Raw genomic sequence first — 225,355 nt, forward strand, 5'->3', positions numbered from 1 at the left:
TGTTGGAAAACAAGGAAAAGGCCTCTGGTGTCTGCCAGGTTTGAGCTGCAGGTGTGTGGGAAGGCAAACCAAAGCTGTCACTCCAGAGCTCCCCACAACCCTCCCTCATGGGAGCTGTGGGGGCTACAGGTCCCACCTAGGCTGGGCCGGGCTGAGGCAGGGACATGAACCTTGGTGATTGGGCTGTCACCTCTGGAGGTGGGTTCATCATCCACACACCCCAAATTCCTTGGGTGCTAAACATCCAGTGGAGATTGGGCCATGGAGTTCAAAGAGTTAAGAAGAGTGAGTCCCAGTATCTGTGCCCAAACCTCCACAGGGAGCAAAGTGCTGGGGTCCCCAAGATGTGGCAGCACAAAAACAGAGAGAATACAGAGAGGGTTTGTCCAGTTGGTGCTCAAGGCACTGATGTCTGTCCCAAAACCAGGCACAGCCCCTCAAGCCAGAGAGTTCCTGATACAGGCAAACATGAGGTGATTTGAGAGTGGGGGCCCTCATAGCAGGGATAGGCCAGGTGAGGCCCCAGCACCATCTCAGAGATGAGGGTAAGATGTCTGTCCTGGCATACAACAACACATCCCAAAGAGAATCCAAGCTCTGCCTGAGGATCTCACCTGCATGTATTCACAGCACATTGTGCTGATCATTTCCTTAGCCAGCCTAACACCCAGGGCCAGAATTTCACAGGATCCAAGCCAGGCCCGAACCTTCCCCTTCCCCAGTGCGTGTCCCACAACGCCCATCAGCTCTATCACCAGGCAGGGTGTTAAGTTACATTTTATTCAAGACAGCCCTTCCCTTGCAGGCTGGGTGTTCACACACAGGAGCGGGAAGGGCAGGGCAGGGCAGGCAGACCCCCCGGAGCCCCCGGCTGGCCGGCGCTCAGCCGCACTTGCCCAGGCACTCGAGGAGCTCCATGCGGATGGCGATGCGCACGTGCCAGCCCAGCGGGATCAGGCGGATGTAGCGCGCCACGATGGGCGGCCGCAGCAGGTTCTGCACCGAGGACGAGCGGTCCGAGTTGCCATAGAAAACCTGTCAAGGGACGGGTGGGTGGTTAGGGGGCTGGAAATCCTGCCCCGTGACTTTGGGGTGCCTGTGCAGAGCAGAGGAGGAGGAGGCTCCTTCACCTCCACCCTCAAAAACAGAAGAATTTAAAAATAGACAGATGTGGACAGTTTTGTCACACTGATTCAGTTTTCTTAGTAGGCCATTTTCCCCCATCAGTCCTGCACTTTTTACAGTTAGGCCAGAAAATCTCACCCCATTTTCATCCCATTCTTTCTCATTTGTCTTCCTGTACCATCGCACTACTTGCTTGGAGTGAGCATGATTGACTTCAACTCTTTGGAGTTCATGAGCCAGGCTCCTGCACAAGCCATTATAGACAAAAAAATGTATGTGAGGGCCCTTTCCCCATTCCTTGGCCTGGATGTCACATCTGCTGCCATGACCTGTTTTTTGTCTGTTTTTGCGGAAAGCTCAGCATCTCCCCTGGCTGCAGGAACTTCAGCAAAGCCAGCAGAGCTTCCTATGCTAGAACAGGGCCATTCCCATAGATGGGCACTGGGAGGCAACAGCTGTGGCATCCACCAGCCCAGCAGGACTGCACAGGCATCAGAGGCAACTCTGTAATATCTCCCAATGCATTTTTTTGTTTCAACCAGTAAGAAGTGCAGCATGAGAATGGTTTGGTGGGATATGACTTGACTAGTTGCAGATTTTGTCTGAGGGGTTTTTCTGCTCCAGGATGACACACATTGCCTGGACGCAGCAATAAAGGAAATCCCCGTGCAGTGCCAAAGCATGGCTGGGCCACAGCTGAGCATGGGGTTTTATCATGGAGTTGCTGCCTCCTCTGCAATGCCAGTTAATGCCTCTGAGCTTAATCTGAACTCCAGTATGATCATTACCAAACACAAATAATGTATTTTGTCCTTTTGCACTGCTCAGCATGACACACACTCACCTCAGGGGGAATGGCCCCTCTCTGTGCTGCTCCTTGATACAAAGTGAACACTGAGACGCACCCTGCTCCCACAGGATCCCCCTTTTGATGCACCTTCCTCTGAGACCTGTTGTCACCAAGCTTGCCCCCCTTCCACCCGTGGCCAAAGAGCCAAGGTCACTGACCCGGTTGTTCCCGGTCTGGTCCTTGTAGTAGACCCAGTTGAGGTTCTCGTCAGTGCGGTACTGCACACTGTACTTGGTCATCCACTCATCAGCGTCACAGCGCCCTTGGGTCAGGATCCCTGAAATCACCTTCACCTCCTTCAGGTCGATCTGCAGCCACTGTGCAGTGTCCTGGTACTTGGAGAGCCACGCACACCTGGGGGGACACGCACCCTGCTCTGTCCTCCACCGTGCCCTCCCAGGCAGAGCCTCATGCCCCACACGGCCAGGGCTCCCCGGCCCCACAGCCCCACACGGCCAGGGCTCCCCAGCCCCACACGGCCAGGGCTCCCCAGCCCCACAGCCCCAGGACCCCTCGGGGGGCAGTTCTGAGCTCACCCGAAGCCTTGGCCATTGAGGCGGGCCTTGTTGGCTGTCCAGGAGGAGTACCAGCCTGTGTACTGCTCGGGGTTGGAGCAGCTGATCTGGTCTGGGGTGACAGCACCAGACTCAAAGCCCAGGGGCTTGTGGTAGGGACACTCTGCAGAACAAGGGAAAAACACGTGAGGGACAGTAGGGGCTCTGTTTTCTGTGTGTGCTTGCACACATATTGTGAACACCTCCTGGGGCTTATTGCTCTCTCTTCTCCCTCATTAGAATGCTGGGAATGCTCCCATCTTAGACCACAACCTGCCCTGGGGCCATAGGATCTTCATTTCTAACCTTCACTTGCATTAATTTCTAACTCTTCTTTCTCTCTCAAACTTACTAGACTTGTTCTGACTGCAACATTTTAGGGGAAAGGTTTTATTCAGATTTTGCAGTCTGAATCTCCCTCTTGCAAGCATGTGGAAGAAGAGCCTGACTGGTTGCATCAACCTGGATCCAACCTCCAGGCCATCAGCTTTTTGCCTTTATTAATGCTGGGCACTTTTTTTCTTGCTGGGCTTTACCTCCTTCTGCCCCTCCAATGACTGTCTTGATTTACAGGTCTACTTGCATGGCAAAATTGCTGAGCCAGCTCAGTTCATCCCTCCAGAAGCACCCTCAGATCTGTACTTTGCATCTGGAGGTGGCCTTGCCTTGTGGAAAACTTGCAGGTGCTCTGGTGCCAGCAAGGTGTCATGCTCAGCCCTGCTGAGGGATCATCCCTGGCTCAGGAATTTCTATCTCAGCATTTGACTGCAGATCTTCAGGCTAACAATCCTGCCCCTACAACTGTCTTCTGCAATAGTGAGAAATTCAACATGACTACCACTGGCTGCAAAACTACTGGAGAAAGAAATACTCTCTCCTCATTAAAACCTTCTGTGGTCGGACACCACACAGTGCTGTGGCAGGCAAGACTTTAGTAAGGCTGAGCACTTGCATGCTACCTGGACCTAGCTGCAGTGTTTTTTGTTATGATCTTTTTTTTTATGAGATCAGGTTATCATTGTGTATCAAGATACACAAAATGAAGGCACTCAATTGTCACATAGGGACTGCCTAGGCAAACATCTATATCATGGGCAGCATTTTCTGATTTTGCAGCCTGTGGAGCCTCTGGAGTCCCCTGAAGTAATTCTGCCCCATTCTCCAGTTTAGCATAGTCTGTTGCATGGATCTCAGCAAAAAGGAGCAAGCAAAGCTCTGTGCAGTTCACTTGTGCGTGAGAGGTTTCCTTGCCTTACCAGTGCCTGAACAACCACTGTGGTGCCCTGTGCCAAAGCCAATCAACATGTGGGGAGCATCAGTGGGTGCCCAGAGCCCAGCATGACTGTGGCCTCCCCATTGCCACTCCCCAGCACTGCAGCCATGCGGTCAATGTCTCATTAGCAAGCTCTACCAGGTCAATATTGCATGCATCAATAGCTCATTAACATATCTTGCTCAGTTGGAACCTCATTAAAATGTTTTTCCCCATGAAAACATATAGCCACTGTGCCACCTTCCTCCAGGCATGGAAACATCATGCTTTCCCACCATGTTAAAAGCCTTGCTCCCCTTGTGCAAGAGGATGGCCCATGTGTTTACTACTCGTCAGGCTTATCTCGAACACCACCCAGCTTTACTTTTAGCAACACTAATCCACAGACCACACAACTGTAATGCAATTAGCAGGTCACCTTCTGCTGAGTCTGTTTGTGCCATGCACAGGGACCTGCCAAAACAGATGCCTGGTGCATGCCCAGCCAAAGCAGCTGAACCACTGACCACTGTTACTGCCAAGCCAGAGAAAAGTCATGCAGTGTTTGCAAGGCTGGCTGCTCCCTTTGGCCATACCAGAGGCTGCTCTGCAAACTGTCTTGGGGCAGCAGAGAATGCCAGGCCACACCACACTGGCTGGGCTGTGCAAGGGGAATGCAAAGCCCCTCTCTGGGGACAGCAACAGCTGGAAGTTACAGAGGAAATGTTCCTCATTCAGGAAAACAAGAGAAATGCCTTCATTATTCAGCTACATAATGCTAATGTGAGAAACACCCCCTCACACCTGGCCTGGCCAACAAACCCAGCTCAGCTCCTCTCCCATATGTTCCTTGGCCATGAACAGATCAACCAAACCTGCCACCTTCCCTTCCCTTCCCTTCCCTTCCCTTCCCTTCCCTTCCCTTCCCTTCCCTTCCCTTCCCTTCCCTTCCCTTCCCTTCCCTTCCCTTCCCTTCCCTTCCCTTCCCTTCCCTTCCCTTCCCTTCCCTTCCCTTCCCTTCCCTTCCCTTCCCTTCCCTTCCCTTCCCTTCCCTTCCCTTCCCTTCCCTTCCCTTTTAAAAATATGCTGCAAAGAAGGAATAAACTGTTTTTCTTGATCCCTGGAGAGTCTAGAAGATTTCACAGGCTAAACTGCAGCACAGGAGAATGAACCTACATGGCACAAAAGGTTTCCTACAGCAAATCCTACACACGGCAGTAGCTGCCCCAGCCAGCTTCTGGAAGCACCAGCACCAAGGGCTCCAGAGGGAGAAAGACAAATGCCCACTGTCCCTGGTCAGCACGGGCCAGCCTAGGTGACCTCCCAAGGCCCAGGCACAGGGGTGCCTCTGCCTAGTGGTGCAGGGTTGCCCCCTCAGCTCACAGTGCTTCAGTTCCACCAGCTGGATTGGAAGGTGCCAGCTCTGCAGTGCCAGGTGCAAGGGGAAGCTGCTGAGGGCGCAGAGCACAGCTGCAGGGTCCCTGTGTTACCTGGCATGCACTCCAAGCCGTTACTCCCGCTGGACCACACCGAGTTGGGGCCTCCTTGGCAGTCGCATTTGCAAGCCTTGCTGTGCCACAGCTCCAGTCTCTCATCCTAAAGGAAAGGTAAAAAAACAAGTAATAAATCTACACAGTCATCAACAATAGTGTCACAAGGCCAAATCTGAATTCTGAACCTTAGACAAATGCTTGTGCCTGTCTGGAGTGCTGCACCTTGTCTAAGACTCTTTCCTGTTGCCAGCTCAACACAAAGCACAGAACAACCTGGATCCCCTTGGCTTCAGAGGTCAGAGCATGTGCCTGAACTTGGAGGCCCAGCTGCCAACTCTGCTTCTGTCCCAAGGCACCAGGGCTGGGCAGTGTCACACCCCCAGCATTTACCTGGCAGCTGAACTATCCAGAGAGACTTACCTGTCCTGGGGAGAGGGCCATCACAGCTGGGGAGTGGGCGTGGGGGGAAGAAGAAAGAGAGAGATCAGAAACAAAGATGCTGTAAGCAAACATCAGGAAATACAATCAACATTTACTCCTGAGATGGAGACAAATAAACAGAGGAAGGACTGATGAATCTACCACATTTCCCCAAGCTGATTGCCAGGAGAAGGCAAGAGAACATGGGCAGGAGCAGGGCCCTGTATGTGCTCATGTCTGTGCTACTCCTCCATAGGGTTTTCCTTCAGATGCTTTTGGCATCTTCTCTTCCTGATCAGTTACACCTGAATCACCCTGAGGCAGACACATGGACCCCTCTGCTTTACAGCTAATTTTGCTTATATCCATTTTTCTGTCTTTCTGCTCCACACTTTCCCTGTCACATTTTCCCCTTTAAATGTTTAAGCTGATGAGCATCAAGGGTCAAATCCTAGCCTGGTGTCACTGCAGATCCCACATGTCTTTGGAGGAGATAGGATATCTCACAAGGTGCTGGTCTGAGATCATTCCCTCTGGATGTGATAGAGAAAAAAGAAATGTAAATACGCCTTCATAATCTGTCTTACAGACAAGACTACCTTTTTTGCTTTGCTGGGAAAACCAGTAATTGTGGCTGTGGAGGAAGAGACTGCTATTTTTGTAACATCTGACCTGTTTTATCTCCTGCCTCTTACTGAGCAATGGCTTTTTTATGAGGCTTTTTCCTTACTGAAAAGGCTCTTCTTGCTTCACTTCAGTGAAGTCCAAAGCAGAGTATGTTAATAGCTTTTAGACTGGTAGAGTATTTCCCAAACAGCTATGAAAATAAAATAATTTTAAAAAATAATCCCATGAGTGCTGATAACTCATCAACACAAATCAAATGTCAAACATCAGGTTTTCAGAGATGTAGGGAATCTACAAGCTAGTAAGGAAAAAGTGATTGAGCAGGTAAAAGCTTGCATACAGGAGCCATGAGAAACCTGCCATCTCCAGAAGTACTGTGAATAAAAAAAGACGACTTTTTTCACCAAATGAATTAGACTCTGAATTATTCACTGAAATCTAGTTATGATTTATTCATTCATACACTGTCACTTTGCTGAGCCTAGGAAGCTGCAGCTAATGCTGGGAATTTACGTCCTACATTGCTATAGCAAGTTTCATCTCAAAAGACTCACAAACACAGAGCAATTATAATCAGCTGAAATATAAACTATATACAAAGCTTGGTTTATTACTGAAATGCAACTGCTCCTTGGGTGTGAAAATCAGTCTAAATGTAACAAGAGTCTAAAAGAAAGACCTTTAAAAGCAAAATTATACATTTTTAAAAATTTCTTTCTCTAACACAGGGATGGTCTCCTGTGCTTCAGTGTCCCAGAGTAGCATTTCTGGCATCAGGAACTTACCACATTAACCCATGGCACTGCTCTGGCAGAAGAAGCAAATATTAGTCTACAATAAAACTTGTGGCTTCCAGTCGGGCCCAAGAAGGAGGCAGGGATCACCCAGAGCCCAGCATGCTCAGGAGGAAAACATGCTTGTACATCTCCAGACATCTTGGAAAGCATAGGCTGGGGGCCCCACACAGCACTGCACTGCACCTGTCCCAGCACAAATGTTACCCAGCCAAGCCCTGGGACTCCACTGAGCAATCAGAACACCAAGGCAGAGGGGCAGATCCAGAACCACACCTGTGCTGTGCCACATGGGGCAAAGAGGTTTGACTTAAACCTGTGTGAAGGTGATTTAATTTAATGCTGTCTGTCAATTCAAGAGAAACCAGCATTTTATCACTTATCAAAACTGGGCCATATTTGCCAATAAAGTAATGCAGTGCCTGCCTCTCCTGCCTGCTCTGTGCTGTTGGATGCCAGTGCAGGAGAGCCATTGGTACCTGGGGCATGAGATCCAGGCTGGCAGGTGCCTCTCCTGCCCCCTGGCCCACAGAGGGGTGTCCTTTCCAAGCAGGACAGGGGCCCTGCTCCAGGAGCACCAGCTGCAAGGGCTTCCTCACCCTGACATCTGGGAAGGCTGCCCAGCCATCACAGCCTGCTGTGCTCCCATTGCCCAGCAATCCCTGGCTCACAGGGCTACAGGCTCAGCTCCTTCCATCTGCTTAACTACTTGATTTTCATCTTTAGAAGACTGGTTTTTGAGGAGAAAACTTTTGTGGGATTTTTGGTTTTTCTTATGGTGGTTTAATGAACTTTAGCCTGGAAAAGGGGTTGGAAAAGGCTTCCTCAGGATCACAGATTCCAGCCATTATCCTAAGGAAGCTATGTTCCATGACTGGTGTTGTGAGGGCTGTTCTTAAGCACTACATGCTGGGGTGGGGAAAGGGGATGTGAGTTACCAGGATGGTGTAGGATATTGCTGTGTGACCATACTGAGCCCTTCAATGGCCTCCTGAGTCCCTCCCTTTGAGAGCCAAGATCAAAACTGAATATGCCATTGACACATGCAGCTGGAAACTCAACAGCTGTGAGTGAAACAACGGGCACAAATGGAATAGACTTCAGGTGGGTGAGTGTATGGCAGCATCAATTCAAGCACCCAGAATAAATCCTCCTCCCCAGGTGACCCAGCCTTTTGTGGGTGCCTGCACTCAGTCAGGGGTGCCTGTTCCTGGACTATGAGAGTGGCTTTGAGGGCTTTTAGCCTCATCTGCTGGGGGACACCACTGCAAATCAAGCCAGGGTATGAATTTCAAGCACAAAAGCCCCTTTTTTCAATGCAATGAAAAACTTTTTCCAATGTTTTATTGGGTTGATCCCACAACACACAGCAGTGCAAAGGCAGTGCCAAGGCACAGGTGCTGGCGTGCTGCCCCTCTGGCTGTCCCAGCCTCCTCCACTCCTCACTGCATAACTTGCTGATTTAAACCCCACAAACAGGAGTTCCGCTTTTCCTTTTTCAGCTAGGAGAGGTGAACTGCTAAGGGCTCACCTCCAAAGGGGCTCAGCCATCCAACCACGGTACAGGGGAGCAGCAGGCTTGGCATGGGGTGAGCATAGCAGTGGATGGCCAAATGCCCTGCCTGGGCAGTGCAGCCTGACAACCCCTGGCCTTGGGAGAGGAGGGCAAATGAAAGATGCCCTTGCCTGCAGTTGGCCACAAAACATAGTAATTGATATATTGGTGTGTTTACAGCTGTGACAGGCCCTGTCCTACAAAGGAAATGAAGAGGAAAGCTGGCTGCCAATAGTCTAAAAATGTGATGGGCAGTGTGCTTTTATAGCAAGCATGTTTGCCTTCAAGGAAGGTTACAAAGATAATTGGTGATTGTAGGTCAGACAGAACCAATTGCTGCAATTCAAGGGAGAGTCATAAGGCCTGCACAGCCGCCAGGGGCTGTTGTTTTAAAAGCACAGGACTGACAAAAACCCCAAAACATTAAAAAGGAAAGAGCTCTATTTACTGCCCCCCAGGACCTTCAGCAAACCATCAGTTCAGTGAAATAAATTATTATCTGTGTTTGTGTGAGGCAGAGAGATATGATGTGCCTTTCCCCTCCCTTCATCCCACCCTGCAGTGCGGTGTGTCCAGAGCACTGCCATGCCCAAATGCTGTCCCACATCACAGGATTTGGGGACCAGGGCTTGGGACAAGATCCAGGGCATGATTTTGTGCCAGGAAACCTGTGCTGGTGAGGCTGGGCTGGAGCCCAGGTCCTGAGATGTCTCCACTTGGCACCTGCTGCTGAGCAGGATGAAGGGGAATGATACTCCAGGAACTGGTCCAGGTTTGGGACACAGAGAAAAGGGCTGCAGAGGTGGCCCTGGGGTGCCAGGATGGGGTTTCCTCAGGTGGAAGTGGGATAAAGCAGCAGCCACAGCTTAAGGCTACTGGGGAAAAGAGGCAATCAATAGCAAGGAAACCCAGCTGCTGGCATTTCAATGACCGGAACAGGTAACTGTGTTTCTCAGAAAAATTGTAATCATTAGGAATGCGGTTAAACAAGAGAAAGACAGGAGGAAGATAAGTGTGGGCAGAAGTAACACTGCCAAAGGCTGTGTTCAATACAGTAACTCTGAGGAATCACATTCACTATCCTGACCATAAAGTCAGAGAAGCAAGTAATCTTTTAGTGTAGGAATTAATGACAGGTATACAAGCATGAGAAAGCACAGTATAAATATGAAAAAAAAAAAAAAAGAAATAAAACAATAGAAATATAACACAGAATAAATGTCAGTCATTCAATTTACTGGAATAAGTTCACACAAACTTATCATTACAGGAAAAGTATATGGAAAATGTTAAATCTCTTTATTTATTTACTTTATTATATAGATGTCCTAGAAGCTTCAGCTGGAAAATAGTTGAAATTTTGTCTCATCTCTGTAAGCAACATCTCAGTTTAACAGTGCTCAGAGAGGTAAAATTATTGCTCTCCTCCCAGCAGAGAGCTATGTCCCCATGATGTAGCAGTGCTTTCTGGGCACAATGGCTCCTTTTGCACAGATAGTCACCTGCTTCCCTTCTGCACCTCTGGGTTATAGGGTAGAGGAAAGGAAAACCTCTTAAACCCCCCAGAAAAATAAGGCTGGAGCCCCAGAATAGCCCCAAAAAGTCACAAAAATGAAAGGCATGGCTGGAATGGGTGGCACTGGCTTTATCATGCTTTCTGAAAGGTCTTCCTTTCCCTGAGCACCGCATTAGACAGCATCAGGAGCAGAGTTAGGTAACAGCCTGTAAGCAATAAGAGGGTCGAAACACTGGAAAAAGCATTGCAGCGCCTCTGTGCCCATCGGGTGCTCATTTGTACCTTGCTGTATTATTAACCGAGGCTATTTTTACATCCCAGCCCTGAAAATCGTGCCAGGCGGCTGAGGTGACTCACATCAGGTTGCACCAGCCTCCATAAAAAGGAGCATTTGGGGAAGCTGCCACATTCGTGGTGTTCTCCCCATCGCTCCTCGCCGCTGTGCCAGGGGCAGTGGGGCCCCTGCTGCAGCTGTGGCCGGTCCCCAGGTCCCCTCGGCAAGCAGAGCCCCCCTGCCCACAACGCGCTTTGTGATTGCTTTTGTTGATTCGCCCCGGGGCTTTTTCCATGGCCACGCTGGGCAGGCCCACGGGACCTGTGAGAGATGTGCAAACAGCGCCTTTATCTCTAACAGGCTTTAAATGGCCCGCGGGAGCTGTGCCAGCAGGCAGGGACCGTCGGGACACCCACACGTCTGTGTCCACCCACAGACACCGGCAGGCAGGCACCGTCGGGACACCCACACGTCTGTGTCCACCCACAGACACCGGCAGGCAGGGACCGTCGGGACACCCACACGTCTGTGTCCACCCACAGACACCGGCAGGCAGGCTGGCCGGGGCGCAGACAGCGCAGTGCCCACACAGGCACTCCGGCACCTAGAGCCGCGCTGGGCCGAATGCTCGGCCTGATCGACACCCGCACACACCGAGCCCTGATCCCTGCTGGGCTCGGCAGCCCGCACACACCGAGCCCTGATCCCTGCTGGGCTCCAACACCCGCACACACCGAGCCCGGATCCCTGCTAGGCTCCAATACCCCGCACACACCGAGCCCTGATCCCTGCAGGGCTCCAATACCCCGCACACACCGAGCCCTGATCCCTGCTGATCGCCGGCAGGCCCAGACACAGCCACAAACCCAGGGCACGAGGACATCAGCCTGCAGAGGGGAAGTCTCATTCTTTGCGTAAAGCTTCTTTCTCAGGCTTTAAATCGGCTATTTCTTTCCTCCTTCATTTTGCGGGGATTCTTCACTCTTGTATTATTTTAATTTCCCTTTCATTTCCTTTATCTGAATGATTTTCATTAGGTTTTCCTTTTCATTTATTTTTATTGCGGTTCATTTAATATTTACAGGTATTTATTTGAAGGCAATAAAAACATATTTAAGTAATCACAATTACACCTATTTAATTCATATTAATTTCCATTTTCCCGTAATGCTTCCACTATTTTTTTATTGTGACAATATTTGAAAAAAGCTAAATTTTTTTTTTTTAAGTCTACCTTTCCTCTCTTTTTTCTTAAGAGCTGTATAATTAATTATCTTTTATCCCCAAAGTGTTCCTTAGAAATGTTCAGCATTTTCTGGCCTTATTGACATGTTTGTTCCTTCCTGCTTGGAACTACTCAGAACATTGCCTGCCCAGTAATTTCATAAGATGCATTGATTACGCCAAGGGGCAGCTCTACTAAAAACGTTATTTACATCTAAATGTAAAAATGTTATTTACATCCAAATGATCAAAAAAACATGTTTGAGCCTTTAAATTTTTTTTTGGGGGGGGGAGGGAGAGAGGAAGAAAGATTCTTGTTTTGGTTTTGGATTTTTTTTTTTCAAAGATACAAAAACCAGTTGTGAAAAAAGATAAATTCCCTCTCCTGAATTGCTGAGGTGTGCTTGTTCTGCAGGTGTAGGGAGCACGGGTGGATGGATGGATGGATGGATGGATGGATGGATGGTGGATGGATGGATGAATGGATGGATGGATGGTGGATGGATGGATGAATGGATGGATGGGTGGATGGATGGTGGATGGATGGATGGTGGATGGATGGAGCAGCGTGGGGCGGGCGCCTGCAGCTGCCGCAGGAGCCTCCTGCTGCACCCACCATATGCTGCTGCTGCTGCTGCTCTGCTCTGCTGTGTCCCCAGCGAACACAAGCCCAGGCGAGGCGCGGGTGCTCCTCTAAGCCACTTGCTCTGCCAGGGAAAATCAGCTAAGCAGCTTATCATGGCATCAGCGCACGTAGCTCCGAGCGCTGACCCGGCGGCACCTCTTTGCTGGGAGAGCCAGGGTGTGAGGGGCTCCTGGGGTGCTCTTTTTAGCCATGAGAGGACACTTAGACAGCGGAGCAGGGAAAATCAGTAAATTAAGAAATACCACAAATTAAGAAAATAAATTAAATACCAAAGGAGTGATGCCTGGAAAGTGATCTTGCAAGTTATTTTTCACTGTAGGCTTTCCAAAAATATCCTGATGTGTGGGTGTCTGTTAAAAGCAAGCTGTGTCTGGAATTCAGAGCAAGGTATATGAACTTATTCCAAGGACTAATTGCAGTTATGCCACCCATAGGGAAAAAAATGCTGGAGTCTGTGTAAAAACACTTTTCCTAGAAGCTCAGGCACCAGTACCTTCCCAAGTGAAACAAAGGAGAGTGGCGAGATAAGGTACGAGGAGAACGTACAAATATTTGCTGGGAGATCAAAAGAAAGACCTATTAATTAGGCAGAGCTGGGTACTGCCAAACATAACAAGATGAAATGAAGGCATGGCAAGTTGAGGAGCACTCATTTTCCTACCCATGAAATTTGGTAGAGCAAAATATTCAACAGAAACACAGAAAGAGAGAAAAAAACAGACATACCAAAACACTGGGAATTCAACACCCACATGAGACATGGGCTGTCTGATTAATCTGTTCCTCACCCTGACAGATCATACTTGATTCACACATTCATGTCAGTAGACACTGCCCACCACTTACCAAGAGCAGCCCTTACCGTCATTTAAGGAAAAAGTAGCTTTGCCATTGGCTTTGATGAAGCCAGAAATTTAAATATGAACCAGGAAATTATCTCCTTGTTCTCCACAGCTGGGTGAATTAAAATGGAAGGAGGTATCACCCTAAATTCTCTGTCTCCTTCTAGCTCCCCCTTACCTACTTTTGTTGCTATTTTTCTGAAAAATCAATATGAGAATACCTCAAAATTGACAAATACCTTTCCCATTTTCTAGACTTATGAATTGCTTTTTGTTCTAAAAGTATCTTTGGACATCTTTTTGAGGCCAAAATACCTTAAAAGGCCTTAAAATGGGCAATCTTCATCAGCAATGTCTTGCTGCTAGAGAAAATGATCAGTTTTTGATTAATCAAGAGTTTTGATTAATGAAGGACCAGTCTTTCATGTTATACTGTACCTCATTTTTCAAATCAGCATTATTATTTACACACTGGCTCAGCTGCACTACAATTTTCTTTGCAAATTCATATTTTGACAAATTATATGGCAAATTTTTTACACTGCAATTATTTTTTTGAAACAGAGTTTTACTACTGAATATTCATAGAGCTGTAAGAATGCTGCTCACTCATGTACATAAATTACACATCTCCTCCACATTTTGCCTTTCCCCGAATTATTATGTTTCCATGAGAATGCAGAGAATGGTTTGCTCTGTACCCCACAGCTCCTGGCAGAAGAAAGCGTGGCTGAAACAAGAAATACAACAAGAAATACAAAGAGGGATATTTGAAAGGGCCTCTCAGGAGGCAAAGTGCATACCTTTGTACCAGAAAAGAAGAGACAGCAGGACGCTCCCCATCTTGAACTGCATCTTTCCTTCCTCTGTTGTGAATAGCTCCTTAGTGCACTGCTTGGCTTGATGGGAAGGCATGAGATTAACTTAAGCGTTGCCTAAGCACCTTACTCCCCTCCATTCCCATGGTTTTATCAAGCACCACCAAGCCAACCACACAACTGTTACTGTCAAACCCCATCCTAGAGGCTGTGCCATCTGCAATGGTTTTTAAAAGGCAACAAGTACTGAGGTACTGACAGTCTGAGTGTGAATCTGATTGTACATGCAGACATGTATGTCCAAATAAACCAGGATATACCTATGTATCAACCACATATACACCCTACAGAAATGCAGATGCCTAATGCTCAGAGAAGATGTATAGTATATATTGTCTATTGTATATATACATGTATTTATTATCTTCCACTCCAGTTATTTACCTCTACACTAGCAATGTCTTTCCTAGCAATAGCTGTGTGTAGAAATCTGCCTTGGCCTTACTGCTCTTCCAGTCACCTAATTGCATGGGGCTGAAAACTGCAATTTGTAAATCAAACAAAAATAGTGGTTTTCAGTTGTTTACTTGCTAGGCTGCAAAAATCTCTAACCAAAAATGTAAACCTCTCTTTGCTAACATTTCTACTTACAGTATTCTTTCAACCAGCCTACACCAAAGATTCGATTTTAGAATGACTGATTCAAGATAAAAACAGACTGCTAGTGATTCCAGTGGATCTTGCACCTGTTCCTCCAATCTCTGTTGATTATATGAAATTAGCAGTGAATTTTTAATGGAGGTTTTTGAAAGCAATTGCTTCAGAAGCAGCTTGCTTTGTTGCAAGAGATCTCAGATTATATGCACTGGGAATAGATTAAGGCACTGCTTAGATCACATAGGTTGCAGTTGAGTTAAACCCGTCATGTCTCTACTCTTCTGGTTTATATTAATTTAAAAATGCTATGCAAACAAAGATGCTGGCTTTTCAAAAACAGTCTCCTGGGCAGAATTCACTTCACTTGCCTTTGGATATCCTGGAATTTGGAATTGGAATTTGGAATGCCCTGTACATTTGTTGTCAGGTACAGCATCCCATTGCAGTCTCGCCTCCAGCATCAGCACACCCCAGACTCACCAGGGTATGTGACATGGATGGGAGGAGTCTCCTGCCAAGGATCTCACTGCTTTGCTCAGCCTCAAGGAGTTTAACCTCCTCAGCCCAACACTTTTCCCACTTTACCCTTCCTCCATGGAGAGGAGGGTTGCCACAGACAGACCCCTGTGGCACAGACATGGCCACAGGCACAGACATGGCCTGGGCCAGCTCACCCCAAACACTGGGGGAGAATCAATGTAGGGCAAAGCAGTTCATCTCAGGCTCCAGGAAGGATGTCATTTTTCTAAGGGCATGGGACTGCTCCTGAGTTTTTGCCAGAGGCCTCCTGTACATAAGCTGTTCCTGTCCTGGGGCCCAACATTGAGACCCAGCAGAAGGTCCAGCCAGGAATTAAAGAAATATGAGACCCACTGAGGGTACAAGGGCAGGCTCTGGGCATCTGATGCAGTACAGCAAGTCACTTCAGGCTCTACACAGTATCCTTTATATTGTTGAGTCTAAAATGGGCTGCCACAGAGACAGAGATTTTCAGAGCTGCTGAAGACACTCAGATATCCATTCCCTCTCTGCACTGATGAGCAGTTGGTGTCTGAATCTCGTGGGTTTGAAAATCCCAGCTTAAAAATCCCTAAATACCTTCATCCACATATCTCTTGGAAAACCAGATCTGAGCTTCAGCCTCTCACCTTATGGTCTCATAAGGACAGGTCACACAGAAGGAGAGCTACTCACACAAAGAGAAATCACCTACCATGTTTTAAAGAAAAGCCAAACCACATTCTTTCCTATTATCACATGCAGTTTTAAATCAGCTTGGATTATGGTCAACCCCACCCTTGAAATACATTTTGATTTTGTGTAAGAAATACACAGTAGCTCAGGGAACGTGTTCAGAAACAGCACAGCTCTTATCAAAGAACATTCCGTCCAAAGGGATACTCTTAAGACTGGTGGCTGCCCACTTGTAAAGCTCCCTCCACACAGAAGGAAAGGCAGCTTTTGTTTTAAAAAAAGGTCTATAGCATTCAAAAAACCAAACTGTTTCACATGAAGATTAGAAGAGCATTTAAATTAAAGTCTCTGTATAAACAGTATGAAGTTCAGACAGTCAGTGTCTAATGGTGTTGATAGTCCTTCATTTTAATAACTATAAACAGCAAAACCATGCTGCCACTGCAGCAGCATTGCTAAATGAATCATGTAGTTAATTCCTAGCAAGCACAGAAATATTTTCAGGTACAGAAGGCAGAAAAAGTTTAATGGCCAGTACATAACATAGTACCAGAAATGGCTACATTTGCCCTTAGTCTGGCATTGATTACAGAACAAAACCGAAACTAGTACAAATGGCCCAAATTAAGACAGTTTGGTAACATTCCCACTGCTATGTAAAATGGGAACTTTCTGGACAGGTTCACTCTTTTGTCCATACATCTTCTCCAGCTCTAGCCCATGTCCCATTGGCCCTGAGACATTTTGCTATGTTTGCATAGTCCTCAGAAATCTTGGTGTGTTTTCCTCTGCCAGATTTTGGGAAAAAACACGGAGATCACGCTGCACCATGGAGATGCTTTTAGTCTGACTGTCAGCAAGTGTGTGTGATCTCAGAGGGGAATCAGGAGGCAAAAGTACTCGTGTGTGAGAGAGAAGTGGAACTCCACATAGCCGTGTCACGTTTCTCCCCAAGGCAGAGTGCCAGACGGCTCAGTCGGAGCAGCACGCACAGATCCATGAGTCTGGAAGCTGAACACACACAATGAGCAGTGTCTCGGCAAAAAATGTGTGACTGGCACACTTTTGTTTTAGCACGGTAAGGGAACACACAAAACACACATTTGTATGTGTGTGTGAACTACGGACATCTCTTGGAAGCAGGACACTGATATGCAGAGAGGGCAGGACTGTTGAGATTTTAGAATCTGAGTCAGGAGCTGAATCCCCTTCACATGGATGGAGCTGCAGTGGTCTACACACACTAAAGACATGGCTCTCAGAATAAAACATTCCTTTTACAAATCTGAAGCATAAGCTTAAGTTATCTACTGAAAAGAAGACTGTTTCCTAAATGTAAGAAAACATGAGGCAGATAATTACCCAGTGCTGACCACCAGGCCCATTCCCTGTATGCATTGGGAGGTGCTGTGGCTCTCCTGGCAAGGTAGGCACCACGGAATCACCATCCCTATTAGATGGGATGTACCTACACCAAAGGCTTGACTATCCTACATCAGGAGAAGTCTAGCTATGTCTGCCTCAGCTTTGAGCCTGCATCCTGGAAGCAGCCAGTGTGTGGAAGACAGTTTACCCCAGAGGGGGGACCACATTGCTTTGGCTTCACCTCCTGTGGGCTGTGCACACACTGCTAAGCAAAGAGGCAGAGGAAAGCCAGACCTGTGTACTTCTGCACTTTCAGGTTGTGGGATGCACAGGCCCTTAGCATCAGTATGATGTTAATGTTACAACTTTAGCCTGCTGCTTTCCACACAAAAAAGCTTTTGCAACCCAGCGCTTGGATGCAATCCTTGCATTGGTCTGCAATCTCTAACTGCAGCTTGCCCATGCCCCAGAGTGTTTGTTTAGTGAGAACAAGCACTGACAAAGGTTAATAGTTTTCTCCATACGATGATGATTAAGGTAAGTTTCTTAATAAGTCTCTGATTAAAGTAAGTTAAGCCAATTTTTTTCTCTTTAATCTTTAAGATAGGTAAATCACACCCTCCCACTCTGATCCTTCAAAGATACTCAGGAGCTGATTCCAGGTCAGTGGAGCTCAGGGACTCTTCTCCTCCTGCAGAGATGTTCTTAGCCCCAGCACTTGATAGGTCTCCCACGCACGGACAGATGCTCTGCCAGCACCCATGCCCAGAGGTTACCCTTTTCTAAAGCTTTGCACGTACAAAATGAGACTACATGTTACAATTTAAACTGCTCCGAGGCAAGCTGAGATGGCTCTTTCTTTCCCAGTTAATAAAAACGATATGCACAGTGCAGGGGAAAACAAGGATGGAGTTAACTGTGCTCGCTAGATCGGCCTCTCCCCAGCGCTTAAACACGTCTCCAAACACAGAAATGAAAGGACCAGGGTTCCAGTGAGTCCCGGTGAGACCCCTTGGGGACCCATGGGGCTGCAGACTTCGCCACTGCCTTTGTCCCTCGCCGCTTGGGAGCAGGCACAGGCTGCTGCTTCCCCCACTGCCTCTGCTCCCTGTGCTCTCCTCGGGTGCCCCTCCGAGGGATCATGGTCCGGTGTGGGGATTCCCCTCCCGCTCTGGCAGGGAAAGGCTCCTCTGGCAGGCGGGCGTTCCCTGCCAAGGCTGCAGTCTACGGAAGGGATCCTGTGTGGCCGGGCTTCCCTGGAGGCGCCTCTCTGCTCCCCTGGAAGCTGCTCCTCCTCTGCCGCACGCACGGCCCGCGCCCTCTTTAACTGCTTATGAGGTTCCCCATCTTGTGGAGGAAACAGCTAAACCGAAACTCACCGCGTTAAAAGAAGTTACGAAAAGCCCAGAATGAGGCAAGAGAAAATAACTTGTTTTCGGGCGCTGGTTCCACTGGGGCTCGAACCCAGGACCTTCTGCGTGTAAAGCAGACGTGATAACCACTACACTATGGAACCGCCACGTACATTATGGCTCACAGTACTGCCCCTATCGACGACATTCTGGACACACCTTCCCTGGCTGATGACGCAAGTCTGGTATTTTTTCTTTAATTGCTGGTTGATTTAAAACAAATGTAGAAGCTAAAAATTACCCTAATGCTATGTAGCTACAGAGAGTGACGGGGGTGAATCAGGTCCCGGTAAGGCTCCAGTGCCGCTGCGTGTTGGGGGCAGCGGCGGGCCCTGCTCTGCCCGGCCGCACAGGGCGGTCAGGAGCAGGTAACGACCCTGGGGCGTGCGGGCCACGCTTCAGGCAGCGCTCCCTTCCCCGGCATGTATTCGGCACACGCATACCGAACGTGTTCGCTAAATCTTTGCCTTCAGTGCGTGCTCCCAACGCCATTGCCACCAGCCCCGCTTCGGGAAGGGCTGGCAGCCTTCCTGCGCATCCCGCGGCTCCTGGCATTTGCTCAGCTGCTCTGCTCACCCTGAGTTGGGCTGGATTGTCACGTCAGGTTGGCCCAAGTGCGGGAAGGGCGGCCTGAGCTCCGGGAGAGCTGCAGCAACACCGCGGCTGCTCCGGGGGAGCCGGGCTGCGGGGATTTCCTCTAAACTGGCCATGGGAAGCGCCTCGCTGCCTGCTGCGGGGCGCTCCAGCTCTCTTCTGAAGGGGGAGGGAAGTGTAGCTGATTTCCTCGGCACACGAGGCTGTTTAAAACACAAAAGGCAGCGAGAGGCAGGGGCGCCCGGCTCTTTCCAATGCCCCGGAGAGGACGGAGAGCTTTCCCCCGTGTGTGGCCGCCCGGGGGCGGCTCCCGCCGCAGCCCGCGCCGCCGGCAGGGGGCACCCCACGCTCGCCCACCGCACCAGGCCCCGCTCGGGCCCGGGGCCTGTGCTGGAAATGCCTCCGTGAGGGCGTGTTTGGGTATCCATCCATCATCCATCCATCATCCATCCATCATCCATCCATGGACCTTCTTGTCACCCCTCACACCCCACAATAATCGCCGTCTTCCCTCTGTTATGTTTCACCCGCTGTTTTGCACTACATGCACTATCTCGGTCCTCACCACACTGCGCCTTGCCTCACATCTCAAAGGGAGTGGCTTGTAGGAGCACAAATTAAGGCACCTGTACTATGTTTCCAGGTCAAAAGTTCCAAATAGAAATTATCATTTGGAATATAAAAGGTAAATTTGGGACTTTTCAGAAGTGTGGTGCTTCTAAGCAAAACGGGTATTATTTGTGACTAAATAGCATAGTTGACATGACTTTTGAAATTAATAATGTTTTGCTGAAGCAGCAGATTTATTTACTCTAACAAAGTAGAAAATGTTTCATTAAAAGCAGTTTAATAAGCATTAGATGAAAATAGAGGTGAAGACAATTATTTCCATAGACTTGATGACCCCTTACCCTGTATGTGGTCGAATTTATTAGTTGGTTGATTCCATTCTTTAAAAAACAATTTTAAATATTTTTTAAATCCTTTGACATACTGATTGTTAGTGTGGGAGTCAAATCTGTGTGCTCTCCTGACCTGGAGAACCTGATTTGACCTGGAGAGCCTGATTTAAAGGCTTTACCAAAGAGACAGCCTGACAGGCCTGAGGGCATCAGGATGTAGGGTTTGCACTGTATGTGGAGCTTCTGGTTCACCAGACCAACAAAATGCACATCAAGCTTTTGTTAGGCAATTCTTATGCTAATTTCTTTTTCCTCATGCTGCTTTACTAAGATCTGTCAAACCCTAAGTGTTGAAGATAGATAGCCATCATTTCTATAAGCTCTAAGTGGAGGTTGAAGCTAATGTCAGGGAGGTAGAGTTGTGCAAATTGGGTCATTAGTCATTGCTTCCCAGAATAATCTGCATTCATCTGATAATTTGGGAAACTTTCTTAAAAAAAATATTGTTCCCATTTTTTGCAGAGGGTATCCTGATGGTTTCATAGTGTTCTGGTCTAGTTTCTCAGTCTTCAGGAGCTTTGAGGCCCTACCACTTCCTTTCTTTCCCATTTCTGATTTGGTGTGCTTTTTGCCAAAGATGCTAGTTTTGATGTCTTTTATTCACCTTCTCACCCAGAACTGTCAGTGGGGGAACATTTCTTTTTGTGTTCACACAAATTAACCTACTTTTTCTAATGTGTGAGCACAGATTTCTGTCATCTCACTGACTGAGTCAGACTTTAAATTTGTTCTGGACATTATTTTCTCCATTTTTTTTATTAGGTTTTTGTCCTTTCTGTCTCTGGGCATCCAAGTTTCTCAGTCAGGGACTTTTCCCCTGGCTACTTTAAAATACTTTGCTGGGTCATATAAAAATACTTATTTAAGCTCGGTAGGGCAAGAGGAGGGAAACCATGGTCAGAGCTTAAAAGGAGCATGCTCCCTTCAACTGTGATTTTCTTCATCCTTTTTGAGAAATATCAGTTACATCACTTTGTAGTGGGTGCTTCTGAGAAATAAGCCTGAAGCAGAATTTGAATTATGTATGTGGAATGCCTGCATGAAGACTTGCTCAGGAGGTTAATGTTTCTAAAGTATTTGGAAAACAGAATAAGTGCAATTACATCCAGAAGGGCTGCTTTTAGAGGGATGCCCTGATTTCTACACTAGCACCATGACTGGTTTTTTTCTTGTCATGCTAGATTGCTCAATCATACATTGTCAGAGTTTTTGGCCTACTTTCTGTTGCAGCTGTTGATGCTAAAAGTCTATTCAGCATATTAAGTGTGTGTGTGTGATACATGACTGCTGAGCAAAAGAGCAGTAGTATGTGTGACCTTGTTGATGGGACTGGTATGTTCTCTTTGCCCTCTGTAGAAAGGAAAATGGTGTTGTCTCCTTGGACTTGAACTGGAAAGGTTAATTTGGAAAGGACATTTGTGTTTCCTCAAGTTGCATGTTATTGTGATCCCCACAAGTAACTGGAGAGGTGGCTCAGTCCAGCAACACTGACTCTTTATCAGGTTGCTTGGTCATGTCAGATCGCTGAGACAGAGGACAAAGAAGAGAAACAAAAGAAAACATGTCCTAAAGAACGTAACTGCTAAGGTTATCCCTCTCCCACTGATCTTGGATTAAATGTTTCTGATGGATTTATTGGCAATTGGAGCAAACCTCTCATTATGCAGAGAACTTGGTAAATGCCAATAGAGATGAACTTATCAGGTACAGTAAATGTTTATAAATAATGTGTATCCCAGGAGTACAGTGGAAAGAGGTTGTGATGTATTTTTGCTTGCATGCATTTTGGCAGAGCAGCGTGATCATACATAAAAGATTAGCTGCTGTAACTCAGATCAGGGAAAGTGCATCCTGCCAGAAAAAACAAACATCAAAACTGTTCTGGGTCACGCAGAATTATTGCGCTTGGTATGCTTTCCATTTACTGTCTCGTCTCTCACAGGAGAGGAACAGCTTTGAAAGTGGAAGCTTGTGTCTGGGACTCCAGAACCTCAGAGGACTAGCTCAGTCAATCAAGTGCCTTCTGCTTTGCTGGTTTGGCATTTTAAATATCTTTTGCACCTTAATAAAAGTCTGTTTCAAAAAGGGATTTGATCACTCTGTCCTTCAGAGTGGTGGTTGATGCCTTTAGAATTGTCACCACACTGATGGCAAAAAATTTCTGAAAATAGCATGTTCTGGTATTATTAGACCTTCAGAGAGGGGCAAAAGGATGAAGATATTACTTTGCCTCTATTCTCAGAAATCTTTTGTTTCTATCCAGTCCTGGTGGAGCTCCACTTGCCCTTCAGAGCAAGGGCACAGTGGTCTTCATCTTGTGCCTGTGCACATGGAGCTTTCTCCCACCACAGCATGCTTTATAACCTGTGGTCCTCTTTGGACGCACAGGCCCCACCCTGACCCCACAGAAATGGCTGCTGTGCTCTGTTCCATCACTGCACAGCAGCAAACAACCCCTCCCTGGCTTTTGGAGTGGGGCAATGGTGTCCTGATGAACATAAACGCTGATGAGGACTGAGCTCAAGACTAGTGGTGATACTACACTATCATGCTTCTACAGACATCTAGTTTTGAGTGGTTTGGCAGGATATGTGTTTGAAATCACCGTGTCCCCATGCTATCCATGCACTGCCAGTGGAGCAGATTCCTCAGGGACTGTTGTGTGAGCAGGGGGCAGTAACAAATCACCATGATGGCTCTGCCCTTTCCTAGGGACCCTGTGCAGTTACTGGGAGTCAGGGGTCAGCGTGGCCGGGATCTGGGTCAGAGATGTGGGACGTGCTGCCAGGGTCAGGGTTGGATTTCAAATCGTGGCTTTCTGAGCAGAGCAAGGCTGTGGTGTTCTCAGCTTGTCCAATCCCTTCCCAGCCATCACACAAGGAGAAGATGAGCCAAAACATGAACTGAGTCCACAGAATTGCAGTCACACGTTTATAGTGAGAACATGTGCATGCATGAAGAAATGAACTGAAGGCATTAGCACAGTGTGTCCCTGTGGTATTCACATATTCTTTGAACAACAAGAGACACAGTTCCCAACACAAGATCTGAGTGCTTCATATTTGTGCATTATCTGGGTATGACTGAGCAATTTGGAGAACACTTTATATGTATATCATTTGCGTGCAGATGCAATGCCTTGTGGTAAATTCAGTATTGCTTTCCTTAAGGGCTTTCATAACCGTGCCAGTCACATCAGATAGCCAAATAACCTGGATAGCCTTATGTTTTTTTCCAGTGTGCTAGATCTGCTAAAATGCAAATCATTGCCTCAACACAGCAGAAAGGCCGAAAGAGATCATGTGACTTCAGATGCGAGGCAGATAACTTCAGCCCTTCCCTTTCTCTGCCTGAGATTCAGGAGGCATGGTGACAAAACAGCTTTTCAACATGGAAACAGCACAGCTGGAGGGCTGCAGCCATGAGCTTTCACATCAGGTTGGACAATGAAAACAGCATTTTCCCCTGACTGTTTCTGAAGAGCAGCATTCAAGAAATTTCCTCTCGGAAAGCTGTGTAAGTAGGTGGAGAGCAAGTGCATTGCAGCTCCTGGGCTCCAGAGTCCCAGAGAGAACTGGAGAACCTGTTCTGCAGATCTGCACTCCTCAGGGATTGCTTTCTTTTAAAAAAAGAATCTTCTAAAGGTACTCTTGTGCAAAAAATCTCGGTATATTCTTGCTGAAGCAGAAAGAAAAAAAGGTAATATCTTTGGGTGGGGTATATATAGATATATATTTAGCTCACTTTTAAAGAGCAGTTTGACAAAATGAAAGATGTATGTGGCATTTTTTATGATTTTATCATATGAAAAATCACTGTGGTTCAAGCTATAGTTTGACCTGGACTGAATCAGTTATCCAGAACTGCTGAGTACAGATGAAATCAAATAGCTTTGAGACTACAGTATTTCATGTAATTTTTGTTTTAGGAAAAATAATTTTTATTCTATTTTGAACCTTGTTCTGATGCTTAATTTAAATTTTATGAAAACCATGCTGAAGCACGAATTTAATTTTTGAACTGGCTCAAATTTCAACACATGTTTATTCTGAAGATTTGCTTTTTCAGGATGTCATTAAGACCCTGCTCATCAAGTGCAGGACAGTATGTGATCCAACTCTAACTGCAGAACAGTATGTGATCCGGCTTTTTGCTTAAAGGGTGTTAACTTTTATGCTCCAGTTGGGTTCAGTTTACTAGAACCAAATTTGTTTCAGAATTTTCAGTTTTCCCCTTGCTGCCTAAAGTAATCTCCCCCTAGAGGTGTTTAACGTTTCTGGAAAGCGATATGATGGGTTTGCTTATTCTTCAAAGTGAAGAAGAATGTGTACCCCATTTGTCCACTTGTATTTGCTATTCCTCCTCTTTTTAAAACAAAATCTGTCTAAAGTCTTGCTGTACAAGAAAAAATGAGGCTGCTTGCTTTGTTTATTTTCTGTCCCCCAAAAAAACCAAAAAAAACCCAAAAGTAAATGTACCCTTTATTGATTATAAGTAACATGAACTGGCATTCTCCCACCATTTTTTTTACAGATTCTCTTTGGGTTTACATGCAGTTCCTGAGCTCAGGGATTGCTTGAATTATCTACATGTTCACAGCTTTGCTACTCTTGCTTTTATTTCTTTTTGCAGTGCATTTTTTGGCTCAGGAATATGAGTCCACCTTAAAACTTCATCCTATTCTTCATGCTATTCTCTTCCAGGCTTTGCTGGCTTTCTGGTATCTTACTAACATTTGGCCAATGCTCAAGCCACCACATGCATCGCATTCCCTATTGATTCCTGGCCCCAACACTGAGGTCTGTCAACACGGCCACTTACAGCAATCATTCCATCAGCTCTGTATTGAGCTTAACCTTGCTTCTCTGAGCAGGCAGAGGAAATTATCTGTTAACAAAAAGCCTTTCTCAGTTCTGTCTTTCACCTCTTTATAATCACTGAAAATCACTTATCAGAAACATTAGATTGTTCCATGCATGTAAAACGATGGAGACCTAATCACGTATTGATTTGTTTTTTTGATGTTGTCATATCAACCCCTTGGCAGATCAAATTAGGTGTTGGTCTCAAAATTACAGCTCCTATGCCATAGCCAGGTTCCATTTCACTCTGCTAGTTGACTGTGACTGCTTCATCCTACTTTCTGCAGGGTGGATCTTTTAGCTAATGAGATTTGCAACTCATCTCCAGATTCTCATCCTTGACAATTCCAACAAGACAGTTTTGGAGACCTGTTCTTCTGCAGGTTCTGACCTGAGTGTTGTGATTTAATGTCTGGATTCTCTTCTCTAGGGTATTTTAGTCTTTGCAGCTTCATTCCCTCAGCAATGAACAGAAGCAAATCCATCACAAAAGCATATTATGTCATTTCTTCATTCTCTGCAGTCCTAGTTTCCAAAGGAAAACAATTCTAAAGGAAATCTGTGAGTCACAGTAAAATAAAAACTTATACAAGATAGCATCAATGGAAAGCCTCTGTCATTAGAAGCATCCATCCATCCATCTGATCTTTATGCAGAAAACTGTCTCTATCTTATCACCTCTCCATGTACATGTACCTCCTAAGACATGTTTTGGGAGGAGATCATAGCTACCTCTTCAAAAACGTGATTGAGAAAAGGGGTGAGTAGTGAAAGGAGGCAAATTGCTGGAGAGAACTGTTGAAACAACTTCTAGGGGAAGTAGCATAATTATGGTAGCCCCATCCCAACAAAAATAAAAGGAGGAGCCTTTCATTTTTATTAAAGGTAAGAAACAAATGAAAAGACAGAGGAGTAAGAACTTAAATCCTAGTGGGTCTTATTCATATGGCTCCCATATCCTCAGGTTTAGCCTAGTTTACACGTGTCTGCCAGGAGCACAGCTCAAACAATTTTAAAAGCTAAGGTGTGCTTTAAAGGATGGCTCTCTGCCCAAAGACCCTGCCATCTGATTTCATTGAAAGTCAGCTATAAATCTTTACAGGATTTCCATTTTCCTTGAGGCTGAGGCAGCCTGGTCTTTATGTGATTGACAAACTGGAGGCATGATTGAGTTGGGGCAGCACCTATTACATCCAGACCAAATGATACTGAGCCATTTTCTCTGTAAATCAGGCTCTCAACAGCTTGGGTTCTCAACCCCAGATTTTGGAGCACCCACTGTGTATAACCTTCAGTGACTCCTATCCAGGAAAGAGCAGCATGTGCCACTCTGGCTTAGCTTTGTGCATGTCCATAGGCATGATTGCAAAGGCATTTTATTTTGCTTCAGTGAATGGGTTGTGCTTTTAGTGCCTGTCTATCACAAAACTGGCTTTTTTGCTAAACTGACAGAAGTCTGGCAACTTTTTGAATTATGTCCAAAAGTGGGGCAGATTACTAACTTGTAGAAATTGAATGCCTGCTTTTTAGTCAACATAACAGATTCTCTCTTAAAGGTAAATCAGTGGTATAATATCCAGAATATTAACACAGCGTTATATTTCAAATTATCCTCCAGCTACCTTGTGTCTCTTGTAATACCTTGGTAAAAAGCCCAGCTTTCCATTTTATCAGCCAGCATTTGGGAAGAATTTTGTAATGACAAATGATTCTTCACCAGACACTGCTACACTGTGTGTAGTCAGTAGCTCACAGAAATTACTCTCCTGGCCTGGAGTCTGGGCATGCAGGTTGGCAGTGAGGATGGCTCCATAGCTCCATAGCCACTTGAGAAGTTGTCACAGAAAGGCGGTTGAATGTTCACCCTGTCCATTTCAGAATGCAGATATTTGGGACTGAAGGTGGTGATTATTCATTCCCCTGGACTAGCCCTTTGATGGCAAGATTTGGCCTTTTTTAGGAGGTTTAATGATAGGATATATCTGGACAAGTTTTCCTCCAAGCTCTGAGTGTACGTTTGAGTCTTCATTTGCTGCTGTCACAATAAAATTTCTGTCCCTATGCCTCTATCTTTTAATTTTTTTCTTCAAGGATGTTCTAGAAGTCCATGAGTTTAGATGTATGTGGAGGAGAGTGGTGATGACTGGGAAGAAAGCTGAAGTAATTGAAAGCAGGTTATGATGAAAATTCAGCCCCCCATTTCTTGGGTCAGCCCATTGCTTGCTGTGGTTTGGAGGGAGGCCTGAGAGGTTTGATGGTTCTGTTTGGGCTCCCATTGCCCCTTGCTGACCTGCTCTTTAATCAAGAGTCTAAGAACTTAGATTGTAAGGTCTATTTTGCCCTTACTGCCAGTCTTCAGATCACAATTCAAATCATGGCTGGTTGTTTGAGATGGAGCAATGAAGGCTTGAGATTCTCCTAAGAGGGTAAGTGAGGAGATGGTAACCAGGAGAGCAAGAATTTTTCAGAGAGAAGACAAATTTGAGCTATTAGCAATATCAATGCTGTACTTGATGCTGCCAAAGCCATTGATGGGCTCAAAATTATTGTAAGAACTTTTTTTTAAAATTTCATTATAGCTCCTTCAGAGGGAAGTAAAGCAGTCCATTGTGTGGGGTAAAAACCTTAAAATCCTTCTTTCCTGAGTTAATTACTGACTCATAAGGAGTCAGACCCAGCTCAAGTGTACATACCCTTGTTGTGTGGGACCCTGAATAAAAGCCCCAGAACTACAAAGAGTTGTGTTATATTAGCATGACAGGGCAGGATATCATATATAATAATAAATGTTGAAATCTGCACATACAGACTCACAAATATAAGTGTTTTCTAATTATTGAAATTGAAAATCACCTAGTTATGCATTTATGCTTTTTTTTCTTTTGTATCCTTCTTTTATTTTGATTTCTGCTAGTAAAGCCAAAGGAAAAGAGTAGCTAAGCATTCATTTTATGCTGATGAATTTCTTCATTGTTTTAAAACTCAAGTTAAAAGAAAAGGAATATAAATGAAACAAAAGAACAGATAAAATAATTTTTATGTCAGATGTATCCCTGGAGATGGAGAGAGAGGGTCAGTGTGATCATATAAGAAATCTTTATCTAAAACAAAGTTCAGTATCTGAGAGCATCAGTGAATATCTTGTTGCTTAGAAATTGATCCATTTTGTATCTCAGAGGAATTGTATTCATTTGAATTTGTTGATTAGAGAGTGTATTGCATTAGTGAGGGATACTATTTAGTGCAGAACTGAGCAAGTGCCAGGAGAAAAACCCAAAAGGCTTCACTTCAAAATATATTTTGTTCATCTCTTTAATGAAACAAAATATTTTCCTTGGATTGTTTTCAGTAGAAATGCAACAGAAAATGGGATGTTTCATTTAAATGAAATGTGATAATGAAGTGATTTGCTATGGTGCTGTCTGTCATGTTACATTTGGTAGTGGTAACACTGAGCAATTAAATGACAAATGGGGTGGTAAGGCAACTTTTCAAATCAATGCAGTGTTGGGAGGATTGGGTTTTTGTAGCAGTACTATCACATGTAATTTAAAATCTTTAAAATTCTGCAGTTCCAATTTTCAAATCATAAGAATGAAGAGTAATGTGTCTCCATAGTCCCTTGTCCCTGGTAGTAAGGCTTTGAATAGCTATTCTTCATATAAGAAACCACTGCTGCACATTAGCATTAAGCTAACAAGTAAGGAGTAAACTGTATTAATTACTAAGTTAATTTCTCTTGACTATAAGATGACAGTAATCAGATGTGGGAAAAAAAACCCTGGTGTGGTCCAGTTTAGGTAGGATGTGCTGTATAATAATTTGTTATGGGCTGAAGGTACTTCAAATTCTGTCTTGTCAAGCACCATTTTTTTTCCCTCCCTATTCTTCCTTCCCAATCTCATCCCTGTTAGGAATACTGGGAAGAGCTCAGGAGCCCAAAGGAGTACGGCCCTCATCCCTGAAGGAACAGCACAGGAAATGTGTATGATGCTAACAGCTGAGAGAAACACGCTTCGCATCAGCAGCGATTAAACGGATGGGCAGCATCATTGGAACCATGGGGTGCAGCAGTTCTGTAGCTGACAGAAAGTCAGAGAATGGTGAGTGTTGCCTTTGTCTTCAGGGCAGGTGGTTGTTCTCTCTCTCACACCAGTAGAGGACTGCAAGATAATGTTCCTCTCCTCCACAACCCCTGCCCAGTCCTGTTGTAAAAATATTTGTTTAGGGAAAATTATTTTCTAATGATTTTCTTTTTAAAACTGTGCATAGCTTTTAGATGCTGGCTGAGGTCAGGAAGTAGCTTTAGGCCACCTCTACCATTGACAGATTGGGTTGTAAAATATTCACAGCATCTGGGACAGAAGCTAAATTTTAGAGGTGGCTGTGCTTGCACTGTCACTGGCAAAGCTTAGAGGGTGGGGTATTGAGTGAGACCTTTTATGCTTATCCTGCTTTTCACACCGCAGGATTCCTGGGCAAACCGCCCCAATTTCCTTGCTGTTGTGTGACCCCAATTATGAAACAAATGTAATAAAGCAGGGCTATTACAATGACTTCAAAATCAGCTTTCTGGCCTACCAAGTGCCTGGCCTGACAATTCTCCCTGACAATTAGTGAGGCTGTCAGATTAAAGTCTCCTCAGGACTTGGTTAAATGTTTAATTAAACTAATGGATCATCACCCTCCTTTTAATCATACCCCACCTTGGTATGAACTCAGCAGTTTTTGCACAGGCAGGTGTGTTCCAGGATTAACTCAGACCTTTTTTCAGACCTTCTGTGCTCTCTTTCAAGATTTTTCATTAAAGCACAATTTATTGGTCAGCAGAGAGCCGCGTTACATGGTACTGTGCATAGTTTAGGACATGATTATGCTGAACAGCTGTGGTTGAAAAGGAAGACTCTTGGCTATCAAGCCAGGACACAAGACACAGGAAGCTGGTGCCTAAGAAGCAGGAGCACTTAGTCATGGCTACAGGGATCCCAGCTGATTGGTTTGAGAGCAGCCCTCAGCTTTGTGTGTGCTACTACAAAGCAGCATCAGTGCTGTATCACAGTAGTGAAAGTAGAATGGAATCATCCAGAATCCCAGACCTACCTGTAACTGTGAGGCAGCTCTTCCCCTTTGGGTTTGCATGCTGTGCCTACATGTGCCTTTCAAGACCTTAGGGATGTGCTACTTGGGAATATTTCTGTAAAAGCTTGGAGTGGGCATGAGGAGTTTTACTCTTTCTTAATCAACAACCATCAACACACATTGATGTGGGGCTTAGGATTTTGTATACTTCCTGGATTGTGTTTTGTCCTCTGGAACTGCTGGATGGTTTCCTTTCTGCTCTTCAACAGTAGTCAAGTGATGCTGAACCATCATTCTATCTGCAGCCTGAGGCTGTACATTTCTCTAATGCATTAATAACATGAATTTAACAGATATTTGTTGGTGTGGAGACCTTCTGCAACTGATAACAATTTCGTTTAGAGATGCAGCTTAGCCTAGTGTGAAAATCATGTTCTGATTCAGTCCTGAGAGTAACAGTGCTGTAATAAGTACAATTAAAAAAAAAAAAAAAAAAAAAAAGACAGGAAACATTCTGTTAGATTTGCAACATTAAGCACAGTGATTGATATGTATCTGTCTTATGTGATAGCAATGGAACTGTGCCATGTTAAGTACTCTGGACCATTAAGCAACCCAGGGGGCTTTGATGGGAAGTTTAATGGCTCTGATGCTGGAAATCTGTTTCTGTGCTGGTGATTGTGCTTTGCCCCTTAGGTATGCTTCTAAACAGAAATGTTGGTGACAGCCTTGCTGTAATGTGTCAGGCTTTCAGGTCTGTAGTGGTGGGACTTCCAGAAAGGACAGAAAAGAGAGATCTCAGTTTATGTAGGATCTGAAGGATGCTCTTAGTCATATAAGGATCACATTTCCTGCAGGCAGGAGGATTTTTCTAGGATGTATACAATATCTACAGGATGGGAGTCTTTCTGGATTTTGCTCTTGTTTAGACTAGAAAATTTTACCATTTTAATTCTACTGTATACTCATTAATGGTGAAATAAACAAACAACATGTTGTTATAGCATCTGTAAGCATTTTTATAAAAATGTTTCCTTTATGTTATACTCTATTAATAGAATCACTTTCCCATCAATATTTGTCCTTACCTGCATAACTAACAGTAAGAAAAAAATTCTCACTCAGATTCCACTCATCCTAGTATAGAACTTCCTGGTATTTGTGATCAGTTACAATATTGACTGGTGTTAACTGTTGTCCCTGTAGTACAGAGCTTTTCTTTACTGTTTTGCAGTGCAGGATAGTGCCCACTCCAGGACCTCTTTCTGCCACCAGATGTTTCTCTGCTTAATAAATTTTTATCTGAGCAGTTAAAGGAATGTGATCTCTTTGTGGCATGAATGAGGTCTGAAGGCAGCAGGCTCTTTCTTCCAGGCTGCAGTCTAAATGATTGTCCTTCAGTGAAGTTTCCAGCAGTTTTCCAGACTGAGACCATGGTAGACACAACTTCTTAAAGTGCTGAGTGGAATGCATATTCAGCACATAGTCAAAAATGGTCTTTTGGTACGTTCCATTGACTTTGGGGTGAGTGTTTTGTTAACCAGTCTAGCTAAAGCTGTACCTCATTGCCTTTTGGCTTATCTATTTAAGCAACATATTCTACCCTTCAATACTGTTCGTTAACTTTTTATCCTAGGATTTGAATTTTGCTGCCTTGCTGATGCAGCTCTGCAGGCAAAAACTTTCTGGTAGAAGAGGCTGTTGCACATACTGTCATTACATCATTGTTCATGTCACAGCTTGCAAAATCAAAGATTTTTACTGCAGCTTGATATAGAAATACATTGTTGATAGGGCAAACTGTTCTTCTTTCACCTTCCCAAAACCCCTAGATTGCCCATCAGCTGAACATGACCTGGGTACTGTCTTCAAGACAACTAAATGGGAAAGGTTACTGACTACTTAGGTGTGAGCCAGTCAGCTGGGATCTGTGTTGGAAGACAGAAACAGTAAAGGCATCATGTATTTTTTCAGTCTCACTTTTACTGGGTTTCATCTTATTGTTGGCTATGCACAATGGACAGAATTTCTCATCTGACTGCAAAATTCTGCAAAGGCAGTGTGCATATTTTCCTTGTGGATTCCCCTGCATCCATGAGTAGTGCAGTGTTTCTGTTTTGACAGTCATCAGAGCTGCAATCCTCATCCAGAAGTGGTACCGCTTCACCATGGCCCGCCTGGAGATGAGGCGCCGCTACTCCCTCAGCATCTTTCAGTCAATCGAGTATGCTGATGAGCAGGATCAACTGCAGGTTTGTCATCTTCCATTCTTCCTATTCAAGCAGTTGTGTTGTCCCCAGCACTGTGGCTGCACTAGCAAAATGGGTGTGTGGTGATTTCTTTTACAAAGCTGGCTCTTGATTAATAAAACTGTTTTCCTGCCTGACACATGAACTGTGTGTATTCATACACAGACATACAGATGAATCAGGACACCATTCTGCCCATCCAGCATATCTAGGGTACAATTTCCTGTATAGCAGCTCTGTTAGCCAGGGATTGCAGGTCACTTACAGATCTCTACGGATGATCTTAACTGTCTGTGTGGCAATATATGTGCAGCAGAAATATCAGTGTTTCAGCCCAGTGTCAGTATCATTGTCAGCCCAGGCTTCCTTTAGGGTCAATATAGGAAATTTGGAACTTATAGACCTTTGTGTTCATCCTAGAATCTGTGTCTAAAGTCAGTTCACTGCATTGTAGCAGTTGTTTCTATTGACTGTGAAGGAAATCTAGGCAAATAGTCTGGGTGGTGGGCAAGATGAATTACACCTAGAAACATCAGCAGCACTGAAACAGCCCTGAAACATTTTATGTATTCATGAAATGTTAGTGGTGAATTCATAGTGAAAAAGGAAAGGGACCTGTTTTTGTAGTAGGACAAATTGTGTCATTGTTGCAGGCTGATACTATGGGAATATACAGTAGTGATTTATATCCTCCTAGATGGGAAATTGCAATAGTAAGAAAGATATTAATTACTTGTTGGATCACCTAAACTGATCATTGTGTTTGTTCTTTTCTTTTTCATACTCAGCTATCCAATTTTTTTACATTCATGCTGGATAATTGTACTCATCCTGAAGCAGGTAACAATAAAAATAAAAGTAATGTGGAGATTGTGTTTGAAAAACTTGATGTGAGGAAAGTTAATTTTTAATGTGATATTTACAGCCTATGGCATGTGCTGGGGTTGAGGTTTGATATCCTAAATACTGTAACATGAATTTGATCCTCTAAGTGTTGACACTGCTCACTATCTACTTAGTGAGTCAGAGCAGTCAGTAAGTCAGAACAGGTGTCTGTGGTCCTTATGAGAATATTCAGAGGTGTGCAGAGTACTTATGTGTTACTGCCCTTCTTACAGAATGCAATTTTCACAGCTTTCTGTTCATGTTTTCTTAAACTATGAGATGTGATTATTCAGAAAAATTGTGTTCAGTTGGTTTAAGGCAGGTATAATCAAAGAGGTTGCTCTTTCTCCCCCACCACCTCTGGCAGTTCTGCACCGCATTTTAATTTAATTTGTTCTAGATTTCACTGCAACATGTATCAGTATGTGAATGATAAAAAAAGGAAATAAATTTAAACTGCTGGAGATAAATCTTTAGAAACCATTTCAATTAAGCTTCAGTTATTCAAGGAATAACCTTTAATTTTTGAAGTATTTTGGGATCCTTGGACATAACTTACTTTTGAGGTCAAGCACAACAGAAGGACAGACTGAAAGTGATTCCTAAGTCCAGGAAACAAACATGACTTCCCTGAACAAATTCAGAATAGATCTAATCCCAGTGGAGTTAAAAATGAGGCTGTCCCCTTCTTACTGCATTACAAGAGAATGCCCTTTCTCTTTCATCTGGTCTACCCACGGGTTATTCCAATTAAAATTTGCACAAGATACTTTGATAGCAGGAAAAAACCACCATCAAAACCTTAAGTGGTTCAGTGTTCTAATGGCAACCAGTAGAAATTGCAATTTTCCTCTCTTAAATACTTTAGAGTGCCTAATGCTCTCTGTGCTCTGCAGAAAAATAAATTACATTTGAGTCTTGCTCCAAAGGCAAGGCAGATGATTCAACAGTCCTCTCTTTGATTTTTTCCCATTACTGCCATATTCTGTGAAAAAAATATCTGCTTTAGTAATTTAACTTCCTGGGAAGGAATTGGCAAACTTGAAGAAAACCAGATACTGCTCACTTCATCTACTTCTTCATGCTGATGGTGCACCTCTGTTCAGCTTTTCTACCTGAATGGGAAAGAGAACAGTAGTGCTAGGTCTGAGATTCAGCAAAATATTGTTAATCTCTATTTTTATCATAAAATAAAATGGAATTTTACAGCTGCTTGTTGTAGATATGACTTATCCACCTTTATTAACTGTGTCTACTGACAGAAGGAATAAAGGTGAGGTGTCTGAGATGACTTGCTAGGGCTCAGGACATGGCAGAGCACACTGCTACATGCATGTTCGTGTGCAGGTGGAGATCCAAGCCTCACCTGTGCACAGGGAGGCAGATGGAAGGTCCTGTGGGCTGCTCCTCATCATCACTGCACAGGTGACCTGTTTCTTGGTCTGGTAGATATTGGGAATTGCAGGTGTGTTAAGGCTGAAACACATGATAAAGTGTATGTGGTGTATAGCAAAGCATCCCTTTGTCTTGCTGGCTTAAAACTTCCATCTTTTAGGACTGACATTGTTAAGGCTTGATAACTGCTCCAAAGGCTTTATTTTTGTCTTGGTTTGTTCCCCTTTCTAACACTGTGTGTTACAGATACCAGAACCCTAAACAAAAGAGGAAAATTATGGTGTATGTTTAATAAAGAGATGACCAAGGCTGCCTGTGCAAAGGAGCTTAGATTTTTTTTTTTAATTGCATATAAAATGTGTACTGTGTGGGTTGTGGTTTTTTTTTTTTCAACTGCTGGCTGTATGCATTCTTTGCTTTAAGCTCTTGATTGCTTGCCCCTGGAAGTGACCTTTGCAGCACTCATGCCAGCCTCACTGATGTAAGCAAAATCAGTGCTGAATAGAGGGATCCTTAAAAAACTGCTTCCACTTCTGCTGAATCACCATCTTAAGATGTGAACCAGAGTGAATATAAACATAACAACCAGAGAAGCTTCAAATTGACATTGTTATTCTCAGGCACTTTCTAAAACCTGCAATTCTCTGGCTTTTTGTCTTTTTCATCAGTGTGTGCTCACTTAAATTAGAGTGATAGCATATGGTTCAAATGCTGTCTCCAAGAAGACAGTAGATAATATTCCTACCAAAGAATAGGTTGCCTGTTCTTCTCAGTATATGATAAGAAAGTTTCCTGAAAATTTTGTGATCTGTGGTTTTCCTTATATTATAAACTACTCAGCCTCCACCATTAATCTTGTTACTTTCCTCTTTTTAATCTGTTTTTTTTCAGATTATGTTTTTCAAAGAAAGAAAGCAGCTGCCATCTCATTAACACAGTAGTGCTTTTGATGCGATTGTTTATCTGTTATACCCTAAAGCTTTTTTCATCCTCTCATTCTTCTTAAGATGCTAGTGTAGTTTGTGATTGTGATATTATATAGCTGAGTGTCTTGTTCTGCTTCTTATTAAAGGCTATTTTGCAAGGGTTTGTGGAAAATAAAAATAAAACCCTTTTCTAACTTACACTTTTATCCCTAATTTCCTGAAAAAAATCTTCCTACCTTCTCTGCTTTCAATGGAAAGCTCTCTGGTCAGAGAAGGCTGGAAACTGCCTTTCCAGCAAAAGATGACCTATTTACTCACTCTTTTATGGGCACATTGAGGGTGAGAAGACTGCAGATGCGTCCTGAGAAAAATGATGGGACTGGGAATCTAAACCTGTTCCTCTCAAGGTCACCAGGGCACCCCCAGGAGCCTTCCTTCAAAGGGAAACAAAAAAAAAAAAGTGTTGTTTTCTGCAGCTTCACTCCCCATGATGCCTCCCTTACAGCTTTAACACCCTTCCAAGATGTTTTACAGAGTGATTCTTGCAGTGGGGAATAAGTTATAGCTGCTTGCAGTTTGTAGCACCAGGAATGGTGTGAAGGAAGAAACGTTTGAAGCATTTTAGAAACCTCCTTCCTCTTTGTAGGCTCAGTGTCCATTTGGCTTTGACCTGAGGGCTGTGGATCAGTATCTGGCTTATGTAAGAGCACTTCTCAGGAGTCAGAGGTGCTCTCAGGTATCCCAGTGGTCAGGCTGAAGGCACACAGATAGTGGCAGAACAGAGAAGTGATTACAGAGCTGCAGAAGTAGCTGATTCCTGGTTACCCTGATAATGAGTACATCCTTGGCAGTGGCAGCTTTGACTCGCCTTGAAAAACTCCCATGGCAAGGTGATATGGTCAGCAGAATCAGGTATTTAGGTTTCTGTGGCCAAATTGACTCCACTTAGCTCTGGGCATTTGTGTTTAACATGGAATATAGCTGTACTTGTTTGTGTTTTGTTAATAGTGAAGGCTCAACTCTCTGAGCCTGGGCTAAACTCTGGGGTCAGAGTACAAAGTAGGTAGGTCATTGCCTGTGCTCCCTCTAGTCAGTGGAGAGATGCAGATGCTGGCAGAAGATGTTTCATTCTGTCTTGACATGTGTGCCTGAACCAGACACTTTTCATCCAAGAAAAGTGCCAACGCATGCCAAGACTTTTCATCCCTGTCTTTCAGTATGAACTGAAAGAGCCCTGACAGCTTTGACTAGAACAGTAAAATGTGAGGGGCTGAACCCTTCAGAATTAGTCCTACATGGGGCATGTGGTGAGCTGGGGTACTTGCTGGACAGTGTGGTGATTCCTCAGGCTGCATTAGGCCATCCATTACTGACTCTTCAGAGATGGGATGGTCATGCTCTGCAGGAAGAAACCTTAAAATCCAGCTGAAAGACAGCCTGAGGAGCCATAAGCACACTCTAAGGGTAATGACCAGGCTGGCTTTTGACAACTCATCCAGAAATGGAAAATGGGGTACACTTTGCAGAGATATGCCCAACAGGGAAGGATTTGGTTTCCCAGCCTGAGCACGTGCCATAGAAGTGAGTCTGTGAGGAAGGCAAGTTCATGTTCAGAGGTAAATGGATGGATGGATGGATGGATGGATGGATGGATGGATGGATGGATGGATGGATGGATGGATGGATGGCCTACTGTGTGCTGGAAGGGAAGGCAAGAGTAGGAGCAGGCATGGACAGATGTCTGCCTGGCTTGAAATGCTGAGATCACTGGCTCTGAAGGAGTCCAGTCAGATGAGGACAGCTGGTTAAAACAGGCAAGAAATGAGGCATTTGGGTGGTCTGAGGAGCTGGTTCTGTAGTCCCCACTTCTTTGGAAGTGGGGTGCAGAGGGAGATGCTGTCCAGAGGTCTGCTGCTAGAGCTGGAGCAAGAATTGGTGCAAATGGGCTTGGCTGATCACTATGAGAAAAATCAGCAATTTCAGTCCATGGTGACATTCTGGTGTCCAGCCAGACAAAGCTGTAACTGTGGTGGAAGACTGCAAATCAAACTGCACTTGGTGAAAATGGTGAACCCTGAGCACCTTGCTGTTACTTGATGCCTTAATCCATTTGACTGGCTGAGTATAACATTGCACTAGCACTGAAAGTGCTAATCAGCTCACAGCTGAAGTGCTGATAGTAAAAGTGGACTTTTAAAAATCCAGATTACATTTTTATCTATTTATTTTTTTTAGTATTGATTTTATCCAGTTGCAAGACAAGTTGGCCTATATGAATCTCATAATTTATGAGGCCACATGCTGGTTTTGGCTACTGTGAGTTTTGAGTCACAGCTATGGGTCAGCTGTAAATCAGCAATAAATAATGCAGCTACACAGCTGTAAATAATACATTTTTATTTGCAGTTGCAGGAAATCAAGGTTATAGAAAACTTAACTGTAGCCCAGCAAAAAGTATTTACAACAATCATTTCACAAGAGAAACTCTGCAACAACATCTGCTTGTACATTTTCATTTAGGGACTGGTTATCTCTTTTGGAGTAATATGTGACCAAGACAATCTGCAAGAAAAAAACTCTGAAATCTGCTGATCAGTCAGTTATGTTTCAAGGTTATGTCAAGAAAAAGATTGGATTGAGGCAATTAGCAGTGTTCCTGCTTCCTTCATGTTCCAGGAAAATTAGAAGCTGTGCTCTACTTTCACCACTCTGTTTTTGTTTACTTTGTTTCATCCAATAGTTTTATGGCAACCAACCAAAAGCTGGCATTGTTTCCTATCTGTAGCAGAAAGGAGTGATTTGCAATCTGCTGTGAATAAATATAATTTTGTTGGTGACTTTTAAAATAATCACTGTGACCTGCTGGTATTTAGCCTAAAAATTTAAAGTAGAAAATAAAAGCAATAGAAGGGAATCTTCATAACCTGTATTAAAAGTGTAATATTGAACTTTAAACAGATGATGGTTATTAAACGATCAGCCATGACTTTTGCATCTCCTTGCATTGGGGAAAGGAGAAGGAAGTTTGTACCAGGTGATGGTTCTCATTACCTGTGAGCAAACTGCTCCACAACTTCAGTGCAAAATGTTTTGCACCTGACCACAGACACTAGCGGTTGGAAAAGAGTTTTTACCTGTTCTTAACTTTGGTCTTGTTGTGGTTGATTGGTTGGTTGGTTTTAGTATTGTGAGACAATCTGGGGAGACCTGGAGCTTTTCCACTGTAAGGAGGTAGGAGTCAGCCACTGTAATACTGCAGCAGTTAAAGCTGTTATGTTCAACCAGTTCTGGCCATGCTGTTACAGCTCTATGGGGGGCTGGTGGAGTTTCTACATTTTTGTTTTCCTTCTATCTTGTTCCAGTTTCTCAAATTTTCACCAGCCCTAGTGCTCCTCAGGTAGTGGATGAAGACTTATCTTTAAAAGAATTTGAAAAGAAGATTGCTGTTCCAGACTCCTATTATGGACCACGACTCTCATTCCCTCTTACTGTTGAAGATGCCAATGCTCTGCTTCATGCTTTCAGGAATGAACAGGTAATTTGCAACTAGTTTGTTTTCTTTTTTTAACTTATTTTACATCTGTCAGGTTGTAGTTCCACAATCCAATGTAAAGCTAAACTGGTGCCCAAAGAGATATTTCACCCTTCTTTTACATCTCATTAATTTTTCCTGCTAGCCCAATGTGATCATAAATGTGCATGGTAAGCTGCCTTGGGAAATTGATCTGCCTCTAAGCTAACAGAATAAAATCAAAAGCAGACAGTTCTCAGATGAGTTCTCACATTTGATTCACTACTTTGCTGCATGATCACCAGGCCTGGCCCTCGGGAGGAGGCAGGGACTAGTGAAATGAAATAGAAACCAGCTGCAAGGCAGAGGTTCTCAGTGAGAGTGCAGGACTGGGGAAGGTGTCCTAAGCTAAAATAGAAACTAATTATCATCTTTTTATGGGTTAAAAGTGTTCATTGTTTGTTCTTCTGTCCTTTGGGAGAGAGCATTGCTTCCTTTGTCCCCCACCTCATTCTTTTAGAGGAGGTGTAAGGGTTAATCACCTCATTGAGGGGTGCAAGACTCCACCTTAACAGTGGAATGACTATAAAGCATTGCTAATCTAACAGAACAGAGTGATAGCACAAATCTCTGGAGCTCAGGCTGCAGCTTCCAAGGCACTGAGGAGGCTGTTCCTCATTCTCTATATTCCTGAGCAAGCCCTTTTGTTGCCCACAAGATGAAGCTGGAGCAGAGATATTAAACAGGACAGCTTTCTTTGAACTTGTAATTACTTGTGCTTAACAGTATGCTGTATAAAAGGGGCAAGGGTCTATCATGCTTTTTAATGTATTAAATAAGAATATTTTTCTCTAGTAATTTTCTGTGGAGGCTGATTGTAAAATATCACATATAAAGCATATGATAAATGAGCCAACCCAGACTTCACCTTACTGTCCACTCTCCCTTCTCTTACCATGGCTGGTATTTTATTAAGGACATGGGCATATGTAATGGACCTTTTTGATTGCTTAAAGACATGAATCTTGAAAAGTCATTCTGTAGCTTATCTATCTACTAAAATTCCTCAGATCTCTGTTGAAATTAAAAGCTTTAAAAATCACCAACCAAAAAAATTTTCATAAAAAACATCAGGAGAGAAGACCAGAAGCTTCAATGTTGCACTTTTGTAACTTCTTCACTGTGAACAGGAAGATAACTCACGCCAAGGCAGCCCTTAGTGGAGTTTTCTTGTCATTGTTTTTGCAGTTTGCTGAAATATCATTTGTGGCCTTTGGTGGGGTTTTTTTGTTGTTGTTGTTTTTTTTTTTTTTTTTTTTTGTTGGCTTGTGTTTTGGAGATTGTGAGATTTTTTTTTGTTTGTTTTTTTACTCACACCTAGAATGACATAATTTTTTTTTCCCAGTTACTTTAAACAGATGGCCTTATGCAGTAATTTTGAGTGCTCTATAAGTCTTACCTCTTCTGAAAGACAGGAAGAATAGAAACAGTACAGTATAAATAAAGTGGGAAAATCTGTAAAACAAGTTCAGTAAGATCCCCATATTCACTCACTGGCAACCAAATGCAAAGCTGTGAACACTCCTAATTCCCAGCATTGGGCCAGACAGCCTGCACTCATGTCTGGATGTCTGCACATAAATAACCTTGGCAGTCCATGTCTGATATTAATAAAGCAGACAGACCTATTGCTAATTCAAATAAGTCTTCCTTTTCTACCTGCTTTTTCTTCTCACAGCTGCTTCATGCCCGCTATGTGCTGCAGCTGCTAAGTGAAACTAGGAGGGTTCTCAAGGAGATGCCAAATATCACCCATCTTTCAACTTCCTACTCCAAGGAGATTACTGTCTGTGGTAAGGTGCCAGAGAAGAAAACTGCTTTGGGCTATGGGTTGATAGAGAGTGGTTAGAGAATGATACTGACATTTCCAAATTTTACCATTAGAACAAAGTTCTCAATGCCCTAAAACATATTTCTTTTCCCCCACAAATGCATAAATTGGAGCAAACAAACAAACAAAAAAAGTTCCTGAGTCATAAAGTATATTTTAGGAAATTCCCTCACCTCTTCTTTCCTGTTCTTGTTTAACATTTCTGAATGAGTCAGTATTAATTCAGCTAACACTGCTGTGCAGCTTAAATACTCCTGCACTTCCACCTCTAAAATGCCACTAAGTATTTTGATCACTGGCTGTAAGTCTCACCTTTCTCCTCTCACTGAGAAAAAAACCTTACTCAGTAATGATTTTAATGATTTTAATCATAATTTACTAGGTAATGATTTTAATGAGGGCTTAATATGGGTGGCAAAAAAGACCTTTCAGTAACAGCATGACTATCTAGAATAAATTGAAATGATAATAACCCCTCATTTCTAAGGAGACCCAAGAGGATGGATAAGTCTTTATACAGCCAACAATTTAGTCTCACAGAATGATGTGTCACACAGTACTAAGGAACTAAGAGCTCTTTTCCCATCTATTTTGTTACACTTTTGTAAATTATGGATAATGGGATGCAGTATCCTGACTTGATACAGAATGCAGTAGCTGCAAAACAGAACAATAATGGTGACATAACTCTTGACATCTATCAGTGTGTGCTGTGTGTAATAGTGAAGTGGTATAAGGGAAGTACTGTGGGACATGCAAAATAAATAATATTTTTTAAGATGTGGTTATGGACCTACTTTGATTGTCAGGAAAGGGTTTGTTTAAATAAGGTTTTGTATAAACAATAATTTATTAACCAAGCCATCAAGACCCCTTTCCAAACCAAGGAAACACAGACTCATGCTTGTTCACAATACATGTTCTCACTAAATAAAAATTCCTCTTCATGTTTGCATTGCATTTGCACTATGTAAGCAGCACCAAAAGGGATCCCTCTCCTGTACTGAAACTAAAATCTTTTGTCACCAGAAAGAGCCTCTGCAGAAGACAGATAACCCATTTTTTTAAACATAATCAGTCCAAAATGTTGATTTCCTTAAGGTATCACTCTCCATTCCTTATAATTTCAAATTAATAATGCAGATTAAGTATATACCTGAAATGTTTGCATCCACATATGTGATAAATATCTATCATAGCTTGAAAGATGCCTTAGAACAAATCCAGCAGGCTCATAATTAATCAAAAGCACAGAAAATGTATACACATTAAAATGTCACTTCTATTTTACTAATTATCGGTGGTACAAGCATATTATCACAAGCTAGGTTTTGAAACTGTTCTGCAGCTCTGTGGTGGTGAGTCACAGACATGAGAAGGTTGGCTCTGTGAGCATGAAATGCAGTCAGATGCACAGGGGATCTGTGCTGCAGTGATGCTTTGTGTTGGGGTGAAATCCTCCTGCCTGTTCCAAACAAACCTCTCAAAAAGGGCCCAGTCTGTCATTCCTGTCGCCTTAGCATTGAGGCACACAGGCATGGACAGTTCTTGGCACTCTCCATCACATCCTGCTGGTAGTAATCAAAACCTGTCCCTGAAACATGTTTCTGTTGTGCAGTATAAAAACGTATTAGATCCAACTAATTCCAGTTTTATAATTCCAGTTTCTTCCTCCTCTGTGAAAAAATTTTAAAAAGAAATTTTTTATTTCCTGTAGGAGATTTGCATGGAAACCTGGATGATCTTTTGCTGATATTCTATAAGGTAAGTAGGCACTCTGAGATGTAGCATTTTCACTTCATGACTTGTTACTAAGAACAGATATTTATATGTGACAGATTTATCACCATTAGAACTGCTCATGTGGTGTCCATACACCACATACACAAATCCTGGAACAATTTAGTGTGTTTGTCAGAGCTTTCCCTTCTCCATATCCTCCTGCTCACTGTGAAGGAGACTGAGATTATTATTTTCCTGAATGCTGAACTGCAGCATGAGCGAAAACATAAGAGGACACCGTGCAAAGTCTCCAAAGTTCTGCCACTGTTTTGAATTCCATATTGACTGAAGTCTGCTAAAATCAGGAGCTGAGGTCCTGATGTAACACTACACCATGGATACTTCTAACATTCAAGAAAAAATGCAAAAGCTTTCATTTAGGCTTTCCACTGATACCTGCAGGGGTTTTGGTTTGCTTTTGGGTTGGTTTGGGGGTTTTTGTTGTTTGGTTGGGTATTTTTTTGTTTTGGTTTGGTTTTTTGGGTTATTCGGGTCTTTTATTGCTGTTGAGGTGTTTTTTTGGAAGGGGAGTGTTTTGTTTTTTTATCAGGAAACAAGAAAGAGTGGTGTTTAAAAGCTTTTTAAGCCTTGGAAGCAATCACACGGTCTGCACGAAATAGAAGTGCTTTCTGCACCCTTTACATATCCTTTTTTATCATGCTAAAAATGCCTAGCTCTGTTTTACTGATGTGTAAAACAAATTAAGCTCCAGGCTAGCTTTTCCAGGATTGTACGTTTAACTGAAGATGCAGGAAATGTTGTGTATTTAGCTTCCCATTTATCTTCAGGATGAATCAGCACCTTTGACTGAGCAGGTACTCTCTTTGATTTGAGCTTTCCGGGGCAGGGGGAAGGGTTTGTGGCAGATCCTTACACGTTCATCTGCACTGAACGGAGACTGCAGTGAGCTAAACCAGGTGTTTCAATGATGTCATTCTCCCCCTGATTCCAGCTTTGTTACTCTTCATCTGAGACTTGTTCCATGTAAATGTGGCTGTTTTGCCCAAGTGCACACCTGAAGTCTGTTGAAGTATAGTTAAAATATAATCAGACCTTTCTACAGAGTCCTGCTTTTTTACTAATCAACCATCTTTAGCTGGTCCTTGGCTTGCAGTCTTTTGGTTGTTAAGCTTTCTTTTTAAAACTGGAACAAGTATGATACATATAGGTTTCATACTCAGAACCTGGAATGGGAAATATAACTATTTTGGAGATAAATGCTCAGATATAATTATATTTACAACTGCATTCAGCCTGCATTTTATTTTTTTTGGAGTAAACAGATGCTGATTCTTTCCCCCCTCTAATGGATGCTATAAAGAGGAAAAAAAAAAAGCAGCTCTCATCCTGACTTCAGTAAATTCAGAGCCAAAACTCCCACTGACTTCAGACTAAAGATAACACCAGTTGTTCTCTGTTAAATTCCTAGGGAAGTCCCTTCCACCAAACCAAATAAAATGGGCAAATGTTTTGCCATTTCAAAGTAGTGGAGAATATAGAGAGCATAAGATAGAGCTGATTATCTAGAAGCAAATTAAATCACTGTCCCCTCTGAGCAGTTTACTCAGATGAGCAGTGAACCCAGTTGGCTTCTGGGATCCATTTTTCTCTTTCCTAAACTCTGTTTCAGTTGGAAGGGATTTCATCCTCCAAGTTGGTAGCAACTACCTTAAACAAGAGGGTGCAATCCTAAACAATGCCAAGGGAGTGATCTTGGTCTGCACAGGGCTGTGCAGAGCTGCAATGGATTCTGGAGGCCTGCATGCAGACCAGGCTTGTCACTTCCACAGACCACCCCCAGCAAACACAGAGCTGGCAATCTGCAGCATATTGATACAATGCTGCAGATGGTGTATAATCCTTACACCTGGTTTGGCTGAAGCTAAGACACTCTTTTTTCTCTCAATAACAGTTTGTAAGGTTCATTCAGACCCTTCATTAATCTTCATTAAATTACAGTGTTTCCTGGTATTCCTTGAAACTTGAATTTTAAATTACATATTGCTAAGTTAGATTGTTAAAGGGGTGCTATAGATAGAAATGGCCTGAAGGGGTAGAAAATGCCAACAACAAACGGAAGTTAATTAATCACTAACCCAGGAGAAACAGTAATGACGCCCAGCAGCAAGTTGCTAATCATTAGAGGGCCTTGTTTGCCTCTCTAACATGTCAGAGGCTGCAACAGCCTTTAATTTAGTTTTGCTCTCATTGTTGGTTGAAACCACAGAAAAGGAAAGTGCATGAGTGTGGAACAAAATTAAAATGTCACATTGAAGTTGGAAGTCCAAACCAAACCTGTTTAAAACTCAAATTGTGTGTAATCTTTTCCAAAAGAAGGGTGATAGAGTCTGGAGAGTGCTCCAGTAGATGAATCTTTCCACGAGGACTGCAGTTAGAGTGGTTGTGGGTGTACTCACAATCTGCTGGTGGATTCACATGCCTATTGGTTTTAAGGCAAAGCTTTTATTTATTTATTATTTATCTATCTTTCCAGAAACTGCTGCTGAGTTTCTGCTGTCTGTTCCACTCCTGAAATCCATCCTCTCCTTTTTAAAATCACTTCAACCACCACATTAGAAGAGCCTCATACATTGCCAGGCTTGTGAGCACAGAGCAAGCACAGGCCCCTTCTAAGTTAACTTGGAAAGGGCTCAGGACAGGCTATAGCAAAATCCAAGGAAGCTGAATTTACAGCAGCCAGGATGGAGAGACCAGGGTTCACTACTGCAACCTATCATGAAAGTACAGAACACTGATTGGGATAAAAAAAGATGTTCTCATAAGGATTGAAATTACACATTACATTGAGTCCCTGGCCACATTACACATCCTGCAATAAATCCACTAAGGCAAAATACCAGTAATGCCATAGGAACACAAGAAACACTGATACTGTAGATATATTCAAGAAATGGGATGTCTTGCAGTGCTACCAGAACTTTTAAGAGTGTCTTCCACGGTTATAATGTAATTTTATAGATGTTCTGTTGGTATTTCTTGTGCATATCAATTGAGAAAACAGAGGTTTCCCTTTTCTGGCTAGTCATAGCTGAAATACTATTTCTGATACTCATGACTGGAAATTATGATGTTACATATAGGTGGTGCTATATTTTCTGTAAGCTGATGGCACCCATGTGTTGGTAATTAATCTAATAAAACAAACCATCAGTTCAAAATACTTGTCTTTACTAAGTCACCATTTATAATAAATCATTTCTCTGTATCTTCAGGAAAAAAATAAGGTAAGAAATACCTGTATATACAACCTCTCAGGTTTGTGAGCTTTCAAGTGTATCTTGACTCTCATGCAAGCAGTGCTTTCAGGATTAAAGCAACTGAAATCAAACTTTTCAAGTCTTAAGTTCTGTCTTAAAATTTTATATCCTCTGGCCTATAGTCCTTCTCAGGAGTTTTGGAAGCATACACTACAAACAATGTAAATATACGAAATCCATTCAAACCTACATGAGAAGATAATTTTTCATGTATTTCTTATCTTCCATTCAAACTGAATGACTCCCTTTGGTTTGCAAGTGCGTAGTTTCCTGACAAGAGTTACAATAACAAAAATGTATATTTTACTACAAGACTGATGTTTCTTTCATTCCCTTTCAATTTAATTTAATAGGTAAAGGAAAGGATTAGAGATGGCATTGTAAGAACAGCCAGAGAAGTCCTCTCTTCTCTAATGGCTCAGGTTGTCTGATATGAAGGTTTTTATTCTAAACAGTGGAAATAAAGAAATGCTGCTTTTTAGATCTCTGTATTATGCAGGATTTTTTTCAGAATCTCTAGCAATGGGATCTCATTTGAATACTATTTCCTCTATTACAGTAACATTGCAGCCCCTCTAAATGCCCTTTTTTTTTTTTTTTTTTTCTGCAGAATGGTCTGCCTTCAGAACAAAACCCCTATGTCTTTAATGGTGATTTTGTTGACAGAGGGAAAAATTCTATGGAAATACTTATAATCCTATTTGCATTTCTTCTTATCTATCCCAATGATTTGCACTTGAATAGAGGAAACCATGAAGACTACATCATGAACCTGAGGTAGATTTTGGGGGCGGGGCAGGAAATATCTGGCTATCACTAGAAATATTTGAGCTTTTGATTGCTACTTTAGCCACTGTGGCACCCTAAAATGGAATATGTTTTATAAGAAGTCAGGTGGATCTTCGCCTTTTCAGAGTGTGGGGAAGGAACATTCTCACTACACACAGACATTTGAATGGCAATAATGTTTTGCCTTTGATCTAATCATAATCCATTGAAGTCAGAGGGCTTAGTGCAGCTTCCAGAGTATCAAAATTGGGGAAGGACAGATGGAAGGACGATGTTTTTGTTAAAGCACATATTTAGCGAAATCTGATATTTTACTTAACTTTAAACTAAGATTTCACTTCTCTAACCCAAGGAGCAGGTAAATATCCTACCCTCTACTCAGAGGAGCTTCATCAGTTGGAGGTGTCAGTGCAGGAAAGCTGACACCCTGTTTTCTAACACAGACATTTGCACTCAGCTGTGCCGTGCAGCCAAGGGAGTGAGCACAGCCAGTGGCTCCAGCTGTAGTCAAAGTGTGACATGGAAACAAAAAGCATCTCAGAAATGTGAGAACTCCTCAGTCCTACTCCCTACAATTCTAAACTGCCCCAGAAAGCCTTGGGTGACTGACTGGTGGGTAACCTGCTGCAGCCCTTGGATTATTTGATGTGGCACACAGGGTGTATTGCTGTTTTAACACAGGCCTGTGTTAGCACCTGGGTTAGAGCCCAAAGGCAAGTCCTACTAATGATCCAAAAAAGAGAATCAGTTTCCAATGATAGTTACTTTTTCAGCACATAATTGAAAACACTCCAAAAACAACATAAACCAAGATCAGTCACTTAATCTACAAGGAGGAAAATTCCTCCCCAAAACAGCAAAAAATATTAACTAAGTCTGTGATGGTATGGAGTGCGCAGATGTGTCTTTGCTGTGCATTTTGATTAGCAGTGCTGCACATTGGTAAATTTGAAAGCTGAGTATTGTGAAAATGCCCCTTGATGAAGGATATCTTGGTGTTAAAAGAATTAGATATCAAAATCTGTGTCCCTTGCAGAGGAAAAGACGTGAAGTTGGATGAAGCTCTGAGCAATCTGGTCAAGTGGAAAGCGTCCCTCGCCCATGGCAGAGGGTTGGAATGAGATGATCTTTAAGGTCCCTTCCAACCCAAACCATTCTATGATATGATTCTGTGATTATATGATATTTAAGAAAAAAGCTCCATGAAGGTTTTGTGGGAATTTTTGCCCATCATCAGTTCCTTTGGAATTTCTCTCTGGTATCTAAAAGGCAGAGCTGGCAAAAAGGCCTCTTAATAATTACTAGGCTGGATTCTGTTCCCAACCTCTGCTATGCACAAGAAACAAGTTTAACTCAGTCTCACGACAGAGTGGAGGAAAGCAAATTTCAGCTGAGGTGAGATGGAATGGCAGATGAGGAAGGGGGCTAGAAAACTCCAGTAAAACACCATAGCACAGGAAACCATGCAGAAGGGGCATACTAAAATCCCAGTTCATGATGCTGTCCTGTTTTCAGATATGGATTCACAAAAGAAGTTTCAAAGAAGTACAAGGTAAGATTCTTCCTCCTTTCCCTGTTTTTTTTGCAGTCTTGCACATGTAAAATGAAACCTGTGTAAACAAGAAAAAGTCAAACCAGTTTATTTAGGTGTAGCAGAGTATTATTTTAGTGATATAGGTGAAATTATTTTGGCCTATCAGTGGAATAAATGACAAAACAATTTTAAGTGCTAGTCTCTTATGCCCAGAGATCTATGGGATGAAATAAGTAACATCCATAAGAACAATCAAGAGCACAAAAAAATAAGTGAACATGTAAGAAAAAAATGAAACACTGCAGACACAATCAAATGGCCCTAAACTGAATGTCAGAACATGTGTGTCAGGGTTGCAGTTCAGGATATCACCTGAACAAAACTGATCACATAAACTGTAGCAGGCACTTCAGCAAAATCTGGAACTTAGAAGCAACAGAATCTGCCAGAAATAGAATCTAATGTAAGAGTATATTTTACAGGACCATTGGAAACAGATTTTGGGTCTTCTGCGAGATGTTTTTAGCTGGCTTCCCCTTGCCACTATAATTGATAGCAAAGTTCTTATCCTTCATGGGGGGATTTCAGACACCACAGATTTGGATTTCCTGAATGCACTTGAGAGAAATAAGGTAAGAGATCATATTCATGTGAGGGTAATTTTGTTTTCTTTTAAAAATTTTCTAGTATGAATGCTAGGATCAGGTCATTTGCATTAGGAAAGGAAATGGCAGCAGTATAAGGCATGTAAGAGAAATAATAGTCTAATTTTTCTTCAAAATCAGGGCTTAGGAAGGCAGGTTGCAGTAGGTGTTGAGAGCCAGTTTTCAGGCTCTCCACACAACATGGGTCTTTTGACCTTAAAACAGCTAAAGCCACTTTAGATGCCTCCTCCTGCAGTGATGACACACTAGCCAGAAAGTATGAAAACTACTTGATTCTTGGGCATTTCCTTCAAACACTTTAAAAATCAATTTAGCCACGTATTTCCAGCACTGCCTTTTTTCCTGGGGCTGTGCTTCTGCCATCTGTTGTGTGGGGCAAGTTCTCCACCTGTGAGGCGCTCCCTTGGCAGCAGCTGAACGTTGTACATGTGGGAGAGCCTTTCCAGAAGGATCAAAATTCAAGAACTGGCCTTGATAAAATAGAATCCACTGCTTTTCAGGGATTTAGAAGACAAAAATGTTCATTTTTTTTTTTTCTGAAATGATGAGCAAACACAGACCTTTCAAATCAGTGGAAAATGGTGGGGGATTTGGTCTCAATTTGAACAACTAAATCAAGATGTCTGCAGAGATCTGGTGGAGATCATTACTTAGGCACACATCTCCAGTGCTGTTCAAGGAAGTGCCTCATTGGCTTTGGCCTTAGCCTGCCTCTGAAGAAAGTCTTCTCTGTAGGTCCCCTCCACCAGTCCCCTTTTAGGCCAGATTTGTGTCTGCCCCCTCACACTAATTCACAGTGGAGCATCTCAGATAGCATAGGAGACCAATGTTTGAGCAACTTAGTGTACCCTGGCATCAATGTCTGTGGAATCCAGAGCTATTTTTGTCATCCTCAGATTTTCTAAAGCAGAAATAAATACTTTGCAGGACAGACAGATGTGTATCTTTTTTAAAGATATGACAAAGGGCATGAATATCTAAGCTTCATTGGCTGCACCACTGTGCACTAAAACTGGGTGCCTAACTACAGATAGAGGCATCCTAACCATGAGCTGAGTTCTGCCCATGCTTTCACCAGGGCTCAGCTCTGCATGTTTCTGTGAAATGCAGTATCTGTGAAATGCAGAATTAACAGGTCAAAGTAGCTGCCATAGGAGAGTGTTGCTAATGAGACATGTGTGGGTCACAACCCAGGGCAGTGTCACTCAAGGCCAAGTGATGTATTTTAATTGGTGCAGTTGGCAGGTTTCAAATACTGGTCAGTGCACTGGTTAATAACCCTGTGTTGGGCATTTGTTTTGAATTAGTCCTTTTCTTTGTTAAAGAGTAAAATCCAGGGGTCTGCTGATTGTATATGTTTTATTGGTGGGTGGGGGTTTTTTTGGTTTGGGATTTTGTGTTTTGCTTTGGGTTTTTTGGGTTGGTTGGTTGGTTTGTTTTTGGGTTTTATTTTGGCTTTGTTCTAGAAATAAGCTACTATGACAGAATATCAAAGGAGAAGACATTCCCTGGAGAGAAACCATGTTACTGATCATTTGTGGAACCACAGTGCACCACTCCAGAAAAGCAAATGCCCTTGCATGTTTGAGGGGTTTGATTTAACAGTATCATGTGGTGTAATATTCCATCAGTTTCACTACTGTCTTCCTGATACTCCATTTAATTTAGCCAAGTTAATCTAACAGCATGGTACTGTGTCAGAGCAGAAGTGAATGGAGTTTCACCTTCCATTCAATATGAATGTATATTTTGTTTCCAGGGAACTTGGGCACTGATGTGTCTTTCCTGAGCTCAGGCCCTACTTGCTGTATAGTGAGACCTCAAGATTTACTGTGTTCGGAATGAGTGTGTGTGTCTGGATAAGAATATGAAAGCAGTTCTGAAGAGCCTGGTTACTGATAGGTATAAAGCAAAATTTCTGCAAGTGCCAAATACCTGCAGCTTCTCCCAAACCTGTGAAATCAGGACATTATGGGAGTTAACATTAGAACACTCAAGGAGTTCTCCTGAGTACAGGAAACGTGAGCTGATGTGCATTTTAGCCAACATCTCTGTATCAATTTTTGTTGTTGTGATGGTAACTTTTTTTTTTTAAGTTGAAATCTTTGATGCGGCCACCAAAGTCAGTGGGAAACAGACAGGACCATGTGAAGAAGAAAACTCCCATGACCAAACCAGGTAAACACACTGCCAACCAGCATGTTGCAGGGAAGACACAACACATCTCTTCAACGGGCTTCACGGAGCCTTCAGGTTCAAATTTGCCTCCAGACCCCGCCCTGAAGGAATGGAAACAAGTAGGTGAAACCCAAGACTCTCTGATACCAAACCCCTCCCGCACAAACTCGGAGTTCTGTTCCAGCAGCGGGTTCAGTCTGAGTGAACTGCCTCTCAACAGGAAAACAGTCATTCTAAGGATTAACTTAGATACCTATTGGGCTTTTTTGGATGCTTTTTGTAGATCTGGTAATAAAAGCTTGGGTGTTTATGACTTACAAGTAAAATTCACCCAGTATTTTCTCTTCATAGCCCTTAGGAGGAGGAAACTGCTCAGTAGGAAATAGGTTTGCCTGCCCTCATGTGGTTGGATCTGTTGGTACATAAATGGTTGTTGGTTTAAACGGGTCAGACTGCAATTGTTGGTGAGATAAAGCACCTTTTTTTGGCTGTACTTTTGGCAGCTGAATGCTGATATAGCCCAAAAAAAGCCACCCAGCTCCTGAGACATACCGGCAGATTACTCAGAAGTGGGAAGTGTTTGTCCTCTGGCTGTTCATTTCATCTTGAATATCAGAGCATATATAGAGCTTTTGTTATACTGTAATTTAATAAATTGTGACAATTTGGAAAGCTTAATTTTTCTGAAAATCTGATTTCCCAAGATACCTGTCTGACCTACAAACTAACATAACGAACACAAGCAAGGCTCCCCTTTCCCCCGAAATCTGACAGCTAATCAAGCATCCACTAAGCCATGCTCACAAACATGAAGGGGAATATTTTAGTGCAAACCTTGCCCAGAAAAGTTTAAACAAGCACATTTTGAATAATGTTTGCTACTGACTAGAATTAAACCATGATAATTCATCTTCATGTCTGAACCCTGCTAAAATGCTAATATGTAAAATGTCAGTTTGACACGTGAGCTAACTGAAGACAATAAAGGCAAAGGCAACTCTTGTCATGTTTAGAGCAGGTACTCCCAAGCTTAGGTAAAACCACTAAACAATGTGGTTGTCCAGTCTGTGCTGGGAAATAGAAATTGCTTCTCTACTGACATGTGAAGAAGGCAGTTTTTCTTCTCTTTGAATTTGCCCAGGTAATGTTTCTGGTGCACCTGCCCAAGTCTGAAAACCTCAGCTGTGAAAGGAGGTACATTGCTGAAATTATATTTCTCCTGAAACAAAAAAGTTAATCCAAAGTCTAGATAATGTTTCTTAAAAAGTGGAACAAAAGTCCCAGCCCAAAAGAACATGCTCCTGAAAGGAAGGAAAAACTTCAAGACCTTTGTGTTTTCTCCCTGTACTGTGGGGCTTTTGCTGTGGCCATGACTTTAGACAGCCATACCCTGTTAGTCTTCCCCTATTACCTGTTCTCACTTGCTTGAGTTTGCTATTTATAGATCCTTGACATTCTGTGGAGTGATCCAAGGAGCCAAAATGGCTGCACACCAAACAAGTGTCGAGGAGGAGGCTGTTACTTTGGTCCTGATGTCACTGCCAAGCTGTTTGAGAGATATAATCTGAAGATGCTCATCAGGTCCCATGAATTTAAGCCAGAAGGTTATGAGATCAGTCATGATGGGAAGGTAAGTTGCTTCCATGTAAAGCAGAATTCTCCTGTGAATTTCACAGGAACATCCACAGTAGATTTTTCTCCAAAATTTATTTTAAAAAAAGAGAGTTACTTTGTTAAACTGGGTTTGGGGGAACTTTGTCCTAGAGAGATGTTACAACAAATTACTGAGTTCTGAGTAACAAAATTCTTTACATCTTTAGGGAGTGAAGACCAATTTATTACTTACATGAAAACAAATGGACACCAACAAAATCCCCAACAAGAGTTGTGTGTAAATACAATTCAAGACATGCTCTAAGGCTCTAGAAGCCTTTAACTTACTGATTTCTCTTCTGGCCCTGCTTTTTAACATGCTGCATTGGGAGGCCAACAAGAATCCTGAAAATCAGGTCTCTCTTAGAGAGAGGTTTCTCTTAAACAGCATGTTATATCTCACTGCTCTCTGAAGTCTGACAGGTCAAAATAAAGGCCCAGAGCTCTGACTCAAAAGGGAAGAGCAATTTGGTGAATGAGGGAGTTTTATATGTAGACACGTAATTTTGTGAGCTGGAATTTTTTCTCAGATCAGTTTCAGAAATAAGTGTCAAGAAGAGCTGTTCTGGCCAATCCAGTTTCTTTGTTTCCTGTGTCAGGTTATCACCATATTCTCTGCCTCTAACTATTACGAGGAGGGCAGTAACCGGGGCGCTTACATCAAGCTGAATCCCGAGCTGACCCCGCGCTTTGTGCAGTACCAGGTCAGCAAGCTCACGCGCAGGCAGAATCTCCGCGAGAGGTAAAGCTCTGTGTTGCATGCAGTGAGCATGGACTCACCTCACAGAGAGTGCACCTGCCCAAATCTAGAGCTTCACTCAATAACTGAATAGGCATCCATTTTCTTTGATTCTCACTGGTTTTCTGTTTTACAATTTAAAAATTAATACAGTAGACAAAATATATTCTGGCTGCTTAACTTGGTTTCCTGAGAAACACCCAAAGGTAATTAGGTGAGGTAAGCAGTTAGAACAGACAATTGTCAGGGACTCATAAATGGCCTGCACCTGTCTGCTTTAAGGCTGCAGTGTTAATCTGGACAAATCCTGTTATGACTTGAGTCTCAAAAGTTTATCATGACAGCTTTGCCATGCCTAGTAGTGTGCTCAGATTACTAAAGGAAAGCAGCTTAGAATTACCTGCATAAACTTAATTATCTCATAAACTCAGTTTATTCTTATGGAGCATTGTTGGTTTTGTTTGGTTTGGGGGTTCCCCCTGATGAATGTAGTGTGTTTTGAGTCATTCTACTTAAACATACTACACCCTGAACATACTGCATGGTAAAGGATATAAGAATTTTGTAATGAGTGTTGAAAAGCAGAACATGTGAGAGGATTTTAATCCTTTAATAATCTGCTGACTTTTTCCTTCCTAGGGTAGGTACAATTGAATCATCTGCCTTAAAGTCCTTACGAGAGAAGATTTATGCACACAGGTCTGAACTCATCAGTGCTTTTGCTCAATATGACGTCAATGGCACAGGTACTACTCCCTCTCTGTCCAGTTGCCACCATGGGGAAAACAGCTTCCATGTGTGTGGGAGGCAGAGGGGACAAGCCCCATGGACAGGAGTCCTGCCTGCCTCAGTGTCAGGCTGAGGGCAGCAGAAGCTGGTTGACCTTGTTTTTCATGACCACAGAGGAGAATAGTCATTGGGAAAGGCTTAGCGCAAACAGCTTGAGGGGATGAAGCTTGAAGGAGGAAAAAGAAAACTGAAAGACATGGGCAAATAAAGAAATTATGTTTGCTGTTGGGTAGAGACTTTGGGCAGGCAAATCCAGATCCAGAAGCCCAAAGGTCACCACCACCTTCATGCAGGAGTGTCATCAGAATGTGTCAGACAGGGAATTGTGGTCTTAGGTGTGGGGATGTGGAATGGGTCTCCTTCTGCGTCTGGGAGGTATTTGAGGAAAAGTGCCTGCCCATGCCTCCAGCAGACACACAGCCTATGCCTCTAGCAGACACACACTCACCCCTCAGCTGAACAAAAGTCAGTGCTGAGTTAATAGATGAACCTTTTATGCAGAAGCAAGAAGTTGATTTCTGCCACAAATGCAAGTTTTCCTTGTGATGACTCCTCACTTGACAGTGTCCTTACAAGGGCACTCAATAACATGATGTTGTTTCTTTGGCCACTGAACAGCTGTTACACATATTTCAATGTGGTTGAGTTTTCAGCCACATGTCACTCTAATTGCAGCTCAGCTGAAACCTGAAGTACTCTTCATGGCATAATCTGACTTTCTCAAAAGGTGTTAAAACATGCTGAACGTCATAATAGCGTCACAACTTTGTGGCTGGAGGGACCTGTGGAAATGCCTAGTCCAACCCCACTGCTCCTTTGTTACAAGGGTTTTTACCCCAGGGTTCAGAGAAAATCCTTGTGTTTTGGAACCCTTTGTGCTGGTGCCTGATGTGGGCTGTGTCCTGTACTTGTAACCATGACCTGACCCCTTCTGCAGGCAGGATTTCTGTCAATGACTGGGCTGCAGCGATGGAGTCTGTCCTACAGCTGGAACTGCCCTGGAGGATGCTGCGCTCTCAGCTAGCACAGATGAACCCAGATGGAGAAGTTGACTTCATGTCTTGTTTTTATGATTTGAAAATGGGTCAACCTATAAAAGAGGTAAAGAGGAAAACACCTCCTTGCAATTCTTGGAGGAACAACTTTTGGTGCAAATTGAAGCACAAGACAGTTGTTTGGCCCAACAAGTAGACATCCACAGCTGAACTAGTTGCTGAGCTTCCTTTTATAGTCACTGGAGGAAAATGAGCACTGCTAGGGTACGAATCATCATTCCCTGCTAAGGTAGATGCTTAAAATAGGCTGGATGAATCACATGCTAGAACTGCTTCTTACTTTCTCTTGGCTCTCGAGGGCGTTTAGATAACGGAGCTGAGGAGATGTGACAAATCCTGCCCAGAGCACTCAACCCTCACTCTTTGAAATGAGCATTTCAAACAGGCTCCAGAGGCAGTTCAGGTCCCTGTGGGAGGAAGTCACATTAATAGATGGACTTTTAGCTGTATATTATGGTGTCTGAGGTCACTTCTGCAGAGCCCAGTTGTTACCAAATGCTGCACAGTGCTTTAGAACAGAGGTATCACCATAATTTTCCTGAACAGCAGGATCCATTCACATCTGTATGGTGAGTGCTTTGTATGAGTGTATGGTCTACACCATCTTCCCCAGATCATCCAGGATTATTTCCACAAATAATTACTGCAGGTAGGAGGTGTGAAGGGCTCCTTTCCCCCTTGCCCTGCCATCTGAAAGTGATGGGGTTTATCTGATTATTCCTCAGGGTAAGACACAGAAGTGTCATTCCAGAGAACTCAAGCATAAAGATTTGGTTTTTTACATTTGACAAGTTAAACTGGGAAAATGGAAATTGGATAGTAGATATTCTGTTGGTTAAATTAACTCAAACCAAGGTCTGAATAGCTTCTTGTATGTGATTTCAAAACCAGGCTCAGCCAGCTTTGGCAGAAACACTGTGCAGATACAGAAAGGATCTGGAGATCATCTTTAACATCATTGACAAAGATCACTCAGGTAAGTGCAGGTACCTTCACTGCGTCAGCTCTAGGGAGCCTATACCAGTTGTCTTTTCCCCAGTGTGTGTCCTCCTTAAGGCTTCTAAATATAGAGGAACCAGAGGTGATATCATTTCTCCAGTTTAGTGGAACCTACTTTAAGCAGTCAGGCTGGAATCATATAAGGGACAGTGCACAGAGCTTAACAAGAAAAGATTCTCACATACCCCAGCTCCAGTATTGGCTTCACTCTTTTGGGGACTTTTTCTCCCTTCCACTCAAGCCTTACTCTTTACTGCTTCCTCAATTCCACTGTCAGAAGCATTCAATCATTACCTAAAGTAAAAATGTGCTTCAATAATGAAAGCAGTAACCCCAGCATGGCAGGCAGGTAACTTTCTTACAGTGAAGGAGAGTGCATGTGTGTGTTTATGCAGGAAGGGAAAACAACACTGCCAAAAGCAACCTCTTGTCTGTCTCCTTTAGGTTTGATTTCTCTTGAGGAATTCAGCCAGACATGGAGACTGTTCACTTCTCACCTGGGCATTGATATACAGGATGATTCCATTGACAAGTTAGTCCTCAGCATAGACTACAACAAAGATGGCCACATTGACTTCAATGAATTTTTAGAGGCCTTTCATGTTGTTCACAGACTTGAGAAAAAGGCAACCTCTTGAAAAGGCAGAATTTCTCATGGGTTATCTTGGAAGCTCAGCTTGCTGTCATTAGTCATAAAGGGGCTGCTTGATAGGGTCACAGTGCAAGCCTTTATTTACCCCTTCCTGGATGATCTGTACCTGCTAATAATGGGATAGAGGAGATGAAAACCCACACTTACAGTATTACTGTGTCACTGCCACACACTGCCAGCACCTTACAATTCATCCCCTCCTCTTGGCATCTCCCCCACCAATCTAATCCCTGAACATTGCCAAGGTCATGCCTACAGCTGTGTAGGGAGAGAGGCTTTGGTATGCATCTGCCAGCAGTCCTCAGCTGAGAGCACTGATAACCACAAGGAACATACCAGAGCCACCCTGGTGATGGAACAGGCACGAGAGAGCTGGCTGCGGCGTGTCCATTGCAGGAGAGGAAAACAGGGAGGAAGCATCTGGTTCAAAAGGATAGTTCTGCATTTAATCTTGCTCTTTGCATGATGCAGATGTATTAAATTATTCCAGGTCAATCTCTCATCCTTCTAAAAGTTTACAGGCACAGCTTAGAGGATCTTGGTTGAAAGGTGTTTACATTTGCATTTACACTTCCTCTTGCCTCTGGTTACTTTTCCCCATATTGGTTGGGATTTGGAGCTCTGAAACAATCACAACTGTTTCTGAGATGGAGCCAGGCTCTTCACAGTGGTGCTGAGCAGCAGGACAAGAGGCAATGGGCAGAAACTGATGCACAGGAAGTTCCACCTGAACATGAGCAAGAAGTTATTTCCTGTGCAGTGACTGAGCCCTGGCACAGACTGCCCAGAGAGGGTGTGGAGCCTCCCTCACTGGAGATATTCAAGAACCACGTGGATGTAGTCCCGTGCCCTGTGTTATGGGATGACCCTGTCTGAGCAGGTGGTTCATGGTGGTCTCTTCCAGCATGATCCATTCTTGGATTCGGTGATTCCGTGCTAACTCGTGACCTTGATGAAGGCTAAATCCACAGCATGTTAATGCAACTCGTGATAGATCACAGAATAAAGCTTTAGCTTTCTGAGCATTGCCTAAGGGGGGTCTCTGCCTGTGTTTTGTAGCCTGCCCCAACCACCATAGAACACTCTTCCTGAAGATGAACTGGGTTTCTTAAAAAGAGAAATGAGTAAGAACACAAGAGTAAACATATTTTGATACTACCAAATCTAAATATTCTTGCACATAGTTAAAAATAAATTCTTTGCCAAGAAAAGGAAACTGAGAGATTCTGAAATTGAGTTTTTGGAAGGCAGAAAGATTGAAGACTCTTGCACTGACATTCCTGTCTCCTTTCACTGACTGCAAGTCGATATTCCCATTCCTGCCAGTACCACCCTGTCAATTCCCAAGGGGGAGAAGTCAGGAAATCTGGACCTAATTCTCTTGCATCTTACACTCTGAAAGCAACATCAGGTCAGGAGCTTTTTGGTAACTGTATTACCTCATTCAACCTCAGTAAATCCAAAGCACATAAAATGCTTTTTGGGTAGGGAAAAGTTCCAACCTAGTCCCTTTTAAAATTTTAATAGCTAAAGATAAGCTAAGTAAAGCAGCTTAGTTTCATTAATAGAAGCATTGAAAGTACAAAAAAAGCATCCTTCCAATCCAGAATGCAACAGCAGCCCAAGCTTAAGGCACTGCTGTCTGTCTTAAATCTTATTTTCTACTATTAAATACAGAACCCTTTTCCAGATGTATTTTGTAACTTGAGAGATGAATGAAAAAACATGCACACACTTATTTCTACTGCCTTGGAGGAGGGGAAAGAAAAATCTTTAATAGTACAAACAAAATTTACAGTGAAACTTTAATGGCGTTGGTAATACACAATGTATATTTTGAGCATGCAGTTATTCTGATCTATGCACTGTGATGATCAGTCCCACCTTATTCCAGAGGAGTTACAAAAAGGCTCCACTTACAATGGGCAAACACCTCTGTGTGTGGTGGGATCTTGCTTCCCACTGTTGACCTCCATGCGGTGGGTGTGAAGTGACAAGGTGGGACTGGACACTGCAGCTCTGGAGTTCCCCTTTGCCACCTGCCCCAGTACAGAGGCCAGAGCTGGGCTGTACAGCGAGACACAGGAGCTCTGAAGGATGGCTGGCAGCCTCCAGTGTGGATGTCCCCCACTAAGGACACATTCCTGAACTGGCATGAAGGGGACTGGCCTCAAGGGATCATTTCCTGAGAGGGGATGCCAAGGTACAGTCGCAGCACAGCTTCACTCAGCAGGCAGGGAGAGCCCTTGGGGATTCAGGACTGAGGAGCTGAATCATTGAGCCAAACCAGAAAGCCTGTCCTGTCAGCTGCTGGTGGCACAAAGGGCCCCTGGCTCCTGACAGAAGGGAGGTGGCCCAGGGAGTAACTGAACCATCTAAAGCTGGGAATAAATGCCACTTGAGACTGAAACTGGGACTGGGGAAAAGCCCTGCTGCTTGTACTTAAATCCAAACTGTTTGAGCAGAAGCTCTTCTTCTATAACCCACATCCTCAATCCCACTTTTTCAGTCATGATTCTGTGCAGCAGCCACTTAATACTCCAGATGTGAGTGGTCCTTTAATCAGTGCCTGAATCAGCCTGCAGATGAGTGCCAAGCTCTCACCCCACAGCTACAGCTGCCACCACTGGCAGCATCTCTCTCCTGCTTTCTGGGCAACTCTGCTCCTACCTGCCAACCACTCCAGAAAGTGCCCAAGGTTGAACTTGGACTGACTCAGTGAAGCTCTCACTCCACTCAAGGCCCTGGCTGCTGCCAGAGGGGTGACACATTCCTGCAGTGTCCCATGCCCACACAGGGCAGGCCAGGTGTTTCACTACCCCACAGGAAGTGGCTGCCCCTTTGCAGGGCAGCCAAGGACTGTGTGCTCACCTGCACCTTCCAGGAACAAGCAGGACTCTTTCCCTGAGAAAGGAGACTACAATTAGCAGGACAGAAGCCAGACAAACTTTGTACTCCACCCACACAGCTTTCCTGTGGGACCAGCAGCTGAGGGAGATCAATGGCACTTTTGATCTGTTTAGTTTGACAAGCCCATGTCCCTGCTGGCAGCAGGGGGAAGGCAACAGTGTGAGCAGGGGGGACACTGGCCTGGGGAGCAGGGCTGGGGGCAGCATGTGCTGTGAGCTCTGAGCTGGACACAGGTCCTCATTCTGCCAGCTCCTGTGCAGCTGTGCCTCACCCTGCAAGGAACATAAAGCTGCCTTCTACTGGCCTTGTGTTTGAGTACCCCCCTGCGCCACCAGATAGATACCTAAACTCTTCAAATTACCACATAAATACTTTCCAATTGCCTGCATTCCATGTGGTAATTCATTGTGATCATCATGAATATACCATAACCTAGGTCATACTGTGAATTTGATGGTAAAGACACCAATGACACTCCCATTTAAAAACAAAGAGGTGTTAGGGGTGTCCAGGTATGTTAGGCCATACATTTCATGCTTTAGACCTTCAATGCAGCTGCATGAAAAACCAACATCAGCCTTCTTGTTTCTGAAAACAACACAGTAGGTTAAAAAAAACAACTAGAAGTCTGAGCAAAAAATCATCTTGCATCTCTCTCAATCTAGGATTCAAGAAGAAAAGCAAAAATAACTGCTACTACTTTTTGTATGATACTGGGTAGAATAAAAAAACATCACCTTGCTCTTGTTGTGCTTATATTCTGCACTGTCACGTCTGCTTAAACTAGACAAAGGATTTTACTTCCTTTCACTGGGAAACAAGTCAAGTGAACTCTCACAAAACATATAAAAAGTTAAAAAACCCACACCAAATAATAACAAAGGCAAACCCTTACAAAACAGGCACCACACCAATAAAATAACTTCCACACCCAAGTGCTAATTGTACCTGAACTGTCACTTTACACTGGCCCCTGCACAGGCCCATGGTTCCCATGGTGGCTAACACAGGACTCCTGGTCCTCTGGACTACCAAACTCCTCTGGTCTCTGAAAAAACATTAAATCACATCACACCAAGGCCTCCTACACCTCCACTCTCTTGAGCCAGTTCCCAGGTACTGCTATAGCAGCAGTGACTGTGGAGAGGGACAGTAGGCAGGCTCTCAGGCTCATATAGCTCAGAAAGTTCTTATCTTTACAGGCCTATCTGCTCTTTCACCTCTAGCTGGCAAGACAGAATTGCTCTGATCCTTTCTGCTCACATGGCAGCAGTGCTACTGAGGGAGCCTGTCTGTGGCCATGGGATGCTGAAGCTACTGCCACTTTGCTAAGCTGTTAGCCAGATGCTGACATGTGGCTGGTGGCAAAGCCAGCAGCACAGGCACAAGGAAAACCACAGCCAGTGCCTGGGGTAAGGCAGGGTTTCCCTCTCCAGAGGCTGCCAAACTGTTTTCAGTTTATAAATGGCCATGGAGTCATTTCCATGCAGGATGCACCTACTCCCTGCAGCACCTCAGAGCTTCCAGCTGACAGCATTAACCTGGGAACTGTCTGCAGGGAGACTTCCAGGCAGCCTAACCCCTAATTACATGAGACCAGTGACTTCAAACTAAAAAGAAGAAAGAAAAAATGGCAAAGGAAATAAAAAGAAAAAACCAAACCAAAACAAAGAGAAACATCAAAGCCTTCCATAAACTCATGCTACACTGGAAAAGCCACAATTATGCCATTCTAAACTCTGAGGCTGTTTGTGAGGGAAATGATCAGGAGACTTGGAAAGGGTGCTCAAGTGGATGAGGTTTATCTTGCTCCATTCAGAGGAAAGGATTACAGGCATAAAACTGTCTGTCACACTGGAGAAGCTAGAGTCTTGAGATTTTGCCTCTAAAGTCCTGGGGATGTAGGGAAGGAAGCTATTCAGATTAAAGACAGATGCAGCTTCCTGACAGAGGCTATCCTCCCAAATTAGTGGATATTGTAGGATGTTTGTCCCTGCTGGCATTAGCCCTGCACTGACTAGGTGCAAATGAGAAGAGAATCAGGATAAAAGTGTATTAGAAATATCACCACGTTATTTCAAGTTACTCTTACTCCTCTAATTTACATTTCCCTGGATGTTTCACACTGTGCATTAGTGATTCACAACGATGTACAGTTACACACAGCAGGAGAAAAATTCATGAATTCCATCACTTCCCTTATTTGTGAGACTCTATGCCTGAGATGCAGCTCCCTTGTTTCATTATGCCTTTTGATCTCCACAGAGTAATCTGTTTTCCTCTTGGCAGAACTGTATAATTCTTGCTAATTTAATACGAATTACATTTATGCACTTTGGGCAGAATAAGCCTCCCTATTTGTTATTTCTCACACACTCTCCTAAAACCAGGCCAAATTCCAGCTCCCTGTCCCCAGCAGTAGGTGTGCACAGAGCATCCCCAGCAGTGCCAAATGCTGAGTGAGTGCATGGCACACACACAGGCAGCAACCAAGGGGTTTGTGACAGGGAACTGAGAAAGAAGAGCCTCTGAGCCTTCCCTCCCATATGAGGCTTCACTTACTGCATTGCACAGCCTGTGCTGGGCAGGAAATCGTGTAAATAAATAATTATGGCTTTTGTTAGGTAAGTCATGGTGCCATAGGCTCCACTGGGAGCACTATCATAAAAAAAGTGGCAAATTCCTGTGGCTGCATCTTTCTCCAAGATACTACCAGTAGCTCCAAATGATTTCTGTAAAGACACAAGCAAAAGTAGAGCAAGTTAGACATACATGCTTATTTACTGGGAAAAAACCCCACCATATTATGATTTTTTATTTGTGCTGAATACTGAAAGCAATTCTCTTTCCCCTCAGAAAACCCTAATCAGGATTACAATAGGGCCCCCATGACTTAGTTGGATCAGTGCAAGTAAATGAAGAACATATAACTTCATGGATTTTTGTCCTTTGGGGAGGAATGTGTGGGATTACTCAAATATTGGTAATAGCAATGCCTTGATAAAGCAGGACTTCACTTCAATCTCCTCTTGTACTTCAGAGGTTGTTAGCCACTACAAATTTATTCTTACATTAGTTTTCCCAAATATATTTCCAGAAGATATTTAAGTGATTTGGTCTGCCTTTGTAGGAGGAAGAGCCAGGATAAAATCAAGTTCATCACACACATTAAAAAAAGAGCAGGGGATAATTTTGAAAGGGGGAGGCTTCCCCCCACTGCCCTTTGAGCTCACCAGCTCCTGCAGAAAGAGGTCATTGGCCATGTGCACGATTCTGTCCACGTGGATGATGCCCCCGATGCTGCTGACCTCGATGTCCGACAGGAAGGTCAGCACCAGGATGGCCTCCACCAGCAGCTGCCTGTACTCGGGCTGGGGCACGTGGTTCAGCACTGACTCCATGTGCACTGCAAACTTGATTTCACACGGGGTCATCTGCCAAATTTGAGTGGAAATGGAAAGACAAACTGCCAAATCCAAAAGACTAGCTCCTCACCTCCTGCAAGCACTGAAACATATGCTCCTCTCTGCACACAGGGGCAGACTGACTGAAGCGAACAAAGTGTTTGTGCAGATTTAGCACTTACAGAAAGTTTTCGTGCTGCCAGACCTGATTCTGCAAACAGTTACACAACGTCCAGAGCCTGCTCCAGCCCTGCACCCATCACACACATCTCACTTACACTCAGTGCTGCTGAGGCTTAGCTGGCACATTAACTCTTTGCTCCTCAGGCTGTGGTCTCACACCCTGCCTTGTATGTTTCTTTCTGGCATTGCAGGTGAGTTGCAAAGCCAAACTTAGTACTGAGTTTTAAAAACAACCACCTGCTTAGAGGGATGATTTTTAAATAACCCCTGAGCTTTGCCATGCAGGAATAGCACTCTTCTGTTTGCAGAGCAGCTTAATTTGCAGTGGCATAGCTCTGGGGATGTTATGTTGCCTTAGGAAGTTTGTGCTTATTTTATTCAATTGCTTTAAACAGCAAAATTAGATACTGTCCAGGTCTGACAGGCTAAAAATAGAAGGCTCTTTATCTACACAATAGGGATAAATAAAGCTCTCCTTTCTGGAAAAAAAGCCACAAACCCCACCATTTAAATTTGGCAGAAAATTTCAGCTCCTCTCTTCAGCTGTTACCACTGTTACCACAGTTCCTCAGAAAAGAAGGAAGCCAAAGACAAATCTGAGGGAAACACTCAGTCTTGGGCACACAAGCAGCACTCTTGCACTGATGGATTCCTATTCACAAGAGTTTGTTTTATAGACGTGAATTCAAAATTTGCCAGAGCACCTAAAGACAGAATCCAGCTAAGAAAAAAATGCAAAGAAATATTATGGATTTAAAGAGCTAAAGCTTTGGTTAGAAACAATCATCCTTAACTGGTATTTACTTCTGAGATTGTGAAGCCAAAAGTCACTGCCTGCTGTTGCAGCATATAAAAAAAAAATAAGTAGCAAGTAACATGTCCTCTTTATTCCAGCAAGTCTGTGCTGCCTCACCTTCCCCCTAAGGGCTGGGTCAGCCTCCCTCTCTGGAGCCTCCCAGTGGGCACAGGGGGACAGGGAGGGTGTGAAAAGGCAAAGGGAAAACTGTCACAAGCCTCCTCCCAGGCCTGCCCGGCAGGAATTCACCTGCACAGACCCAGAGAAGCTGGCAGAAGTGCTGGGGGAAGGTCCAGATGTTCTAAAAGTAAAACCAATAATCTGTAACAGAGGCTCTGCTGCATCTTACACTGTCAATCCAAATATTCAGACATGTGGCTAGAAAATCATGGGCATTTTACTGTACCTCTCTGGTGGTTGAAGAAGGAAGGACATACCCATCAATGGACAGACCATGGCACTGAAACATTTCAAGAGTGAACAGAAATTACTGTTGTTGCAAGTCAATCTGAGGGTTCTCTGTTCTAAGCCAATATGTAAAAACTTTCAGTTAGGAAAAAAATAAGCAAAGCAAAAAACCCTCAAATGACACAAAAAGCCCTATTCAAAAATATTATTTTATCCTTCCTGCAGAAGTTATTATGTAACTGGCAAAGATTAGAAATAGCCTGACATGACACACCAGAGCATGCTGTGCTCCAGCCCAGCTAATGAAGCAGAGCACCTCAGGAGCCACTACAGCAAAGGCACACAAAGGAGGGAACAAATCAATGGGAGCATTCTGCTGGAAGGGGTTTGGAAATAAAGATAACACAAAAGCAAGACAACAGACCACAAAAGCAAGAACGTTTTTTCATTTTCACTAGAACAATATTTAGTTATGTGTTTCAGATCCAGGACACCACACCTCAGGATGTCAACCACTGGGGGAGAGAAATAACAAGTGGTATAAAGGAAACCATGACAAAACCTTAATGGTGAAAAGGCAGGTTAAAGAGGGACACATCTGTATGTGAGGTACAGAATAGAAACATACCAAGAAGAGGAGACAGATTTTAAAATCAAAAAGATTTTAAGAATGAAATATTGAAGATAAGCACAATTAATTTTAACAGCCAGAAAAAACATACAATTACTTCCAGCTATTACATTAGGTCAGAAGTGACGCTCACTCTGCTGGAAGATCCTATTAGTAAATAGCCAAGAGGTCATTTATGATTTGTCTTGGCTGATATCAACACTAACAGCTTCAGTGTAAGGAATTTTAGAAGGACAAACCAACCTAAATTGGTGATGCACTCTTTTCCCAACTAAGCAAGCATGAACAGCTCAGTGCTGCAAGGTGCCAAATGCTGGCCTGGATCCAGCAAAACAGAAAAGCAGGTGCATAATCACTTTGAAATAAGTTAAAATTTGTAATTCCCTTCTCCTTCTTCCTGGAGAGTTGCATTTATTTTTACATTTCTATACCCCTGATATCCAAGCTGCTGGCAAGGACTTACTTTTCACTTAAAACAAACCAACCAAACAAAAATATTAAGAATGCCATACAGCTCAGAAGATCCAGCAAGAGGTCTCAATATATTCGGGAAAAGTTAGAGCAGTTTCCTACTTCATTTCTCACAGCTTTTCTGGCCTGGAGCACGGAGCTGCATTGCACTGCAGTGCCCTTTAGGTGCACTGACAATGTGCCTTAGGCCAGGGCATGCACAACAGGCAGCAGTGGAACAGAGTCATTCAGCCAAAATTCAGCATTGGTGGTTTCAGAGAAAAACAAACACACTTTCAAAGAAACACATGAGCTTGTGTTCTAGAGACACCCTTCTACCAGAGACTCTGGTTTCCACCTGCCAACCAACTTCCACAAGTTACAGCTTGTTTGCTTCCTCCACAGCATTCAGCTTACCTTCTGAAGGATCTTCCACACTTTCTCATAAAAGCCAACAGGGACTCTGTTAATAGCACCATCCAGCCTCCTTCTGCGCAGCCACTGCCCTTTTCTGTCCCCCCAGCTCATGTCCCCACCGGAGCCAGTCGGAGAAGAGCTGGTGGGAGAGGATGGAGTACTGCCCCTCTGTAAGGACATTAAAGCTTGGGTTAGTTGCTTTCTACCATCCCAAGTGCCACTCCTGGCCAATACTTTTCTGTTCTAATGCTACCTGGGAACCAGGAAAAAATACAGGCCTTGGTGTCATACAGGATGATGGGATGGGACTGATCCTTCACCCCCATCTCTCCCCTTTGCAACAAGTTTCATTTCTCCAGTACTTCCATCATTTCTCAACAAGGCAGGCAAGCACTTCAGTGTGGCATAACCCAGTCAACTTCACTGCTTGGTTTAATGCAACATCTGACTATTTTAACAAGCCCAAGCTGCCTCCAGGGCAGTGTCACTGGTGTGCAAGGTGGGGGGATCTGCAGGGAGGTCCCATTCACTTGGACATGGGGCTCAGTGCTGTAAAACTATCAAAGCATCATAAATCCAGCAAGAGAGGCCCTCATGCAAAAGCTCCATTAAAGTAAGTAGATTAAAAATTGACTTGATGAAGCCACAAAATCATCATGCCTGCCTCTCTGTATGTATTAGCCTTGTTTCCTTTATTGCCCTTGTTGCTCTATTATTTTACTCTACCAGGTCTGAACGCTAAGTTAGGCAGCAGATAATTTTCAAACTTGGGGCAATACCACCAAATTGCTGTTGTGATTTTCACACACACAGTCTGCCCATTCCTTGCACTCCCAGAGACTGTACTCTTCTGTGTTCTCCTTCCCTTTTGATACTTGTTACCTTCAGCCCATAAAGGACTTCTCTGAAAGTGCCATCTTAAATCCCCTTATCTCCAAATAAGAAGCTACCTGAGCAATGTTGTGGGGAAGGAGGAGAATGACTGCAAACTGCATGTTTGGAAAGTGCAGGCTCATAGACTCTACATAGCCAAGCTGTGCAAAGAAGTCCCCAGCAGCAAACAGTCCATTTCCACTGCTACTAGCGTCCATGAGGCACACGTGGTGCTCCTTTGATATTCCAATGTTTGCTGCTCTTTGCCCTGCAAACTGACCATGCCAGACAGAACTCCCTGCTCTGCAGCTGTGTTTTTAGGGCGTTTGGGAGGTGTGCCACTGACAGTAAGTCTGAAGATGCAGACAGTGAGAGCTTAGGAAGAGCTACAGTTCTCTGCCTTGAAAGAAGATGACTTCTTGAAGAGATACCCATGCAACCCCTATATCTGCAACTGGAAGCTATTCTGGGCTCCCCACTGTCCAGAGGCTGTCAGCATTTATCAACACTGCATTACTTTTACATGCTGAAGACACCTGTAACAATCCACTATCAAGTAGCTAAATCTGCTATAGACTTTATCTGCTACAACTGCTTAAGCTGGAGAAAAACTAAGTGTGTCTAAACATGAGACTCAACTTCTATTAGGACATTACTAATAAGAATTGGTTCCCAATGGAAACAAGACAAAGAGGAAGGGTTTGAAAACAAGGTTTTAGGCAGGAGAAGACAGGAGGTGTCTAGAACTAAGACCCTTCCACACAAACACACACAGGGTGAAGAGCAGGTGCAGAGCTACAGATGGTGTTTTACCGTGGAAGCAAACATGCTGCTGGACATGGAGTGCCCCTCATGAAAGAACTACAAAACAAAACCAGACATCAACATCAGACAGGCAGGAGAACAGAACACAGACAAGGTTAGGTAACACACAGCTGCGAAGACAAGAAATAGAGCATAACCTCAGGGACTCAGGGAAAAACTGCAGCAACCCTTGGCCTCATGCAGTGCTGCACTGCAGCTGATACCAGGGCAGCTGCTGCTGATTCCCAGGGCCACCATGAGGCACAGCCCACCATGCCAGGAGCCTGTTTGGCAGCCCAAGCCACCCATGGAGCTCCCAGCGTGGCCAGCACAAAAACCAGATTAAGATGCAAGCAAAAGCTTCCTGTGGCCTGGGGCTGAGGGAAAAACTGAGCTCCCTACTTCCATTCCCCATTTGTTGCAATGCCACCAGCTTCTCTTTGCATGAGAAGGTCATCTTGCTGGAGAGACAGCAGGCTGCCAACTGGATGGACAGCACTAAACAAAAAGCTGCAAGGCAATTTTTTGCTGAAATGTGGATGCAGCACCTCAGACTTTGAGCACTTTCCTCTAATTGCCCACCCCAAGCCATGCCTTCACATTCATTGTTAATGGTTCTGACTGAAGAAAGAACAGCCACAAAAGAGGGAGCTGCATTTGCTCAACACTCCAGAGATGTTAGTACAAGCACTTGAAATATTCCTTGTAATAACAAAGTGTATTCTGCACCACCCCACCCTACCCCCTGCCAAAGTGTCACTGCATTAGCTGCTGGTCAATTATTCAGAGAATGCAGTGAGATGTGGCAGGAAGCAGCAGGAAGGGCAAAGTGGAGGGGGGTACAAAAATAAACCCAGCTGACTCCTCTGTGCAAAATACCAAGTTTCTGTGGAATGTGAAAACAACAAAGGAACTGTGTTCATAATGTCAAGAGAGGTCCAAGTATTCCAGCTCAGGCCCACCTCTGTGTTTCAAGCAAAATAATGCTGCCATCTAGTGCCTTGTCCCTCCTCCTTCCTGGAAAGGCCCCAATTCCAGATACACCATTTGACTGGGAGCCCTGCTCAGACCGACCTCCAAGGCCACCTCGGGGCCAGTGCAGCACAGCCAGCAGCACCTTCACAGCCTCCCCACACCCACGATGATGCTGCAGCAGTGGCACAGCTCAAACACAGCAACCAGGTCTGGGATCTCTGCTTCCCTGCCTGACCATGTCCCGTGAAGAATCATTAACTGATCTTTACTGCCACCAGAAAATGCTTCCTGTTAAGACCATGTAAAAATGCCACTCCTTTCTGAAGGTTTATTCAATCTGTTTCATCAGTCAAAGGAAAACATCAAATATTTCCTTAGATTAGGCTGCTCAAAGCCCCATCCAATCTGACCTTATACATTTCCAGGGACACGGCATCCACAAGTTCATGGGGCAATCTGTTCCATTGCCTCTCCCCCTTCATTAAAAAAGTGTCCTTGCATCTAATCTAAACCCGCCCTTTCAGTTTCAAACTGTTGCCCCTTATCCTGTCACTAGAGGCCTTGGCAAAAAGCATCTCTTCATCTTTCCTTTAAGCCTCCTTTATATATTGCAAGGCTGCAATAAGGTCTCTTGGTGCTTTCTCTCCCTAGTTTGAATAACCCATGAGGAAAAATAAAACCATTCTTACAAATGTATTTTATTTGACCACTACCTTCCTATTTATTTAAAGCACAAGAAAATTATATCTGATAGAGACACAAAATAGAGAAATCAAATCACTCATAATAAAACCATCAGTTACATTCATTCAGAGTATTTTGGTTGTGTTTTCTATGATCTCTCCATATACTCAGTTAATTTAAATAATTTAAAGTATAATTTAAACTATTGGACTTGAATATGCATGTATAAATTCTAGCAGTAATCATCCTCCATTCCTCAAGAAACAGAACCAGAAGAAAACAAAAAAACAAAACAAGATTCCTTTTCCACATGGATCTTTTCCAAAAGGCATGTGGTCCAGTTTTGCCCCTTGGGCCAAGTAGAAGAATGAACACTGCATAAAAGCTTCTCTTTGTTCATCTGACTTTCCCTTAGCTAAACATGATAGAAGAGCTGTTTTTACAGTGGACAACATGAATGCATTACAGTTTGATCAAGTTCTTCTATATTCAGCATGTGAAACAAGAACAAAAGAGGAAGAACATTTTTGGAGGAAACATCCCTTAACCGCCTTCTATTTAGTGATCAGTTTTAAAATCAAAGCAACTTTGGAAATTTCTGTTAATTAGCAGGAATAAAACCTGACATATCACAGTTCCAGAACAGCTGTATTTTCTGATGAGCATTGACAGAAAACCCTCACCTGCTTCATCTCACTCTTCAATTTAGTAATACCACTTCTTTCTGTTTTGGTTGCTCCAGAATGCCCCATCTCATGAATAGAAATTGCAGGGCTGGATGAAGAAGAATCTACAGGTCGCACTGAAGAAGCAAATGGACATTTTTAACATTCTAGGGGTAGAAAAATAGATTAAATTCTATCTAAGAAGTAAACACAAATCATTTCAGAAATGTGCAATGTTCTTGGTGACAGCATCCTTTCACAGAAACACATCAAGAGTTCAAATCTGATTGTATCAAGTAAGGGGCCTCAATCCATTCTTGGATATCCAGAAACTGATTTTCCAGGACAGTGAGCAATTGTAAATTTAGTCAGAATTGCAACGAGTCTCTGAGGGTCTACAGAAGAGCCCAGGAGACAGCTGATGTGCCAGTCATGAATATGTGGGCATCAAAGACATGCTACTTGAAGGCAGGTTAGATATGACCTTTTAATGGCTTTTGTTCTGGTTCCATAAAATGTCTTCATTTTAAAAGTTTGCCTTCCTATTACTGAAAACTTGATACAATCTTATTTCAGTGCAGGATAGCTTCCACCATATGTGTTTTGTTTATTTCACAGCAGACATACACGTGCACTGGTCACCCATGATTAATACATTACCTATACCTTTATTTTACATGCAGAAAGAATAGATCCCCACTTGCAAGGCAATCTAACTTAACATAAAAATGAACAACTTACAGCTTCTTTCCACTCCAAACTCTTTCCCACTGAGAATATGATGTAGGAGACTTTTCATATCAAAGGGGCTTAGATTCATCAAGCTCTCTGAAGCTTCTTCACCTAGTTAAACAAAATAAAATAAAACAGAATGACAAATGTCACTGGGAAGACAACAAGCTATAAAGCTGGCTAAGGAAACTATGAATGAAGTCCAATCACATTTTACTCATTTGCTAGCCCTTCCTTTAAAAAATTAATACGTAGGCACATTTCATAGAAAATATATTTCATTACTAAACCACAAACACTCCACAGAAATAACATTATTTGCATTAATCTTTATTATGCCCTAGCTTGTGCAAAACTTCACTGTAGCTCATGATGAGAAAGCAGTTGCTCCCTTACAGAACAAGATCACTTGGAAAGGTATGACAGCTATCTCCCAACAGCAGGTGACAGGTGGACCTAAATTCCAGAGACAGAGTTATTCCATAAAGAATATTCTCTGATATTCTTTGAATAACTGGTTGCTGGGAGGAGATAAATCTTTTGTTAAATAAAAAAAAAAAAAAAGTGATTTTCAAGGTTTGTAACTGCACATATGAACTAAGAGGTTAGTAGAAGGAATTAATACATATCAATGAAAAGATCAGCCACAAAGGGTGAAGCAAAAATGCTACCATAAGTACCCTTACAATGAAGCTGCTTCCTACCTGAGCATTTGAGACTCCGTGCCAGCTCAGTGGCCATCACCTGGATTATCAGACCAATGCGGAGCCGCAGCATCTCCACAAAAAGGCTGGGCTGGGAGCGGACGTACATGGCCAGGTACATAATTATCTCCTGTAAGCACAGATCCACAAAGGCACCTGTCAGAGTGCCTTCATGGCTTCCCCTGCCTCAGAGCAAACACTGGCACAGCACTGGCACAGCCCAAGAAGCCTTTTGCACAGGCTGCATACCTGTGTCAGGACTGCAATGCTGATGTCTTGGCCACTGGCTTCATAAATGAGATCTGTGAGCTCCTCAGGGGGCAGAGGGCTGCAAGAAGTCAAACCACAGGTAGCAGTGATTCAGCACAACCAGCTATTAAATTCTTCACTGGCATCAAATCACCCAGAACAAAGGTGCCTACAATTCTACCTGGCTGGCTACAAATCCCTTTGAGGGCAAGGAGTAAGGATTAAAAGAAGATAATAGCAGCAGGAAGGTACCACAGGAAGATGAAGGGCAGCCTGTGCCCAAGGCAGAGCTCCCACTTACGTGGTAATGATTTTCTCACGGGGTTCTGGGGGCAGGCCCACTGTAAGTTGCTTGTGGTGTGACAGAAGGTCTGTGCATGCCTGCCATAAGGGGACAAAAAGCAAGAGACCTTTCTCTGTGTCATGTGGAAGTGATATGGCTTTTAATTCACCAAATCAAGTTAATTACATTTCTTTAGCAATATTTAAATGCATTTCTATTAATTACCAGACACACAAATCCAGCAGAATGCTGTTAAATAGTTGCCAAAGATCTCCTGAGGTCAACAGGGTTAAGAGAGTTTGAAAGCAGCCTGTTTCCCTGCTCAGTGAAATCAGCAGCACAATGATAAGATTAGGAACTCTAGTGGGGCTGGCAGATCAATAAAGGCTTTCATCCTTTATCATATGATAAAGTTTTGTTCTTTATTTAAGACAATAATATTTTTAATCAGTGAAAAGTTTGGCAGCATTAGTTAAAAAAATCCTGTGTACTAACATATCTCCTAAAATAAGCACCCAGCATACTGCACCACATTCTGATACAGTCTGAAATAGGTACTTCCCCCAGTACCACAGTGTTTACTCGTTCATATTGACCTCCTTTAAAAGCAGACGTTCAGTTTACCTGTTGTAGTATCCTGAATCAAAAAACATCACAGAGCAGTGTTCCTCTGATTTTGAAGAGTCTATTTTCACTGCCTTAACATGGAAGAAAACAGATAATCTCTTTTCCTCCTCCCCAGTTCTTTGTCCTTTTCAAGTTAACGTACAAAGCTTTTTGTGAGCATGTCTGTACTGCTCGTCCATTGTGTCTTGAGAAGGCAAAAAGTTCTGTGCTTAATGAAGTATCATGCACAGTGATTATCCCAAACTGCTCCCCACAGACAGGACTGTCACTAAAATAAGGCATCCTAGATGTGACACAGAGCCTTGAAAATGGCCAGGAATTACAGAAAGAGCTCCTCAGAAATATGCAAGGGATTACTAGAAAATTAAAAAATACTTTCAGAATACTTGGGAGGAAACCTTTTTGTAATGATCAAAATCATGTCTGTACTCTTGGAAAACAGTGGATTTTTCTTGTTACCACTTAATAGTCACAGATATTTAAATGGTTCCAAACATCCATTCACAAGGCAGACTGTTGACCCAAGGGGATGGAAATGGGCAGAACATGTTTTTGTGTCATCACCAGCACCCTGACAAAGCAGTGCTCCAGAAGTGTTCATACCATCACAACAGCAACAGACAATTACCAGTGACAACTGCAGCATTCAAAGCACATAGTTAAGGTTCTCCAATTAACAGAGATGAAATGAAGCTTTCACAACTATTTACAGTGTGACATTCTCAGTCCATGCCAACATTAGCACAGTTTGCAGTACAGATGAAAGATAAGGATGTAGTAAGACTCTAGATCAGAGAAACAACCAATATTTAATTTAAAATGCTGCACTTTGTATGTTGCAAAGTAAAACCAGAAGGACAAGCACAAACAGTCAACTGGTAGTTCTATCTCTGTTCCCAGGCAGGAAACTGAACCAGGATTATTTGTATTTCATACCTCAGCCAGGACTTCAACTCTCTTTTTGAGTATGCCAGAAATGTAACGGATTAAGCCCCACTCCTGATTGAGGCCTGCCTTTCTGTAGAGCTCATTGAGGAGGCAGTGGACAGTGACCCCATACTGTCCATCCAGCTGTGTGTCCCAGTCAGCACCTCTGCCACAAAACAAACAGGAGGCGATTGTCATCAGGCACAATGCTAAACTTTATCACATGGCTGTATTTTGACTGCTTTGCTCATGTTGGTGACATTAAATACCAAATAAATATCAAATGGGACATCTGTGCCTTCACCACAGATTGACTCTGTGTGGACAAAATCCTCTTGATACCAGGAACTTTCACACTGACTTGAGCACTCACTCAGCTGTGAGCCAGCACCTTGAAAAGGAACCACCTGAAGGATTTCCTACTAGGCTTTAAATTGAGCATTCACACGGACAGTTTGCTGCAGGAACACTCCAGGTAGTGCTTTGTCAGAGCAGAACTCAACAATACCTTCAGTGCTGCTGAAGACTACACCCATTTTCCAGATCCTTCAGGGGGATTTTTTAGCCATTCCTCTTTCTTAGTCATTAACTAAACTTCTGTGTTGCTTATGCCATTACTGAAAAAAGCAAAGGAGATTTCTCTTCCTTTGAAATTCACTTTTGAAATTCACTTCTGAAATTCAATGCATTATAGCTTCTCTTTGGTAATGTTTTGAACTGTCACAGAATGACTTTTCAACTCCTGCTGACAGAGTCCACCAGAGGACCATCTGCCTGCTCAACAGAGTCTCCCTTGGTGAAATTACTGGTGTTACATGCAGTAAAACAACAAAACATATTTTTTATAGGATTTCCTTTACTCTTTAAGAGAGGATGCTAAACATTTTGTTTGGGAAATCAAGAAGATCAAAGATGTCCACACAGGAGACAGACTAAAATAAACAAAAATGCAGTCTTTGTAGCAGTAGGGAAGACCATCTGTGATTAACACATACTTGTCTTTCCACCAAAAGCTAACTACCTGACAGGTTCCAGCAGTATTCTGCACAGGAAAAAAAAAAAAGTTCAATAAACACACTTCAGAAGATGATTCTGTTGTTTCTATTTGCATTTTGTTCCCATAAAACACATTAAATAGCAGGTGTTTACTAACTCCAGCAGATGGGTCCAGACTGCTTCCAAGAATGTTTTAAAAAGTATCAAATTTTAGCCAGTTTTATACCTAAATATGCAAAGAGATTAGAGGAAAAATAGTGAACACTCATTAAAATTGCATTTTGCCTTTAGTTAGAAAATTACAAGATGAATTTTCCCTCCACTTTCATTATTGTGTATGAAAATCACACCAAATCTTTGTGAACTTCAAATGGAGTGCCACAAATATAGCAGAGTGTGTTCTCACTCATGGAAAGGATTTGTGCATCTAATTTGTGAGCCCTGGAGACTTTATATACTTGTAACTGTGAGCCAATCAACTTTAGAATTTACACAAGTCTTCTTTTGTATCCAAATAATTCCTGTAATCAAACTAACTGAAAATATGCTTGTTAAAGCACAAAATATTTCCACTGTCCCCTCAAAACACAACCTGAACAGTGGAAACCTCTTGCACAAGAAAAATCAGATAGCTGTGACCAAACTTAAAGATGCTGAAGCTCACACTCAGGCAACTTACTTGAGTATATGCAAGATGTACAAGATATCTGCTTGATCATGGAGTGTTGGACATTCCTTCAGCTGATCAACAAGCTTCCTGCAATCCAAATCACCATGAGCATCTTTAGGTAAGTGCAAAACATTTTCATGGTCCTGATAACAAAGATGGATGAAAAATCACAAGACATGACCTTGAAAAAAGTAGCAGATCTGTAACTTCTTGTAACTTCAATTAAAAAGGCATTAAAAAATCACAGCAGTCTTGCAACAAAGCTCTGCACTTGAAATAGAGACACATCACTTAGTTCTTGCCAGGGTACTGCAGGCACAGAAAGGAGACTAACCCCAAGAAACACAATCCCCAGAATGGAACCTTGTATCTATTTTTCTTTTTTGACAAAACAAAGAAATCTGATACTGCATACTTTTATCTGCATACTTTTTCTGTCATCTTATGTTACTTGTAAAGAGAAAAGCAGAAAGATAGTTTTCTTTATTTGTAGAAATAATTTAGAGCTTTTTGAGTTCCATCTCTAACCTGTATATAAGTGTTTTTTTATGAATGCAAATATTGCCATTATAAATTTTCCAAGGTCATGAAAGTAAAATGATAATTAATCAGATGATGGATGTAATCTTGTGGTGAATTCTTGGATGAAAAGAAGTTTTGTTTAACAATCTGTTCAGCACTTTATATAATCTTAAAATACCATTTCCACAAACAGAGCGTTGTGCAGAGCAGAATCCCTCAGGAGGGTGGATAGAACTTCTTTTAGCTATTCTCAGCATCTGGCCACATATACCAGGACAAAACAAGTGCCCAGCACAGCTCCATCTTCATGCCTTGAGGTGGGATTTGGCTGGTGCCCTAAGGACATTCACATATTCCCTCTTGCCCAGATGTTACTATAAGCAGCATTTCTTGGAAAACATCTCTAAAGCCTGTGAACATCCTGTCCTTCCCCTTGTGTTCAGCTAGAACTAAAGACAATGACTTAACTTTTGGCTTTTAAAAATTAGGCAATCATTATGTTCTTTTCTGCTTTGCACATTCAATTAAAAACTTTCCACTTGATAGTGTCTATTTGACTAAAAAACCTTAATCCAGCCAAAAAATAATTTCCAAAACAAGGGAGTGCCTTGGACAAAATGGCTTGTCTGTGAAGAAAAATGAGACCTGGCATAGGGTTTGGAAGGAAAACAGGAGGAAAGGCTACGGCATTGCATCCTAAACCCACAAACAGCATAAAAATTCCTACACTTTACCTTTGTCCCAAAGAAATGAGGATTATCAACAAGATTCAGAGACTTTCGGTGTGTGTTCAGAACTTTAGTGGGAAGAGACATAGACACAGCTGGAAAGCAAAGAAAAAAATGACTGTTTCAGTAACATGAAAATCAAAACCACCTACATGAAGCAGCTTGACTAGGTAAAAACAATAAAAATACCTCCAAGAGTCAAAATACAGAGGCAGTGCTTCTGAGATGTGTGCAGAACTGAGACAAGCTCATGTTCTGAACTTTGTCTCCTCGCAGGTTTGTTCTGAGAGCTTCTGATTTCAGCATGTCAAAGGCTCAGGAGCCACATGCTCAACTGATACCTCTTATTTGGCCTGTGAGTCCAAAATCCTGCAGCAAAATGACCTGACCCTGCCAAGTGTTTTAAACATTTCAACAGGAAATGAGTGGAGAAAATGGCCTAAGACTTCATAATTAAAATTGTAATGCTAAATGCAGGATAATGCTCTGTTACCTTCATATATGCTGAATTCAATGGAGGATGAGATGATGTGGCATATGAAAGATTGCAGAAAAAACTAATAGAAAAGCTTGGAAGTTATTAATTTACACTGAAGTTAAGGGAAGTATTCCACTGACCAGGGCATTGAATACTACATATCTGCATATAAAACAATGCATATGTCGGAATCTATCTACAAATTCAGTCAAAGTCTTCTTTTGGTGCATACCCTCCAATCAGGCTATCAGAAATGCAGCATAGTTAGAAAGACTGTGCTCCCTCTCTACTCCATTTGTTCTTACAAATTTAGAAAGTACATGTGAATATTTATGTTTTTCTTGTATTGAAACATTTCACAGCAACTTTATTAAAATTAAAAAGTACATTTTGTCTGCCTTTATAAGCAAAGACAAAACAATTAATTAACTGATTTGGGTCCTAAAATTCTATCCAACTAAGAAGCTTTAGCAGCTTCCATAACATTAATTTTGATTATATGTTACATTTCATTGCAGGTTTTCTGTGTATACACCATGGCACAGGATACTGGGGGAACATGACAGCAACAACTTTAGTCATTCTTACTTGTTAAGGAACTTCTTATTTCATTTCTATAAGGAAAGAACTAGTGGCACAAGTATGTCAAAAGGTATCATTTTTAAATACTTGAACTTACCCCTTGTAGGAGCCAAAACAGGTTTTTAAATTATTATCACTAAATAAACAATAGGGAGAAATACCTGGAACTTCCAAGCCCTTTGTCTTGGCCATTATTGACAGTATCTCCTCTGTGGAATGGTTTGCACTGAACACAGGAGGTTCAGTTGTTGTCTTTGAAGTTGGAGGCAGGTATGACTTCAGGGCTGTGCTCTGCAGGACATCATTTATATACTGATCCAGCTCATCCTGGCTATCTAGTGTAACATTCATAAAAAATAAAGGTTTCTTAAAGGTAAAAAAGAAAAATCACTATTTATCATCATCACTTTCTTATTCAAACACACCACTATATTATTGCTTATTTATAAGGACACTCAAATATGCAAAAATAGTGTAAGGAAGAGATTTTTTAAGCCAAAAAAATTGGAAACAAAAGAAAAAAAACATTTTGGACATTGAAAACAGATTTAGAAGCTAGTTTTGCCTGTGAAAGGAATCAAAAGGGGTTTTATTTTGCTGGTAGATCATAGAACGCAGCTGGACTTGATGATTGTATAAGTTTCTTCCAACTTGTATGATTCTAAGACTCTACAATCTCTTCCACACAAGCTCTTGTCCACGACTCTTCACAGTCCTTTAACCTCTCCCACACCTCCCCACCTGCTGACTCTCCAGACTTAGCTTTGCTGTAGCAGTTGCCAGTCAGTGCCACACTACAAATGCAGGAAGAACACACATGAACTCATTCTCCTGTCCTCAGGTGGGTGCACAAGAAAACCAAAGGACCATCAGCTGTGCACAGAGCAGACTCTGCACTGCAGGCAAAGCCAGGCTCTGCTGATAGAACTTGACAGAGAAAAAAATACCAAGTGAAAAAACACTACTACCTTTTTCACAGAAATCTGCTGGGTAGTCTCCATATTCACTGTCAGGACTATTACAGTTGTCATTATGGTCATCAAACAGTTTTAGGTCACAATCTGGATCCAGGAAGCTCAGATTTGTATGAAAAGAGGTGGTAAGAAATTCTGATAGCTTGCCTATCTTCACCCTGCAAAAGGGGACACATGCCAAAGAGCATTAACATCCACCATCCTGACACTGATTAATGCTCACTTAGCTTTCCACAGCTCTTCCAAAATTTATGAAACCTACTGTTCAATCCACCTCTGGCAACTGTAAAGCCACAGAAACTGGCACTGAAAAATAAAAAAGGAAAACAACAGTTGCACATCCAGCTGGGTACTTACTGCCCTAGGTACTAATTGATTTTAACTGTGCTATGGTAACAGGCCTAACTCAAAGCTAATTATGCAGGGTGCTGTATGTTCATATGAAGAGAGACCCTGAGCTCCAAGGACCTGAGCTCCAAGGATAATGCATAAGAAACTGGGGCTGAGAAGGCCCCATGAATGTGTCTTTTCACAGAACTGGAGGCTGCTAAACCATCTGTGCTGGTTTTAGGGATAAGACTGAATGACGGGGCTATGCTTTGGGTTTGTGCTGGTAACACAGGGATGCATTAGGTACTGCTAAGCAGGGCTTACACAGCACCCCAGCCTTTCCTGCTTCTCACCCCACCAGCACAGGCTGGGGGTGCACAAGGAGCTGGAAGGGGACACAGCCAGACAGCTGACCCCTGCTGACCACAGGGACATCCATGGTGTCATGCTCAGCTTATTAAGCTGGGGGGAAAATGATGAAGGAGGATGCTCAGGGATACTGAAGTTTGTCTTCCCAAGCCACAGTTACATTTGATGGAGTACAACTTTCCTGAAGATGGCTGAACAACTGCCCATGGAAAGTGGTGAATGAATTTCCCATTTTGCTTTGCCTGCATATGTGGTTTTTGCTCTACTTACTAAACTCTCTTTATCACAACTCACGAGTTTTCTGACTTGTATTTTTCCAATTCTCTCCCCAGTCCCACTAAGGGGAGTGAGGGTGAGTGGCCATTGGGGCTGAGTTGTTGACTGGAGTTAAACCATGACAATATTTGATTGTCAAAGGAAGATACTGATTGAGGGGGAAAGCAGAAAAAGAACAGGGAGATATTGTGGCATCATATTTTACACACAGATGAATGGAACACTCCAGCTTACAAGTACTACATTCAATTAAAACATGTCCAGTAACCATGAAAGTAATTTACTTTTTAATAACAGAAGGCCAGCCAGATTCATATTTCAAAGATTTCATATTTCAAGACTCCATATTTCCAAAGATTTGATGTCTGTTTTCTTTATCCATGAATGGCAGTCAGAGATGGCACACTTTTTGGGAGTCACATCTTTTCCATTGCACCTGAGGACCAGCTACCATTTGATTGCCACACAGTAATTAAAGCTGGAACTTCCTTCTCTGCAGTATTCTAGTACAAAGTCTGTGCACTACCACAAGTACAAAACTGAGACTTTTACAGGATTTAATTTAAAAAATCATGGAGATAATAATTTGGCTATTCTGACATTACCTTGCACCTCCAAAATAACCATCTTCTAATTTTCTTATTGTGGCAAGAACTGCTGGATGAATGTCAGTACCATCATCAACTAAGAAAGAATAATGGAAGAAGCTCATCAACACATTCTTAAATTATCTCATCCAAATACAGTGTATTACTGGGTGTTGTCTACAATGTAAATCAGGCAAATTTTAAGCAGAATCCACAACTGCTATCAATACTAGCTTACTCAAAAATCCCAGACAACAAGCAAACAAAACACAACCCCTGGAAAAGTTCTAAAGACAAACACCAACCCACTCAAGACAAGTTCCAAAGGGATTTCTATGAAATTTCTTTAGACAGAAATAGCATGGAAGTGGTCGGTGATGGAAGCATATGAAGTGAAGCATGAGAAAACCAAAATTAAATATCACCATGTAATCCATATTCAGCATACACACGAGAAAATAAAACTGTACTTCTGATGTTAAAAATCCTGCTAACTGTCTCCTCTCAAACCAACATCCACCCTATCCTCCTGCAGTAATCTGCTTGAAACTGAAAATTAAGTTTACCAAGCATTGTGTGAGTGATGGGAAATGTCAAGGTTGGTCTCCCTGTCATCCTCCAGCAAGAAGTGAGGTAAGCCAGCTCTGTCTTGAGCATCTCCACAATCATCTGATTGTCTAGAGCCAGATAGAAGTGATGCTGGTCAGTAAACTAGAGAAGAGAAAAACACAACATAGGGGTAGTTGTTAGTCCTTTCCTTTTTTTTTTTGTTTGTTTCCTCCCTTAAATCATTCACAGAAGCCATATGAGCTACTCCTGACCACAACACAAATGATCTGAATTAACCTAACAAGGCCTCAGACTGTGACAAAGAAATCCATGCTTGTGCAAGAGTCCATTTCCTTACACCTGTAGACTGACCACCAAAGTAAGCTGTACAAACAAAACCTGGGCAAGCACAGCCATGAAGCAGAACCTTCCCCATGACCAATTACACTGACCTATGATCTGGAAGATGGAAGTACTCCAAATGTGGAAAAAAGCTAACAATAGTAACAAAAACAATAAACAGGCTTAAATGCACACTGGGGACTGGGAGCTGTATGTCTCCAGTGACTGTATGTCTCTTGGGAACCAAAGTCAGGCAGAACACAGAAAAGCTGGCAGTCACTGAGGAAAAAGGCACATGAAATGTGCAATGGCCAAGTGCTGCTCCCACTGCAGCAGGAAGCCAAGAACCACAGTAAGCCACTATTGTGGCTACTTCAGGAGCTGGAACCAAAGAAGCTGGACAAATAATGGAAAGTATATTAGATCAGCCACAACAAAAGAAAAGCAAACCCATAAGCCTTGGGGAGGGGTAAATGCATAAAGAACATGGAAGTTCAAACTGACAAAGTCCTGAGAAATTTTTTCACAGAAGGAATTAGGAACTAGCCAAAACAATCCTTGAGCCACTCACAGTTAGCTTTGGTAATTCAGGAAGAAAAAGTCCCAGAAATCCAGAGACAAGGAAACACACTGCCCATCTTTAAAAAGGAAGAGCTGTTTAAAAAATCAGGCCAATTCCAGTGCGTGGAAGCAAAGGAAAACAAAGCAAATTTGAGACAGACAAGATAATGAAAAAATGATAAAGTAAGATGGTCAAAAATCAACCTCAACAGATTAGTCCAGTTTCCTTCTTTGGAGCAACCAGATGGTAAGTATAAGAAAGTGGCTGACACCTACCAGCTTCTGCAAAATTCAGGTCACACTAGTGAGCTGACAAAAATTCCTAGGAAGCAGAACTACTTTTAAAATTGTTCTCAGAAGGTAGTTATTGACTGTTTTTTCAGAAATACTGTATCTGAATGAAGTCAGCCTTTGCCCGAAACCTAATCAATGTCTTCACTAGAAAAGAGAATGAAATACAAATGACAAAATCCCAAATTCTGTGGACACTAGTCAAGATCAACAAGATGATTTAATTGCTAACCTTAGGAAGGTGACATTAAACATTAACTCCATCTACCTCAAAAAAAAAATAGTTAGGGGAAGTTTCTGGCTTCGAAGCACAATGGAAAATGCTATGGAGGTTTGAGTAAAACTTTGAATAAGCAGGAACTGTTACTGTATTGCTAATGTTAAGATAAATGCCATTTTGCAATATCCTAGTAAGTGTGTCCTTATTTGATACATGACAAGATTTTAGCAGGAATATTGTCTCTTATTTACACAGCAAGATGTGAACTAAGAGGTATTTTGAAAAAAAAAAATCCCATCTCTAAGGAATTTGTCCCTTATTTGCAAAAGTAAAAATTGGTACAGGGAAGTAACACAACAACTAACATTTTATAAAGCTGTGATCAACTGACATGGGGAAGAATGAGAAAGGATCTATATTTTTTGCAGTAAATCTGACTTCTTTGGACATTATGAAGCAGTACAAAAGCCTTTCACAGAGTCCACTGAATGCCTTCAGCTGGAGTTTAAAGACTTCATTAGTCAAACATCAGTTTAGAAGGGTGGATGCATTCTTTATCCTGCATCAGTTGTACATGCTTGGAGCAGGGGACTCCCTGGCCATCTAGTACCAACTGCTGGAATAATTCTATTGAAGTAAGTGTGTTGCATTTCATTAAATGTATCAATAGGAGGCATTGATTCTATGAGGATCCAAACTTTCAGCAACGTTGAAAAAATGCACTAAAGAGAAAAAAACCCACAACATCCATTTCTCAGCATTACTACCCCTTCAACAACATAATGAAAAGATCACACCTTCACTTCCTAGGGGTTACAGTATTTGGCACACTTATGTGGTACTAAATTTTTCATCAAAGCAATTGGTAGAAAGATATATTAAGTGATGTATTTCTGCAGAAACTCTTTCACTGATTAGAATGTTGGTGTGGGCAGAGATCAGTAACAACTCTGCACTATTGATTTACTGTGTTCTCCTAAGCCAGAAGCCAAAGAAACCAGACTCTGTATGACTGAAAAGAGATTTATCAGCAGTTCTACCATGCTGATCATCCCATGCTCTTAAAAACCCAACAAAGTAAAGCCCATCTGCTGTTTCAGCCCTGTTCCACCTAAGGTACAGTGACAGCAGGGAAAAGCAAAGTGCTTCACTAATGATTCACCATTAAGAAAGGAGGGATTTTCCTGCCAGCTTTACATGCTTACCTGAGGGGTAAAAGCAAATATTTGATTTCTTATCACGTAGAGCTTGGAGGTGCCCAACACCCCTATGTGCCGGTGTGGTCGGCCGCTTAACTTCAGGTTCTTGTTCCGGCCTGGAAAGGAAAGGGAAAGGAAAGAATCTCAGCTAACATCTCCTGTGTTGTTTTCCAAAATAACCCCTTTAGACAGGAAATTTACTCCACTAATACCAGTAAGGCAGAAAACCAGTAACAGAGTGTGAGGCTACAAGCTACAAACTGGTTTTGTAGCAAGCAGCAATATAATAATTATTTAGCAAGCAGCAATATAACCAGAGTCCTTCAAAGGCCTGATTAAAAATTAAAATTTTGGCTTCACCGGCCATGGATATGGTCTTATAATTACAGTAATTGCTCAGCACCCAAAGCTTCCCCACCAAGAAGATGAAGATGTGATATTACAAAAAACAAAGCTATCAACATAACCCAGAAATTCCAGTGTTTTCAGATATAGGGCCTTAAAAACTCATGTCTGCAGGCTAAATCAACACACAAGGTACATCTAAAAACAACAAAAGATTTTCATCAGGCTTCAGTAAGCTTCACTTTTCTCAGTAGAGCTTATTAGCAATGATCCACACTCCAACCTTTGCACCAGCAGCCAGGAGCTCTCTCGAATCTTTCTGACAAGAACAAACAACCACGGCCTGAAAAAATACTACCGTGAACATTCCCAAGGAAGTCACTGTTAAAAACAATGTATCAAATCATCCTACTCACACTCCCCCACTAGTGAAAGACAGATATTATGGATGATAATAAAATAAATGTAAGCTTCAGCAAAACCCTGCAAATGTTTCATTTTTTTAGAAGAACTTTGAGATTAAGAGCTAGATTCTTTCACAGAAGCTTCTCTGTGTAAAAGGCATACTTTCTGAAATTTATCTGGAGGCCCCATTACTTTGAATGATTCCTTAAAAAGCTCCCTGTTAAAACAAAAAAAAACCAAGCTCACAAACAAAAACCACCACAACAAAAAGTGTTCACCCCATGAGCAGCCTCAGCATTATCTGTAACCAAATTGCCATGGGAACATGCTCCAGACTGCCAGAGAAGCAGGATACAGCTCCCCTTGTCCAGACAGCAAAGGAATCTACCAGTGCTGAGTCACCCCACCTCAATTTTATTTTATAGCAGTATCCACAGTTTTAAATCATGAGTTGCTGGCATGCCTGAGGAAGTAAAACTGAGTTAAATTAGGAATACATGTAACAAACTTTCCACCAAGACCCAAATAATTCCATCAAGGATTATCAAGAATAAGTTATAAAGTTATAAATAGACTTAACAACTAGAACCAGTCAGAGCTTTGGAGCATTTATTTAAGTCAGTTCAGGCTCTGAGGAAAACAGGACTTGAGAGCCACTGCTGAGGAACTGGAATGTATTTAAAATCTTGTTTAGAAAAGCTCTAAAGGCTTCTGGGTTTGCAACAGAGACAGAGAGCTTCAGCAGCTTAGCTCCAGGCTGGAAGGAAATTTAGCAAAAACCTGACAGCCCAAAGATGCTCTGATAGCAGCACAGCTTCCCTGATTTGGAGCAGAAAACTTCCCAGACTGCCTGCTCAGAAGATGAAAATCATACTGCCCAGTTTCCAGACTCAAATGACTTCTCAAAGGAAAAATACTTGATTTTTTCCTCTGTGTTTTACCAGGCATTTTTTCAAAAACCAGTTTCTCTGTGGAAGTAGTTTCTGGAGGACAAATGAAGAGTCAGTTTTTGTCTAACTCCAAGGGCACAGGGAAACTTGTATTTTCTTTGCCATTTCTAATGAGGTAATTTTTCCACCTCTTTGAGTCCCTAATTTAAGACAGAAGTTATAAGTTGGTTAAGCTTCTTAAAAAAACACCTTGTCTGGCAGCACAGAGGCTTCCACATTGAAATACTTACCCAGCATGGTGTAGAGGTTGCTGAGGATGCGAGCTGGCTGCACCCTGAGTGGATGGATGTCAGCAATGCTCTGAACATTGATTCCACGGTCTTGCAACAGATTCTTAATTTGATTAGATTCTGCCAAAACAGTTACTGTGTAACAGAAAACAAAAACACAAGTAAAAACCAATGTTCTACTCTTTTTAACTGACTGTCTCTACTGTCACCTCTCAACAAATGCATTTAGCTAACCAAAAAGGCATGAAGACCTCACTTTTTTCTTAATTTATGGATTCATGAAATCAAAAAGGATTGTAATAGGGCACCTGACAGATTTTTATTCTCTGTTTCTCAGTATTTCTTGCCATTCCTGTCCACTTTGGACAACAGTGTTGGTCAGAAGGGCAAGAAGAGTCCTTTGAGGTGTCTACTCAGACCTCCTACTCAAAGTAGGGTCAAAGCTGAGGTTAAAGCAGGTTCCTGGAGACTTAATCAGTTGCTTCTGATTTCTTTGAGTACCACTAGTTTGGATCACACAGTATCTTTTAGAAGAGAGTCTCTTTAAGTGCTTTCCCCCCCACAGAACAAAGGGAAAGATGACTTTAAAATCTTTGTTTTTTTAACACAGCACCCTATAACAATGCAGCCAAGTCACTGGGGAACAGGTGCTGTCACTTGTACAGCAATACATATTTCAGAGGACACAAAATGGCAGAGGTAGGGAGGAAAAAAATTCCCTAATAGAGGAATTTACAATCCAGGCTCAGAACCCATCTCTTGTCCCACTTCAGGTTTTGCCCATGATAAGTGGCTTATTGATTTGGGACTAATAACTCTTCTCTGTATTGTGAATACTGGCCAAAGAATGCTAAAAATAAGCAAGCACTTTTATTTCTATTGGAAATTAAGCACTTGGGAATAATGAAATGCTACTCCCATGAGGCACCAACAGGGGGTAAACAAGCACCAGCCCAGGTCACAGGATCCTTGACAAAGGCTGCTCCTGATAAATGAGCTGGTTGCTCTTTCAGCGTGGTCCAGGCACTGGAAAAGTCTTTAAGACCTGATCTGCTGGTGTTTGCTCTCTACTTAATTTCTGGTTTAAGGTCACCCCCTGTACACTCCCTGTTTAAGGTCACTCTGTGTACAGGGATGCTCCTCACTCAGTGTTCTCTGGTTCCTCTGTAAATGGGCTACATGAAACCTGACTAACCCAATCCATCTCCTGTCAGTCCTGCTTCCTCTCTCTAGAAGCTGCCAAGATTTTCTGTTTCACTACAAGATTAAGTTTGCCACTCTCCAATTCCAGACAAGCCTTAAAATTTTAACAAATTTTTTTTAAGTGCCTTAAACCTCATCTTCCTTCCTGGAAAAAGGCAGCTAGGCAAACAAACTCTTTCTCCTTCTCACAGTGTCATCAAAGCATCTATGTCCCATGCAAAAAAACTGCACATTATTTTTAAACACATCTTTCATCTCTCCTGTACACAGGGACTTTGCCACCACATAATTAAATTCACACAGAATGTTCACAGAAATTCCCTCACCTTGTACCACAACATCAGGTTTAAATCCTGTGGAAAATCTCCTGTTTAAGGGATCAATTTCACCTGCAGCAAGAAATCCCTAGAACAAATGCAAAAGAAAGAAAAAAGTAAGGAAACAGAATTTAAGCCAAAGGCTTCTGACATATAGAATAAATCCTAACCAATTTTCATATTTTTTCAGGACAGCAAGACTTAAAGCCTGGTTTGTCTACCCTGTCCACAAAGTAGGACATGCAATAAAAACAATGGCTGCAATATTTTTTGGAACAACAAGAAAATGGTTGTGGCTGACACAATCTGCATTCAGAATTCCTATTTCAGAGTTACAGCAACTTACATAATTTTACCAGGAAAGTGATTTTTTTTGTAGCTCCACTAAGATATTTGTGCTTCTTTTATCTAGTCTGACTTTAATGTGTCTGACTAGTAGACACATAGAGCAAGGAATAGCCTAGTAAAGCTGAAATGGCCCAAAATCCTGGCTCTGGAACAGCCAAATCAGCAAGTCAGCTTGGGCATATTTCTCTATTCTAAGTGAATTCCAGACCATAGGACAACTTACTCAGCTTGATTAGAAGCAATTAGACAATTGCTTAGCTATATTAAAAAAAAAAAAAGTCCTGAAAGCTTAGAGCTTTCATGGTTCATGTACATGTTTACATGTTTCTACTGTAAAAGACACTGGCCTCTACCTGCCAGCCAAACTATACTTAAAGCCCAAGCCATCTCAAACAAAATGCAATAGAAGTTTATCTACTATGCAAGCAATAATTACCTCTGCTAACAGGCAGCTCAGGACATACAATGATTGGCCCCAAAGATGGGGCAACTTTCCCACTGGGACACGATCCACCGAGTGAGGATTTTCATACTCCTCGTCCACCTAAAAACAAATACATAAGCAAGAAATTACCCTAAAGTTGTGAAGAACAAAGAATAATATGTAAGTATTTGCAGACATATAACCTAACATCAACCCTTTCAACTGCCCTTACTACTGACATAGAGATGTAATGGTTTCACTCCTAAGGCTATACAATTTCAGGGACAAGAACTACAGTTCCTTTTTGTACCTCTTCCCACCCTTCAGAGCTGGAGGATGAATGGGGACTGTGCATGCAATTATAGCTTTGGTATTAGCTCTTCCACTTGCTTCTCACCATGCCTTTGCTGCCTTCCCTCTGGGCTGAGCATAGGTAACTGGGTGTCTGCTTTCCAACCCCTTCCAAGATGACACTTTAAATTCACTCATGTCTACCCAGCTTTCTGAAGCAAAGGTGCTTTCCAATATGAAGATTATTCCACCTTTCCTGTGTTAGCAATGATGGTCAGTAGAAGAATTAGGAGTAGACTTACTAATTTAGAAAAACTGCCTTAGTTTTGCAGTATACAGATCTATTGAGGGCAGGGCAAAAACCCTCCCAGATTACATCTTCAGGCAGCCATTTCGTATTTCTTTTACAGACAGAGAAAATCTACCCTGTTGATGTGGCATGTTTTTCAGATCATTGTCATCATATCAAAATTCACAAGAAGGCTCTGGACTCTTACACGCTTGTTCCCACTAGGAAGGCAATTCAGTTTCCACCTCAGATCTGCGAGCAAGGCATCAGCTGAGCAACTCAGACCAACCCAGGAGGCTCCACACCCTTAGTGAGTGAGGGCTGAGAAGTCTGGAGTGGGAGAAGAAGTTGGCAGGGAGGGATACAAAGGCAAATAGCATGGAAGAGCACATAAGCTCATCTGAATTTCTCTGTCATAATGGGAGAATGAGATAAACAGTAACAGCAAAGGTGGGGGAAAAGAAAATGCCCAAACCAAAATCCCAGCCCAAACCCTAATCCATTTGAAACCTGGCTCCCGTACATGCTCTGGAAAAGGGCAGCACAGGCAATCAATAGATTAGACAGGTAGGACAATCTATGCTTTATTTCTTCTTTGAGCTTCAGTTCCTAAGCTAGTATCAACACTTCTTAAATATGTGTCTTGCTCTAAAGACGTAAAATTTTAAACCTGCTGTGATATTTCCACAGACAATCAAATTTACAAGTGAAAAGTGTGACCATTTGGAAGCCTAAAGTTTACCATTTCTCAGCAGGAGTTGTGAGAAGTCTCTTACTTTTTAAAATAATGTGCAATAGTCTTTTTTATTGTTGGTTTAAATTCATCAGACACAGAAAAACTATGAGACTGACATTCCTCTTGCTCTCTCTACTTTGCATACTGAAGTGGACACTGCATTTTCACAATACCTTTTCTGGAGGGACTGCATACAGTTCAGGCATTAGCACTAATCCATTCTTCTCTCTAATAAGTATTCCTTCCAGAGCCTCTCTGTACTCTTGTACCTGAAATTATTTTTAAAACAGTGTGAGAACTCACATTACAGTCAGCAAAACTGAAACAATAAAGTACTTTTCAGCAGTACTTTTAAACTGAAAGTTAATATATTTAAAAGAGAAAAAAAGGGGTGGAGGAATCATGACTTGCTGATGGAAGAACAGGGTTTAAATTATCAGAGACTCTTCCAGCATCTCAGTGTTATCAGAAACATGAACACTTGTCTTCAAACTGTAACACATTGCTACAAAACTTCCAATATATTCCTACTGAGAAGTGTGGTGGGTCTAGTGCTGGCCAAACACCAGTACACCATTAGAATATACTTATTCATCTCCTGCTGTGAGACAGGATTAGGAGGAAGGCAAAGCAGGCTCAAAACTTTAAAAGCGAATAAAGTAAACTTTATTAACAGTAACTAAAAGAAAGAATAATAAGAAACAGAATAAAACCTTTAGAACACTTCTCCCCCCTAAAACTTTTTTTCATGCTAACAATGTACAGAACCAATTCAGTCAGTTTATCACTTCTAAAAGAGTCTTTCTTCAGTTCACTTAGGGAGAGGAGTTCCTCTTGTCCATTTATGGAGGCTTCTCCACAAGAAAACAGTTCTCTTGTGGCATTTTATTTCCACAAAGAGCAGCTGCCCAGAAATCTGCAATCATGAAATCCCTCCCATTTTTCACAGCTTTTCCAACAGCTGTGTTTATGGGCCATGTCAACTTATGGGGTATTATTTTAAGGATGAGCTGTTCAAGAGCAAAGGTTCTCTTTATCTCTGAGATCATCTTCATCTTCATCTCTGAGAACAGAAGCCTTCTTCTTTCCCTGGTGCAAAGGGCCTTCATCACTCTTCTCTCTCTAGTTCAAACTTCCCATGGGATCACAGCTACCTCAGCATTTGCTTACTTTGGCATGGAGGCCTTTGCTCATATCTACAATTTGAACACTCTATCTCACCATACTTTCAATAAGTTACAGGGAAAAAGACTCTGATGTATACTTAGAGGGAAACTTTTCAAGCACTAACAGCACCTGCCTCAGAAATCCTATTTGCTGCTATTCCTGAGTGAAGTGGATCACTCAAAGTATGGTACTCACAGGTTCACATACACTGACATTTTAGTATCCTGTCTCACTCCACTTTTTTGAGTCCTCAGGGTGCTTATTTTTCTAGCAAAACCATTTGTTTGCAGCAGTAACTGGGGACTAGACACTCACCTGAGTGTCTCAGTGACTCATTCAACTCTGTTTGAACAGTGGAGACTGGGAGCAATTGCCCTGACCATGCCCTAGAACAGTCCATCTGCACACCAAAAAAACCCAAACAACCAGGTACATACTGTCCCAGATAATCCAACTAAGGTCTGGAGTCTGCTTCAGGAAGTGGTATTTTATTGACAGGACTGAAGTTTCTGTAAACTTTCTGATTTTCCCCCTCATGAAATAATGCCATTTCTCTCTTCATCAGACTACTTTTACTGTGTTCAGGAAAACATTTTGTGTCTAGTGTGGAAGGAATTTCACTTGATTTGCACCAACTGATACAGAAAGAGGGCTTTTTTGTCTGTAATTCTCTGAATAGTTTCTGATGACATTTCAGTTTTTAAAGGAGCTCAGCAACCTCCTATCTCTCTGCATGCCAGGCAATTTTAAATCACATACATTTTAAATTTCTTTCAAGCTAGCAATCTGCAGAAGTTCTGGTATGAATGTCTGATTACTTGCTGCTCTTTAAAATCACCAATACTCCCCAGGTGCCCCATAATCTTTGGAGAGCTACAATCAATTTAGGTCTACTGACCACTGCATATCTGGCACAGTAATGGCATGAAGTGACTTTGGGAACTAGTGAAAATGAAATTGCCCCACATAAAACAATCCCAAATCTCTCAGAATGTACAAAAAGACTGAAAGTACTAGAAATCTTGTTCTCAGCAGCCAAGCCATAGAGGTTGGGGAAAAAGAAGCTTGCCTCATCCTGAAGTCATTGAGAAAGGGGCATCAAGGTTGGTGATAAGACAAAACTAGGCAAATAAACTCTGTTTAGTCCAGTTTTACCACCCCAGCTAACAGAGCCATTCAACCTGGTATGGAGAGGGCAACCAGGCCCCAGTGTGCACAACCCTGCTGCCTCTACCATGTCATGAACTACCCAGGAAGGTGAAACTGGCTGAAGACTATTCCTCTCTGCTAATGGTGTATCTAAATAATACCCAAAACAAACATGGAACAAAGTTACAAAATACTGTAGGTAAATGGTTTTGCAATTTGAAAGCAATTTCTCCTTTCCTCACCTGGATTTTGTCCTCATTAAATATTCCATCAATTAGGAAGTATGTCCAGAATACTGGCCACTCACATTCAATATTCTCAAAGAGCTTGAGCTCAGCAGGATCATAGTGCAGCCTGCTTGGATCCTAAAAAATTCAACCACACTCATTTAGTCACAGTGCTAATTTAGTCACTTATATTCCAATCATAATGGCAGCCTATTTTATATAAATTATAGCACAGAAACCAATAAACCCACCAGAAATAGTTTCCATGCAGTCTCTTGACTTCTTGTCACATTCACTCTCAGATTCATTTAATGGTTCTCTAGACAAATCCATCCTTTCTAGTCTCAGGATCTAAGTGTCTCCCAAATGATTGTGGCTCTGCCTCAGTTCAAAGATATTTTGGGATGTTTCAGAGATACCACTTCATCTTAGACATCATAAGCATATCTAATGGTTAATTTCTAACAGAATTATGAATTAAGTTCTGTCCTTAATAACTGTTTTTTAAACCCCTAGTCTCCCTCAAATATGTGTCCTTTCCAGGGTGGATACCTGGATTACCCCCAAATTCACTAACATGTCTTAGCAGTGATGGAGATCTTCACCCCTTCATATAAATAAAAAAAAAAAATGTCTATAAAGAAGAGATACAATTCTTTCCATGTGAAGAATTACTGAAAATATACATCATAAATATACATCAGAAGTACCTCTCTGGGTGTCTTGTAACCATCTCTGAGAAAGCGACAGCAGCCATAGCGGCCCTGCAAAAACAGAAAACATTACAGGAAATTTCCCATACACTTCTTCCTCACAGACTAAGGTCAGCATAAAGGTGTGTGCTGAGTTTTATGGGTCACTTAGGGATCTTCCTCCCTCTCTTCATGCACAGATGAACCAACCTGGTAACCCTTGTTTAATTAGGATTTTTGGTTTAGCAAGAGGTTCTGCTTCTCTTTTTGGAAAATAAAAATGAAGTAAATCCTTACCTGCAATTTGGATATGATTTCACTCTTGGTTACATTAACAAGGTTTACATCCTCCACTGCAAAAGCTGGATAAGAAATAATAGACAGAAGGCCAGCATCTATCTCCTTGGATGTGGATGCCCTTGGCAACATGGAGTACAGAATAGACTGAGCAAAACAAGAAAAGGAGAGAGGGATGTAAAACAATTTGCCTACTTCAAAAGCTATGTCAAATGCAAATGAGACTACACTATTCCCAAACTGACAGAGAAGTCTGTGCAGTTATTTTTAACTGAGTTAGAATGAGAATGCTTCATCCTATTCAGTTTCATATGATCTATGAGAAACAGGATCAGCAGCATAGCCTGAAGGCATCCTTATTATGTTACATTTTGGCTCAGTTAATCAACATTTAATTTAAAAACAAAGGGGAGAGGGTGTTAGGTTTTCCCCTAGTAAAGCAAAGAGCAGACTAATTTTTACCTGACAGTGTTCCACTTCATCAGGAAGAACATGAATCACTGATTTGTGTCCTCCATGAGCTCCAAAAAGATCTAGTTCATCAATTGCCTCCAAAGCAGCCTTCAAAGAAAACCAAACCACAACTCAAAATCAATAAATACCTTTTAAACCAAGTATATACCCTAGCACCTGTACTTAACCTCTGAAAGAAATTACATAAGACAGCAGTTTGCCCCACCAACACTTTTTTCATCTTTAAAGGGAAGCTTGGCAATATTTTAGAAAAAGTAATTATTTCTGGTTTTCAATTAGTAGGATAGAGCATTGATGTACTGGTGATCCTTCCTACAATTTAAAGGCAATGCAAAAAAAATGGGAGCTGTGTTTCCAGAGAGACATTATCTAAACACTGACGTACTCAGTAAAAAATGCTTGTCCTGCCCTGTATTTCAAAATAGCCTCCTGTATCAGTGTGGGGCCAAGACCAGCAGCCTCTCCCTCTTGCAGTGCACACAAAATCTTACAAATCCTGCTGAAAGGCAAATACACCTTTAACCTTGATGATATTTGTCTTCTATCTGTCCTTCAGACACCATGTAATGAGGTAGTTGTCAATTGCACATTTACATTTATGGCCTTCTGAGCTTCATTTAGTATCTCTGTGACCTTGTGCTATGAGGGAACCAGAAATATCCACTTTCTTCTAAGTATATCTTCATTTATTTTTCTCTTTAAATATTTGTAGAAAATTTCTTAAACCGATATTCTGCTGTTTTTTTGAATTTACATCTGACTTGGTCTTATCATGACAACACATATGACATTGAGGCTGAAGAATGAAGGAGGAGTGAAAGAAAAGAAGAGGCCACTTTATAAGATTGCATCTCACTGAATCTGAGTCAGATTCATGGTTTAATTAATCTGGTACCCTTCTGGCAATGCCTGGAACAACTGTGCTGAGGTCCTTCAATGAGAGCCAGTATCTCAAAAATTTTACACTAAAAAATACTTACAACTAAACAAAAGTTCTTATGCAATCAACTAACTATTGCAGTGGCCAAGAAGACCATACAAAGGAAGCCATCAGGTTTGTCAGATCCCTCAAGCACAACACAGCAGCCATGAAGGAGGTGTCAGGAAGACATTCTCACTTTGGCCATTCCCACGGAGCTCGCGTTTAGTTCAGGGATTCCTTGGTTTGTCTTATCACCACGTTCCCAAATTCCATAATCCTGCAATACCATCAAGAAAAAAATGGCATGATTATATACAAAAGCAACCTTTTGCTCCCTCTCCCACAACAAATCCCCACCCCTACATTAAATTAGTTTATTATTTCCCTTAAAAAAAAAGAAAAAAAAGAAAAGAAAAAAGGGGCTCCAAGTCTCAAAAGAGACTCTCCTCATGTTTGAAAAGAAGCACATAAAAATCCACCCCAGCAAGGTCATATGTACAATCACAAATCACTGCCTTCACAGAAGACACAAAGCTCTTTATCCCTCCTGTGCATGTTTCTCTCCATGTCCCTTCAACTTGGTTTGCTAACAATTTACCCTTTCCAGAAAGGCCTAGAAGACTTATAATTAGACATCAGGAAATATTACTAATTATCAATAAAACCCCCTATTACTATCATAGAACAAGTATACCTCACCCACACAGCAGTAAATCCTCCACAGCCCTCCCAATATCTCCAAAGATGCTGGTTGCATTGTAAAGTCCTGACAGGTTCTGATATCCTCTTGTGGAAAAAACAAGTCCCTATTTAACTTCTCCAGCAATAAATAATTTTCCACCCACACTTGAGCAGTGTTCAGATCATTTACATATAAATAACTACTTACAGCAACTTTGTAGGCAGCTTCTATGTAAAAAACAAGATTCTGGATAAAGGTAACCTCATCAAGGGTGAAGATAATACGTAGCCCTGATCAAAAGAAGCAAAGAGAATAATTACATTGTATCAGAACTGCAATAGCTACTCTTCAGTGAGTTTCATGCTTTTGTTTATTTGCTTCCAACCCCTGCCCACTGAAATCAAAGGAAAAACTCATACTGATTTACAAAGGTCAGGCAGCAAGCCTCAATACTTGCTGCTCACAAAATACTTCAAACCCCACCAATATAGTGTTTCAAAGATCAACCAAAAACCAACGAAAGACCAAGCAAAACTGTGAGGGTGACACTCAGACCATGGGTAAAAAGGCACCTGAGCCAGCTCTGGCTCTCCAGAACAATGCATATCAATCCCTGCAGCTCCCCAGCCCTCTGCCTGCTCAGTGCTCTACCTAGGAACCTTCAAGACAACCAGGTGCCTGCTCTGCAGGGATCAATTGCAAGGGGCTTCAAGGACAGAAAAACATGTAAGAAAACAAATCCTTATCCTCACAGGAGGAGTACAATTAAGAAGAACACAAGATAAAGCAGCACCAGTAAGAGAAGAAACACTGATGGCACAAGTCTACCTGACTTGATGTTGCCACTCTCTAAAGAAACGTGGTTGTTCCCTATGAAGTCTTTAAACATGAGACTTCTCTGACATGATTCTAAATATCTCATGTATTTGATGTCTTGATTAAGGGCATAGACACTGCAAATTACTATAAACATGAAATTTAATTTAAAGCATATTTCTTTTCCAAAGAAAAATGACTTGCTTCTGAGTAATAATTACGTAAAGACCTTTGAAGCTGATTACTAGCTCTTTTTTTTTTTCCTTTTAAAATAAAAGCTAGAATAGAAAAGGCTGCAGCAAAAGGCAAAAATATCTTCTGCTTACCTGATGCAGTCATCTGTGCCAAGAAGAGCAGGTAGAGGGAAGTTGCATCCACCTGTAGATGCCCCCACTGGTCGTCCCCAACCACCGTGGCACAAGTTGAGGAGTTGTACTTGGCATGGAGGCAGTCTTTGGTACTCTGAGTGCGCTTGAACTTCTCTACCTTATCTACCTAAAAAACATCACAAATCTCAAATCTGAAACATTTTGGAAGAAATTCTCCAAATGATTTCAAAATTAACAACTTTTCTTAGGGGAGGAAAATCTTGAGGTCTTAATCCTGTTACCACACTCAGTTTTGATTGATCAGAGGGCTTAAACACAACTCTGACTTTAGACTCCAGGTAAATTCACATCTCTACAGAAAAGAATACAATTAAATCATCTTGTTGAGTTCAGATCTAAACTATAGGCATTCATCTTGGTGAAAATCAGTTTGCAAAGGCAAACTCTGACTTGCTACAAACACAGTATCAAAACATTACTTGGACAATAACTGGAAGCAAGATCAGTGTTTTGCTCAAGAGTTTTAAGAAAACTCCTCACACCATCATTGGCACACACACAGAATAGGTCACTCCACAGAAGACACAAGAACTACACACTTCAATGAAATGCTTGTGAACACAACATCTACTAATTCAGCTCAATCCTATGGCATTACCTGTCTCATCATGCACTGCAAGAGTCCCCGCATCAGCTTCACAACATTCTGCAGGAACAAAACAGACCAGTGACACTCAGCTCTTACAAACAACATTCAGAAGTGGCAAAGTTCATACCCTCTACTAATGTCCTGCCAAAGGTAAAAAAAGAATGTGTATTTGCCCAAAATGTTTTGCATGCTTTTTTTTAAAATACACTGATCAGATTTCATTCCTTCATTCCCATCTAGGAGAAGTCTTTTTCCTAAGGTCCTCTCTAAACAGTGGAACAACTCTCCATGGTCCTTCTATCTAGCTAAAGGAAGTAAGAAGAATGGGAGAAGAAAAGGAAGTCTTGTAAGAATATTAATACTAACAATAAATTTTTTGAATGACAGATCTAGGGAACACTGGTAGGTGACATCAAGACATTGACATGACTGTGAAACCTCCAGAGTTTCTTCCACTCTCTATGCAGTACAGCAAAAAATAAGTGACTTGTAGAGAAAGGGGTGTAAATGGGAATGTAGAGAAGTGCAAGACTGTGCATTAAATAATCAACCCTACCTTTTCACCCCAAAAATATAACTTCAAAATATGATCATGCAAACTGAGTCAAGTTTATTGTGTCACCATGGACCTCCTTGGTTCAAGTAGGACATACCAGCAAAAAATTTGCCCAGTGACTCCAAAACAACAGCAGGACACCAACAGTCCCTCACCTCACATTTAACCCACCTCTGTTTACATTCTCATTCCTGATACTCACATTCCCAGCTGCAGATTTTAGTATTTAACTGTGTGAGTTATGTCCCCTTCCAATTCTCCAGCACAGATGTCATCAGTCTGGAGATTGATACCTTCTCTGCTATGATCAAACATGCCTACATACCACATAGGCACATTTGGAATGTGCACACTTCTGTGCACATTCCAAAGACTTCTACTTTAAACGGCATGCTTCTCTTTATGGGGAAGAATGGTCTTGCAGATAAATTGCTGCAAGATCCAAGCAGCCTAGGCCTGATTTTCTGCACCATAACACACCTCATGAAGGACCTCAAGGTTTAATCAGAGAGAGCTTCATAAATTAGGGTACAAAACCTCTCAGAAGCCTTATTTTCAACAATCAGCCAACTGATGGAAGTTTGACTTCAACATATTTTTGTTTTGTTTGTAGTTAAATTCAGATGTTTGCCTCTCTGCCATCCAGTCCTTCAAATCCTCCTTGCCACAAAGTTGCCAGGGACACTGCACACCACACACTGCATGGATGCTGCTGTCTTTGGAACACTCCAAGCTGGGAAAACCCCACCAGATTCCAGACAGCAGCAGTGTGAATGCACTCTCCAAAACCACACCAGTAAGAAAACCCAAACAGTGGAACCGGCTCATGCTCATGACGCACCTGCTCGAGCTCGTAGGCTTTGGCTTTGTCCTCGTCCCGGTCCGCGTTCTTGCGATAGGCCATCCCCAGCCCCCACACGGCCAGGATGCTGTAGATGTTGTCCCGCACCCAGGCATCCTTATGGTCAGCCCCGGCTGAGAGCAGCCCCGTCACTGGGTTCTAACCATGGCAGAAGGAACAAAGAACAAACATCACCACCTCGAGTCCCATCACTTCTCTCTGTATGAAAGGGTAACAAACTAAACGTGATTTCATGCTAAGCGCACACTGCGGCTGCTCATGAATTCGCAGCAGAAGTGAGACCCCATCCTTCCTTCCCAAACTCACACAAGTGAAATGCAAAATTTATTTGAACCCTTCGAAGTTTACTTTTGAACCCTGTAAAGTTTACAGCATCCAGCTGGACATCTTCATCCACTAAGGATTAGTAGCTAAGTCACTGAGTGAAATTCAGAATACACCAAGGAAATGGAAATTTAAATTTTACATATTTATGAGGAAAAGAGGCCACTGAGATAACACTTGAAATTGAGTGTGGGATATAGGCTCCTCTATGTAAATGTTCTGTGACATAATCTTTAGAAAGTAAAAAACCACTAGTGATCTTCTAGGAGATTAAAAAAGTATTTCTGTACATCTGCCGACTGGGTTTATGACAGCTAAGTGAATGTAAAACTTTTTTATATTCTCCTTTGGAAAATGTACAGGAAAAAAAAGTGAAGGTGTTGAAAAGCAGTACTGTCTGACAAGCAGACTGAGTAGTCTCCTGCATCCCAAATACTCCATTAAATTTTTAATTGCATCATTAATTCCCATCACTTCACTATCCTTAATTTTTTAGACCATCTTTCTTGGCTGTACCTTCTTGACTAATAAAAAAATGAGACAAAGAGGCAAAAGTCAATAGAATTTTCAATCAAATCAAGCCTTTAAAGAAAATTTCAGTGAATGAAGACCAATTGGTGGGGCTGGTGTGACAAGGGGCAAAGATTACTAAAGACTACTTTTACAAAAGTAAAATTTAAAAGGATACATCCACCTATTTTTCATTTCTCCCTGGTTCATTCAAAATTATTTTTTAAAAAGCTGGTTTGAGGGAGAGGGGCTTTAATTACAATTTCCTGGTCTCTCCATGTGAGCAGCACATGGGTAACAGCCTGACAGACATGACCTGGCACAGTCAGCCCCATTGTTATGGTTTAATACAGCAATGTTTAGTGACTCCCTCAGAGTAGAAATGAAGTTCTATTGCAAAGCCCTGCCTCAGCAAGGTCTTCACAAACCAAGTTACAGCTGAAGAACCCCTACTCACCTGTTTGATGGGAAAAGTAGCACATATGAATGCAAATGGCTTAAAAAACTTGTCTTTGATCTTGAGAAGTCAAACAGGGAGTAACAGAAGTCCCAGTTCAGCACTGTGCCCACATGACAAAAGGGTTTCAAAAGGCAGACCACAAACTCCCAGCATTCCTAGAGGACACTTTGTTTCCCTCCCTCCAATGCAGGACAACAAACGTCTGCTCACCTGCAGCCCTGCCTTGATAGAGATCACTCTGCTGAGAAATGCTCATTTTGGTTTATTTTCCCCTACTCTCCACACTGGCTAGCTGCCATTTGAAAAATAAAAATGTCTCTGTGTACCGAATTGGAATCCCAGAGAAATGGCCCATCCAAGACTTTAAAAGACTATTCAGCTCCCAGACAAGGACTTGTCTGGTTCAAGAGGTTGTATTAAACACATCCATGGGTAGTTGTCACCATTTCACCACCTTTGGCTCCTCTACAAGTTGGTCCCAGCTTTTGGGGTGCACTGGGGCTGGCTCTCATGAACTGACAACACATTAATGTCTTTCCTCATGCACATTCAGAATGTTAGCAGAACAATGTAATATATTAATTAATATTTTAAGTGTCTTTGTTTGAGCTTTTTAGAAGTATTTTCTCTTAAAAACCACAACCACTTTCTTCTGTTACCTGCTGACACCATATGAAAACTACAATGTTTACAAGGTGCTAAAGAACCCACAGAAACACTGAGTGCACTTAATCCCCCTGATGTCAAAGGGCTTTTAGCTTAGCTAGTCTTCTATCTATGCAGTGATGGCTAATCAGACTAGCAGGTCTGATCCTGCAAATCACACTGCTCAGAAGATCCAAGGAGCAAAGAATTTTATCAGCACCATGGGCTGCCAGCTGAGAGCACTGAACAGAAAGCTGACTGCTGGACTAAGACCTTAAACTGTTGTATCGTGCCCAAAACTATTTTTAAATCTATCCATCAATCTGGAAAGAAAAAGGCCCCCCAACAATCCAAACAAAAAAAATACAGCAGTTCCTACAGGGCAGCAAGTGTCAATAAGAACTTCAGCAGGACAGGCACAAAACGATTGAGGTTCTAATAAGAGCAGCAAAGCAAGTAATTTAGCATCTTGCTGAAAGGTGCAAATTAAACAGATTGTCTCATTGATCTGTCAGGTGAAAACTGAGGTGGCTCTAGCAAAGCTTGTAGATTTGCTTGTGAAACCAGATGTAACATGATGTGAGTGAGTCTTGAGGATGGTCCTGTGCAAGACCAGGAGCTGGACTTGATTTTTGTGAGTCCCTTTCAATGTGATTCTGTAATACAGCTGGGGTTACCCATCAAGGTATGAGCTTTCCTTATCAGGTCCATATGCTTTTCACTTCTACTTAAAATGTACATAGATGTTAGGTTTTACCATTTCCTAATCTTAAGATTAACATTTTTTTCTTATGTCATTCAATTTAACAGGTGCAATAAGCAGCTGAGAACATCCTTCTGGTGGTGCTTTTCAATGTCTGCTCTGGCCCCTGTCCCTTGGGGTACATGCAGCAGATGGCAGGCCCCCCACAGACAGGAGCCAGTGGTCTGGTCTTATCCTCCTTTATAACCTTTAACCGGATGGTGACTATCACTGTGTATGCTACAGGCACTGACAAGGACAATGCAACATCTGCAAAACAGGAAAAGAAACCTGCTGACCTGATCCTCCAAGATGCCACAGAGAAAACTGTCAACCCTGAACAGGTTCAGTTGAACCTGTTCTTTAAACTCATCTGCCTGGTAGCACAGATATCCTGCATTAAAAATTGCTTGTAAAATCACATTGATCTAGAGTGATTGGAATGAGCACAGGATCAACTGAAAAAGCTAGCTCCAGGTGTATTAAACACCTGATCAAAGCCCAGTGTTTGTGCACACTCTGTGCTGCCCTTGCTGCACCCCACAGAGGTGAGTGTGTCCCTGCCCCTGTCAGAGCACAGCAGCTGATGTGCCAAGGCTGCACTCCCCAGCTGTGCATGTGAGGTGCAGGGTCACAGGCACACATTAGCCCCTGCTGAGCAGCAGCACCTCAGAAGCATTTGAAACACCTTCTGGTTCTTCTGCCAGGCTGCTCCATGGCTAAAACTCACTTCCCTGGCCCCTGGCTTCCTGGGAGGCACTAAGAAGGCACCAGCAGCAGCATCCAAGCCCAGCCAGCCACAGACTTTCTGTTCCCAAGAAAGACACAGCTGCATGAGGCCCAAAGACAACCTACCTAATTTTCCAAGGCACTGCATCTCTTCACCTTGCTGAACATAACATTTTCAAATCATTGCAGTGAAAAAAACAGAAAGACTATATATAAATATATTTTAAAAACCTAGAAACCTTGAGCATTGAGCATTTCTCTGGGTCCTCCTGAGATACCACTGATCCTCTGCCTTGCTGCAAGCCGGCGAATTGCTTTCCACACAAAGAAGAAAACTTACCTCCTTTCCCCACCTCTGAATTCTCCCACACATTGAACCCTTAGTGGAAAAGGCAATACACAATCATGAACACTCATCCCATTTTACAAAATTCTCGGTCATCAATATGAACCCCTGTATTACCATTTACTTACCCTTTTTCCTATTGTTAATATTAATACCATCAAGGCTTTCATGGGGCATGTTTGAGCTCTGAATCTCAGAGGCTCCACATCTCCCCTAATGGAAGCTGTTATCAGCATTCTCATCTTACAAACAAGGAAATCAAAGCAGGCATTGGAAGCCAAAGTGACTTGCCCAAGGTCATCTTGCTGACAATAGGCAGAGATGGAAGTATAGCTAAAAGCTTCTATTGCACCCCAGCACAGGAAGAGCCAAAATTATCTTCTCATGCCACATATGCCAGTTCTTGCATTTGTTTCTACTGAGTCTACAGTAATTAGTACACAAACACCAAATCACAGGTGTTTGGACCCTGTGCTCAAAACAATGGCCAGTGACAAAAATCTTACTGACCAAAGTGCATTTGGAGTCCAGCCTCCTCTTTCACTGCTTACCAGTTTCTTGCAACTCTCATCAACAAAGCATATCTGGTAACCAATCTGTGCAGAAAACCCTGCTGCTCATCTTTATATACTGGGTTGTTTAACCAAAGCACGACACTGCTGAACACCTTCTGAGTCCTCAGTGCCCACCTGGGTAAAACAAGCACACTAAGCACTGTGCTGACCAAAAAACACAAGGTGGGCAACAACCTCCCGGAATCACCTGTTATTTTCTTTCGTTCTTTCGCTGCTCGCCTGTGCAGGCAGCCCCGCCTGACTCCAGAGGCTCAGCAGTGCGGACAGCTGAGAACAGACTGGAAGCTCTGGGACGTGCCCGGCCGCACACACGGGCTGGGGGAGCGCACGGGGACCCGCACCGCGCTGTGCTGACAGCGCGGCACAAAGTCCTGCTCGGGGCTCTGATGTCACCGGGCCGGAATGCCGCTGTTACCGTGTGTGCGAATATACATATACATATATATATACACACACATATATATACATATATATACACACACACATATATATACATATATATATATACATACACACACATATACATAGTAGGTAGTGTGTACCTATCCATCTAGATAGATAGATAGATATAGTGCGCACAACGGCTAGGTGTGTATCATACGGCCATGAAGACATTGTATACACAACACTATTATTATTTACAAGCTCAGACTCGCTGTGTTTTCCACACGCTTTTCAAGGCGCACTTACACGAGCACCCCCAGGATCCGCACCGCCTCAGCATTCCCCGCGCTGTTCCGCAGGGTGGGGCGGGACGTGCGGACAGGAGGCCGCCGGGGCGGGGATGTTCGTGTCCCTCCCGCAGCCCCCGGCCCCGGCAGCCGCCCCACGCCCCCGGCACGGCCCCACCGCGCCCGGCGCCCCCAGCCCCGAGCAAGCGTCCCGGGGCGGCGGCTGCTCCTCACCTGGTGGCAGAGGATGGTCCGCTGGACCAGGCGGGCGTAGCCGTCCAGGCGCACCCCCGAGTTGCTGCGGCTCCTCATGGCCCCACGGCGGGCCCGGCTGCCCGGCCCGGCCGCGCTCAGGGCGGCGGTACCCGGAGATGGCGGCGGCCTCTCCCCGCCCTCACGGCGGAGCGGGGCGGGGCAGCAGCGGCCTCCGCCCTCAGGCACGGCGGGGACACCGGGACGGCCATGCACAAGGACGGAGCGGAGGAGGGGCCGCCTGGCGTGACAAAAGCTCGGCTGCGTTTGTAAAAAATAGTGTCGATTTTACAGAAACTCTTCGTAAATTCGTAAAATAAAGCTGAGAATACCAGAATACTTGCTGGAAGCTTTTCTTTCCCCCAGCCTTAAAAAACCCCCACCGTTTTGAGATCTGATCGAATGAAAGCACGGCACAGATGCAGCAGAGTAGGTGAAGGTGTCGTATTCAATCAAAATTCGGAAACAAATTTTTTCCCATTGTCTTTTTTTTTTTCTTTTTAAGTGAAATTGTAGCATTAGCAGAGTTACTATTGTCTCTTTTCCTTGCTGTTCTTCGTTCATTGCCTATAGCTGACAGTCGTGGTTGAGAAGGCAGCGTTCACAGCCGCGTTGGTTCCATCGGCGGTCGGGCCCCACCTCTGCAGGTGCTGCACAGCAGAGCGGAGCTCGGAGCTTCATCACCTCCCCCTGCCAGAGCCGAGCGATGAAACCTGCCCCGGGCCGAAACACGGACCAGCTCACGGCTCCCTGAGCTCTGCACCAGCCTGCCCCTTCAGCGCACCGCCTTTTAGAGAGACTGCACTTGGGTACCAAGTTTGCTGAGCAGGGTGCTGCCAGCTACACGGCAGGTTGCTGTTTATCTTTGACTAAGCTTAAAACTTCCTTACAGGTCCCCCGAGTTAGCCTTGCAGCCACAAACTAATGCACAGAATTTTACTTGGTGCTCTGGGCGGGTGTTGCAGCTTTCCCCGAGCTCTCTCTGGGTGTCCCGGCTAAACAAAGTCCAAGAGACCAAGTACCAAAACGATACTGTAACACCCAATGTAAAAACACCCTGTAAAAACATGTTTTCAGCTAGTTTGAGGATGAGCTAAAAATTATGCTGGTGCAAGTACAAATTTTTACTACAATATGAGCGTGCTATTAAGTGGCAAAGTCAGAAAGGACTCCTCTCCCCTAGAAATATATAAAGTAATTTTTTTTTTCAAGAATACTAACATATTTTAGTGTGTAAAAATAAAAACAACAGGAAGACTCTGAGCAGGTCAGTGGAATATATGTACTCATAAGGAATTTAATTACTGAAGCTAAAGTCAGCTATGTGCTCTTGCTTACAGCATTCCTTTGGAAGAGCTTCAGCAGTCTTAAGGGCAGGCATTACTGGACTAACTTATGTCAGGGTTTTCTCTGCTAAAATCCAGATCTGTCAGAACCATGCAAGGTAAAACATGTAGCAGAGAATAAATGCAAAAGCTGGGTCAGCTTTTTCTCCAAGAGGTGACATACAGGTCCTGTAATCTGAAGAAGTGTAACAGCCCAGTATAAACGACACATTTATCTAAAAGACAAAGTTATATATATCTTGTGTTGTACTTGCTGCAAATTTATTACTTTTTTTTACAGATGAAAATATAAATATAATAACATTAAATAAATTTACAAGAAACACTGCGAAGGCAATTAGCCAAATAGTTAAAGCATTCACAGAAATGTATTCCAGCTACTAGCATTCCAGAATGGGCTTTTACCAACATGCAGCTAAAACCCTGTGGATAAACACAACAAATACTTTAAATTCTCCCCTTAAAAGCACAGTCAGAGTAATTTTGGATGTGACTGAAATAACTGAAAGAACCTGTGTTGCCCACAGAACCACAATGGGGTTTGAGCACTGCAGAGGTTCAATTGTTAACTCCAACAGAGCCCCAGATAAGAGGCATGTAACTCACGCTTTTTGTTAAGGAGTGTGTTTTCAGGGCACCCAACTGAGCCCTCCCCACTGGGAAAGCAAAGCCCTTGCTCCCCATCAGCATGTACCTGCTTCATGCAGCCCTCTTTACAGGGGCTGGTACTCTGCAGTCTGGCACCAGTTTGTCCTAGTTTGCTTTAGGAGCATCCAGCTTTTGCCCAAGAATGCAAATTGAAAAAGCAGTGGCCATAACTGCTCATGTGTGTGAGGAAGAAGTGGTAAGACCAGGGCTTAGGCCAATTTCTGTTCAGGAATCTTTACAATGTTGTATGGACTTTCAGCTGTTTTACATGAAGAGCCAAAATTCTTTTTTTCCCAGTAAATATCACAAGAGGAATGCAATTTTGCTTCAGCAATTACTAAGCTAGTGCCTCAGTATTTGGTTTGCCAACTGCAAGCCAAAGTTTAAGCAGAAATACTCATTAGAATAGCTCAAGAGCTGCCCCTTAAAAAACAGCCATGCAATGAAACAAACAATTTCTCAGCTACTAAATATAGCAGCTGTCATTTATTATTTCTCTTTTTTCTTCAAATTGCCTCCCCTCCCCCCTCCCAAACTTCTCAACTTCCATCATTGCAAATGAAAAATGGCAGTGTCTCACCACTCAATATAAATACTGACCCTGGTGAAATCAATGGCAAAAACTGATGACTTCAGTCAAGCCACCAACACAGATTAGCTGTACATAATAACCTACTGACTATTTAATACTCCATTCATGGCACTCTACTTGAATTATACCCAATTTCTATCCCTCTATGGTGTACTAAAAGTTAGCTAAAAGTTCAAGACCGATTGTGTTTGTTATTTACAGATCTGCATCTAGTGGATATATTCAAACTACTCTAAGTGATCCACTTAATGGACAAACTAAGTTTTGTAGCATTCTATGTTAAAGATAATTAACTAAAGAAAAATGCAAACTCACAATAAAAGTTACAAACAAAATACCAATTATTTTTCTATACATAGGTATATTTAAATTTATATTACAAGAATAAATATAAAAGTATCATTGAGATGCTTAAAGGTAGATATTTTCTGCTTATGTACATGACTGCAGAGTTTGCTACTAAAATGTACAAAAAGTTGAAGACAGTGTAGCTAACATTTTTAAAGTTAACATCGTTTGTATACACAAGTTGTAACTTTCTACATTTATACAGTACTACAAAGCATTATATCCACATAAACTTAATTGTAATGAAAAAAGTCTAAATAAAACTTTTGTTTAAATGTTAAAAAACCCCTCAAGAAACCCCACTCCGAAGAAGAAAAAAAATGGAAGTGTGCCAGCTGTAATCCGACATCCAAGACCTTGTCAAAATGATAGGTTCCTTTTCCTTTCTTTTTTTTTTTTTTTAAATAATTGTCCTTGTCAATCCATTGCATGGCTGCCTTGAAGTTCCAGTACCATATATTAAATAAAACCAGTTCTTGGTCTGCTCACATTATGTAAAACTGCTGAAGTAAAACTCTACTTCACACTGTAAAACAATGTGCTGTTTAAAAGGAAATCACATTTTCTCCATAGAACTTAGGCTTCCTCTCTTTGAAGTCCTTCTGAGTGAGATTTGGCTTTCTTGGCTGCCAGTATCATCCTTGTCTTGGAATACAAGTTGCTTGCCTGAAAAGTCATGGAGACACACATCACCATTCTGTACAGTGAAACAAACACCATTCTTCTCACTGGAAAGATAAAGATGGCCTGTTGAAACAAAAAAGTGCATTCCTTATCAGAAAGGTTCAGAATCAAGCCTCCCATGCTTTTTTTAGTCACTATAGGGAGTTCATACACTCTCATTTTATCTTTGCAACAATTTTAAAATGTGTATTTTTGGTAAGTATTTTGTATACATTTCTTTTCCTGTGTGAAATCCTGATATTTGAGAGATGTTAATATATTTATGCACAAGGATTCAATGTTTTGAGTAATGAAGGTCACAATTCTCAAAATGTAGACTTGACTTGGAATAAGTATCACTAGATAAGATGCAAAATACTCCTCATTTTAATGATTTGCTTTAATGAATTAAGTTTTAAAGGTGTCTCAGGTGTGCCATGCATCTGAAAGAACAGAGTACAAGGAATTCAGCTTACAGCATTTACTTCTGAAGGACAATCAGAATAAGGCCTAGGTCTGATCACGGACCAAAACCATACTTAGACTGCCGAGAATCTTACCCATTTAGGTGAATCCACAATGAACACGTCTAATACCATTGCTGACTGAAGCCTTTTACTGAAATGCTCCATAAATGTTTAGTTCACTGGATAAATCTCCTGCCCCTATGTATCACATTCTAAATATTTTTAATGATAATTTGTGGTTTTTTTTATTCTAAGTATTTGTGCAAACACTTCTGTTTGGACTTTTTAAAAATTTAGTTATTAATTTAAACAGTCAACCATCACTTAAACAGGCACAAATGTAGACAGGGTGAGACAAGCAGAAGAGCTTTGTTTATGAATTCAAATAAGAAAAAGGTTGAAATGATAGAAAATAACCATACTTGCTAACACTGTGATTGTTGTTTAACCCCCTGCCTGCCTAACACTGTTTTATCTTAGGAGTGTTCAAAATAGCTGTGCCCTAAAGCTAGGGCAAAAGCGGAGAAGAAAATAAGGCTTTTCTGTGAACAAATTCAGAAGGGTGGTTTGTGTTCCTCAGTGAGAAAATCTGCAGGTTCAGCCATGTGATACCTAACTGTAATTTCTGAAATATGCAAATCTGCAAGAGAAAAACTGAAAATAAGGCAATATTAGAATGCCATTAAAAAATGAAGTCCAGTAGGAAAGCAAAGTCACAGGCTATACAGACATCCCAAACTTACCACAGTAAGTCATTCAGTCCTGAATCTGGAACAGCATTTCAGTAGAAGCAGTGAAGCTAAAACAATAAAGTCTTTACAGCTCGGTATATTGACGACATAGGTCTTGATTTCTAGAATAGTTTTGCTGGTCACTTTTTAAAATGAAGTGTTGCAATGTTATTTTCAAGTTCCAGCTTTGAGAGGAGAGCAATCGGGTGCAGCAAATTATTAGGTCCCATGTTCCTATCTAACAGCAGTCTAATACCTCTTGGAGGCATTAGCCCAGCTCTTCTGAGATACAACTGCCCCATGTTTGGAAGATTAGGTGTAAGGAATTGCCTCCAAGAGCTTTGCTGGGAGCTATCCAGTTTAGTTATAGGTTTAGCCTCTTCTTACAAAGAATTATTTAGTCAAATATGCAGGCAAGGTATCATACAACCCTCTTGATATGAATGGAGGATGTGGTATGAGGTTCACAGCATTCAAAATAGACAATAAAATAGGAAATTAGGTGGGTCACCAGAGACATCCATGTTTGTAAGTGCACAGGAACAAGGTTTTATCAAAGTTCTTTCAGCTGCTTTTATCTGAGAAGCTTTTGGCACAGGACACACAGGCTGGAAATGTCTGATTATGTGAATATAGTAGGACAGAATAGGAGCACAGTCAACAGAATTGGCATCACTCAATGGTTTAGATCATCAATTTAGCATCTCATTCCAAAATACCCAAAAGAACAAAACTTTCCAGAAAGCTGCAACAGGCTCATTCATTCGGTTGCTACAACAAACAAGTTCAATAGAACATTTCTGCTCTTTCTTTCTGTTGAGAAAAGCAGTCAAAATGCTTTTGTAGTTGGTATAAGCATGTCAGATGTCACAGGGAGAGATGGCTTCTTTCATCAGAGCAATTAACATAGCAGGGAAAAAAGAGCCCTACAAGATATGCAGGCTTTTGCACCTGAAAACTTCTCTCTTTGAAAGGAAATACTTCTACCTAAAAATATTGCCTTACTTTGTGTCTAATGATAGTGTCACTGGATGCTGGTTTTCAACTGATCTGTAGATAAAAAGTATGCTAATTATTGCATTATGTGGTATCCAAACAGGGAGATTTTTACAAAGGGATGTGAAAAAAAAAACTTCAATTTAGAAAGTGTACAGGGCATGTCCAAATGCCATCTCCTCAAGTGTTGTGATTTCTCTGCAATATGCAGTTACACTCAAAGGAACAGTATGAGTAATATGAGTTACACTCAAAGGAACAATAACCTCTAAACCACATACAAATTATTTTACTCCGTATATCTGAAAAGTTATCTGCTGATAGAATCTTGTTGATTATGTGCTGTCTTCTGACAGCATAGGCCAAGAAATGAGGACAACACAGCCTCTCCAAGCATGTTAAACAACCTCATAATAAACATTCTAGTTGATGACATGACTTAGCCTCAGCTCTTGATCAGTTGGGAAAAATACCTCAGGCACACAGGAGTGATGTCTTCTGAGTTTTGTTTGACTTAGGGTTTTATACATTACAGATTTATATGTTATTTTTCTGTTTGAAAAATTGATTGTCTTTACTTTCAATGGTGATTCATATTTAGCTTTCTCAACAGACAAATAAGCTACAGCAAATTGCAAGCGAAATTGAGTGCAGTGCTACTGCATTTCAACTCCTCAGGAAGACCAGAGGGCACCAGTGCAGAGGACAGTAATATGTTAGAAGAAGAAGGATGGAGAATTTTACTTCTGAAGATAAACTATTTTGCATTACACTTACCATTTCCATTTGCATGGACTGAATAATCATTATTCATTAGCAGTGTTGTAGAGTTAGTGGAGTTACTGTTTGATTGTAAGGAGTTGGAAGAACTGGATACTCCTTGGTTTACAGTCTGCTTCTTTAAACCATTTGTAGCAGTTCTACTCCAGTCTAAAACAGGAAATAATACAACTCACACAAGCACTTTATAAAAATACAGTTAATAATGCAATAATTGATATAAAACCAAGGCTTTACACACTTCTTACAGTATTCTAGACAGAATTATATTGTAAGAATTTAATGAGTCTTGATGTTTAAAGTTATTTAAATCTAGTTCCTTTTCTCTTGTCCCTTTTTAAAATACAAGCAGTCAACTGTCATAGTTTTACAACTGCAGAGCAGATCAGAAAAATAACTGAAGTGTAGTTGATTCTCTAAGTGAAAGTGTATAAAAATACATGGATTTAGAAGAGGACAACTACTTAGTAACAAAATAGCATAAAGTAATTAACGTATTTTTTGGTTTAAACCATGCTTCCCTTTGTTTTTGTGGAAATAACAGGTAAAACTATGGCTGACCCACAAGCTGGAACAAATCTTACCGTTTCTAACTGACCAAAAGTCTTCTGCAAAGACATGCCTTTACCCTGCAGTGGAAGAGGTCATCTCTTAGCAGTTAGAAGCTTAAGGCAGCAGCATGTAAACATGCAAGCGCTGCATCAGCTACCACCTTCAAAAAGTATAATTTTGGAGGTTTACTGTATCTTATATAATAAACTAGAACTGCAACTGCAGAAACGTGATCAATTGGTTTTTTGGGGAGGTTTTTTGTGTTTTTGGTTTTTTTTGTAATTATTACAAAATACCAGGAACTTAACACTAAATATAAGAATTCAGAAGTTAAAAAAAATATTAATATTTACCAGAGTTTTCAGCCAGCCTGAATTTCCCACAACAAAGATATCTTCTCCACTGTTTACGGACATTCTCCTTTGTTACACAATAGAAGATGAAAATGAAGAACCCTGCAAAGCAATAACATAAAAGATTGTTGCAGAATTCACTTTTACTACTTCCTAATGAACAATGCTTTGGTTTTCTTTAATTTCTTTTAAATTTCTAATAAAAAGTAACGACACCTTTCTTTTCTGAAAAAGTTTACAACTCTGAACGTTGCAGAGCACTTTTTCCTTACATAGATTAGAGGAATCATACACACAATAGAAAAAACAACAAATACAACAAAATGCACAAAGTGCATAAAGTTTCCTTTTATCAAATAAAAAGGGGGAAAATCTATTGATCTTGAAATTTGCTTAATGCTTTTGAAAAAGAATTCAAAGCAATGTCAAAGAGAGGGTGTGATACCACGCTATCAGACTGTGAAGCTTTTTTAGCACATTGTGTGACACTGTTACATCCTTTATTAGCAGCTAACCTGCTACCACCAAAGCTACAAAATTTTGAGCACTCATCCAAAGAAAATAACTCATATCTAAAATAATAATAAATGGTGCCTCCTTTACTACAATTTCAATTTTACTAGAAGGGATGGTGCCCATCCCATCCCCTACCAGTGCCACCTTACAGTGTCTTTGTCTACTTCTCATTTGCTACTAACTGACACAGGGTGGCATCCAACTTCCCCTGCTTAGAAGTTCATCACAATTGCCCCCCTTTAAGGGAAAGTGGCACTCAATCTTTACACAGTTTCCAATCTGCAATGGGAAACAGTTGCATTAAGTTTAGAATGAATAGTAAATAATAGTAAGTCAACACAGCAAATAGGGGAAAGTGTATGTATACACTGAACAGCAATTTTCACTGCTTTAGTCTCTCTGGGAAACCATCCAATCAGTCATCTAAGTGCCATTTAAGCAGAAGTTTGGATCCAAACTTCAGAAGGACAATTCAGGTATATTGTCAGGAGGACAGCTACAATCCCTCCTGTTTATATAAAAGTCTATGTGGCAACTCTGCTTTTGGATATGTCCAGCAGCACCCACCATTGCAAAAGTTTATGTTTTCATATCTACTTCTCATATATTCTTAAGTACTATATAGGCCATGCTTAAGAGTTGGGTCACTAACTTTCAAATGTTTCAGCCTTGCTTGTCTCAATGAGCCTTTGCTGAATGTCCAACCTCCCCCAGAAGCCTTAGGGGAACTGAAGAAATGCTACTCTTTTCACTACATGAACTGCATTATAATGTGAACACTTAAAGTAATTGAGTATTCAAAATTCATCTGTTTGTTAGTGGAAACACAGTCACTTCCAGGAATATCTGTTTTGCATACACTTTTTAAATGACAATATTTATACCATACCTATATAAATAGTATCTAGTTTTTCTGTACCTTATCATAACAAAACTGCAACTTAAGGTTACTGTAAAGCAGTATCATCTCATCTCTAATATAATTAACATGCTACTGCACATATCAAATTTAAATTTTTATTGCTGAATCAAGAAAGTGATGTTTCAAAATGTTTGGTTTGTTATATTATAGATGGGGAGCTGTTATGTGAGGGACAAACTTACCTTGCAAAGTGTTGAAAATAGTAAAGAGGTAAGTAAATACCTCATTTACTGTGAAGAAAGCAAACCCCCAAGTAATTCCCAACAAGAAGGTGAGGCCAGCAACACTCCTAAGGTCTTGGATACTGGTTTTCCTTTGAGCACCAAGTTGTTTTTTCTTTTTGATACGACAGAGCTGGATCAGCACAACAATGAACATGCTGATATTGATCAGGAATATCAGGCAGAAGTATCCCACAGCAGTAATATAGAAGACAATTCTATTTTTGATCCAGCAGCTAGAACAGAAGAGCAGTCTGTCAACTGTTATCAGAAACAGAAACTAAGTGAAATAAACATGAGACAAACTTGTAGTTTCTTGCATGCAAAGCATTTTTGCCTTTTACAAAAGAAGTTTGGGTTTTTTGGCCAAAGGATAGGAGCCTTCATAAAGGCAATAACCCTAAAACATGAGATACTGTAGAGTTGTACTATTTCAAAGCACTACAATTGCTTTCTTGCCTTTCCCCCCCTTTACTTTAAAGAAAAGCAATTTGTAGGACCTCCTTCCACTCCCCACCCTCACCTCCCCCAGAGCTCCTCCCTTTCACTCACAATTCATCAGGTCTGTTTATGGAAACCTTTCCAGTGGTAATAAGACCATAATTATCTGGTGATACTGCCAACACAATGGACACAACTATTGCTGGTAACCCTAAAAGATTATGAGAAAACACATACATAAAAATCCTAACAGAGGCAGTATTATGAGGACTTGAAATTATTATATTTTACTACAAAATCTACATATTGTTTCTGAAATTTGGCTGTTGAATTCTGCTGACTACTAGCTGTCTGAAAAATTGCAGCATTCAAACTGCTTAGGAGCACAACTTGCAAAGAAACAAGAGGAGTCCTTCACAGCCAGCTCCAAAACTTTCTGAATAAACCAACAAATACCATTAGTCTTCAAAGTGCTTCAAAATATCTTTTACAGCATAACTTATTTTCATTCTTATATATGTTTTAAGAAACAAATAGGAGATGAAAATCAGGCCCAGAATCTCTTCATCCTCTATCCAGTTAGATCTGGTTTTGCTACTTTTTGTTAGCAACAGTGCTATTCCAGAAATAGATCTGCTTATTGGCATTTACTCTCAAAACAATGGAAACATGCACATTCAAAACTGAAGGAAAATTCATTATCACTTTGAATTGCAGAAACTTCAGTTCTGCAGCTGGGGGCACTCCACACCTCAGAAAGGTGGAACATATAACATTTAATGACTGCCTAATTTTAATTTCTGACCTGTATCACATTCACTGAAATACTTGACAAGAAGAATTATCTATTTAGCATAAAAAAGGAAAAAAAAGATACATACCCCAACCAACAAGACAAAATTTAAGAATGTATTTCCGTACATAGGTGTTAAAGACTTTCACAAGGGCCAGATACATGTGGAAAGCTTCCAGGCCCATCCAGGTAAAGGAAACCAAGAGGAAATAGTGAAGAAATACTGCAACTGCAATGCATAGGCCTCGTGTATCATACAGTGCAATCCATGAGTCAAGGAGAAAAACTAAGTTGAGTAGAAGTAATGCAGCACACAGCTGAATAAGTATTTTGGAGGGGTAGTCTCTCCGAATTTTCCTAAAAGAAAGAAAAGAACATTCATGGGATGACATCAGCTGTCCATGGATTACTGGCTTACTTCCTCTCTTGCAGTCCTTGGCTTTCACAAATGCCAAGGGAAAAAAACCAAATTTTCATTCATATACAATGCTGCATGTGTTGCATTTATACATGGAGAGAAAAATTTACAACATACTTCCTAATTAACAGTCTGTATATATAAAGTTTTTTAGAGAAGGTTACATAAATACAAACAATCTTGGAGTCAAAGTGCTTAGTACCATGATTATTTTTTTTCCATTTTATGTTGGATTTCTTGTTACATTGCTACCCAAACCCAATAGGTTCTGTTCTTTATTGCTAAACTAGATCAAGCTTTTGACTGGGCATATAAAGCCTTGAGAGAGGCAAGTCCCAGTATTAGAATAATGAGAGAATAAAGAAAGAATACAAATGCTTTTAAAAATGCTAAAATTCTGTACTGCTTTTTTGTGTATTGTATCTTAAATACATTCCTTCACACTTCTATTATGATAATCCATTATAAAATACTTCAGAGTGCTACTTCTTCAATTCTTACTGCCTATAGCATCATGACAATTCACCTGTTGATGAGATTAACATTTCTGACGACTGAATCAACATCTTCCTGGTGAACTGGCCAAATCTGTGCATTATTTGTGGAGACAGAATCCATAACTATTGAAAAGGATTTCTCAGTGGAGACTATTAACAATCACAATTGAAGAATAATGGGGGCTCAGCTGAATAGGTACTTACTCAAAGGCTATGTAGGTCACAAGAGTAACAGAAAGAAAAATTGCAGAGAGGCCACAGCCTATATACGATATAAAAGTCAGTACCAATTCTTGTGTGGGATCCAGAGGAGTATTTCCATACAGGTCCTAGAACAGAAACAGAAGTTATTTTCAGAGAACAGGTTTATTTAATGGGAAAATATAAAGAAAAATTTAAAAAATCAAAACACATCTTTCCCTCTACACTTACAAATAAAGGACTCCATTCCTTTCATCATGGCTCTTATAAAAAGTTAGATGAGACAAAAAGCCAATCTAGTCTTGTAAAGAGCAGGGAGATGGGACTCTGTGATCCTTATGGGTCCCTTCCAACTTGAGATATTATTTTATAATTCTATGACCCTAATTGTGAAACCCCATTTGATTAAAAATCTGTTTTAAATTTGATTTCCTAAATTTGATTTCCTAAATTTTATTTACAGTGTAAACAGCTGCCTAAATTAGAAATCTGCAGCACTTAAAGATTTTTTTTTCCCCCAGTGGAACCCATGGACTCCAATTCAACAAGGAGTTTAAGCATGTGCCTAACTGCATGGCTACCTGTACTAATACTAAAGTGAATAGAACCTGCGTATTATTTATTAGCTTGTATGGGCTTATTGGGTCTTCACTTGCTTAAGACAACTCAAGGTTAAATGTGTTCTTGAACAAGGGTAAGATTGCATAATTCTAAAAATAATTACCATCAAAACTGCAAAGCTTGTGAGATGGTTGCATGAACAGACTGTTTCATTTACTCTACTTTCTTTGACTGTGCAACCTTCATATGACCAGCCTCCATGTCCACCTGTTAAAAAAAGCAGCTTTGTTATTCATAGAAAGTTTCAATTATATTAACATGAATTAACATAGCTAAAACAGCATAGCATCTTGGGAGATCTCAAGTACTTACCATTTTTATTGAAGTCCCAAAAAACACATCTAACTGTTGAATTATCCTGTTTAGGAGTATAAACAAGAAAAAAATCAAGTTACTAAACTGTGAGTTTAGGATCAAATGATTTATGAATGATCTACAAAATTCAGGGAAGAATAAACATTGCATACAACAAATATGCCTTTTCTATGTGAACATTAAATAAATTTAGGTGCCTAAAAGGATTAAAAACTGCATGTAAAAATATGCTGAACAGAATTGAAGTCATCAGACAGGAGCTAGCTCTTGTGCTTATGCAAAGATTCTGTTCCTAGTAGAACCTCTTGAATGCTCTTTCAATGTCTTCCCACACCATACAAATTCTTGGGATTTCTCTTCCTTCCAGACTTTGTAACTTTTGAAGTCATGATCACACAGAAAAGGAAAAACCTTTTAATTTGCAAGTATTTGATCACTTCCTACTATCACAATGTTTACACATTTACACATAAATTTCCTCACACACATGCAAATTCTATAAATACCAGCAGCAATACACTATATTGCTATAAATACTAATACTTCTACAGTTCAAAACTTATTATTATGTCAAAACAAGTAAAGACACCACTGAGCTAGCTCCTGAAAAAGCTCCAGGTGAATTAGTGGAATCTTCACATTTTTCAGTTTATAACAATTGAATATTTAAAATTCTCTTAAGATATGAGATAGAAGACTTTAATCCTTGATGCTCCTTTCAGAAAGAGATCATGTGTAAGAATCCTGATACTTCCTGAATACTGACACAATCTTGTGTTTCAGTTCCCCTAAGAAAACAGATATATTATTTTCTGGCCAAACAGTACCCCCAAATGTCATGACTGCAGCATCTACCATAGCAACCCACAATTTCAGTCTTCCCTGTAAGAGCTTTTGTAGAAAAGCACTATTCTTTGTAGAATAAAACAGAAGAGTAAGTAAGAAAGATAAAAGCTGAATGAATTCATGATAGAGCAAAATTACCTTACACTACTTGAGAACCAAAATTTATACCAATGGCAAATAAGCAAACAGGAGTGATTTTTAAGGTCTGGGTGGAGATGAAATGTCCACTTTAGTAAAGCAGAACAAGTTGACCTGTATTCTTAGTCAAATGTTTGCACTACAACAACTTCAGTGGAGGCAACAAAACTGTACTTTAAGTCTGCCAAAATGGAAATTTTACCTGATTAGGCTTGATATTCTGCAAAATGACAGTAACATTTGTTGTTAAGTTACTAATAGTGAGGTTAGCAACACTTGATGATATAACACTGCTGATTAAAGATGCATTCTTCAAGGACAGATCCTGGAATGAGAAAAAAACTCCAGATTTTAAAATGTTAAAGGAAACAATACTAGAATGCAGCACCCACAAGCTCATTTACTATGTGGAGCAAGCACTAGACAAAAGTAATTATTTTTTAAGGCAGAAGTTTTAAAATATGTTTTATTCATATTTTGCTCTAAGCTTGAATTTAAAATCCTTATGAATAGTGGGCAAAAAAATACCTGGAACACAGTGGTCTTTTTAAAGAAGTTGAATATAATTCTAGAAGCCAAGTCCAACTCTTCAGTGCGTAAATTTTTCAGCAATGATGGAGGAAGTCTAATGGATCCAAGATTATTTAAATTCTGAATTGGCTGAACTCCTAGAGAGATCTGAAAAATAAACACCAGGATTATGCTTTGTTTCAGTTTCTAAATAAATAAATAAATAATGACTTATTTTCAGTTTAAAACTTCAAAATAAATACCTCATTAATTAATGTCACAAACTCACTGCTGCTCTCATTCCTCTCCCACTCCAATGCATAAATAGCACTTATAGGACTGAAAAGGATTCATGCCATTTCAGGTAGGTCTGCCTACCACTGAAAATAATCTGCCTTTAACAATTTCCCTACAGGGACATAACACACCACTCTGTGTTTTGTATTGATCTGGAAAAGGTAAGGAGCAAAAACTCTGTGTAGCTTTAACTGTGTAGGGAGATCAACAGCTTGAAAGCCTGCAAAGAATTTTTATACCCTGTAGGGAGTATGTCAGAATTCAGAAAAAGTGAAAACAGCCATTATTTGTCAATACATTTTTATGTTCAGAAGGTTAAGTTTATATTCTTAGATAAGAATATAAACCCTAACTTTTTGATCATCTGGCAAAAATTACAAAAGTAAACTGGATAAGCTACAATTCAGGTACCTCAAGAGCTCAGTGATCTTATACTGTACAAAAAGAGATCTGAACTTTCACCCATTTTATGTGCTGCACATTTTATTTGCTGTGCTTACAGGCCAGGGAGCTTTGTTTAGTACAGAATCTCTCAACATTCCTGTCATACATTAGTCCTTTACATACAAATATCATCACCTCAGAGTTCCTGGGAGATGGGAAACATTAGCAGTACTGCAGAAAGAAATTCTCTGAGTATTGAAAGAATGGCTGTAATTAGAGTAACAGTGTGAACTCCCAAAGTGCCCCAACAATGTGATTTAACTCATCTGCTTAGACCAGCTCACTCTAAAATGTTGTTGATCATGCATCCCCTAAAAATTTTTGAGCATGAACCCCAGTATATACCTATCCATAAGTTACATATATGAATTACTTTACTAATATATTATGCAAGTTATAAAATATTTTTTTAAAAAATAAGGAGATTAAAAATTACTTCTAAAAATGTATTTTTTTTATTTATTATAAAATATAAATATAAATGCATTTTCCTGCACTGCACTGGACTGTCGTGTGCACACCCTGGGGTACTCAAACCCCACTTTGGAGATCACTAGCGTAGACAGCCATCAAAGAAATCCTGAGTCAATTCCACAAAAGCACTCCTGTTGCTCTAGTTTGAGGTAGATGATACTTATTGAAAATTCTCAGTGTTTCATTGCCAATGCCATGAAAGCAAAAATCATTCCTTAGCAAATATCTGTATGTCAGCACTAGCATCTCCTAATCATCTCACATTCATGCACTATATATATTGCTAAGAAATAGAAAAGAACTCAAATCTTAAACATTTATATAATTTTCAGTAACGGAAAAGTTCCAGTACTACATATGGCTTACGATACATTAAGCTATTTTCTTCTCTGAGGAGGCAGAATGTGTCAAAATTGGTCCAAAACTTTCCATCTCTCCTTGCTTAAGCCTCCAAGGCTGGTATTGTCCATTATTTTCTCTGTCAGGAGGGAGGTTTTGCATGAGATAAAGGGGATCCAACCAAACTTTCTAAGCACTTCTTTCTTGGTGAGATGCCATTAGTGAAAAATGTTCTGAGCATCATTATCCAAGCAACATACATAATAGCTCTTTTCTGGAGCCCTCTACAATTATTTCCTTCTAACAGATGAAGCCATCTGGCAACACTCCTTGACAAATTTCAGCACTGTCATGGTGGTTGAATAAATGATTCATAATTCAGGGGGCTTGAGGCAAAGTTATTCTGCCAAGCACTTTGTCCATTCTGGTGTTCTAGTTGTACTCTCTCCAACAGCTTATTAGTTCTGCCACTTTCTGCTAAGTCAGCTCTCTTTTACACCTATTTACACAGTTGAAAATTAAAGGAAAAACTGGAAGGGCTTAAAAAAAGTCTGAAACTAACATGAAGTAAAGATCCTGACATTGACATAAACAAACACCTGTTCCTCTAATTATAAAACCATAAACACTTTAAAATAAATGTTTGACAATTTGTAGGTATTGTAAGTATTTTGTAACCTGGAGATCAGCTGAGTCCTGGACAGCAAAAGACATTTGGTTGGAGCGGATTCTGTTGGTTTGGACAACTGCCAGAGCCAAGGAAGGGGAGACAAATTTAGCAGATGATGTTGATAAGTTTAGTTTTAAGCCAATATAGTCCACCAGCTTTATAATTCTGTTAAGAAAAAGCATACTTAGTATTACCAAGCACATACATCCAAACTTCTCAAGCAAGTTATGATTATGGAGCAATAATCTGAGTATTATGCAAAATGATCACTTATGATCATTTGACACCATAACACATATTTTTGTTATGGTGTCAACAAAAATACCCCACCATTTTCCATGGCATTATATTATAGTAAAGCTGGTAACATTAGAATGATAGTCCTTCCATTTTGAATAACTACATAAAAGAACAAGAAATATTCTTCTGAATTGTGATTATGAAAAAGTGAAACTTGCTGAAGCCAATTTTTCAAGACAGTAAATATAACACTCCTGTAATCTATTGCCAAATGACCTACCTGTTAGAAATTTGTGGTGGCAATGGCTGAGAAGCAGTGAGGATAGTGCTCACCTCACCAACCATCCTTTCTACATCTTTTGGCTCTATTTTTCCAGCTGCTAAATCATTTTCTATTTTGGACACGATTTGCTCAGCTGTGGCAATACTAATGGTGGTATGCACAGAAGTTATATTTGTGGTAGCTGAAAGGGTTTTTCCTGTGACAAATAAAAGTTAAACATTGTGTTCAACAAATGATGTAAGCTTGGAGAAGCAGAAAAATTAAACAGTTCTCTTGATTAAAAAATTGTATCACTACTCATAAGGGTTCTCAACAAGTCATGTAATTTCTCCCTATCAGCTACTTTGCAGACAGTGGTAATTTAAATCTCATGAAAACATAAAGCAAGCTTTCAAACGGACAACATGAAATTAATGTTTTATTGATTTCAAAGTTCCTCACATCAGACCGTTAATATATTAAATATATTTAATATATTAAATAACCTATTATTTTGAATTTTTAGCCACTGAATGCCTCAATGCAGAGTAAAATCAACATAGTGTCAGCAATTTGAAAAGAAGCTTGTGTAGAATTTTCATAAGAAAATACATAGCCCCTAAGAATATTCCCAGTCAATAACAATATTTTAAGGATGATCCAACATTACTGTGCAGTATTTTAAATATTAGGTTAGTTTTTTTAAAAAAATCTACCTTGCCCTCTGACTTAATTTTTTCTGTCCAAAAGACATTTGTTCTAATGGGAATTGAGCACTGTACCCACCTATGACAGTTACAAACAACAGTGTAGGGTGAGCACTAGGGTGAGCTATCACTCACCATGTCCAAAGGCATCAGAATTTATTTTAAAATACATCAAGTGAAAGTTGTCTCAGGGTTTTCACACAGAACAGAACGACAGAACCATTTAGGTTGAAAAAGATCTCTAAGATCAAGTCCAGCCTTTGACTAAACACCACCTTGTAAACTAGATCACAGCACTGAGTGCCATTCCAGTTGTTTCTTGAACATCTCCAGTGATGGTGACTCCACCACATCCCTGGGCAGCCCATTCCAATACTTAACAACCCTTCCAGAGAAGAAATTCTTCCTGATGTCCAACAACCTCCCTGGCACAGCTTGTGGCCATTGACACTGGTTGCCTGGGGGAAGAGGCTGACTCCCACCTGGCTGCAATCTCCTTTCAGGGAGTTGTACAATAAGGCCAATCCTGAGACTCCTCCAGGCCCTTTCCCTGCTCCCTTGCCCTTCTCTGGACTCGCTCCAGCACCTCAATGTCCTTCTTGTAGTGAGGGGTCCAGAAATGGACACGAGGTGTGAGGGGTGGCCTCACCAGCGCTGACTACAGAGGACAAACACTGCTCTGGTCCTGCTGGCCACACTATTGCGGACACAGGCCAGGATGCCACTGGCACTCTTGGCCTCCTAGGCACACCTGGCTCATGCTCAGCCACTGTCAGCCAGCACTACCGGGTCCTTTTCCTTGGGGCAGCTTTCAGACACTACTCCCCAAGCCTGGACTCTTCCCCAGGGTTGCTGTGACCCAAGTGCAGGACCCAGAATTTGGCCTTGTTGAGCCTTTCATACAGTTGGCCTCAGCCCATCAATCCAGCCTGTCCAGATCCCTCTGTAGAGCCTTCTTACCTTCCAGCAGATCAACACTCCCATCCAAAGTAATTCACAATAATTATAAGGACACCTCTCATATATATAACATTGTTTAATGAAGTTTAAAAGCAAATCCAGTATATGGCATTCAAACAAAAATAATTATTTACTTTTCATATTTACCTGGGTTCCCATGGCCATCAGCAGTAGAATGAGGACGAGAAGCTGAGACAGAACGGTTGACAGGACTAGCAGTAGGGGTCAAAGATATTGTGAAAGGAGTAAGGGGAACAATAGGTACTGTACTGACATTTCTGTGAGCAGATATAGGTTGGTTTGAAGCAGGTGGAATTTGTGCAACAGAATCGGTGATAGCCTCAAAGGGGCGATTTAAAATTGCAAGTTTGTGAGGCTTAGAAGAAGAAAGAGAAGGATGTTTAGTGTAACCTACAGAAGGAGAAAGTATTGTAACAGTCTTGTTTAGGTGTGAGGCATCAGATTTAATTGAGAAAGCAGTATTAGTGACAGATTTTGTTGCAGGTATGGGAACAGTGATGGATTTGTTGGAAGTTATGGAAGAAAAAGTTGGCATGGTAGGTTGAGCAAGAGACTCGGAAGAGGAGCGTGTAGTGGTAACACTGGTGGAAGGCATAGAGTTTTCAGAGAGAGGGCTTGTAAGGGGAGATGTGGAAAGAGTTCCAGAAAAATAAATTTCTGTGTATGGTGGGATCAGTGGTCTAAGTGTGGAGCTTTGTTTAGCAGAAAGCATAGTGGGGGGAATAAAAGAATTAGATTTGAGGAAAGTCTTTTTAGGGAGAGAAGGAGAATGAGGGGAAGGAACCCATATAAAATGAGGTGGCACTTGTATAGTACTGTAAAAGAAAAAAAGGTACAAAAATCCAGGTTAAGGTTAACATTTTTTCTATTTTAAAGAAAACAAGTTAGAGTAATATATATAAAAATTGTATGGATGTACTAATAATAATGTATATTTTAAAATCAATCAGATTGGATGTTTCATGCTCTAATACTTAGAAGGTTCTTACATTCTCTATTGCTGTAGTTGTTAACTAGCAAGTCTATAAACAAACACTACTACTGCCTTTGCTGCCTGCTCTGAGGGTGAGCTGTTGTTGAACACAAAAGCTAGATGCATCACAGAAAAAAATAAAAAAAGGGATAAGAAGGGAGGGAAGGGAAGGAGGCTGGAAAGAGGAAGGAGCTACACTGGAAAATGCCTGTCAGTTTTTTCTTGTGGAGTCCTTTCTGACTATTACACTGAAGCATGGAAGTTGACTCTAGCCATGTATTAGGAAATTTAGGAAATTAGCAAATCAAATTTTGTATTTATACTTACTACATTCGTAATTCTTCAGCAGTCAAGGAACAGTACTTCAGTGATGAACAGCAGCACTGATCTGAGATGACAAAGAAGCATTATCCTTAAGCATAAAAACTGCTAATACCATTAAGTAGAATATTTAACCATGTGTATAATGACTTTAAACAATAGTATGTACTGCATAATTTATTTTGAAGTTTGTTCTCAAACTAGTTTTGCAAAACAACAGAACTCTTGACCAGTCAGAATATTGCCATACCACCAGATTTTTGTTCAATGTCTGACAAGTTCAGATTTCTATTTTTTTTTAAATTTTAAACAAACCAAAATGCAACAAAACAGCTTTTGAAACAGAGACAAATGGTATGAGCCAATACTCCATCCTGTCACAATATCCCTAAGAAAGGTTGGCTACTTAGCAACCCTTTCAATTGAGATTGTTATTTCAGCAAGACATTTATGTTCTCATCTTAATTTACACCTAATCCTTTCAAAGTATGCTCTATTAAAGTAGCTGGCAATTTTATACTAGAATATTTTAATAAGTTATTTCTATCTCATACACCCCCAAAAATCAGAAGGCTCCATTTTTAAGCAATTATATTGCTCAAAACCAAAAATATTTTGATCCAATGGTAACTATTTTGTCTTTTTAGTTACTTGAAGACCACATCTTTACATAAAATTGTGATGAGACTGTGTTTAAAGCACAACTTACCAAGTTGACTTATTTTTGCCTTTTGTGTTAAACTGCTTATATTCTCTCTCTCAGCCAGCTTCATTATGAAATTGCAATGTGAACTAAAAGAGAAGAAAAAAGCCTAAGACTCAAGAAGCAGAGTTGCCTCATCTTTCTAACAGAAGTAACACCAAATGCTAAATTAAAGCATATTAGTACAAATGCTAAGTGTGAAAGCACATTATTCCTAGGCTCTGTCAGATTTGGGCACATTTTTCAGGCACATAAACCACTATGCCAGGCTGATTAAAAGCACAATAATCAGTTTGTGGCGCTTATTGTTCCTTCTCTCTACTGTGTCAATTCTTAAATGGAGTCCTTCCTGATCAATGTTGGTCATTAAAGAGTTGATAATTTTGTAAGGATAACAATGTAATCTCTGCTGTTAGTGTAAATATGCCAGTGTTCATGAAACCTCCACCACCAGAGGAAGCCAGCATTCTCTCTTGACTTTAGAGAGAACTTCAGTGACCCATTCCAGTATGTAACTCCATCCTTACAACTGCAGTTCGAGGACTTGAAGCCCTGCCTAAACTAGGGAACTTCCAGGAAATCTTTTATATTCAGCAAATGCAAACATAGAGATGAATGAAAAGGTTTCTTTCCAGCTCTTAAGAATTAAATGATTACTCTAGCAACTGCCAGTATATGACATGAAGGGGTGATCTGACTACTTTCTATTTTATTTGAGGGTTTTGGACGTTTCTTTCATCCTAATCCAGGAAAATAAAGTCCAGATTCAAGTATTTGGGGAAATCAAGTTTCATTTTGTTTTAGAATACAGCATTTCCAAGCTGATAATTTTAAAGAATGATCTAATGGTGAGTAGCGATTAAACTGAGATATCATCTACTTTTAAGGGTTTCTAGGATCACCTCTCTGGAGCAGCTTTGCCATTCTGATCATCCATGGTTTCCAGACTCTGAACTGTTTACTTCCTCAGGCTCCCCCTACCCCAAGGATGGCTGGTTCCCCAAGCTGAAGAGCAGCAACTTGGGATGCCTCAAGTAAATCCCTCATAAAGATTGCAGTGCATTCACAGGTTCTGGAATCCTGGTGCTCCCAGTTACATGACTCAGGTAATATCAAGGTGCAGAAGAAATATGGCAGGGAAGCCTGAGCTTCAGCAGAAGACTAATGAGAAGCAACACATTTGGGTTAAATGAAATCAGCAAATTCTAAAAGGCTTTTTCAAAATCACTAATGCCAGGACAAGAATCAGAAATGAGAATTTCTTTGTTAACCTATACATATTTCTCCAGCCTGTTTCTTGAACTTCTGAACTTCCTAGAGAGTTTGTCGTTTTCTTCTGCTAAAGAGCCATGCATACTTCACATATCACAAGACGATATATGAGCTTTTAAATATTTTTTCTTTAAAAATTTAAAAACAAACCTCTGGTTTTCTGCACTGCATTCCATAACAGAGGACTGTAATGACAAATGAAAACAGAAAAAAAAAAGGTTTATAAGGAGAAATCAGGACTGACGCTTTATCAGAAGTAAGTTGGAAAAAAGTTTTCCAGAGAGTAACAACAATCAATAATCTTACCTCACTTACTGCTCGCAAGGTTTTGTTGAACTCTGAAATGCTTTAAAATAAAATATTACTGTTAGGGAGGATTTTTAGTTATGTTTCTAAAAACAATTACAACAATTTAATTTAAAAAACAATTACAGAGAAAAAAACATTTTTCCAGTTAATCAATGATTTTTTAAAGTCAGGCCAGTTGTACTACTGTAAAACCTCCAGCATTAAACATTTTAAGAGCTGACTTTTATTAGTCACTACACAAACCAAATTTAAACCTCTGTCATCACATTTGAACATCAACCCATTGTAAAGGTTATTTACAGAATAAGAGCAGAAGATAAATCTTAATGCTCCCTTTTGCCAAGCATTACTTGGAATACAATTCTAAATTTATACTCAAAACCACAGAAACAGAATGAGTAAGAAATACAGATTTCTTCTATAAACAAAATTTCTTGGCCAACCACATCTTTTGGTTTTCAGGGTAAGTTTAGGAAATATTCACTCATTCAAACCTCTCCTTAAAAAGACTGGGAAAGAAAAAATGAAACAAAAAAAACCCCATAGATATGACTTCAAGAATATTTATTAAAGAACGTGCCGCTAGGAAAGTTCTCTTCATCATTTCCTACCAGATAAACTGAATTCTTAAATTATAACAAACATTTGGTGCACCAGTTTTTAAAAGAAACTCCAGTGGTACATAAACTAATTAAGAGTATTCTAACCAGTATGAACTTTATGTTAAAGAGCAAGCACTTAGAAATTTTGAAATTTTTAATGTGCAGGAATAACACTAAGTCCACTCAACACATGGAAGGTCTCACTTCATCTTTTTCAAATATAATAAAGATTTCAATTCTTATTCAGAATTACTCACCTCAGTTCTTGTGGGGTATGTGCTGGAATTTCAATGAATTTTTTTACTTGATTGTGGGTGGTTATGTTATTAATCTGTTAGGAAAAAAGATCCCACAGCTAAGTACAACCAGTAATTTTTAGCCTTAAAAGAAAATTGTTCATTTCACACATTTTCATAGGCTGAAATTACAAAGATAAGAAGCATGTTTTCTCATGAATACACTGCAACAAGTATTTACCACGACATTGTTGTCACAATTTATTGAAGGAATTGTTGATCTAGTATAGATCACACCCCAAAATCTTTGTGAAAGATAGGGGCAAAAGGACAGTAAACTCCTCATGTCTTATGCCGGAGAAAGAGGAGTTTGGCTTAGTTTGCAACAAAGACAGCTTACTCCAGACACTGAATGGATTTTCTAACTCTAAGTGCAACAACGGGGCAAGCTTCATAAATGACATAAATAACAGATGACAGAATACTGGCAGTGAGAAGTCAAGAACTGTAGTGAAAGACATGATAAAACTGAGCTAAACAAGTATGACCTAGCATTGGGGTCTGGGGATACAGTGAGGTTTACCTAAGAGCCCTTTCTTTCTATAGATGTATTCTTTGTATTCTTAAAGGGATTAAGCATTACTGGTTATTTTTACATTTTGTGCAAACAGAAAGGGCCATGAGGAAAAACATCATCTAACATACATGGCATTGACTTCCCCTAAGAAATATTCTTCTAAAAAGCAAGAGTTTCAAGAGATGGAAACCAGTTTTACCAGAAGCTGCAGGTGTAATGTTACCATGCCAGGACAGTTTCAGTAGGCATTATCACCACTGAAACACAACAGAATGTGGAGGTGGCTTTGGCCAGGGGCATATCCCTGCCCAAACCTGATACCCCATGTGCAGCAGCTCTTCTCTGTGCTAACACTGCTGACTGTTCTCATGCTTTCAGGGACTGGCATGTGAAATCTCAGGCTGAGGGCCGACAGGGATGTGTAGGATAAAGATACAAGGTCCTTCGTTTTTCCTCCCCTCAGTTTCCATCTGTAACAACTAAAAATTCTCATCCTCATATTATTACCTTTACTGGGTCATCTATATGGTCCTTGCCATGCATGACACAACCTCTCTTGTGTTGTATAAATGGACACACTCATGTCACATAAGCCTACTGCAAAATTAATAACTCAGTAACCACAAGCCAAAAACCAGAATGATCATGCAAAAGCATAATTGAAAAAGTACACAAAAAGCCACAGCCATATGAAAATCTCAGTATGAATTATTCAAGGATACAATCCAACTTTAATTGTACCCAAATAGTTGCCATGTAGTGATGCTCATCTTCCAAATGCAAGTGCCTAAAGTCATCTCCAGAGGAAGATCTTGTGTGTCTAAATGTAAATTCTTGAGATTACCCAGGGCTTCCCCCTCCTCTCAGTGGCTATGTAGAGAATATAGGTCCTTACTGTAGGAAGGTTACTTAGCTGGATTTTTAAAATTCAGCCGCAAAGCAGCTATTTAAAACAGAGCTGTTCCATTCACTGCAAATAGTATCTTGTACTGCAAACACAGCAAGAATCTACTTATTTAAAGTGTAGACAAAGAAATTCACTTCAACCTTCCTTACCATAAAGTTTTAGAAGAAAGAATACTTACTATTTCTACATTTAGTGATGCATTACTTTCTTCACTTGCCCGAAGTTTCACCTTGCCCACATAGAAAACTAAAACCAAAAGTAAAAAAGTTAGGGAAAATCGATGTTAAAACACACAATGTAAAATTTTTTTGAGAATTGCAAAATTTACTGTCTTGTGTTTTGATACAAGGGAAATAAGAACACTTGCACTAGCTTATCTACTTTTGCAATTTTTCTTCCATCTTTTCACCTATTTCAACAAATGAACTAGTCCAACAGCTTCATTATTTTCCATATATTCCTTCCAGGTAATCTTTTCCCAAAACAGAAAAACTGCACTTCGTATTACTATAAATAGAACTCCTTAGCTTACTTGTTTCTTGGGGTTTTTTTCACAATTCTTATGTGCAATGGTGTGCTATTGATGAGAAACCAAAAATCAAGAGTACAAGAGTCTAAACACTTCTTAACCTCCCCACCTTTAATATTTTTTGAATTAATATAAAATCTCTTTAAATTTACAAGGAAATTTATTACAGAACTAGCTTTTACATGGCAAGTAAACACTGCTTCATTACTCAGTGTATAAAATAGCTGGATAATATTTTATGTAAAAAAAGGGAAAAGAAAACCACTAACCTGAATAGTTACAGGCACGTGTTATGTTGCATACAATGGTTTCTCCTGCTATAGATTTGTTGGGGGAAAAAACCAAACAACTACTGATTAAAAAACTTCAACCTAAATATAATCACACAACATAATTCAATATAAGTATTTACAATCATTCCAGTGTTTGAAATTTATCTTCTGGAAGTACTTGACATATTTTCTAGGCTTCAACTCTCTAAGCACTTACCATGACATTTTCCAAGTCTTAGTATTCAGAAATATGCTGCCTTTGATTAATTAATGGTGAATAATTTTCTGCAACAGTTTTGACAGAAGACTTATATGCAAGGGGTCACAATTTTTAAAAAAAAATTTAAATAGAAATGAAAACCAGCATAAAATTAATAGGCTCTTTAATTATCACATAATTCAATCACTAGGCAGCCTATTATCTTCTTCTGAGGCCCCTACAATGGCTCCATATGATAGCACAAAGCTAAAACTGTTCTACCTGATGGAATTCAAGCTATGATGACAGCAACCATGTACACTCTTATCTAGCAGAACATGCCTTCATGTAGTTACAGCAAGCTTTTGGGTGCTCCATATTTTCCATATTTTTAATACAACCTACACTGCTGAGAAATAACACTGTTCCTAAATTAGGGTACTGTAAACAGACCACTCTGTTGTAATTTCAAAATAAAGCACTGGAAAGATATTTGCATCCAAGACAAAACTCCTACACTTGTTCATTAAAAGAACTTCCCTCACTTAAGCAGATGGATTGGCCTCCATTAACAGAAAAAACAAAATTCTATTTTTTCTGCTGTTATCATTAGTTAGTACCAAATGAGAAGGGAATTTTTTTCACCTTCCCTGTGGTGCAAACATGTGACTATAAAAGTTTGCTGCTTTATTAATTTTATCACTATCAATAAATCAGCCACCAGAGGTTACAGACTGTAAGCTGGTGGCAATATTCAAATTGTTAGGGGAAAAAAATTCAGATAGCAGTTTAGAATCAAATAAATTTAATGGTTGGACTTGATTATCTTAGAGGTATTTTCCAACCTTAACAATTCTATGATCCTAAATTTGCCTTGCCTTTTGTTGGCAGTGAAATAGTTACAAAACTTGTATACTGCCTTTTTTAAACAATCCTTAAAAAGTAAAGTGCTCATAAATAACTGATAAACAATAATCAAATGTCAATATAAAAAATTGTCAAAATTATTTACTACATAGATAACACCTTATAAAAACCCAACACAAAATCTGAAAATGCCACAAATTATTGACATCAGCTCCTTTTTCCATGCAAAGTACCCATTTGTGTGACCCCCAGTCTTAAGATCTCTGCATGCCACCAAAATGCAAAAAAATAGATTAGCAGTGTGGAGGATAAAATACTGATCAAAGATCACTAGGGCTTCCAGTCCCCTGAAAGCATCAGATAACACAGCTGCAATGTTTCTGCAGGTCGTGTTCACACAGTCAAACTATCCTTGCCATTAAGGCTCCAAGGCAGTTCTTCTTCCCCTTGCACTTACTCAGGGCAAATCCACTGTAATGGGGCTACTGAGCTTCTATGTGGATAATTAAAACATACAATTCAGTCTATTCCTAGTCCTACTGGGCCTGCCCTGAGGTCAAATACAATGACTGTATTCAGATTGCTTCAATCTCCTAAAGGTATGAAGATTTTTTTTAAGCAAGCATGGTCCCTGAGATTGTGGTTCTTACATTTTTGTGGTAAACTACTGCTCTGACTTACAAAATAACCAAACTCTTCTACATGCAGCCCTTTAGACAAACACTGCCTTCAACCAGACATTAATGTGAGCTAAGGCAGACTGTTAACATGACAAACCACAATACCAAGTAAAAAGCATACTAAAAACATTTGGGAGCAAACTTCCTGAATTCACACACACTTAAAATTTGAGATCGAGATGCACAAAAATGTTATCAGTGGATCAGTGGTGACAGATGAACCCTACCTGGTGTGATGGTGGAGTAGTAATAATCTGTTGTTGTAAGGGCTTCTGTTACCAAAAAAAAAAAAAAAAAGTCAAGATTTTTCACATTTTAATTTTGAAAAAACCCATGCAATACAAATACACATATCACAAAAACAAATTCTTATTTCTATTTCAGACTCTGTCTTTCCAGGAAAGGTGTAAACACCTGACATTTTTTAAGAAAATGAAGTTACTTTCAGTGAGGGAAATGCAAAAGCAGCAAGTGGAGTAAGACCCATCCAATTAAGTGTTTGTATCCCCATCTGAGCCTGTGACTCCTGGCACCCAGTTGGTCAGAGGAGAAAGTCGTGCTTTTAAAGTGATTCCTATTTATCCTATTCTACATGGGCACTTCAGCATAGGAGGAATCCTGTTCTAAAAATGTGTTTTTCAATGAACAATGAAGAACAGCAGGATGCCCAGGTGCTATAAAGGCATGGAGGAACTCATACTGATATGGAATGAAACTACTCCTCGTTTCAAATGGGAAAATCAGGAAAGGAAGGGGTAATGAGTTCTTCTGATCTAGTCTGTTCTGATCCTATTTGACAACTCCTTGCAAGTACATATGTAAGTGTCTTCAAGGAATGATCTGCCCTGTTTGGGTTTTGGTAAGCAATACAATATTTTGAATGAAAAAGAAAGGTTTACAACTCAGTTAAATGCACCTCAGCTGTAATCATGCAGACTTAAAATAGAAATTGCAGATAAATACAAATTTTAAAAACATGAAAGAAAATAATTTGGAATAAACAAATCCTAGTTACTAAAAAAATAACAACAAAAAAGCAACAAACATGAATGCAACTAACACCTGCCTTGAAACCTTACTCTCTTCATGCAAATTCTCACCTGTACTTTGTGTAGTCTCCTCTGAAGACATATCTGAAATAGAAGAATTCAGAACAGTAAAATCTATTAAAAAAATAAAACAAGAAAAGCCCAAAAGCCTAAATCCAGCAAAGCCTAAACAAGAGAAATATTAATAATATCTTGTCTGAAGAATTAATAGGATAGATGATAAAAGTAACAATAGAGAATTCTAGGGGAAAAAAGAAGCAAAAAATTGTACTAAGAAAGTATTCTACTTCTATGAATATTGGAGAAAAAAGATCAAGTCTGCAAGATTTGAACAGAAACTGAATATTATTTATCTAAATTTCATCTTAAGAACAATTGCAAAGCTTGTTAGGAGTGTTCACATTATTTCAATACTAATAATTGAAACAATGTTCATGTTCATTCAAATAATCTGGGTATCTGAATACAGCCAGCTGGGAATAAAATTTTCCTCAGATAAGTTCCTTTTACTGGTTTCATTCTTTCAGAAGATGCAGATGAATTTCTGCATATCCAACTGCAATAACTGCTTAACCTCAAGTACCTTTTCCTGATTAACTCACAACATTCATAAGCAGAGATGACTCACTGGGTTTGGCAAACAGTGTCTCCAAAAACCTGGTTTTGTCAATAACCATAGATAAATAAAGTAATGATGCAAAGCTCTTTTCAGCTGCATCAAAAGGAGAAAAAAAAAAAATCAAATAACAACAATAGATAAAAATTTAAAGGGCTGTGCTTAGTCAGAATATTTTAGGTGTCAGCACAGGAATACAAAGTGGTTAGAAGACCACTTTATATCACTTCAATATGACAACTTAATGATTTTTTTAAATGGACCAGAGGAGATCCACAACAAAAGAAGAAATTTTCTGAGGCAACTAACAAGTAGTCAAAATATGAGCAGAATGAAAACTAAGTGCTGGTTTCACCTGTATTACTCGACCTAGTGTATACCACACAAATATTGAATGTGATGCAGTTGTTAAAGACAAATCATTCCCAAAGAGAGACTGTATCTGTAAAATAACAAGATTATGTGTGTTTGCATCTGTATTATTTCTTTTATCCAGAGCACTCACTCTGTTTGCATCTGTATTATTTCTTTTATCCAGAGCACTAACTCTATGTCAGTATACATTAAGCAAGAAAGGAACTGGCTTTCACACAGGTTATTTCTGTGTGTCTCATTCTTAATTTTTTAAAATGCTTTCATAGATGATCCTTATCACCTCTGGTTCCAGAAGTTGTTAGAGCCTCTGGTGTGTGTGTAGTGTAATGCACTGCATGAAATGCCACCTGCTAGGGTGAGAGGAGATGTAAAGGAGCTCTCACTGCAGTGTTCCTCCTCTGCCATCTCTGCAAACTCTTCACTGTTTGATCCTACCTTCATTACAATGTAGAATGAAACAAGTAATTTAAAATGAAAATATTTTAATTTTGGAACTCTATTTCATCACAACCTTTCTGCGCTACCTCAAATAAAAGCAGATTTCATTTACCCAAGAGGATATAACAAAAATTGGAAAAATCAGTAAAGTCCTGATTTTCTTACCAAAAATTGTCGTTGTAGCTGATTCTTCAGAATCTGTGAATTTTAGATCAGATTAAAAAAAAAAAAGACCATTATGAAGTTTCAGACACATACATTATCATCCTCAGCAGGCTTTTCTTATATTATCAAAAGTTTACTGCATTCACCAGAAGAGGGCAACACCTGCTCTTTCAGAACAACACTTCCAGGTTGTCAAAAAAGGCAGATGAAACAATCTCCGGTAAAAAAAAAGTCACAATTTTATGCACTCAAACAGAATTCGATGCAGGACATTTTTAATTTTTTTTTTTGAGAAATACTGGACAGTTTAAATTGTATAATGTTGCAAAACCACAACTGTATCATGTTAAAGACCCAAGATATGTGCCACACTAGCCTGAAAGCCACAGGCTTATCCTGAGTGTTTTGCTAATTCTGGGAATGGGAATCAAACATACACAGCAAGACGGCTCTAGCTGGGTATGAAGAACTATTCTCAGACTTTTTAATAATAACAATTAGACTTGCCACTTAAAATTTATCCCATTCATATGGATTCTCTTTTCTATCCTGCAAAAAGCAGTGATTAAAAAAAAAACCAACTAATTAATTTCAAGTTTGACTCTCTGATTTGAACAGGAACCAGCCAAATATTTATATAGCAAACACTAGCTATCAGATTTTTATATTGTTACAGTCAGTATTTTGATCAAAAAGAAATTAGGAAATTTGATATCTTGTTCACATAGCAACTTTAAAGTTGTCCTTTTTAGTCGCTGGGTGGTTTTTGATACTGTCAGAGACAAGTCAAGTTACAGGTCACAGTTATCACAGAAATATAATCTAAAGAACAGCTGGATGTAAACATGAAGCACTATTTAAAAATATATTTAAGGTGTTTCAACATCTCTCAAAGGCCAAAAGTCATCTTATATGTTACTTACAATAAACAAATTTTACTGTAAAGCTTTTCCTACTGCTGCAGAAGACTTAAATCAGAGATACCAAAAGTCCCTGAAGAAAACTAGATTTTTTAAAATTAAAAATAGTAAACAAGGATTTTCTGAAATGCTAAACATTCGTGAATTCATTGCTCCAGTAAAACTATTTTGCTTGCCTTACTGAAAACTGGTAATAGCTTCTTTCCAAAGGATAAATGTGAATACAATTTCTGTAATGAAGGGAGAATCAGAATCATCTCAGTGACTTCATTTTCATTTTCTCTGGAAAATTACTGATGCTATTCGCAACACAAAATTAGCTAAGAAGACACAAGGATGATATGGAATATTAATTTGCTAATGTTTGCATATGCTTAACGATTTCCAAGAATTAAAAAGTATCAGCAGCAGCAATTGTACTCTACACTTTCTAAAACAGAAGAACAATGGGGCAAAATCCTGCAGAACCCCAACATACCTGTCATTCTTCTGCTAGGCAGTGTAGCAGTAGTTTCAACTGCAAAATAAGAAGAATTTTTTAGGAACAGAAGATTTTGTATGTATTTGTACACATGCATACACAAACTTTTTAAAACACAACCATTTTAGATGTGGTATTCACCTCACTTCAAAATGGTTTGCAAAACTACTTTGCATCCATTGAGAGTTATGTGTCAAGACTTTTTGAAAGCTGGAAGTTGAACACTTTTGAGTTCAGTTTTTTCCTCAGCTCAACTTTTTATACTTATGGAAGACACAGATTAGGCCATAAGCTTTGCCACTTCCATTGCCAGTGTTTTCAGAGGCCTATTGAGCACATTTGCTTGAGTGAAGATGAAGAGGACTAAAAGAGCATCAGCTAAAAATGTAACGTGACATCATGATGTGCATGCACATCATATATAAATACTCATATGTCCAAAGTTGCACCACCAAAGAGCGTCTACACAGTGAAAGATCAGGCTGCCAGAAAGGAAGCAGCTCAGGTGGATGTGGGCTGGGATGAAAAGGTGGGCTATTTCCAGCTCAATGGGCCCACCAAACATGTCCCCAGGGACACCCAGGGAGAGATGCAACACACAGATGGGTTCTTGATCCATCAACTCTTGTTTGATCCAAGGGGGTGGATGTGACAGTTGAGGCCATGACACTTATGAATGTGAAACATGATGTCATCAAGTGAGCAAAATGACTAAAGCCTCCCTGGAATAAAGGTGGTGGCTGGGCTATAAGTGAGGAGGCCCAGCAGATCAATTAAGCCACACCACTGCAGGGAACCTGCCACCAAAGCAAGTGCTATGTGCTTCCTGTGGTGGAGGAAAAGTGGCAGACAGCTCCAAATGTTCCCTGCAGCCTGTCACTGCTCAAAACACCATTGTGGGCCTTGAAAAAGAAGTGCTAACACAGCATCACCTATACTTAAAGCACTGTTACCTATTTCAGCACCTTTAATAGGTGAGACCCTGTCTGGGCAAGGAGGAAGAAAAGCTCCTCTCAAGTCACTGAACCTGGTGGGACACTAAGCACAGTCAGGATTCAAGCCCAAGGGTAGCAGAAGAAGGGAGAGATTCTCTCCAAATTGCAGGAGTAGGTGGACAGTTTCTCCACAGGTAATGCCTTGATATCTGGCCAGTCCATCACTGCCCATCACACTGGTGAGCACTAAACTGTGCCACACAGCCCACGTGCAACTGGCACTCCCCAGATCCTTGGAGTCATCCCTGCTGTCCATGTTGCTGTAGATTACCTCCACCACTGCTAATGCCCTCAGATACTGACACCTTCCTTCTTCCATCAGTGGTCAGTGCTGGTGCACTTGCACCTGCAGTCAACACAACCATCCTCAAACTCTGAATCTAGTCATGCAAGCTGAAATCTCTGTGGGACCTCCAGTAACAAATCACTTGGAGAAAGTGCCCCAAGAGAACAAATTCCTAGGCAGCAAGGTATGCAGGACAATTTGGGCAGGTGCTACAGCAGTATTCACCTCTGATGGCATTTGGCTGTTGCACCCAAACAGCCAAGGAATCCTGGTGAGAAGGCAGACCACTTGCAGGAGGGATGTCTTGCTTACACCAAAGACAGGGACTTTTGGCACCGTGTTGGGTCCTGGCATACACATACCAGGCCTGTGTCCCACACTCTGGAAGGGGCAATAGGATCTCTGGATGTAAGGAAAAACAAATGGATGCTGCAGCAGAATCAGAGATACAGCCCTAACCATAACAGTCAAGGGGGAGCTATGGAAGTGGAGGATGATCCTGTTAGGGAAGGAGGAAGAAGATCCTCTGGAGGTGATGTAGGAAGACAACTCAGAAGAGGCAGCCTGTTCATAAGAACAGGAGAAGCAAATGACAGAAATCATAAATGAGACAGAAAATTAACCAGTCCCTATTCCTGAGCAAGGTGTGAGATGCACAAAGCAGACAGCTGCAGCCAGGTAAGCAGGTTGCTGTCTGGCTACCCCAGTGCTGGGATACTGGGACCAATGACCTGAAGTCAGAGACAACGTGAGAGCTTGACAAGATGAAAAAAGTCAGTTCATTTTTGTTGAATGTCATACAAGCATGAAGCTAAAAGCAGCAACTCTAAAAAACATGGCAGGATGAATACATGGAAATTGAATTAATTGCACTACAGTTTTTTAGGAGTTTTCTATGAAACTTAGTTTTAGTTAATTTACATCCTGAGTAGAAATTTTCCTATGCAGAAGAAAGAGACAGAGAAGCAAAATTCTTAGTAAATTAATACATACTGATTAGGTTAAAGTGTAAGTAAATATTCACACCTTTATACACATCAATCTACTGAATTTAAACTCCTTCAGTAAAGATAAAACAAAGTTACATCAAACATCTCTTTTGAGACAACTAGGATTCTACCTACAGAGAAGTAAAATTGCTCTTTTTCACAGCTAGAACTGTGTAAACTTGATAGCTCATGAAAATCTAGATATAACCCTAATTTTATAGTACTTTTTCAGAAAATTAGGACTTCTCACTATATAGTAAGTCCAGATAAAAAACATATTCACATATTCCTGTAAGGTAAGTGTTCTAGAGCTCTTATGTACAAGTGCTGTTACTTTAACATTGTAAAGTAATTGCAAATTAGAGATTCTATAAAATTATTTTCTTAGCACCTACTGTAGGCTTGGGGAAGACCCCTAACACAACACCAAGACAATACCAAGTTTAATATGCAGAACTGAACCAGTGGTCAGATAAAACTATTCAGTATTGTTCAAATAGCAAATAACTTTTTCAGGTAGAATGGTGTGAATAAAGATAATTGACTGAACTTCTGGTTAGAGAAGGAAGTATCCTTCCACAGGTGGGCAATCTGATTTTCCTACCACTGCAAGTAAATTCTATCTCCAAAAGTCAGTAAATTCTATCTCCAAAAGTACCTGTTATGAGTCCTGTCTTAATCAGTGCAAAAGCCCTTATCTCCAAAAAAAGCTCTGAAGGAAATTAAATTCTCAAAAGCAGCCCACCTGAATATGCAGCCTCAGAGCAAACACCACCACACTGCTTCTTCTATCCATTTAAAAAATAAAATCTGTACAAGGAATCTAACTTTAAGATTTCTCACAAACTCTTGTGGAGACAGTCCTGCTGTATACAAGGTGTCTTTTGCATCTTCCATATCCCTTCAACCACCTTGTGAATTTTTGAGAATGTAAGTAGTACCCTGAGCTAGGTACAAAAATTGTTCATTAACAATTTGGTTTTGCAAGTTAGTAAAATGACAGTGAACTGTAAAAATGCCAAATGCTTTTTTTAATAGCACATCTAGCAGCACAGGGAGTAAAACAAGCTAAACACAAGCCATGAATATGGAGCTGGCAAATGCAACAACTGATGATGGCATGCATCATCTGAGAGGCACTTTTTTATGGACACCAGTCTAACCATGACTTCTCTCACAGCACAACAGTGATATGCCTACAGCTGCCAGAAATTATCCATGAGTATGAGACTTGTCAAGGCTTGAGTATGGACTTATCAAGGTCCAGCTTTAAGTTCTTTAACCAAGTCTTTAATCAGAATCACCTTAGCATACAGAAAGGAGGAAGGAGGAAAGACATATATAAATTTATTTGTTAACCCTCCTCCTTTGTTAAGAACAAGAAAAAAAAAAAGTGAATAGAGAAGGATTAGAGTTCAATCCAAAATATCGCTAAAGTTGGCATGTAAAAATGAAAGTAAAGTAACTCAAGATGTGTTAGTTACAAGCTAACAGAAAATTTATTGCCCTTAGGTTGTTTACTATTGATAAGAGCATGAAAATCCTTATATATATGAAACTTCCATTTATTTGCTTTATGGATTTTATTTGCAACACTGTTAGTTTAGGATCACCAAATCAATATAACTAACATATCCTGTTCCAAAACAAAGGATTACACATTGTAATAATACTTAGCTACCTTTTCCCTATTAGGAAACACTCCTAAAGATTCAAACAGTAATTAAAAAGAGAGTGTTACTCCTTGCTTTTGTTGCAAGGTAGATAGAATAGGCCCCCACAGGGAATGTTTGGTTTCTTTTTGAGGGAAAAGGCAACTTGATTAAATGAGATAAGCACCGATTCTGTTACTAACATGCATCATTAGAAACAAAAGCAGCAAGTCCTTTACTGTCTCCATATCACTTTGTACTGTTCTGACACAAATAGCAAGCTAAGCCATGACCTGGGAATCCCATCTGTGTTCCACAGGTATGTTCCACTGGTTTAGCAGCTCTCACCACAGCTGCAAAAATTGTGGCAACCTTCATTTCCCAGTGACTTCATCTGACAGTGGGAAGCAGCGTAACTTCAGCAGCTCCAGACTGGCAGGAGACCAAACCTACTAGCAGTACTTAAGGTTAGGTGTGCAAGCTGATGTAGCTCTGAGAGAGATCAGTACCTGGCCCTGTCTGAAAAAATACCCTTGTGCTTACAGCATTCCTTAGCATGACAGCTTTTAATTCTCAGGCTACTGGATCTTTTAGGATGGAATGGTCTCCACATGTCCTGCTGAAACTGTTTCACCAAGCAAAGCAGAATTCATTGAAAAATGAATTCAGTGAAAGGGAAAGAAAGGCAGAAGGAGGCTCTGTAACACAGTGATCAAGATGGGACAGATGGTTCTGGTGCTTACAGCAAAAGCACTGTGACTCAAAGTGTATCATTTGTTCAGTAGCTCAGGCACAGGACACAGCCCTTAAAGCATGAAAGGTGTACAGTGTTATATCTCCACGTGTGATGATTAAAAAAGGTCCTTTTCTTCAATCTACCTTCAATCTAACTTATGAGCAGTATACCCTTTCTTAAATTTTTTGGAAAAGCAACACCATTTCTGATTCACCTGTCTTTGGGCAAGCCAGTCTGTGAGAAGCAGTTCAGTTTTTCCAGGGTGGAGAAGTGAGAAGCAGCTGGAACCTGGCTGCTGATAACAATTTGGTGCAAGAACGACAGTACTGGCAGCAGTTTCCTGTCCGCCTGTCTCAGGGGAACAGTGCTGCTGCTGACTAATGCTGTTTCACCTAACACTTCATTATCTCCTTTAAATCTTTGCAGAAAGCATCCTTTGAGCAAGCCTGAGACTGGGCAAGCAACTACTGGGCTTTCTGTGGAGGAGAAAGGGTTTGAAATTTAGTGAACTCCAGTCTCCCCCTGCCCAGCCTGTGCGACAGGTGAGGAGGGGCAGAGTGAAGGCTGTGCCAGCTGGCCTCTGCCTCAGGAAACATGGGAGAGAATGCAGGGGCAGCTCCAGACACCAAACAGGCGCTGAACACTAAGGAGCAGCAACAGCCCTGCCAATCCATAGTGGCACAACAGCATTCCTGGCAGAGAAACATACATTCCCGGACTTATATGTGTAGGGCCTTGAGGAGAGTGACTAAAATTTTACTTATACTAATTGAAAAGCATGCCAGAGATGAAAACAGTTTGTATTAGTACCCTGGCCTCTTTGTTCAAAGTGCAGGTAGTCTTGACTATGTTCACCTCTCACAAACAGATAACAGCAAATAGAAGAATCCCAAGGGACACCTTGGTGGCTATGTAATTTGGTCTCCTGAAGCCACAGTACTTGGCTGTCACCACAGAATGACATGAGACAACCATGACTGTATATTGCTCCTAGAATCAGTTTTGACTTACACATAAAAATAAAAATACAAGGAAATTTATAAATGTCAGATTTTCTAAATAACAAATTACAGCACACTTACAGTGCTGAAAGTTTTTTCACCAAAAATTCAACTGAGTCAGTCAGCAGAATTGATTTGCATGAAGAATTCCCACCAGAGAGGCCAAAGCCAATCTTTTAGTTCCAAATATCTATATAGATATCTAGTATCACTTTCTGGGTTATGTAGTTACAAGCATTTAAGACTTAAAATGTCAGTTCCACATTGCAATTTCTAAGTCTATACAGATCCTCTGCTAGACATTTTTACAGGCACCAGTTAACCTGTTTTTACAGCAGTTACCAGGACTGTGCAGCAGCCACTGCACTGTTTGCATTCAGAGAAATGAAGATGCCCAGCACTAATGCATTTTACAAGACTTGCTCATGAACAAAACTGGGTAGCTTAAACAGCAAAATTTCAAAAGGATGCTGTTCTAAAACCCAATTATTTGCAGAAACAGGCGCTGAAAATATGACATTCAATTCTCCTATTCAAATTAAATCCATATTTTCCATGAAGAGATTGGGTTCTTTTAACATTTGACAAGTCTTTCAGCCGAATAAATGTTCTGCCAAATGAACCATTCTGTCACACAAGGCATTAATAACAATAACACAAAAATCCTCCACAAGTTTACAGTTGTTAGTTAGCTGCACTGGAAACGTTAGCCTATCTTGACTTTCTATGTAAGGTAGATTTTGAGGCACATCAGATATAAGTTCATAGGATAAAACTTAAGTGCAATCTTAGTTTTATGTTTTGGTGTCCTTCATGACACCTTGTATCTGCTCTGATCCCCTGTGGTGGCACCATGGAAGAAAGGACAAATTACCACTGGCCACTAGACAGAAACAAATGCCAGAACTTGTTCACATCAGGCTCAGTCACTTGGGCCAGTTCATTTTAGTATCCTTAATAGAAAATTTAGACTCAGTATTTTTAACTCAGCTTTGATGTTTCACTGCTTGTAAGAAATTAGGTTATAAATAAAGCTTTTATCTGTTTGTGAAAAGCAGTACATCAGATACTGAGGTGAATCAATTTACCACTTCTCTGGAAGGCTGATTTCCAAAAAATCACTTTGTTTGGTATCACAAGAGGAGGAGGGAATGAGAGCAAAGAAAGGGAAGGTCAAACATGCATTATGTTAATATGTACAAAGAAAAGTGGCACATGACTCATCAAAAAGGCACTCCAGAGTTAGGTATTTTTTCCCATCACATTTCCTTCAAGAGCTTCTAGGTTTCTTTAATATTCTGTCCTTACAGTTCTAGGGGGAAAAATGGCATTGGGGCAAATAATTTGCTTTTTCATCTTCTGCTTTTATGATCCACTCAGTAAACATGATAATACAGCCCAAGGTTTGGTAGCCAACAGACTGGGATGCAGACTGGATGAGTGGATGAGGGACAGCTGCATTTCCACTTCTTCCCTAAGGGTGTAGTGCTGACACTCCACCCTCCCTTCCAGGAAAGGTGATCCTGTCATCAGATCGGCACACAGTTGGGAAATCTTTAAATGGGATTTCATGAGCCTAACACCTACCTTCCACATCTGCAAACTAGAACAAAAGCCCAAACTGAAGTTTTTCTTTTCCTTAAGAATGCAGAAGCAAAATAGTCACAGTGGGCAGGGCACTGGTCACTTCCCATTTCTGCCATCAGCATTAAATTGCTCTGTACCCAGAAGTGTGGAAACCCCCTCCAGCAACACCAGTAGCAGGCTCAGCAATATTGAAAGTCAAAAGAGTATGTGAAAAAGAGAAGGCAACATCTTAATCTTGAAGTTTGGACAGTTTAGAGAAATCAAAAATGCCACAATATACCCACTGAATTTTAATTAGGATAAAAAGCAACCAAAAGCAACAGGCTAAAAGTTACAGCACCAATATCACAATGAGACAGCAGTGATGCTATTTACAGCTATGTCCCAGATCATCTATTTTGTTTATTCATTGAAATTTGGTAAAGATAGCCCATCATACCTGTGCTCCTTGCATAAATGCACAGCGTAACAGTTTGAATATTTGTATTTGGACTAAGAAAGTTACTGTTTAATGTATAACTGAAATGATTAATGTTTAAACAGTGCATTTCACTGTCAAGTTATTATTAAAGGCAACTTAAAAATACCATATGTAAAAATGAAAACAGAAGAGCTGGTATTTACAGGTGATTAGAGTTTATTTTCAAGGATTTAGCACTTGAAACTCATTTATTTTCTTGTGTGTTTGTTCTCTTAAATTACCCCAAACTTTAGATTACTTAATAGACTTTTTTCTTGGATTATACAGAGTGATATCATTCATATTGTCCACAATAAAGTATGTAGCTACAGAGGAATCATTCATCAAGGAACAAGATGAAATTTTCCAAGGTTAGAATATGGAATGGTAAGCACATCTTTCTTCATTTAGGCATTTTTAAATACCAGGAGGTGATCTGTAAAGTGAGGGACATTCAACCTGCACTGTTCTCTCAATATCACAACTGTTATGGTACTTCTGACTCTTAGCAAGAGGGGAATTATCAAAGGAACATGAAGAATGTATATGGAAGGCCAGTGACACACCAAGTGCATGACCTCCTTCCCTCTCTGGCCCTGCCTGCAGCACTTACACCTGCTCAGTGTGCAGTGGCCACACCAAGCAGAGAGCCAGAAGAATCTGTCACTGGAAGGAGCCAGAGTCTCATCTTGAACTCAGATAAAAAAGTTCACTATTGAGAACCATTAGTCCAAAAAATGTGATCAGCCTCATCACAAAGTGGGAAGCAGTCAGATTTGTCCTTTCTTGCAAATCTTCAGATGCATAAAATATGTAGCTACCGCAAAGGTAATCCCAGCCACTTCTGGGCAGTCAGCTACTTGGTTAAAGTTAAGCATACTTTTAAATGCTAAGCATGTGTATGAATCTTATTACCACAATCAGGATTTTGATCCTTATTAGACCTCAAATGGTTAAAAAAAATTAATAAATTTTTGGTAATTTGAAAACTTTCACTCAAATAAATTATAAAACCTAAAGTAAAAGAATCAGAAGAGTCAACAAAAACAAAGACAAGAAAATTGATGCTAAGTAAATCTAGACTTATTAATGGAATGGGTCACTGCTGATGTGACACCAATTAGACAATGGCTTACACTGCACAAAGGCTTTGAGTGGTTAAGCAAAGAAGAAATCACGGAAATTACAGTAGCCTTTGACAGAACATTTTACAAATAATTGTTTTATGTAGGCACAAAATGCCAACCAGGTCACAAAAAGAATCTGTGAAACTTGTCCTGCAGCACAATTATGACTGTAATGCACCACTTCCTTTTGACCTTTTGTGCCTACAGAGGACTTTCCTAAACTTTAGCCCTTTGGCACTTACGTTCCTTGCAGATGTAAAATTAGATCCTTGTGCAGACTTACTACTCAAAGTCCTTCTGCTTTAACACAAAACAGAGAAGTTTCTCAAATCAAGTAATTTTTACACAGGTGTTGGGAGGAACTTACTGAAAGAAATCAGATTGTAAGAGTAGTAGCAGCATCAATTAAAATCAGTTGACAGACTATTAGACATTTCTACTGTAAAAGCTTTGTTATCTATTGACTGGTATTTGCTGAATATATGTTTTTCACAGAATCACTTGGGGGGTAATCAGCTGAAATGCATCTATTATTGAAGGGAGGCAAATAAACTGTAAAAAAATTCCAGCAAGCATCTCTTTGAAAAGCTGTTAATGTCCCAAGTTATCCAGAGGAGATAACTTACATCTGGCAGTAGAGATGATCTCTATACTGAAACAAACTCCGGTCAGCATAGTTATTGAATCTGGCTAAGCAACAAAGCTTTGGAAACCATGCATCTTACACAATCACTAGGAGAGCTCTTGCAGGTAGACAAAGGATTCCACAAACCACTAAATGATGACTTCGAAAATCATTAATCAGTTAGGGATGGAGATGGGCACTACCTGATCAAGCTGCCCTGTGATGCTCAAGGATGCTCAATATTCAGGGCAGAAATTGCTGGAAGAGAAAACAAGGAGTTTGTCCCTCTGTGCATCAGTAAAAGACAATCAGAAGCTCCACTCTGACTGAGATTTTCCTCACTGTCCAGACAGACAAACCTCTCTCAGACTTCCTTTGTATGCCTGGTAGACAGAATGTTCCTCCTTTCAGCCTTAGGACTGTGCTCCTTCAAGCACAGCCAGACATAAGTAAAAGAAAGATCCTTTCCTCAGCTCCTTTCCCAAGTCACACAACTCCACAAAGAGGATGTGCTCCCAACTACAGCATCAAGGCAAGCAAAGGCATTTCATTCAATACAAACCACTGCTAGCAGCCTTCTCCATGAGTCCTGGTTGGTTGGACAGATTTGTTTCTCTCCCAGAAAAAGAAATCTGGTCACCTTATTTTACTGTCCTTACTAGGACACTTTGAATCAGGAAGTGGTTATAAATTACACAGATAAAAGATATTTTTTTGAATCTGCATGAAATAAATCAATGCATTTTTTAAGGATAAAGGTGATGAAGATTAAGACTGGTGTCACATTTAAACTGAATCACTGATGCTATATAAAAATTCTAGGAAACAATAATTGAGCTACTCACATTAAAATCTCTTAGGGGATAGTATAATTTCCTATTATTTATAAATTGCATTCCATCAAAGCTTGATTCAAGTTTGTGATTTTTACCAACAGATATGATAGCAAAAGCTAAAAAGGATTATTCCCTTGCTTGAACTCAGTTTCTCTGAAAATAAAATCTTGGATTGTGTTGATTCAAAGGATTTTATGGTTCTTTTTCAGGGAAGAAGGAAAAATTGAGAAATGTGTGAGAAACCATTTGGTCATTTTAATAAAGGAGACATTACTGATAGTGATAAAGAAATTGGATCCTCCTGTAATTTTTTGCAGATGTAGACCCTACCAGCTGAAGATGGTGTAATGTGCCAGTTGAAGCACTGAAAAGTTGCCCTTATTGAAATTTTGTCCCAGCAAATGTGTAGAATGAGAATCAGCAATGCTTTCCTCTGTATTTATTCCCTGAACAGAAAATGTGTAAATTAATTATTTTAAGATGAAATTGATATATGCCCCAGTACTCCATGGAATTTTAGTTGCATGCATCCTGCTCTCATATTACACAAACGGTTGATAGACTGAAAAGTTGAAGTAAGTTGAAAGGCTTTAAAGGACTGATGCTCTACTTTTTTGTTTGGATAAAAACTAGTGAAAGCAGCAGGTCCTCACATGATCTCATCAAGAATTTGATTTTGATTTTAGAAATTATTTATAGACTGAGACTTTGTAAAATCTGGAAGAGAAATGCTAGACACACTCAGATCAACTTTTGACTGAATTACTATTTCAAAAGCAGTGCAGTGCTACTTACCACATTGCAAAGAGTTATCCTCTTCTACTGTCGTGTTATAGATCCAATCCTCCTTTCTCCAGCGTATAACACCACTATCCTGGCAGTCCTCAGATTGTGTTATATTTGCCTTGTCCCACATTCTGAACAGGTACAGCTCCCCAGTCATACCCTGGCGAGGTGATGCAGCTGTGCCTTGCAGCTTTGAACAGCCAAGTAAGAACTGGCCTCTTGCAGGCAAAGAAAATTTCCCATTTAGTTTCTTGTGTAATTTTACTTTTCCATTTATGAATAACTTCACCTCCTCATTGTCACTTTTCCACTGGATACATATTTGGTTCCAGGTGTTTTTATGAAGCCTTATTGATGTGCTTATTTGTTTTCCGAACAACCATATCTTCAATTTACCACGATCTCCTGTAAGTCCAAGATCAAACTTATTTGCAGAGAGATTGGTGTGAAGAGTTTTTTCAGCATATACATATGCTGTCCATGGATTGTTAGAGGAATACAGCTTGAGGTGCACACAGACAAGGAATTCTCTCAAGGAATGCAGAGAAATTCTTGGTGACATACTCCAAGGATCTTCACACGCAGTCTTAAAGACAGCTTTGTATCGCCCTAGGAAATCCTCCTGATCTAAATAAAGAAAAGGTGATTTGTAAAACCTTTAGGTCTTAAAAAAGATCCTTTATATAAAAGTTATTCTTCCATATAGTATTGTTTCTAGGCATTTTCCTAGGAATTTTCAAAACAACACATTAAGAAAGATCTTGTAACCCATTCCTTTAGATTTATTTTTGTGGTAGGGAAGTGACAAATTTGGAGGCAGTCAATAAATCCTAGCTGCCCACGAAAACTTTGAAGTAAAACTTATGCACAAGAACAAGGATGACCATGTAGAATCACAGAATCATTTAGGCTGGAAAAGACCTCCAAGATCATCCAATCCAACTGTCAACCCAGCACTGCCATGTCCACCACCAAACCATGTCCCCAGGTGCCACTTCTACACATCTTTTAAGCACCTCCAGGGATGGTGACTCAACATCTTCCCTCTGCACCATGGCTCAATGCTTAGCAACCCTTTCCATGAAGAAATGTTTCCTAGTATCCAATCTAAACCTCTCCTGCTACAACTTGAGGCCACTTCCTCTTGTCCTATTGCTGGTTACTTCAGAGAAGAGACAGAGCCCCATTTGGCTATAACCTCCCTTAAGGTAGGGAGCAATAAGAGTCTCCCATGAGCCTTCTTTTCTCCAGGTTAAGCAATCCCAAGTCCCTCAGTTGCTCCTCACAGGATTTGTACTCCAGAATCTTCACCAGCTCCATTGCCCTCCTCTGAACATGCTCCAGCACCTCAATGTCTTTCTTGAAATGAGGGGCCCAAAACTGAACACAGGATTTGGGATACCAGTGCCAAGCACAGGGGGACAGTCACTGCCCTGGTCATGCTGGCCACAATATTGCTGATCCAGGTCAGGATGCCATTGGCCTTCTTGGCCACCTGGCACACACTGGCTCATGTTCAGCAGCTGTTGATCAACACCTCCAGATCCTTTTCTGTAATGCAGTTTTCCAGCCACTCTTCCCCAAGCCTGTAGTACTGCAGGGGATTGCTGTGACCCAAGTACAGGACCTGGTACTTGGCCCTGCTGAAATTCATACAACTGAGGCTTTATTCTGTTCCTCATCCCTGTCTTCCAGCTCAAGGGCCTGGGTACTCTGAGACCAAGGCAAAGAAAGCATGAAGTACACCAGCCTTTTCCTCAGCCTTTGTCACCACATTTCCCCTTTAACCCAATAAAGGCTGGAGATTCTCCTTTGCCATTTTCTTGTAAAGTATTCATACAAATATTTTTTGTTTTTATGGCAGTAGCCAGATTCAATTTTACTTGTGTTTTGGCCCTTCTGATTTTCTCACTGCCTAACCTTAAGGCATCCTTGTAGTCCTCCTGAGTTTCCTGCCCCTTCTTCCAAAGGTCATATAATTCTTCTTTCCTGAGTTCCAGCCAAAGCTCTCTGTTCAGCTAGGCTGATCATCTTCCCCACTGGCTCATCTTCTGCTTCTTTGAGCTGCTTCTGCCCCTTGGAGAACTCCTTCTTGAAGCAGAAGTCCAGCCTTCCTGGACTCCTTTGCCCTTCAGGGCTGCTTCCCAAAGGACTCCATCAACCAATCCCCTAAACATGCCAAAGTCTCCCTTCCAGAAGTCCAAGGTGGCAGTTCTGATGAGTCCCCTCCTTAAGTCTCCAAAAATCAAAAGCTAATAATTTTGTAATTGCTGAGGCCTCCAACCATACATCATCCATCAACCCTCTCTGTTCATAAACAACAGGTCCAGCAGGCACCTTCCCTATAAAAGAAGTAGTTCCAGACAATGCCTCAAACACTGTAACTTGATTGTAACTGCTCAATTCTTGTAGGTGCCTCATTTCTTTCATTGTCCCAGTACAGGAAAGGACAGACTGTTGTGGTTGTAGATGTGAACTCTTTGGAGATGACTCTTATTTTGTGGAAAGATGCACACTTCAATTGCATAATCATTATCATGGCTGCTTGCTTTATACTGTACACAGCAGCGTCAAAAGAAGAAAAAGTTCCTTTGGAACATGAGATGGAACAATAGAAAAATTGAACAGCCTGTCAGATGTTCAGCTAGTGCAAGAGAACACACTACTGACACCTTTAAGGAGGTAACTATTTATCAATATATGCAGAGCTTTTATGAACGCTCCAGAGGACGTATGGGATTAATCATGATTGGTCAGGGTTAAAAAGCAGAAAAATATCATCCAACATAGGAAAAAGCCTTTTCCATTAGCTCCTCTGTAAGAAGAAAAACTTCCAGGCAACTTGGATCAGGGTTTTTTTTCCAGGGTAGGTTATGTTCATAGTCCTAGTTAGCTGTCAAGATCACAGCCAGTTCTTCTGTAATGCGCTCAGGCAACCGGAGCGCCAGCTTTCATTAGACCAGTTCTGACAACTTTTCTGTCTCTTGACCTCCAGGCTCTCAAATTTATTTTTTAATAGCAACAAGGAAAAACAAGGAGAAAGTTCCTAACTTCCAAGTGCAACTTTATAGGTACAACCTACCAGAAACATTTGAAACAGAAAATATATCAATCCAGTTTCATGGAAAGTCATTGATGCCTATTCTTGTTGCATCCTATAGATCTGAGAGTCTCTTTGTGATGCTAACAGAAGTTTGCAGGCATTTTTCACAACCTGGAATCGTTCCTGAAGTTCAAAATACGTGACAGAAGTGCTATGCAAGGCCGTAGACCAAACAAAAACTCTCTGGGTACAGGCTACAATTAGATGAAAATCCTATATAGCAGACAGTGGATTCTGAATGGTGAGTTAATACTTAGATCGGTTCTAAATGGCAAAGGAGAAGAAAGACACACTTGACCCAACAGCAAGCCTCCCCTGCCTAACCCTGCAGCATGAATTCACTCATTCAGTTTGGCCGATTGTCAGAGTTTGAAGGCAAAATCTGGGATACCCAGCTAAGAATACTTCAAAAAAATTAAAAACTAATTTTTAAAATTACTTAAAAGCTGGATGAGGAAGACTAGAGGGAGGCGAAAGTGTCACAGAATATGAGATTTTTCAAAATGGGGGCTCAAATATACCTACCTTTTTTAAGTAAAATTAGAACAGATGTCCATCTGACAGCATGGACAGGTCATAAGGAAACTGATTTTATAAAGGAAATAGCCAGCTAGTTACATGCCAATACTGGGGACACATTCTTTCCAAATAAAAAAATTGCTCAAGTCTTTCATTATTAAGTAGAAATTGACTGGTAAGGGAAGTTTCCTGACACAGCTTCAAAACTTGAAGTTACTGTTAACTATCCAGATTGACAGACTGGAATTCCATTCCTGAGCAAAAATATTAATCAGAACTTGCAGTATCATCAGCAGACTTGGCTTGGGAAGTGAATGAATTCTGAGAGAGGCTTGATTTCATGTTAAGCATTAAAGCTGTTGATATGCAAATAGTGGATTAAAGGGTAGCTAATTTCTATTACATTTTTTAGGGGAATTGTGACTTCAAAGTTGTCAAGGGAGCCAGAGCAGACACAAACTTGTAGATGAAAAACAGTTGTAAGACAGCCAAGAGAAATTATGCAAAATGACATCAATCTGCTGATGATTCTTCTGGTCTGCTTTATATAATCCAAAAAGACTGCTGTTGATCAAGATGCAGGGCCTGAAGAATTAATTTAAACTAAGAAAAGTGTTTACATAGAAAGGTCTACCCTTCTGGAAACTGGAAAGATGGCCCATTTTGCTCTAAACAGTCATTAAAAAAAGTGCCAAAAAGAGATGTCAAAATTAAGAGAATGGATACCAATACTATCTGAATTGTTGCAAGGCTGGAAATTTTAATATGCTTCATCTACTGAAAGAATGCTGAATAAGCAGAAAAGAAATTGTAATCATAGTCAGAAAACGCACTTTGTTGTTCCAAGTGAGTGCAGTACAGCATTATGTTAGAAATTAATTATCAGTATTATCTTGAATAAGTCTCCTTGCCATGTGGGTGGATGCATTGTAAGCAAGAGATGACGTTACAGTAAAGCCTTTAGAAGATCTGTTAATCATCACTGACTTTCTCCAGCAATGGTGGCTGTGGGCTGTGACCCACCCTTGACCATGGAACCGAGGAGCTGGAACTGCCTGTGCTCTAACAGAGGCATTCCTGGAGTCTCTTTGCATGCAGACAATGCAACAAATTCAGAAAAGTAGCCATGAACACACCTTTACAGCACAGAAAAGGGAGCATAATGGGAAGAATGCTTCAAACAGCTCCAGAGTAAGAAAAATCCAGAGTAAGGAAAATATAAATAATGATAATAATTAAAAAAAAAAAAAAAAGAAAAAAACCCCAACCACAATTTGGAGTGAAGGAAACTCCATTCAGTAGTAATCATGGGCTGACTGTTCAATGTCTTTTGCTGTATTTGGGCATGTAAGCCTTTTCAGAAATGAAAATTTTTCTTCTTACTATACTTATCTCTAAGAGATAGAAAACCTGGGGGTTTTGTCCTCACTTAAGCTAAAAGCATGTATTTAACAAGCATGTTCTCTTAAGCCCTAAAAGAAATCCTGAAATGCATGCACATGCTTCTAAATGTTTAAAATTCATTTTCTGAGAATGACAATATAAACCCAAAATGCATCTCTTTCTTTTTTCCAAACAGTTTTAGACAGTGATAATTGTCATCTTTACAAGAGATAGCCATTAGGTATTAAGAATTAGGTAGATATTCAGAATTAGACCTACGGGAGCAGATTCTCTCACTACATGAGCACCAGTGTTATTTTCCTTCTCTTACTAATAACCTCTGGATCAGTATACAGCTGAGCATTCTCTTGAATAAAAATAGTCACAAGTTCCTATGTCTGCACAATCTGGCTTTTAACTAGTAACAGTAGTTATTAACTTCCTTGCAAGTGTTTGCCACCTGTGACACATTTGGCTCGCTACAGTCCATTAAAATGACGTCAAAAGACTCTGGTATACTCACATATTCCATCTCGAGCTCATAACTCTTTTTTATAAAAAGCCTAAAACACTAAACTTTCTACATGTGGGTCACCTGATTCTGTTGAATATTTTAAAAATCTGAAGCTAAATCCCCAAAATCAATTTCATCCCTCCTTTTCATTCACAGTTTTATTTGTTTAGCTGGGGATAAACAACATCACCTTATCCAGCATCCTGAGCATCAAAAAGAACACAGGAAGTTCTTCCCTCTTCGTATTTTTTGGAGAGCACAAACATACTTTGACATCTCAGATGAGGAAAGAACTGAGTAGAGATGCTGCTGACACTACTAACTGCTGACAGCCTAAAACAAAAACACCCCAATAAAACAGGGGGAAAACATAAACACACTTGTGTCAGTTTAGCTTTCTTTGATGATTAATGACAGTTTTAAGTGATACAAAGGTGAAAAATGAAATCCCTCTTTGCTCACTTCCTCAGAACTTTAGATACAGTTAAATTTTCCCTGGAAAAAATCTTCTATGACATCTGTCCATCTGCTGAGCAGCTGTGTCCTTTTCACTATTTAAAGTGCAAGAGGTTAACACCTCTCCATCTTAGCAGCAGGTTTATCTCCTGAATCTCAGATTCTGTCTCAATGGAAACATTTTGTAAAAGTTACTGTATCTGGAGAATTGGAATCAAACTGAGTCTAGTCTGTAAACCATAAAACCTCATTGGTTGTACAACATCATTAAGCAGGCACACTTAAATTTAAAAAAATCAGGCAGTAAATCAGAGCTGCAAGTTCTGATCTAGAGTAAAATAACATGCCATGACACAGATGGAAGGTTCTGAAACTGGCCATTAATCACACAGCAAAAAACACTTAGAATTTTTAATGCACTAAGCACATTATTAACATGATAAATGCACTACATGCTACTGACAATAGGAAGCTGTTTGAATGACAAGCACTGTTATCTTTATCAGCTGAGGTCCAGAGCAGTAACAGACTAACCATCAATTTACTGAAAAAACTGAAATTTCTCAGCCATGAAAAAACACAAATTATTTTACCTCACTTTATTCTACTTAACCTTACACAAAAGCATCACCATGTCAGTTTTCCACATGAACCTTATGAATTTATTTTTCATTTACTGTTACATAAAGAGCTTAAACTGCCACATACAAATACTTCATTTCTGTTACATGCTTTGGGCCTTACTACCTTCTCCTTAGCCATATTCAGATCCACAACCAAGATCAATGCAGATGTTCTACACTCACACAGACCCTAAATACAGAAAAGCTCAAAGGATCTTGTGGTGTTTTTGTAAGAGCAATCTAAAAGATTTAACAACATATTCTGAAAATAACAACACTTCCAGCTCAAAAAACCCCCAGTAATAATTTGTCTTGTTATTATAAATTGTGTTTTGGTTCTCTCCTCATCCACAGCCTAGAAGAAGTTACTACCAATGATATTTTATGAAAACATACAAAGCATCCAAAATGCTAAGCACCAAGTGTTTCATTTCTTGTTAGTGACAGTTTTTCCTCTTGTTTTCAAGAGGCAAAAACTTGCCTGGTTGAATATATTCAAAAGTCCTATTCATCAAGTCTAATGGTATTTATTTGGAATACTAACACTAGACCAATCAGGAAAAAATTCTCTTACCTTTGCTTGCTGTAGCCAAGAACAACTGAAGTAAAAGGACTGCTTGAACAATCCTGAATCTCAAGAAAATATCCTGTATTCTGCCAACACAGCAGTGCTGTTTTTCCCAGGCAACCATTCTAGAAAAAACAGATAAATAAATAAACCACAATGACTAGAAAACATGTAGGTGTATGGACATTATGACAAAATACGTTTCCAACATGAGCATAAGCCTTCCCAACCCTGTTATAGTATTGGGTATATATTGCACAGAAATACCCAGATACTCTGTATATTGCCAAGACACTAAGAGAGAAAGAGATGTTTGATGAAAAAAAAAAAAAAAACCAAAGAAAACCGATCCAAGCTCTAATTCTCCAAAGACTACAAACACATCAGAACATAGCCATGACTCCTTGCACAAATAAGACTTTCAGCATTTGAAAAACAAATTAACAAAACCCCTCCAAAGGATTTGCACACAACATAAAACCCAAACAAAAGCTGACAGAGCAATCATAGAAAGGTTGTCCAAAAGCTTTATTAATCTCAGTATGTAAGAAAGCATCTCTTCAGTCCTCTACCCACACTTTCTCTCATGTGACACTTTAACAGCCACAAATCACTGTGGGCAGCAAGTTCATGAACAATATCATGAAAACCTGGTTTTTCCACCTTTCTGTTATAAGAGATACACTTCTATGAAATATTTTTTAAGATTTTTTTTAAAAAGGTGCATCTGAATTCTTTACATGCTGGAAGAAATATTCAAGCGCTTTTTCTTATAAAAAAAGTTTAGATACATAGTGGCAAGTGATTCTGTAGCTGATTATTGAAACATGCAAAGCAGTAAACTTTACAAATTGAATATCTTCCATGTATCAGCTTTAGGGTGGATCAGAGCACTCTGCCTGACACCAGAAGTTTAACTTGGCCATCACAAGTTGGGTGCATCTGCAAGTGCATTGGTTAGCACTCACACTGCTCACAGACTGCACTGAACTTCTGCTCAGGCTGTGTCAGATTGCAGTAGCTTCCCTTCTTTTCAGGCACTGCTAAGTGTCTTTCAGAAGTTTTATATTTTTTTTTAAGGTTGGGGTTAAAATGCAATGTTTTTGAAAGATTCACACAAATGTAAATATTTATTAATTTACAATGGTTACTATGGGCTGAAGTAAGCCAGCGAAGTGCCACAGGACTAAACTAAGAAACAGTGAAGTTGCTAGGTAATTGAAACTTTAAAAATTGATTAAACATATGTGCAAATAAATTATAAATATATAATAACATAACATAGAAACCTAAAGCAAAGGCTTTTTTAAAAATAGAGCACTGCAACATTGTTGCCAGTGTTTTCAAGGATTGCAACATGCAACACTTCTAAGAAATAAAAAAAAGCTGACAAAATAAATCATATGCTAAAACAATAGTCATACCTAATATACACATTTCTCTGCAAACAAAAACAAGTAAAAAAAAGCCAGAAATGTCAATGGTGGGCTAGCTCTCTAAAGATCCCCAGGAAACCTGTTTAAACCTGTCCTCAGCTTGCTTCTCTGAATGCCTAAAAATTGTGTATTAATAAAGTTGTTCCATCAACAACCTGAGTAGCAGAATTAAATTAATTATCCTAAGAACCTGATAATGAAAATCGTTGTGCTTAAATATATCTGACAATTTCAAGGACTGTGCATTTACAATGTAATTGTCCTAGGGTTAAAAGAGATGCTCATCCAAAAACTGTTTCCTTTCTTTAGTTACTTGCATTTTGCAGTCTAGTCTCAAATTAGGTCACTTCCAAGCAAAACCAAGCTGCATATTTGTTCATACATTTTTATGGGGAAATCTTTTGTACACTAAACCACCCATCCATAGTGATGTATTTAGACAACAACAACAAAAAAATTTGCAGCATCCCTTTTCTCTACCACCTAGACACCAAGAGTTGAAATGTGAACGGGATGGAGCCCAAAAGTACTCAGTGGTACCCACAAGTGCAGCCATTGATGCTGGGAAGCACTGAGGCAAGCTGCTTGCTTTGTGCCACATGTGATACTGACTGAGAACACTCCCACATTCCCTGCTTTTGTTTTCTCCCTAAGCCTCAGCCCTGCAAACAGATGCACATGAAATGAGCTGACTAGGACAGAGGTTTACTCCTGAACCACCAGGCATGCCTTCTGTTTTGTTTGGCAGAGCTCATTAGACAATGATGTTAGTGTCCCAGCCCCAGAAATAAAAACTGCATTACAAAAGCCTAAATTTGAGTACATGAGCCAAGAAATTCCTGGTAGTGACTCCAGTTCTGCCTGAGCACTCTGTAGCCCTGAGGAGTTTGAATGGACCTCCGTTTAACTCTGGCATTTCAGAGCGAGCTTTGCTAATATTTGCCCAGTGTTTAAACAAAAGGCTGTAATAAAGACTTTCTGTACATTTAGGTTTTTGTCTCATCTGGGGTTTTTTGACATTGTACTCACTCCAAGAGATGGGCCTGGCAAAGACAAGTAGGGACAGAGTCAGAGCTTCTTGCTGACTGAACACAGTCACATCAAGAACTCCAAAACTATTCAAAGCTATGAAGGAAAATTAATGATCCCAGGCGAAGCAATAAAATCTAGATAACAGGAATATAAAGTGAAATACTAACACGGTCAGCTCAACTGACTTTTTGCAAGACTTTGAACAGCTACACTAGTTCAAGACTTGTTCCAATGCTCAGATAAAATATACAATTAAAAGAGTTGGGAAAGTAATGTTTGTGTTCCTTTATTTTTGCAACAAAGTTGTTTAGACACTACTAAAGAAAAATACACTGCTATCTTTGGCACTTTTTTAATTAAAAAAGCAAGATATAAAATACAATTTCACCATATCTATTCAAATAAAGATCATATGATACATTCCAAAATATTTGGTCATTATGTTCTTCTCAATATTATTTAAGCCCTTTTCTGTATTAGAATCCTAAATCTTCATTCTTAATGATCCTGAACAGTAATGTAATCGCAGATTTATAGTTGTGAACATTACAGAATTAGGCATAAGGGATTCTTTTCATTTGTTATTAATTTGCTCATGTGTTCAAATGAACATTTTATTCTTCTTCATAATAGATGAATATAGTGTGACTCAGGGAGTCCTGCATAATTATGCATAGTTTTTGCAGCAGGATGAAAAATTTTCACATGTATATCAAGCAAATCTAATTCAGTACAACAGTTACTGAGCCACCCAAGTGTGGGAAAGAATTCTGTGCACAGACTTCAGGTGAAGATGTAACCAGCTGGCTTCCCTTTCTCAGTTACAACTAAGTGGTTTTTATTTGCAAAGAGCTAAGTGTCTGAAATAGATGACAATATAAAACATTTCTTTATGGTCAGCAGAAAAAATGAAAATTCAGAAAATAGAAATTAAAGGCTCAGGCATAAACGCGTTATGTCTTGTTTGCTCTCCATGAAGAGTGTCTTATTTTGACCAATGGCAACCTTGCACCCAGGTCTTACAACATTTCACACCATCTTATTAATTTGAAAGTAAACTATAATTGAGAGTGCTTTTCTTAAAACAAATGAACAAATATATTTTGAAAAAATTGGAATTTTTTTGTTTGTCTGTTGTGTTATACACGTCACAGTTCTGCACTAATATCATACTCTTTGCAAATTACAGAGGTTAGTGGAAACAAAGACAGGAAGATGATATAAAAAAGGAGTTTGAATTCCTATCATTAATAGTAATTAGCTCATGCCCTGCTATTTCACTTTGCTACTTTCCAAGTGTGCACCCATAGGTGACATATCAAGACATTTAGCACTTACCTTCAGCAACTGCTTGCCTTGCAGTACAGCAGATATATTTTCATAGGATTAAAGCCAAAGAAAGTGCAAAACATAAATACAGCAGTTGTGTACTGTACCATATTTTGTTACATCACTTTTGGAAAAATTTCACATCCAAATTTCATAATTCCTGTTGAAAATACATATTTACTTGTGGAAGGGGCTAGCAGCGGGCCTGTTAGCTAAAGGAGCGAGAAGTAAGAAGAAGAAGAAGCTGATAAGGAGCTTTCTCCAAGGCCGTAACCAAGGAGATGGAGAGAAGGAAGATAAGAGCATTCTGCAGCTGGATGAAGCATTTTTAGAAAGTTAAGTGGAGTCAGAGTAACTTTTCACCAATGGCATATTGAATTATTGTGGCCAATAGCTAAGGTAGAAGAAGGGTAAACAACTGGAAAGTGTATAAAAGATCTGCCATTTTCATTAATAAACTGTTGCCAAGTGTTACCAACTGAGACTGCTTGTGGTCTCTGCTTTATGTCGTGACCGCCTCGACTGCAACATTTACTGTCAATCTTTAACATTTAATAAACAATTAGTTCTTTTATGCTAGGGTTGAGCCAGAGCAGGTTCTCACTGCCAATGCATAAACAGCTGGTTACAGAAACTTATGTTGGAAATCATGGCCCAAAACAATCATTCATTTAATTCCAAGCATGCTGTCTGCTGCTGCACCTGAAACTGCTTTGTTTAAGCCACACTTATTTCATCCATGGTCTTTGGGTCTCATTCAATCTTCTGTATTCATCCCCTACTAAGATTGTAGATTTCAATAACAATATTTCCCAAATTTATAGAAGCTGCAGCTTAGGAGGAGGATAATAATGAATGGCAAGCTTCTGACTGCTCTTCTGTGATATTCTGCCTTATTCAAGTCTGCACCAGGTGACAAAAGGCTAAAACAAGCAAGAGAAACACATCAAACTGCCCAGGTATGAAAACTTCTTGATGTCTTTCAGAATGTAAAATTGTAGACTGCTTCCATCAACTCCTTATATTTTCCAGACTGGAACCAAAATGCAGTGAAGTTTTCATGTTATTTTTAAATTTTGGCTGAAGCCACTTAGATGTAATAGGGAGGACGCTTATGTTGGAAACTATTGTGTCACTGTAAATCTTGGCATATACAGAATTTACTGACTTAACAGCAGAAGTAGCACCACTGAGTTCAAAATGTTGTTCCATGGGGGTTTTTATGTGTTTTTCCAGAAGACAGTAATAGGATTATTACTGTCTGATAATAATTTGGTTTTCATTAATTTCAATAATTAATTAATGATTTCTTAATCACATCTGTAAAAACTGTATTCTATATAGTCACCATATTCATTTAGTCACTTTATATAAAACACCAGTTTTTTCTAAGACTGTAGTGGTAATATGTTCAAGTTCAAGGACCTTCCTCCAGACATAAATCATTACTGTTTTCAAAGATATTAAATATTTTATTTTTAATAAGTTGGCTTACAGAGAGCCACAAGCCACTTAAGCACAGAAATCAGTCATCTGCAAAACTCACAGTTGGTTGATTGAGTTCTTCAGAGAACTGGAGGATGAACTCTCTGAGAAATCCATTCCTTTGTTTAGCCTTTCAACTGTTGCAGGATGCTGGCACTAGAATAATTTTTTATTTTATTTTATAAATGCCCAACCATGCAAGCCAAGGTCTGCCTTCAGTTCAACTCACAGATCTCCCCTTAGATTAATGTAAAAGTGCAAACTTAATCACTTAGGCCTGTGTAAGTAGATTCAGGAGTTGAAGATGCTATTGCATGGCTCTCCATTATGAACCTCAGGGCCAAAAAAACTGCACTTTTGGTACTTAATTCTCCTATAGAGCAACTTGTGCTCTAAATAGTGCAAAAACAGGACAGGGGGCAATTACAAACAGGATTTGTTCCCTCTTACCCAGACTGGAAATGTTTCACCTCCTCATGTCCAATTGTCACCAGGGAGATGAGCAAGAGACCTTTCTCTAGCTCTTATAAAAGTTTTACACTGTCCAGGAAATCCTTGTCTGCATGGTGTATTCCCTCAAGACCACAGCTTTACTCACATCCTCTATTAATTCCAGAGCAAACTAAAAAGCCCTTCACTGACAGTGCCTGAGCAGGTTTCCTCTTAAAAGAGTTTACAAAGTACTGGTGAAGCACAACAAAGAGAGATGCAATAAAAGTAGTTATGTTTGCCACAAGTCTGGTGAGTTCAGCTTCAGACAGGTTGTTTACATTTTCCCTAACACTTTGGGGGATGGAAGTATATTGGTTTAATGGAGGGAGGAAACAACAAGAAGAGTTCGGCAGAGTAGAAGATCACACAAAGGCTGGCACATCAGAAAAGATTAAAAGAACACTATGCATGCACCTTGAGCCATATAAAAGCATGAGAAAGGGTATATAGAGATACAACCACAAAAAAGTACACAAAAAGTTTTCAAAAACCTTTGTATTCAGCTACAGGACTTGATTTGATGGAGAGAGAAAGAGAGAAGGACAAAGACTTTTCTAAACCCCAAATATTTCTATCAGTGAACAATGTCAGCAGGCTGTGAGGAGTCAGGTGAGCACCAGGCATGCCAAAAAGAAGACTGTCCAGCTCATGCTTTCAATTTTCCTACTTTACAAAAAATATTTTTAAAAAAAGGAGTTCTGAAAGTTTCAGCTTACTGTAAGTGAAGGAAAATAAAAAGTAAATAATTGTTTCTGCTCAGTTTACACTTTTCTTCCCTGCTCTCTTTTCCAAGCTCTCTTGGCTTGAATAGCAACACCCTAAAAAAGAAATTATACTGTGATTTCATCCGAAGCTTCACTTCATGGACTCACCAGGTCTCTTGGATCCTGCACTTGGAGCCATTAAAATTTCTCTGCTAGCTAAGAAGCACAGTATTTGGTGGAGGTTTTTTTTTGAAAGAGGAGGATGGGGGTGGTTTATAACAGTCTCTCAGACTCTTTCAGTCGACAGCCCAATGACCAAAACTAACAGTTTGTACCACAGAGATAAAGCTCATCCGTTTGGAAGGATGGCTGCACTGAAGCAAGCATCTTCCTAAGTCCCACCAAAACTCTGATTTGGAATATGGCACCACTACCCTACACAGCCTAAGGAAATGCAGTCATGTTGGCACTTCAGTCTCACATGGGGTAAATATTTAGGGAACATCTATTAAGACATTCTAAGAAACAGGGTTATGCCAGAACAGCATTCTGGCCTCCTTTAGCACTTCTCCTCCTCAGAGTTCAATGTAAGTGTCTGCTGGTACCCTTGGCCATGTTAGACTACTACAACTGAAACAAGTCAGTCAATAGCAAACATTCATAAATACTTGAAACTCATCACATAGGTGAGTAGATGACTTGAAAGCAGCTCTAAAAAAGTTTCTTTAAATCTGAACCATTCATGTGCGTACCCCCACAAATGTATCAGCTCAAAATAAATTACTTTGTACAACTATACTCCAAATGGCTTTTTTCACCATCATCAACTCTATAAAAAAGTAATTTGCCTTCTCAGAAATAAACCACCATTACCACATTGCCGACTTGCCAAAACATAGATGAGGGTGAAAAAGTAAAGCCTTTTTAATCCAACTTATATGAACACATGGAGTGTGCTATGACTAAATAATGGAGGAACAAAGTCACTTCAAAACATGAAGCCCATCAGAAGCCCATTCAGTCAGATTATGTCCATAATTAGTTTGGTGCAAAAGAAACAAAGATATTCAAAGTCTGCTTGGGAACTTAGAACTTAAACAGGGAATTTAGCAGCATTCACAATCAGGCATGCCTAAATGTCTAATAAATCCAGGCAGAGAGAGACACAATCCTTTTTTCTCTAAAGAAAGGGACTTCCTAAGAGAATATTTTGACCACTAAAAGTATCAGTAAAAGAAAAGTTTTGTTATGTGTTCACAATAACATTTTCACAATTATCATAATCACATTACTCTTTGTCTTTCTAATTCTACCATTTCTAGAAGCGTCACATCTTGTCAAACATGGCAACTTCCAGCAAACCTTCTGATGGATCTCTCAGACCTTAACTCCTCAATGATTCCTTTAAGGAACACCATAAATGAGGAAGTAGTGCTTAATTTGTGGGGGTTTTCTTTTTGGTAACTAAGGCATCACTTGAAGTACTCGTGCAAATTTCACTAAACAGAAATACTGTGATAATTCTTAGTAATTTTCTATGAATTCTACAGATTGAAAAAATATATTAAATAGATTGAGGAACTTATAAAGTATTTCTTTTCTATCTACTGTCTTATCTAGTATAACTGACATTCTACAGTTTTCTTTTAAAATAAACAAAAATAAGCTCATTATGTTACTAACTGTACTTTTTGTATGACCTGTTAGGAACACTGTATTGAAGCAGCCAGCAGAAGAGGACCTAGAGCAGAACAACAAAATCACATTTTTATAAGGCATTAGCTTATAGAAGCTGCTGTGCCAAACAGTATTTATATTTCTGTGCTACAGAAGTCATCAATAAAAGACAGAAAATGCTGACTTTGGGATTTTAGAAGTGCCAGACACACTTCTAAAATCCTGTATCAGGATTCCCCTGCATGACACCTGCAATAAAGCTGTCCTGAATCTGATTTGGGAAGCACTCACAGGTTGAATACCTGTGGCATATAAACTATACAGCTCACAGCTGAAGACAAATCCATGAGACTCAAGCAGAGAGGAGTCTAATATGGATTTTTTTGTCTTTGATTTAATGTCAGTTACAAAAGACCCTTTGTCCTTCCTGAACAATGTTTCAAAGGTATTTTGTCACAAAAGGAATGCAAAACTCCCAAGTAATTGAGTCCTATTAATTACCATATAGTTATACAAGACCACCTTTTTCATAGAGCAATTATAGAACCTTTCCCAACTGTAACTCCACCAGGAATTTATGACTGGAAAGAGTAAGAACTTCATAATCATGAACATGTGTCTAACAAACAAAAATATCAACTTCAATTATGTTCACAACCTGAGCAGCACCTACCAACAAATTAATATTCTCTAAATCCTTGCATCTGGAAAAGAGCAAAGCTTTTAACTGAACCTAGATATACAAAACCACTAGCAGACTTACCATTTATCACAAAGCTAACATTTCAGGCCAAATAACATGACTTATTTATGCTATTTTTTACATTGGAGTCTATGAGATTACTTGCATGAGCTACCCTTACTTTGGCCTTCAAATAAGCTAATCTAATATTCCATTGAAAACATAAAACTCAAGTGTAGTGGTCAGTTTTAAAGCTAAACTGCATTTGCCAAGGCCAGTGATCATGTTACATATTAAGAACTAAAAATTGTTCAAATTATTCTCCCATGAACTCCCAAACTTTCTCAGTCTGCCAGCACTCTACAGTCACTAGTGGAAGACCTGACTAAGAGCACTCACAGCACAAAAACTGTAAATGGAATAATTAACTTGAGAATGGGAATCTAGTCCTTCATATCTCTCCAACTGGCCCTAGTTTGAGCCAATTTCTGTTGATGTATTAGAAATAGAAGCTTAACATTAAATTTGGAAGGCACTGAAGAAAAAAGAACATGCCAACAAACTCCATTTGATCTACAGAACTACCTTAAGACACTAAAGTAATATTAATAATGATACCAATAGCACTAGCTCACTTGGTACCATAGTAGAAATGACATAATATTGTCTTACAGTGTAACTAGAAAATTTTGTCGCCCCAATTTGTATCTGAGCAAATTTTATGTGCAATTTCTTTCTTGCATCTTCTTTCACAACATTCCACTTCAGAAACTTGTATTCATCATTAAATTTTATGTGTGCTACCTCAGTGAAGACAAGTACTTGGAGATCCTCCTAAGCAAAGACATGGTTTTTTTTGTTCTTTAGTTTAATTCAATAAACACACTACTGGTCACCTAGCAGAGGAACAAATTTTGCTTGGAAACAGTTACAGAAGTCTTCTTTCCACTTGGGAATTCCCTTAAGGCCAAAAGCCCAAGAACAGCAATATCAGCTTGTGCAGCTCTCTTCTGGTGATGATGTACTCTGTGCAAACAACAGGGAGGAACGTGTTCTGAGTAGGCACACATAGCACCAGATTTACTTTTTCAGTACAAATGACAGAACTGAAGACACAACTAATTTGCTTTGGGATTGATATCTCTTAGATCTGGAGGTTGTAAATTCTATTTTGGCTCATGTCGAAGCCCATTCCAACACACCTTCAGCGTTACTCAAACTCGTTTGAGCAGGGAGGTTGGAACAAATGACCCACTGTGGTTCCTCCCAACCTTACCAATTCTGTGATTTCATGGAAGTCAAAACCAGCCTAAGCTTGTGCAATCACACATTTAATTTGCTGGAGAAGCACGTCTTGAACTAGTTTACAAACATTTATTCCCTGTTTCCACATAAATCAATTCAAGAAAATAACACAGTAAAACAACAGAGTTGAGAATTGCTACAAATACTACCCATGAATGATGAAACCTATACATTTCCAAAGCAAAAACAAATTCAGTCAAGAAAGGATGCTTCCAGTACACTTAGCCAGTGAACATGATAAAAACCCCAGACACCACCCACCCGTCCCCCCAGCTCGAAATAATTGTTGTGCACAAAAGGTGACTGTGAAGACATCACCTTCATTGATGCAGGTTGTATGCAAAAGAGGGAAAACTTTCAAGCTGAATATATTCTCTGTGCCCGTTCCCACAGAAAATGGGTGTGGGAGCAAACCCCGACCCGGTCCTGCAATGCTGTCCCAAGGGGACATTACCCTGTCTCTTCGTCTAGACCGCATCCAAACCCCACCGACTCCTCTACAAAAATCAGTCACTTTTTAGATCAATTTCATCACGTTACTAAATGTTTCTCGCCGTTGACTGATGAAGCCTTTCATGCTGGGAAGCTGAAGGAGAGCTTTCCACCAGCAGTCCGGAGAGCGGTACCTGGTGAGCGCCGCTCGGGACGGAGCCGGGCCGCGCTGCCCGCAGCCCCTCAGGGCGGCCTCGCCCCGCACCGGCCCGGCGCGAGCCCCAACGGGCCGGGCCCGCCCGCGGCGCCTCCCCTCAGCCCCCGGGCCGGGCCAGACCCGCAGGGCCAGCACAGGGCAGGATCCGTGACTAAGCGGGAGCCGCGGAGCTCCCCGACCTGCGCTCCTCCACCCACCACCGCCGCCCCTGCGGGACCTCTCCGCCCTAAGCTCGCTCGTCCCTCCGGGAAGAGTCGGCGGGAAAGCCCATCCCAAGGGAGCCGCGCACCTCCGCCGCCCGGCCCCGCGGAGTCGCTCACCTACACCCTGCTCAGGGCGATTCCCATCCCCGCAGCCGCCGCGCTGCCCGTCCCTCCCGCTCTCGGGAGCCCCGCCGCTCCCGGCCGCCTCTGCTCCCGCATGCCCGCAGCCGCTCACCTGGCGCCGGGCGGCCGCCCGTCCCGTCCGTGCTGTCCCGCCCGTCCCGTCCGTGCTGTCCCGTCCGTCCCGTCCCGTCCTTGCTGTGCCGTCCCGTCCTGTCCTGTCCCGACCCGTCCGTCCCGCCGCGCCGCTCGCTCAGCACTGGGCACAGCAGGCGCGCCGGCGGCCCCGGCAGCTGGGACAGCCACTGGACGGGAGGCGGAGGCAGCCGAGGGAGGTGCTGCGAAAAGCCGAGGGAAGCCGGCGCGGCGGCGGCCGGCGGAGCCGCCCGGGAGCGGCCCCCGCTGAGCCGCCCCTCAGCAAGGCGGGCTCGGCGGCCCGGCCCCTCCCGCCCCGCGGCCCCGCGGGTGCGGGCGCGGTCCCGGCGCTGCGGCAGCGCCTGGGGCGTGAGGCCGGCCCGGCGAACAGCGCTGGGACAGGGCTTGGGGACACTGGGTGGCTGCGCACAGCCAGCTCGGGGGCAGGAGCTACCCCTGAGAATAAACTGTTCCACGTTCCTTGGTAGGCAACGTGCTCAGGGTTAAACCAGCCTTCTCTCTCAGAAAGTTTACTTCATCTTTAAAACAGACTTCATTTCATTAACCCCTACTGTTACCACAGATTTTGCACATTTAGCAGCCTTCATTGCATTTCAATGAGATTCATTTCTTCAGTCCCTTCAGATTATTGGTGGTGTAAATGAGCTTCACTACCATGATGGCAGAAAGCTGAAGCTGTGGCACTCCTCTTCCACTTTTCAATTGCTTGGAATGAAGCATATTCTGAAAAGGCAGGATTTTCAATGACTCATACCAAATGCTTAGGAACTGCTCCTTGCATGTAGGCTGGTACCTAGGCACTGCTGAAAAGAGAAGAAAGCCTGACTCCAGGGCATAGCTGAGGAAAGCACATCCAGAGGGGAAGGCTGGAGCTTTAGGCAACAATTCTTCTCAGTGTTTCTGAAAAGATAAGACAGGGACAAATTCTAGGAACTCCAGACAGCAGGTCTTCCTGAGGATGCAATGAGTCCACATGATGAGCACAGTTTTGTAGGGAAATACTTACAAGGAAGAAATGAGGGTAGATAAAGAGGCTTGTTTCATTTTGTTTAGATCAGTGGTGCCTTTGGATACTTTGGAGCGGGCATTTAGTGGGACACAAGGCCAGTGCTTTTGCAGTTCCTCACATAGGAAAAAAACAGGAGGCATTTTTCTTTCTCTGCCTGGCTTAGTGGAACATCTTTCACTTCCTCAAAGGCTTAACACAAACTCTGTTCTCTTCCCAGGTTAAATCACCTGTGAGAATTATAACCACTTCTGATCTGGATGTCTGAGGTCAATGAGGAAGAAAAGAAAAATTGTCCTAAAGTTAGTGCTAAGGATGCAGTGCATAAGAATATCATTTGTCTATTTACCTAGTGACTCTGTATAAGTGCTCTTTTGACAAGTCCACAGAAATTGTTCTTTACCAATGTGGCTTAGTGATGTCTTCTCAGAAAGGCTAAAAGGTTCAACAGGGCTGGGAACTGAAGTTCAGGTTACTCCTGGACACGCTACCCATTGGTAGTGCAGGGTGAGGAAGCTTTCTGTGTTGCTTGTTGTGTGAAAGTGGTGTACAGATAAATGGAGGGCTGCCTCTGTCTATCTAACACCTCTGATGAATGATTTTGGGGTACAAATCAGCCAGTTGCTGAATTTTCAAGCACTGAAATGTAATTACAGGCAGGGAATTTATTTCAACATACTTTTTCTCTTTCCACTCAGACCAAGTTAATTTACTAGGATTTGGTGTGCAATTTACAAAAGGAAAACACTGAATTTATATTTCTGTTTATTTGAACTGTGTATTGCATACAACTGCATGGTGTCCAGTAACACATAGAGAAACTAAACCAAACTGATTTGTAGTGACCTAAAAACTAAGTAAAGAACCTAATACTCAGTGTATTTGTATTGCTCTGTTTAGCAGCCGTCTATGCCATCTATACAGTTCTAGGACTACACTGGATCTGGGCAGTTTTGCATAGAAGCCAAAGGCAAACTCCTATGCACTTACCAAGAAAACACACACTTGAGCAGGTCTGAGGAACAAGCATGGATAATTGAGTAACAAAGAACTTTTCAATCCCACTAGTTTTTTCATGCTTTTGAGAAAACACCAAAAAAAAAAAAAAAGGTTACGTTAATTCAGATTGCTCAATGCCTCCTTTATTGTGCTTGTGCAATACTGAATGCTGGTTTAGTAGGAACAACAGGTGATAAATGCAGGTTTAAGGAAATGTTACTTCCTTGAAGAGAAGGAGTCTAATCTTCCCTCCCCAAACAAAATGATTATATGAAAACATCTTAAATAAAATTAATTTTTCTGGATCTGGAGGACTCTCCAAAAAATGGGAGGACAGATACCATAAACTGGTGTTGACATCCAGTCTGGCCATTGACCTACTGAGAAAATACTGGATTTCAAGGATTTTTATTTTCACCTGTGTTCAACAAGATTGAATGTAGAAACCTACAAACAACTCCAAAAAAGACAGTGACTAAATTCACATTCATTTCATCTAAACTTTAATTTCATAATATTTTTTCTAAATTGTTTGGGATTTATTATTATTACTATTACTACTACTACTTCTACTCCTACTCCTACTCCTACTACTACTACTACTACTACTTTAAACTCTTTCTCTATTTATGTTTGTGTATGTATATATGTTTCCTAGGGAGATAAGACATTACCCTGACATGTTGCAGTATTAACTTCGTGTTTAGAATTTATGTATCCAAATGTAATTTGTTCTAATTATATAATACATGTCTTGGTAGGAAAAAAACATGTAACCGACAAGAGAAAGAGGAGAGTGGAGGTAGTGGGAGAAGTAAGGTCTGTTTCCCTTTTCATTTATGCTGTGAAGGTTTGAAGCTGTTGTTTCACAAAGATGCTTGACAGGATTTCACTATTTCTTAGTTGTCAGGATTGGGAGGCTTTGCCCTGTGATGTGTATATGGTCGACCCCAGGGAGCATAAATTTAGGGGACTGACTAATTCAGTGAATGGCATTAATGTAGTATGTTTTATGTCAAATCTAATAGGTCTAAAAAACAAAGCAAAAGAGATAATTTCCCTGGGTCTTGATTTTGTGGGGTTCTGTCTTCTTCTCTACCATGTGATATATTTCTGTGAACTCCAGAAACTGATTGAAGGTACAAAAAGCAGTTGAAATGGTTACAGTTCTCTGTTTCATGTATAAATATAGTCCTTCCTGAACATCACTCCTGTTCTACAATATCATGTACTAGTTATCAGTCATGTAAATTGCAGCTCTTTAAGTAAAAAATATATTAGGGCTTTTATTTTAACTGATGATAGCACTGGAGATTAAATAAAACTATCTATGTGTCCTTCAGTCTACTTTCTGCTTTTAGCATTACAAAGACATAACAAATGAGCAATTTTAGGATAAGGAAATTATATGGACTAACTGTGATGCTGAAAGGATTTGAATGTATCAAGGGAGGAGGATCCAAAACCTAATCTTAAAACTGCACATATTAGGCACAAAGTTGAGAGCTTGATTTGTGAAAAACAGCTGCCTCTCATAAAAATTTGTTCCTGACTAATAAATACATATCTTACAAAAGAGTCCTTGGAGTAGATACATCTATCTAACATTCCAATAGGATAACTACTTACTAATATTCTTGTGTCAGAAAGTAGCACATAGGTATGGGTACCATGAGCGTAGTGTTTGCTGAATGTTAACTGAGCCAACGTATGAAAGAAATCTCTTAGATATGTAATCATTAAATAAGGAGGTTTAGTCTATCCTGCTGTGATTTTACCCATGTTGTCAAATACTGAGTACAAAACCCAGGGCAAGATTTTCTCTTGACTGTAGTAGTTTCTTCATAAAAAGAGAAATATGTAATATTCCTTACTGAAGGTCCAGGAAGGGTTTTAAAACAGTAATAATAAAAACAACTGTGTCTCTGTGATTAACTTCTGAGCCTCAACTCACCAATGAAATATGCATTTCACTACTTGTATCATTACTGATGGCAAGTGATATTTACATTCCCCGTGTTATTTGGCCCTGCTGAATTCCATGTTGCAGCCTGACCTGCTTGCACACACACAGCCATGTCCTGTCAGACTGTATTCCACTAAGTGTCCCTATTGCATTTACATTCCAAAATGGGGTAAAGGTGGAGGAAATTTCTTAAGTATTGAGGCCAAAAGAAATGAGAAATCTTTGATACTCTTTTCTTTGACAAAATTTCATGTACCTTACAGGACAAGTGAATGATTATATGCAGCAGACAGGATAAGCATTGTGTTCTGTTGGGGGATCAGGCCTTCAATAATTTTCCCTCTGTAAATGTGCTCATGCAACACTCCATTCTGTGAAACCGAAAGGAATTATTACCTGCTGGACTACAAGGTGAACAGAGCACAAACTGAAATGCAAGAAATGCCATTTAAACATAAGAAAAGGATATTTTATGGTGAGATTCATTGAACACTGAAGCATGTTGCCCAGAGAGCTTGTGGAGTCTCTACCCTTGGAGAGGTTCAGAAGAAGTCCAGATATGATCCTTGGCAACTGTTGCAGCAGCCCCTGCTCTGAGCAATAATTTGGACTGGACTATCTCTAGAGGTCCCCTCCAGCCTCAGCTGGTCTGTCACACTGTGAGAGGAATTTCTGCTGACACTGCTTTCCCTTAGAATAAAATATGCTTTTGGCCAAGCAAAGGACAACGATCCTCAAATTGTGAAAAACTTGAGTGTGATGAAAGGCTCACATGCCCAAAAGCCCAGACCAAGGTGCTAATCAACATTATGGGAAACTACAAGGAAGGGTTGCCAAGGAAAGCAATTCTGAAGAGAACACCTGGAAAGGACAATTAAACCTTTCAATTCTCTATTTATGGCACTCACTCTCTTTAAATTGTACTGACATTTATATTTCCATTAAATAAACATTTTAAAGGAGTTATAACTTGTCCATAAAAAGTAAGTCTGTGTGGATCTTGGCAGGGAAATTCTCATTCTGGGAACATTTCACATTTTTTCTTTTCTTTTTTTAAAACTTTTTTTACAAAAAAAGCTCTGTTAACCTCTGAAAATTGACACTGGCTTTAATGGTTCCACATTAAATGCTCTTGTGTTGTAAGACTTTTATCATAGCATGAACTGTTAAAATAAAGCCAAGGAGGTGACTATACCCCTGTTGATTCCTACATCTGTGTAACTGGTAAAGCAACAGAGAAAGATCTTTTTTATCATGGAACACTTTTCCAGTGTATGGTCTGCAGTGTGTATCTTTCACGTACTAGGAAAAGGATTTTAGCTTTCATGCCAATTCCTTTCACCCCTGAAAACACTTTTTTTCTTCTTTGCCTGAGAGGAAAATTTGTGTTCATAGTTGTCCTGTCTTAACTCTATTCTTGGCTTTGTTATATCTTTTAAACAAAGTATGTATATCTTAGCTGCAAAATAAGAGATGGATGGTGTAAAGGCAGAGTAAAATGTAAGGAGCCATCATGTTTTGAGGAAGGCAATCTGCTTTTGGTGTAACAAAGGAGAGGAGATTTCCATCTCGATTTTAACTCTACTATTTACTCCCCTGTTTTGTGGTGTTGATCTCTGCCCACTTTGTGAATGACTGAATCAGGGAGTGTGGGGAGACATTTGGAAACTGTTTCAGTACTTCTCAAAGACCTTTCTGCTGAAGTTTCAACTTCCTTTTCAACCTTGTCCGTTTTTCAATCTTTTGCTAGGTTTGGAAGTAAGGAAAGTTGTTCTTAAAAGGTCAGCTAATCCACCCTGCCTTTGATTTCACACCAGCATAAGTCTGTTGAACAAAGTTTCTTTTTAATCATACTAAAATGCTTGGGAGGAAAAACAGAGTTGGAAAACGTTTTTCAGAAGAGGGTTTCCTCCCTTGCACTGCCAGGGCTGCAGGAGTATATACACATGAAGTCACAAACCTGACTATTAATAACTAGTATTCTGCAGAGGATTAAACAAAGGAAACATCTAATTTTCCAAGCACTTCAGGGTATGAAGACTTTGCAATAAATGATTTCTGAGTTGAAGACTGGAATTTCTAGTACTATTAAGTGGCAGCTTCTGGGACAGGCTTTGTGCAGCTGGACAACCTACTGCAGGCTGACTCTGTTGCAACAAGCCTTGCACGTGGTTGGAGGCAGGTACTCTGCATGGTAAGAGCCATCACATAGCTCATGGCTTATCTTCACCTGGGATGCATTGGAAGCACTCGTGGTATATCTGATTGAATTGGTCGTTAAAAGGTAGACAACAATTAGATTGTTCATCAGTAGAAGAGAGGTCATATTCAAGTAAAATTCTTTTTATTTAGCCTTTTAAAATGTTGACGGTGATGCTAACATGTTGGTGTCAGAAATCTTTGTCTAAATAAACCTCATAAATCTCAGCACTGCTGTTAGTTGGGGTTTGACTGACTTGCTGAATGCTCTGTGCAGAATATCCACTTCTACCTAGGTAATATAATTATCAATATTAAATGATAAACAAAATATAATTGAGATTGAAAAAAAGAGGAGCATAAAGCCTCAAGTTCCAGAAAAATAATGTTTCTTTTAGTCTCCTAGGTCTGTCTCATCAAATAGTTTGGAATATATTTTTATAAGTTGTAAGTCTTTCACAAAACAGGTTTTTATTTTTTAAAAACCAGATTTTCCAACTGGAATTACTCAATTGCAAAAACATGTTTTTATAATAGAAGTATTACATTTTGTGTCGTTGGGCAACCTTGTTTTGCCAGGGTTACCTTTCTGTAGTCCCTAAACTTTTCTGGGAGAGGGCAAATTGTTTCCTTGATGTTTTTTTTTCTTGTGAATTATCTTTTATCACCTTCAGACTTAGGCTGGCTCTGCCACAAGTTTGGATGTTACATAATTCTCTAGCATATATTACCTCCACTATTAAATTAAAAATTTATCAAGGTCCTGAATCTTTACATTATTCATTGGAAACAGATCCTGAGCAATAGCATCTGTATTTCAAGTATAGCTCATTCCTGTTCAAAACATCTGAAGAAATTCTCCACAATGTTTGTTTTGAGGACCTAGGTTTTATTTGAGTGATCAATAGGCCCTGTGGAAATCTTCTGAGCACAGATGAAATACATTATTTGCATTTGTCTTTTGGACCTAGTCCTAGAATTGGACCTAGTCCTGTCTTTTGGAAAGACCATGACTTTATTTTTAGGATCTTTTCTAAGTGATAAATTATTTTCTCTTAATTATCTTATCCCTTGGTCACTGTATTAGTTATAGATTAATTTTTGCAAAGACACAAAGCTCATTATTAATGTTGACAGAAATTTGTCCTGCCTTTCAGTAAAGGCCCTGTGGTGGTCCCTTCTACCTCCAGGAAAATACTGAGAAGAGAATTCTTAATTCCAGTTTTTATTAATCTCTTTGTCAAAGATTTACTAAGTCTTAAGAGGGGTTTTATTTATTACTCTCTTTTCAGAAAGGTCTATTCAAATGGAAATGGATTGGAGATGCAGCAGATTATATTGGGTTCTTGGGATGGAAAATGACCATGTCCATGGCCACAAATAAACAAATAAAAGGGACAAAAGACAACTCTGTTACATGTCTGAAAATTATACTGCCAAACAAAGTCATTGAACAGCTGAGATCATCATGACAGCAGACAGCTGGAACTTGCTTCAGTAAGATGCAATTTTGCTGATATTGGCATAAGGAAGTTGCTTGAAGCAGTCCTCAGTTCTCCAAGGATACTGTGGAATGAAAAAATAGTACAATGAAAAAATATGCAAGAATATGGATGTCAGTATTCATAGAGTAGAATCCATTTTTTTCTCAGTAGTTGTGTTCAGCCTTACATTCCCAATTATTTTTAAATCCATTGTACTCTGAGATTCATATATGGTCTTTGAGGACCACATATGACATTTCATGAGGTCTGGTCTTGGCAGTTTTCCACAGGTACTACAAGGGCTAACCTTGTACCTTCTGATGACTTCAAGAAAATTGTATTTGCAGTCTTTGGACAATGCAGTCTTGGGTACCTTGCATCTTTTTATCTTCTAAATTTTTACTTAGCCAATTATTTGCTGTGGTTTCTTTGTTTGCTGGTATGTACATTTTTCATTTTATTCAATGATTTAGTACATTAAAATATTAACCTAGATAAATATTTTAATTTCAAAATAATTAGTCAAATTAATTATTGGTTCTTTAAAATATTAACTCAGCTTTATGATATCTTCAAATAATTGTCTTCAAGTTTTGTCTTTCATGGTATTAAAATATTTTAAGCTGAACAAATGGATTGCAAATGTATGACATCTATGATGTAATTTCTAGGATCTCTTGGTTCCAGAGACTGCATCAGCCAAAGGAAGTGTAAGGATGATTAAAGTCACTAAGGACATGATAAACCAGAAGTCATAGAGAGCATCTGGCATGTGTTTCTCTCTGCCCCATCTTCAGAGTTCGCAAGTTCCATATTTTGCAGCACTGTGGAATGAGAACATTGTCTGAGCTGTACAAAAACCATTTAAGAAGGGGCAGTATATTGTAAAAGAAAACAGTTTTTGTTGCTTATAAAACGGAACAGAAACTATCCTAGAGAACACGGTGGGTTGGCTTCCTCCAGCTGCCAGGCCTCCACCCAGCTGCTGTCTCATTCCCCCTCTGCAGCAGGACAGGAGGAGAAAATACCATGGAAAAGCTCATGGTCAAGATAAAGGCAAAGACAGCAGTTACCAATTACCATTACAGGCAAAACAGACTCAACTTGAGTTGGGAAAATTCAGTTTATTGACAAGTAACATTGAGCTGGATGGTGAAAAAGAAAGGAAAAAACTGAAATATCTTCCTCCACCCCCTGTTTTTCCCAGGCTCAAATTCACTTCTTCATTCCTGACTCCTCTCCATTTTCCCCCAGGTGGTGCTGGGAATAGGGCATGGGGCTCATGGGCAGTTCAGGACAGTTCTTTGATGCTGCATCCTCCTCACACTTTTCCCTGCTCCAGTGTGGAGCCTCTCCTTGGGCGACAGTCCTTCAGGATAAACCTGCTCCTACAGGGGTCCACCAAAGGAGGCAGTTCCCATCAGAACCCACTCCATGTGGGCTTCCCACAGACTGCCATGGATACTCCTGCCTCCACAGGCAGCAGTGTGGATGTCTGCTCCACCATGGCATTCTCCATGGGCTGCAGGGGCCCACTGATCACCATGATCCTCACCAGGGGCTGCAGGGCAGTCTCATCTTCGGTGCCTGGAGCGCCTCCTCTCCTCCTTTCTTGCAGTCCTTTGATGTCTGCAGAGCTGTTTGTCTTGCTGCTTTTCCTCATTCCTCACCCTGCTGTGTGGCATTTTGCCCATTCTTACACACTTTTCCCCAGAAGGGCCACCAGGCTGGCTGTGGGGCTCAGCCTTGCGCAGTGGTGGGGTGGTTGGAGCTGTCTGGAGCTGTCAGGGTCTGGCATGGGGCCGCCCTGGCTGCTCTTCACAGGAGCCACCACAGCCCCTTCACCACTAAATCCTCTCCACCAACACACAAGGCACACATTAAAGTTCAGTGCTGCTTTTCAGACTGTGGTAAATCAGAGTTTTATGAGCCCTGTGTTCAGTCATGCCAGCTTGAGAACAGCTTTGAACCAGCACAGACCCCAGAAGTCCTCTAGTGAGACACTTACACTTTGGAGTACAGACTGACACTTTGGAGTACAGACTGTCTCCCAATGCCACAAGATGTTGCTGAGACAACAGATTTATTTATGGTTCATATGGGAGTTGCACACTGCACTGGTAATAAAGTTCCACCATTGACTAATGAAGTATCTTCACAAATTACATACGTTAAAAAAGCCTGATTTGAACATCCTAACTCAATTATTTTGCCAAGAAAATATGTAACATTTCTGTAGTTTCATTTTGTATTAAGAAAATGTCCCTTTGTTTTAACACAAAACCCAGAAAAAAATGGCCATTTTGCTGCAAAGATGATAAAAATTTATTTCTCACTTTAATCAGCTATCTCGAATTCCATTTACTTTAAAAATGCTGACACTTCAAATTTCTTTTGTGTGCAGTGATTCTCCAACACTCTGTTAAAGACATAACTGTGACTTCAAAGATATTTATTCATATTCAAATATAAAGATGTTGTAAGAATACAGGAAATGTAGATTCTTTAGTCCCTGGTAATTTATCTAATCCTAGTAGCAGATGTTTCAGGTCTGTCTTCAAGCTACTGTGATGTTCCTGGTGGGACCAAAGGAGACTTCAAGACTTCCTGTATGATTGCAATTTATTTTCACAGTTGATATTTGGAAACCAAAAAATCTTGAAAGTGCTTATCTGAAGATAGAAATAACATAAAAACAGAAAAGTAATTTGCTGGGGGAAAATGGAACTTGCTGCCTGGATACTTTCTGACTTGTTTTGTAGGTCTTGACTTGTAAGTAGCTCTCCACTTGTAATGCATATTTGTATAATATATAGTACATAATGTGTAATTATATATGAAAATATGATAATATAGCAAAATGTCTCTATCAGTCTGAAGAGTATGTTTTTAATGCCTGATTCTCTTCTCAGTTTGCTTTTGTAAAAATGTAAATTTATCCTGAGTTGAAACCATGAAACATGTATCACTCCTTGTGTGAGGTATATACAGTATTTAATATCTATATCAATTTATGCTTATCTTTTAACCATGTGTATCTGTGAATAATAAATTATAATCACCAATGTGATTAAAAACCAATTTGGCTTTAATTATTTAGCACCAGAAAAGCAGAAATTCATCAACATTTTCTGAAATGTTAAAATAAAGTTAGTTTGATTATATATGTAGCCAACAGTGCATTCACCAAATTTGAATTGTACCCCTGAGTGATTGTTCTCAGCAAGTAATTTTTCTGAAAACATTTACTTTAATATGCAAAGTACTTTTTAATTTGCTTTTGAATTTTTTTCAATTATTAAGTCACTCTGATTCAAAAGAAGTTAAAAGAGAGTGTCCGATTGTTGAGTAATGGTGTTCAGTTTGTTTGGACAAATCCATTGTCATTGCAGCAGTTTTAAGTAAGCTGGTGAAAGAAGTAAATTCATCTGCCTGTTATCACTGCATGGGTTCAACATCCAAGTCTTCACTGGCTGAACTCCACTGAACTCTCATATCTTCACTGACTTCATTGTCAGTGTAAACTAGATTACCATGCCAAATACTTGGCAGTGATACTTACAGGTACACTATTAACAGAGAGCTTAAGGGCCAGAGCAGGAAATGAAAATTAAAGCCTATCTTATGGATCTCAGTAAAGTATTTAACTGTTCATGGTTCATTTTGTTTTCAGGTAAAACAGGTATGTGATGCTCAGCCCTTTGTTGAGCAAATCAGGGTCTGATTCCTCTCAAATATTGAAGCAAATCTGGCATGACACTTGGTTAGATGTTATGCTCACCCCTCCTCATCCTCTTCCACTGAAAAACAAGCTAAAGGTTTGGAATTTGCTATCAGACATGACTGAGTGAAAGCTTTTTCACAGCTCTTGATTTCTTGCAGGCTCTAGATATTTTCCAACAGTGTTCTCCTCAAGGAAAAGGCAATGGCTGCTCTCTGCAGTCTGTAACACAGGTTATACCATGGGAACAGTAAGTGATTTTATTAGCATTATTAGGAACCACTCTGGTCTATTTTAATCTGAAAGATGCTCACATTTCCTTATAATTTATAACCCCAGTATTTTACTGTATCCTTGAAACATGAAAAATATTCCCTCGCTGTTTGCATACACTGATAACCAACTACCATCTGAGCTTCAACTGCTCTGCATTTTGGTCAGGCCTTTTTGAGTGACTGCAGTTTGGAGAAGAGCATGAAGCATTTCCTGGAGTTGCATAAATACCCCTTTGACGCACATGGTTTTCAGAAATTTTGTTGGAGATTGAATTACAACAGTTTGAATTGCAAGCAAAATGGGTGGAGCTGGGATAGAAATAAAGATGACCTGGTTTCTTTCTAGTGACTTGCTAACGGTAGATGAATGTATCTTGGCATCATTCAAAGTGTAGGAGAGAAAATCTCTTTTTGGTTCTGGCAGGTTCAGACAAGATCTTGTAACAGAGGCACCACAGAGCAGAAAGCTCTGAATGAGGAGCTGTCCAAGATATTCCATAAGAATCATACCTAAATTAATGTGGACACAAGGAGATGTGGGCAACATAGTACCTACAGGTCTTGTTGCTGTGAATTTATTTCAGTTTGGGAGGAAAAAAGGACATGAAATTTGTCCCAATGTCAAATCACCAGAGCAAACACAGAAAGGACGATCTCACTCTGCAGACAATGAGCTACATGGAAGCAGGATTTACAGAAAATTCACAAGGGTAGCAAAGAGATCATTTGTCCCTCCTGTCTGAGCCCTGTGTTTGGGTGCAAGACAATTATTTTTCATTTATAAGATGTATTTCTGAGTGAACAAACTGAGTTTTCCTACCAAAAATAAAAGGTACTTATTTACTCTTTGTTCATTAAAAATCTGCTGCTATCTTATGCCAAAATTTGTCATAGATTGAGTCAGAAGTTTGGCAGCTCTCTCTGATCTGTCCCCCTGAATATTCTCCCAGTTGTTAAATTTTTTGAGCAATAATGAAATAGAGATCTGGGAGCTAATACTGCTGCTTTCAACAACACTTTGAATAAGAATCAGAGATAATGGCATTTTTACAGATGACTGAATAAATGAGGATTAATAGTCATAGCTGTGAGGATTAAATAATCAAGAATCTCAACTGAATGGAGCAAACTATCATAAAATGTGCTAGGAAAATGTAATTAGCATATAAAATATGATAAGCATATAAAATAAAGATAAAGCATGTTTTTAAACACAAAGCCTGGAAATTCATCCAGGTTTATTAATATGAGTTATTCCATATACCCAACTTAGATACTGTGGTCTTCTGCAGGAGCAATAGGTTTTTTTTAAGGGTGAAGGCTTCACAAAGTCCTTTACAGGGAAAAGTAAACAATGAGAAGCCATTTCCATTATGAACTATACAGAAAGTCTCTGGGGGTAAATTTACTAAGAAAGGCAGATGTAAATTCCCCAGGCATAGCTGCTTCCTATTCATGGATATTCAGGCTGATTATACTTGCTGTAGAATCCTTTCTCAATAGATGCTAACCAAAACCTAGAGGATTTGCAAATGCAAAATTGAATTTTGAATGGCACTAATGTTATTGCTCCATAACAAATAACAGTGAAAGTGCCAAATATACCTGAGCTTCCTCAGCAATAAATAGAAATATCTGATAAGGAAGGCAATTATAAAGCAACTCAGTTGCTTCATGTGTGAAGCAGAAGCCAATATTTGCTGCTGTAGTTTCCCGTGACATCTTAGACAGGCTAAAGCAAGTGCACCAAATCCTCCACTTTTCTCAGTGCTTCCTTCTCCTCTTTTCAGACCATGTTCTGCACTGTACCAGCAGAGCTGCCCGTGTGCCCACCCTCTCAGCCGGGGTTGTTTGCAGGGGTAGCACAAACCCAGGCTTGTGCCCCGGCCCACAGCATGAGGGAGCACACAGGACACTCCTGCATGGAGGGTGGCTCTGGGGCAGGAGCTGGGAGCAGCAGGGATGGGGGGATGCAGGGTCACTCCTTTCAGTCTCACCCTGAAGTGCTCATGGGAGTGCTGTGTCAGTTAATGCAATCACTTCCTGTTCTAAATTTAGGGAAAGGGGTGATGCCAGATACTGCTGTGTGGTTACAGCTAGCAAATAATTAACACCAAATGTCAGCCTGTTAGGTGTTTGTTGCTATATATTCAAATTTTGTTGAAGGCTCAGTCACAGAAACAAACATTCTCAGCAAGCCAATGGCACTTGTTTTCATTTTGGTTTTGGTGATGAAACTGCATTATGTCTTTTTCAGAGCCTGGTGTTTATGTCCCAATATTTAGAATACAGACTCTTTGTATGGAGATTCAGTTTAGAGGGCATAAGATATCCCATCACAAAATGTGTGCAAATAAAACTATAAAGTTATTGTAAGAATGATTGATTGAAAGGTGACAAAATTCCCACTCTCACCTGTATGCCATGTATTTAGATCCCGAAGAAACAGTGCCCAAGCTGCAAACCCTGTAAATCACTATTGTATGCTGAGAAACTTTGTGACCCTCATGGGATGAGAAGTTGGGCAGGACCTCACGCCTGAGTAGAAGAAGTTTACTAATGTCTGGACATCCAAAAAACAGAACAAGAGTACATTTTGTACACAGTGGTCTAGATCATGGGTAATTAAAAAAAGGATCCTTACCATATCACAGTTTTTACCACATCTCTTTCCGCTTTTCTTTTCTGTAATTTCTTTTATGTGGAAAAGTGGTATCTGAGAGGGTTTTCATTTATTTGACTTCAGTAAGACAAAAGTGGAAGGAGAAAATACATGTTGTTCAGGCTTCCTGTCTGAAGACATCTGGGTCTTTATTTGATTGCTTAAGTCAATGGTTCCCAAAGAATGTTTACAAATCAATTATAACTTACCATGTCATAATAAGAGGCTGGGATTATATATTGTTAGGTTGATAGGTAGAATAGATAGAATTTTAGATCATTTGTGATAAAAACATGGGAAGATTAATGATAATCTGAACCTGTCTTTCAGTTTGTGGATATGAACATAAGAAAAATGTTCATGGGGGACAACAGTTTCTATTGATCTATTGAAAATGTTTTCATTAATTCATAGCAAAATCACTTCAAATCACATGTATTTGGACTATACATGTTAGGGGCTTCTTTTCTTTAAGTATCACAATGTGTTTCTCCTCCTGTACAAGATAGAGACTGTTTCCAGGAGTCCATTGTATGTGGTAATGACTTGATTCCTGATAATTCTGGTCTGTACCCAAAGAACTTTTCCCACTGTATTTGGGTAGATTGTAATGCTGTGTGGATTCTGTTTCTTGCTAAAGTGAAACACGACTTGCTGGAAAACTTCCGTGAAACCTGTTTTTATAATATCTGAATCATCACGTGTACCTGGTAAGGGAAAGAGCAACGTTAGTAATGTATTTTCTCATGCACAGCCCTGCCCATGCAGTATGTACACAAGAAATCAAAAGCAGAAAGGATTAAAGACAAGGAGCCACTGGGATAAGAAAAACAGGTTTGGGCAAATCAGAGGCAAGGAGGCTACCAGAGATAAGGAGGTTCTGGAAGAAAATTCCCCTTTACTCCCATGTCTGTAGTCCACAAAGAACTGAATGTTGTGAGAGAAGTTACTGCATCCTACTGCTTTTCTCCATGAGCATCTATTGTCTGTGTAGGCACAAGCATGGCCCTGGGAAGCCACTCAGTCCCCTCTGAGAAGAGGCACACTTCCCAGATGAGGTTGTCAGCACATGGACTGATGCCAAATTCCAGAAGCAGCAAGATCCTACCTACATGGTTTAGGACCACGGTCAAGGGTGACACAATAGCCCAAAGAGTGCCTAGAGTGGGAAGCTTTACCATGGGACTGCAACTGTTGCCAAAGTTTCACAAAATTCATATCAAACTTTAGCATAAGGCCGTGTAAATATCTAGAATTCTTACACAGATCTGCAGTCACTATAACCTTGACTATTTTTTTGTTAAATAATGGGATCTTTATATTTTGATGATTTCCTTGTCTTCCAAATTAAAGTTTTTAAGAAGTGCAATTTGCAAACTTTTTTCCAATAACTGGTAACTATTCCAAAGGTATTGTGAAACTAACTGGGATCTGCACAAAATACCAGTTCATTTATTTCCAGTGTATTCCAATTATGACATCTTCTTGGCTTAGAGATATCTAATGGTGCCAAGATAACTGCTAACATTTTTTGAATAATTGGATGATTTCACAGTAGTATCTAAAGTCATCTGATTTTTCTTGGACAATATTTCAAGATTTTTCAAGTGACAGAATAATGACTTAACTACAGATGTAATGTATATTGCCTGTTTAGGGATTGTATGCAAAACCTTATTAAACCCCACCATCTTGAATTACTTATAGAGATTTTAGGAGACTTGGGAATTTGTGTTACACAGAGGATAAGTTCCACTCCACCCCTCAGTAGAATTAATTTCTTAAATAGCAATAGGTCCCAGGTATTTCTGTGATCACTTGTGGATATTAGTCAAGGAAAAGGGCTATGAACCTGATCCACAGATGAAGCAGAACTGGTTTTCAGTGTAAAAGCTGTGAGAATGTTGAACAAATCAAGTTAGTTTGGCACTTTCACCTGGTAAACCAGACACTTCTAAAATAGAATGGGCAAGGTAAGCTCCAGTGCAATCCTTGCAGGGGCAAATAACATACTCTGCTGAATACTGATGGGACTTTTCAGCTCTGTGTGCCTGATTTCAGGCACCTGTACAAAGGTGGATCTTTGAAATGGCAAATGCTCCCTCTTACCATTGACCTTCTCCCACACAGAAGAACCCAGGCTTAGACATCTAAACCTAGATGTGAATGCCAAAGTCTATTCTGTTGCAGGAATATGACTCTGGAAATTCTGAAAATTGAAATTTTTTTCTTAGTTTTAGGATTTTCAGGATTTTAGGACTGAGAGGAGTTAAATTATCGAGCCCATAGAAGGACATTTCAGTTCCATTAGCTCATCAGATACACGTGAGAGGGAGATTACAAGTCACGTGAGCTATTGATATTATTTTACATCGGCAATAAATAACCATAGATATTGTTAAAGGCCTCTATCTGATGTGGCATTATAAAGAAAGCTTCAGGAAAAAAACAAGAAAATTTTTTTACCTCTTCAATCAATAAAAAAGTAAAGGATGGTAAGGTTGGAACTATGATTCTTGTAAGGTGTAATGCTCCAAAATAATTGTTTCAGTTACCTAACTACATGTAAACATTTTTTTAATAAATCAATCATCTTAAAATTAAAACAATATTTTAATAATATTTTTATTAATTCACTATTTTAAAAAATCACTCAATGATCATAGTATTTAAAATTATTTTTAGGTATGTTAATTGTATTTAAATTTTTGTCTAAATGCACCTTGACATAACTCAACATTAATGAAAATAGCAGAAAAAACATCAGAGAAGATTTGTGGTACTTCTAAACACCACCAGCAGTTCCAGCTGCAGAGGGTGCTACTAAAGATGGGATGGTTTGGAAGAGCAGATTATTTTACTGAGTTTTAAATTGTATCTTTGCTTTCTATAATTTAGGAATAATAGCCATAATTTTGAGTAACTGACATTTTGGTAAAATCAGAAGTTCATATAATTCCATTTGGAAATATTACATATAGTGCCTCTTTCTTGATATCTGCAAAAGTTCCCAAGAGCATAAAAGCAAGAGAAGTGTGTCATGGCTTATTATGATCACATTGGGGAAGTACTGGGGGAAGTGATTGTCTGATTTGCAAGTTCAAATATATATATATATATATATAATTTAATTATATATATATAATTTATATATATATATATATAATTGATCCTAACATGTCAGAATGTCTGAACTCTAAGGGCTGCAGCTTTCTACTAAATAAAATAGGAGTTGGTGAAATGCAGTTTATATTTCCTGATGAGCTACCCACAGCATCCATTGTGAACAATAAAAGTTCATGAAAACTACTTTCCATTTCTGAAACTAAACAAATTTTTTTTGCAATCTGATTAGGTTAAAATAAAGAATCCCATAATTACCAAAGGAAAATATTTTCAGAGACCGTAGTGTTTTCTGGTTACATCAGAATATGTAAATAAAAGCTGTGAGCCAACATAAAAATATTGATACAAAAATGTTGCAATATGAAGGAAAAATTATTATATGAGATCACAGACACTATAATTATCAAATCATATTTACAACTCAAATGTGTCAACTTCAGTTCTTGTTTGTCTAAAGCTATTAAAATTTCCACGTCACAGACACAGCTGCAAAACTCCAGCCCTTCAATGATTTTAGTAGTGAGACTTCAGCTGCTCTGTTTAACTGGGTATTTTAACCCAGAGCTTTGGAAATTAAATATATAGGCCATAACCTTGATGAGACCATTTCATTTGGAAAGAGGAGCTATATAAGAGCAGACCCCCTGGAACTTTTTTAGCATTGGCGTATCAGTCTTTCCATTATAAATCCCTCCTTTGAAGTGTTTTTTAGTACACTATAGCATTTGGCAGAGAAACTTTTAGAGCTAGAGAGATTTTTTAAAAATAAAATTTAAAAAACCAAATTAGTTTCACTGTTCTATATTACAGGACCCAGTAAAATAAATGAAATCTGTCATTTCTCTATCCCTCAAGCTGATTGCCTTAAAAAGAGCCCTGTTTTCAATAGGTTATATATATATATGTTCATTGTATGTTATGTTCAATATGTTTTCAATATATTATAAATCTCTGTCATATGGCTAAGATATTTAAGGTTTATAGACAATGAAAAAGGATAAATGACAAGACTGAAAGAGAATTTCATTTGTAATAAGCTGCTATTTCCTGTATTTTTAATGACTAAATGAATTAATTTATTCAGCGTGTATCCGTGATTCTAAGCGAATCAACATTTGATAAGGGCCCAGAGTCAGTGTATCACATCTGAGCTAGGAACGTGTTTTCCAAGGCCTGGGGAGCTGCAGCAGCCTCTGGCATGCATTGAGGAGTGGCAGAGCAGAGCCTGCCCTGGACGCAGCAGCTGCCTCTCGTTCCGTGTTCCTTGGCGGGCGCAGCGGCTGCAGCCCCAGGGTGTGGTGTCCCAGCTCTGGGAACTCCCACGCGCTCCCCCAAACAAGGGAGGCCTTTTCAGCACCCACTTAGCATCAGCCAGAGCCCTCCCTGGTGGCCTCGTGGCCAGAATCCCACACACTCATCGCTGCTCTGGGCTTCACTTCTGCTCCGGGACGGGTCACAGAGATGCACCAGGCAGCATCCAGTCACAGAGGGGGATGGACCAGCTCATGAACAAGGCTGAAAATGGGCTCACAAAACACTGCTCAGCTGCAGGGTGGCACTCAGGGGTGGCTTGAAGCCAGCTGACCGCGTGCTGCATGACTGCTGCTGCCAACACCAGCATGAAGGTAGGAAACCATAGCAGGGCAATGGGGAAGGAAGGGACCGTCCCCATCAGCCACAGCATGGCCACAGGTCAGCTGGATGAATGGGAAACTCAGCCTGGGGTGCTCCTCATCCCACCTTTCCTGACAGCCTCAGGAAAGAAACCCAGTGTACTTTTGTCTGCGTTAACTGCAAAAAAAGCCCACAGAAATGAGAATGTAATAGTCATCAATGGTATTTGTTTGGTTGAAGAAATCCAAAGAATAGATTTTTGTTGCTTTTAAACGTTTTAAATTGTTATGCTAAGTTATTATGTGACATAACATTGTTATCAGCTTGGCATAAACATATAAACAATGAGATATCCCGTGGCTAAGTAGACAGCAACAGTAGATTACTGCAATGAAAAATTACTTGTAATAAAGAAGTCAAAGCCCAAACTCACCACTATCCAACAAGTTTCAAATCCGTAATGGATCAGAAATTGAGTGTTGAGAAAACTGTACAAAAATAAACAATTTGTGCCAAGATTTGAGGAATGGTCCTTTCTACAGATTTATTTTTTCTCTTTATCTGATTGGCCAAAAATGGAGGAGGATGGCCCTCAAAAATGTTGTATAAACAAATTCTTCTCGTGTTACTTCAAGAACATACATAAATGTGACATTTCAGGTAGAAATATTGTAAGAAACCCAATACTTCAGCCTAAAGTATCCCAAGTCTACGACATTTTTATTCCATTAAGACATGCATTCAGCCAACAATTTGAAAGAAACTAATCGCCTCAATGTTTCTAGGCCAACCTAAGGAAATGAAAAGCTAACACAGTGTAATGGAGTTGGGGATATGGGAAATTAAGTACCTGTCTGGTCCCAAGAAAACCCAAACACCATTCCAGCTTAGCACTGGCAGATTTATTTTAAAATTCTCTCTGGAAAGGCAGTGGGAAATCTTTTCACCTTGGGCAGGCCACCCAATAACTGCCTTTGTGATATCACTGCTCTTATCCTGTGACCTTAACCTATATCTTTCTGGTCTTGCTTTGCCAGTTTTGCTTACCTTTCATGCTTTCTTATCTAGAGTTACAGCTCAAATGTTTCCCTGGCACTGTTCTCATTCACCAGGCAGTATCTGTTGTTAAGCACCAGTTAAACTGGAGGTAGGTGGTCATCAGCTGATGCTTGAACTCGGGGATGATGTTGAGTCCAGCAGATTTTGGGCAGGTCAGCTGCACTCATGGTCAGACCAGGATGCAGCTCTTGCCCACCTGGGAGGGCTCCCACTCCCACTGAGCTGAGCCAAGGGTGACTGCTGAGCTCTCAGGAGGCTGCTCTGACTGCTGGCACTGCCTGGGAGGTTCTTTTGTGAGCTTATGGGCCTCTGTGAGACTTATGAGGCCACATTTATGGCCAAAACATCTTCTTCCTACCTGTGAATAATTCACACAGGTAGGAAGGTGCCTGTCAATAATTCTTCAGTTCACCATATTTTTCTGTCCTTAATCTTGTGCCAAAGACCTTAGGAAATAAATTTCAGGTTTTTTTTTTTTTTTCCCCAAAGTGAGTCTCATTTGACTTTTGGCTCTGGTGATTAATGATTAGTCACATATGTCTAAAATCTTTTTCCAGTTGACTGCCCAGATATCTGAGAGCTTTAAAGCAGGAGAAAAAAAGAAGGATGATTATTAAATACTGATTAAGCAAGAAAAGTGCAATCTTGAGTTTCTTGTTGTTGTATGTTAGACTATATTAGAGCAGGTGCTCTGGAAAACAGAACCCTGTGAATCAGAGTATACCTACAGTTACATTCTACTACAAAAGAAGGTTAGGTTACAGCTGAAGTTACTTAAAAGAGTATTTCCAGCATTTTACTCTATGTAAAAATTACATTGTTTGTGTTTTATAACACACCAATACTCGTGCTCTTCGTCTTTCCATCTGAGGGTGCACAGCCTCTTTGGGTGTTCCCAATTTTGACAAAAAGGCTTGCTCATGTTGATTATATAATGACACATATTTCCATGGCTGTGGTTGGGTGCAGGTGCTAAGGTCAGCTTCTTGTGTTTTGACTCTCAAGAGGATCTTCAGAAAATGAAGCATCTGTGCTTACATTTATCATTATAAATCATGCAATGAGATCATTGTAGACCTCTTTGTTTTCATAATAACAGCATGTAACATTTTAAAGCACACAGATTGTATATTGGAAACAACATTTAACAGGAAACATCCAAAGGTAAAGTGCTCAGAACATTTTTCAGGCACTTATTTTTATATACTTGGACGTAGTTCTAAAGTCCTGACTTATTTTTTAGAGCAAGTCCTTCACAGATTTTTTCCAATACTCTTCAAAAAATATACAAACTGTACTGCAAACAAAAGCAATGCCTAAACTATGCAGTAGTAGAAGAGTCCTTAAATAATAAGTGAAGCTAAAGCATGAAAAATATGCAACCTATTCTGTAATAAAAATCACCTTTTATTGGCATTACTAGCTTTTTTCCTTATTAAGGAAGTGGCAGTTGGTACACAGTCTGTTTGTTCTACATGATATGGATGGAAATAATAAGCTAGTGGCTAAATATTGACTTATTACATTCTTCTCCTATATGTAACTCACCAAGTCATGCGACTTGCAGTTTTGCATAGGAAGATGATCAATGATTAACCACAGGTTACAACAAATTCCCTGGACAATCCCACAGAGATTTCTGCAAAATGGCCACTGTTTATTAAGGTGGATACACACACAATAATTGCATCCTCTTTGTTAGATGAATTAATTTGTGTCCAAACTAATGGGCTTTTTCCATATTTTTTGCTGTTCTCCATTATTTAGTAGATATTGGGAGACAAACTTCGTAGTCTGTGTCTCAGAACATCAAAAATATTCACAAAATCATTTGAAAAGTAGAAATACCTTTTCATTATCCCCAAAACTTTTCAGTCAAAACAAGTAATTATTTAGGCTTACAGTATCCTGAAAAATATCTGATTTTCTTGAGCAAACGTTTCCCACAAAACACTTTGCTCACCCATACTATTTTATTTGGAAAACAAACAAACAAGAGTTTTAACTCCTGTTTCATGCCCTCAAGGGGGGGAACAGCTGATAAAAAGGGAAAGGTGTGACCCTGCAGCATGAGTCACACGTAGGGAGTCCTGTGTGCTGGGCAGGGATCACCTCAATAGAATTTCTGTATGCAAGGACTGTTCTGCCTCTAAGTGCACTCTGGGAGGCATGGCAGTGGTTAAAGCAGAGGGGAAAGGACAGAAAATTGTCTTGAGATGATGTGGGGAGCAATGGGAGTCCAGCCAGGCAGGTGACAGTGCTGCCCAGAACAGAGAGAGAATTTTGTGCTCTGCATTCTACTCATTCCATCTGGCTTCACTGTGCCACTCATCTGTGGGGAAAAGATGAATGTGCTCTGCATCCTCAGGCAGGGAAAATGTCTCTGCTGAGCCAGGAAGGAATAGAACAGAATCATGGAGTATCCTGGGCTGGAAGGATACACAAGTTCATCAAGTCTGGCTCCTGGCTCTGCATAGGACACCATCAGAAATGACACCATGTGTCTGAATATAAAAATTTAGTCTCATCAAAAAATGTCAGCTCTGCAGAGCTTGCTGAGAATGGATGTACTCTTTTCTTGAGTACATCCTGTCTGCGACTTCATTTGCTATTAAGGATATGCAGGCCAAAAACTAATCCCTGAGATTCTCTGAGCGACCCAAGCACAGTGTCATGGTCTGTGACCACTTTCCCTTGGAGCATCTAGGAGTGAATCATCATCACCATCATCTTTTTCAGGGAGTGATCCATGGGAAAGCTGGACCACTTTATTTACTTCATGTCTGCATGCATGCTTCACTCACTGATGTCCATGTGACTCTTTACATGTGACTGTACTGTCACATGAACACCACAGAACGTTCCTTCTGAAACCCAACAAATCCCTTCATTTCTTAATTTTGCCTTTACTTAAAAGTCAAGGCAAAATGTAGAACAAGAAAACCTTTTTCATGAAAAGTCAATGCCAATGAAACACCTTTCATCTACTTCTGTACATGCACCCACATTTTAATATACCACAGAAAAGCATCTCTGATCTTCTTCCTGAAAAGATTTTTCCCTGTCTACTCTCATCACAGCAGCCCCTATACCACAACTACAAATCAGCTAGAGATGGCAAAGGAGTATTTTGCTTCCTCATTGATTTCTACATCATATAATTGTCATATCACTCTTAGGAAAGACAGAATGCTAAAAATACCTAGAGTTAAAAAATAATTATTTTCTAATGTACAGGAAGAAAGCAAGAAGTCACTGGCTGTTACGCAGCATTCTAGATATTTATCTGATTCACTGAGTCACGGAGTTAATGGACTTACAAAAAACCCTTCACATCTGCATCACTGCCAGTGTGAAACTACTTTTATACTACTTTCTTCAGTGCTTAAATCCACTCCTATTTTAGTATTCTCTATTTATACTTATTTTAAGTACATTGATTTTTGCATTTCAGTACACCACTGAGACCCCCATCATCATTATGGTACAGCCTAAGCATGCAGAAAAATCCTCAGAGCCTCAAGTTTAGAGGCAGAAAAGTAAAGCCTCAAAACTCCATGTAGAACTGTAGATAATTATCTGAGAGATTCACTGAGCCAAGACTTATTAATGCATAAAGTCCCCCCCAGGATAATGAGAATATTTTGGTTCTAGATGGTGTTGGTGATTAAAATACTGCTTTTTTTTTTCTTTGATTCTGGAATCACACAAAACATCCTCATCCTGGCAATCAGTACCTACACTCCCATGTGAAATTATCTGCACCTTAAGATTATGAAACTGCTGCCATGAATTTTCTAGTAAGCTCCAACTCTAACAACTAAATTTCTCTTATCAGTAGTTTTCTTCCATGATGATTCCACTTTAGTTACCAAGAATAATAAGGATGGGCAGTCAGTGTGTTTTTTCTAATGTTTGCATTTGATGATTCCAAAAGCAATTTACAAATTACTTGACACCAACTGAAATTTAGGCCCTAAAGATGACTCAGCTTGCAATCACAACTCATTAGAAAGATTCCAGGGAGGCAAACTATTGTAGGAAAATATATTTATGTCCATGCGATGTTTTCCACTTGGGAAAATCTTGAATTTTAACAGTGTTTTGCAGAATAGCTCCTAAAGGTTTCTGTTGACAGTTCCAGACCTCACTGAGGTATGTTATGCACTCATTGTGCTATTCTAATTAAAAGTCATCACTTTATAAAGAATAAATTTTTCATTTTAATTCACATTAAATCGGTTTTTTTCTTTTTTAATAAAAACATTATGTTCATAACCTCATAGTGACTAGTTAAACATCTGAGCTGATTTTCTGCAACACTTAATATAATTACACAACTTACTTGAAGTTGTTGTATGGTACACCAGATTTAGTCAGTGAAAAATAGGATTGGCACTTGCTGAAGTTCAGTTTGTCTATAATTTCCACTGGTGTTTTCCTCAAGAATAAAATTAGATAGTCCTTAATTCTCCCATATCTGTACAAAGAATTAAACCCCACAGAAGTCACTGAAGTAATTAATTGTGCTCCGTGGTGGTCAAGAGGTTCAGTCTATCAGAAAGGTGACTTTCACTTCATCACTGGTTTTGTAACTACGCACAGCAGGGCACGAGGCTGAAGGACAAACACACCATGTGCTTATCTGGAAACAACTGCACCCTTGAGTGACCTCCTCTCCAGCTAAACCTGGTGCTTGGCAGCATTTTGCCATCTTCTTGTGATGTGCAGGTGTCCCTGGCATGGGCACCTGCTGTACCAGCTGGCAGTGAGGTCCTGCAGGTGTGCATTTCTGCTGAAAACGCCCAATTTTGGAATGGAGCAGAGGAACACAGTCAGGAGGTGAGCTCAGGGTTACTTCTCTTTACTTATTCCCCCTTCCTGCAGTGCAAGCCTGTGAACAATCAAAGGGATCTCTCATCTTCCTGGAAGGCTTCCCATCTCCTGTTGCTTGTCTTGCTGGAGGAATCTCCAGTGTTTGGTAAAGGTACGTGTCCTCACTGCTCACAGATGCACAACCTTGCACCCAGCATGTATTTACACATCAATGCCTTCCTTGGGAACTGGAATAGCAAAACAGGGTCCCTAAAATAATGCATATTATTTTTTTCCCTTTTCTACTTATTCCTAAACCCAGGAATATAAATTACTGTGTAATGATCTGCAAACAGGTTGGTGTGTTCTTTCACATACTTTATTCTGTTTTTAAAACCCACATTAAAATAAAAGGAAAATAAAAGAAAAATCCAGAAAATAAAGAAGAAGTAGCATTTAGGAGACAACTGGGAAAATCAGATAAATATTTACAGAGTGGTGGATACATTGGCAGAAACATGCAATAGCTGTGGCTACCTGGTTTTAGCAATAGCACATTTAAGTCAATAGCTCCTTTTTAATATTTATGTCCTCCTACCATCAGCTTGTTCTTTTTTTCCCTTTTTCATTGCTAATTAAAGCTACTGGCAACGACCTTGGCATTTTTCTAGGTTTTTAGTGGCTTAGGTTTCACTTAAATTAGCAATCATAGGAACAGTTTTTTGTTGATTTACAACTCACCTACATTTTAAGAACTTTGGCTGCATTTTGTAATTGCACTTACTAGCAATTCTATAGTTTTTCTTTGAGAGACAAGGCTTAAATTAAAATGCTTTTTGACATTTCTGTTTTCATTTTATAAAGTGTCCAGGATGTATCAAACTGACTTCTTATACATACATGATTCCATTTTATAATTGCAGATTGCCAAAAAAGAATTTCAATCTCCCATTGTAATAATCCAGAGAATCCATTTTCACTTTGGGTCCCCAATTTGGGTTTGCAGGGTTTTTTAAAGGATTTTTGGAATATTTTCTTATTTCATGATTATTATTATTTAGCTGTGGTAGAAGGTATAGAAGTTCAATGATAAGTTTTTCTGTGTTTCTTTAAAAGTGGAACATAATTTTGGCTCAAAAATTCTAATTTTTAGGAGCGGAATTACTGCACAGTTAACTATATCTCAAGCATTTCCTTCTATATTGAGACCAGCATCTGGTAATATCCTCTGTGACACAGAAAAGCACACAGCATTCCATTATTTAAATTAGACAGGTAAGATTAATAAACAAGGGTCCAGAACTGAAGTCACACAGCAATTAAATAAGCATCAATCCAACACTGCTTTTTCACACAGACTACTTTCCTGTAAATGGTGTTTTAGCAATTATCTTATCAGTTGCTACTAGCTCAGCAGTGATTTATACAAATCTGCCTGTGTAGTTGAGCTGGTGTTAGATTATATCCATTGAAATGAGCATAGCAGTTGCATTAAATAGCTCATTTACTTTTCAATGAGTCACAGGAAATACTTAAACCAGTTTACCTTGTACTAGCAAAAGCTTTGTACCCAGAGTTAAAAAGAAAGGAGTGTGATCTGATCCAAAGCTTGCTGAAGTCCTTTAAATCTTTCCACTAACAATCTGTCTTATATACATATATAATATATATACATATATTATATACATATACATATACATATACATATACATATACATATATATATATACATACACACACACACACACACACACACACATACACATATATATATATATATATAAATAAAATGTGCAAGTTCTCTCCTGTAATTTCTCCTGTGTGCAATAACTCCTGCAGCTTTTAGTGTCCCTCTCCCTGCACAGAGCTTGGCTGAGAGCTCAAGGTACACGTGTTGTTAACCCTCCTCTGTGCTTGGGGCTGCACCTGTGCAAATGAGGTCCACAGGGGTCTTCCAAAGGAGGCTTGGCTGGAGGCACACTTGGCAATCTTCCAAGTGTTATCAGTGCTTTAGCAAGACACTGAACAAAGCAGAGGGAAATGTAGGTGCTGCTTGCATCAAGTTTATGTAGGTTCAGGAGGGACAGACCATGTACCCGAAAAGGATATCCTGGGAGTTTCTAAATAAGCCACAAAGCAAAGCACTTGATTTAAAGTGATTTCAAAGCTGAAGGAATCAGTTGGGATGCAAATGTTGGCTACCAGAGCGCTGCTGCTGGAGAGAAAAGGGAGTTTGCTTTGACTCATTTTTCAAAGGGATCTACTTCAGGTTTTGAGGGAGTGAGAAAATTGAGCCACATGGACTGAATCAAGATTTCCTCTCTCATGGAACCCGCATATGGCAATACATTAAAGGTATTTTCTCCTGCACCTTCCTGCCTCAAAGCAAATCTTCCTCACATCAGAGTTCATCTCTTTCACTGGGAAAGGGGTGGAAGGCTCTGGGCAGTGTCTGGGCAGCTGCAGCTGCTGCAGCCCAAGGGACACAAGGGTTACAGAGCAAGAGAAGTGCCTGGACACTGAATGGGGAGACCCAGGTGTCTGTGGTCTGCTGTGTGTCAGACTGAGGAGATCCTGAAGAGAAAGTCAGCAGAGAAGCTTTCTGGATTTTTTGCAGCTGGAATATAGATGAGCAATACCTGCTCTGTACCTCAGTAATGAGACTGGTGGCAATCCAGAAATGTCCCCACCGAATGTGATCACACTGCCTACGCAATGCCCTCCCTCAGCTGCCCCAAACTTCAAACAGACCAAGTGCATTCTTCCTCTCTTTTCCTCACCTCTGTCTTTTGTAAGCCTTTTAGGCTGCATGGTCTGCTTGGTTTCGATGAATGAATGCTTTTATTTGCATCTTTGGTTAACCTGACGTGCATTAAGAGTGATTTCAAGATGACTGAATAACAACAAAGCATTCTCCACCCAAATATTCAGTGAAAATATAAACCACAGCACCTTAACAGTGCTGTAATATGCACCTCCTGTGCATCAGAGAATAACAGAGTGTTCTTCACAGGGGCTAGGGCATGAAGAAATGCCTGATGATTATTGAGTAACAGGGAGGGCACCCTGCCAGGCCCCAGACACTGGGAGGCAGGGCTGATTCCAGAGAGCAATCAAGCCATGTCTTCCAGAGGCACTTCTGACACAGGATTCATAACGGCTGCTAATTAGCAGAAACCTGTGTTTGTCCTTGGCCACAGCAATAAAATTTTCAATGTTATAAAGACACTTTGTTTCATGGAGGACAGAGGTGAGGAGTGTTTTTTATTTTGTTGGTTGTTTTTAAAATTTGAGTATTACAAATTGTGGAACAAGGGACGGGACTTTTCAAGCAAGAGTGCTTTTGGATGCTGGACTGTAATTTCATACTGACTCAGAAAAAGATTGGTGTAGAAACCAATGACAGTAGGTTTTGGGAAAGTAGGTTCCAAAATACAAAAGCCTTTCTCTGGTGAAAGGCTTTTTACCTGTTCAGATTTTTCTACATTTGAAGTTCAGTGTATGCCTGGGTGTTTAGATTTCCCAGGGAGAGCATCAAGAAATACAATACCACGTCCACTCAGCACTCTGAGGATGACACAGGTAGAGTAAGGTTATTCCCAGAAGATCAGCTCTGTTCTGGAAAAATCAGGGACACTCTTGAAGCATAAGTACAACTACTCTTTGCTGAGACAACTGGGAAAGATGCAGAAGAAGGGAGGTAGAAAAAAAGAAAAAAGCAGCTGAAAGAGGGACTTCATGGCCATGATATGAGAATTTAGTGACCCAGGGGGTCATTTGACTTGGTACACTCTGCCTCTAGACTTTCCATAAGGGCAGTTTGTGTTAAGGCATATCCTGCAGTCTTTTGACAGTTCATTGAAAAGCATAAAGTAGCAAAAGAGCACCAGCTGTCTGCTTCACTATCAAGCTGTTGGAGAATGATGTTCTAGTTTCAACACGCTCATCAAGAATGAGCTTCAGATTAGAGTCAGACTAAGGAAGATTTAAGAAAAATTTTTCAGAAAAGGAAAAAAAAAAAAGACAGACTTGCAAGGAAAGGAAAAGTGCTTTATTCATTGATGTGGTTGACTGTTGGAAAACCTGTATTTAGATTAACCACAGATGTGAAGAAATTTACCCCAACTGGTTCACTTTTGTTAGCATAAAATATTTAACTGTAAATAAGTTTTGTAAGGCTGTCTCTGTAAGGATTGCAGACCTCTGCTCTGCCTTTGGTATGCATGGAGGTTTTACACCATTTCTGGTTTACTCTGCAGCCACAGACCTGAACTAAGAGATTCCTCAGCGCTGTATGCCACTGTTCTCTTTTCCGTGAAAAACAACAGAATAGCACTTAGTGAATGCTGAAATGTCTCTTTCACAGACATTTCCTGAGCAGCCTCAGACCCTTAAAAGAGGGATGTCACCAAAGTTCTACTGCATTGGTAATATTTTTGTTGATGTTGAAAATTTGCTTGGATACTAGAGCAGTGGGCTCTACAGAACATGCTCCAGAAAAAGGAAGAAACCAAATATTTCCAGCACATGCTGGAAAGAGAGTGAGTCAGCAATTGAGTGGGAACATTAATCAAAACTCAACAATGAGCAACACTGTGATGAGCCTTGCTTCATGCATGGCATTCACCAGAAATTTCTCCCAAAATTTAAGTGGATTATTTACCTGGAAATTCTTTTGCTCAAAAGAAGAGCAAAAAAGAGGTGGTGTAAAATAGTTATTGTTTTAAACTGCAGTTTTATTCAAAGGACTAGAAGGAAAACTCCTCATTCCCTCCTGAGACCTCATTTGGCTGCATATATGCTATGGAGAGAGCTTAATTAGCTAAAAAGACTCTTGGGCCATGTTATTATCCCTGCCTGGAAAACTGTTGCTGTCCATACAAAAAAAAAAAAGAAGGCAGTGAATGGAATCAGGAAGGGACAAGCCAGGATAAATAACTTTTAAAGAATTCCAAGAGTTTAGACTAATCAAACAACTCAGTTTTCATAGTTATCTGGGTAGCCATTTTGTCACTTTGCTCATGCAAACTAGTGAAATTAATATATTCTGTTGATAAAGTAAAGCCATCAGTCACACAGTTGAGTGTCCAAAAAACAGATAAACAACACTGCTTGAAAATTAACTGGTGTCAGAAATTACGCAGCCTTCTGTATCAATAGAATTCTGGGAGGAGTCCAGACCTGTCAACACGGAAACATGCAATATGATTTAATAACTACAGCAAAAAAAGTTTGTGTCCAGCCCATCTTTGATGAGGATGGAAAACTGTTAGTACTCCCACACAGAATATAACATCTTTTGTTTGCATGTGATTTTATCCTGAAAACACGTATTGTTATTGTGAAATCCATTTGCAAATGTTTGCTAAAGAGGGAGAACATTGTTAACATTTTTACTGTTTATTCACTGAAAATTTCTGGTCAATGGTCCTGCTTGACTGACTTAATCTCCTTCTCTCACAAGGTGACCCACTTTGCAGAGAATGAAGAGGCTGACAATGTTGTCTACCTGGGCTTCAGTAAAGCCTCCTACACCATTTCCCACAGCCTTCTCCAGAAGAAACTAACTGCTCATGGCCTGGATGTGCTCCTGGCTGGGTACAAAACTGGCTGCATGGTGCAGCCCAGACTGGCGGTGAATGGAACAAAATCCATCAGGTGGCCGGGCACCAGCAGCGTTCCTAGGGCTCATGAGGTACTGAGGCCTGTCCTGTTTAATACCTTTATTGATGATCTGGAGGAGAGGATCAAGGGCACCCTCAGTTAGGTTGTAGATGACACCAAGCTGGTCATGTGTGTCAATGTGCTGGAGGGTAGAAAGGCTCTGCAGAAGGATCTAGACAGGCTGGATTGATGGGATGAGACCAATTGTGTGAGGGGCAGCAAGGCCAAGTGCCGAGTCCTGCACTTGGGTCACAACAGCCCCAGGCAGTGCTACAGGGGGACAAGAGTGGATGGAAAACTGTCCTGGGGAAAAGGGCCTGAGGGTGCTGAATGCGAGCCAGCTGTGCCCAGGTGGCCAGGAAGGCCAGTGGCACCTGGCCTGTGTCAGCAATGGTGTGGCAGCAGGACCAGGGCAGGGGCCGTCCCTCTGTGATTAGCACTGGTGAGGCCACACCTTGTGAGCTGTGTCCAGACCTGGGCCCTCATTTCAAGAAGGACATTGAGGTGCTGGAGATCCAGAGGAGGGCAATGGAGCTGGGGAAGGGTCTGGAGCACAGGCACTGTGAGGAACAGCTGATGGAGCTGGGGTTGTTTAGCCTGGAGATCAGGGCTGGGATGAAACCTCATCTCTCTCTACAACTGCCTGAAAGGAGATTCTAGCAAAGTGGAGGTCAGCCTTTTCTCCAGGGTAACATGACATAGAGCAAGGAAAAATGGCCTCAAGTTGTGCCATGGGAGTTTTAGACAGGATATTAGGAAAAATTTCTGCATGGAAAGGGTTGTCAAGCATTGGGCCAGGTTGTACAGGGAAGTGGCTGAGTCACCATCCCTGGAGGTGTTTAAAGGATGTGTTGATGTGGCACCTGGAGACATGGTTTAGTGGTGGAATTGGAAAAGTTCTTGCTTTATATTTGAGAAAAATAAGTTTCTTCCTGTAGGGTGGGCAATTGTTTTTGCAGTTTATGGATGAATATCGCACAAAATCAAGTCTGCAATGGCCCCACAGACATGAGAGTAAGCTACCACAGAACTCAGTATTACAGTATTTACAACAACATTGGACCTAGCATTAGTATTAGTTTATCTGGAACAGTCTCAGGCTTTCTTGTACTTAATTATTGACTTAAACCCTAGTAAAATGTTTTATCTGAATTTATAAATTGTATCTGAACAAATGTCACTACTGGTGCCTTCTAGTTAACAAGAAACAAATGGAATTATATTCCAGAATTAATTGTGATAAAATATTTAATATACGGGAAATAAAAAGTTGGTGACAAATTCATATTTCCTATATAAATTTAGCATCTTTTGGAAGCTGCAGCTATGTGGTAATGATGTAAAGTGAATATTGATCCATCCCATATTCCCGGTGAGCTGATCATTATATAACATTTGGAGAACTACTTCATTATAATAAGGAAATTTTTGCCCTGGCAGCTCTCTTTCACAGACATTTCCAAGCACAAGAAAATTTTTTGTTGTTGTTGTTGTTATTTTGATTTGTTTGGATGCATTAATTTTTTTTATTGTTGTGTTGTGTTTTGGTTTGGTTTTAAGAGGCCATGTTTGGCTAGTCCTCATTTTCATCAAAACCAGAGCAGCCAAAATGACATGTTCAAACTCGTAAATGGAAAAAGTACAGCACAGACAATTTTTGATGTTCTGTTACTTTTGGTGTAAAGGAGAACATTAGAGGCTTGTTACAGTGTAAATCAGATGTCAAGCAAGCAGCTGAAATGCAGACCACTAAGTTATCTAAATCCCCATCGCCAGGAGGAGCCACCAGAGGCTGTGGGGTGTTTTCCTGGGGCTTCCACCCGTGCTGCTGGATGTGCTGCCCCCAGCACTGACCCACACTGGGAGCCAGAGGCAACTTCTGCTCGTGTCTCGTGAGCAAAGCTCCTGTCCCCTCGAGTTCTGTGTTCTCTGTGGAGCCCTTCTCACAGGAGGATTTCTGATGCACAACTAAGAAGGGATGGTTCCTTCTGATGAATTTCATCTCCTCCAGCACCTACTCTGCTCTGAAACATCAGAGGAGGACCCTGATGTTCTCTGGAAGTCTTCTTTGCACATTTCCAGAAATTTGATAGAGTTTATTTTCTTAAAGTAGAAGGCGAGGCAAGGCAAGGCAAGGATAACCCAGAAGCGTGGGTGTGAACATGCAACTTCAGAGAAACCCGGTTAAATTTGCTGCTATTAATGGGCTTTGAATCCCACGGGACTGGAACATCAACAGCCAAATAATTTTGTGAAGTGCATCTTTAATAAGAGGTTAGTATTGCAATGGCCTTAAGGGGTATAGGAGGAAAAATAAATGATCTGGAAAATAAGAGTAACACTGTTCCAAGTTGTTCCACCAACTGTTCTATTTTGCCCAAGGAACTCTCCAAATATCTCAGCCTTGGCTAGTAAAAGCAGCTGTTGAAAAAATACTAGCAGAGCTGTGGGAAGCAACAAAACAGAGCTTTTTGGCACAGCAGAGGATGGACAGCATTCTAGGAGGTGTTTTCTGCTTCACTTTATGGAGTTCATCACTATGGTAGTTATGCTTGTTGATATCAGTAAAGAGTGGCAGCCCTGATGAAGTAATAGTTTGTGTTTGGTTATTTAGGTTGTGCTTCCCAGTGAGAGAACACAGTGAACTAAAAGGAGAGCAATAAAGCAAGGGAAGACATAAATCCCATATAAGGGAAAAAATCCACAGATATTTCAGTGCATAAGGAATATGGGATATAAACTTTAAAAAGAAATTGCAAACAGCTTTTAGTAATGGCAAAATCAGATATGTTATCTTTAGATATAGTTAGTATTTTGCCTCTTCATCATAGGTGCTGCTACATTTTCATTTTGATCCTCTGAAAATATGCATGAATGAAATGGAGATACATAACATACATGGTACTGATTGTTTCCAGCCTTTTTCAGGCATTGTAGATGTGAAACTCTGATTGTCTAAAGCTATATTGGAGGTTTATGGAGCAGAAATAACCAAGAAGCTAAGAGGACTTTTCTCCATGGTAACCCAGATATTAAAATGGAATGATTTAGACTATTTGTATGTGGAATGTGCCCTCTGACACAAGCATCAACATAGTGAAAAAGCACTGACAGAACTTTTGCTGGTGTTGCAAAGAAAAAAAGTTTGAGAATTACTGGTTCAGTATTTTCAACAGACACAGAACTGGCAAGGTAACAACACCTCTTTGCTGTCTTGTTCCTGCCTCTGATAAGCACAGCCCTGTCTGTAACCTCTTCATGAAAATCAAATGGCATGTTCCAGGAGCCTTTGGATCCTCAGATGAGGACCACCACAGACTTCTCAATATCTCTGTAATTGCACCTTTCTGGCACTCATGTCTTGCCTGTGCTCTGGATTACAATGCCAAACATGACAACTGAAATAATTCTGTAATGGTTCCAAAAAGCCAATTCCTGTCTTCTTTTAGTAGCATGACAAATGTAAAAATTAGGCAATACTATAAATAATTACATGGAAGCCTTTTCCATGCCAATCTCATAAGCCCTGTTGTAAGTATCCTCCCAGGATTTTTCTTTCCACACTTGCCTTCTCCATTAATTCACAAATTCATAAACAGCAGGGATGAAAGGACAATGAAAAAATCATTTGGTGTACTTTGGCCCAAAGTAATATCAAATACACCTAAATCATTCTAAATGGATATTTGTCTGACATCTGTTGTGGATTTTTATGCTATCCAAGTAAAATATTCCAGTTCTTCAGGGTTCTATTAGAAAGATTCTCAATGTCTCTAACTTACGCTTCCCTCTCTGAAAGTCCATTACTCTTACATAGAGGAATGTGTGGAATATGCTATAAAATTTTTCTTTTTTATATTTATAGATTTTGATATTGTACATCCCATCTTCCTCTCTCTAAACTGAGTCTTTTTTTCTCCTGTAAGTCTCCTAGAGTTCATCTTGTCCAGTTGCCAAACCAAGGAAGGCTCTCCTCTATTTGTCATTTGTGTTTATCTGCTCAGTGTTTGTCTGTTTTCATAATAGCACAGATTTCATGTTAAGTGAAGTAATAGTTGTGTAGTTTTTGGTTTATGTCTGTTCTTTCCCTAGTAATGTACATTCTGACTTACCCAATGCCCAACAAACACTTCCTAAATCTCCAGTGAAATGTCTCTGCCCACATGGTTCTGAGTGTGCTTTACACAAGGAGGTGTGAAGCTCCTTTATGGCTAAATAAGGTAGAAAAGTCAGTCACTTTTAATGTAATTTATAAACACCACCAAAGTGAACATGGTATTTTATCTAGGGCCCACTTCAGAAGCAATTCAGACTCTGGATTTCCCTCTCTCACAGAGCTCTGCTACATCACACTGTGCTCATTAAAGAAAAGGGAGTTTTACCTTTAGAGATGCAAACCCAATTTCAGTGCTTTCAAAAAGACTCTACAAAGAATTTTGCTTCAATTTGTGATGATGGAAAAGCATGATAGTGATATGTGACATATATGGTGCCTTTTGTAGGATGGAGCTGACAGATGGCTTTGACATTCTTCTTGTATGTGCAGCCCTAAAACACAGACACTCACACAATATTCCTAAAAACTGCTTAGCACCTCCAGTGCCTTTCTGCTAAGGGGGGATAATTAATAAAGAATATGCTGTCCTCTAGCAAGCAGTTGAAAGAAAATAAGCATTGTTAACCTTGAGTCATCTACAGTAACAAACCATAAAATAATCCAGGCTGGAGAGGGAAAAGACTGATGAAGTCATCCACTCCATCTCCTGCCAAGGCAGGCTTCTATTCTGCCATATATTATTAAGTGCTTTGTCCAATCTAGTTTTAAATTATTCAAGCAATTTGATATCCACTATTTCCTTTGGGAGACTACTCTCTAATTCAATTCAGAGGTATGTTTATTTATTCCTTGCTCTATAAATAAAATGTTCTTTGCCTATCTGCACTACTTCAAAAGTTTGTTTCCAATTTTTTTTTTAACTTTATTACTGTTGGAGTTATGATGTTAAATGGGCAATGTAGACGACCTTGGATGAGACAAAAACATGAAGTTCTCCTGGAAAAGTAAATAAAGAGAAGGTGTTTTCTTTGGGTTTGTTTATTTGTTTAATCCTGCATTGTATCTTTATACACCTCACAAACCAGAGCCAAATAAAATTGCAGCCTTTGCACACTGTTTAATAACTTCTCGTCCTGCCAGCAGCCATCCTGTGGCAGTAAGCATCCCAGGCTGTACTGGGGGAAATATTTTGGGAGCCACGCAAGAGACAAGGAGGCAGGAAGGGTGCTCTGCCCATGGACTGTCCTCGGCAGCAGCAGCTTCCTGCAGAGCCCCGCATGTTCTGGTGTGGTTCTGACTTGAGTATGCCAAGGGTTTCTAAACTTTTAGTCTGCTCAGAAATTTAAGATCAGCTAAGGAAAGCCCTGTAGACCTTGTTGGGTCCTGTGGATTGCTGGGTGAAGGGTAGCAAGGGGAACAACCGAGCACCAAATGTTCAGGACAGAATAAAACACAGGTAAATGATTACAAGGAGTGATTAAAAGGCATGTGCATGGCATAAAAAGATAAATAGCAAAGAAAGAAATTTTTAGTCCCAGGTGTTCATCTGTGCCTTGTCAAGTGTTCCAGCAAGCTCGTCCCCAGCCTTATGCTCTGCTACACTTTACAAGAAGTTTTCAGGTAATGGGAGTTTAAAAATTAACTGGTGCACCCTGTGCTGCACGCTCATGAGCCAGGGCCCTTTGAAGAGGGCAGAAAAATCCCCGTCACTTCAAAGGGCTTTGAAGCTGGCCCTGGGCACACAGAGACAGGGTTCATTTTACACTCGGTCACTGGGGAGCCCTGCAAGCTGTGCTGCAGTGACGGGGACAGTGACAGTGTCACCCGTGCCACCGCAGGGACAGAGCCCAGGCAGGGATGTGGGTGGTCAGCCAGCACAGCACCCATATCCAGCGCAGCATCCACCCAGCACAGCATCCAGTCAGGACAGCACCCAGCCTGCAGCCTCTGCCTGGCACCTACCCCCAGCCTGATTCAGGCAATGCAGAAGGACAAATAGGAAGGACAAGCCTGTTTAGCCTGGAGAAAAGGAGACTCAGGGGTGACCTTATCACTCTCCACAAGTTCCTGAAGGTGGCTGTAGTCAGGTGGGGGTTGGTCTCTTTCTCCAGCAGCAACTGACAGAACCAGAGGACACAGTGTCAAACTGCACCAAGGGAAATTTAGGTTGGATGTTAGGAAAAAGTTTTTTACAGAAAGGGTGATAACGTATTGGAATGGCCTGCCCGGGGAGGTGGTGGAGTCATCATCCCTGGATGTGTTTAAAAAACAGACTGGATGTGGCACTCAGTGCCATGGTTTAGTTGAGGTATTAGGGCATGGGTTGGACTCAATGATCTTGAAGATCTCTTCCAACCTAATGATTCTGTGAATTCTGTGAATTCTGTGACAAGAAGGAAAAGTAATCCGCCCTTGCTCTAAGCAGGACAAAGGTTGGACCTTGGGATAAGCAGCAACTGCCAAGTACTGCCCTGGGAAGCCACCTTCAGTTGGCAGTGGGAGTGAAGAACAAGTTTGGCATGGACAAGTTGGAAGCATTGTGTATACTTAGAAACAACATTAAAGCGTTAACCAGAACTGGAGCAAAGAGGACGCAGTGTGGCATCAAACTGCTGCTCTCCTTGCAACTGCAGAAGAAAATGAAAGTCCCCTTTGAGCAATCATGCAGAAAACCCTGAGGTCCAACAGCATCAACTCCTTTATCCAGATGTCCTTTTCCAATCTCCTGACAAAAGAAGGGATCCACCCATGCCTGGTGGCACAAAAGTACAAAGTCTTGCTCCTGAGCACCCAGAGGGCCCTGCAGAGGGAGAAGGCAGCTTCCCAGCCAGCACTGAGGTGCCCACCCAGAGAGGCATCACCCAGTGTGGCCATCAGCCTGACACATCCTCCTGCCAAAGCAGGTCCTGCCTCACTCAGCAGCTCCTGCTGGGGACAAGCCAGGGACCCTAGCAATTGCTGAGACACCCCGGCCTCCCCCTGTGGCTCTTGGAGAGGGCAAGGGCTCCAGTGTGAATGGAGCTCACTTGGGCAGCCTTGCCATGGTGCTGTGTCTCAGCCCAGCCCTGCATCATCCCTGGGGTGGCTTCACTCTGACCTGGTGGCACTGCTGGGATGCACAATGCCAGCTTCAAGGCACTGCTGGGATGCCAAATGCCAGCTTCAGGGCACTGCTGGGATGCACAATGCCAGCTTCAAGGCACTGCTGGGATGCCAAATGCCAGCTTCAGGGCACTGCTGGGATGCACAATGCCAGCTTCAAGGCACTGCTGGGATGCCAAATGCCAGCTTCAGGGCATTGCTGGGATGCACAATGCCAGCTTCAAGGCACTGCTGGGATGCACAATGCCAGCTTCAGGGCACTGCTGAGGGACTAACCAAGGCCAGGCAGCAAAACCTCAGCATCACCATATGGATATTGTGTTTGGGCTCCACTGTCAGAAAGGATTCCTTGGAAAGCCCTTCTGGTCCCATTGCACAACAGGAAGGCTGCCCCAGAGTCAGAGCACACCCACCTTGAGACTCAAGGCTTTTTGTAAGCTGTTTTTCTTCATTTTGAATGACTTACAGTGTTATAACAAGGTCATTTGCATTGTGTTGTGCTGTTACTAATTATGTCTGATTGTACTCCTTAAATAGTTTTAGAAGAAAAAACATGTAAGAAATAACATCATATTAAAAAATTAATTCATAGCAAAAAATTGAAAGACACAGGAAGAATTATGACATCTATTTTTAAAATATTCACATATGTTACAAGTTTCCAGTTGGTAAGAAACCACAGGTATTTCTAAGGAATTTCTAATTGTATTTTTCCAGTTTTGTGCCTGGGCACATTAATCACAATGGTGGATTTTACTCAGACAATATCTTCTTCTTCTAACTCTGTGAGCTCTATTTACCATTATCCATCTGGATCTACACAATTTGGTGTGTGATTCTACAAAGACAGGCACACCATATGAACAGCTGCATTTAAACAATCCAGCTGGGGATTCAGGAAAGTAAAATTCCCTGAACAAGGCGTTTCCCATTCCAGCACCTGAGTTGAAACTAATAAACACTTCAGGCTGTTTTAACTATAGCCACTTCTTGTTTCCTTGGCAACTATTTTAACTCCATTTATGTGAAAAACACCCAGCTTAGTATAAAATGGGGGAAAAAATTATCTGGTAAACTGAGAATAGGACTGGAAATAAGATCTCCATGGGAAGCTCACACATACCACATAAAAATTTCCAATATTAAAGGATATATTCAAAGTAGTACCTCAGAAATAGCTTGAGAATAGCTCATCCTGTCCTGGGAGAGGAAGACGGACAACAGTGGTGCTTTCTTGGCACCTTGGGCTCTCCATGGGGCACACAGTCTAACAGCACAACAGTGTTCAAGTGAGGGACAGCTCAGTGGTTGAAGGGCTTTAGGAAAAACTGTAGAAACTTTGCAAAAGATGTTCATTTCTACTTGATCATTAAAACTCTCTACTCACATCTGTTTTGCTTGATTCAAATATGTTTAACCCTTTCATCAAAAGAATTACATGAAATGTATTCCTGGATTGGTTAGTGATTTTATATTACTGACAGGCTATCCATAACTTGCTTTGCATTTTCAATATGTAAAGTAAGCACCCTTCAGATGATATAAAAGCCATTTTCAGACACCAGCTGAAAAGGAGTTCATATTTGCAGCACTGTGTTTCAAAAGAAAAAAAAACATTTAGTTCCCAAAGAGTCAAGATGTTCATTATTTTATCTTTTATAGTTGAATAAATATTTAGAGTTGTTGTAATTAAAGATTTACCTCACAGTATCACCCTTATAACTCTGTGTGGCACCTTTCTGTCAGCTTCAATGATTTCCTGTGCTATACAAATGTATAGCATTTAGGTAGGATGTGTTTAGGCTTTCGATGATTTGGTCTTTTGAGTGGAATCCTGCTCGGAATGGTGTTCCTATTAGAGCAAGGCTGCTCATGGTAAGGCATGCAGTGGTTGTGGGTAGTATATTTTGGAGTCCTCCTATTTTTCGGATATCTTGTTCGCCATTTAGGCTATGGATGATGGAGCCTGAGCATAGGAGGAGTGTGGCTTTGAAGAACGCATTGGTTGAAATGTGGAGGAAGTAGTCACTTCTTTTTTTATGGTGTCTGTACTCAAATGAAGCTACCAGCTGAAGAAAAATGTTTTAATTATTGTCATTCATTACATGAATGTTAGAACTATGAAACTCTGAAAGTATAGTTTTGTAAGCCACTTGCACTTTCCTTGACACCTTTGATGGCCACAAAAAAAAGAGAAGAAAACAGTGTTTTACTCTTGACTGGAGTCTGCCATGATGCTGAGTAACACCTTGTCCCTGGCACAGGAAATGCTTTCATGTGGAGTAATATTTAATATAATCATTACAAAATCCAGCCCTGAGATTGAGGGAGGTGAAGGTGTACAAATGACTTGGCCATTTGAATACTTCAAGGTATCACTGCACATCACTTTGGGACTGAAGGGCAGTGTCTGTGCTGTGCCATATGGAATGGGCAAAATCCCCCAATCCAGCTCCCAGCCTTTCTAATGCAGGGGTGTGGCACCACATAAAGCTCTGTAGCTTGCAACACTGCCCCTGAGCTAAATTAGCCCTGCTTAGCACAGCTAATTGACCTGAGCCCACACTGACACATTACTCAGGTGCCAAAGCCAGCTGGGTTGCTGCTGGCCTGAGGATGTCCAACAGCCATGCTCCATTAGAGAGTTCATTTGGACTGGATGTGCATGTTTTCAAATGTGAATATCTAACTCCAGTGCCAGTGGGATTTAGCTGCTGGGTTGGGAGATGGAGCTGAGAGGCTCCCATCATTCAGGGGCACCTCGAGGCTGGGATTCCAGATGAAGGCAAGTATTTGCAATGCTATGTCCAGTCACAATAGAAATAATTAATTTTTTCCTGCAAATCAATTTATTTTTACCTGATCAAATGTTTTTATGGAGAGCAAAACAACAGGAGTGTACAGGCCTGTGGCTGTCTCTAACCCAGCACTGCACTGCCACCAGGGGTTGGGGACAGTGGGACCTGCTGTCTGAGCAGGGGGGCACAGCCACCAGGTGGGAGCTGGGTACCACCTTCAGACCAACACACTTTCCTTCCTTACTATTATTATTATTCCTCCTGAGTGGGACACCTGTCCCAAGTATCCAGGAGAAGAAAAACCCAGGCCAGTGGCTTACTTGTCCACTCCAAGGCCAATCTCATCTGCTAAGTTACACAGATTGAAGAATACAGTTAAAGAAAATATACATACTTTGTACCTGGAACAGAGATGCAAATAATTCTAAATGGAAAACATGAGCTGGTGGATTCCACTAAAGAAAGAGGTTTTTCATTAACAGGAAAGCTTCCAGTTAAATATAATTCCACCCTCTTCTGTTTATTAAACAGCATTTTCAGAGATTTTGCAGGAATGACTTATGTTCTAAAATATCCTTCTCTCCTTTAACCTTCATTGTAGTCAAATTTGAGACATCATATTTTGCTACAGCAACAGTTTGCTTTCAGAAAAACAAAATTTCTCAGGGATGTTTCACTTCCCTACAGAATTAAGGATTTAGTAAAGACTGAAACAGGAAAATCTGAAATCACAGGTTAGGGAATACAGAAGCATGATGTACTGCAAACTCCAGAATATTGCCAACTGTCACAATTATTTAATATCTGAAGTCCTTAACCACATCCTTATAGTTATTTGCTTTTCTTATTATTTAAAAAAAATCAAAAAACAGTTTGAGGAGAAGATGAATAGATGATCCTTTGTAATGGAATTTACTGTTTATAGGGAAATATTTGCCTTGCTTAACTACCTGAACAAGCATCTTTGAAGTACTAGTATGCAATGATGACTACAAAGTAAAGGATAAATATAATAGAAATGTGTTTAGAAACCTGAGGGCTTGGCTGGGAAGTTGACACATGATATGAGAGAAGCTGTTATAATGAATTCCAGTGATTTATACAAAAAACTCACAACTGGAAATATGATTAATGCATATAAAATACTTGATATATTACTTATGGAGAGTTAGTGGGTGTCACACACATAAAATGCATGCCACAGAGCTGAATACCTCAACCTTATGCACCTTTCTCACCCAACCTTTCTCACCCAAAAAATAAACACTGTCTCTGTATCACCTAGCGACAGATTTTTTTTCAATCACAAATGTCCTAAACTGAGCACGGTGTTGGTGTTAGAGAGCTGGAGTGTGCAGAGACACATTTCAGGCACTGACAGAGAACAAAGCATATTGGGACTATAAGATGGTCATTATGCTCACCTGGTAATCAGTTCTAAAAAGCCAGCAGTGAAAAACACCTTGCCTGAGGAAATGCAGGCTGTGAGTGCCAGAGCTGCTGGGGGATGGGACAGGGTAGCAGGGAATGGAGCAAACACTGGCACAGAACAAGGAGCTCTCACAGTGCCTGCACAGACCCTGTCAGACAGAAGAGGAACAGGCAGTCCCAGCTGGAATCCCATTTAAAAGCACCACAGTGGTGATGACTCATTGCTGCAATATTAAAATAGCCACAAACATGTTTTAGGGGAGGAAAAAAAAAAAGCATAACTAAGAATGGCCATGTGTACCTATATATACATCTATCCACATTATGCTAAGTTTCATATAAACATTGTGGACAGCTTCTGTCATGTTAAAAAAGTAAGGAATGAGTTAAAGGAGCTCAGAGTAATTCAGTGTCTGTGATAGCCTTTGGATACATTTTATCCCAGTGTGCACAGGCACTGTGAACAATCCTGTATTTAGTTGCATTTGCAAATTGGTCAGTAGCTTTGTTTTGGGCTACATGTGTTCTGTGGTTTGCTGACTGACAGGGTATTCTCTAACTTCACAATCAAGTCCAAAAAAATAGATCATTTTAAGCCCCAAGCTCCAGGCTGTCAAACAGCCTCCAAACTGCCATAGATTCCCCTTTCTAGTGAGGCCAGGGAAAAGCCTTTTCATTATCTGGGTGATTATGAAGATTTATGTTTTTGAGAAAAATATTCCTGGCTTCCAGAACAACAATACAGCATATGTAACTCAGAGATCTTTCCCCAAGCTCTCTTCTTCTGTTTCATTCTTTCTTTTCATTAGTTTTATATATATATATATATATATATATATATATATATATATATATATACATATATATATATATATATATATAACTTCTTTAATTTATGTTTTCTGTATGAAAGAGATCTAGGCAATAAAACTTTGGTATTTAGTCTTCTAAATCCTTCCTCTTTCTGGTTTGGACTACACTCTTTTCTCTGCTGGAAAAGACAAAGATGAGCAGATTTCCAAAGCCAAGCAACATTTATTTTTCCTTCACTGTCCTCACATTTTAAGATATGCAATGAATCATGAAGGAAAATGTAGCAGTTAGAGTAACAGGCGATGCTCCTCTGCCCATGTGGTACTAGAGGGAGGTGTGGAGTGGAAACAAGAAGATGTTGCCAAACCCCTGTCAAATGTAGGGACAGAGCCAGGCTGTGACACAGCAGAGATTGAAGCTTCCCACAGTGCAGTGTGGGATCTCCTAAACGGGGATTTACAGTGGAAGGAGAGGGATAAGGAGGTATCTTCACTCCAGAAAGAAGGGATAGGATGGCAATGGCAGGGAACAGATCTTGTTGGAAATGTGTGAGGGGTTTCTTGTGTTTTCTCTTTAATTTTAATTAGGCTATTCTATCAAAACACCTCCTTCATAGTCCTGGAGAGAACTGAGTAGTTAGTATGAACCAACCCTGAATATCTTCACAAAGTTATTTGTTGGTGACTCAGATGAGTTTCACTCAGCTCAATCATCATAAGTATGGAAACTTTACAAAACCCCTTTATCTACTGATATATACCCATATATATATATAACTTTTCCATCTCACTCTCTTCTAGACTTCTTCACTAATATATCCTTTCTCTTCTCTTTGAACTGCCCTTTAATCTTCTATTCTTCTTTTCTCTTGATGTTTTCCCACAAAAATCTTCTGACTTAACCAGATTTGCTTCACAAATCTCAGATCCTCTTCACAGAATACACCTTGATGTAAATAACTTTAAAGATGTGGGAGAAAAAAAATCAAGACACAAGTCTGAGAAGAGAGCTGTCAGCACTCCTCCCATGAATTCTCTTGTTGCAGTAGTTTTGATGGGAGTGATGCAGCAGGATGTTTTGTCTGGTGGTTTGGTAGGAACCCAGACAGGACTTCTACTTTAATGGTTGTTCTCTGACCTAGAATTTATGCATCCCTGGATCTTCCCTGGATTATGTTGCCCACGCAGAGATAATCCAAGTTTTTGCTTTGCTATTTTTCTGCTCTTCAAAGAGTGGGTTTAGCTTCTCTTCCTTTCAAAATAGTGTAGGATTTTCATAGTACCAGTCTAACTGATGGGATTGTTTTTCATTTGCAGTGAAAATTCCTAGAGACTTAACACTCCTAGTTTAATTTCAAATCCACAATATTAAAATTGGCTTTGATGCTAGGCAGGGAGAGTCTGCCCAGCCAACTGTAAATACATGTAAAATGCTTGCACTTTTTCCATTACAGCACACATTTGTTATTATATTAAACTGTTAATAAAGTTACATTAGAAAACTTCTAAGAGTGAGACAGAAACTTCCCACAGAAGGAAAATATTGAGTAAGTATTTCTGCTGTCTTTAATTCCTTTTGTCTAGACATCACAACAGCCCTTAGGCTTATCCTGCCAATGTCAATATAGTCCCTTGAGGATAAGTGGCAAGCTAACAAATTTAGCAATAAAAGTAATGGGCTGAGAATTACCTAACTATAGCAATAACACAGCATCTATTAATGAAATACACAGGCACACACTTGCATACAAATATACATCCTTGCAGGCACACATCACTTCTGAGCCAAATTATCCAACTCATACCACAGCAAGTCTGCTTTTTCCACATTGATTTTTTACATGGCAGACGGATCTGACAGGTCATTAAAATGGCAATGAATGAGAATAACAAGATAGATGAATAGTGCCAGATCAATGCACAGCCATAAAAGTGGCCACATGCTGAACAGCCATTCTCCTCTGAGGTGACTGAGACCAGGCATCCCCTAACTCTCAGTGAGTACCTGCATGAAGGTACCCCATATTCTGATTTTTGTGTTTTGTCCCAGCTCTGTCTGCGCTCAGGTGGCCCACTAATCCCAGATGTCCTTGCAGATGGAACAGAGTGGCACAGGAAGAGCCCTCTGCCATATCTGTGGGGCTGGCAGTGACATGGCAGAACATTCAGAGGTGACCACACCTTGCTGGCTGCTCTGGTGGGTCACTCCCTCCACAGGTGCTCCTGCAGTGAGGCAGGAACCAAAGAGCCTCTCTGAATGCTTCAGTACTGGGTTGATGAAAAAAGGGAATTGCACCATTTGAGGCTGAACATTTTCCTGTTGGAAACAGGACAGGGCCTCTCACTTCACAAGGAGATGCATGGAAAAAATGGGGGTGGGGGGAAGGGATGGGACACACAAGCTGTTCCAGCAGAGGTTCCATCTTCAATTAAGGAAAAACCCAACTTTTTATGGTGAGAACTATAAATCACTGGAACAGCCTCCCCAGGGACAGGATGAAGTACCCATAAATGGAGGGTACCCATAAATGGAGGGTTTTAACATGCAATTGGACAGGGTGCTAGATAACCTCACCTGGGCTCCCTCTCCCATGGAAGATTGAGCCAGATGATCTTTCAAGATCCTTTTTAGCCTGGGCTGTGCTGTGGTTCTGTAGTTTGGCTGGAAACCTGCTTGAGTTCTCCTGACACTTCCAGGAGATCTAGGAGTGCCACAGCCAGAAAGAGTTTTTCATGAACAGCTTTAACTACAACACTCTTCTAAACCAAAATGCATTAAGAGAAGAAGAGAAACTCTGTTCTGTCACAGTGCAATGGACAAAACCACATTCCCAGATTTTAGCAGTCCCTGTAGTTGGTGAGTGGATTGAACAAAAAGGCCAAACTCACCTGTAGTGAGATCTTTCCCTTGGTGCTTCATTCCTCAAACTAAACAAGGTAATCTGAGGGAAGAGAACACAATAATCTCCTCCTGATACACAAACCCCTCCTTTTCTATAAGAGTCCTAAATCACCTTGTGCCCCAAGCTCCATTTCCTTTGACACAGAGCATGTAACAACTCAGCATCCTTGCAGTAACTTTATACCCATCTCATTGTCACTGGATGGCATTTGCAGATCTAAACATTACCAAGGTCAAAACTGAATAATGGACTTGTAAAATATTTTTTCCTCTTTGAAATAATAAATCTCCACCTCTCATAGACAGCATCCCATACTATGCCTTGCTTGAAACTGTTAATAAAATCAAATATTAGAGCAATAATAGAGATAGTTATGACTTTCATTTTTTTGTGAATTTTCAGTGAGCTTATATCTCTCTGAACATATTGCAATGCTATATTTATCCTACATTATTTTTCAAACATCCCCATTGAGTATTATTGTAAATTTCAGGTAATGAAAGTATTGTACAGATTTCAGCACTAGATGAATATTATCACACCAACAACCTCAGATTCTGTCTTCATGTATCACTCTAAAAGACAGAGGGATTTCACCAAGTTTAGCTGTGGATCACTTTGTTATTAGGGAAATCAACTTCAGATTTTCTTGAAAGAATGGCTATAGATTACAGTCTCTATAGCTTCAAAAAAATTAATATCACAGGAGGAAACATAAATGGCCTTAGGACAATATTACACCTTAAATCTTTTTTTAAATGAGTGCAAAACAAGAAAGTTTTACACTTTTAAGTATGGATGCTGTCATTAAGCTGCTCTGACCAGTCCTGAAGGAGTTCATGATTTTTTTTCTGTTTGTTGGCTTCTGTCACCACAGCAACTAACTGGTTCTACATGAAGTTACAGGGCAAGCCAGCAAAGCTGTAATGGAATACATTCCTTAGCATGAGTCAATGCCTGCACTAGAGAGAAAGCACTGGAGAGAAAGCACACTGCTCTGGACATGGGCTCTAAAATGGTGTGCTGTGCTCAGACTGGGAATAAGACACTGTCCAAAATCAGATTTTTCTCTCTTCTGTGTATTTTTAATTATAAGAACTTTAGTTATGCTTTGTGTCGGATTGAGAATCCTGCTCTTTCAGTGAGACTGCAGCAATGGGGAGGAGGGAGCTGAAGCTGAGGCTGTTTAGTGCCCTGCAGGACACACAGACACAGATCCCTATCACTCACAGTGGAGGCTGGCAAATATTTCCTTTGGTGTGGTGATTTTCACACTGTGTCCCACACTGGGGATTTGCTGACTGCTTCTGAAAGGTCTTTCAAGTGGGACTATAAAACACAACACTACTGGCATTATAATTTAAATTCACTATCCCAGGATCTGTCTTTCCCTTGGAAAATTATAGAAGGTCAACAACTCATAAAAGATTGAAATTCACTGATATGTATAATGGAATAATACCTACTGTGTGAAGTGCATCTCCTTCAGCCAATATAAAACCAGCAGCAGAGAAATTCTGATTGCACTGAGAATTATACTGCTGCCAAAACTTTTCACTGGATAAGCTGCTCATGTTCATGCTGTATGAAAAACAGTAGACTCTGATTAATAAACAATAATATATTTTGTCACGTGATTTTTCAAGGAAGAACTTTGTGTCAAATCACTAATTATAAAGGCAAATTCGATGAAAAATAAATTCAAATAATATTCCAAACAGCAAAGCACAGTAATGATTAAAATTAAGTAAATTATTAAACCAGCACATTTAATAAGATGCATTTGAGGTTGCCAGTCTGTGAAAAGAGTTGCATGAATTTTAGATTTTTGTTTTAAAGCAATATTGCATTGTCCAGGTTCATAAATCAGCAACCAGAGAACACCTAAGAGTGGATTCTTTTATCACTAGTGTAATTCTCTATGCAGGCAAAGCTGCTTTGGACATTTTTTTCCTGAGAACAGAATGAGAGCTCACTTTACATCATAGCTATTATGTCATCTGCTTTAAAAAACATTTTTCTAGAACTCCACCCACAGGCTGGTAACCCTAATGTAACTTGTCACATTTGTCCTAGTAAATACAACACATTAATTAGCAGCAATTTAATAAATATTTCTTCTTGGAATTCTTTTCTGTAATATGATTTAATGTTACTTTCTTTCAAGGTTTCCTTAAAAACATTTATTATAGATGTCTTAAAATTAAGCTGTAACTTCCTTAAAATAAACCCAAATGCCAAAATACATTTGTTCCTTTAACAGTGAGGCTCACTAAAGGTTTATCTGAGATATCAGAGTTAGAAATAAATTGGTCAGGATATATTTTTGTTCTCAATTTGAAGTAACTGCTTGATCTCATTTTCTGGTGCCCTCCCTTCTCCCCAAATATATTTTTACATACAAATAAGAATCTTGACAGCTCTGAAGCTTATTTTTATCCTATCACTAATGGGTCAATTGCAACCACAGAAATCTCATTAATATTTTCAAGCAGACTTACAGGGGCCACCCTAACAAAATATGATTGATCAGCATTCACAAGTAGAACACCTGAAATGCAGTCATCACTTTGCTTTCTCTCTTACAACAGACAATATATAATGTTAAAGAGTAGAAAATATTTTGTGATTTATTCCTGTCATTTTGATAAATATTAATAATGGCATTGAAATCTGCAAGGAGGCACAAAGGAACAGCAGAGTTAGGCTGATAAAATCCTGTAGATTCATAGATTAGTAAAATTATTACACCACCAGCCTTATTTCCTGCATAATGTCACCTGGGGAATGGTATCCAGCAATTCAAATGTGGAGTTTAACAACTTGTGCTCAGCTGTGGAATCACTTCAGACAATTTCAGTTAAAAGACAAAGAGCCCCTTACTTCTCTTATTTGGTTATTTTGGGTATCATTATCACTATTAAGCCTATGTGATGTTTTTCTAGTAGCTCAAATTTTGTGGCCATTGTTCTTGTCAATGTTTTTCTCTGTGAGATTTCTTGGGATGAAAGTATCAAAGATGACATTTTATGTATGAAAAGCTTATTTTGTGTATACAAAAAGGTTGTATTCTTTAAATTTATGACTTCATTATAACCATTTTGAGATACTTGTGTTTTCACTTTCTACAAAAGAGTTTCAGAACAGTACACAGTACTCCAGTATCTACACTATAAACAAAGATAAAATCTTTTTCCTGATTCTTCACACTACTTCCCATTTTATACAAGCATGAATTATTGTAAGTATTTCACAATACTTACCTGTATTTCCACTTTAATGAATGAAACATCACTCAAGACTTCAAGGTCACTGCCCCAAAGTATGAAATTTGCAAGAGTAACAATCTTCTAATACCAACACAATTTTCTAATACATTAACAGTAGTTCCAAGACTTGACATTAGCTTTGCACATTTCTTTGCTTCTAGGAAGTGGTTGAAAAATCTGGATTCAAAGCTTTGTCTGGACATGCTAAAAAGTACCAGATATTCCCACAGTTCTGCTCAGTCATCCAAGATGATGCTTGCTGTACCAGTTTCTGAATTTTCTCTTACAAAAGGCAGGATGTTCCCTGTTCAAAAGGACAGCTGGCTCTTCTGTGTATCAGAAAGTGAACATTGTATCATAACTAGATGGGAGCTCTCCAATTGTACACAACTTATTTTTCAGGTAAGAACACCAAATGCCAGGAGTTCCTTAAAGAAAGTTACCTTGTGCCAATCCACACATGTAGAACAAACAGAACTTGTTAAAGATGCTGAAGAAATTAACCCTGTTGCAAATTAGACCATATGACACATGAAAAGTTCCCTCCAACCGAATTTGTAAATTACACACAGAAGGGGACTGAACCAATATAGGATTTTCTTTCATCCTGCCTCTCTCCTTCCCTGCCACTGTGCACTCACCAGACTTACACTTGGTTTTGCCAAAATGACCAGGTCTGTAATGGAGTCTGCTTTGCTGCACGTAAAGCTTAACTACTGCAAAAGTATCTGCACGATTGAACCCAGATTGACTGGCAAGTAGAAAACTTTGCTCTGATTTCTTTTATACTTCTTATCTGCCAGAGGCTAGAAACATATAGATTTTTATGTCATTTTTAATCATCAGTTAAAAAAATGCTTGTAGCATAGCTTCATCAAATTGGAAAGTCATTAACCAGATGCTCTCTTGCTTACTGGCTCTCTGTGACTGGAATTACTTTATTTCACAAAGTACAAGCCTAAGGAGCCAGATCCAGAGTCCAAACAGGAGAGTTACCAGAATAACAGTGATCCAATGTATTTATTTTGGAGAGGGAAACCTACGGGTTGTAAAACGTACTTCAAGAATATCTCTACTGCAAAGTGCAAAATAAAAGCAACAGGTTGGAGATAAATATAGACTCTTGCCCTGGGCTACATGGAAAAGAGACTGTTTCAAAAACAGTGCACTTAAGTCCAGGGAACCAAGATTACCTTAGGTCAGTCTTCCATAGATCTATTTTCCATTATGGGTTGGATATGGAGGGAAATTGCAGTAATATTTTTAATTATAATAAAGAATAAACAAGATTTCTAAAAACTAAAGCAAACTCCAGTGCAAATTTCAGCCCGTGTAGCATTTGGCAGGGTCAGAGCAGGAAGAGATGGCAAAATTCCCCGCCTTTTTAGTAGGCATTAAAAAAATCCACCAGAGGTATCTGTATTATTTCAGCACTGGCCACACCAAAGAAAAATAATCTCTTAAATCCATTTAGAGTGCAGTTGAAAAGTTATTGTGGGTTTTCCATGTTTAATAGGAGCTATGGAAAAGGGAATGAAAATGAGATTTCAGGAGCTGTTAGAAGAGGTTAAAGATTGGTACGACGAAATTTGTGCATTTGTTTTCTGCTTCTGTTTCTCCTTAAATGAAAAAAATTGACAGCAAAAAGCGTAATATACTCTGATACTCTACTGGGTTCAAATGCACCAATGAACTGAGGGTGGGGAAGCACTGGGACAGGTTGTCCAAAGAAATTGTGAATGCTACATCCTTGAAAGTGCTCAAGGCCAGGTTGGATGGACTTTGAGCAACCTGGTCTACTGGAAGGCTCCCTGCCCATGGCAAGGGTTTGGAAATAGATGAACCTGAAGGTCCCTTTAAACCCAAACCATTCCATAATTCTGTGATTAACCCCAACTAAACTTTCTTTGCTCTGAACTTGCATCCGTTCCTAGATGCATCCAAGGCATGCATTGCTTTGAAGATATTTGTTTTTGTGGTTGAGAATTTGCTGATTTTATTCTACATAGTGCAAATTAACATTTAACATCTGCCTTTCTTGTCTGTCATGATCATTGTTACATGAGATTTTTCTCACCTACATATGACTGCTTCAGAATAAGTACATATTCAAAGACAGTCCATAGGTCCATTTATTTTACTGGATATAATTCTGTAGGATTGCTTACCTCTCTTCAGTGGCTGTGAAATCTAAATAATGAGCTCAGACAGCATGACTCACTTCTATGTCTCACCTCCTATAAATGAAACTATGAGAGATGACCCCCCCATTTTTCAGGTAAACCTCTGAATCATTTCATTTGACCTTATTACTCTGATTTCTCATTTGCATGCATTTTGTTCCTATTCTTAAATTATTGTCTGTAAGTTATTTTGAATTTATTTTATATTTCACTCCCATTTAAATATTCATTCTAGGATGAGCTTCTGCATGAAATCACAGGCTTTTACTGTCCACAGTGGATGGCTGCGGTGACAGAATGACCCCCAAGAAAAAACATCTCATCACTGTTAACCTTTTGTCCTTGGAGGTGTTCTCTGATTTCATGCACTGTATGCTGCTGTCTGGCAATGCAGCATCTCCTGTGCATGTTTCTCTTGAGGAATATTTTGTAGGTGTTTCTAATACTGGCATCCTTTCTGTTTTGCAGGACTAACATGTAATAGAAACCTGCTCTCCCTGTGCCTTTGCTCTTACTTTCTGCTCTGTCTGGATGGGACCCTGTTCTTCCTTCCTTTTTCTATTTTTGCCTGCGTTGGATTCTTCTTTGAGAAAATTTGTTTACAAAATATGGAAAGTAATCATTATTTAATTAATAACATAATGACACCTTCAAACTTAATTTGTTAGAGGGAGGTTTATACTGTTTGTGAACCATTTTATGTACACACACTTGTACAGACAAATAAAGCACAGCTGCTATGCAAAAATGCCTAGGCTAACTCAAACAAGCAAGACAGAGAACCATTTTATCACATCTGAATTTCTTCTGGCACGTGGACAACTCGATGTAACTTTAGCTCAGTATCTCTGCATGATGCTGCTTTTCCATGACAGAAGATCTCTTTAAAAAATCTATTCAAAATATGGATTTTCTAAATTATTCTTAATGCATCACCATTTGAAGGAACAATATAAATCAAGACATGCCAGCATTACCTGCATAAAATTTCAAAACACTTATTCCTACCAGCAAAAGTCCAAAAGCATTCCCCTGAATGAAATTTGACAGATGTGATACCACTAAAGGAAAGAACATCTAAAAAAATCAATTCTCATTAAAATCTGAGTTTCTACCCACTCTTTGAAACATGTGGATTTGGGTATGTTGCTTTTACTTCCCCAGGTACTCATTTCTCCTAGAACAGGTCAAATTAGCATCATTATGACCTTAATTGCAACAGGGCTGTTCACACCAATGTTACTACCTGATTATGGCTTTCCAAAACATGCATGGTTACTTTTTAAATTGCTTTTAATTATGTCAAATTTCAGTTTGACAACATTAAATGTTCAAATTCATTAAGAACCTAATCAACTGGCAGCCTAGATATTTTTCAAGAAGCCTTCAGGGCAGGCTGACAGATCTGCAGCTGCTTTTTTTGCATACAAACATCCCACAGATAACAATGCAGCTTTTGCATGCAAAAAGAGGATTTTTCAGAATTAATGTCCTTGCAACAATGGCCTGCATAGAAATATTGTCAGAAACTCTCATGTTGAGATCCTTGAGGTTCAGTATATTCTAATATTGGTGATCGGGTACTACAAAGGGTTACAACTAACTGCAACTTTCCTAATGCTGAATGATAGTCTGGTTAACAGGAATCTTTCCTCTTCCACTCAGTTACAGCAGTTTTCCAGCTATGGAAGGAATAACAGCCTTGCAGAAATGAGGTCTGCTGAGAAATAGTATCAGAGTAACAGTCTAGATCAGAGAAAGCAGCTGGCAGCCTGTGGGATGATTTTACTCAGCCTCTGATGGTTCAAAATTCTTCTACTGTGGTTGCAAATGCTTGGGCCCTTTTTTGATCAGCAATAATTCCATCTGAATTGAGAGAGAAGCACAAATGGACACAGATGTACCCAAAACTGGCATCTGTCCCACTGTACTGTTGAGAAGCCCTGATCTAAGTGTCAGTGAGCCTCAAAAGGTGACATTGTCTCATTCTGGTTTTCATGGGGCCAATATTTTATTTTTTTAAAAAATATAATTAGTTCCTAAATATAAAGTACTACAATAGTTCTAGTGCCCAGTAAAAACAGCTCAAGTGCTTATTTCAGTGTCATTGTGGGACTTGCATTAATTCTAATATATTAACAAGAATATTAATTACTCTAATGAGGGGCAAGATGCTACCTTTAATGTCAAACATTTCATTTGACCCGAGGCATCCTGTTCCTTGAAAATTTTTTGGTCTTCCCAGTGACATATCTTTCGCTGGCATAGGCAACCTGCAACAGAAGCATGGCTGAGTCCAAACTACATGTACTGGGAGAAATGAGGAAGTTATTCCTATCAACTGTTCAGGAAAAGTCAATCCAGAAGCAATTTGTTAAGTATTTTATTCCATTTCCTTCCAGTTTTGCTCTTGAACATTCTTTAACATATGAAGCTAACAAAAGGCTTCATACTACATAAGACTTTATAAACATTTCAGTTATGGGTAGGCCAAGTACATAATTAGTTACTAAAATCAGTACCATATTATAGCAAAACAGAAAAAAAATCAGTTGAATACAGCTGCCTGAAGCACCACCATTTTATATTTCAAACTCTGGCCTTTCCTCTGCTGTGGAGGAAGTGGAAAGAAATGTGCAGGGCAAATGAGGGAGCTCTTTAGCTGGCTGGATAAACGTGCTCAAAAAAGTTTGGAAAAATAACAGGAAAACTCACACTGGCTCAAATTTCATTTGCTTCTATTTTCTGATCTGTTCCTTCCACTAAACTTCTCCTAGAAGAGCTATAAAAAAATCCACTCTGGAAATCTACAACATTCATACCGCTTTGGGTCAGCCAGCTGGGTCACTTGTCTCAAACACTTTTCCAGCCACTGAGAAATGTTCTCTCACCAATTCTGTTTGTCCATCTTTCCAGGCCTTTTCTTCTGCTGCCCAAGTGAAAAAAAGGTAAAAATAAGATTCTAATATTGTGCATCCCTTGGTTTCATGGCTGTCTGCTCCTCACAAGTCCCATGACTACCATCACTGAGTTTCCCTCTTAAAATTCTCTCTGGATAAATAGTAGTACTGGAAATTGATGTGCATAATGGTTCTGAAATGGGCTTACCTAATTCTTTTTTCCAACATAGATCTTCAGATTCTTTAAAGCATTGATCAAGCTGAATATCTAAATAGCTCACTATATGTTGCAATTAGAATGGCTTAAAATCCTTTAGGAGTTAAATTCTGAGAAGAAAAACCTATATAAGGTATATATAAAAAAACAAGCAAAATATATCCAGCCATCTTGCAATCTTAAAAATGTCTATTCAAGCCTTTGTGGAAACCAGGTACTCAATCTGTGTGTCTACTGAAAAAAATGAAAAATTAATGCAAAAAGAGAACCCACTTCACATTTGTTTTAGAAACTAAAACAAATTGCTATGACTATTGCTGAAAATTACTGTTAAATGGTAGTATAAAAATGTAACACATGAATTCTCCTTATCTGTACCCATTACATCCAACTTACACCTTGCCCTTCCTCAGAAAAATGTACTTGCTTCAGGTAAATGGGCAGGCAGAATTTTACTGGTTTGTTTTAATTGCCCAATATATGCATTGAAATAGTTGACTTGCTTGACATATCAGCTTTGTTTGAGGATTAAAAAAAATAGCCACCTACAAAAACAATAGGAAACATCCCAAAAACATAATTTGAGTTTTGACTCTTGAAGTTTGTAATGGAAAAAAAATTTGCTGTTCATTGCAGTATATGGCATCAGCTAGAGAATACTGGATTCTAGCTGGTGAAGGATTGGGAAAATACTGCTTGTCATATGAAACAGGAGACAGATGATTAAAAGAGAGCAAAGGGAGGTGGTATCAAAGAGAAAAACGATCCAAGTAATAATTATTGTATGAAGTTCATGGGACTCTAAAGCAGTTGAAGTTAGTCAGACAAAAGTAAACAAATTCTGCCTCATTTGGCAGAGACTGTCAAACTAATGAACACTTAAAAATAGTTTCAAACATGAACTTTCCCTCACGCTTACTCATTGTTTTAGTGCAGTTGAAGTTAATCATGCTTCCAAACTCTGAACATAGGATACACAACCTTCAGATATTTTAATGATTTTTCTGTTTTCTTTCTAAGTATTATAGGCTTGTATTTTTGACTGCAAATTGCACATATTGATATATTTGAAAGCTAATACATAGTAGGGTTTACTGTAAACAAACATAAACAATAGAAAACTTCTGATTGATTTTGATTGAGTCTGGAGAAGATCAGCGATTGGAAAACCAGGATGATAAATCTTGTCCTCATCAGGATGGTAGATACACAGACAATCCTTTGTAGCCTCCCCCAGCTGCTTTCTGGAGAGACATTCCCCTCTTTCTCCCTCTCCTGTGGCAAAGCAAGAAAAATCTAATATCTGAATCTAAAGGAGTGATACAGTTAAAATTTCTAGGACAAAATTGCATGGAATAGTCTATTCAATACCAAGAGAATAACATTTAGAAAAAACTGTAGCCAGTAGCCATTGCCCTGTAATGCTCAGGACCAGGTGACACTGAATTGAGCTCTAACAAAGCTGTACTTAATTTTAAAACCTAGGAACAAAATAATAATACAGGATTCATTCTACTCATGCAGATTACCATAAGAGATTCAGCAGTTTAGTGAACATTAGCCATGTTTCCTTAACAAATCTTTACATTTAAATATTTTTCAACCTTCCTCAAGAGAAGAAAAAGCCTGGAAGGTTGTCAGGCTGAGGGGACTACTCTTCACCTCTCTGAAGTTTTGTTGTTTCGTTTTTTTTCTTTTAATTCTATTCCCCATTCTATTTGAATGCAGTTAGAGCAGTCTTAGTTGCATAATTGAAGAAAATTTTGAATGCCCTTAATCACATGGAAGAAAAGAATTTCTGAAAGTGTGAGATTAGAGAGATAAGTCTTATTCCACAATCCTCCACAAAGGGGTAAGAGGATATTTTAGTACCAAAGCTCAGGAAGCCAAATTAAAGAATGTCCTCGATTCTGTAATTTGATTGATCTGCTTTCATAAGTGTTCTCTCCTGTAATTATTTGCAGGGTTTCTGCACATGGATCCAGATGCACACATGCTGAAGAAAGCAGCATCATGTCATCCCAAACCAGAGGAAGGCGGGGGGATCACAATCCATGAAGGGCTGTCAGAATCAATGCAGCTTAGTGCAAAATGGCTTTATATTGTAAGAGTTTGGTATAGAATGGCCATGACACATCCCTCAGGGTGGGAGTTTTGTGGTACAAGACCCTTTCTGTACACCATAGCACTGGCTTGGATTTTGCAGAGGTTAAAAAAACTCTGCAACCAGGGCTGCTGTGTTTCTCTGGTGCAGGGAGGACGGTGGTGTAGATTTGATTGCACTCAGATGTATGAGCTTCATTCAAATCAGATAAACATTGAAATTATTAAAGGACAAATCCAAACTAGGCATTCCTGCCCCTGAGGGAGCAAGGGTACTGAGGGCAATAGCAACAGATCAGGTACTGAGACATCCCCTTCCTTGTGCTCAGGGAAAGGAAATAAACACCACAGACACAACTGGGGAAGCAATACCAAGTGGTCACACCCATTCTGGAGTAACCAGTTTATTTTCAGTTCGTTCCCTTAATGTTATCCTAACATAACTTTTCCAAGTACCGAGGCAGCCTCCAGCGGCCCCCTGCTGCAATGGTTTGCTACTGACTGCAGGGAAAGCGCAGAGGCGCTGCCAGCCCAGGAGAACAGCGCGGATGCGCTTCCATCCCTGGGCTACACTGCCGCCCCACGGCCCTTCTGCTCAGTCCAGCCTCTAAAACACCAACAGGGCCACAATCAAAGAATTGCTATCCATGACTCTGCTGGTAACACCATTCTGACAAATTCTGCCTGTTCTATTCACTTGTGCTTTTAGGAAATATACGGAAGCACAGAATCTCCCGTTTAGTTCCGGAGAGACACAAACCTGAAGGGGCAGAGGATCAGAACTCAGTTATTTGTAAAATTGTGTCTGAAAGCCAGGATGTAAATCAGTGGTTTACAGCTAGCAGCAGAGAGCAGAACCCAGCAAACAAAAGGCAGGCAGTGAGCAAAGGAGCTGACAAAAATCCTCCAGGAAGGAATTTGCACTGAAGTGGTTCATAAATGAGTGTTGATCAAAACTATTCAGGCACTGTGAAAAGGAGGGTGTTACATAGAGCTTTATCAACAAAAATGTTATCTCTAAGGTGCTGGGAAATACAACACAGCAGAAGAAGGATGCCTGTGTAAAAAAGATTAAGTAGAAACAGTTGGTTTCTTTACAAAGCTTTCCATGAATTTGGGTTTCACAAATATTTGTTTAAAGCATTTACCTGAGCCCTCTAGACACAAAGCCTAAGATCTCAATTTCTAATAAAACTATACTTTTGTATATACCTGAAAGACGTACATGAAAATATCAAAATGCAGAAGGACTGAACTGAGTCTCAAATATAACTATTCAGTGAGAGCCAGCAACAACAGAAAATATGTCTGATTTCTTTTGCTCTCAGTTTTCAAGCTGATCAATGTTACATTCAAATATCTCTACAGTAGCTGGGCTTACACAGAAGAGTAAAGTAGCATCACTTTTCCCATGGACTTTAGTATGTAAATGGGTAGAACCTTTTCTACAGCAGTGCTTCTCTGTATGCTGTAATACTAATTGTTCCTGGGACTAAAAACCCAAGAAAGTTAACATAAAGAGAGGCATAAAAGGATAAAACATTTGAGCATGAAAAATAACATTATAACTTCATTATTGTCCTTCTCCTTCAAGAGGTTGGTGTTTCCCAAATAATAATGCTAAAAAGCAATCAGAATGAAGAACAGATAATACAATTTCTTAATCCATTTTATATCCCTGCTAGAAGCAAAACATCTGGAAGATCCTAGAAAACTGCCTCTCTTCCAAACTCCAGTGACTCCAAAGAACACAAATCATCTGAAGGATTTTGACAGCACAATTCAGTGTTCTGATTTCCCCATCTATGTTGCTGTCTAAAGCCAAAACTACTAGAACTGAATGGGAAGTAGTCAGAAGGGATGGGAGACATAGATTAAAATAGAGACATTTTCAGTGAGAAATGCAGAGGACCAATGTGGACCTGAGAAAAGGAAGAGAGGAATACTGATAAAAAAATGCTTGGATAAGAAAATCAAATGAGCATGGGGAGGACAGGAAGAAAAATGGGAGAAGATAAATAAATGGAAATGCAAAACAAAGAATAATGAGGAAAAAACTTGCTCCTGCTGACCAGTTTAAAACAGTATAGTGTATTTATTAAGATTTAGAATGGGAGCATGCATCAGGAATGAAGCTGGTGGTTTAGATTTTAAATATGGAAAAGGAACTAAGACTACATCAGTTCTGTTTGATAACTTAATTTCTTCAGCCCAGTTCCAGGATCTGGTCCCCTGTCATTCACATCTGAATATATTCATCCCTTTGTGTGCTCTCACTCGGAGTTAATTGAGTTAATTGAGTTAATTGACTGCTTCCCACCAGGAGGAAGTCAGGGCAGGGCCCTCGAGGCTGCTGTGTGACCAGCACAGATAGGACTAAGGCACCACCCTCCCCAGCCTGTCCTCCCCAGCTCACCATCCAGCGCAGAGATGAGCAGCGGAGTCCCCCTGTCCTGCCATTCCAATGCCACTCAGAAGGGCTGCTACCAGCCCACCTCAGATTATTTCAAGCATTTTGAATTAAATTAACATTAAGAACAGAGATATTGCAATTTAAGGGGCCACCATATGGTGTCCCCCAGGTGCCCTGGGGAAGCGTGTCCCAGCATGGATCCTCCCACGGAGGAAATGAGGCTGAAGCAATGTGGCCACCAGCTGTCCCCTGGCAGCCACCCTGGCTGCCTGCTGACCGACAGCCATGGTGGCACAGGAGCAAGAAAAATCATGCAGCAAAATTCTGGCTCCTGGAAGGAGGTGGGGATGCAGACAGTGAGCTGGGGGGAGTCCTGGATGCTCCCCTCTGCTTCCAACCCAAGGGCAGACATTTGTAACAGCAGCTGCAACCCGAAAAATAACATTTTAGGATCACACCCAGAACAATAGAACAAGATGAATTTTGGCCAGCAGCCACTAACACACCCTTGATGTAATACTAAAGTCACACATGGCAAGGTACTCCATTATGAAATCTTACATAATCATCTTTCATTAAATTATTTTCTAGTGTCGTTCTCTGCTTATGATTTTGTTTTCCTCTTCATGTTTACCTCATTCATGAATTAGCTTTCCACATCAGTTTTCTGTAGGACAATTTAATAATTTCAGCATGTTTTAAGAGCTTTTAATAAAGAAAATAATATTGATAAAATACCATGAAAAGTAAAAAATTGGCAGAGGTGATATAAATCAATGCTTTGCTGTATTTCCAGGGAGGACAAAAATGGATCATTTCCTATCTAAATAACTATTTCAAATGACCATTAGAAGTGTTGATAACATCAGTCTATAATTGTGTAACTATAAAAATTGCTCTGCTTTTTTTGCTTTCATTAGGAGAAGGAGCAGGTAACGACACTGAACTTGAAATTATCTCGACTGGATTAGTTTGTGATAATAATAATAATAGTAATAATAATAACAATAATAACAATAATAATAATAATAATAATAATAATTGTTATTATTATTTTCCTTTGAGCAGGAGCTATTGTCCAGTCAACAATTGTTCAGTGATCTCTTGAAACCTTTATTTCATACTGTTGTTTGGTGAAGTTGGCATGTGAGTTTACCAGAAGCTTCCTGTCTCACATACAGATGCCAGTACACTTCATTCTTTTGATGAACCCCATTTGGAGAATGTGAAAACTGTTAAAAGCAGAAGGTGAATCCTTGTTTTGCCATGCACTCCAGGAAATTCTGACAGCCTCAGCATCCTCCCATGAGCAGCCCAGCCCAGGTGTCCCTTGGCCTTGCTATAAACCTGAGTTGGGCAGGACAGTCCTACGCCTGCTTCATGAGCCTCTCAGATGTAACTGGTGTGTGCACGAACAGCATTGATGTGCATGAATCCATCAGCAATCTCTCCAGGAATGTGCAGGCTGACTGACAAAAATGCAGGTTGCACATTTCCAGACAATGGCCACACTATTCAGAAGTGTCCTCGAGCCTCTGGGGGTGTCACAGCACTTGGAAGCCCCGGGGAAAATCACACACAGTCCTTCAGGACAATGTTGTCTTTAGCAGCAGAGCCATCCCCTGCCTGCAGAACATCTCCAGCCAGTCTGCTGGAGACTGACAAGTACTTGCTGTCCAAGCACTAAACTACTGCAGACTAAAGGCACCCTAGGAAAAATGCCTTTTGGAACAACTGATCAATATTTTCACTTTGCCCTTTATTTTCCTGGAGATCACCTGCTGTTGCTGATGTTGTTGCCTCATGAAGGAAGCCTAAATCTGCTTAATAGTGTAGAACTGACTTGCAAAATTCAAATTTCCAACATGTTACATGCCAATAAAGATTCCACAATAGGCTCCTGTAAAGACTTGCCTTTACCAACATGTCAGCAAGAACTGCTTTATTCCTTGGGACACTGGAAGCACCACTATCCAGCTACTCCCAGATGGATTTCATGATTGCAAAAGTGATAATATTTTCAGACTTTTTTTTAGATGTGAAAACCAGTACTATTATTTTGTTTCTTTTATACATCCAAGCCTATCTAGAGGCAAAGCATATGTCAAGGAACTTGCAGGGCAGCAGCACAAATGTAGGAAGATGAGCACTGCCTTGCACTATCACCAGCTCTTGAAGCTGAATAAAGTTTGGTTAATTTTCAGTCCTCCAGCAAGCTGATACCAACCCTGTGTTTGTTTTTCTGAGTAAGAACTAACCAAATATTTGAAAAATTAGGCTTCTTCACAACATCTTTATGAGATGAGAGATGGCTACCTCCCTTCCTACTCTGTGCTACAGACAAAGTGAGAGAAAAATCACATTAGCCACAAGTGTCATTATTAATGGAATGGGGGAAGCCAGGGAAGAAGGTGGACAGTACAGTGGGGATCCAGATGAGGCTGTATTTTGGAAACAGATGGCGTCTTCAGGTTTTTCTGATGGAGGTGAGGTGTAGTTTGAGAGGCACATTTTCACTGGAAATTGTGCCTTAAACATTAATCACTTGAGCTCTGTGCAACCTGCAGGACAGAAGCGCTGGTGCTGCCAAGAGGTGAAAACCCCCAGGATTTACTTTCTGGGTTTTTTTGGCGAGGAGCAAGGAAGCAGTGCATAGCCCATCAGCTGTGTCTGTCCCGTGTCCCGCTGTCCGCCCCGTGTGCCCCGGAGCCAGCGGCAGGAGGAACGAGGTTGGCTGGAGAGATCAGCAGGTGTCACACGGTGGGAGGACCCAGCGGCATCGAGTTAAATTTTAACTTTGCTGTGTATTTCCCAAGGGAGGGATGCCTGTGACGTTAAAGGGAAAACATTTCAACACTTTGTGCATTTAAAAGCCAGGGAATGCCCTCACACGGAGCAGCACATGAAGCGCTCAAACCTGAGCACAGAATCAATGAGGCTGGAAAAGAACTCTGATACCATCGAGCCCAGCCCACGGCCCGACCCCACCACGTCAGCCGGACCACGGCACTGAGTGCCACGTCCACTCTTTCTTAAACACCTCCAGGGACGGTGACCCCACCAGCCCCCTGGGCAGGCTATCCCAATGCCTAACTGTGCTTTCTGAAAAGAAATTCTGCTCAGAATTCTGAGGAGAAACACGCCTC

At 40.4% G+C, this 225,355-nt stretch overlaps 4 protein-coding genes and 1 non-coding gene across 6 annotated transcripts; 1 reads left to right on the forward strand and 4 right to left on the reverse strand.

Annotated features, from left to right (window-relative positions):
* Window positions 1–882: 882 nt before the first annotated feature.
* Window positions 883–14,087, reverse strand: RS1 (retinoschisin 1). The gene is made up of 6 exons (XM_058800404.1): window positions 13,976–14,087; window positions 5,695–5,720; window positions 5,272–5,377; window positions 2,512–2,653; window positions 2,134–2,329; window positions 883–1,035 (listed from the first exon to the last, which is right to left on the reverse strand). Exons 1-6 carry the CDS (start codon window positions 14,085–14,087, stop codon window positions 883–885), a joined length of 735 nt encoding a protein of 244 aa, XP_058656387.1.
* Window positions 14,088–18,649: 4,562 nt separating this feature from the next.
* Window positions 18,650–18,722, reverse strand: TRNAV-UAC (transfer RNA valine (anticodon UAC)). Its single transcript has one exon. It is a non-coding gene; the product is annotated as a tRNA-Val (tRNA).
* A 4,813-nt stretch (window positions 18,723–23,535) lies between these two features.
* Window positions 23,536–57,957, forward strand: PPEF1 (protein phosphatase with EF-hand domain 1). Its single transcript, XM_058799887.1, has 17 exons — window positions 23,536–23,690; window positions 28,951–29,139; window positions 32,240–32,367; window positions 33,153–33,204; window positions 38,933–39,105; window positions 40,820–40,934; window positions 42,690–42,736; window positions 46,643–46,809; window positions 48,337–48,373; window positions 48,838–48,987; window positions 51,117–51,317; window positions 52,643–52,828; window positions 53,451–53,593; window positions 54,230–54,336; window positions 55,317–55,480; window positions 56,326–56,410; window positions 56,878–57,957. Exons 2-17 carry the CDS (start codon window positions 29,076–29,078, stop codon window positions 57,069–57,071), a joined length of 2,013 nt encoding a protein of 670 aa, XP_058655870.1. The 5' UTR covers window positions 23,536–23,690; window positions 28,951–29,075; the 3' UTR covers window positions 57,072–57,957.
* Window positions 57,958–58,820: 863 nt separating this feature from the next.
* On the reverse strand, window positions 58,821–103,164 carry PHKA2 (phosphorylase kinase regulatory subunit alpha 2). The gene is made up of 31 exons (XM_058800613.1): window positions 103,078–103,164; window positions 97,821–97,979; window positions 96,433–96,480; window positions 95,772–95,940; window positions 94,837–94,919; window positions 94,144–94,224; window positions 93,014–93,112; window positions 92,552–92,698; window positions 92,273–92,326; window positions 91,578–91,700; window positions 89,193–89,288; window positions 87,716–87,823; window positions 86,941–87,019; window positions 85,412–85,546; window positions 83,488–83,597; window positions 80,886–81,030; window positions 80,338–80,416; window positions 78,752–78,915; window positions 77,945–78,118; window positions 76,730–76,818; window positions 75,483–75,616; window positions 73,817–73,973; window positions 72,272–72,351; window positions 71,971–72,049; window positions 71,722–71,851; window positions 71,027–71,128; window positions 70,304–70,422; window positions 66,285–66,452; window positions 64,785–64,838; window positions 63,229–63,429; window positions 58,821–62,727 (listed from the first exon to the last, which is right to left on the reverse strand). The coding sequence occupies exons 1-31, from the start codon at window positions 103,153–103,155 to the stop codon at window positions 62,554–62,556; spliced, it is 3,618 nt and encodes a 1,205-aa protein (XP_058656596.1). The 5' UTR covers window positions 103,156–103,164; the 3' UTR covers window positions 58,821–62,553.
* A 1,579-nt stretch (window positions 103,165–104,743) lies between these two features.
* ADGRG2 (adhesion G protein-coupled receptor G2) lies at window positions 104,744–163,527 on the reverse strand. Of its 2 annotated transcripts, none has more exons than XM_058824890.1 (28): window positions 163,391–163,527; window positions 152,168–152,286; window positions 145,005–145,622; window positions 133,913–133,951; window positions 132,515–132,547; window positions 130,972–131,004; window positions 130,099–130,143; window positions 128,123–128,170; window positions 127,503–127,570; window positions 125,862–125,935; window positions 125,000–125,039; window positions 124,844–124,878; window positions 123,428–123,510; window positions 122,725–122,785; window positions 121,551–122,239; window positions 119,755–119,953; window positions 119,243–119,399; window positions 117,029–117,178; window positions 116,703–116,825; window positions 115,514–115,559; window positions 115,305–115,408; window positions 114,584–114,708; window positions 113,553–113,821; window positions 112,783–112,882; window positions 112,192–112,466; window positions 110,572–110,673; window positions 109,664–109,816; window positions 104,744–106,757 (listed from the first exon to the last, which is right to left on the reverse strand). In XM_058824890.1, the coding sequence occupies exons 2-28, from the start codon at window positions 152,283–152,285 to the stop codon at window positions 106,606–106,608; spliced, it is 3,939 nt and encodes a 1,312-aa protein (XP_058680873.1). In that variant the 5' UTR covers window position 152,286; window positions 163,391–163,527; the 3' UTR covers window positions 104,744–106,605. The 2 variants fall into 2 exon arrangements, with proteins under 2 accessions (XP_058680873.1, XP_058680872.1); XM_058824889.1 differs by having other exon boundaries at window positions 104,744–106,776.
* Window positions 163,528–225,355: the final 61,828 nt, after the last annotated feature.

The sequence above is a fragment of the Ammospiza caudacuta genome, chromosome 2 (assembly GCF_027887145.1).
Source record: "Ammospiza caudacuta isolate bAmmCau1 chromosome 2, bAmmCau1.pri, whole genome shotgun sequence".
NCBI lineage: Eukaryota > Metazoa > Chordata > Aves > Passeriformes > Passerellidae > Ammospiza > Ammospiza caudacuta.

What these genes read in the sequence shown, in the direction of transcription:
- RS1 (XM_058800404.1), bottom strand. Translation starts at nt 14,087, where the DNA reads ATGCCTTCCCATCAAGCCAAGCAGTGCACTAAGGAGCTATTCACAACA. An exon ending in CGGCTTGGAGTGCATGCCAG is followed by an intron (nt 2,654 to 5,271) that starts GTAACACAGGGA and finishes CTTGTTCTGCAG; the next exon opens with AGTGTCCCTACCACAAGCCC. An exon ending in CTCAATGGCCAAGGCTTCGG is followed by an intron (nt 2,330 to 2,511) that starts GTGAGCTCAGAA and finishes GTGTCCCCCCAG; the next exon opens with GTGTGCGTGGCTCTCCAAGT.
- ADGRG2 (XM_058824889.1), bottom strand. Translation starts at nt 152,285, where the DNA reads ATGGTTGCCTGGGAAAAACAGCACTGCTGTGTTGGCAGAATACAGGAT. An exon ending in CATACCCCACAAGAACTGAG is followed by an intron (nt 125,040 to 125,861) that starts GTGAGTAATTCT and finishes TTTATTTTAAAG; the next exon opens with CATTTCAGAGTTCAACAAAA. An exon ending in GCTGAAGAATTACGAATGTA is followed by an intron (nt 122,240 to 122,724) that starts GTAAGTATAAAT and finishes TTTCTTTTACAG; the next exon opens with TACTATACAAGTGCCACCTC.
- PPEF1 (XM_058799887.1), top strand. Translation starts at nt 29,076, where the DNA reads ATGGGCAGCATCATTGGAACCATGGGGTGCAGCAGTTCTGTAGCTGAC. An exon ending in TTGTACTCATCCTGAAGCAG is followed by an intron (nt 33,205 to 38,932) that starts GTAACAATAAAA and finishes ATCTTGTTCCAG; the next exon opens with TTTCTCAAATTTTCACCAGC. An exon ending in CAAGGAGATTACTGTCTGTG is followed by an intron (nt 40,935 to 42,689) that starts GTAAGGTGCCAG and finishes TATTTCCTGTAG; the next exon opens with GAGATTTGCATGGAAACCTG.
- PHKA2 (XM_058800613.1), bottom strand. Translation starts at nt 103,155, where the DNA reads ATGAGGAGCCGCAGCAACTCGGGGGTGCGCCTGGACGGCTACGCCCGC. An exon ending in GTTACAAGACACCCAGAGAG is followed by an intron (nt 91,701 to 92,272) that starts GTACTTCTGATG and finishes TGAATTTTTTAG; the next exon opens with GATCCAAGCAGGCTGCACTA. An exon ending in ACCTCTTTCTGCAGGAGCTG is followed by an intron (nt 62,728 to 63,228) that starts GTGAGCTCAAAG and finishes GTGTCTTTACAG; the next exon opens with AAATCATTTGGAGCTACTGG.